Here is a 288,358-nt window from a genome sequence, read left to right as displayed (position 1 = left end):
TGATGCAGAGATGTCCTGTCCTATATATCAGATTACAGACTTAAAAAACATCTTCATTTGGTATAAATTCCTGCAAAAAAAATCATACCATAGTAATTTTAACATTTTTTCAATCCAAATAATAATGATGCAAAAATGATCATTACCTCTAATATTGGAAATCATATCACAATTGCAATATCAGTCAAAATAATCTAGTACTACTGTGTAGTACTGACTGAGATGTTTCCCGTGGCAGTAAGGTGCATTAACATCATGCAACATGCAACTCACCGCTGTGTTTGTTGCATGTGTACCTGGTGGCAGTGTGTCTCGCATGCCGAGCAGCGTTGGACTTCTGATCATGTTGATCGTGCAGCCCGTGTTGCGGCTCATGCGCTGCACGACAGCTGACAGGTTTCGTAGCTGTGCCTGCAGCTCATACAGCAGCGACGCGTGCACGTGGAGCAGCGTGTCGGCTTTGGCGTGATGCATCTCCAGAGAATGTAACCGCTCTTCAAAGGTCGAGTTGAAAATAAAATGGTCTTCACCCTGAGAGTTATAAAAGAGATTTTGGGGAAATGTACAAGCAAAACGCAGAATGTACAGGGCCAGATCAATTACAGCAACTAAAAGTATGTGAATTTATCCCCGTTCGTAGCTAACATGCTCAAATCTAAAGGGAAAACATGGGCCACTACTTCTCTACTAGGCCTTTCTCTTAACTTCCTGCAGCAAACAATGGCACCATGCCAAAAGTCAGATTTCCTTCATTCTGAGCAGGGGCGGGGCCGTCCGGAGAAACTGCAGCCCATAAAAATGTTCTCTGGGTCAGGCAGATTCGGGAGGATGCAGGGCCCCCAAAGACCTGCGGCTAATCCTGTTAGCATTCAGGGTTAATGAGGACTTAGTGGGTGTCAAGACAGAGAGCTAAGGACAGACAGAGAGATAAAGACAGGCAGAGATAAACAGACAGATAGAAAAGATGGCATTGTATTTTACCTGCCTGAATTATCTTTTCCAAGATTTTTTTAAGAAAAAACATTTTTAGAAATATGAAATTTTAAAAATATTAAGAAATCCTCCCTTTGGGGGAGGTTGTATTTACCATGTTCATGAGAAAAGCTCGTCCCCCCCAATCTCTGAAATGGACTTTTACTGAAAGCTTCTGAGTTGTGACATGTTTGTTGACATTTTCAGAAATGGCTGAGGCCATGGAAGTTCATGTTTTGGTGAATGATCGGTAGAGGTGCACCAATTGCAATTTTCTTGGCTGATTCTGATTCTTTTTTTTTTTTTATGGGTCTAACCTGCCAACTGACTATTAAATAACTTTCACGTTTTCTCTAAAAGTGCTCCAGTGCTTATGTACCAGAAGGAGCCCGATCTCGAGAGAGCTTGTGGGAAATATTTCACGTGATTGTGTGGAAGCAGATGTAAACAAACTGGAGACAAACTCAGTGCAACAGTTTGCTGCAGTAAAACTTTGCAGTGCGAAAAACAGGCAGAAGTTAAACAAATCTGGATGAGCAGCGGATATATACCTGCATCTCCAGGGTCTTGACTCGTTGCTGGTGGTTCCTCAGCTCCTCCTGCAGCTCCGAAACCGTGTCCCTCAGCTCGTCCAGCTGCTCCTTCCTGTTCTGGTTCTCGTGGAGCCAGTTTGAGACGTCATCTGTGCACCGGAACATATCCGGGCAGCGTTTCTGTGACCTTCCCACCGGCACCGGAGGCAGCGTTGCCGTCAGCCGGCACTGACCGGTGGATGTCAGCTGGCTGCTGTATTCGCCACATTGTGCCGATGAACTGCCAATAGTCCGGTTGACTGTTTGGCTGTTGCTGTCACTAGGACCAATGTCACCACTGCGTATCACTGGTGGGGCGCCCGGGGGAATGTCGGAGTGTGTTTCCAGGAGGGAGGGCGGGGGATGCCAGTCAGCGTCCTCGTAGTTGTCCCGTAGGTCCCAGTTTGTCTCAGTGTTTGTGTCTGGAACATCCCTGCTTGTTTGGACATCCATGTCCAGGACATCCCCGTTTGTTTCCATGAGGGTGTTGGGGTGGACATCCTCATCATGTCCAACATCTGGGTGTTCATCAGCAAAGACAGGCTGGTAACTCCAGCCGATAAGTAAGACAAAAGTCAGTAAAATAGATCGCCACTTCATCCTGAACATTCAGTAACTCGTCCTCCCTGATTGTTGTTAACTGTTATCCATCGCAACTTCAAGAGAAGTCACCGGTAGAGTCAATTTTGATTACTGAATCAACATCAGGGCCAGAGGTCATAGCAGCAAGATGAGGTCCAGACTTTGCCCAAAGTAAGGCTTGAGTTGTCGACTCAGATTCAGGATGAGGAAGAACGATCCAAGACACAGCAACATAAAGTCCAGGCAAAGTTCATGAAACTTTTTACATGATTGTGATGTTAACACAAACCAGCTGGACTCCTTTAAATTCCCAACCAGTTTTCCTGATCCAGTGGCACAAGGGCCAATCCTTCAACACTGACTGGATTGGCAGAGGAAGAGATCTCTGACAGTCAGTTCAGCCCAGGAAAGAGGAAGAAGAAGAAGCATTGATGTGATGATCAGCCAAGAAACCTTGAAAACCTTGAAGTGGAAAAAAAAAAAACTCACTAAGGTGATGAGACAAGATTTAGACGTGGATGCTGGTCCTTTATTACCTTGAAAGGCAAGTTATCGTTTGTGTCTGCACTACACCGATCAGCATGCTAGGAGGTGCTCCTGGCAGCTACAGGTGTGGTTTTAGATGTGACGAAAGCGAGAAGCGACTCATCTCAACGAAACAATGGCAGCTCCTGAAGAGGATAATGTAGATACTGGAAAGTATTTCTTCAGTGAAAGAAGAGCAAAGAACGACACTTAAGGCTTTTCTCCAAGGAACAGATGTTTTCCATGGAGTTTGATCTGATTGGCTGAAATTAGCTCGTGTTAGACGTGATGGACAGATGGTTCCAGATCTAAACTCAGTCCAGATCCTGTTGAGGTCCCAGCCATTCAGACCTGCTGATTGAAACAAACTGTTGAAGAGCTGAAACAAAAAGTCTGGATAAAGTTTACAAAAACTTTTGTGCCACAAACACAAATGTGCTGGACCTCTTCAAGCTGTCTAATTCTTAAGCTTCACTTGGACATATTTGCTATACATTCTGGGGAAATTAAGGTGCGTCAGACGGTCCTGACACTCCCACTGCAACCTTGTTTCGATTTTGGAACATCAAATGAGGACTAAAGCTTTCTCTCTGCAGCTCTAGCACCTGTTTGGAGTGAGTTAACAGGATAGAAGTAAGCCATGGACATGAGAAGTGGGTGCTGCACCACCTAAAACCAGCTAAAAAAGGTTAGGGAGAGGTACAGAGGGAGCTAAAGAAAATGGACAGATGTGTTGATATAATATAAAAACTTTTTTTGATCATTAATCCAAATAAGTTAAGTTAATGAGTTCTGTGATTTATTTACAGCAGACTGGAGTCGTCTGTCCTCACTTGTCTAAATTGTCAGTGAAACTGATTATCCTGCTGCCTTAATACAAAAATATGAATATTTAGTCATTATATAGACTGACCTGAAAAAAGGGAAGATTTTTGCCCTCAGAGGAGAATATTTAATGAAAGAAATAAGATTTTGAGCAATCATCTCTAAATTTGGCACAGCACATCTGTGGACCAAGCTGGAAAAAATTACCTTTTCAGATTTTTGTTGCTGTTGCAGTTTTTTATAGCTCGTTTGGTCAAATGCTATTGGCAGGGCCCATATTACAGAAAAAAATTGTATGTCTCCTGGATGCTTTGTGCTTTTGCTGCCACATTTGGTTGAAAAGTTTTTGGTACCGTTTGGCATCATTTAGCTACAAAAGAAGGAATCTCTCTCTCTCTGTGTGTCTGTATGTACATGTGCAGTGTCGATCAGATTAGCAGATTTCAAGAACGCTGCAAAAATACAGATGCAAGAAAATAAATCTTTGCGGAAACATGAAAACACTTACTGTTGATGCATTCAAGGCTTTGAGTCAGCTCAGACGATGAACAACAACCTTTAAAAGAGGACCAAAGTCAGATATTGGGAATCCTAATTCCTAAAATCCAGAGCAGTGTTTATCAAACACCAAACAAGATTAGATTCTCCACGTACCATCATTATAACTGACGCTAAAATACAGGCCGACCGCACCCAACCATGGACAGTTCACAGGAGGCAGGTTTATTCCTAATAAGATTATTTATTGTTGACTGTTGTCAGCCACACTGTCTGCACAGTATGTCAGTGGCTTACTGCCTTCACAGTTCAGCTCATAACTAATCAAGGATGACACATGTGGGCTGAATGCACGGACGTGACTACGAAGCAGGTCGATACTGAAACACAAATATTACACGGAGGATCAAACTTATTTTAATGACATTTCAGCTAGTTTGTTGTGTATTTTCATTTGAATTTTGTGGTATTTTGATTATTTTTTGTTGTTTTTAATTCTTCTATATAGTTAGTTTCATTTTGAATGTTGTTCTTTGTCTTGTACTTGTCTTTGTAGTTCATTATATACACTGTTGAGAATCATGCGTAAAAGGCCTGTGCTGTAAGTCAGAATGACAAATGATTTATGACACACTCTCAATAAAAAACATAAATTGATTTAAAAAAAAAAAGTATAAGTACTATAGTTTAAGAATCTAGGATTCCCAGAATTAGCCATTGGATGAATATAATCTTGTGTTTTGCCGAATCATCCAATATAAAACTCTTGTTTGACCTCCTTTGTCTTGTATGTAAATGTAAGTTTTCAGAACAGTCACTGCTGTTTTTTAACTGTAGCCCACAAAACAACATGCAACTCTGACAACCAAACTAAAGGTGAATGAATAAATGTTGGATGAATTAAAATCTCCAGTGAGTTCTTGTCTTTGCAGGCTGACTGTCAACAACAGAGCTAAATCCTGATGACAAATTTATGAAACGGCGACAGGTACAACCTTTATAATGATGAAACACACAAAGCATGAAGTGGACTTACCGTCACGCTGTGAATCTCAGCATCCCAGAATTCACCTCAATGGAAAAGCATCAGGACAGCCAGGAGAGTGTGTGTGTGTGTGTGTGTGTGTGTGTGTGTGTGTTCAGCACCGGGTATGACATCTTATCCTGATAATCCTCTAATGAGATTGGCAGCCATTGGCCTGGAAGGTAATAGATTACATATAATGGGATTAGAGTAATGTGAGTACAAGTTAGAGTAACTGATATAATACAGCGAAAGAACAATAACAATCTGATTTTAACAGGTGTCACTGAAGGAAACCGTCTGCTGAAGCAACATTCTGTGCATTCTCAAGTTTAAAGGGACAGTTCACCCCAAAATCAAAGATGCATAATTACCGGCACCAGAAAAATACATAGATTCTACTGCAGGTAAAGTGCCCTCTCTTTTGCCCTTCCAGTGGAGAAAATATAGGAAAGTGTCCTCTGAGAAGCCCTTCCAGTGGCAAAATGTGGTAAAATTATATTTGGCCTCTATGTGCCCTTAAATAGTTCCACGTCTCTTTTTATTGGTTACATTGGTGCAATTTTTGCTGCGCTGGTGCCCCTTTTATTTTTTTTCCGCTCCTGCCCCTCAGACAGCCTGAGTCCGCCACTGCCTCTCATACAGACCTTCATGGTCCTTACAGGGTGAATCCTAATGAATGAATGGCACACACACGCTCAGGTTGAATTGTCATAAACTGCGAGCAAATTGTGACAAAAGCACAGAAAGACTGAATTTAATTGCAGGAGTTTGTGAATAAAGTGCCTCCAGTTTTGATCCTGTGTGGGTGATGTTTGACTTTTATCGTACCATTACCTCCTTATACTCTTTCAGAACATACTAGAGACAGAATGTGTGTGTGTGAGTGTGTGTGAGCGTGTGTGAGTGTGTCGGTAATGGATTGATGGAGGTTCAAGGCTGTTGGAGTCCTCTAATGGGTTTATATTTACCTCTTGCCTCAGTTTGTTCCATTAGAAGAAGAGAAAACACTAAACAACTCAAAGACAGGACAGACTGACATGAACGAAGGACTGACTGCAGCGTCGGTTGGATTTAATGAAACCAGCTTCTGTCTCTAATGGCCACCAACACACACATCCACCGCACCGAACAAGTCAATCCCCTTCAGATCCATCATTAGTCACACTGAGACTCGGACAATGGAGGGATGCTGCAGCTGCTGAGTGTGTGTGTGTAACTGTAGACTCTGACCCACAGGTCTGAATCCCCTCTTCTCCCCCTGTGACAACATGTTGGTCCGGTGTTAATCTGCTGAATATGTCGGCTGACATTTAACACTCAGCTGCAGCAGCAGAGAGGTGGTGAGGGGAGATTAAGGCCGCCTTCAAATGGAACTGGTGGTTACGACACGGGAAACTTTCAGAAAATTTCCACTCATCAGGTTGTGAATACGTTGGGGACTCTTCTTGTGAACACGGTAAACACAGGCAGCATTTCATGGATTGTTCAGGATTGTTCAAATCTCCAGTTTTTGGTGATTTTGGAGTTTTTTTGTACATTTCTTTATCTAAAGGGCTTCTGCACAAAAGAAACTAACAGCTTGATTCCACTCAGCACAGGTGAGCTGTATTACAGCTGTGCAGCCACCGGAGCGGATCGCAGCCAGTCTACACAACACTGGAGAACACGTACCACGTCAAACTGCACAGAACAAATCAAGCAGGCAGGAAGTCAAGACACAGGAACTGCACAGAGAATCTGATCAATTTTCATCTAAAAGATCACGTGCAAACTCGCTATCATAAAAACAGGCAAAAAAGTATATTATTAAATCACTATATTAACTATATATTAGGTGGTAGAAGCACTTAAACCAAGGGAAAAATGACAAAACCACACCAAAGACACAAGATGCCCTGTGCAATCAAGGAGTAAGAGCAAGACTCAGAGTCCACAGCCATGCCAGCAGCAGGCTTCTAACATCAGCATGTTCACACTGACAGTACTGTCACGCTGATATTCAGCACATGATGTTTTCCATGTTCACCATCTTAGTTTAGTGTCTTAGCATGCTAACATTTCCTGACTTAGCCTTCCTAAGTCCCGCCCCTTTTCACTCATTATGTTACGTGCTCGGCCCATTTACATTGAAAAGAAAACAAAATCTTTAAAATAACCTTCTTAAAAGTTGCTGGGCGACATGTACAAGTGATACATATTCACATCTTAAGTTAGCTAATGTTAGCTAACAAGCTATCTAATCCACATCAGTCCTTAGTTTTCTAGTTAGCTTATTTTTTGCTAACATGAGCTAACTTAAGATGTGACCCTGTATGTTGCATTTACAGGAAAAGGACAGAGGTATTAAGTTTTGCTAAACTGTGATTGGAGCATTAGTCTGACTCACTGGTTGCAAACTGTGAGTATAACTCCTCCCATTGGTCACTCGCTTCAAGCAGCATGGCGGCATCCGCCACCCAAATTTTAAAGTCCCCGGGAAACAAGATCAACCTCCTGTTTACGACCTACATACTGAAAAAGGCAAATTAGTGCCTGGGACTCTAATGGTACAAACGTAAACAAGCTAACAGCTGTTAGCTTTTCTGTTGCAGCGATGTATTTTTTGAGTGGGGGTTGTGCAGTAAATGATGAAGTTAGGTGACCTTCGTCGTCATAGAAACAATAGTCAGGTGACCATCACATTTAATGTTGTGAAACAGTTGCAGTTTGATTAGGTTTAGGCACCAAAACTACTTTTAGGGAAAAGTTACTGTTTGGGTTATAAGTTAAATCGCTGGTTTTCAAACTGGGGTCCGGAGACCAACAGGGGTCCTTCAGTGGATTGCAGGGGGTCCCTAGAAAAAAAGAGGGTTGGAACATTTCAACTCTTATCACATTTTGTGGAAGTTGGAATAACAGGAAAAGAAATAAGGTTGTCTATTTTTATTGATTGTAATTGATCGTGATCCTGGTTTGATCATTGACTACAAAGACTTCAAACATTAGGAAAAGGAAAAAGTTTGGAATCTCCTGAGTTAAGTTTCATACATACCTCCTTACAGATGCAGACTTTATCGCTCTGACATGTTTCTTTTCTATGATATTTGTGTGTAAAATGACATGCCTTCTTGGAAAAAAACAAAAAAGGCACAAATGTTGTGTTATTCATACATCATTTAGAGACACTTTTACATTTGATAAGTAAAACTGGAGGCATCTCTGATTTTTCTAACAGTTTAGTTTTGCTGATGAGCATTAAAGCCTCACAGAGCTGCTCGAGTGGCAGCTGTTGACCCTTGTTTTCCTAGAAAGTTTAACTTTTCGAGTCTTCATCGGAGAGTGATGATGATGATGATGACGACAATGATGTTGACAATAGTGTGTGTGTGTGTGTGGGATGAGGTTTCATTTGTTGTCCATTTTCATGCAGCTGTGTGTGTTCACAAGCATGAATGAGAGGATGATGGGGAGATTTTAAAGTAATGACGTCACCATCTGTGTGTGTGTGTGTGTGTGTGTGTGTGTGTGTGTGTGTGTGTGTGTGTGTGTGTGTGTGACCTTGGCTGACAGGATATAAAATGGTGCGGTCAGTTGAAGGGACAAAAGTGGAGGGGAACCACAGAAATCTCTGTCCAACAGCCAAACGACAAGAAAACAGCAGACAGAGACAGAGACAGGACAGCTCGGTGAGTTTCTTCATCTGTTCAGATTTTATTTGTTTTAAACCCTATATTCTTAACTTTAATAATTTTACAACTAAAACACATCTGTAGCCTCAAATAAATACACATTATATGGGCTAATACTATTATAATTTCTAAAGTAATTGCCTGTGGAATTGTCTATGTTGTGTCTCTGTCATGTGGAGTTATATTTTTTAAAATCAGTGACAGATTTCATAAAACATTAATAATAATAATAATGATAAAGTGCTTTACATGAAAGAAATGATATGCACTAAGTGCTTCACATAAAAGTAAAAGAATAAATGAACATAAAAACAGGAATACAATGTTAATTGGTTAATGCAAAATGAGACTAATACCAATACATAAAAATAAAATAATATAAATATCATATAATATCATATAATAAAGTTGCTACATTGATGTTATAGTGAATTTTTGTGATTGTGGTAAAAACATTTTTATGATCACAAGAAAACCAAATGTGACTGAAAATCAGTTTTGTCTTGGTTCTTGTGTCAGCTGTTCACCATTTATTCTGTAAAATTTCACTCAATATTGTTTTTTTTTAATATAAAGAAATTATTATTGTGGCCTTCTTGGTTATTTTTTTTTAAATGAACTGTATTGTTGTGTTTTATTCATTTATTTCAGAGTTTTTATTGTTTGATATTTGCTTCACACCGCTATTTATCTCTTCATGTAGTTTGTCTCCGTGCTGTAAATATGTTTTTGTTGTAAGCGTGTGACTGTTGTTAAAATATATTATTTTTCTGATTCTTGTCAGTAGTTTGAGTTTTAGCGCTGGTGGTTCGTCTGTAGACATTTGGACAGACATTTATTTCTACACATCTGTGACTTTTAAATACACTACAGAGTTTTGAAAATATAAATTAAAACGAAAAGAATGACTGAATTAATGTGTCATGATAATTTTCTGCAGCAGATCAGCATGATGAAAAAAAAAAAAAAGCCCTTCATCATGTTTTGTGTCGCTGTCTGATTGGCCGGCAGGGGAATGCGTCCTGTGTGGCTATTGGTGGCGGTGGCGGTGGTGGGCGTGGCCACGGGAGCTGTCAGTCAGTGCTGGGAACATCCGAGCTGTCAGGACGTCAACTCTGAGAGCAGCATACTGGTAACACACACACACACACACACACACACACACACACACACACACACACACACACACACACACACACACACAGTATAGATCGTAAAGATCAGGTGCTAGTTGTTCTCCACCTGTTTTCTTATTTTCCTGGTTTAGAGGCGGCGCTCAGAGCTGGTAGAAAACCGATGAATCAGTGAAATAAAACAACATTTGATGATCATTTCACTGTGGTTGTTATTTAAACACAAAAGACCCCGCTGCACATGGCAGCAACACCAGAGTCTGTCTTAATGTGATGTAAGAACTTCATCAAATCCTCCATGATCCTTTTCTAAGCAACATTTTTCCTTATAGATCCTTTTATAGCCGATTGTGCATTGCGGCAACAGAAGTATCGGCCTCCTCCAGTCATCCAGAAGAGTTATCAAGCTGCAAATGTTGAATTAAATGTTTTACCAGCACCAAAATCATAAAAACGTATGGTTGTTGCATATATGATGCGTCAGAATAGATACTGCACTGGTTGACTTCAGAGTTCCGACAGGATCACAACCGTTTCAGAGGAATAGATTAATGTCAATGTAACCAATAAACATGTTGACCGGACTGAGGACACGATCTGAAGTGCTCGTCTTTGCAGCGCCCTGGACAAGTAGGGCTGCAACGGATCACAAAATTCACAGTTCGGATCGTTTAATGGTTTTTAGTCACGGCTCATGAATCATTTTTCAGATCAGTGAAAAAGAAAAAAAAAGTTGATATTAGGGTTAAATTATTTTAAAAATACATTTGGCTTTGATCTCTCTCAATGTCTCACCCACACATCTGATTGGTTCGAAGTGACAAGAAATAGCCAATCAGCACAGACACACTGAGTCACAGACAGACACAGAGCTGCTCCAGTGAGCTGAGAGGAACTGTGTGTGTGTGTGTGTGTGTGTGTGTGTGTGTGTGTGTGTGTGTGTGTGTGTGTGTGTGTGTGTGTTTGTGTGTGTGGAAGTTAAGACAGCAGATATCACCAAAGTTTCAATGTATATCACAATCTTATGACTGTTTCTATGACGACAGTATAGTTACACCAGTGGAAATGCCTTTAGTCATGGTCTCGACTGTCTTTTCACTGCAACTCTGACGTTTCAGGTGTTCTTACTTGTATAAAAGTAATAGTAACAGTAAACCTGTGTTTCACGCTATGATGGTTACATGTAGTCCGTGGATCACGTGCTGAACCGGCGGGGAGCGATCCATACGGGACACGGGACAAGAATGATTCTAATTTGCTTACAGACAACAAATTGGCCGATGCACACTTTTCATAAATCAGACAGTAAATTTGTGTGGGAACTTAAACGAAACATCTCCTCTGTCGTCTCCTGCAGGAGTGTATCCAGCTCTGTCGCTCCGACCTCACCGCAGAGACGCCAGCCATCCCGGGCGACGCCCACCTGCAACCTCTTCCTCCATCAGACCCCGAGTCTCTGCCTCCCCTCTCTCTTTTATCCTCCTCCTCCTCTCCTCAGGCCAAGCGCTCCTACTCCATGGAGCATTTCCGCTGGGGGAAGCCTGTCGGGCGCAAACGCCGCCCGGTCAAAGTCTACACCTCCAACGGCGTGGAGGAGGAGTCGGCTGAGGTTTTCCCCGGAGAGATGAGGAGGCGGGAGCTCGCCAGTAAGATGATAGCAGCAGCAGAGGACGAGGAGGTGGCGGAGGAGGAGCAGGAGGACGACGCCCACGAGAAGAAAGACGGCACGTACAAGATGAAGCACTTCCGCTGGAGCGGCCCGCCGGCCAGCAAACGCTACGGCGGCTTCATGAAGAGCTGGGACGAGCGCAGCCAGCGGCCGCTGCTCACCCTCTTCAAAAACATCATCAACAAAGACGGACAGGAGCAGAAGAGGGAGCAGTGAGGGAGGAGACGAGAGACGGAAGAGACGGAAACAAGAGGAGCAGACTGATCGGCCAACAAGACCTCCAAAATAAAATACTTTGTTTGTCATCCCCGAGCGTTTTCTGATCAATGTCTCCTTGAAATTACCTTTAAATATGATTAATTAATAAATGATACCAATTTATTTAGCTTTTAATGTCCTGTTGAGAGATGTAATCACTGCCTGGATGGATCCAGATGTTTTATGGTTGCAACTAAGGATTATTTTCATTTTCATTTATTTCACAGATTATTGTCTCATAAGTCAAGAAAACGCCAGACAAAAGTGAAATATGTTCATCCAGTTTTTCCAGAGTCAATGTTGACGATATAAAACGGAGAATATTTTCAATAGTGAGTGTGTTTTGTTTGGAAAAATGACTTGAATTGGTCCTGAAATGAGAGAGACACAGATAGATAAATATACAGAGAGAGAAAGGATGAGAAAAAAAGTTTTATATATTGTTTCATGTATATAACTGTAAATGAGATTAAAAAAATAAGATATTTGCAAGCAAAAGACATGAGACCTGTTTCTTTCATCATTTATGCATCTGTCTGTCTGTCTGTCCACCCATTCTAGAGAACTGAGACAAAACCATACCAGACACGGTTTTAATTATTACTTTTCAATTATGCTGGAAAATATATTTTAAAAGATCAAAGTCTTGGCTATCAAACCTTGTAAAGGGCCGACCCCTTTGTGATTAATTATTTTTAGATGTCAACCCCGTTGTCCAGGTGGAGAATTTTAAATTTTACATCTTAGAGAGCCAAAACATCTGGCCATATGTAGATATACTGAGAATTCTCAATGCTAATGCTAATCAAAGCATAATTCTTATTTAGCCTTGATTTAGAAGGGCTACAGAGTCGATATGTTATAGTTGAGACACATCTGATAGCAATATTATTTGATGAATTCATTGAAAAATATAAAGTTTATCAGTGTTTCAGCAGTTTTCCCGCCTTTTTTATACCAGGAAGTGAGACAGGAGTCCTTAGGGTATAGCTAAACCTTTTTTTTAACCTGATTAATCAGGTTTTTGTAAAAACAATCTGACAGGACGGGGCCAACATCTTCATTAAAAAATATACTTTAAAACCATTATGATTATAATATCACAGTAGATGTTGTTAGTTTTAGATTCTAAAGGCTTTTAACAGATTTTTAAATGGTCTGAAGTTGTAGCATAGTCGGCCATGTAATCAAGAGAAAGTGTCATTTTGTTGTTGTTGGTGCCTGAATCAAAGTACTGTGTAGCTAACTGTTGTTGTATTGGCAGACTTCCTAAGTGTTGTAATGTGTGCACACTACACATGGTAGTATATTGTTCTTTATTTTAGTATTTTAAAATTGTGATGTTGCTAATAGTAATGGAAAGGATTAGCATATCACCTGCATGTAAAATTGTACGTTGGTGTATGAAGAGGACGGGTTGATTTACTGCTCTGATCTTGCAGTGGTCAGTTTTTGATGCCACAGTTTTCAGCTGTGAAACATTTTGCTGCATATTTTCCTGCGGTTCACATCAGAAGAGCATGACGCTCTGATCAGCGTGGTTACCTTTCTCTGCAGCTGAAAACTGTTTTGTCAAAGTGTGGTTTTGTTGTTTGTTGATGAGTACGTCAGCTCGCTGCCTTTAGCTTCTGCTTTATTTTTGCTGTTTAACTTCCTTTTCAAAATCTTATCTTCAACAGTTTGTTCAACTTCCTTCTCACTCATTCTCTGTTGTCTCTCTCCTCAGCACAGTGCTGTGGCTCTGCTGGATGTTGACTGTTAACATGTTAGGATTTACAGCTTCATGATGATGATGATGATGATGTCTGTGTCTCTGAGGGTTTTTTGTCTACTGGCTCCAGAGATGGCAAATGTCCACTCATTCTGTACTCAAGTAGTACAAATACCTGAGTGAAAAAAAGACTGATAAAAGTAGAATAACTGATTTAACTTCTTGACTTTTTCGTCCTGTTATGTTGTTTTTGCCTTGTTAATCTTTTATCACATTTTCTGCTTGTTACATTTTACTAACTGATTTGAAAACATGAGCAGTAGAAAGTACAGAAGTGTTTGTACTCAAGTTACCTCCCATCTCTGACCGGGTGAGAATTAGCTGCGAGTAGAATGTGAACATTACTGTTGAGTAAATACCGGAAACTGTCAGAGAATGTGGGTTTTACACTTGTGGGCAGATGAGTTCCTCTCCTCAGCTCAGATAAAAACTGTCCTCAGTCTCCGTCTTCATGTGTTCGGGCAGTTCAGTCTGTGTGTAGATGAGGGTGAATATCTTCAGCTGTCTGTTAGCTTTGATTCTGAGCTGGAATGTCACTGCAGGTAAGAACTGAATGAACTATAACTGGTTTATAACACAAAAGTAATCAGAACTTTAATAATAATTATTATTAACATGTAGCCTGCACTGTACTGTAAGGTCTTGTGTTACTGACCTATAATATAAAAACACCAGTTAACGAGATCGTGTTCAACGTGCAATCAAATCAAATGTTTTTTATTTATTGAAAACTGTTTCTTTTGCAGAAATAATCCATGAAGTAGTTGAAGAGAGGAATCCAGCCACTCTGCCCTGTCCTCACCCTGTGGAGGGTGATGTGACGTGGAGCAGAGAGACGAACGGACACAGAGTCGACATACTTACAGCTGGTGGTGACGGGGACAAAAGACACATTAATGATCCAGGCAAAAGATTCAGTTCACAGGCTGATGAATTTAAGTCACTTCACATCCGCAGAGTCACCGTCTCAGACAGTGGAAGATATTTCTGTAATAATGAACCAGCTGTGAATCTGACTGTGATCCCATCAGGTAACATCAGACTTTAATAAAACTGTTCCTCTTTCTGTTTTACAGTTTGTATCTTCCTGTTTTAACATCGTGTCTCTGAGCTAAATCTCTCATTTTTCTCAAAGTTTGATAAAAAACGACATTGACATATTAATGAAAGGGTGAATTTCACATGTATTTTTTTTTTTTTAACTATTTTGCACTAATTAGTTTGTTGTGTACAGGACCACTGAGACTTCAGGCTCCAGAGAGGACCAGCATCACTCTGTCATGTCCCCCTGATGTTGGAGGATCAGATGTTCCAACATGGAGCAGAGACGCCGGTGACATACGACCAGCAAAGCGTTTTATTGTTTCAACGAAGACGCTGACAATAAAAGGCTTGAAACCTCGTGACTCTGGACTTTACTACTGTGATGGAAAACCTGCTGCGTATCTGACTGTGACCAGAGGAGAGACATCTGATGGAGGTGAGAGACAACAGACACTTTAACTGGAAAAGCACTTTAAAAGAAAAGCATCTCCTCAGACAAGAAGACAGTAAATATCTGTACAAACTAGACAGAAAGTTTGATGCCGAGTTCAGATAAATGTCAAGAGACTTGATGTAGACGATAGTGAACACACTCTGCTCTGTGTTGAACTCTGCTGCTCGATGAGTCACCACAAAATGTGGGCGTGTCCTTGTTTCATTTATGATCAATTATTCTGAGACACTTTATGAGATGCATTTTTTTGGGCCTTGTAACAAATGTTTTCTCTGTTCTACACTGAAGGGAAGAAGATACCAACAACAACAACTACAGGCCCACCTACAACTACAAGACAAACAACAACAATAACAACAACACCAACACCAACAACACCAACAACAACACCACCAACAACAACACCACCAACAACAACACCATCACCACCACCACGTACAGGTACGACTACAAACACAGACACCAAGTCACACCAGGAGACCCAGAGAGGACAAGAAGAGTAACATGAAACAGATCTAAATGTTCATTATAAAACTGGTCATTTTGTGCGTCTATGTTAGACACACAAAATAGTCACCTGTAGTCATCTTGTATAATTTTTATGTCTCTTTGTAGTTGTTTTGTGTCTCTCTAGTTGTCTTTGTGTCTCTTTCTAGTGGTTTTGAGTCGTTTGTGTTTCTGTAGTCATCTATGAAGTCATTTTGTGTCTTTTTTGTGTCTTTGTGGTTAAGTTGTGTCCTTGGTTTTTTTTGGTCATTTTTGTTTATTTTGTCGCCGTTTTGTGTCTCTTCGTGGTCTTTCTGCATCTCTTGATGATTATTTTGTGTATCAGGACGAATCAATAAGTGTTTGATGATGAATTGACGGATGATGAATGTTTTCTTGTCTTCCAGCTGATTCTTATCTGTGGCAGATGTGTGTTCGTACGGTGATTGGGATACTTTATTTAATCATCATGATCAGCATCACTGTCACTGCCTGGAGAAAAGGTGAATTTACTTTGACCTGCATCTAATATATTATAAACTCAAAAAAGACTAAATTCATGTTTTCAGCTCAACTCATTCACGACATGTGCAGCTGCAGCAACAGCTCTGCTTCAACTCGTCCAAAAGAAAAAGTAGTGATGGGTTTCTTTCATGGTGTCTAGTATCGATATCAACTAGTACATTTCTTGTATCACGACATCCTTGTCTGCAACCATAAAAAAGTTTTGTGCCACTAAACTTCATGAACACATGGTGGCTCCATTACTGCTATCTACAAGATACTGAAACTGAAAAAGTAGTTTCTGAGATATTTTTATGAGAAAAAAAAAAAAAAAAAACAGAGACAGAGTTGTAAGTCATGTCTAATAGTTAGTATAAACGTTCTGTTTTATATGTTGACTTCTCTAACGGTGAGATGTGATAATTTTCCCAATTTAAACCAGGGTTACAAACAGAGCTGCAATGATTAAACTTACATTAGTCAATTAGAAGAAAAAAAGCTTCTTAAATGTGATTTTTTAAAGGTTACATGAATGAATGAAAACAAGTCAGAGCAGAAGTTAAAAATAAAATAAAAATATGGTCCATCATGTTGATTGTTTTTAAGCACAACAGATACAGAAGCGACTCACAACTGAGACAGAAGCAGAAGCAGACGACTGATCCTCCATCACACAGAAACGACAACAACAAGAGGTAAACAACAGTCCAACAGTAAACAAAAACTAATGTAAACACAAACTCCACTATTCACATTCATCAGATTTGCTTTTATCGTCTGAACCCTCAGGTCTTCTGATCTCTCCCTCTCCCTCTCCGGTATTTTAGTTAGTTCAAATAATAAATGATCAAATAATTTAAAGGCTTCAAGAATCAGCTTGATTATTCACAGAGCACAGGGCTACAACATAGAATCAACTATTGTTCATAAAGGAAACGCTCAGCCTCAAAGTTGAGTAGTGATGCTTATTTCACACCCTTTCTTTAGTTTAATTTGCTGTTGGTGATATTTGCCGCTGTGTCCTCTTGTGTCTCCTCTCAGGTTGACAGGGCTGATGGACGTCCTGCACACCTCTGCAGTCTCTTTCTCTTCATCTCGTCTTGTTGTTGTTGTTTTTTTTGGGTTTGTCTTTTGTTCGCTTTGCTAAGATGGACAGCGCACTGCTCCTCCAGTTGGGTGTCATTACATCAGAGTAGAAGACGACGGCATGGCGACTTTTTAAAAGAATATTTTTGAACAAACAAAATACTTCGGGCCATGTAGAGAAAATGTCCTCTTCTGCCTTTTGCCGAACTGTTTTCTTGTAAATAAATTCTTCATGTTTCTTTCATTAAAAAAAAGCTAAACAGCACATCTGAATGTGGTTTTTCTTTCCCCTTTTTAAAAATCACTGAAGACCTTTTTGCTCATCCAGCTGACAGATGTGGGCTTACAGAGACACTGATCAAACAGCAGGATTGTTGCACAGGTGTGTCTTGGACTGGTCACAATAAAAAGACACTAAATTGTGACGTTTGACCTCGATTATCAGAACACCTCTAACACTGATCTTCATCCCCTCAATCTTAGTTTGGACAGTCTTTATTCACTGGTGGCTCCATCTAGACACGAGACGCTGATTTCACTGGTATCACTGTATTTTCAGATGCATTATTTTCAACTGACCTGATTGTATCCTGATTTTTTTTTTATATATCAAATTATTCACTAAGAAGCTCAGACATTACCCTTATTACAGTCCCCCCCTCTTTTCTTTTGGATGTGAGTAAAACGAGACGTTTGAGGACGTCAGTTTGGGCTTTGAGAAACACAGACTGACATTTTATAACAATTAAAACAAACAAGTATTAGAGCTGCAGTGGGTAGAAAGCCTGCAAACGGTTGATTGTTCAGTCTCATCTCCAGGACGTGAGTTAGGTTTGGTTTTGTCCGTCCTGAGCCCCTCCTGCCAGACAATCAGCTCACGCTTCATGCTTTGTTTCAAAGCACCGAGATTCAGTTTGAGGCCACAGAAGTACTGATCATGTCCTTTTTATGGTGTAAGGAAGTTGGTGAAAAAGCTGTTATGTTTTGGGCTCCTTGTGAGCAGAATAATTTACCTGTAAATATTTGTTCTTTGTCTTTATTTTCACTCATTTAAAAAGGTTTTGTTTCTCATCTTAAATCAAATTGGCTGCAGAAAAGCTTTCACTGATCTTTTCCTTTATTTATTAAGAGTCTAAGATTGTGCCTTTTTTAAAAAACTTTTTCTGTTATTTTTTCCCCCTCTTTTTTTGTTTTGTAGTTTAGACAGCAAGTTTGATGCTTGTAGTTTAACGAGATGATACAACTCATTATTTAATCCAGAGACTTGCCTTACAGCCTTACTAGGCTGTAACTCACTATAACCAGGTGCTCTAAATGCCTAAACCTGACCAGCGAGTCCTCGCCCGTCATGGATGATGTAAATTCATATAAGAAAAGTTTGAGCATCAAGTGAGGAGGAGCTGCTCATCTTTTACCGCTGGTCTAATTTAGGAAAACAAGCAACACCTTCCAGCACCAACACACCACATGACATCTGTTCACACATTCAAATAATAAATAAAAAAAATATGTTGTGAGATTGTGGTTTCTTATTTGAGGAAGTCATACATACATCAGCAGAGTTCCTGTTCAGAGCTCAGTGGTCTGACTGATGATTCAGTTCAGAGAATTTTTTTGACAGGTTTTCTAATAAATTTGTTAAGCACTGAATATAATAAGCCTAAATTAAAAAAAAAGGGTTTGAAACCAACGCCAGCCACAATAATAGTAATTATTTTCAGAAAAGTTTAGCAGCCCTGTGTTTCATAGTATTAAAAACAGCCTACCTGTGACAGCTGCTGAAAAACAGATGAGGCCCAAAAGATAAGAGCGATGAACTGAGTCTGACCCGTCTGCAGCACAGACCAACTGAAAGAACAGAAAATATAAGTCAGTAGACTGGAATAATATATGAAAAAAAATCAGCCCCCCAACAAAGGTAAGTAGAGATCTCTGGACAGGTTTCAGTTGTTTGGTTCAGTTTTTTTCTCCACACAGCAAAACCTAAAGCATTTAATTTAATAATGTATTTATATATGTACCTTCTGTGAAAGGTCTCGCGAGAGTGATCATTTTTTAAACCAAACCATGGATTTTTCCACAACCGTAGCAGAGTGTCTTCTGTCCTTAAACCTACCATATTAATTTAACCATAGCGTTCTCAATTTAAAACCAAATTATATTGTACAAGGCGTACATGGAAGAAACAAACACACAAATCTCGCGAGAGTTCCACAAATCAAGGGTTCTAGACTTTACAATAGGTTCGTTCGAGATGAACTGCGCCTCGCCTGGAGAGTAGACGAGATCAGGCGGCCGCAGCAGGAGGTGGAGACAAAAAGCTGCAGTCAAGTCGGACAGTTTTCAACAGACTTACGAGAGACTAGAGGAGGAGACACGAACATCCTGTTAGATCACCTGTAGGTTACCTGTAGTCTGCAGATCATGATCATAGCTGAAGAAATAAAGTGCGTTCTTGATCGTTGATTGAAGTTAAAAAAAAAGAAGAAATCCTCCTTTTGACGCTTGTAACATCTGTTCTTTTATCTGCCTTGTAAAACACTAAACTGTTCTTTTGATCAGTCATATATATATACAACCTTTATTATTATCAGACACTAAATATCTGCTTGCTGACAGATTCAAACTTCATTGCACAACAGAAGACTGATATGTCCAGCATTAAATATTACAATTACACAGAAAATTAGTATTTTATACAACACGTGTTGTCAAAGTTAAGAACCAATCAGAGCCTGTCAGCTTGTCGATCAGGTGACAGCCAGGCGTTTGCAGTCGCTGGAGAGCAGCTGCAGCACCTGCCTCTACAAACTGCGGCCGCCTCGATCTCGTGAGGTTATCGTTGCCCACATGTGCATGACGTCAGTGCAAGTCGGGATCAAGTCGGACACAAATCTAACCGGCATGCACTGTGCGGCGATCACCGCTGATCGATTCTGCGCAGGTCTGGCTCATCTCAAACACACCTAAGAGTTCAGTTCAGTTCACTCTCAAACATTAAATCAACCCCCCACAAGTTTGTGAAGAAGAAAATAAATGGCAAAAAACAAAACAAAACAAAACAAACAAACAACAAAAAAACAAAACCGCCGACTCACCGTGTCCTGGAGGGGATTATTGATCAGCTGGTTCCGGTGATATAAGATCTTATCGGAGGACTGACTTGGATCTTCTTTAATCGCTGACGTTCAGACATCATTAACTGATTTTTACGTCCATTTTAACGGAAAAGACGCGGGCGGACAACTCAAAAACCGGAAATGGATTGGTTGTCAGGATGCACAGGTGACAGGGGCGTGGAGTTAATTAAATAAAATTAATTACGTAGTTTCCGGGGTCCGTGTATCATCCGTTCATACAGTTATTCAGTTCAGTGTGGTAAAACTAAAAAACAAACAAACAAACAAAACAAATGAGTGAGAATTTTGTTTGTTTTTATGTATTAACCAAATATTGAAAAAGATGTTTGTTTTTCCATCTTTTGCTAGAAATTAAAAATCTGATGAATGAGGAAACAAAACAAAATAACAATCATGACTTTTTGTGTGTCTGATGGAGACAAAATTCTACCACTATTTTTTGCTATTTATGACATTTTATTTTTAAATTGCTAATTAAAGTTTCAGTCACCAGGAAGGTGACGAGATACAAGGTTTAATAGCCAAGAGTTCGATCTTTTAAAATATATAAATATCTAACATAATTGAAGAGTAAACTTGAAAACCCCCTTAAAGTATGGTTTTGTCCTAATTCTGGTCCCTGAACAAATAATCTAGTGTTAAATCCAACACACTTTAACTACAAACTCTATCAGCATCATTATTTTACGGCCTCTGATCGTGTGGCGTTCACTGTCATCAGTTCAGATCAGTTTCCTGCAGCAGCGGCAGTGATGGTTGGTTTCTCTCCCTCTGCAGCGTTTTGTCGCCCTCCAGCGGTCACATGAACCACAACAACCAGCTGCCTTTTACATTATGGGGTTTAACTTTTTTCTGTTATTAAATAAGATTTAATTAAAAATGTCAATTCTGTTAATTTATAACTGCAGTTGCAGTTAAATTAATCACCAACTATTTTGATGATGGATTAATCAGTTTGGATATTTTTTGTACACTGATCTAATGTTTTATTGTTCTACTTTACAGCTGCTGTTATCTTCACTAAAATGTGTAAAAGTAGTTCCACGTGCTCACTGCTACATGCAGACATGTTTGTCCTCGGGTGAAGGTGAGGACAGCCGAGGTGAGGACAGACCCTCCGTCCTCCACCCTCAGATCTCCTCAGGGAGGGAGGGGACAGTTATTAACCTGCATGTGACCACGGCTGATTTTATGACCCTGAACTTTTATCTGCAGCAGCTCTGTTCAGCTGCAGGCTGTGAAACTTTAAACATTTACAGCTCCACAGTTCACTCAGGTGGTCTGCAGCTGTGTCATGTGATCCCTGTCGCAGGTCAGACGTCCACAGGAAGACAGTCAGAAACGTCTTCAGGCTGTTTGTTATTCAGCAGACATGTTTTTACTGTTGTTTAGAGCTGTTGTACTGTTGGTCTGTCAGTGTTTGATACAGACCAACATGTATTACAGATCCACAGCCTGAGTCATAAATCTCATACAGGTCAAATATATATATATATATTTTTCCCAATGATGGTTTGTGTCATTTTAGGTGTTTTTTTTTAGTTCGTGTTCATTTTTCTGATCCGTTTGTCTGTATTTGACAAAATGGGAAAAACAAGCAGCAATTTTTCTCTAGAATCTCTTGCTGCAGCACGAGGAGGGCCCTGAAACAGCCAGCGTTCACCGGTAGTTTTAAAATAAAAAAAATACCCAATGTGCATTATCTTTTTAAAAAATGTTGGAAAACACATACGCCAATACTGATATAGACCAGTATAACTTTTCAAGGCAAACATCAGGTGACTGATTTATCTGCCCTGTTAGCGACCAAGCTAACTAGCTTCCAAGTTAGACAAACTTTTCTGAACCTGTTTTTTTTTTCAGCTCATTTGATAAATTTGTGATCAATGAACATTCATATACTAACAGATACTTGACTGCACTTCACTTATTTTTAAATGCCATTGATTTACTTTGTATCTGTATTTCCTTCCTATTTAATTGAAAATTGCAGCATCCCTCCTTTTACAGATGATGATTTTATTTATTTATACATTTTAACTGTCTCTCTGGCTCCTGTGTATGAACTGTGTAACAAAACACGACCACAGCAGAGCTTTAGTTTTATTATATCTTTTATCAAATTCAACGATTCATTTTCTACAAACATAAAAGGCAACAGTTCAAATGTTTCATTTCATTTTCAGAGGAGATGGAATTACAAAGATTTATTTACATATATAGGGTTTTTCCCCCCCATTTAAATAAAAAAACAAAACCAATAAAGGCATTTTGAATATATCGTATTTACATCGTTACCTTTAGTTACCACAGATTACATGCGTTCACACTCATGTGTGTCTAGAAACGGTAGAGTAAAAAGAAAAGTACACAGTTCAAATCTTTTTTTATTTAAAGGTCTGATAGTAAAAAAAAACACGAAACAAGCTGAAGTGAAGATCTACAGAAGAGAATCACTGTCGCTGCAGAAAAACGGATCATAATTATGTTGTCATAACAAGATATGTTCACGTCATTACGACAAACGTGTCACATCATGTGGAACAAAACATTTATTTATCTTATTATAACAATAAATTTTTCATGTTATAACGTGACACCGAACAGTTTTTCTTCTTCTGTTCTGGCAGAAACACGCTGCATCAGATATCTGCTGTTCTGACTCAGTTCAGGTCGGTGGTTCTTTACTGCGTCTGAAACTCAGATTCTGCCAAAAGTCACAGTCACTTTTTTAATTTTGTGCTTATTGTGTTCTTTGCTGTCTTTAACGCAAAAAAAATTTGCATCAGTCCACTTAACAAATCAACCAATCGTGATTTACTTCAAGAAATCTCTGCCATTCTTTTGTTTTTTCTATATTTTGTCTTATTATTCTTGCAGGGATGATGCACATCAATCACCATCTCTGAATGTGTGTTTTCAACTCTGGCCAGATGTTCAGCACTCAACTTTAGAGCTGAAACAATCGTTCAAATGACTGATTAATTATCAACAGAAAATCAATCCAACTTATTTTGATATTTGTTCAGATTTTCTAAGGGAAAAAAGGCAAAAATGATCTGGTTTCTGCTCAGAAGTGAGTATTTGTAGGTTTTCTCTTCCAGTTTTGTAATATTAAAACGTGATTTTGAGGAAATCTGGCATTTAAAAAAATGTTTTATGATATTTTATAATCTAAAAAAAATGAAATTAGCTGACAAATTAATTGAGGCAGGACGTTTTAGCAGTCAGTTAAGAACCACCAACCAGATGAGAAATATTGCAGTTATTGCCCAAAACATTTGTGTAAAATCTGGTTGTGTTTTTAAACGGAGAGCAGACGGCGGCGTTTCATAAGATCGTGACTCAGCTGTTGTCCTCCCACACTCTTCACAACCACATTTATCTTCATACCCACTTTTTATCATCTTTGCATTTCTTTCTACAAAAAAGTAACAAATTGAATCAGTATAAAAAAAGACCAAAAAACAAATTTCAGATTTTTTTCTTCTTTTCTTTTTTTCTTCAGTCATGAATAAGGAGCGTGCAGTGCAGCAGGCTGGAGACGACAGACGTCAAAGAGCTTCATGAACAAACAAACAAACAAATAAACAAAAGAAACCAGAGCCAAAGATACAGACTGTTCATCAGCAGATGCTCATCTCCATGTAAAATTTTCTATTCTGTTTTAGTTTCTGCAGGAGCACGACCGGGTTTTTGTTCAGTTTTCAGAAATGTTTCCAAGAAATGAGCTTTTTGTTTCCCAGCCAAGAGTGTGATGTTCAGATCGATGCTCATGTCTGTAAGGTTACAAAGAAGTTACAGCTAGCGGCGTGTTAGCTTAGCATACAGACTAAACATGTGGAGGGCTGAATGTTTTAAAAAAATTATACCTAATTGGGATTATTTTGACTGTTACTGTTACTAGAGTATGACCTGCAATATTGGAAGGAATGATAACTTTTGCATCATTATTCTCATTTTCATTGAAATGCAGATTAAACTGGAGTGATTATAGCAGGAATCTGTACCAAAACAAAGATATAAAAAAAATATTGTGCCTACAACTGATTTTGATCAACTTTTGATTAATTGATCAGTCCTAACTGCTGGCCTGCCTCATCCAAAGATAATAACATCCATCTACCAGTAGAGATGTTCAGATACACTTTTCTTCTTGATACTGATAACTGAACTTTGTGCGTTGGGTTGATCTCGAGAACAGTAAAAAAAAAAAAAAAAGTATATCATTATTATTATTGTTATTATCACAGCTGTAGACTACTGAACCTGCATTATGGCAAAATGACAATGGCAAAATATTCAGGCAGTTCTTTCACTAAAATGGCAAACATGTGAAAGGTAAACCTCAGGTTTTAGTTCTTTGATTGTCAATCTTTGCATTTAAAGCTGGAATTATACTTTGCAGGTTGACGAGGGTCTGCATGGTGTAAATGTAATCATGCAATCAGAGGGTGTGTGTGCAGGCAGCCTGGCCACCACGCCGATCCTGCAGATGCAGACTCAGAAAATAGTATAAACAGAACTGCTGTGCGTCCATGGCGTCCACAGCTGTCTGCGTCTGTTTGGGAGTATAATCCAGGCTTTATAGTTCTATATTCTATTGTATTACACAGGTGAACTCTCAACAACAATAATAAATCTGCACTTCCAAAAAGTTCAGGGACTTAATGTGATGCATTTTAAAAAAAACAAAAGAAGAACAACTATCAGTGGAGTTTTAGGGTCCTACATATCCCACAATGCACCTCAGCTGCATCTTTCATCAAACCCTGTCTGATAAACAGTCACATCTTTCAAACTGTGCGCCTCCTGTTAAAAACTTTCAGTCAAAGTAACCATGACGACGCCACTAGAGAAGTTAAAGACACAAAGACAAGAAGAAAAACAGAAAATGTGAAGATATTTTTTGGTCAGAAAGAAAACCAGGAAGGGTTTAGACATTTTTTATAAACTTAATTTTACAAGTCAAAAAAGATGAAAGTTGTCATGGTGTCTGTCAGGTCATGATCTTTTCTGGTTTCAGTATTTTTTAAGATGAAACTGATCACATAGTGTCTTTACAGGAGGAACTGAAGCATCCTCCTAAATCTACGCTGTACAATAAAACAAAAAACAAAATGGGTGTAAATATTTCTAGGAATATATCGTATCAGGACAGGATATCTTGAGTTGTTGTTATGAGCACAGACTGAGTGAAGCTGGTTGGTCCAACGAACTGAACACAAGATTAAACAACAATAAAAAATATAAAAATTCAACATCAGTACGTTTTTTGCTTTTCTCCGTGAGCCTCATTATTCCAGGAACCATTTTATTCCTTTTCTTAAAGAAATAAAAAAAGTATAAAAAAGTGACAAAAACAAACTATCTACAGAGTGAACACTTGATATTTACAACTATTAAATAATCCCCCATTTAAAACAAGGACATAAATTTCTGTCAAAAAAACAAAAACCAAACAAACAAACAAGCAAACAAAAAAAAAACATGAATAAATCTGGTGGATGCCACATGAAGTCGGATCTTAGAGATCTTCAGAAGTGGTTTTGTGCGCTGGTTCCAAGTAAAAGTGTCAAACGTTTGTCTGTTACAGCTTCCATTTGGACTTTTCAACTCATTATTTATTTTATTTATTTATTTATTTTAAATGTTGGCAGCATTAAAAGTGTGCCGAATTAACTAATAGCACTTATTGTTTGCAATGTTTTAATAAATAATAATAATAAAAAAAATTAATAAACTATCACTGCATCACTTTGATACTAAAGAAAATGTAAAAATGGGAAGATTATAAAGCAGGTTCTGCACATATAAATCTTTTTTTTTTATGATTTCTAAGCAGATTAGGGACTTTTGTTTGTGATGGATGGCGACAGAGTTCATAATATTCTGTGTGAGTCACAGTGAATCTAAAAATATGTGTATCATGTCTGTGTGGTCACATTTCACTGAGTTACGTCTCAGAGACGGAGCGCGATTTTTGGCACAAAAAGCAGCAAATTGGCGATTTGAGAGCTTTGGAAGATGCTGAAACAGAATCTATCTTCTGTATCTTTAAGTAAAAGATGTAAAATAACAACGGAACATTTTGAGTAAAAGTTCTGCATTCAGGATTCTGTTTCCTAGTTATTTTATAGAGTCAAAAATCAATTTTTTATTTGAGATTTAAGGACATTTTTGTTGAATATTTGGTAAAAATGATCACAGCTGTTAACATCACTTTGATACCAATGAAAATGTAAAAATGTTAAGATTCTCAGGAAGGTTCTACAATTATAAGGCACATTGTTTTTTTTCCTTATGATTTCTAAACAGATTTATGGACCTTTATTGATGATGGATATCAGAATTAATGATATTGTTTGAAAGTGTGACTCACACTGAATCTAAAGAAGATGCTCATATTTTAGTGAGTTGTGATTTTGGTAATGGGAGCTCAGCTGGATGCTGAAACAGAATGTTGATGTAAAAAGTTGCATGCAAAACTTTTACTCATAAAAATATATTATTGATTGAATTATTGTCTTTTACTTAAGGATGCATCACAGTACTGTTTCCTGACCTTTTTTTTTAATGCTAAAAATGATCACAAGAAATTTGGAGAGCATCATTTATATCTCTCTTGTCCTCCAGAAGCAGTAAGTTAATTTGCTTCCAGCTAATTTGAAGATCTGACTTCATGCAGCAGCCCTCAGTTCTGATATTAACATGTTTTCTGGGTTTTTTTCGCTCTACATAAAGTCTAATTATCACAACAACACAAATATACAAACGCAAACTCCACAGAAACCACGACTGACAGTGGTTGGATCAGCAGTGTCGAGGAAACGCTTTGATTTCAGGAGGTGACTGTTTCGTCCCGCCGGAGCTGCACAGTCGCAGCTGAGGATTTCAGCTTCGATTATTGAGTAACCGTTTTATTGCTGATGAAAAAGTTTTTACTCTGAAATGCAGAAAGTGCAGTAAAAATATCGATACTGGTTACCTGGAAAAGTTTTCCTCTCGACTGAAACTGTGCAGCCCTGCAGCGCCACCTGTGGGCCGAACCAGTGCTGAGACCAAAAAGTGACAGAAACAAAACGCCCAACTTTCAGCTGCTCGTCTCAGCACTTTAAAGGGATAGTTTGTGTTTTTTGAGATGGGATTGTATGATGTACTTTCATAGCCAGCGTATTACCTGTAGTAGAGACTACCTATAGAAGTACTTGTGAAGACATAAAAAAAGTTAATCAAAAGTAATTGTAGGGTATATTTAGAATGTTTTCATCATTTTAGCTCACTGTCAGACTGTTCTTACAGGAAACTGCCGTTATCACCGACCTTGTTCCTCCCTGCAGCAGATATCTTCTTAAATTTCATGTTCTGCCAGATCTTAAAAAATGTGACCAAGAAAAGAAAAATCGTTCAGTTAAATAAACCAAATATCGCTCTCACCAAACTCCTTTAACAAAAACAGTGTTTTTACCTCAGAAAACTGGAGTTGCTCGTCTGTCGCCGACTACAGCTGTTAGATTGTTTGACTTATTGTGTGACTGTTGAATCCAAACTAACTTTTGAAAATAATGAAATCAAACAGTAACACAAACAATCTAGCAGATCGAGGCAGCTGTAGACCAGCTGCGCCTGGTGTTCTGTGAGGTAAAATTATTGGTTTTGTCAAAGGAGTTTGGTTGCTTTGGAGAGAGCAATATTTAGCTTATATAACAGTGGTTTCCTGTTGGAAAAGTTCATCTGACAGCAGGGTAAAACGCTGAACGTAATCTAAATATAGTGTGAACTTGTGCTGATTGATTTTCTTAGGTGTCAAACATGCATTTTGCTGCTGACTCTGTCCACAGCGGTTCATTGCTTAGCTTCCAACACCGATACTCCTGCAGCTTCTCCAAACTGGGGTTGTGTCGACCACCATCTACTGTAGGTAATACACCAGCTATACTAAGTACCTCATACAACCAGACTTAAAAAAAGCCTGGACTATCCCTTTAACACCCACCAAACCGCCCTGACAGCTTCGTGTCTCCACACTTCATTCATTCTGTACATTTTCAACCATTAAATATTAAAAGGCAGCACTGTTTCTAAGTGCAGTGTGCTGCTGTGTCTGCATCCGACTTCTTACAAATATATTCTTATATATTAGGACATGATCTTCTAAAGGAGAATCTGAACGAGGAGTTTGGTGACAGTAACTCTGCTCTGTTGGCACGTTTTAAACAGTGAGCGCTCAACTTACTGATTAAAATCCTCCTGCAGGTGTTTAGAAGAATTTTTCAGAAATTTTCCAGGAAACTCGACTTTTTGAGGAAGGAGAGACGTGTGTTTGTTACCTGTCGCAGGGATGATGAAGTGATTTTTAAAGATGTCCGTGTTATAAGTTCTTCTCTTCTTTCCATATTGCCTCATCACACCCCTTCTGATTGGCTGATTAAATATTCCGCTGTCCGTTGGCGGGCGGGTAAAGGTTGCCTCTGTGATGATGATGAGGCTGAAGATGGCGAGGAGGACGAGGAGGCGGAGGGGTGAGGGTGGTGGCGCCCTCGCAACGAGGTGTGGTTGCCGTGATGATGGTGGGAATTGTGGTGGGAGGAGGGGGGAGGTGGAGGCGGGTCGCGGAGCGACGGCGGGACGGCGGAGGACTTGATGGGGACGATGCGGGTGTCCATGACCTCACAGTCGACCTGCATCATCATCTCGTAGCCCTGAGAGGAGTTATACAGACTCTCTGAGGGAGGAGAGGAGGAAGAGGAGGAGTGAGGGGGTGAGGAAGAGGAGGGGAGGCAGGGAAAGGGGAGAGAAAAGGGACCAAAGGAGCCGAGAAGGAGTGCGAAGGAAGAGAGTGAGGACAAGGAGGAAACAGGAGGTTGGAGGAAGAAAAAGATGGAGAAAGAAACAAAAGGAAGAGAAAAAAAGTTAATAAAAACAAAAATAAGAACAACACTAAAAAACAGAGATGGTCCATCAGAAGCTGAGGAATATTCTGACTAATCCTTTTTCAGAGTAAACAGGGATGCAATAAAGGAACAAAAACAAGATTTTCATCGTCGCCTGGTATATTATAATATAAATTTCAAAGGCAGTATCACCCGGATAAATCTTCAACTGGATGTCTTCTCCTACTGTTTTATTGAGAGAATTTCATAAATCATTCCTGACTCATCCTGACAACAGAGGCCTTTTACAGCATGACTCAGGTTTTTTTTGTATACAGTCAAACTATAGAGGAAGAAAAGTAGAAGACAAAGAACAACATTCAAAATGAAGCTAATTAGATTTAAAAAAAAAAAAACAGACAAAAAGGCAAAAAAAACAACCCAAAAATAACAAAGAAGAAAAATTAATGTTTAATTAATGTTCTTGTTTTGAGCAGTTTCGGTCCTTTATATTAAAGTAGTGAAATAAATAAACCAAAAAAATACTGTGACTAAGCTACATGACGTAATGTTTTTTATAAAGTGGCTAATTTTACTTTTTACACCCAAATGAGATCAAAACTCTGCTGTAGCCACACTGATGGAAACAGATATAATGTAAGAAGAGTTTTGTACTCATGAAGATGTCAAGTTCTCTGCGTTCCTCTGAGAGTAGAGGCAGGATCGCTCCCAGACTAACCTGCTGTTTAATATTCAGACAGACTCACCGTTCACAGACATGGCCGGCATCACCAGAGACATTTTAGGTCTGCTGGTTTTATTGTGGCTGATGGCCGGTAACAGCAGGTGATCCTGTAGAGAAACACAGGAGACGGGCTGGTTTTACAAGTCCTTAAAACAAATGTGGAAAAACCTCTGAGTGGTGATGTGATGTCATAAATGCTGCACACTTAAATAAAATAAAACTCCACAGGGAGGTTTGGTTAATGTTAAAAGGTTTTTTTTTTCTGGTTTGTCTAGTTCGGACTGAGCCGTGTGTCGCACCCGTCTGAAAGAGACGACGTAGAACGTGTCCTCTCTGCGGTCGATGGCGTCCAGGAAGTCGCTGTAGGTGACCTCAGGACCAGGCAGCACCTGCAGCTGACTGCAGACAGAAACAAGAGCAAGTTAAAGGTTGTTTATTAAGTTTTTTCATTAAAGAAATCCTTTCACTGACTGAAGTATGACTCGTGTTGTTATTTTCCAGTTCTCTTGCACTGAAACTTAATTTATGACTGAATGAGATTATTAAAGGAGGACCTAAAGAGCATCTTTTACACTGTATGTTAAGATGTGAAAGCACCAAGTCACCCCTGCACAGGGTTTCTGCAGGTCTTGCAGATTTCTGCAAGTTTTAAAACCAATAATCTGCATCTTATGGTGCTTTCGCAACAAAAAGACCAAGGTTCATTTTTTTGAGACACTGTTCACATGTGATCCGATCAGCTTTGGTTTCATGTTGCAATTATCCGAGCGGACTAACAAAATTTTCATGTCGTGTCATACTACTTCGCCATCCTGGGAAAATATATCACGCACAAGCAGAGAGATGATCCAGCGATGGGGAACACAGATATGAAGCGACATGTCATAATGCATAATAACTAGATTTTTTTTAAAAATTTATTTTGCTGTTATTAGCAGTGTAACTGTTATATAGTGTTAAATGTGCTTCTGGGAAAAAAATATTCATCATGCAACTACAAAACAAAACCAACACTGAACCAATAAACAACACAGCTAATGACAAGAAGTAGGTCTTAAACTACATTCATTAATGGTCTTAAAATGAAACTGCAGCTCTGTTGCAATATCAACATTGAGGTATTTGGTCAAAAATGTCATGACATGATTTTGTCAACATTGCCCAGCCCTAATCTGAAGTAAGGCATCATATTCTATTTGATCAGGGCATGTTTTCACTATTTACAGCGTGTTATTTTAGAGAAAACGTGTAGCCTTAATCGAGACACAGATCACATATCGTGGAGCTGCACAGCCTAAATATATCGAGGTATTACTTATTAGCCATGCTGCCCTGTCCTAACTGTCGCTGAGTGTGATGAAGCGTTTGCTGAACCTTTCTATGGAGCGGTGAGTCTGGATCGGCAGATATCTGGAGAAGTTTGTCTTCCTCAGCTGAGCTTTCTGCAGGAAAAAAGTGAAATGGATCATGGAAACAGGATTAATATAAAAGATAAAGAATAAAATCAGGCTTCAGTCAGTATCTATGGCATCAGTATGAACAGGAAGAAGACCACGTTAAATGCACCTGAGCAATTTTGGCCTTCTTGGCGATCTTTGGTTTTCCTCCAGACTTCTTCCTGTCGATCTGATGTCGGTGAACCCAACCTCTGAGCTCATCTGCCAGCCTGAAAAAACACCAAACTCCTCAGCTCAGGGGACGGATCAAATTATAACAAATCAAAATCTTTTCAGAATGGGTGTTTGAGAGTCTGACCGACCTGAGAGACTCAGAGCGGTTGAACTGTCTGCAGTCTGAGGAGGTGAAATAACGATCGATGTCCTGCAGCACCAAGTCCTTCATGTCACTGAACACGTCACTCAAGTTCCTGCAAACACAAACATACATCAATACAGGTTAAATAGTATCAAAGCTGTTTGCAGCTGCACAGAAACACACAGTCAGACATTTCTTTTTCAAGCACACGCCAGAGTTTAAAGGAAATAATTCTTTATGTGCTGCACTTGGAGACAGTTACAGATGTGTTGGAGAACCGGTTCTGTGTTAGACGCTGGAAACGCGTTTATCTGCATTTCTTTCTGAAGGTTGTGGAGCAGATGATGTGATTATCTGTGGAGGGATGAAAGTGTGAAGTAAATCTGTCTGTTTTCTTTTGTCAGTGCAGTAAAATATGTTTGAGGAAGGAGATGGCTGTTTTCTCCAGCAGCTCATTTTATAAATAATTCACTGAGCGCTGAGCTGAGAGCATCATTTACCTGATGAAATGTGTAAACTGGCTCCTTCAGCTCATATTATTCACATGCATTTCTTCATTAAATAAACCACAGGTGTATCCAGCATGTTGAGCTAAGTTGTCAGTGTAGCAGTAAATGTACAGTTCAGTTTACCTGCAGTTTTTAAAGACCAAGAAAAGTCTCATCTGTTGTTTCCTAACAGCTGGAAAAGTGATGGATTTAAGTACATGAAGGTACAGGTTTCAGGGGTTCTGTGCTCAATGTGTCATGGCTTCGGTGACATGATCATCTCACCTGAACTGATACGGCTCCGGAGCCTCGTCTCCTCCTTCCTCCTCCGTCTCCATTTTGTCCTCCACTCTGCTCGCAGGCTGAGCAGCCGCCGCCTCCTGCTGCTGCTGCTGATATTGTTGCTGTTCAATCTCCAGCAGACGGCGTCCCGTATACGACACCACACTGTCCTGCAGGCCTGAGAGCTTCCTGTCTGTGATGCTTGAGGAAACATCAGGTGTAAGTCAGAGGGCTCAAAATATTTGTTCTTTATTTGAAGATTTCAAGAAAGACAAATTCAGGACAAATTATTTCATTGTGAAAAAAACTTCACTTCAGCGCATCATCATGGCAAAATCAGTGTCTGTTGAACATAAGAGGGCACCGGCACAGAAAATCAAAGTTTTATAATCACAAAAAAGCAAGATTGAGTTGTAAGATGGTTATAAAAAGTGTTCAGGATACCTGACGGGTCCGAAGCTGAACGTCATGAACAGCAGGACAGCCATGACACAGATGGCTCTCTTGTTGCTCGCTGAGTCGCTGCCCTGAAAAACAAAACAGGGAAACTTATACTTCATGTGCACAGATAATAAACTGTATTTGGACACTTGTGAACATACAAACACTCATGACAACACTTAGTCACTTCTGTTGCTCTCACCTCCTTCCCAGCCAGTCTCTCCCTCAGCGCCTGGTTCTCTCTCCGGAGACGTTCGTTCTCCTGCTGGGCCTCTCTCAGCTGGGCCTCCAGGTTCTGCAGATACTCCTTTTTCTTCTTCCTCGACTGGCACGCCGACTCACGGTTCTTTATCATCCTCTGCTGCCGCTTCAGCACCTTCATCTGCACCAGGAAGAGGAGCAGGGGGAGGAGGAGGAGGAGGAGGAGGAGGAGGAGGAGGAGGAGGAGGAGGAGGATTGGGAAGAGATTGAGGAAGATGGAGGCGAGGCAACAAAGGACAGATGAACAATGGGTTAGAGAATTAGTGAGTTTGGGTGGAGTGAAAATGCCAAGATGAGGAGAAAGAAAGGGGGGAGGAAAGATGAGGAGGGGGATGTTGAAAGGATTAGAAGACGAAAGGAATGAGGGAATAAGGGAGGGAAAACAAAAACTGAAAAAAGCTCAACAGGTGTGTGATGTAATCCACCAGCCTGAGGGCGGCAGATGTATTAAGTGTTCTTATATCACAGCGTTTATATAAGAGGTGTCGGGTGAAACACTGAGAAATTCAGTGTAATGTTACCAAACCTGCCAAACTGCACTGCACATCCTCCCACTGATGTGACTAAACATACTGCTGCGTTTTTGAATGTGAACATCACTTCTTTTTCCTTATATATTCAACTCATGATCACATCTCAGGCTACAGCTGTTTTGATTAAGACGGTCTAGATCATCGTTTCCCAACCTGAAAGAATCAGGGTGAGGCAAACTCAACTTTCTGTTTTCATGTTAAAATTATTTTAGGATTATGATACCTTTCTTTGCATAGAAAAACTTTCTGTGGCTGTTCTGCAAATTACTCAAAATTCTCTCTTCAACAATGTTGGTTTATGAAACCGTTCCTGTGCACAACCCTGAACTGAACTGAACAGGAGCCAATGGTAACAGGAAGAAAATTTATCTCAAGGTTTTCACCGCCAATCCCCATCTCACCACAGTTAGACTGTCAATCTATCAATTTAATTATCTTCCTTTTTCTTTGATTAGATGCACCAAGCACTTCATGCTTACTTTGTCCAACCTAAGGTATTGTTTTTGTCAGACGTGAAGCAGATTTCTGGTTGTGATCTGATCAGTGTGAGTCAGCACATCCAGCCTACTCACATCGATGTCGCTGGAGTTGTTGCCGGGTAGTGTTGTCGTCGCCGGGACGATGGGTTTGCTGGCGGGCGGAGCCGTGGGGCTGGAGCAGTGCTGGGGGATGCTGGGAGAGACGGGCTCCATCTTGACGATGGCCGGAGCTGAACCGAGGCAGACGGACTGAGACAAGACAACTGGAGGGAAAGAGAGGCAGAAAGAGACGGATCATTTTTATAGTAGATTAATGTGTTTGTATTTCTGCAGGTTCACACACGTAAACACATACAAAATGAGACACAGGCACCCTGTTCTTACCAGGTCTGCTCTGGTCCATGGAGGGGAGGCCCTGCAGGATGAGGGTCTTGGCCGGAGCGGGGTTCTGAGGGACGGGGAGGGTGGTGACACACACCGGTCTGGGCTGGATGGGGGGTTTGGTGCTCAGGATGGTGCTGGCCTTTAATGTGGCCGAACTCGGCAGAACTGCAGAAGAGAAAAAACAAATAATCACAATTCAGACCTCAGACTTTTTAGATTTATGTCTTAGATGAGACTCATAATAAATAAACTTTAAAATATAATAATATAATATGAAACTTTAAAAAATTAAATATTTTAGACAACTGACTGAGTCACTTTAATTTTGCATGGTTGAAACACTGACACACTTTCAGATACACCAGCTGTCAACAACCCACATGACTCGGACCTCGCTGTGAAGTGGAAAATCTTACAGAACTAACGCAATCATTTGTGAGGCAAATACAAGTTCTGCATCCCAGGCACACACTCAGGTTCTTCGAGTTCACACACACACGAGTTGCTTTCGCTGTAATCATTTGCATTCACACAAAGAAAAACAGATGTGGCGTTTAGAGGAGCTGCTGCGTCTTTTTCTGAAGCTTCTTTACTGCTGCTGTCGTCCACACATCAGTCTAACTATGCACTCATTTTCTGCAGTTTATCCAGGTCTGGTGGAATGTAACTAAGTACTTTTACTCCTGTACTTTACTTTCAAATGGTGCAATAATGAGGTACTTGTATTTTAAGCACATTCATCAAAAATATAAACAGAATACTTTGGTTCTTGGTCCAGTTTTTCATTCATTTATTCATTTCAGCTGTGACTAATAAAAGTATCATATATTTCAGGTTTAGAGTAACATTTTACTGTTAACCAGTAAAGTTACAGTTACATATCCATGTCTGTCCAGACTCATATAACATCTGTAGTGAAGACTTTGAAAGAATTTAATAAATAAATAAGTGTATTTTCTGCAAAACGGAGGATCTCACTATACATGTATGCAGGGCTGCACGATTATTTTCATAGACAGTTGATTATGTTCTGAATTAATCAATTAACAGATATCTCAATTCTTGAGATATGTTCACAAGAAAATGACAGACGTGGTGAACTGCTCGCTTTAGCTCAGTTGGCAAAGCATGAGCCCCACATACTGCAGCTGTGAATCCTCTGCAGCAGCTGTGGGTTTGACACCTGCAGCCCTTTGCTTCATCTCACTCCCCCACTCTCACTCACCCTTTCCTGTCATATCTTCATAAAAAAAAGTCCTCAAAAAAAGTAAAGAAATATAGAATAGGACAGACATGCTGTCAGAGAACCCAAAGACACACTGCCTCCGCAGTGGCTGTCATCATCATAGAGGAATAAAAAAATATAACATGACATTTGGCAAATATTTCTGCTGTGACTGCTGAGGATTTTCTCACAAATGTTCTGAGTAATTCGCGGAAAGGAAGCTGGCAGCGTTTCAAGGCGCTGTGTTTCCCTACCGTCAGTCTGAAAACACTTCAAGTCCAAAAACAAAAACATCCAATCTATCATGGTTGCATGACTGATGATAATATTATTATAAATAAGTGAATATGCTTTAAATATTAACTGCAGCTTGCAGCAGGTTTTAGTAAAGTCAGACAAAATATTAAAGCCTCTGCTCTCAGATAAAACACCACAAATAAAACAAAAACACAGGAGCTGCTTCAAAAAGCGAACGTCTCCCTGAAGTCTTCTACAACAGAGCAGCAGCCACTCAGAAAAGAACGAGCCTCTGTTTGTTTTGACCGACCTGCAGCCTGCGTCTGTATCCCGCTGATGACTGCTGGGATCTGAGCTGGTAACGGCGTCTGTAGCTGCGTCTGTGGCGGAGCAACGGCTGTTGTTGCCACGGTGATCTCCATGGAGCCCAGCGGAGGAGAGAGCACGTCTCCGTACATGTAGGGAGGAGTGGGAGGGTTTTCACCTTTAACTGTGATCTGGACGGCAGAGAAGACACATCACGTACTTTCATTTCTTTGTCCTTTTAGGATTTTTTTTTTGCAGATATAAATTAAATTTGTCCTTCTACCCTTAATCTTAAGCTGTGATCATCATCGAGTTTGAACTTTTTCATGTTTTTCATGATGCACAAGAGAGGAAATAAACATTCACTCATCTTAGGACGTTATTATAAAGTGGAAAAACGCCTGTAAAACTCTTTTGCACACACACCTGTGGGTCTGGCGATGATGCCGAGCAGTCGGACCCCAGTGAGGATGCAGGAGACGGAGGCTCTGCTTTCACCTGGAACACTGGACAAACAAACAGATAAATAAACCAGTGAAGTACGTACGCACACATATTTTTGTTTGATTTGGAAAGAAACTTACACATCTCCACTGGTAAAGGCTGAGTGATCGTCATTTCATTCTTTATCACAGGAGTTTCACCTTCAGAGAAAAGACAGACATCAGGACAAAGAAGTTTAAAAGTCAGCTTTTAAAGGTTTAGTAATGGTAAGTTAATTTTTATATAACACTTTTAAAAGTGCTACATAACAATTTGATAAAACCAGGAGACAGAGCATGAATATATCTATGAAATGTACTGCTGCAGACTTCAGTTTTTAATCTGATCTAAATAAAAATGTTCTAAAACAACACATGATTCAAGTTTTCCACCAGAGAGGGGACGAAGCGTCTCGTGTTTCAGACGCGTCTGAGGCGTGACAGCAAGACACCGACCGAAGGTGAGCGCCCGCGATTGACCGGTCCGTTACCTGTGAGAAGGTTGTCGTCAAGGTGTTGCCATGGTGACGTGGGGTTGTCAGGATCGAGGGTGAGCACGAGGTCATTGTCAAACTGTGAGAGGTTGGCAGAAGAAGAAGATGGAGGGAGGGAGGGGAAAAAAAGAGGAGGGAAATTAGGTCAAACAACTGCTGGATTAGTCAGTGTGTCAACCTGAGTGTGTGTGTGTGTGTGTGTGTGTGTGTGTGTGTGTGTGTGTGTGTGTGTGTGTGTGCTTATCACAATCAGCCAACCGACAAACAATTAGCCTGATTATCTTTTGACCCGTCATCTGCACTCACTGAGGGTTTAAAGATCTCATTTATGCTGCTGCCAACACAATCTGAATGTACACTTAAAGGAATAGTTCAAAATTTTCTGAAATCTGCTTTTAGGAGGGTAGTAGTAATAATTTATTTGCCTCAGTGACTGAAAGAATCAGGACCGTATTTCTAATTTCTCCCATAAAGCCAAACCCAACACTTCCTCTGTTTTAACCTATTGTCTTTCAGTTTTCATGTTAAAATTATTTTAGGATTATGATACCTTACTTTGCATAGAGAAACGTTCTGTGGCTGTTCTGCGGATGACTCAAGATTCTCTCACAAACAAAGCTGGTCTATGAAACTGTTCCTGTGCCGAACTGTGTTGTACTGGCTCCTGTTTAACTGAAGCAAACGCGAGCCAACGGTGACAGGAAGAAAATTTATCTCAACCCCCCCACCACAGCTAGACTGTCATTCTGTGGGAAACACTGGAGCTTCAGACTTATGTGCATTAAATATGAGCATTAAACTGGTTCTTTAAACAACAATAAACAAATCTTTGTGTGCTTTATTTGAAATTAGTGATTATTGTTTTGGTGTGAGTGCTGGTGGGCTCAGATACATGTAGGGGGCGCTCCAAGGGAAAAAAGGCTGGGAACCACTGGTTTACATGGTTAGAAATAGGGTGGGGCAATATGGCTTATGAATAATATGAATTTAAGGCTGATAAAGCTAACAGATTGAGTTAACGGTCGACCAGCAAGTCTGTGAGGTAAAGAAAAGCAATATTTGTCTTAAAGGCTGCTTTAAAGATCTAAACCAATCAAAGTGTGAACTGTGAGCAGGTGGACTGTTTGCGTGTTAGTCTGAGCATCAGTTGCACTCTCGGTCCCGGACAGAAACCAGAGCTGTGAGGAGTCACTCTTTCTTTTTGTCTACCGTACCGACGGTTCGTATTTCAGCCCTCGGCTGAAGTCTCCGTCCTCGCCCTCCTCCATGCTCTCACACTGGTAGAGGCAGGCATCTGAGGAGACAGACACACAGAACACATCAGCTGACGAACAGAACACATTATCCTGCAGAATATGGATGTGTCATGAAGTTCATAATGTCACATCAAGGTCCCAGTGTGACATATTTTCTCCCATCATGCCTTGCTTGGTTTGAGGATACAGAGGTAAAAACACAACTCTGGACTTTGAAACTGAAACAAACAGCGAGGCAGTTCACTGAGGTCACATCCTGTCACAGAGAGCAGGTGTGAATCGTGGGTTATATCAGCTGATATTTGCTCTCTTCATATTTCATACATTCTGCAGACTGATGTGAAGACAGTGGTGGGGTGTGATGTGCTCAAAGTTCCACTGATTCCAGCTTCTTACATGGGAATATTTTACAGTTTCTTTACTTCTTTATAACAGCAATTCAAAACAAGACGTGCAAAGACTTCATCTTGGGTTCTGGGAAACAGTGATCAATATTTTTCACCATTTTCTGATATTTATACACAAACAACTATTGATGGATTAATCAATAAAATAACTGACTGATTAATTGCCTGTGAAAATAATCGTTTGTTGTAGCTTTAATTATTTTGAGTCATTTTTAAAGAAAAAATTAGAGCAGCAACGATTAATCGATTACTTTACAACTCGCTACTGTTTTGATAATTGATGAATTAGTTCAAGTAGGGAAAAAAAATCAAAATTCTCTACAAGTTTTCCACTTTCTTTACTCCTCTTTGACAGTAATTTTAATATCTTTAATATCTTTTCATTTTATAGACCAAACAACTAATCAATTAATCGTGAAAATAATCAACAGACTAATCAAAGAATAAAATCATTACGTGCAGCCCTAGTTCAGCATCTCAAATGTGAATATTTTCTGGTTTCTTTCCTCCTCTCTGACAGTAAACTGAATATCTTTGAGTTGTGGACAAAACAAGACATTTGAGGACGTCATCTTTGACATTTTTCACCATTTTCTGTGATTTTATCAACAAAACAATGAATCAGTTAAAAAAGCTGAAAGAGAAAATGATTAACAGATTAAGCAATAATGAAAATAATTGTTAGTTAGAGCCCTAGTGGTGACCAGAGTTGTCAAGATACCATAATTTTAAACTTCAATATTATTAAAACAAAGTTACTCAGTTCCTCTTTCAATAACGCAGCAAAAAGTACTTCCTCTTTTCTTCTTTCTTAAATTAACAACCTGAAGAAGAAGAAGAAGAAGAAGAAGAAGAAGAAGAAGAAGAAGATCACTGAACACTGTCTGGTTCTGCTGCAAGACAAATTTCAGGCAGGACAATAAAGACTAAACTAAACTAAGGTCTTAAATGAGCATTTAGATGGTTTTTTTTAATAGTTTCAGATGCTCTGATTAAGAGATATTGTTTTGAATAAGTTTTAAACTTGTGGTATTGAAAAAGCATCAATACTCGGATACTGTTGATAACCTCAGTGGCTACTTAATAGTAATACTTGTTAGGATAAATCTCTTGATAATAATGAAAAGATAAAATAAAGCAGCCTTTTCCTTTAAAGTGACTCATTAGAAAAGAACAAGGCAACTCATTTCATTGTTTTTTTTAATCATCCTCAGTGAGTTCTTCGGTTATAAAAGTCTATTATGACTTTTATGTGTCATCTAGTAGCTCGTTCTGCTCTGCTGACCCAGTTCTCTCACTGGGGTCATTAAAGTTTCATCTAATCTAATCTAATTGGGTTTATTGCCACACTGCAAAAGACCAAGAACTCACGGGGCTCTAAAATATTTTTGTCAACCAGCGGCAGCAGGCGGTACGTCTCACCAATCTCACTGTTAGTCAGTAAAATATACTGAAACCTGCTATATCAATTTTGGTTTTCTGGCAGTGACAGTAACTACACAAACACTGTCAGCGTATTCCCTGTTGATTAAACTGAAAATTAAATTTAGACCAGTTGCCAAGTCTAAATATAAGAAAACAATGCTGCACTGGTCTGCAGTATCAGCAGCCTGCTCTCTGTGCAGAATAACATCCTCATTCCTTTGCTGAATGTGGTTATACGAGTGGTTATGCCAGTTTATTCTGACACAGCCTACATACAGCCTTACTTTCATTTTCTGGATCAAAATACTGGCAAACTATGCTGGTTTTACAACGTGTTATCTGTCCCACTTTCCACCTCATTGGTTTACATCCAAGCATTAGCACAGTGAGAGATCAGCTGCCAACATCTGCATCTACAAACTTGGCAGAGGGTTTATTTTTTTGTCTCAGGACGGCGGAAATGGCGTTGGAGCAGCAATCAGAGATCAAAATTGAAAATGAGGATACGAGAGGTACTGAAAAGGAAAGACAAAGGATTAACACTTGGAGTGATTTTCAAGGATCTGCATGAAATCAGAAAGTTTATTAGATGAAAAGAGGGAGCGGAAGATCGGTCAGAATTGCGAGGAGTGGGATGGTTATCACTGATTGTAAATCAAAGCATCAGACATCGAGATCTTAGAATTCGGGAATATGAGGATTACTGCGGTGTGGCGGGTTTACACATGCAGCAGAAGGAAAAAAGAAAGGAGTAATAAGTGGTGCGCTACCGTCTATAAACGCTGAAGAAGTTCTGGGTATTACTGGTGTGTGATGCAAAAAGAATGACAAGATTTCGAGAAGAAAATGAGATCAGTACGTCCGTGTGTCTGACTTTTACTTTTGAGGGGGACTTGTTGGAAAGACTGTATCTTGATTAAGTAGACTGAGGCCCTATGGGAAAGCTCCTCTCAGGTGTTTCTGCTGCCAGGACTATGGACACGTCGCTGCAGTGTGCAGAAGGGTCAGACGATGTGGAAGATGTGGGATAACTGTCATAGGGAGGAATGCAAAAATAATAAAGAGGGAGCATAGTGCCTGCACTGTAAGGGAAACCACCACACTGAGTCCCGACAGAGAAGAAGACCAGAGTACAGAAGGTTTTGACATACGCTTGAAGCTGCAACAAGAATGGAGAGAAAGAAAATGATGGCAACACAAGGGGAGCAGGAGGAGGACAGAGAGGAACAAAACATCTGCATGAGCAAAAAGGGATTTTTTTTTTTGCATTTATCACACTAGTGAATAACTGTGCGATTAAAATTCTGGGGAAATTCGAAAGAGTCGACATGGAACTGGACGCTGCACAGATATTTCTGAGCACAGGGACATTTCTAGTGAATTGGACGGTTTTGGATCGCACACGGAGGGAGGGCTTTGCATCAACTCAGACAGTTAGGTCTGAGTAGTCTGGATGATATTGTGAAAGGGTGTGCTGTGAATAGTTTGCACAGTAAAGCTTTTCAAAAACACTAGGCGACGGTAATGCAACGCAAACAGATGCCAACCACTATAGAACCCTGAAGAAGAGGAAGAAGAAGATGGCACAACAGCATGTGGAGCCAGACCTTTATGACTACTCATGCACATGCTAGCTTATTAGGGCTGCATGTTCAATCGTAAAAAAAAATTGCAATCTCAATTCATACATTTATACAATCTCATTTCTCACTGACAACAATTCACTTGCTCCTATTTCCCTATGCATTCATGTCACACTGCTTTCTCCTGTTGACTGATTTGCATCAGAACAAGTTGAAACTTGAGGTATTTTACAAAAGACTTAAGTTCAATCTAGAGCTGCACAATCAATCAAATTGATACCACTATATGGCCAAATGCAATATCCAAATCACATAACCAGAACCAGATCGCATTTTTTAGAAAAAATGTTTGAGAAAACAGCATTATAATGGAGCACTGTAGCGCTGCAGAGATGCCCTGGCCTAAACATGTTGTTCTTCAGATGAAAGAAAACATGTTTGTCAGTCAAACAATCCTTTTATCATAATATGAACCCCTAAACCCAGCACTCTGATGTGTGTTATGTTTCAGTGAATCACTGTGATATGTAGTGTGTAAATGTTATCTGTTTCTAGACTACTATCTAGATGTTTTATTAAGTCAACAGATATTCAGTTTATTCTCAGAGAGGAGTAAAGACAACAGAAACTATTCACATTTTAGAAGCTGAAATCAGAGAATCTGGACCTTTTTTTAAAGAAAAATATGGCTTAAAATGACAAATCTCTCAAAGTACTTGGTGATTAATTTAATCATGGATTAATCCTTGCAGCTCTAATCAAAAATGCACCAAACTGTGAATACACATGGGCACACAATGTCAGCGACAGGTCCACACCTGGTAGTTAAATAGTACTACAGGTCATAAATTGGCAAAACTACATTCACATGAGTGCATTCATTATAAGATGCATCCCAGAATTCCACCAGTTAAAAGCCAGATTCAGCTGCCTGGTTATGATAAAGTTTTAACAAGAAAATGTGAACACAAGTCTAATGACAAATGTTATAAGATGAAAGAATGAAATAAAAAAGGAAGAAGTGCTTGTGGTGGTATTTATGTGTGATCACGCTTCCACCCACTGCGTTAAAGATAAACTGACATATCCGGGTCTGCTGGCAGAGGAAGCGCACACACATGCTCAATGTAACCGCGTGCAGCACCTTCTTGAGCAAATAAAAGCCTAAATGTCCACAATGAAGGGCTTACAGAGGAGAATTTCAGCGTTTTAGTAAAAGGTTTTGACGCCCCAGCTTCGCCTCGCCTGGCCGGAGGGGGGAGGCTGCTGCTCTGAGGGGCTCATCCGCACGCCTGTTATCACACCCGGCTAGCTTAGTGTCGTTGAAATACGTGTTCGTTACCTGTTATAAAGGCTTTAAATGTGAACTCACCCCAGTCTTCGCTTGTCAGGAGGTTATCAGCGAAGAAACGACTGTCCAAATCAGAAAGTAAATCCGTACTCATAGCCAGAGGCGGTGTGTTTGGAGAGCAGGGGGCTGCAGTCAGATAGCGACGTGATAACAGCTAGCTAAACAAACACACACAATACGGCTGCTAAATTTAACATTAAGGTGTCTGGGTAATATTGGGCTTTGATATCATTTATAATCAAAATTATCTGAGTATTTCCTTCGTCGGCAAAGAGATATTTTTATTCAGTTTATACCTCCGTGCGATCTATCGGTTCTTCCCTTTGCTTCGCATATGACAGACAAGGAAACGTATTTTCCGGAAAAGTGCCGCCCACTTCTGACGGAGAACCCAATCACAACAAAGGCTAGCGTAATTGACAACAAGGAGAACCAATAAGATGATTCAAAGTATCCAATTGGGGCTTTTGTCAGCCTATTGTTGAAGACCATGCAGAGGCGGGATTTTAGGTGTAATTTGGCCCAATCGGAAGAGCTTATTTTGATTGACAGAAGAAGTTAACCAATAAACACGAGGAAACTCCAGCTCCGCGTTAAATTGACATGCATGTTAGCCAATCATGGCTTATCAGGACAAAAAACAGGCTTGTTTCGAGAAGAGAACCCCAGACACGCGAAAGATCTCGCGAGAGTGACTATTTCAACCAAATTCATCACATTTTCTTAATTTTAAACACATTTTTTATTTCTATAAACCCAATATATCTTAATCACTACGTTGTCTCGCTATAACAATGAGTTTCTATTATACAACGTGCATAATGCGGAAATAAGACATACAAATCTCACGAGAGTTTTTTTTAAATCAAGGGTTCCCGTCTTGAAACGGCCAACCAATAAAGAAAAAAAAAAAAATAAATAAAAAACTGGTGAAAATCGCGTTGATTCAGATACCACGAAAATAACACCTCGTTAACGTGAGTTTAAACGAGAAATTAAAGAGGCTGGTTTATACAAAAAGATCAACTCACTGTTTAAGTTATTAAATGAGACTCTCCTGCTGCTCGGACTGTTATTTTTAATCTTAATGTTTCGGGTGGAGTTATTATTACATAACTCCAGTGAGGGGCGTATGAGGACAGGCTGACACACCGCCAGCAGCCCGTACACTCCCTCATGTTTTGGTATTGGTATTGTGGTTTGTTTTTTAATGAATAAAATACCACAGGAGGATGGAGCAGGTGTTGTGAACTGCACAGTTAATATTTAATTAGTTGAGTAGAGACCTGCAGGCCTTTGGTCCTCTTGTCTGGAGTAAAAACAGATGTGGCAGATGGAAAAAAATCACAGACCATCCACAGCATTTGCACCAGGGCTGCACGACATGGCAAAAAAAAGTCATATTGCGATTATTTTAACTGAAACTGACGATTGCAATACGCGATAAGACCACTGGGAATTATCATTTTTGCATCACGATTTTCATTACATTTACATTTGTTGGGGTTTGTGCCAAACAAACATGTTTTCTTACATCTGGACAACAGTATTTTTAGGCCAGGGCGTCTCTGCAGCACTACAGAACCTCATTATGATTCTGCTTCTTTTCCTGTTTTTCCTTTTTCAAATAACTGCAATTTCATTCTGGTCCTGCCATTTGGATATTGCACTATTTTAATTATTTTGCAATTAATTGTGCAGCCCAGGGTCGCTGCTTCCCCATGCATCCAGTCTTTATGCAAAGCAAATCTAAACACGAGTGCATTTTAAATGTTGAACAATTCCAAGCCAATTCAAAAGAAACAGGATGAGATTTTCATTTAGATCATTTTACATTTGATATTACATTTTGTGTTTATCATAGTAGAAACAATTCCACTTTTGTTCACAGGGGCCTCCAAAACCAACACAATATGAAAGTTGCTTATAAGAATACTGAAGTGATGTTTCATCAGTTAATATTTTTCAGATAAACTAACTCTTCCTCAGTCCTGTCCTGTTTTGCTCTGTGCTCCAAAAACAGGTCAATAAGATTTTGAGCTTGTGAAATTATGTTCACAAATGATTTCACAGCTTACCTTTTGTGTGCAGGTGAAAAAAAAAATCATGCACATATCTAAGTTTTTGGACGTGTAGGCTAACAAGTTTTGCAACTGTAGAAATATTCTGTGCATGTATAAAAATGTTTAGCAGCTGAAGAAATGTTTTGTGTACGTTTGAAAAGGTTTTGTGCACACAGACATAATTTCCACGTGTTTTATAAACCTAGTTGTAATAATATTATGTGTATTTGTAATTAACATTTGTGCAGAAATATTTTCCTAATATGTTTTGTGTTCTCTCACAAAATGTTTTACATTCTGTTCTCTTGCAATGTTTTTCTTCTTTCATTTGTTCTGAGTCGTATGTCTCTTTCCACTCAGCTGCTCCAAACGCAATGCTCAGTATGGATCATCAGATTTTTATTGCAGTAAATTTATTGTACAATACAACTACAAACTGTATTTTCAGTTTATTAGAGCCTAATTTAAGGTGTGTCACCCACTTCCAGTGGTGGAAAGAGTTCTGAAAATCTGTACTCAAGTACAAGTACTGTTACATTGCTATAATATTACTCATCTGCAAGTAAAAGTACTAGTGTTACAAAAATACTTAAATAAAAATACAAAGTATTCATGTATTCAGTATTCATTCAAGTATTAATTACTTTTTAACTGTTGATGTGTGATACATATTTTCTCCAAATCTTCAGTCTAAATTATTCCAAACTTGTGCTTTTTCCTTAACCGACGTTTGAACATGCAAACAATCGATTAATCATCGATAACAACCAAAACACTTTTGTTTTCTCATTTTCAGTGTTTTCTTTTCTTTTTTCTTTTTTTGGTCAGATTTTCTTTCTCATTTTAAGTTTAGTAAGTTTTTTATTCAACAAATGGCTCCATCAGACAAAACAATGTAAACTGAAGTGCAATTACTGCCATGAATACATATTTAATTGGTTAAATTTTTAACTGTGATTAATCAGTTAATGATCAATCATTAATATCCTTACTCCTGTTTGTATTTGGTTTTGGTCTGTTTGTGATCAGGTCACCTGATTGGCTGCTAAATGAAACATCTGGATACTGATTCAAATTGTACTCAGTACTTGATTACGATTTTAAAAGTTAGATTACATTGTGTAATAAATAGTTAACTGATAAAAGTACAAGTGCCCCAAAAAAATACTTAATTACAGTAATGTGGCTATCTGTAATTAGTTACTTCCACCCCTGCCCATTTCTCTGCACAAAACAGCACTAATTCAAACATCAGTAAACATCAGTGAAAGAACAACACAACACATTTAGCTCCGATCTCACCTGTGGTGGGGGACGAACATCCACTCAAGTACTGTACTTAAATACTTTTTTTCTCATTAATGAAGTATTTAAAATGTGTATAATTCCAATAACATGAGTCAAGATAATACAAGGCGATGCAGAAATGGCAGTGAAAATGTTCAGGGATGTTTTAAGTCTTCCCAAGTTGTGTTGATAGGACCTAATGTAAACTGGGTCGTGATGGATTGTCATTTTTTTTTTCTTTGTTAAAGTTTGGGAAACACTGCCTTTTAACCATGCATTAAAACTGGCTGTCGTTTAAAAGTACTGCGCCCTCTGATACTCAGTGAAATCCAAAGAGTTTCACACTCCAGCTGCTTTAACTGAGAAGTTCTGACCAAATGTTGTAGACTGAAATATGACGTAACAGCGCCCTCTAGAGGAAGATCTTGTTAATCCTGATCAGCTCAACATGCTACAAACTCCAAACATGTGAAGCACACTGCAGCCTGGACCTATTTTTCAAATCTTTCCTGTAATGACAGGTCAGGGACACAATTCATGGAAAGTTCCTCATACCACAGGGAGTGATACCTCGGGTAAGAGTAGTGGAACCAGACAACATGAAAACACTGAGAACTACACTGGACTGAACTGTAGAGTTAGACTATTGACACTAGAACAGCCAAGGTGTTCCACATGTTGATGATCCTCATATATCAGCTTGGACACTGACAGGAAGTAAACAGGACGATGCTGCTGTCTCACTGCTGCTGCTGCAGGAGGACAGGTCGCTCTGTGCTTCACGTCCAGCTGTCGTGTGGGGCAGTTTGTCCGAGGATCTCTGCAGCTCGTTCTCCAGGTGAACCCACGTTCTGAACAAGAACAGCAGGTCACAGTGACATGTTGATGCATGTGATGCAAACTGACGTAAATATGAGATGAGCAGTAAATATTCTCACAGAGGAGTTGAATGAAAAATCAATATCGCTGCCAAATATGAGCAGAGCTGAACATGAATACTGGAAATAAGAGAAAACAGTGAGTCAGCAGCTCTGAAAAAGGTGCCTTCTAACAACTTCACAGCTGCTTGATGGATAAAAAATGAAATCTGATAAGAATTCATGATCAGTACTGTGAAAAGAGCAAATCTTCACAGTATCACTTTGACTCTGAGGAGCTCAGATGATACGTTTAGAAAGTGAAAAAGACAGAAGATAAAGTAGAAATCTGAGAGACTGAGAGAGAAATACATGTTGAAACAGGTTTATTCACAGCAGTTATTTGGGCTGAAAGTTAGTTCACATGAAATATAAGAGCAACATACAACAATAATAGAAATCATTCATATCCAGGAAACACTCTGAGACTAAATTATTACATGTAAACAGGAGGGATGTTAATGATTAATCATTAATCGATTAATCACTGTTAAGAATTTAACTGATTTAATCGATAATTCATGAATAAACCAAAATAAGTAAAAAAAGAAAATACAATAATTGCATTTTGTACCTTATTTATTATTATTGTCAATAATCAATAAACCATTTCTGTTTTCAAGTATTGAAACTGCACAAAATTTGCAACCCCAGTAAGCACTGATATGTTATAATACTCTACATAATTTCTGTGTGATTCCTGACAAAACACTTCTTTGTTGTACAGATGAGATCAGTCACAGTAAGTCGGTGTTTCAGCTTTTTATGCTTCAAAGATTTCATCAGTCAAACTTTGGTGAAAGTCAGATGACGGTAACCTGACAGACTTTCTAATGTTTCAACACAATCTGCACCTCTAATCTGTGAGCCAAGAGGAAAAGGAACGAAAAAATAGAAGCAGGTTAAACAAGTTTTGATTCCAGGAAAAGTTGAGAAAAAGACTGAGATGAAGAACGAGAATAAACATGAAGAATGACAGACAGATTATTATAATTTACAAATGTTCACACAAACAGGTGAAAAACAACAGGACCAAACTCACATCAGACGTAAAAACCAAAAGGAGAGAAAAAAACAACCAAATGTTGTACATCGGCAAAGAATGACTGGCAGGATGAAAAGAACTCTCACTTGGTGTGAGGTTTCAGATGGATTCTCTTGGGATTTTGGTGTCTTTCTTCTTGACATGCTGCAGTGTTTCACCCAGAGGTATTTTGGATTTGTCCAGTGTTTTTGAAGCGTTGGGCTTCACCTGGAATTTTGTCTGAGATTGAAAGGGTCACTGGACCCCAGCTTCAACTTTGGGAGGACATAAAACCCACTGCTTACTCTTACACCTCTATTACATTATTATCTATTATTAGGTGGAATTGTTCTCCTACTTTATGTCTTTCTTGTGTAAATCAACACATCTCTCTATTATTCTCCTCCATTCCTTTACAGACATCACCGCCCATCTGTCAAAACAGGAACACTCCCCATCTGACTCTGTGAAGAAAAGACATTGAACAGAAAGCAGCTGATTCAGTTCAGTTCTTTATCAGCACGTCTTTATAAAAACAAGATGGAAAAGTTATTTTTCTTTCTTCTCTTCTGTCCCGTTTCATCAGCAGGTAAGATCACAGTTTAAATCTTTAAGCTCTTTGTATTTTGCTCCTGCAGCTCAGAGACACACTGATTTAGTTTGTTACACTTTTACCTGAACGTAAACTGTGTGTTTTAACCGAATCACACTGAATACATCATTTACTCACTTGTCATTGTAGCATTTTTAAAAGTTTGAGTCAAATTCAGTTCCATTGTTTAGAGCATCATATGACAGTTCAGAACACTTTGCCACTTCCTGAAAATGTTGTCTGGCACAAGCCTCCTGCACTCTCCCTTCTCAGCTGAAACACAGATGTATGACGACACGTCTGCCACTGCAGAGTGTGTCCTTTATAATCCTCTGAAGCTGTTACACTGACAGCTGAAGGTCTGTTTTTTCTCTCTACACAGCCCTCAAACAGGTAAAAGCTACACAGAACTGTGAAAACACAAGCACAATCTGTTTAAAGATGATTAAAACAAAAGCCTCAGAGACAGAGTGACACAGCAGAGCAAAAGATCCTATAAATCATTATAATAAGAAAGTTTCTCAAAATTATGAGTTAGAATTTCAGATTAGTGAGAAACTTTATAAAAAAATGACTGACATACTCAGTCATCACTCTGAGATCGGGGAGAGTGATATTTTTTTTACAGCAGGTGTGAGCAGCTGTAACTCTGAAAAAATAAGTCATATTAACTCACCGTATCATAAGTAAAATCACAGTAATCAGATTACTGCTGTAGTATCTAATAGTGTTACTGTTACTGTTCAGGCTCTGCATGAATTCAAATCAAAAGTCTGTTTCTGTTTCTGCAGAAGACGAGACAACTATTCCAGTGGTCATTATTTGAGTTGGAAGTGATTTTACATCTAAATGTAGTGGAATATTTTAATTTCATAACAGAAAACTATCAACACAGAAAAACATGATGCTTACATTACATACACAAGATATAAATAATTATCTAATTATAGGTTTGTATCCATTTTAAATTGATCTGTCATGGATTAAGTTTTATCTAGATTTGGTTGAAAGAAGTCCTCCTAAATATTTGCAAATTTCCTTTTGGTTTTTTCCCTGAAAGTAATGTATTTTTAAGGATATAAATGCTGGTTTCAGCAGTTTTATTCTCAGATATTTGTCTTGAATTTGGGTGACTGAAGTTTTTACTTTTTCTACTTTATTCATAATGATGTGAGACAGCTGTTGAAGAACTTTATAGTTTATCCAACATTTTTTTAATCACCACAGCCCTGATGATGAGCGTGATGATGATGATGTTGATATATATTTATACTGACTGTATAAACCTTGTTTGTCCTGCAGTGACACACAGCTTGATTTTTTCTTTAACTGGATCTCCCGGAGTCCCAAACATCCCAGACTTTATGGCAACTGCAGAGGTTGATGGAATTCCGGTGTTTTACTGTGACACCAACAAAAAGACAATCGACCCAGAACAGGACTGGATAAAGAAATTATTAGAAGGAGACGCTGAGCAGTTGGAGCAGTTCAAATATGAGTGTTTTACAGATGAGCCAAACTTCTTCAAAGTCAGGATCAATGATTTCAAACGGCGCTTCCACCAAATTGGAGGTAAGTCTGTTCTATGTTATATTGACTGTGCAGCCATGATAGTGGACATTGGATGTGTGTGTGCACCATCATGACAAAATGTGTTCCTGGAGACACCAACTACCACAGAAGATGTTCTGAGTATTTTGTCAGGTGTTTATGTCTGTGGACACTGGACAGGTTTTGTGTCTCAACTGTGCAAGAGGTCAGTCATAAAGCTTCATAAAGCTTCACACGTGTGTAGTTGAGATCAAAATGAGGCTGAGTTTGAAGATGAGTGGTCTGAGCAGGGGGCTGGAAGTATGGAGGTATGAATCATAGTAGTGCTGTCAAGACTGGACACAAATGATGTTAGAATATTCACTCTAAAAAACACAAAGGTTAGAACCATTCAAATATTTAATATAGCGTTAGAGTTAATATAAACGAAAGGTGCTTTTTGATTGTTGAGACGTGGGTATGCTTATATGTGGTATCTTGTGCAGACAGACTGACTGCACCACAGACTAAGGAGGAAGTGGTTTCGACCTCAACGTGCTGTGCACAAGATACCAAATGCGTCTGGCTACACCTTCATTTTTAGACCTCCCACCCATGTCCACACAGACTAGGCACAGGTTTATTTGCTATCTTGCTGACGTGGTGAAAATGACAACTGCTCTGGAGGAAGGTGGCAAATCCGCTTGAGCCACCAGCACCTGCGCTTTGCACCGGGTGTAAGATAGAGCCCGTCCAGCCCAGTTACCTGTCTTCCCCACCAGCACTGAAATCAAAAACAGGTCCACACACTGAGGCTCCCTTCAGTGTAATTTATTTTAGCACATCCACATCCAAGTACTAAGACTATTTGTCTGCATAGTTTTTCACAAAGTGTTGGAACTCACCCCATCCGTGCTTGTGAATGTTTACCCATCAAATGTTCTGTATTCATCTGCTGCAGCAGCTTCAGCTTCAGCAGGATGCAGGCCGACAAAACAGAGAGCAGAGGACGAGGCACCTGCATCATGACTTGTTCTCCCTGCTGCTTCTGTTGACTCTCAGACCACCACCACTGTTTCACAAGCCTCCACCCCTCCTCCCTTTGTAGTGAAGCTTGGAATTAATTTGATAAATTACTTCTGAAGCTTCAAAACCCTAAACAAGATATTCAGGACAAGCCATTGTAACTTGTAACTAACTGAAATCTCTCTCTCTCTCTCTCTCTCTCTCTCTCTCTCTCTCTCTCTCTCTCTCTCTCTCTCTCTCAGGTGTCCATGTTTTACAGGAGATCTTTGGCTGTGAGTGGGATGATGAGACTGGAGATGTTAAAGGCGTTTTGCAGTTTGGTTATGATGGAGAAGACTTCATATCATTGGACCTGAAGACGTTGACATGGGCCGCTCTGAAACCACAGGCTGAAGAAATCAAACTGATATGGGATACTGAGAAAGCTGGAGCAAAACGCAACAAGAATTACCTCACTCACATTTGTCCTGAGTGGCTGAAGAGGTATTTGAACTTTGGCAACAGCTCTCTACAGAGAACAGGTAGAGTCACATGACCTGATGTTGTTTCATGACACAACAATGTTCATATAAGCTGCTCAGACTGAACATTATGTTCCATCAAAGCTGAGACTGTGATAGTCAGAGCACAGTTAGCAGGAGTTAAAGGACAGTTCACCCCAAAATTAAAAATACATATTTTCCCTCCTAGCTTCTGGTGATATTGATCCATCTAGATTTTGATGGTGTGAGTTTCAGAGTTTTGGAGATGTTGTCTGTCTTCTCTTCAGTATAGTGGCTTGTGGAAAAATTCCTTTCAAAAATTCAAAGCCAGTGTTTCTTTCCAGAAATCATGACCTGCTTACTCAAGATAATCCACAGACCTTGTTGTGAACAGTTTCATGTCTAGTAGAAAGAAAGGTCTGTGTTATATGTCTTACTACTCTGTATTTGTCTCCAGTTTTTACTTTGTTTTTATGATCATGACGTCAACCCAAAAAAGGTCTATAGAAATCGTTGTACTGAACATTGACACTGATGAACTACTTTGCTGTGAAGCATAAAAACAGGCTGATCTTTGTTCTCTGACTGCAGTGAGTTTGTTTAGTGGTGGTGTAGTTCCCTTCACTGTCTATAGACACACAGTGTGGATGTTGTGGAGCAAATGTCTTGTTATGTAGTGCCCTCTGTGTCTCTGCAGAGCGTCCCTCAGTGTCTCTCCTCCAGAAGACTCCCTCCTCTTCAGTCAGCTGCCACGCTACAGGTTTCTACCCTGAGAGATCCTCACTGTTCTGGAGGAAAGATGGAGAGGAGATTCATGAGGACGTGGACCACGGAGAGATCCTCCCCAACCATGATGGAACCTTCCAGATGAGTGTTGACCTGAACCTTTCATCAGTCACACCTGAAGACTGGAGGAGGTACGACTGTGTGTTTCAGCTCTCTGGTATGAAGGACGACATCGTCACCAGACTGGACGAAGACGTGATCAGGACCAACTGGGGTAAGACTGGTATCAGTTTTTGTTTGTCCACTGAAGTTAGACCTGGATCAGAACTACAGAGGTTATGTCCAAAAGCATTTGAGTCATTCAGATGTTAACTCTTAATCTCTCATCTTTAACCTCGGGCTAACAGGATTAATCTGGTGCCTCATTTTACAACTTTGGCCTTAATGTCTGTTAGTTATGATAACCAGGCGTGGAGAGTAATGGATTACATGGAACAGGATTATATAATCTGGATACAAAATAAAGGTAACTGTATTCCATTACAGTTACAGATAAAAATGGTGCAGTCAGATTACAGATATATTTAGTATAACTGTGGATTATCAGTAGGATTACAATTTTAAATAAATAACGATATACGACCATGCACAGTGAGCACACAGTTACCAATTCATTATCATGACCTCTGATGAAAAAAATTCCAGCTTCATTGAGTGGAAATTTCACCATTTTTTGTCTTTAAATAAATCAATCACTTGTGAACAACAAAGGAAGGAGCAGCTGGACAAACAATAAACCTAACAACAAAGCCTTTTAATGACAGGACAGCTGAAGATGTGACAGAGAATGGGGAGAGAGAGTGGGGGAATGACACGCAGCAAAGGGCCATGGGCGGGAGTCGAACCCACGACCGCTGCAGAGGACTCACAGCCTCCGTACATGGGGCGCACGCTTTACCACCTGGGCTATCCAAAAGCGCCCCACACGTGTTGTATTTTAACGAACTCCTCCTACAGGATTAATCAGAACGGCCTCAAAATCGCTGAGTACCAACCAGACTACTTTGTGATCAAAAGTTCTTAAAAGATCATGCTATTGTTAAAGGACGTGGCCGTGGCATGGTGGCGCATTTGATGTCTCGCCATGAAACACAAAATTGTTATGACATAAGCATACATAGTCCGATACGTGGTTGGATCTACCTGAAACTTTTAACAGTCCAGGCCTGAACATATGATATGAATTTCGTCGTTGGGCGTTGCTAAATGGCTTGGCCACACCCTCTCTCAACAGTAGCCCCCATAGCACGTTTTACTGATATGCACGAAAATCAGTAGGCACATGTATCACACCCAGACACACAAAAAAAGTCTCTTGGACCCATAGGCCAAACCCTACAAGAAGCTGGCCATTTTGAATTTCATGGTCAGTTTTGGTGTTTTCCACATGTTGTATTTTAACAAACTCCTCCTACAGGATCAGATCAGATCAGATCAGATCAGCTTCAGAATCACTGGCTACCATCTTGACTACTTTGTGATCAAAAGTTATTAAAAGATTTTGCTATCATTTATGGGCGTGGCTGTAGCATTGTGGCGAATTTTGCTATAAAATTGCTGTAACTTTAGCATAAATGGTCCAGTCTGCACCAAACTTCACATGCTTGATAATAGTCCTGCCCCAAACACATGTACATGATAATATTCCATAATTGTCATAGCGCCCCTTGCTGGTGACAGAAAATGACATGTTTTAGAGTTTGGTGTGCTGCATCATTTCACGAGTCATAACTCCACTCTGGTCTCAGTGAAACCTGCTAATCTTACAGCTGTCAACTCATTATCATGTCCTCTAGTGAAAAATTCTTCTCTGGGTTTAAAGTTCATTATTATTTTGTCCTTAAAGCAGAACAACATCACAGTACAGAGACAGTTTTGCTTCCAGCTATGAAAATCATCCAGGGACTCAACATCTAGTCTAATTTAAATCAACATTTACTGATCAGACCAGTAATGTTAGCTACACAGAAATCCAGTTAGCTAGACAACCTTTCAGATACGGGTGGGGTGATTCATCAAAGTAATCAATGTCGATTATAGATTTCCATCACATGCATCAACATGTCACTGTGACCTGCTGCTCTTGTTCAGAACGTGGGTTCACCTGGAGAACCAGCTGCAGAGAACCTCACCACGATCATCTAAAGTGTGGGAGTGTGGGCTCTCTTTAGCTCCTCAAACTGGACATGACTGATCACAGCAGGACAAACTGCTTCACACGAGAGCTGGAAGTGAAGCACAGAGCGACCTGTCCTCCTGCAGCAGCAGCAGTGAGACAGCAGCATCGTCCTGTTTACTTCCTGTCAGTATCCAAGCTGCTATATGAGGATCATCAACATGTGGAACATGTTTCTGTCACTGAAGACACATTTTCTACATGTTTCTTGATCGTCCTCATGTTAGAAGTGACGTCTGCATCACTGCTGTTAACTTTACACCATGCATCATCTAACAGAGTTATATAACCATCTAAATTTAAAAAAGGTGAAAATGACCATCTTGGCTGTTCTAGTGTTAATAGTCTAACTCTACATTTCAGTCCTGTGTAGTTCTCAGTGTTTTCATGTTTTCAGCAGCTATGTTCTAACATGTAGAACATGTTCAGAAGAAAAACTCCCTTTTTCCTTTTCACAGACTTTAAATGCTTCACTTACTGAAGCAAACAGCAGATACTCTGCAGTATAACCCAACCTTATGTCTACATTGTTTCTGTGAGGCTACATTGGATAAACTGGCTTGATAACTTCATATGAATGCCAAAACTGAATGCCAGGAGCACAAACACCATCACTGTCTGTCTGGTTCCACTACTCTTACCCGAGGTATCACTCCCTGTGGTATGAGGAACTTTTCATGAATTATGACTCTCGACCTGTCTTACCAAACAAAAGAACATGACTTCAATAATAAATCACAAGAGGTCATTTTGAGAAGTGCATCCAGTGTCTACAGAAGCCTGTAGTTATTCTAAAATAATAAAATATCATTCACAGTTTATCAATAACACTTGTTTACCATAGGTAAGATGCATATTAATGAAAAAAAAAAAATTAAGAAAAATTATATCCTACCATGCACAGTGCTACTCGGGCCCATTCAATGCTGCTTGCAGCTTTAAACAGTAACTGTATCAGAATACATTTTTAAAGTAACCCTCCTGTCCCTGATGATAACATAGCACTGATCAAAGTCCTTGATAATATCTGAAGACGCAGTGACGTCCCTACAACACACAAGTGTGTGAGAAAGAAACAAGACTCTGATCTCTGAGATCTCTGTACTGAAGCAAATCTAAGAGTTAAAGGAAATCAGAACGTCTGTTCAACTGACTGGAAATGCAAAGATTAATATAACATTTGTGAACCACTGCTGTAAAGCAAACATCTTCATGTCCTTCCAGTGGTGGAGACAAAGTGTGAATGTTGTGTTTTGGTTCCAGTTCCTCCTTCAGAGTCTCCTGTTGGTGCTGTTGTTGGAGCTGCTGTAGGACTGCTGCTGCTGACACTCTGCATCATTGGACTTTTCATCTGGAGAAGGAACAATAAAGGTGAGTGAAAATAAAGTGAAAAAATATATTTGTCCTGAAAGGAAACAAAGTTTTAAAAGTCAAAGTGTGAGCTGGCTGATGTTCAGTAACTTCACTGACATGATAACACAGTAGAGTTTTTCACTTTTAATACTGTAATCTCTCATCTGTGTTTCAGGACTCAGACCTGCAAGAGTAAGTTTTACTTTCTGAAAAATAAAATATATTTATTTTATTGTTCTATTATCAAGACTTTAATGTGACTGGTATTATTTTCCTGTGAGCATTAGTAACCAATCATTCACATCCAGTCCTGTCCTCTCATATATATTTATATCATTTCAAATTAAATAATTTTGCTTACTTTTCCACTTCTAGCCTCTGATTCCTCATCATCAGGCACAAGTTCAGCTCCTGACTGATCACAGTGAGTACATCATTGTTTCAACAGCTTGTTTTTACTCCCAACTCATCAGAAACCAACCAAATGTCTCCGTCCCTCCGGAAAAAACTAGAAACTGGCTGATGGCAACACTGTTGCATGTATCCTCCTATAAGATCAAACTATCAGTCTCACACAGCAACATGCACATGAGCCACATACACAACAGTAAACACCTCCACAACAAAGGTCGCCATAATCACAGGGCGACGAGCAGAAACCACACAGGGAGCCAAATCAGTGGTCGCCACTCCTGCTTGAAACAAAATGGCTGCCACCATGAGGTGAAAAACAAACAACAAACACAAACAAAGTTACAGCATAGACCATTTTACAGTTTGTAGACAATGAGAAAGTTACTTGATGGCTGGCTTCAGGCTGCTGCCATGAACTAGGCTGGCATCACTCTTCGGCCTCTCTGGAACTTCAGCTCAGTCTTAATACTGCAGCATGCGAGGGGAGACCTCGGCCTGCAGGTTAAAAGCACACAGAGAGCGAGAGAGAAAGCAGTGTTTGCAACCTGCAACTTAAATACCGCAGGAGTGAGGCACCGCTGCACACGCAAACCACACCTAATCAGTGCCCCTACAATACAGATCAGTTTTGGTGGCAAAACCTAAACCAAAGCAACCCTTTCACATCGTGTCAAAAACGTCTTTCTGACTGTGTCAGATACGTCATCTTCTGCCTCAGTATCAGACGCTGAGGGGTGGTGACTTTTTGTTTGTGTGATGAGTTGGGTTGAGAACAGGTTGGTTTTAACCCTTTGATGCACAACATATGAACACCCCTTCTAATGCGCAACATGGGTCAAAAATGACCCGCATTCATTTTCCATGTGTTTTCAGGCTGGGTGAGTGTTTCTTTGCTGTATTTTTTAAAAATCAATTTATTTTATTATTAAATGTCCCAATTATAATTTTAATATCTTGTTTTTGATTAGTACAAGGTCAATGCTTCCATTGTCTGTTTATTATTTTAGGAATAAAAATAGATTTTGGATTACTACACCACATGGGTCAAAAATGACCCATTTATCCAAGTGTGATTTTGAATTAAATTACTTCATATTATAACAATAATTTGCTTCAACTAATCACTTTAGCAATGCTTTGGGCCAAATAATCGTACATTTTATATTTGAAATGTGTTTTTTTGTCGTACACAAACATGGACATTCTGTAGACACATACCTCTGATAACAGTTGAACAGTTGATATTTTAACCATTTTAACATCTGATTTGTGACCAAATAAAATATAACAACTGCTCACAGTACATATTGAATAGTTTAACAATTGTAATCTTATTTGTGACCAAATACAATAAAACACAACTGATCACAGTTTTCATGATGCATTTACAGAAGCTTGTAACTCTCTGAAACCATCTAATGATGCACTGATGCTTGTAGAACCACTCTGCTACACAAAGTCTATAGAAACACCTATAAAAACTTCAACATAGAAATACAATCAAAAACTAAAAGGACAGCTGTTGTCATTTTCTGATGTAACTGTATTAAAATCACTGCATAAAATTAGATTGAAGCCAACTGTAAGTTGTTCTCCAAGTCTGTTAAATAACTGAGATTTCTTTCTGTCTTCAGGAGCAGTATTTTTATTAATTATGTGGTATTTTTCACCCGGATAAAAACAATCCAACTTAAGCTACTTAACTTAACTTAAGCTAACTTTAAGCTACCTGGAATAATGAATAATTATAATAACATCTTGAGATTTAATTTTGTCTTTCTCCTGCCGTCACCATTACCGCTTTTTGTTTGAATGAAAGAGGGAGAGTTTGCTTGTTCTTGTTACAGAGCGCCTGGACGTATTTCTGCTTTTACATCAGTCTCATTTGAGAGGAGCTACTGTGATTGGTTTCTTTCTGTGAGGAACACAGCATGTGACCAATTGCATTTAAGAAAAGAAGAAACAGCTGACTTCAACGATGTGCTCGGTCAAAAAGTAACAACAACCTTCCTACAAATGTAGTGGACTCAAAAATACAATATTTGTCTTTGAAATGTAGTGGAGTGAAAGTAATAAGTTTCCAAAAAAATAAATACTCAAGTAAAGTACAGATACATGAAAATGTACTTAAGTACAGTACTCAAGTAAATGTACTTCACTACTGTCCACCACTGAACGTAACACATCTGATCACAGTAGACTGCTAACAGCCATTTCAATTCTTACATCCCTCACAAATGACCACGATTTTCGATGAACAGCCATGATCTGAATATAGAAAAGCAAATGCACAAAATATTATCATCAGTATACAGAGACAAGCTTGATAGTGGGGCAGCCAGGGTTTATTATGATCTTGAGGCATTTCTAGTGACAGGATCTGTCAACTGTCGCACTAGTTTAGCTTTATTTTGGTGTCCTAGCTAAGATAGCTTGCTAGCTACAATATAATATGCTATAATACAATATAGCTAATAGTATTGAATATATTTTCCTCTCTGACAAGTAATGTACTTTTTCTCAAGGTAACTTAAACCTTATCAATTATTATACAGTTATATTTCACAAGTCTAGCTAGCTAGCAGCAGTTACTTTGACAAGTCTAACTAGCTAACTAATAAGCTAGTTATTATTCTTTCTGAGATAAGTAGTCTAATGTACTTATTTAATAGACTGTATGACTAATTCTCAAGGTAACTTAAACCCTTATCAATTGTCATATACTTATGTTTCACAAGTCATCAAATGTCAACATCTAACTAACAGTAGCCTATTGAAAATGTTTCCCTTTCTGACAAGAAATGGAGCTACTTAGTCTTCAAATTACCTTAAACATAATCAATAATTATGCAGAGTTATCACATCAAATTTCTTATCAGGTAAGATGATAATTATTGTAAAATAAGACTTACATGTTTCAGGTCTTCAAATAGTTCTCCACAGTGGGCTACAGTAAATACTGTATGTTACACAAATGTGGGTCATTTCTGACCCATGTGTGAAAACTTCATGAAGACTGACAAAAGCTATGCTTATTCATAAAGGAAGAACAGAACACTTAATATGATGATTTGTGCTAAATAAAACAATTAAAATTTACTGAATAGTTGGATTAATAAATGATGAAATACATAGATTATAAACATTCAGCATAGAAACACTCAGCCATACATGAAATAACATGGGAAATGGATATGGGTCATTTTAGACCCATGTTGCGCATTAGAGGGGTAGTGATATAAAAAGTGTTTTTATTCAAAATGTAAAAAAGAAAAATATACAAGAAGGATGAATTATGATCAAAAACAAGTTAATTGAGGAATACCTGGAATGCTGAGTAATAAAATTAATTAATTGCAAAGATACAGCAAATAAAAACTCAGTCGGGTCACTTTAGACCCATGTTGTGCATCAAAGGGTTAAATATGCTGTCAACATGACAGTGCACTAACATAAACATATGTCTTCAATAGATGCTGTTATGCAGTCAAAAATTGAATGAAATGTTGTAGAATAGAAGTATGAAGTAGGATAAAGTAAAAAATACTTTATAAATAAATAAATATAAATATATATATATAATAAATACTTTTTAATTACCTTAAACAATCACATAAATACAGTGATTAAGTTTGAACTTAGTTACTTTCCACCACTGTCAGAAGCAGATAATCACTTGTCTCATAGCCAGCGTAGCGTTAAATAATGTCCAATATGAACTCTAATAAATACTTCATCAGTTATTCAGCTTTTCATTTATTAATCTGTCTTGACAGGTTCCTCATGAAGATTAGAAGAAGGGCTCCAATGACGTTACTGTGGCATCAAAACTGTTATTCCTTCATGAGAGACACTTGGTTCTGATTTGTAAAAGACATGTTTTTTTTCTTCTGGAAGTGTAAATTCTAAATGTTCACATGCACGTTTCTTTATATTCTCTCTGTAGCTGCTGATACATTTTATTCAGTTTGATCATTTAAGTTTACTGTTGTTTTTTAAATCATTTTATTATATGAAATATTGTACCTTAAGCTACAACAAAGATTTTTTATTGCACCTATTCAAACTAAAAACAGAGAAAAACAAAAAGTCCTCTGGAGAAATGTAACATGTGTTTAAGACAGAATGTCCCCAAACAGAATGAAAGTGAAGAAAGACAAAACTTCAAGTTCATTGTAAAAATCTCCTGAGAAAGACTGAAAGACTTGAATTATCATAATTTGTTTATGTTTTGTTTGTTATTTCCTGTTTTATTTTTAGTCTTGGTCCTCCTTCATGTGTCCTGACTTTATTTCCTGTCTTTGTCCTTTTCACCTGTGTCTGATTTGTTGCTTGTCTACGGGGACATCCCAGGTCTCTTAAATTGAATCCATGCGTCCCTCACTTGTGTCTTAGTCCCTCACACCAGTGAGGAGACAGGATGGGATATCTGTCTTCAGAGACAGGAGACACAGCTGGATCAGCTGCCAGTCAGTTTTAACATCTGTACAGACTTCTGATGGAGTTTGTGTCTGTTCATGTGTGTTAATACTAATAATGAGTCACAATTATTAGTGTGAGAGCAGCAGCCTGTTACCTGTTCAACAAACACCTGCACCACAAAAACAACCTGCATTCAGTCATTATACTGTGACTGTGTCCTGATCAGCTGCAGAATATGTTTATTGATAATTTGAACCTGCGTTTATATTGAAAAACTCTGAATGTGATGCATTTTGAACATTAGAAATAATTTATTAAGTTAAATGTTTCAGGGAAAATTGAAATGACGTTACTGGTATCTTTTTGTAATGAAAGAGGAAGTTTATTTGTGTTGATTTTTAGTGATGAGCAGATTGACTCTGAGTTCATCTGAATGTGTCTGTGTCCATAAATCATCCACCTTCCTCCTCCTGAACCATTTATTTTCTCTGATTTAAGAACAGACTCCAGGTGATTTCTTTACTGTGTGTTGTGTTTCAGTGTTTTCTTTAATGATTAACTTTAATGATTAGAGAAGCTGCCACAGATGTTTCCTGTCTATCTCACAGAAATAACACCAATTAAAAATTAAATGTATTTATTACACAGCTTTGTTAAATACTAGACTCTAAATGATCAATTACAATATTATAAGGTCTGTTTTTTTCTGAATAGCAGACTGTTGCTATGGATTCTGATCATAGACTCTGGAGGAGCAATAACATCTTTTTAAATCAATAAAATTATTTTTGAAGAAATATTTAGTGTCAAATTATTATTATTATTATTATTATTATTATTATTATTATTATTATTATTATTATTATTATTATTAAACACAAAACAGCTGAGCTCTCTGGTTTCTGATTAAACAAGCAGGCTAACAAGGCCTTATGCTTTGTCTATAATTTTAAGTTTTATTAGATTTTATCAGTAATATTCACTACAGAAACAGGAAAAGTAAAACAAGACAGAAAGGAATGAGCTCTTTAACCAAATCACTCACATTTAGGCTGTTATGTGATCTCCTTTTGAAAACTGTTGTAATAAATAATGTAATATCTCATCACTTCCATTCACTGAGCCTCTCCTGTGAAATCCAAAGAGTTTCACACTCCAGCTGCTTCAGCTGAGAGGAAGTTTTGACCAGATGTTGTAGACTGAAATGTAACGTAGCAGCGCCCTCTAGAGGAAGATGTTGTTAATCCTGAGCAGCTCAACATGCTACAAACTGTCTGAGAGGTTCTCATGATGAATTGTGGGTGAAGTTATGTAACATTGGACATAAAATTTTAAAATGATAAAAGTTTTAACAATATTGATGATTAATGATGAGAATGAGTTGTTGCAGCAGTCTGCTGTTTGTATGAGACCAGGGTCAGGATGAAGGTCAGTTAACATCAGGGTTTGCAGGGTCACTTTAAAAATGTATTCCAACACAGTCACTAAATACTTAATAAACAATGTAATCAGTGACATAATCCAAGTGAAAATGTCTGGCCTAATATAGTTAATAATAATATATTTTTAGAGCTGTACCTAACAATTATTTTCATCATCAATTAGGTGGTTGATTAATTTTTTCTCTTAATCAACAGTTGTTTGGCCCAAGATGACATCCTGAGTTTTCTGTCAGAGAGTAGAGCCAGAAAATACTCACATTTAAGAAGCTGAAATCAGAGATTTTAGAGATTTGTTTATTAAAAAATGACTGAATGAAATGATTAGGTTTAGTTAATTAGGTTTAGTAGTTTGCATTTCCAGCTGTTCCTTCCATTCTTGTGGACAATTTATTGATTGATTGGTTGGTTGGTTTAAAGAAAAAGAATGGTGAAATTTCAAGCCAGTGAAGCATTTTTCACTAGAGGTCATGATACTGAATTGGTAACTGTGTGTGCATTTTTCATAAAATGTTTTTTTCATTAATATGCATCTTACCTATGTTAAATGAGTGTTTTTGATAATCTGTGAATGATATTTCATGATTTAAAAATTACAGGCTTCTGTAGACAGTTGTGATTTATTATTGAAGTCATGTTCTTTAGTTTAGTGAGACAGGTCAGGAGACATAATTCATGAAAAGTTCCTCATACCACAGGGAACGGCGACTTGGGTAAGAGTACTGTAAACAGACAGACAGTGATGGTGTTTGTGCTCCTGGAATTCATATGAAGTTATCAAGCCAGTTTGGCAAATGTAGCGTCACAGAAACAATGTAGACATGAGGTTGGGTTATACTGCAGAGTATCTGCTGTTTGCTTCAGTAAGTGAAGGATTTAAAGTCTGTGAAAAGGAAAAAGAGAGTTTTTCTTCTGAACATGTTCTACATGTTAGAACATAGCTGCTGAAAACATGAAAACACTGAGAACTACGCAGGACTGAACTGTAGATTTTTCAAATCTTTCCTGTAATGACAGGTCAGGGACACAATTCATGGAAAGTTCCTCATACCACAGGGAGTGATACCTCGGGTAAGAGTAGTGGAACCTGACAACATGAAAACACTGAGAACTACACAGGACTGAACTGTAGAGTTAGACTATTAACACTAGAACAGCCAAGGTGTTCCACATGTTGATGATCCTCATATATCAGCTTGGACACTGACAGGAAGTAAACAGGACGATGCTGCTGTCTCACTGCTGCTGCTGCAGGAGGACAGGTCGCTCTGTGCTTCACTTCCAGCTCTCGTGTGGAGCAGTTTGTCCTGCTGTGATCAGTCATGTCCAGTTTGAGGAGCTAAAGAGAGCCCACACTCCCACACTTTAGATGATCGCGGTGAGGTTCTCTGCAGCTGGTTCTCCAGGTGAACCCACGTTCTGAACAAGAGCAGCAGGTCACAGTGACACGTTGACGCACACGATAGAAATCCATAATCGACATTGATTACTTTGATGAATCAACCCACCCGTATCTGAAAGGTTGTCTAGCTAACTGGATTTCTGTGTAGCTAACATTACTGGTCTGATCAGTAAATGTTGATTTAAATGTGTCTGTCTCTGTACTGTGATGTTGTTCTGCTTTAAGGACAAAATAATGATGAACTTTACACCCAGAGAAGAAGTTTTCACTAGAGTTCATGATAATGAGTTGACAACTGTAAGATTAGCAGGTTTTACTGAGACCAGAGTGGAAATGTGACTCGTGAAGTGATGTAATGTGTGCACTCTGTGGATTGTCTGTCATTCTTTATTTTATAATGCATTTTATAATCCATTTGATAATCCCCATTTTTATGAAATGTCTTTTTTTCTGTACCTGTAATGGACTGGTTATATGTTTTGTGTCCTCTTTGTGTAATCACATTACCTGTAATCTATTAGTCCCACAGCCTGTTTGTGACTATAGTTTAAGTATTATGAATATAAGATGAGCAGTTAATATTCTCACAGAGGATTCCTGACAAAACACTCCTTTATTGTACAGATGAGATCAGTCACAGTAAGTCGGTGTTTCAGCTGTTTCTGTTTAAAAGATTTTAAATTTCCTCAGTCAGACTTTGGTGAAAGTCAGATGATGGTAACCTGACAGGCTTTCAACTGTTTCAACACAATCTGCACCTCTAATCTGTGAGCCAAGAGGAAAAGGAACGAAAAAATAGAAGCAGGTTAAACAAGTTTTGATTCCAGGAAAAGTTGAGAAAAAGATGAAGAACGAGAATAAACATGAAGAATGACAAACGGATTATTATAATTTACAAATGTTCACACAAACAGGTGAAAAACAACAGGACCAAACTCACATCAGACGTAAAAACCAAAAGGAGAGAAAAAACAACCAAATGTTGTACATCGGCAAAGAATGACTGGCAGGATGAAAAGAACTGATAGAGTCAGTTCTCAGGCATTGGACTCTTTCCATCTGTATGACTTGAGCCAATCCTTTCTGAATCGAAGGGGGAGAGGATGACTTCCACTCTTTCAGGATGAGTCTTTTGGTGACCATCATCCCCAACATTAGAGACTGTTGTGAAGCTCTCAGTTGACTGAGAACAGCCAAACATGACAAGACCAGCTGAAATATCTTCAGCTGTCCTATAAACAAAGGCATACAATTCCCCAAAATAATAAAAAAGAAAGTTCAAAGCCTGATTCTCCCTTCCAATCTTTCTCTAATCTTCACAGTGAAGCTGCAGTACAACCATCGAACAAACACACAAACTTATAAGACGTCTGGAGTCAGGAAGCTTCTTTAAAGTCACTGACAACTTGGCTCAAAATGCAAACAAAAACCCGATGCCCCAGCCCCTAGATGGCACCTATAATCAAACTTATACTTCTACTACATTATTTTATTGTATTAGGTGTAACTGTTCTCATACTTGATATGTGTTTCTCATGGAGATCACCATATCTATCTATTACTGTCCTCCATTCATATTTAGATATCACCGCCCATCTGTCAAAACAGGAACACTCCCCATCTGACTCTGTGAAGAAAAGACATTGAACAGAACGCAGCTGATTCAGTTCAGTTCTTTATCAGCACGTCTTTATCAAAACAAGATGGAAAAGTTATTTTTGTTTCTTCTCTTCTGTCACGTTTCATCAGCAGGTGAGATCACAGTTTAAATCTTTAAACTCTTTGTTTTGTCTTAGTTTCATTTTTATTTTAACTTGATAAAACTGTTTGAACTGAATCACACTGAATACATCATATTTATGATGAGCAGGGCTGTAGTTTTACGCACGTTTACACATCTTTATAAATACAAAATAACATTTACTCTCCTTTTTATGATGTTTACTCACTTGTCTTTGTAACATTTTTAAAAGTTTGAGTCAAATTCAGCTCCGTTTGTTTAGAGCATCATATGAGAGACACAAGCCTCCTCTTCTCTCTCTGCTCGGCTGAAATACACGGACGCATCACGACACGTCTGCTGCAGCAGAGCGCGTCCTTTATCATGAGGACAGACAACTTCAATGTGGACAAATAAGGGACACTTTAACATGAACCTCAGGCTCAGGGACACAAATCAAGCGGAGAGTCTGGAAATCCTCCCTCATGAGATTTTGAGTGTCAGACATTTTATTTCCTGCATTCTGGTGAATTTTTATGCAGCAGTTTGTGTTTTTTATGCGTCAGTTTCAAAGTCCTCTGCTTGTCTCAACATGAATGTAAAGGAGATAAAGAGTCAGTGAGAGTAAAGCACAGCTGCATCAATTATATTCAGGATTCAAACATCAGATCAGAGACACTGGACAAAATGTTTGGTCTTAAATTTGGGTGACTAAAGTTTTTACTTCATCCACCTTCTTTATAATGGTGTGAGACAGTTGTTGAAGAAGTTTATAGTTTACCAGCCCTGATGATGAGTGTGATGATGATGATGTTTATGTATATTTATACTGACTGTATAAACCTTGTTTGTCCTGCAGTGACACACCACTTGATTTTTTCCTTAACTGGATCTTCTGGAGTCCCAAACATCCCAGAGTTTATGGGAGCTACAGACGTTGATGGAATTCCACTGGTTTACTGTGACACCAACAACAACACCTTCAAACCAAAACAGGACTGGATGAAGAAATTATTAGAAGGAGATCCTCAGCACCTGCAGCTGTACAAATATGAGTGTTTTACAGATGAGCCAAACTTCTTCAATGCCACAATTAATGATTTCAAACAGCACCTCAACCAAAGTGGAGGTAAGTCTGTTCTATGTTATATTGACTGTGCAGCCATGATAGTGGACATTGGATGTGTGTGTGCACCATCATGACAAAATGTGTTCCTGGAGACACCAACTACCACAGAAGATGTTCTGAGTATTTTGTCAGGTGTTTATGTCTGTGGACACTGGACAGGTTTTGTGTCTCAACTGTGCAAGAAGTCAGTCATAAAGCTTCATAAAGCTTCACACGTGTGTAGTTGAGATCAAAATGAGGCTGAGTTTGAAGATGAGTGGTCTGAGCAGGGGGCTGGAAGTATGGAGGTATGAATCATAGTAGTGCTGTCAAGACTGGACACAAATGATGTTAGAATATTCACTCTAAAAAACACAAAGGTTCAAACTGATCAAATATCTCATTAGTGGTCTGGCAGATAAAAACATAAGCGGCCAAAATGCCCGGTGGGAAATGTACCAAATAGACCATAGAAAATATCTTAAATAAAAACAGTATATTTAAAATAAATACATCAAGTGAATTTACCTTTAATTATTTTTATTCAGTTTGCTGCACACAGAGCTGAATTAAACAGGGACTTCAAGAATGACATTAATTGGCACATCTGGTCAAGTGGCGCCATCCACAGTACTGAATGGAGAACTGCAGGACTAGAATAGAAGAGAAAAGATAGGAATAGAAAATACATTATTGTTTATTTTTATTTATTTTGTATTTTAGCACATCCACATCCAAGTATTAAGACTTGTTGTCTGCACAGTTTTTCACAAAGTGGTGAACCTCACAACCTCACCCCATCCATGTTTGTGAATGAATGAGCCTTTCGAGGATAATGTCATCTGTTACCATTTAACCTGTTTACCCTTCAAATGTTCTAAGACTGTGAGAAAAGCAGAGCATCACACAATTTTCCATTTTTATGATCTTCTTTCCACTGAAGATTTAATCTGTACATCATTGTTAACAACAGTCTCTCTCTCTCTCTCTCTCTCTCTCTCTCTCCCTCTCTCTCTCTCTCTCTCTCTCTCAGATGTCCATGTTTTACAGGAGATCTTTGGCTGTGAGTGGGATAATGAGACTGGAGAGGTTAAAGGTGTTTTGCAGTTTGGTTATGAAGGAGAAGACTTCATATCATTGGACCTGAAGACGCTGACATGGACCGCTCTGAAACCACAGGCTGAACAAATCAAACTGATATGGGATGCTGACAAAGATGGAGCAAAACGCAACAAGAATTTCCTCAGTCTCATTTGCCCTCAGTGGCTGAAGAGGTATTTGGACTTTGGCAACAGCTCTCTGCAGAGAACAGGTAGAGTCACATGACCTGATGTTGTTTCATGACACAACAATGTTCATATAAGCTGCTCAGACTGAACTGTCATTGTATCATCACTCCAGTCAGTCTGACATGACCTTCTTTTCAGCTGTTTTCTGCCTGCTCCGTCTCAGGATGCTGCTGTTGATCAGAGGACTGTGTGCTGAGCTGAGAGGATGAGTGAGAGTAAAACAGCCTGTAGAACCAGACTGTTTTCACATCTAACTCAGTGAATTAAGGATTTATTTCCACCAAACCAGAGCTGGTGATTGTTTAAAGTGGGAAAGACTGGATGCATTTAATTATGTTTCTGTCCTTTGACTTTAAATGAAGTGTGTTTTACAGAGTTAATGAGGCAGTTGAAGCTTGTCTGAGTTCAGTAAGAGAGAGAAACTTGAATGCAAAAAGTCATCAGTTGTATTTTTCTGTTTCATAAGGAAAATAGGTGGGGGAATATTTCCTTTCTTGACATGATGTAGGATCATTTTATTCCTAGCTTTCATGTTATCGTGTTGTCTTTGTCTTTTTTCCTCTTTAACTGCCTGATGGCAGCTTGTATGTGATAGAACATAAATTCTGAGCCAGCACTACTTTGATTCTGGCACCCAACAACACAACAAGAGGACATTTTAACATTTTGACGTGATCATGACGTCAACCCAAAAAAGGTCTATAGAAATCGTTGTACTGAACATTGACACTGATGAACTACTTTGCTGTGAAGCATAAAAACAGGCTGATCTTTCTTCTCTGACTGCAGTGAGTTTGTTTAGTGGTGGTGTAGTTCCCTTCACTGTCTATAGACACACAGTGTGGATGTTGTGGAGCAAATGTCTTATTATGTAGTGCTGTCATGTGTCCTTATATGATGGGTGTATGGGCCTGTTCATGTAGTGCTCTCTCTCTCTCTCTCTCTCTCTCTCTCTCTCTCTCTCTCTCTCTCTCTCTCTCTCTCCCTCTCTCTCTCTCTCTCTGTGTCTCTGCAGAGCGTCCCTCAGTGTCTCTCCTCCAGAAGACTCCCTCCTCTCCAGTCAGCTGCCACGCTACAGGTTTCTACCCTGAGAGATCCTCACTGTTCTGGAGGAAAGATGGAAAGCAGATTCATGAGGACGTGGACCACGGAGAGATCCTCCCCAACCATGATGGAACCTTCCAGATGAGTGTTGACCTGAACCTTTCATCAGTCACACCTGAAGACTGGAGGAGGTACGACTGTGTGTTTCAGCTCTCTGGTGTGAAGGACGACATCGTCACCAGACTGGACAAAGCAATGATCATGACCAACTGGGGTAAGACTGGTATCAGTTTTTGTTTGTCCACTGAAGTTAGACCTGGATCAGAACTACAGAGGTTATGTCCAAAAGCATTTGTTGTCAATTCAAATGTAGACGAGTCACTCAGGTGTTAACTCATAGGGTCCTATCTTACACCCTGCACAAAGCCGATGTGCTGGTGGCGCAGGTGGCTTCACTATCTTAAGCAAGTGCAGTTGCCATTTTCGCCACGTCTGCAAGACAGCAACTGGACTTGCGCCTAGTCTCTGCTGCCAGAGGTCTAAAAATGAAGGTAACATTAAGGCGTGGCCAGGCGCATTTGATATCTTGTGCGCGGCGCATTGGCTAAAACCCCAATCAAAAACACCTTTCATTTATGTTAAACAGCGTGTGTAAAATTATTCTCACTAATAAAGAATAATGAATTGTTATTTTGATTATAAAGCCTAATAAATCTCAGCAAACCTGCGAAATACACACAGGAGAAAACTTTCTGATTGGTCATTGCATGTTCAGCCTAAACTTGCCTGTGAATTTATCAAAGTTGTTGTGCGCAGCTGATTGGTGTGTCCTGCTGTGTGAGGGGCAGGACAGGACGGGATACCCCTGCACTCCTGACACAAGCCAGCAAAGGTGGATTTGGACACACCTTGAATAAATAAAATCCATGGCACCTTGCGCTTTCTAATCAATCAATCTATCTATCAGTCGTGCACAACAAAGGACACACCAGCTGGACAAACTCTGGACAAACTTAAATTGATCTGATCTGTGTCATTTTTTAATCAAAAAAAGTCTAAATTCTCTGATTTCAGCTTCTTAAATGTTGAATATTTTCTGGTTTGTTCACTCCTCTCTGACAGTAACCTGAATATTTTTGAGTTGTGGACAAAACAAGACAGTTGAGGACGTCATCTTGAACTTTGATCAACATTTTTCTGATTTTTCATAAATCAAAAATGTAAATGTAAAGTTACGTTACTTTATTATTATGACACTTGGATTAGGTTACTGACTGCATTTTTAACAGGCAATTAGTAATTAAGAAAGTAGGGATTAATTTTTAAAGTAACCCTCCCGTTCTTATAACTTTAAAAGCCCTTCTTGGGTTTAGAGGGGGGGGGGAAACAAATCATGTTTTTAGTGATAATAGCAAGATTTCTGCCAGAAAGGGCTATTGGCACGATGCCATTAAGGCTAACTGCTTCTGTGTGCAAAGTAAATCAGTTTCGGCAGATGATCATGTTCAGCACACCTGTAATTAAATTCGGCACCTTTGCATTTCATGTCACAGGCAATGCAGATGGCAGAGGGAGAGAGAGAGGGAGTGTATCTGCTCTTCACCCGACTTTTTCATGTGTGTCATACACTTGTATTACTGTGGGATCGCTGTCACACACTTTTTAGTCAGACCAAGCACACAAAGTGGGATACAAACACAGCAGTTTTAACAGATTTCATTTAACGATCAGCTGATGGATTTATTTGCAATTTAGCGTTTGAAATTGTGCCAAAATCACATCTTCTGTCATAAAATCTCGTGTTTGGTTCATTTGCTTTCACATCACAAACGAACCGCACCAGAGCTCGTTTGGAAACGCACCAAGACCCACTTTTACAGGAGGACTCGGTCCAGTTCTTTGGTCCGCACCAGGGTTCGATTGAACTTAACTGAACCAAACAAGGCATAAGGTGTGAAAACGCCTTAAGAAATAAAAGACAACTACTGTTCAGTCGATTGGAAATGCATCAAAGGCGCTGTGATTCTCTTTTGATTGTCTTATTCACACAATCAACAGATATTTAAAGACCTGTGAGCAAGATGTCATGGAGACAAAGTGTGAATGTTGGGTTTTGTTCCAGTTCCTCCTTCAGAGTCTCCTGTTGGTGCTGTTGTTGGAGTTGTTGTTGATGCTGTTGTTGGTACTGTTATTGGAGTTGTTGCTGGAGTTATAGGGCTGCTGCTGCTGACACTCTGCATCATTGGACTTTTCATGTGGAGAAGGAACAATAAAGGTGAGTGAAGACATTTTTACTCCACTGTTGGATTTAACCTGCAGCTTCAACTCAATGATAATATGTCAAAAATATATTTGTCCTGAAAGGAAACAAAGTTTTAAAAATCAAAGTGTGAGCTGGCTGATGTTCAGTAACTTCACTGACATGATAACACAGTAGAGGTCAGACTTTAATGTGACTTTAATGTATTATTTTCCTGTGAGCATTAGTAACCAATCATTCACATCCAGTCCTGTCCTCTCATATATATTTATATCATTTCAAATTAAATCATTTCTCTTCATTTTCTACTTCTAGCTTCTGATTCTTCATCATCAGACAGAAATTCAGCTCCTACCAGTGAGTATGTGATTATTTCAACAGCTTGTTTTTACTCCCAGCTCATCAGAAACCATCATAATGTCACCGTCCCTCTCCTGTGTAGAGTCAGTGAACATGGATCATCAAGCTGCATTTTTCTCTTGATGTCAGTAAGAAAACAGTGTTGGGTTAAATAAAACTGGAAACTGGCTGATGGCAGCACTGTGGCATGTATCCTCCTATAAGATCAAACTATCAGTCTCAACATGCACACGAGCCACATGCACGACAGTAAACACGTCCAAATCAAAGGTTGCCGTAATCACAGGGTTCTTTTATGAAGAATTTAATATGGTATTATTTTCCTGTGAGCATTAGTAACCAATCATTCACATCCAGTCCTGTCCTCTCATATATATTTATATCATTTCAAATTAAATCATTTCACTTCATTTTCTTCTTCTAGTTTCAGAGTCTTCAGCATCAGACAAAAAGTTGGCTCTACCGGTGAGTATCTGATTGTTGCAGCAGCTCGTTTTCGCTCCCAACTCACCAGAAACAAACAAAATGTCACCGTCCCTCTCCTGTGTAGAGTCAGTGAACATGGATCATCAAGCTGCATTTTTCTCTTGATGTCAGTAAAAAAACAGTGTTGGGTTAAATAAAACTGGAAACTGGCTGATGGAAAGAATAATCTTTTCTTCCATAGTTTACATGAAACAGCAGTGAGGAGACGGGACGCAGAAACAAAGACATATGATTGGCTGATAGATCATCTTCTGCCTCAGTATCAGACGCTGAGAGGCGGTGACTTTTTGTTTGTGTGTGATGAGTTGGGTTGAGAACAGGTTGGTTTTAACTATGCTGTGAACATAACAGTGCACTAAACATATGTCTTCTATTTAAAATACTTCATCAGTTATTCAGCTTTTCATTTATTAATCTGTCTTGACAGATTCCTAAAGATTAGAAGAAGGACTCCAATGACGTTACTGTGGCATCAAAACTGTTATTCCTTCATGAGAGACACTTGGTTCTGATTTGTGAAATTTAGATTAATTAATTAATTTAGATCCTCTGGAAGTGGGAATTCTAAATGTTCACATAAACATATCTTTATATTTTCTTTGTAGCTGCTGTTACATTTTATTCAGTTTGATTATTCATGTTTCCTATTTTTTAAAAACATTTTATTGTATGAAATACTGCACCTTAAGACACCACAAAGAGTTTTTTTTATTGCACTTATTAAAACTAAAATCATAGAAAGACAAAAAGGAGAAATGGACTGGGTGTCTTTTTTTTTGCTGGTCACAGCTGGATCAGCTGCCAATCGGCTCTAACAACTGTACAGACTTCTGATGCGGTTTGTGTTTGTGCACATGTGTATTGTTGAAAAATTCAGAATGTGATCCATTTTGAACATTAGAAATAATTTATTAAGTTAAATGTTTCAGGAAAAATTTAAATGATGTAACTGGTATCAAACCCAGCGCTCAGGAACGATCAGCCTCACCTGTGACTGAATGAAATGATGATAAATGATGTAAAAAGTGTTTCTCACTGACAGACAGACTCTCCTCTCTCTGATTTTTATTATAACCATCATTTATTTGATTTCTTTACTGTGTGTTGTGTTTCAGTCTGAGTGTTTTCTTTAATGATTTACTTTAATGATTGGAGAAGCTGCCACAGATGTTTCCCTGCATGCAGCTCCTATTTATTACACGGCTTTGTTAAATACTAGACTCTAAATGATCAATTACAATATTATAAGGTCTGTTTTTTTTCTGACTCTGGAGGAGCAATGAAGTCATTTTTAAATCAATAAAATCATTTTCAAATAAATATATTGTGTCAAAATCTTATGACTATTTTCATGTATAGAGCCGTGTCAGTGAGATAATGTACAGTGAGCAGGTCCATTGTGCAATTGTGTGATTTGATCTATCTATCTATCTATCTATCTATCTATCTATCTATCTATCTATCTATCTATCTATCTATCTATCTATCTATCTATCTATCTATCATCTTCCACTGGATCAAATGGGCTTCTGGGCTGACTTCACCATCCTGGGGCAAAAATCCTCCCTGTACCGTGGGTGTGTCACTGACTGACAAGTGAAGGATTGATTCAGTTCAGTTTGTTCACCTCAGAGTTTCTCTCCACAACAGAAACCCTCCCTCTGTTCTCCATGAAAACAGCTGAGCTCTCTGGTTTCTTCACCAGCTGATTAAAACAAGCAGGCTAACAAGGCCTTCTGTTTTTTCTTTTTTCTTTTTCTGAGCCTCTCCTGTGAAATCCAAAGAGTTTCACACTCCAGCTGCTTCAGCTGAGAGGAAGTTTTGACCAGATGTTGTAGACTGAAATGTAACGTAGCAGCGCCCTCTAGAGGAAGATGTTGTTAATCCTGAGCAGCTCAACATGCTACAAACTGTCTGAGAGGTTCTCATGTTGAATTGTGGGTGAAGTTATGTAACACTGGACATAAAATTTTAAAATGATAAAAGTTTTAACAATATTGATGATTAATGATGAGAATTCGTGCATGGTAGTTTTTTGTATCCAGATTACATAATCCCATGACATGTAATCAAAGCCTGGACATGTGACACTTTATATGAGGTTTTTCAGAACTAAAAGAGACTAAAAGACGACTTCCTGTCACAAAGGTGAAGTAGAAGTTATAACTACTATGTAATGTAACAGTTTCATTTCAAATTACAGGTAATTGGCATTTGAAATCTTTTCTAAAAATGTCAGTTTATTCATTAATCTTCATCCTAACCATATTAAATTAGTGTTTTTGATAAACTGTGAAGGACATTTCATGATTTTAGAATAACTACAGGCTTCTGTAGACACTTGTGATTTATTATTGAAGTCATGTTCTTTAGTTTGGTAAAACAGGTCAAGACACATAATTCATGAAAAGTTCCTCATACCACAGAGCTTGGTCACTCAGATAAGAGTACTGTAAACAGACAAACAGTGATGGTGTTTGTGCTCCTGGCATTCAGTCTTGGCATTCATATGAAGTTATCAAGGCAGTTTATCAAATGTAGCCTCACGGAAACAATGTAGACATAAGGTTGAGTTATACTGCAGAGTAAGTGAAGGATTTAAACTCTGTGAAAAGGAAAAGAGAGTTTTTCTTCTAAACATGTTCTACATGTTAGAACATAGCTGCTGAAAACATGAAAACACTGAGAACTACACTGGACTGAACTGTAGAGTTAGACTATTGACACTAGAACAGCCAAGGTGTTCCACATGTTGATGATCCTCATATATCAGCTTGGACACTGACAGGAAGTAAACAGGACGATGCTGCTGTCTCACTGCTGCTGCTGCAGGAGGACAGGTCGCTCTGTGCTTCACGTCCAGCTCTCGTGTGGAGCAGTTTGTCCTGCTGTGATCAGTCATGTCCAGTTTGAGGAGCTAAAGAGAGCCCACACTCCCACACTTTAGATGATCGTGTTGAGGTTCTCTGCAGCTGGTTCTCCAGGTGGCAAACCGTTTTAACATTTAATGGCTTCACTATCAGGAATTAACATTATAGATATCAACAACTTCATTTTGACTAGTCGTGATTACACTGTGACTAGTAAGAATTTTAATTCAAGATGTCTATAACTTCATTCTGACCAAAAGGACAGTTAGAGATATCTGTAATTCAGTTTTGATTAGGCAGAATTAAAGTTAAAGATATCTCAGACGTAATTATGACGACTCAGAATTGTTGTGCAAGACGTTGGTCATGCGAGGCCTCCCATTGGTTGTTCATCATGGTGTCTAAAACATAATTTTGACTGGTCATGATTCCACTTTAAGATATCTACAGTGATATTCTGACTCGGTAAAACTGAATTTAAGAGATCTAAAGAATACAGATGTAGATATCTGCAATGTGAGTTGTGGATGTCTGCAATTTAATTATGACTATCTGTAATGACGAACCCCATACACATGAATGGGGAAAGTGACGTCATTTGTCCTTGTAAGAATGATGTTGTGGATATCTGAAATGTTATTTTTGAATAGGAAGAATTGAATTGTGGATATCTGCAACGCATATCCAGCCTAGCAATTAAATGTTAAAACGGCTTGGCATACCCATGCTCTGACCAAGGGCAGCAATTCACAGCGATGCAGGTGATGCAAATCCATATAATCGATTATGTCAGTGACCTCGATGAATCACCCCTAACTGACAGGTTGTCTAGTTTACTGGATTTCTGTGTAGCTAACATTAGCATAACACTGGTCTGACCTGTAAATGTTGATTTAAATTAGACTAGATGTTGAGTCCCTGGATGATTTTCATAGCTGGAAGCAGAACTGTCTCTGTACTGTGATGTTGTTCTGCTTTAAGGACAAAATAATAATGAACTTTAAACCCAGAGAAGAATTTTTCACTAGAGGACATGATAATGAGTTGACAACTGTAAGATTAGCAGGTTTCACTGAGACCAGAGTGGAGTTGTGACTCGTGAAGTGATGTAATGTGTGCACTCTGTGGATTCTATTCTATTCTATTATTCTTTATTTTATAATGTATTTTATAATCCATTTGATAATCCCCATCTTTACTTTTTTTCCTATAACTATAATGGAATGGTTACGAGCTTGTTTGTGACTATAGTTTAAGTATTATGAATATTAGATGAGCAGTTAATATTCTCACAGAGGAGTTGAATGAAAAATCAATATCAGAGCCAAATATGAGCAGAACTTAACATGAATACTGGAAATAAGAGAAAACAGTGAGGCAGCAGCTCTGTAAAAGGTGCCTTCTAACAACTTCACAGCTGCCTGAAGCATAAAAAATGAAATTTGGTAACAATGCAGGACCAGTACTGTGAAAAGAGTAAATCTTCACAGTAACACTTTGACTCTGAGGAGCTCAGATGATACGTTTAGAAAGTGATAAAACATAAAGACAGAAGATAAAGTAGAAATCTGAGAGACTGAGAGAGAAATACATGTTGAAACAGGTTTATTCACTGCAGTTATTTGGGCTGAAAGTTACTTCACATGAAATATAAGAGCAACATGATTAATCATTAATCAGTTAATCAAAGTTAAGAATTTAATTGATTGGATTTTTCTGGCATTGTTTGCAATGTTTGATGATCAGATGAATTAAGTTAGTAGTCACTCTAGCAAAATTCTAAAACAACAAACAAACGAAAAAAAACCTCTCACTGACTTTTGTGATGTTTCAGATGGTTTTTATCGTCTTTCTTCAGTGAGAGTCACTTTTTGTCACAGCCAACTGCTGAAGGTAAATCCATGATTTGCTGCAGTGTTTCACCCAGAAATAATTTGGATAAAGAATGAATCCACTGTTCTCACTGAAGCTTTGGGCTTCACCTGAGATTCACCTGAGATTCACCTGAGATTCACAGATATGTCCCCCAACTTAAACTCTGGGGGGGCATAAAATCCGATGCCCCTCCCCTTAGATGGCACCTATGATTACACTTATACCTCTATTAGATTATGTTCTGTTATTAAGTAGTCCTACAATTGTTCTAATACTTTATGTCTTTCTCATGTAAATCACCACATCTCTCTATTATTCTTCTCCACTCCCATCCAGACGTCACGCCCCTCTGCCGAAACAGGAACACTCCCCATCTGACATGGAACAGAAAGCAGCTGATTCAGATCAGTTCTTTATCAGCACGTCTTTATGAAAACGAGATGGAAAAGTTATTTCTGTTTCTTCTCTTCTGTCCCGTTTCATCAGCAGGTAAGATCACAGTTTAAATCTTTAAGCTCTTTGAATTTTGCTCCTGAAGCGCAGAGACACACTGATTTACTTTTAGTTTCACTTTTACTTGAACATAAGCGACGTGTTTGAACTGAATCATACTGAACACATCATTTACTCTCCTTTTTATGATGGTTTACTTACTTTTCATTGTAACATTTTTAAAAGTTTGAGTCAAATTCAGCTCCGTTGTTTCATATGAGAGACACAAGCCTCCTCTTCTCTCTCTGCTCGGCTGAAATACACGGACGCATCACGACACGTCTGCTGCAGCAGAGCGCGTCCTTTATCATGATTTAAAGCTCCTACACTGATCACTGTAGATCTGTTTTTCTCTCTACTACATAGTTCTATGTCTATGTAAAGAGAAATGATTAGAATAAATACCTCATTGTACCAGAGACAGAGTGACACAGCAGAGCAACGTTGTGCATGAAGAAGATCATATAAGGCATTATATTAAGAAACTTTCTCAAAATAATGAGAAACTTTATAAAAAGTGACTGACATGTTCAGTCATCACTCTGAGTCGTAATATTTCTTATATTTTCCTTCATAACTCACAGACTACTTGAAATACACCAGTCAACTGTTGATATGAGAAACGTATATATGTGCACTGATGAATAATACAGTTGATATATTTTCATTAATTAAAGACTGTAGCCTGATATTACATTTTGTACAGCAGTTGTGAGCAGCTGTAACTCTGAAAAAATAAATCATATTAACTCACTGTATCAGAAATAAAATCACAGTAATCAGATTACTGCTGTTGTATCTAATAGTGTTACTGTTCAGGCTCTGCATGAATTCAAATCAAAAGTCTGTTTCTATTTCTGCAGAAGACTAGACAACTATTCCAGTGGTCATTATTTGACTTGAAAGGAATTTTACATCTAAATATAGTGAAATATTTTAATTTCCTAACAGAAAACTGTCAACACAGAAAAACATGATGCTTACATTGCAAACACAAGATACACATAATTACTTAATTATAGATTTGTATCCATTTTAAATTGATCTGTCATGATTGTGTTTTATCTAAATTTGGTTAAAAGAAAACTGCAACCCCTGAAAATAATATATTTTTAAGGATAAATAATTTGGTTTCAGCAGTTTCATTCTCAGATATCTGTCTTGAATTTGGGAGACTAAAGTTTTTACTTTATCTAACTTATTCATAATGACCACAGCCCTGATGCTGAATGTGATGTATAAACCTTGTTTGTCCTGCAGTGAAACACTCCTTGAATTATTTTGTAACTGCATCTTCTGGAATCCCAGACGTCCCAGAGTTTATGGCAGCTGCAGAGGTTGATGGAGTTCTGGTGGGTGACTGTGACACCAACAAAATGATAGCTGAACCAAAACAGGACTGGATGAAGAAATTATTCAAAGAAGATCCTGAGCACTTGGAGATGTACAAAAGCACCTGTTTTAATACTCTGCCAAACTTCTTCAAAACCACAATTAATGATTTGAAGCAGCTCTTCAACCAAAGTGGAGGTGAGTCTGTTCTATGTTATATTGACTGTGCAGCCATGATAGTGGACATTGGATGTGTGTGTGCACCATCATGACAAAATGTGTTCCTGGAGACACCAACTACCACAGAAGATGTTCTGAGTATTTTGTCAGGTGTTTATGTCTGTGGACACTGGACAGGTTTTGTGTCTCAACTGTGCAAGAGGTCAGTCATAAAGCTTCATAAAGCTTCACACGTGTGTAGTTGAGATCAAAATGAGGCTGAGTTTGAAGATGAGTGGTCTGAGCAGGGGGCTGGAAGTATGGAGGTATGAATCATAGTAGTGCTGTCAAGACTGGACACAAATGATGTTAGAATATTCACTCTAAAAAACACAAAGGTTAAAACCAATCAAATGACATCAGCCAAAGTGTCTGGTGGGAAATATACCTGATAGACCATATAAAATATCTAAAATAAAAAGAGGATATTTAAAATAAATAAATCTGAGTGAATTTACCTTGAATTATTTTTTATTCAGTTCTGAAGTTTGCTGCACACAGAGCTGAATTAAACGGGGACTTCTGGTTGAGTGTCGGCATCCATAGTACTGAATGGAGAACTGCAGGACTAGAATAGAATAGAATAGAATAGAATAGAACAGAAAATACTTTATTGTCTTGTCCATTTACATGCAAATGACAGAGATATGTCTTTGCTTATATGTGCAGAAAAACAGGTACATTAAAAACACACGTCACATCAAAATGAAACACATTTTGACAATTAGGTGCTCAAACCAGGACACAATATTAAAAGTGAGAATACTTTCAGTGAGTGATTGATAAACTCTGTTCAAAGTGCACTGACTGATGTCAGAGTTCTTTAATTTACACAGCAGGAAGAGTCTTTGCTGTTCTTTTTTGTAAATCATTCCACATGATGTGTAAAGGTAAAAGACTGGTCTAACACAGTCCACAGGTACTTAAAGGAGCTCACTTGCTCCACCTCTTGGTCCTGAACTGTAATTGGTTCAAATAGAGGGTTTGACAGGTTGTTCTTGTTTCCTGTAGACACATTTCTTTAGTTTTGGTTACATTCAGTAAAAGATGACTGTCATCAAACCACTTTATTAGTTGTGTAACGTATTTAAAATACACATTTAATGACTGTATACTGGTAAGACATGCCACTAAGACCATGTCCTCTGTGTACTGAGATTTTCTGTGTTGAACATTTTAATTCTTCTATGTTAAATTAGCATTTAACCTTTTGTTTTGTTACATATGATCACATCTCCTGTGTGTCTGGATGAGGAAAGGACAAAGAAATGAAAACTTGTGCTGCAGCGTGCATCTGATGTCAAACCTCTCACTGCTCTCATGATATTTTCCATTTACATATCACATATCTATATACATCTAACTCCAAGAATTATGAGTTTATTTTGATCCAACCAGAGTTGTTCATTGCTGAATCAGTGGATATATGAACCATGACAGTTTTGATGAGTTGTGCTTTGTCTGTAAAGATTGAATGAAGTGTGTTTTATGATGATAAATGGAACAGCTCTGCTGCATCTGTAAAAATACTGTCATCATCCAGGAACTCAACATCTAATTTAAATAAACATTTAATGTTACAGGTAGGAAGAATCACTAATGTTAGCTACACAGAAATCAGGTTAGTTACCTCTCCTGATAATGCTGCTACTACAACGGCCTTAGACCAATAAGTTATTTGCCAAAAACACAAGATATTTTACTTGTGAAGGGTCGGGTTTAATCCCGGGAAATGGGATTTCTGGGAAATCTAATCAAGAGCATTTTCTGTTTACTGGGAAATACAATGATGGTAAATGGGAAAAAATGTTTTATTTTTACTTTTGTTTCAAACACAGAACATATTAAAATATAGTCCGAAAATGTAGGCCGACAGTTTACTGTCATAAAACATGCAGCAGATACGTGTGTGTGCATGCTGTGCGCCGATAAAACACAACACAACCAATTAATTAGCATAAAGCGCTACGATTAAAAAGCTCATGAACACTCCAAGTCTGAGCTTGTGGGATTGCGCCTTTATTGTAGGTAGTACGGTAACATCTTTTGGCTAGAATGGCTTAGAAAAAACCAAATGACTTGCTGTAATGAATTTCATTAGTTTATATAATGAAGATTTGTAAAATGTCACTTTCATGAGGTTATTATTCTCAGAAGACAAATCACAGACAATTAACTTTGCATTTTATAATTCTGGCGGTTGCAGTTGAGCAGCAGATAGAACGAAGTTCAAGCTTAATTTAAGGTCTGTCCAAATCCACCTTTGCTGTCTTGCACCAGGGGCAAAGGGCTATCCTGCCCTGTCCCACCCAATATGACCATAGTGCACAGCAGGATACACTTATCAGTTGTGCACAAGTACCTTGATTAATTTGCAATCCTCAGGCCACTGAACTGCACGCCCTCCCCCCATGACCTTGCCTCAATATCCTGTCCATGAAAGTCACCAACAGGATTGGTGATAAGGTGCAGCCCTGATGGAGGCCAACTTCACCAGGAAAGAGTCCGACTTACTACCGAGGACCCGGACACAGGTCCCACTTTGGTTGACCAGAGATTGGATGGCCCTGAGCAGTGACCCTCCTCACCCCATGCTCCCGTAGAACCTCCCACAATGTCTCCCAAGGATATGCCTGGTCAGATGCCTTCTCCTCTCCAAATCCGTGTAACACATGTAGACTGGATATGCATATTCCTTTCCAGCACTGTAGAGTAAACTTTCCCAGGGAGGCTGCGTAAAGCAATGCCTCTACAGTTGGCACACACCCTCTGGTCCCCCTTTTTGAAAAGGGGAACCACCACCCTGGTCTGCCACTCCTTAGGCACAGTCCCAGACCTCCATGTAATGTTGAAGAGACGTGTCATGACTTGTTCTTCCTGCTGCTTCTGTTGACTCTCAGACCACCACCACTGTTTCACAAGCCTCCACCCCTCCTCCCTTTGTAGTGAAACTTGGAATTAATTTAATATATTACTTCTGAAGCTTCAAAACCCTAAACAAGATATTCAGGACAAACCATTGTAAACTGAAAATACAAATTTATTTTCATCACTCATAGACAGAAAAAGTGCAGTCATTATCTGCTCTTGAATCAAAAGCACACCACAAGACTGTGAGAACAGCAGAGCATCTGTACATCATTGTTAAGAGAAGTCTGTTTTCCTGTTTCTCTCTCAGGTATTCATGTTTTACAGAGGATTAGAGGCTGCGAGCGGGATGAAGAGACTGGAGAGGTCAACAGTGTTATGCTGTATGGTTATGATGGAGAAGACCTCATATCATTTGACCTGAAGACAACAACATGGACCGCTCTGAAACCACAGGCTGAACAAATCAAACAGAGATGGGATACTCAGGAAGCTCAAATAAAAATCAATGAGATTTTCTTCATTCACATGTGCCCTCAGTTGCTGAAGAAGTATGTGGAGTTTGGCAACAGCTCTCTGCAGAGAACAGGTAGAGTCACATGACCTGATGTTGTTTCATGACACAACAATGTTCATATAAGCTGCTCAGACTGAACTGTCATTGTATCATCACTCCAATCAGTCTGACATCACCTTCTTTTCAGCTGTTTTCTGTGGTGGCAAGATTTGATTTAGGCCGAACCAATCAGTAGTGACTGATATTTTTGGGTTCTCTGACACTAGGTGTGTTCGAGATGAACTGCGTCTCGCCTGGAGACTAGACAAGATCAGGCGGCTGCAGCAGGAGGTGGAGACAAAAAGCTGCAGTCAAGTCGGACAGTTTTCAACAGACTTAGGAGAGAGTAGAGGAAGAGACACGAACATCCTGTTAGATCACCTGTAGGTTACCTGTAGTCTGCAGATCATGCTCATAGCTGAAGAAATAAAGTGCGTTCTTTATCATTGATTGAAGTTAAAATAGAAAATCATCAAAGCTGAGACTGTGATAGTCAGAGCACAGTTAGCATGAGTTAAAGGACAGTTCACCCCAAAATCAAAAGTACTTATTTTACAGATATCAGCTGTAGATGTCTGTCTTCTCTCCAATATATCAGCTTGTTGTGCTCAAAGAGCCAGAAAAACACATTTGAAAAATTCAAAACCAGTGTCTCTTTCCAGAAATCATAACCTGGTTACTCAAGATAATCCACAGACCTTGTTGTGAACAGTTTCATGTAGAAACTACTCTCTTCTCAATAGAAAGAAAGTAGTTCTAGTAAATTATTCTGCAGAAATAGACGACTCTGTGTTTGTCCCCAGTTTTTCCTTTGTTTTACCTCCAGCTCACACTGTGACATGATCATGACGTCGACCCAAAAAAGGTCTATAGAAATCGTTGTACTGAACATTGACACTGAGGAACGTCTTTGCTGTGAAGCATAAAAACAGGCTGATCTTTCTTCTCTGACTGCAGTGAGTTTGTTTAGTGGTGGTGTAGCAAATGTCTTGATATGTAGTGCCCTCTGTGTCTCTGCAGAGCGTCCCTCAGTGTCTCTCCTCCAGAAGACTCCCTCCTCTCCAGTCAGCTGCCACGCTACAGGTTTCTACCCTGTGAGATCCTCACTGTTCTGGAGGAAAGATGGAGAGGAGATTCATGAGGACGTGGACCACGGAGAGATCCTCCCCAACCATGATGGAACCTTCCAGATGAGTGTTGACCTGAACCTTTCATCAGTCACACCTGAAGACTGGAGGAGGTACGACTGTGTGTTTCAGCTCTCCGGTGTGAAGGACGATATCGTCACCAGACTGGACAAAGACGTGATCAGGACCAACTGGGGTAAGACTGAGATCAGTTTTTGTTTGTGGACCAGGATTATACAATCTGGATACAAAATAAAAGTAACTGTACTCCATTACAGTTGACTGTAAAAGCATCGATGACATTGTGATTCTCTCTTATTCACACAATCAACAGATATTTAAATACTAATGTGGATTCTGTAAACCAGTGGTTTTCAAACTTTCTGTGTCCAAGACAAGGACATTATGTATGGTCACAAAATCTGACGGTGCACCAGTGAGTCTTTGCACAGCGTTTGTGAACCACTGCTGTAAAGCAAACATCTTCATGTCCTTCCAGTGGTGGAGACAAAGTGTGAATGTTGTGTTTTGGTTCCAGTTCCTCCTTCAGAGTCTCCTGTTGGTGCTGTTGTTGGAGTTGTTGTAGGACTGCTGCTGCTGACACTCTGCATCATTGGACTTTTCATCTGGAGAAGGAACAATAAAGGTGAGTGAAGACATTTTTACTCCACTGTTGGATTTAACCTGCAGCTTCAACTCAATGATAATATGTCCAAAATATATTTGTCCTGAAAGGAAACAAAGTTTTAAAAATCAAAGTGTGAGCTGGCTGATGTTCAGTAACTTCACTGACATGATAACACAGTAGAGGTCAACAGATGTTCTATATATACTGAGTTAGAGGAACAAAACATGTTTTCTTTCTGTCCTTTCATAAATTCTGATTTCACTTTTAATACTGTAATCTCTCATCTGTGTTTCAGGATTCAGACGTGCAAACAGTAAGTTTGATTTTATGAAAAATAAAATATATTTATTTTATTTTTCTATTATCAAGACTTTAATGTGACTGGTATTATTTTCCTGTGAACATTAGTAACCAATCATTCACATCCAGTCCTGTCCTCTCATATATATTTATATCATTTCAAATTAAATAATTTCACTTCATTTTCTACTTCTAGCTTCTGATTCTTCATCATCAGACAGAAATTCAGCTCCTACCAGTGAGTATGTGATTATTTCAACAGCTTGTTTTTACTCCCAGCTCATCAGAAACCAACCAAATGTCTCCGTCCCTCTGAGACTCGTCCTGTTTGTTCCCATTACTGGTGACTCGGCTACAAAACAACCAAAGTCACTGTAGGAGTCAAATATGTTGTTGAAATAATCCAGGGCTTAAGACTTTGTGAATAATAAAAGTCCTTCTAATACATTTATGCGCATATATAAGCAACACACTAAAGATGTATTTAACACACAACATTAATCACACATTAAAGGTAACTACAGGTGTAAATTAATGCTCCTCTCAGCTGAAATACCACTGCACCTCTAAAGAGCTCTCAGCTGGGCATTTTCACAAGAATCTGGTCTGGTATTTTCAGCTGGGAAAAAACACTTAAAATATCACTGCTCCATCATTAGGACATGAGTAGATCTGACTGTAATTATATTTGTGTATTAAGTTAAATGAATGTGTTGCTTAGATATATTCTTATGGTGTGTGAGAGTGTGTTTTTCTTTCAGCTGCACACGACTCTGTCAAACTGGTTTGGGAGAGAAATATATAATTTAATACATTTACTGATCATTTGTGTGTCATCTTATCAGCAGACAGATGATCAAACACATTAAATCACACCTTCTCTGCCATATATGGATATATATATTTACATTATATTACATTTGACACCTGTGTTAATCAGCTGACCAGATCTTGTTCTTTCCACCTAAGAAATACTGATGAACTGAGATCTGTAGATGAACTAGAAACTGTAGTTTGAACTAAAAATGGTCACACATATAAGGCACCTTTTTCTGTGTCTATATATTTAAAATCTGAGTAACTATAGATGCTGTCATGCAGTCAAAAGTAGAATATCTCCCTCTGAAATGTTGTGGAATAGATGTATGAAGTAGGATAAAATAAAAAATACTCAAGTAAAGTACAATTACATGAAAAAATCACATAAATACAGTACTTGAGTTTGAACTTAGTAACTTTCCACCACTGTCAGAAGCCGATAATCACTTGTCTCATAGCCAGCGTAGTGTTAATAATGTCCAATATGAACTCTAATAAATACTTCATCAGTTATTCAGCTTTTCATTTATTAATCTGTCTTGACAGGTTCCTCATGAAGATTAGAAGAAGGACTCCAATGACGTTACTGTGGCATCAAAACTGTTATTCCTTCATGAGAGACACTTGGTTCTGATTCTGAAGGTTTTTTTTTCTTCTGGATATAATGGATGAAAGCTGACATAAATGTATTTTTATATTCTCTTCATAACTGTTTGATTATTTATGTTCCCTGTTTTTTTAAATCATTTTTTGTATGAAATACTGCACTTTAAGACACTACAAAGAGTTTTATTTTTGTTTTTTATTTGATGCTGATCACAGCTGGATCAGCTGTCAGTCAGCTTTAACAGCTGGACAGACTTCTGATAGAGTTTGTGTCTGTTCACGTGTGTATTATTGAAAAATTCAGAATGTGATGCATCTTGAACATTAGAAATTATTAGAAAAACCTAGAACAGCTTCTGACTACAGTTGAAAATGAATTAAATATACTGAAAACTTGGTTTGACGTTAATAAGTTATCCCTGAATTTAATCAAAACAAAGTATCATTTTTGGCACCAGACAAATTAAAAAATAAGGGTTAATTGCATTGAAATCGAAAACAAATTTCTTGTTGTGATACTTGATGATAAATTCTGTTGGAAGCCACATATAAATAAAATGAAAACTAGAATGTCAGAAACCATTGCTATACTCTATAAAACAAAGGATTCTATTAACAAGAAATCATGTACGTGTTATTGTTCTCTGTTACTTCCATATATGACTTACTGTGTGGAGATATGAGGTAACATATAAAACCAACAATCATCCCATTTTTAAGTTACAAAAAAGAGCTAGAAGAATTATAAATCGATCAAACTTCCTTGAATCAACTAAAGTATTGTTTATCAATATAACCTTAGATTTTATGATTTAGTTAAATTTAAAACGGCACAGATAATGTACAAAGCACACAATAATTTATTTTGCTGCAGTCCTCAGAGGCTGTTTGAAATCAGAGAGAGTTGGTACGATCTGAGGAACAGATTTTTTTCGAAAAACAAAAACAAAAAAAACAAAACAAACAAACAAAAAAAAAAAACTAAGATGAGCAAATATTATGCAGAGATGTGTTTCTGTTAGAGAAACCAAAAGTAATAAAAAAAATATAAAAATCAGGTATGAACAACAGTAATAATGAAAACACTGAAACTTTTGGTTGTGTTTGCTATGTATTATTGATATGGAACTTTATTTATTTACTTCTGTAACATGTCTGAAAGTTTGTTTTTCTTTTTCTGAAGACTTATGGTGTAACTCAGACCATGTAGTTAAAGAGTTGCCTTGCTAAAGTTTTGTTGTAAAAAGGGTAGGCATAATAAGAACAAGCTTCAGCCTACATCTTTTCAATTACCCTCATCCCTCGTATTACAAACTATCTATCTATCTATCTATCTATCTATCTATCTATCTATCTATCTATCTATCTATCTATCTATCTATCTATCTATCTATCTCATAGAAATAACACCAGTTTATTATTAAATGTTTTTATTACACAGCTTTGTTAAATACTAGATTTTAATTGATCAACTACATGATGATTAAGGTCTGTTTTTTTCTGAATAGCAGACAGTTCTGATCATAGACTCTGGTGGAGCAATTAAGTCATTTTTAAATCAATAAAATAATTTTTAAATGAATATTTGTGTCAAGTTTTTAATGTATGTAGCCGTGTCAGTGGGATAATGAACAGTGAGCAGGACATTGTTGTGAAATAAGCCTCTAAATTTTGCAATTGTGTGATTTTTATCTCACTATTTCTATTTTTTGTATTATTTATGATATTATCCATTTATTCTATTCAGAATTATGACCATCTATCTATCTCATATTATCCCTGTACTGTGGGTGTGTCACTGTGCGTTTGCTCTCAGTTAACTGAGCTCAGCTGAACTCACTGACAAATGATGACAAAGGATTATTTTGGGGCTGATTCAGTTCAGTTCAAACTTTCTCTTCTGCTTTGTTGAAGGAACACTTCCCTGTTGAGTCGAGTCAGAACAGAAACCCTCCCTCTGTTCGCCATGAAAACAGTGAATAAGATCACATTTAAATCTTTATTTTCAGCTCTTTTCTTCTCTTTTTATTCAGCTCTGTGTTCTTGCTTCAAAGATTATTTAATTTCACTTTTACTTCAGTTTGATCAGACAGTATGTTTGAACAGAATCATGATGAATGCATCATATTTATAAGTGTGATGCTAATATTTAAACCATGTTTGTCCTGCAGTGAAACACTCTCTGCAGGTTTTTGAAACTGGGTCTACTGGAGTCCCAAACCTGCCAGAGTTTGTGGTTGCAGCAGTGGTTGATGGGAGTCCGGTTGGTTACTGCAACAGCAACAAAAAGATGGTGGAACCAAAACAGGACCGGGTGAAGACAGTATTTGAAAACGATCCTCAGCACTTGGATCTTTACACTCAACAGTGTTTTGAGATTCAGCCGAGCTTCTTCAGAGAAACAATTTATATTTTGAGGCAGCGCTTCAACCAAAGTGGAGGTTGAGTATAGGGGAGAGTGGGGTCAGATGAGACATGTTGTCCTCTAGGCAAGGGGAAATGACACAGAAGTACAATGAAAGCATTTAACTGTATTTCAGGTTGTCTCCTATCATTTGAAATGATCAGACTGCATCTGTGACAAATGGCCTTGAAAACATGACAGTGAAAATAAAAGTGCTCCTGTGGCTCAACTTACCCCAGGTTACAGGTAAGTTGATCTGAGTCAGTGGGTAAGTTGAGCCATCTGGGGCTAAATGGACCATCTGACTTTTAAAGTTTAACAGTGCATTTCCCATATCCAAACTTCTTTCTTTACAGCTAACTTTAAACAACCAAAATCAACCAAATTAAGTTTAAAGCAACACAGTTTCAAAGTTCAGTTCACTTAATAAACATCAACAGCTGTACACATGCATTTGTTATGATTTCATAAGTTATGATCAAAAACTAGCAAGTTGAGAACTTTGCTGTCATTAAATGCAATATCATTGTTTACCCAGAGCTGATGTTAGCAGCAATGTTCAGGACCAATCAAAGTGAGAATTAGATGCATCAAACGGTGCTGAGTGGGGCTGTCTGTTGTCTGTTGGGTATTTTAGGTTTGGTTCAACAATTCAGCTTGGAATCAGCAAGTGCTATAGTCTGCCAAAGACCTCCGCCAAGACCATTGGTCCAGTCTTCTACTTTATTTTACTGTGTCATGTTTGCCTTACTGTACGCTGATAGGAAATCAGGCATTTTAGGCCACAACAATCCCAGAAAAAGCCTGTGAAATCCTGGAGGGACTGATTTTTATACTGTTTCAACTCAACTTTAAGTCTTAGTTCACAGCAACAAACCCACATGTATTCATGACTAAATCAAAATGATGTATTCCTGCTCTAATCTGCTTTATATGAACTGGAATATACTGCAGAATGTTTTTTAAATATATGTAGGAGCTGGCCTGTTACTTAGCTGAAGGGATGTTTAACCCAGGAGTGACCTGGTGGACTTCAGTTTGATTATTGTACGCTGTGTTGCTTCTTCATTGAACCCACAGGCTGTTATTTATTGTGTAGTATTGTTCCAAAAAAGACCAGAACACTCAACTTATGCTGTGACAAACATTTTAGTGCCACAGTGGTCAAAAACCATTTGCCCTTCCAGGTTAAACACCTGATGACAACAGCAACCATCCGACCTTTAGACCCGAGCATAACAATGTTACAGTGACACCTAGTGTTCAAACAGTGAACTATAAAATTAACCTCTGGATCATTTCTGCAATATTTGGCTCCTACAATATAGATATGTGTATTGATCTTTTTTTCTTCAACAGAGAAGCCCAGTAACATGAATGTCACTGTTGTTCCTGCTGTGGTTGTTCTTTCTCTCATCTTCATTGCTGCTGGATTCATCGTTTACAAAAGAAAGAAAGGTGAGGGAGAAAAATGGAAAGATTGGATTTTAGTTTTTGAGTTGATGCTTTTATCCAGGTTGCAAAATTTAAACAAGCACCAGTTCCCTTCATTTTACAATTTGAAGCAACCATCAGTAAATGCTGTAAGACTCAGAGCCTGTAAGTCATGATCAGATTTGTCTTTTGTTTTGATTTCAGACAAACTCCCTCCATCATGTAAGTAAAACTTACTTTTATTTTATTTCAACTGATTTTACACTTGATGCTGTAGATAAAAAATATACAGATGTGTATATATATGTGGACTAGACACAGTTAGTTTGTGACCTTACAGCTCTTGGCAGCAGCTCTGAGCTCTGTGAGGAACTGAATCCAGCTGTGGGCATGAGACCTGATTGAGAAACAAACTCACATGTCAAGTGATTTTATTTAAACTTACAGAACTGAAGGAGACTGAAATTTATTTTTAAATCTATTTAAAAATGTTTTCACAAATCCTTTATTTGATAATTAATTTTCCTCTGATGCAGTAATGTGTGTCCTATCCAGGCATGTTAAATGGATGTTTGTGATCATTTTTGAATCTAGTGGAACCAGACATTCACATGAAGTCTCCTATCAAGCCTGTATAATCAGTATTTTAGGTCTGAGCAGGTACAATGTAGATATGAGGTCGGGTCACACCGCAGAGTATCTGCTGCTTGCTTTGGTGAGTGAAGGATTTAAAGCAGTTTAAAGATTGGTGAGGTCGGGGTTAGACGCCTGTCAGAGGGCTCAGTAGATTTATGACGCCACAGTCTGATTCCCTCTGCAGGGTCTAATGATCGGTCAAAACATCTCTGAACAGAAACACTGGGCTTTAGTAAGAATACTCACTCAACATTTGGTACATTTTACTGTGAACTGATGAACATTGATGAATGTCCAGATTAAATTTATTGTCCTTTCTTTTTCTGTTGATATTTAATTTTTCAAAAAGTCCACAATTTTCTTAGACACCATTTGTCTCTTTTTGTCAGTGCACATGTTCATCAGTTACAGTTGTATGAATAACAGCAGCATCATAATATCTTGTGATGTTTACTCCTCGCCTGAGAAGTAATGGATTACATGTAACATGATTACATAATTAGGATACAAAAAAGGTAACTGTATTCCATTAAAGTTACAGAAAAAAGGTATTATCAGGTTACAGTTAGATTTAGTAAAAATGAGGATTATTTAGCAGAATTAAAATTTTAAAAAACATTTTTAAATAAAGAAGAATATACGACCATGTGCAGTGTGCACACATAACACTTCATTATCATGTCCTCCAGTGAAAAAATGCTTCACTGGGTGAAAATTTTCATGTTATTTTGTCCTTTAATTAGAAAAGAGGAACAAACATCAGTGACTGTTCTGCCTTCTTCTTTGAATTCTGTCCTCATCCAAGAACTCAACTTCAAATTTAAAGAAACATTTACAGCAAAGACTAATGTTACACACCATGTGTTTTAAAGTACTTGTGAAAATATCCTGTAACTTTTTCCACCTGCCCATAATATACATATGTCTATATAAGTGAAAGGTATAAACTGTTTCTGTGTATATTTGTATATTTTTATTCCTTTCTATTTTGTATTACATTTATACTCTGTTTACTACTCATTCCTTTTCTACCTGTATTTTGCATCTTTGAGCTGCTGTAACAAATGAATTTTCCTGGTGTGGGATCAATAAAGTTTATCTTATCTTATCTTATCTTATCTTATCTTATCTTATCTTATCTTATCTTATCTTATCTTATCTTATCTTAACAGGCCAACCAGTAATGTTCACTGTTAACTTGTCTTATATTTTCTAATACACCAGAGAGAATCATAAAATCTTTTTTGTAATAATCTCTCCAGAGAGGAAAACAAATGTTGCAAGTGTTATAAAATTAAGATATAATATGAACACAGGAAGAAAATGAAATTGCAGATGCTGTTATCATGTTATTTAAAGATTCAGTGCCTGTTCTGTTCCTAACAGAAGTTTCTAATCAGGAAGTAATGGACATTTTATCAGGTCTAAAGAATTCAGTGTCTCAGGATATCTGGACATAAAGAGGAAAGCTACAACCCTCCTCTGTCTTCCCCAGTTACACAGATGATTAACAGATTTATTAGAGAAGCTGATTTTCCTAACAGTTTAAAATCTGCAGGAATCACTCACAAGTTTTAAAGAAGGAGACCAGACTGAGTCGGCCAACTGGAGACCAGTTAGCATCACAGTCTTTATGAATTATGGACACTAGGGATGTTCCTGGCAAATAATTTCTAACATACGGTTAATCTGTGGGGCTTTTATTTTGAAAACATCACCTCATCCTGAGTTCCCTGCAGTTTCTGTCTGGGGCTAATTTAAGATGCCAGTCAGTTCTTGAGAATTGGGAAGTGATAAATCATGTCCACCCCCTAAAAACTTTGGTGGTGAACTTTTATTCTTTAAAGATTTATACATGAATATATTTAATTTATGAAATGTTTTGGTTTGCTTCATTTTTTTCACTTTTATAAACTTACTCTGTACTAGAAAACACCTTTATCCCAGACAAGAATTTAAAACTTCAAACAATCTAAAAACACAATTCATTGAATTTGGTTGAAAAATAAACATCATGGTGTTTTTTATTCAGAGGAACTGCAGCATCACAGTGTACATGGATCTGTTCACAGGTCAGTCTTTTCTTGTCCAACATGGCAGCGACGTTGATGTTCAATCCAAAGGTCAGTGTGGCATCGACACATCAACCTGAAGACAACACAGCAGCATCATGACGTCTCATCCACAGGAAGACTCTTCAGGAAGACCACTGTGATCTGACATAGACCAATTCACTGACTATGAATAAAGTCCTTCACTTTGAAGAAGAAAAGTTTGGTCATTTTTAAATTTACTAGTAGAAATATATTATGTTCTTTCACCAAGGTTTGATGTAATTTTACTGTTTAAACAGGTGATATGAAAAACTGAGGAGGGTTAAAAAAAAACTGCTTCATTTAACAAAGTTTTACTGGTAGAAATCTTTTACTTCAGGTAGAAAATAAAGACTAAGCAACATTTCAGTCAAACTTTATTAGTGTTGTCGGATCTCAATACAAGTTATATAATATTCTCTACAGCATCTTAAAAATGCTTTATCACACATTATCTGCAGTATTGACAGACATTTTATAGAGCATAATTATGGTAATAATTTGTAATTAAAAACTACTAACTCCTGTGAAACATGTCACAGTACAGACATCACAGCAGCTGTAGAGAGCAGCAGAGTGCATCCAGTGGTTCAGACCACTACAGTCCACTACAGTCCAGTCCAGTCCACTATAGTCCAGTCCAGATATCACCGCCGATCTGTCAAAACAGGAACACTCCCCATCTGACTCTGTGAAGAAAAGACATCGAACAGAACGCAGCTGATTCAGTTCAGTTCTTTATCAGCACGTCTTTATCAAAACAAGATGGAAAAGTTATTTTTGTTTTTTCTCTTCTGTCCTGTTTCATCAGCAGGTAAGATCACAGTTTAAATCTTTAAGTTCTTTGTTTTGTCTTAGTTTCATTTTTATTTTAACTTGATAAAACTGTGTTTTAACTGAATCACACTGAATACATCACATTTATGACGAGCAGGGCTGTAGTGTGGAGTAAACACTGTTTATGCACCATTTTAAATACAAAATAACATTTACCCTCCTTTTTATGATGGTTACTCACTTGTCTTTGTAACATTTTTAAAAGTTTGAGTCAAATTCAGCTCCGTTTGTTTAGAGCATCATATGAGAGACACAAGCCTCCTCTTCTCTCTCTGCTCGGCTGAAATACACGGACGCATCACGACACGTCTGCTGCAGCAGAGCGCGTCCTTTATCATGAGGACTGACAACTTCAATGTGGACAAATAAGGGACACCTTAACAGGAACCTCAGGCTCAGGGACACAAATCAAGCAGAGAGTCTGGAAATCCTCCCTCATGAGATTTTGAGTGTCAGACATTTTATGTCCTGCATTCTGGTGAATTTTTATTCAGCAGTTTGTGTTTTTTATGCGTCAGTTTCAAAGTCCTCTGTTAATAATCTGGTTTCAGTTGTTTTAGTCTCAGACATTTGTCTTGAATTTGGGTGACTAAAGTTTTTTCATCTACTTTATTAATAATAACATGAAACAGTTGTTTAAGAAATGTATAGTTTACCACAGCCCCGATGATGATGATGATGAAGATGATGCTGCTGCTGATGATGAAGATGATGATGATGATGCGAATATTTTTACTGAATGTAGAAATCTTTTTCTCGTCCTGCAGTGAAACACTCCTTCGTGATTTTCATAACTGCATCTTGTGGAATCCCAAACTTCCCAGAGTTTATGGAGAATACAGAGGTTGATGGAGTTCAGGTGTGTTACTGTGACACCAACAAAATGACAGTCGAACTAAAACAGGACTGGGTGAAGAAATTATTAGAAGGAAATCCTGGGCACTTGAAGCGGTACAAATATGAATGTGTTACAAATCAGCCAAGCCTTTTCAAAGTCATGGTTAATGATTTGAAGCAGCTCTTCAACCAAAGTGGAGGTAAGTTTGTGCTATGTTATTTTGACTGTGCAGCCATGATAGTGGACTTTGGATGTGTGTGTGCACCATCATGACAAAGGTTTTGTGTCTCAACTGTGCAAGAGGTCAGTCATAAAGCTTCATAAAGCTTCACATGTGTGTAGTTGAGATCAAAATGAGGTTGAGTTTGAAGATGAGTGGTCTGAGCAGGGGGCTGGAAGTATGGAGGTATGAATCATAGTAGTGCTGTCAAGACTGGACACAAATGATGTTAGAATATTCACTCTAAAAAACACAAAGGTTCAAACAATGGAATATCTCATTAGTGGTCTGGCAGATAAAAACATAAGCAGCCAAAATGTCCAGTGGAAAATATACCAAATAGACCATAAAATATCTAAAATAAAAATAGTATATTTAAAATAAATAAATCTAAATTAATTTACCTTTAATTATTTTTACTCAGTACTGAAGTTTGCTGCACACAGAGCTGAATTAAACAGGGACTTCAAGAATGACATTAATTGGCACATCTGGTCAAGTGGCGCCATCCACAGTACTGAATGGAGAACTGCAGGACTAGAATAGAAAAGAATAGAATAGATAGTAAACAGATTTTAAAAAGTGTCTGTTCTTTCTCTTTTTTATTTATTTTATGTCAACAGGAATAAGTGATTTTCTGTAGATGTTTTTCTTTGCACAGGGGACTCTGTACCTTTGTCCTGATGACAGCAACTGAAAGAAGTGACCAAACCTACCGACCAAACTCTGCAGTAGTTTCAAATGGGGAATTTTAGATTCATCAAAGTGCAAATCACTGTCACCTTTTTTACAATTTGAATATAATTTTGAATTCAGAATATTCGTTGTAAATCAAAGTCATAGCACCACCTGGCTGAGAGACTAAATTGACTCCCTGGACATACATACCCAATATGCCTTGTAGGAAGACCCGCCCCTACTCTGCCATGACTGATGACATCCTCCCAGTTGTTCATTCCAGGCTTCTGATAAACCCTTATGTTTGCTCACTACGATGACAGTAACTGGTGCTTCAGCTTCAGCAGGATGCATGCTGACAAAACAGAGAGAGGAAGACGAGGCACCTGCATCATGACTTGTTCTCCCTGCCGCTTCTGTTGACTCTCAGACCACCACCACTGTTTCACAAGCCTCCACCCCTCCTCCCTTTGTAGTGAAGCTTGGAATTCTTTTGACAAATTACTTCTGAAGCTTCAAAGCCCTAAACAAGACATTAAGGACAAGCCATTGTGACTTTTAAACTGAAATACAAATTGTGCTTCTTCACTCATAGACAGAAAGAGTGCAGTCATTATCTGCTCTTGAATCATGAGTGCAACACAAGACTGTGAGAAAAGCAGAACATCACACGATGTTCCATTTTAAGATCTTCAGATTTCATCTGTACATCATTGATAACAACAGTCTCTCCCTCTCTCTCTCTCTCTCTCTCTCTCAGTTGTCCACATTTTACAGGAGATAGCTGGCTGTGAGTGGGATGATGAGACTGGAGAGGTTAACAGTTTTATGCAGCTTGGCTACAATGGAGAAGACTTCATATCATTTGACCTGAAGACATTGACATGGACCGCTCTGAAACCACAGGCTGTCCAAATCAAACAGATATGGGATACTGACAAAGATAGAGCAAAGCGCAGTGAGAATTACCTCATTTACCTTTTCCCTGAGTTGGTGAAGAGGTATGTGGACTTTGGCAACAGCTCTCTGCAGAGAACAGGTAGAGTGACATGACCTGATGTTTCTGTCATGGTTCTGGTTTTTGTTGGTTATTTCCTGTTTTATTTTGGTAGTCCTGGTCCTCCCTCATGTTTCTTGTCTTTACTTCCTGTCTTTGTTCTTTTCCTGCTCTTTTTTGATTGTCATTGGTTTCATCTGTTTCTTCACTTGTGTCTCATTAGTTCTGTCTTTTTAGCCCCTGTGTTTCTCTGTGTCTGTGTCTGTGTCTGTTCATTTGTTTCCCATGCCTGTCATCCTGTGTTACCCTCCCGTGTTTGGACCATGTTATTTTTCCCCTGTACTGTTTTTTGAGTTCTATTTTATCCTTCCTGACCGCCAGAGGCAGTGCCTTAAGTACTGAATGACTCCGTCTTGCGTCTTTCGCCCCATACTCGATCAGGGGCCTCAACAGATTCCTGAAGGTCTTGCCATTCCATATGCTCAGCACAGCAGATGTTCTGTGTGTGGTTGCCCCTGCAGTTGTGGGTATAAAGGTCCTTCCATATCTGGTCGAACGGGTTGGTGTGTGCGACTTCCCAGTCTCAAGTGGTACAGGATACAGCTGCTCTTCTGGCTCATGTAGCCCGGCTGGGTCTCAGGGTGAACCACAAAAAGAGCTGTCTTGTCACTATCCTTGGTGTGGCTCTGGATTCTGTCACCATGAAGGCCTGTCCATCACTTTGGCGGATGGACGACATCCGCCGCCTCCTCCCCCACTTCCAGCAGGGCAGGCGGTTACCCTACATGCAGTATCTACGCCTCCTGGGCAAGTTGACCGCAGCTGCAACTGTGTTCCCTTGGGCTTGCTGTCACTACACCCCCTTCAACAGTGGCTGAACAGCTTTTACTTGGATGCCAAGTGGCACAGGCACAGGAAGATCATGGTGTCACGGTGCTGCCTCCTTGCTCTGTCTCCATGGAGGAAAAGGGCCGTCATGTTGCAGGGCATGCCCATGGGTTCCGTTCCGTCCCGTCCCGTCCCGTCCCGTCGGGAGACCGTCACAACAGATGCTTCCCTCTCAGGGTGGGGTGCAGTGTAGCAGAACAGAACAGCGCAGGGGCAGTGGTCTGCTCGGGCCCACACGGAACATATCAATGTGCTAGAGCTAAGGGCTGTGCACCAGGCGCTCAAGCACTTTCTCCCGTACCTGAGGGGGAAGCATGTGCTAGTTTGGTCAGACAACATCTCAACCGTTTCTCAAATAAATAAAGACCTGGTGCCTCCTGACTTGGGCAGTCCCCCGCCTAGCCAGCCTGAGGGCAATGTATCTTCCAGGGAAACGGAATGTAGTAACGGACTTCCTGTCACGCAGCAAGCCTCCCCCAGGGGAGTGGTGGCTTTATCCCCCTTTTATCCCCCTTTATGCCCCTCTGGGGCAGGATGCTCTTGTACATGAGTGGCCAGAAGGTCTCCTTTGTGCATTTCCACCAGTTCCTGTGATTATGGCAACGCTTCAGAGGGTTCTTCAGCGGGGCCACAGAGTGCTGCTGGTGGCCCCCTTCTGGCCAGGACGAACGTGGTTCCCTTTGCGGCTCACCATGGCGCCTCCTCAACAGAATGGACCTCCTGTCTCAGCTGGGGAGCCGGGTCTGGCATCCCAAACCTTGCCACCTTCAGCTGTGGGTTTGGCCCCTGCAGGGCCCGATCCACTGCTGAACGAGTGTATTGGTCCTGTCCATAATACTGTTCTGAATGCCAGGGCACCATCTACCCGGGTGCAGTATGAGAACAGGTGGCTGTTCTCTGTTTGGTGTTCAGCGAGGGATGAGGACCCTGTGCGCTGCTCTGTGCCTACCATTTTGGAGTTGGCGGTCGGTCCCCCTCCACCCTGAAGGAGTATGTGGCCACTATTTCATCTCGGCATGTTGATAACAACACAGTGGGGTGCCACAGGCTGGTGTCCCTCTTCTTGAAGGGGGCTCTGAGACTACGCCCCCCACGATCACTGAGAGCTCCAGCATGGGACCTGCCCTTGGTGCTGGATGCTCTATGCTTGCCACCCTTTGAGCCACTGGCACAGGCGGGCCTGAGGTGGTTGTCAGCGAAGACTGCCTTCCTCCTTGCTATCACCTCAGTGAAACGTGTTGGCGAACTTCATGCCTTGTCGGTCAGCAGTTCTTGTCTGAGGTGGAACTCAGACGGTTCAGGGGTCACCTTATGGCCGAATCCTGCATTCTTGCCTAAGGTTTTGTCAAACTCACACCTTAATCAGCCTATCCAACTGGCACAGTTTGACCCGCCAGTAGGGGAAGGGGACAAGCAATTGGTGCTTTTGTGCCCTGTGCGGGCTCTGAGAGCATATGTGGACAGCACTGTGGAAATGCGCCAGTTGGACCAGCTTTTTGTGTGTCATGGTGGTCCTATGAAAGGTTGTGCTCTCTCCAAACCGCGTCTGTTCCACTGGGTTGTGGACATCATCTGTCATGCATATAAGGCAGGTGGTCACCCCCTGCCATCTGGTGTGAGAGGGGTTTCCACATCTTGGGCTGCCCTGAGAGGGGTGCCCCTGGAAGCAATATGTGCCGAAGCTTCCTGGGCATCACCAAGCACTTTTACAAGGTTCTATCGAGTGAACATTGCCATTGCCTCCTCACCCACTGGGTGTGGTCCTCCTACCAAGTTCTTCTGCTTTCTGTCAATGAGGTATGTGCTTTTGATTCCTCGTGACTTTGTTGGTAGGATGAAATAGAACGAAGGTTACGTATGTAACTACGGTTCTATGAATCCTGGATGACCACTAGAGAGGCTGTAGATGTCTGTCTTCCTTTTTTTTTTTATTGCCAGCTAACACTGTGACATGATCATGAAGTCGACCCAAAATAGGTCTAAATCGTTGTACTGAACATTGACACTGATACACACACACAGTGTGGATGTTGTGGAGCAAATGTCTTGTTATGTAGTGCTGTCATGTGTTCTTACATGATGGGTGTATGGGCCTGTTCATGTCTCTCTCTCTTGCTCTCTCTCCCTCTCTCCCTCTCTCTCTCTCTCTTTCTCTCTGTGTCTCTGCAGAGCGTCCCTCAGTGTCTCTCCTCCAGAAGACTCCCTCCTCTCCAGTCAGCTGCCACGCTACAGGTTTCTACCCTGAGAGATCCTCACTGTTCTGGAGGAAAGATGGAGAGGAGATTCATGAGGACGTGGACCACGGAGAGATCCTCCCCAACCATGATGGAACTTTCCAGATGAGTGTTGACCTGAACATTTCATCAGTCATACCTGAAGACTGGAGGAGGTACGACTGTGTGTTTCAGCTCCCTGGTGTGAAGGACGACATCGTCACCAGACTGGACAAAGACATGATCAGGACCAACTGGGGTAAGACTGGTATCAGTTTTTGTTTTGTGTCCAAGACACACAAAGGACATTATGTATGGTCACAAAATCTGACGGTGCACCAGTGAGTCTTTGCACAGCGTTTGTGAACCACTGCTGTAAAGCAAACATCTTCATGTCCTTCCAGTGGTGGAGACAAAGTGTGAATGTTGTGTTTTGGTTCCAGTTCCTCCTTCAGAGTCTCCTGTTGGTGCTGTTGTTGGAGTTGCTGTAGGACTGCTGCTGCTGATACTCTGCATCATTGGACTTTTCATCTGGAGAAGGAACAATAATGGTGAGTGAAGACATTTTTACTCCACTGTTGGATTTAACCTGCAGCTTCAACTCAATGATAATATGTCAAAAATATATTTGTCCTGAAAGGAAACAAAGTTTTAAAAATCAAAGTGTGAGCTGGCTGATGTTCAGTAACTTCACTGACATGATAACACAGTAGAGGTCAACAGATGTTCTATATATACTGAGTTAGAGGAACAAAACATGTTTTCTTTCTGTCCTTTCATAAATTCTGATTTCACTTTTAATACTGTAATCTCTCATCTGTGTTTCAGGATTCAGACGTGCAAACAGTAAGTTTGATTTTATGAAAAATAAAATATATTTATTTTATTGTTCTATTATCAAGATTTTAATGTGACTGGTATTATTTTCCAGTGAGCATTAGTAACCAATCATTCACATCCAGTCCTGTCCTCTCATATATATTTATATCATTTCAAATTAAATTTCACTTCATTTTCTACTTCTACCTTCTGATTCTTCATCACCAGGCAGAAATTCAGCTCCTACCAGTGAGTATGTGATTATTTCAACAGCTTGTTTTTACTCCCAACTCATCAGAAACCAACCAAATGTCTCCGTCCCTCTGAGACTCGTCCTGTTTGTTCCCATTACTGGTGACTCAGCTACAAAACAACCAAACATGAGCAGCTACGTTGCTGCTGAGTCTCCAGTGAAGTGCTGCTTAGCTCTCGTTGATGTCAGTAAACGCTGTGTAGAGTCAGTGAACATGGATCATCAAGCTGCATTTTTCTCTTGATGTCAGTAAGAAAACAGTGTTGGGTTAAATAAAACTGGAAACTGGATGATGGAAAGAATCATCTTTTCTTCCATAGTTTACATGAAACATCAGTGAGGAGACGGGATGCAGAAACAAAGACATATGATTGGCTGATAGATCATCTTCTGCCTCAGTATCAGACGCTGAGAGGCGGTGACTTTTTGTTTGTGTGTGATGAGTTGGGTTGAGAACAGGTTGGTTTTAAATAACAACATAACAGTGCACTAAACATATGTCTTCAATTTAAAATCAGTTATTCAGCTTTTCATTTATTAATCTGTCTTGACAGGTTCCTCATGAAGATTAGAAGAAGGACTCCAATGACGTTACTGTGGCATCAAAACTGTTATTCCTTCATGAGAGACACCTGGTTCTGATTTGTGAAAGAAGTTTTTTCTTAAATCAAACTGTGTTTATATTTGAGATGAAGATCTGAAGAGGTGAAGAAAGAAAAAAGCACGAGGTCTTGGACTTTATCTAGTTTGTATTATTAGGCAGCAGGCAGTCATCTGTCTTTGGTGGTGATCAGTACGACGTCCAATCATGGGAGACACAGTCATACTCAGCATTTTAGTTGTCACATCGTGGACATTGTCATGTTTGATGTTTCCACTTTTGAAACACAAATGAAAACTCTGCACTAAACCCCAGCTGTGAACTCTTGTCTCTTTTTAATCTTTACCTGCTGCCACATGGAAACATCATCAGGAGGCGCAGCATCAGTTTCCATGGTTACGCTGATGATACTCAGCTGTACATCTCCATGTCTCCTGATGACTCAGGGACAGTTGATTGACTGTATTTTAGACATCAAGTATTGGATGACAGAAAACTTTCTACAGCTCAACCAGGACAAAACTGAGGTCTTAATTATTGGTCATAAAGCTCAGAGACAGAAACTTTTATCATCTTAGGAACATCACCAGAGTGCAACTGTTTCTCTCTCAAGCCAACACAGAGACACTGATGCTTTTATTTCCTGCAGAACTGACTCTTGTAATGCTCCACTTTCTGGTCTTCCTGAGTAAAACAAATTACAATTACAATTATTACAAAACTCAGCTGCACGTGTGCTGACGAGGACCAGAAAAAGAGCACACATTACACCAAGTTTAAAGTCTCTGCACTGACTTCCTGTGTGCTTCAGAATTGATTTTAAGATAATTTTATTGGTTTATAAAGCTCTTAATGGTCTTAGTCCTACCTATTTATCAGGTTTGCTTTTATCCTGTGAATCCTCGAGAACCCTCAGGTCCTCTGGTATGAAACACTTTGTGTTACATTTGTATGTTTGTATGCTATATCAATAAAGTCTGATTGATTGATTTAAAAGATGTATGGAAATCTCTCCTGCTATGAAGAATAGATCTTATATAGATACTGAATAGATATAAGGTTGTAAAGAGTACTCTCCCCTCATATTGATATATATTATTTATTTGTTTTGTGTTTTGTTCAGTGAAAAAGAAAATCAGTTGAAGTCACACAGTTCAGCTTTGCACCACTAGAGGACGCCAAATTTTTTATCCATGACAACTGTCTCATGGACACAGAGGAGAAGAAAAGCAGTTGATGTGGGAAATTCACTGACAAGTAAAGTACATGTAGCAACAAGAAACACATGGAGAAGAATAATAACAAATAAGATACAACTATGATAAAAACCACAGAAACTAAAATCACCTGAAACACATCTGGATCTTATTCCAGGTGCAGGAAGATGATGACGTGAAGGCCTCAGAGCCTCATTTACTGGACTGGATGTTCATGAACACATCACTGACATGTAATCCATGAGGGGCCTTAGAGTACTGCAGGACATGTTTTGTCTTCGTGTGTTGATGTGAGGACTCTGGCTGCTGCATTTTCAACAAACTGTTTAGGTTTATTTGTATAATCTGGCAAAACTGCCATTATTTAGTTGAAGCTGTGTCGGGTTAATACATGAACTAGTTACTGTCTGTAACAGGTTGAGATTTAAATCCTGATATTTGTTTGTTCAAGTAATAAAAAACTGCATTGTGTTGTCTTCACATTCTGTTTCCTCCCCTTGTCCTCTGGGTCAAAAATGAGCCGCCTTCACTAAACCCCTAAAATAAAGCAGCTTCATTGGATTTTAAACACCAAATCTATTTTACATGAAGAAACAACTTGTCATTCATCAGAAACTTTGTGACTGAGTTTTCTCTCTTCACACTGCAGACACTAACTGCATTTAATAAGTGGATGGATGTTTTCTTTACTAAAGTAGAGGTTTATTATTACTATTATCATTGCTCAAGGTACTGCATTAGTAGAACTTATTTTACAACAAGAGATAATACTTTTATAGTCTATGGACTACTAGAACATTTTGTTCAGGACTCAAATGCAGCACACGGAACAATAGTTATCGTTGATAATGACCTTTATTGTTGGTTTGGCAGAAAACAGCATAAACAGTCAAATAGTTCAACAAGTCAGTTCTATTTTAAAGCTTTGGACTTGCAGAGGCTTGTGGCTGTGAGTGAATGAAGTCAGAACACTCACACATACAGAACAGTTCAATGGTGAGAAACGGTACTAGAACGGAGCGAACAGGAGACGTAGTCAAGGTGGCAGAGGGTCAAAAGCCTGATAAGAATACAGTCCAGGTAAATAAACTAGCAGCAAACAGACAGAAAGTCAGTCAAAGCCAGGCAGAGATTTGGGTATCCGGTGGAGAGGTGATTATATCCACTCCACAAGAACACACAGCCAGGGAAAACAGGAAAACTCACTGTAATGTTGTCAGAGGGGAAAAAGCAAACAGGCACAGGGACAAACAGACAGAAACCAGGAACGATGAGGCAGATCTCCTCGAGGATCCCGAGGATTCAGATGAAGCAGGTGAGTCAGAGACAGACAGTTAGCAACAGGGAAACAGTCTGAGAATAAGTGCTGGAGAGTCTTGCGTGAGCTGTTTCTCAATATGTGTTCTTCTCTGTACTTCTGTTCTTGTGTACTTGAGAAACGTCATCAGTCTCAGTCCAAGTACTGTTCCAATTCAAAAGTCCGCGTCTCGCCAAGTACAGTCAAATACCCGGATGTGTTCTTGCCCCTCCCGTTTTATCGGGGATGCATCGGGTGGTAACTTGTGTGGACTTGGGGCAGCCACGTATCCCAGAATGCATTTCGTAGCAACAATGGCAGAGGAGAGGACCCACAACTTTAAGTTACAAGAGTTGAAATACTACTATTTTGGTACCATGGAATGCAATTATTTTATGCGAGAATGTAGACATTAAAACTTCAAATCTGTGGTCGATTCATCACGATAGTGCGTAGTTTAAAATTTGCTCCGATGTTTTCGGAGATGTGTTGTCCTGCTAACGGGACGGCCAGCATACCTCACCAGCTGGCAAGATGACCGGGCTGTTAGCATACATGTTACCCCGCTAAAACAGCCTTATCCCGGCATGACCTTTTGAAACTGGCCGCTGGCTCTGATGTCTCTATAGTAGTAAAACAAGATATAATTTGTTTTCTGCACATTTAAACAACAAGATACAGGATTGTGTTTTATATCATATTTTGTTTTATTTCAAATATACATTAATGGTGAAAATAACTGGAAGTGGGTAAGCCAGGATGAGCTGAGATGGTGACATCATCAAGTACGCTACTGTCCCAATAGCAGAATGACCGTCCTATGTCCTCCCGTCCTCGAGAGACTGTACTCCCAAGTCGAACTTGCTAAGTCCGAACTGCCAAGTCCGTAAGTCCGAACTTGGTGTACTTGGTATTGAGAAATGGCTGTGGAGATAAGCTCTCCCAGTTCTTTTCCATTCACCCTGCCTCTGCTCCGCTCTGTCTGCCAGCCACTCCCACCTCATCAGCCCAACTCTGTGCAGCTGTGGACACACAGTGTTTTCAAGAACATTTTGTGAATTTGTTCAAACTTGAGTCACGTACGAAGTTGTGAAAAGGTGGTGCTGCATCTGCACAAGAAACTTTTAGTTTTGTCTGAGAGCAATCAGTAGCACACACAGTCCTGATCTCAGTTTCTCTCTCTCTCTCTCTCTCTCTCTCTCTCTCTCTCTCTCTCTCTCTCTCTCTCTCTCTCTCTCTCTCTCTCTCTCTCTCTCTGTGTGTGTGTGTGTGTGTGTGTGTGTGTGTGTGTGTTACTCTTTGGTTTTTGTGGTGTGTAACTGACTTTGTGACTGTGATTGAAAAATGACCTGAAGACAGTCTTTGTATCCTGGTGATGTCCAGGTTTCATGGAATATGAAATAATGTGAATAAAGTCAATGTCTCACTTTCTCTATTGTTGGGGTCACTCAAGGAAAAGTCATCAAACTTCAAGTTGAAATTAAAAAAAGATCATTTAGGTGTTTTTCTCTGCTGTTAAACAGTCAGCAGGTCATTTATGACCTGAAGACAACACAAGGGTTACTTATATGACATGATGACTCGATTACCTCAATGAATCTCCCCACCTCTAATGACAGGTTAGCTAGCTAACTGGATTTCTGTGTAGCTAACATTAGCATAACACTGGTCTGACCTGTAAATGTTCATTTAAATTAGACTAGATGTTGAGTCCCTGGATGATTTTCATAGCTGGAAGCAGAACTGTCTCTGTACTCTGACGTTGTTCTGCTTAAAATAATGATGGAATTTATACTCAGTGAAGCATTTGTCACTAGAGGTCATGTAAAAGGTGCCTTCTAACAACTTCACAGCTGCTTAACACATAAAAAACATGAAATGTAGTAACAATGCATGACCAGTACTGTCAAAACACTTCAGCATTTCAGAGCAAATCTTGAAATACATGTTGAAACAGATTTATTCACAGCAGGTATTTGGGCTGAAAGTTACTCCACATGGTGGAAGTCAGATGATGGTGACCTGACACACTTTCTAATGTTTCAACACAATCTGCACCTCTAATCTGTGAGGAAAAAGGAAAAAAAAAAGAAAAAGCAGTTTTAATTACAGGAAAAGTTGAGAAAAAGACTGAGATGAAGAAAAAGAATGAACAAGAATGACAGAGAGATTATTTTAATTTTCTTTATTTACAAATGTTCACACAAACAGGCAAAAAATCAACAGGACCAAACTAACATCAGGCTCAGACGTAGTAAAAAACAAAAACAGAGAAAAAACAACCAAACGCAGTACATAGAGAAAAGATGACTGCAGGGTGGACAGAGCTAGTTCTCAGGAAGTTCTCAGGAAGTGGACTCTTTCCGTCTGTATGATTTAAGTCTAATCAGCCAATCATTTCCGGGTTGAACAGAGAGAGGATGACCTCCATTCTTTCAGAATGAGTCTTTTGGCAACAGTCATTACCAACATTAGAGATTGTTGTGTGGCTGCAGAGAAACTCTCAGTTGACTGTGAACAGCCAAACATAACAAGACCAGCTTCCCACTGGGAGGGTCTTTTAAAGGCCTTCACGTACCAGTCAGATATTTTGGACCAGAATCCAGTTAGTGAAGGACAAAACCAGATGGTGAGAGACGACGTGTCCTCTGACACTTTGTACCTGTAGCACAGTGGTGAGACAGAGCAGTAAAACTTATGCAACCTGGATTTAGAAAAGTGAAAAAGTGGATCAACTGGTGTTTAATGTTTACAGACCAAGAATGTATCATGGACAGACTCTTGTCCCACAGCTTCAGACAGTTCAGTGTCTGGTGGTCTGGTAGCTCAGTTAGTGTTCGCCTCATGTACTGAGGCTGTGAGTTTTCTGCAGCTGCTCTTTGCTGCTTGTTATTCCCCCTGAAATATCTTCAGATCTCCTATAAATTAAGCCTTAAAATCACCCAAAATAAAAAAGACAGTTCAAAGCCTGATTCTCTCTTTGCTAATCTTCACAGTGAAGCTGCACTACAACCATCGAACAAACACACAAACTAAATATGACGTCTGGAGTCAGGAGGGTTTTTTAAAGCCACTGAAAACTTGACTTCAAATAGTCAAAATAAACATAGACAAAGACAACACTTTCAGTTTGCTGTTGGTAAAGTCTGTCTAACAGCAAAGTAATGCAGAGAAAATGTTCTAAACAGTGTAGACACAGAGATATTGATTTGGACCAGGTTAAATCAGTGTTTGTGTTAAAGATGATATAATGTTGTTGAGTTTGCTCAGATTCAGACAGCAGCTGCAGCAGCAGAAGAGAAGTTTTGTTGCACTGATATAACAAGTGTATTTTTTATGATTGGTTTGTGAAATTAATGGTTAATTTTCATAATAAATCTCAAGCACAAACACACCAGATTCAAAGTCATCCATCCATTTTCTGTAACTACTTATTCTGGAAGGGTCGCAGGGCTGCTGGAGTCTATCCCAGCTGACATTGGGCGAGAGGCGGGGTTCACCCTGGACAAGTCACCAGTTCATCGCAGGGCTGACACACAAAGACAGACAACCACTCACACCTACAGGCAATTTAGAGTCACCAATTAACCTAGCATGCATGTCTTTGGACTGTGAGAGGAAGCCGGAGAACCCGGAGAGAACCCACACAGACATGAGAAGAAAGGTGCTGCCCCTAGGGGATTCAAACTCAGGACTTAACTTTTTTACTCCACTACATTTACCTGACAGGTACAGTTACTAGTTACTGACAGGAAACATTTTACTGCACAGTGGTTACTTTTACTGTTCATACTGATAACAGCTGATAATGTTTACATACTTTTACTCAAGCAAGGTTTTGAATGCAGGACTTTTGGTTGTAGTGGAGTATTTTCACAGTGTGTATTAGTGGACAGCTCACCTGTCTGAAAGTCACCTGGTCCCAGTCTGAGTCTGAGTTCCACTCACTATGTTCTCCACAGAGAGTTTATCATCTTCCTCTGATTGTTGTTGCTTTATGATGTCAGCTGATCAGGTTCTTTGACTCTGAGCTTCTCTTCTATTGTTCACAACACGTCGATTATGGTGACATCACGGATTTTATTGTTCCATTCTAGCAGCTAATGCACTAAACTCTTCCAACTATTAACACATCTTTCTATTATTCTCCTCGATTCCTGTCCAGACGTCACGCCCCTCTGCCAAAACAGGAACACTCCCCATCTGACTCTGTGAAGAAAAGACATGGAACAGAAAGCAGCTGATTCAGTTCAGTTCTTTATCAGCACGTCTTTATCAAAACAAGATGGAAAAGTTATTTTTGTTTTTTCTCTTCTGTCCTGTTTCATCAGCAGGTAAGATCACAGTTTAAATCTTTAAGTTCTTTGTTTTGTCTTAGTTTCACTTTCATTTTAACTTGATAAAACTGATTGAACTGAATCACACTGAATACATCATATTTATGATGAGCAGGACTGTAGTTTTACGCACGTTTACACATCTTTATAAATACAAAATAACATTTACTCTCCTTTTTATGATGTTTACTCACTTTTCTTTGTAACATTTTTAAAAGTTTGAGTCAAATTCAGCTCCGTTTGTTTAGAGCATCATATGAGAGACACAAGCCTCCTCTTCTCTCTCTGCTCGGCTGAAATACACGGACGCATCACGACACGTCTGCTGCAGCAGAGCGCGTCCTTTATCATGAGGACTGACAACTTCAATGTGGACAAATAAGGGACACCTTAAACAGGAACCTCAGGCTCAGGGACACAAATCAAGCAGAGAGTCTGGAAATCCTCCCTCATGAGATTTTGAGTGTCAGACATTTTATTTCCTGCATTCTGGTGAATTTTTATGCAGCAGTTTGTGTTTTTTATGCGTCAGTTTCAAAGTCCTCTGCTTGTGTCAACATGAATGTAAAGGAGATAAAGAGTCAGTGAGAGTAAAGCACAGCTGCATCAATTATATTCAGGATTCAAACATCAGATCAGAGACACTGGACAAGATGTTTGGTCTGGACCCCTCTGTCCTTTTACTTGCTCCAGGTCAGACAGACCACCACAGGAGACAGAAAATACTCTGTGGAAATGAGGACAAGACAAACTGTGCAGTTTTCCACAGACAGGACTGATCTACTGCTGCTCTGTCTAACATTTAGATCTGAATTTCAGTCATCACTCTGAGATCGGGGAGAACTTATATTTTCCTTCATAACTCACAGACTACTTGAAATACACCAGTCAACTGTTGATATGAGAAACATATATATGTGCACTGATGAATAATACAGCTGATATATTTTCATTAATAAAGACAAGACTGTAGCCTGATATGAAATTACGGTGGTGGAATTTTTTTTACAGCAGTTTAGAGCAGCTGTAACTGAAAATATAAGTCATATTAACTCACTATCAGAAATAAAATCACAGTAATCAGATTACTGCTGTAGTATCTAATAGTGTTACTGTTACTGTTCAGGCTCTGCATGAATTCAAATCAAAAGTCTGTTTCTATTTCTGCAGAAGACGAGACAACTATTCCAGTGGTCATTATTTGAGCTGGAAATGATTTTACATCTGAATGTTCATAAAATAAATAAATGAATAAATAAATAAAATATATATTTGGAATATTTTAAAACAATTATAGTTTGCCAACCTTTTACCACCACAGCTATGATGATGATGATGATGTGTGTATATTCATACTGAATGTATAAACCTTGTTTGTCCTGCAGTGAAACACTCCTTGATTTTTTGCTCTACTGCATCTTCTGGAATCCCAAACGTCCCAGAGTTTATGGGAACTACAGAGGTTGATGGAGTTCTGGTTGGTTACTGTGACACCAACAAAAACACAGTCGAACCAAAACACTACTTGGCGAAGAAATTCTTCATAGATAATCCTGAACACTTAAAGTGGTACAAAGTCGAGTGTTTAACAAATCAGCCAAATTTCTTCAAAACCAGGATGAATGATTTCAAGCAGCTCTTCAACCAAAGTGGAGGTAAGTCTGTTCTATGTTATATTGACTGTGCAGCCATGATAGTGGACATTGGATGTGTGTGTGCACCATCATGACAAAATGTGTTCCTGGAGACACCAACTACCACAGAAGATGTTCTGAGTATTTTGTCAGGTGTTTATGTCTGTGGACACTGGACAGGTTTTGTGTCTCAACTGTGCAAGAGGTCAGTCATAAAGCTTCATAAAGCTTCACACGTGTGTAGTTGAGATCAAAATGAGGTTGAGTTTGAAGATGAGTGGTCTGAGCAGGGGGCTGGAAGTATGGAGGTATGAATCATAGTAGTGCTGTCAAGAGTCTTTGCTGTTCTTTTTTGTAAATCATTCCACATGATGTGTAAAGGTAAAAGACTGGTCTAACACAGTCCACAGGTACTTAAAGGAGCTCACTTGCTCCACCTCTTGGTCCTGAACTGTGATTGGTTCAAATAGAGGGTTTGACAGGTTGTTCTTGTTTCCTGTAGACACATTTTAGTTTTGGTTACATTCAGTAAAAGATGACTGTCATCAAAACACTTTATTAGTTGTGTAACATAGTTAAAATACACATTTAATGACTGTATACTGGTAAGACATGCCACTAAGACCATGTCCTCTGTGTACTGAGATTTTCTGTGTTGAACATTTTAATTCTTCTATGTTAAATTAGCATTTAACCTTTTGTTTTGTTACATATGATCACATCCCCTGTGTGTCTGGATGAGGAAAGGACAAAGAAATGAAAACTTGTGCTGCAGCGTGCATCTGATGTCAAACCTCTCACTGCTCTCATGATATTTTCCATTTACATATCACATATCTATATACATCTAACTCCAAGAATTATGAGTTTATTTTGATCCAACCAGAGTTTGTTATTGCTGAATCAGTGGATATATGAACATGACAGTTTTGATGAGTTTTATTTTGTTTGTCAGGATTGAATGAAGTGTGTTTTATGATGATAAAATGACTGTTTCTGTAAATGGAGTCTGGTGGCTCTGACACAATCAATATAAGAGCTGTTTCTGGTTAAACAAAATGTTTCTTACTCTTCAACAAAAAGGTCTCTGTCAGGATCCTTTCCATAATGTTCTCAGACACTAGAATAACAATCTGAGCCCGTCAGCAGGATTACAGTTTTACAGACTGTGTAGTGGAAATCTTTCCTCCATCCAGTACTCTGTATTTACCACCATTATTAAACAGTCCCTTGGTAATAAGTTTGACACAGTAAGAATCTTCTGAGGCAGTAAATCCGTTCAAAAACTTTACTTGAAAAGCAAAAACAAAGTTACAAGATTCTCTTTTAGCTCAACTAGGCGCATGGTCAAAAAACTGTGTTGCTCCTTTGGCTGCTTAACCTCGTCTAAGTGTCTGTGATGTCACCAGCACCATCATTAAAGGAGCATTTCAACGTTTTTAAAGGAAACCTACTAAACTATTATTAGCAATAGCCATGTAATGGTCATGTGACGACCATGTGATCAGAGCACCAGTTTTTGATATATGTCTTTCTCTTTGCATGATAGAGTTTTAACTTGTATTTGTAGATGCAGAGACAAACTGTGTTTACTGACAACAGTTTTCCAAAGTGTTCCTGAGCCCATGTAGTATCCTTTATACAATGATGAGGGTTTTTAATGCAGTTTTTAATGCAGTGCTGCCTGAGGGGTCAAAGGTCACAGACATTCAGTGTTGGTTTTCAGTCTTGCTCCTTACATGCAGAGATTTCTTCAGATGCTCTGAATTATTTAATGATTTTATGACGATGAAATATATAAATTCCTGCAGTTTTATGTTGAGAAACTGTTGGATTATTTGTCCACACATTTCTTCACAAAGTGAAAGAGGTGAATCTCTCCTCATCCATGTTTGTGAATGAATGAGCCTTTCGATGACGCTCCTTTAATACCCAATCATGATACTGTCACCTGTTACCAGTTCACCTGTTTACCTGTCGAATGTTACAAAGAGGAGTGGGATTTTTTTTAGCTTTCTACAACTTTCACAGTCTTTTGTTGCTCCTGTCACAACTTGTTTGAAGATGTTGCAGCCATTAAATTCAGAATGAGTCTATATTTACAATAAACCAAAAAAGTTTATCACATTAAATATCTTGTCTTTGGACTGTATTCAACTGAGTAAAGTCAAAATTATTTCCATTCTGTTTATATTTCTGGGCGGCACGGTGGTGCAGTGGTTAGCACTGCTGCCTCACAGCAAGAAGGTCCTGAGTTCGATCCCCCGGACCTTTCTGTGCAGAGTTTGCATGTTCTCCCCGTGTCTGCGTGGGTTCTCTCCGGGTTCTCCAGCTTCCTCCCACAGACATGCATGTTAGGTTAACTGGTGACTCTAAATTGCCTGTATTTGTGAGTGTGAGTGTGAGTGGTTGTCTGTCTATGTGTCAGCCCTGCGATGAACTGGCGACTTGTCCAGCTGGGATAGACTCCAGCAGCCCACAACCCTTACGGAATAACAGAAAATAAATGAATGAATGTATATATTCACACAATGTTACAAGTTTTTTGGAATTGGTGTTGTACTTCTCACTGATAACATCATTGATAACAAGTCTCTCTCTCTCTCTCTCTCTCTCTCTTTCTCTCTCAGGTGTCCATGTTTTACAGGTGATGATTGGCTGTGAGTGGGATGATGAAACTGAAGAGGTTAAAGGTTTTAATCAGTTTGGTTATAATGGAGACGACTTCATATCATTGGATCTGAAGACACTTACATGCATCGCTCTGAAACCACAGGCTGAACAAATCAAACAGATATGGGATGCTGACAAAGATAGAATAAAATACCTTGAGAATTACTTCACTCAGATTTTCCCTGAGTGGCTGAAGATGTATGTGAACTTTGGCAACAGCTCTCTACAGAGAACAGGTAGAGTCACATGACCTGATGTCGTTTCATGACACAACAATGTTCATATAAGCTGCTCAGACTGAACTGTCATTGTATCATCACTCCAATCAGTCTGACACCACCTTCTTTTCAGCTGTTTTCTGTGGTGGCAAGATTTGATTTATGCTGAACCAATCAGTAGTGACTGATATTTTTGGGTTCTCTGACATTATGTTCCATCAAAGCTGAGACTGTGATAGTCAGAGCACAGTTAGCATGAGTTAAAGGACAGTTCACCCCAAAATCAATACATATTTTACTGCTATCAGCTGTAAATATCTGTCTGTCAAAAAAATCAGCTTGTGGTGCTCAAAGAGCAAAAACTGTCTGAAACTATCTTTCTCTCTGTGTCTCTGCAGAGCGTCCCTCAGTGTCTCTCCTCCAGAAGACTCCCTCCTCTCCAGTCAGCTGCCACGCTACAGGTTTCTACCCTGAGAGATCCTCACTGTTCTGGAGGAAAGATGGAGAGGAGTTTCATGAGGACGTGGACCACGGAGAGATCCTCCCCAACCATGATGGAACCTTCCAGATGAGTGTTGACCTGAACCTTTCATCAGTCACACCTGAAGACTGGAGGAGGTACGACTGTGTGTTTCAGCTCTCTGGTGTGAAGGACGGCATCGTCACCAGACTGGACAAAGACGTGATCAGGACCAACTGGGGTAAGACTGGTATCAGTTTTTGTTTTGAGTCCAAGACAAGGACATTATGTATGGTCACAAAATCTGACGGTGCACCAGTGAGTCTTTGCACAGCGTTTGTGAACCACTGCTGTAAAGCAAACATCTTCATGTCCTTCCAGTGGTGGAGACAAAGTGTGAATGTTGTGTTTTGGTTCCAGTTCCTCCTTCAGAGTCTCCTGTTGGTGCTGTTGTTGGAGTTGTTGTAGGACTGCTGCTGCTGACACTCTGCATCATTGGACTTTTCATCTGGAGAAGGAACACTAAAGGTGAGTGAAGACATTTTTACTCCACTGTTGGATTTAACCTGCAGCTTCAACTCAATGATAATATGTCAAAAATATATTTGTCCTGAAAGGAAACAAAGTTTTAAAAATCAAAGTGTGAGCTGGCTGATGTTCAGTAACTTCACTGACATGATAACACAGTAGAGGTCAACAGATGTTCTATATATACTGAGTTAGAGGAACAAAACATGTTTTCTTTCTGTCCTTTCATAAATTCTGATTTCACTTTTAATACTGTAATCTCTCATCTGTGTTTCAGGATTCAGACGTGCAAACAGTAAGTTTGATTTTATGAAAAATAAAATATATTTATTTTATTGTTCTATTATCAAGACTTTAATGTGACTGGTATTATTTTCCAGTGAGCATTAGTAACCAATCATTCACATCCAGTCCTGTCCTCTCATATATATTTATATCATTTCACTTCATTTTCTACTTCTAGCTTCTGATTCTTCAGCATCAGACAGAAATTCAGCTCCTACCAGTGAGTATGTGATTATTTCAACAGCTTGTTTTTACTCCCAACTCATCAGAAACCAACCAAATGTCTCCGTCCCTCTGAGACTCGTCCTGTTTGTTCCCATTACTGGTGACTCAGCTACAAAACAACCAAACATGAGCAGCTACGTTGCTGCTGAGTCTCCAGTGAAGTGCTGCTTAGCTCTCGTTGATGTCAGTGAGCGCTGTGTAGAGTCAGTGAACATGGATCATCAAGCTGCATTTTTCTCTTGATGTCAGTAAGAAAACAGTGTTGGGTTAAATAAAACTGGAAACTGACTGATGGAAAGAATCATCTTTTCTTCCATAGTTTACATGAAACAGCAGTGAGGAGACGGGACACAGAAACAAAGACATATGATTGGCTGATAGATCATCTTCTGCCTCAGTATCAGACGCTGAGAGGCGGTGACTTTTTGTTTGTGTGTGATGAGTTGGGTTGAGAACAGGTTGGTTTTAACTATGCTGTGAACATAACAGTGCACTAACATAAACATATGTCTTCTATTTAAAATCAGTTATTCAGCTTTTCATTTATTAATCTGTCTTGACAGGTTCCTCATGAAGATTAGAAGAAGGACTCCAATGACGTTACTGTGGCATCAAAACTGTTATTCCTTCATGAGAGACACTTGGTTCTGATTTGTGAAAGATGTTTTTTCTTAAATCAAACTGTGTTTATATTTGAGATGAAGATCTGAAGAAAGAAAAAAGAATGAGGTCTTGGACTTTATCTAGTTTGTATTATTAGGCAGCAGGCAGTCATCTGTCTTTGGTGGTGATCAGTAGGACGTCCAGTCATGGGAGACACAGTCATACTCAGCATTTTAGTTGTCACATCGTGGACATCGTCATGTTTGATGTTTCCACTTTTGAAACACACAAATGAAAACTCTGCACTAAACCCCAGCTGTGAACTCTTGTCTCTTTTTAATCTTTACCTGCTGCCACATGGAAACATCATCAGGAGGCGCAGCATCAGTTTCCATGGTTACACTGATGATACTCAGCTGTACATCTCCATGTCTCCTGATGACTCAGGGACAGTTGATTGACTGTATTTTAGACATCAAGTGTTGGATGGCAGAAAACTTTCTACAGCTCAACCAGGACAAAACTGAGATCTTAATTATTGGTCATAAAGCTCAGAGACAGAAACTTAATGCAAAACTGCAAGAACTGGCAGTAAAACCCTGTCAACATATGAAAAACCTTTGATTCAAATCTTAGTTTTGAACCATGTATTAGAAATATAACCAGAACTGGATTTTATCATCTTAGGAACATCGCCAGAGTGCAACTGTTTCTCTCTCAAGCCAACACAGAGACACTGATGCTTTTATTTCCTGCAGAACTGACTCTTGTAATGCTCCACTTTCTGGTCTTCCTGAGTAAAACATTGCGCAATTACAATTATTACAAAACTCAGCTGCACGTGTGCTGACGAGGACCAGAAAGAGAGCACACATTACACCAAATTTAAAGTCTCTGCACTGACTTCCTGTGTGCTTCAGAATTGATTTTAAGATCATTTTATTGGTTTATAAAGCTCTTAATGGTCTTAGTCCTACCTATTTATCAGGTTTGCTTTTATCCTGTGAATCCTCGAGAACCCTCAGGTCCTCTGGTATGAAACACTTTGTGTTACATTTGTATGTTTGTATGCTAAATCAATAAAGTCTGATTGATTGATTGAAAAGATGTATGGCAATCTGTCTCTGCTATGAAGAATAGATCAATATATAAGGTTGTAAAGAGTACTCTCCCCTCATATTGATATTTTGTTTTGTGTTTTGTTCAGTGAAAAAGAAAATCAGTGAAGTCACACAGTTCAGCTTTGCACTACTAGAGGACAAATTTTAATCGATGACAACTGTATCATGGACACAGAGGAGAAGAAAAGCAGTTCTGTTGATGTGGGAAATTCACTGACAAGCAAAATACATGTATCAACAAGAAACACATGGAGAAGAATAATAACAAATAAGATACAACTGTGATAAAAAAAGAAAAAATACAGGAGAATCAACCAAAACAGTGTTCCCCAACCCTGGTCCTCAGGGCCCACTGTCCTGCATGTTTTAGATGTTTCCCTGCTCCAACACACCTGATTCAAATGATCAGGTTGTTGTCAGGCTTCTGCAGAGGCTCTCTCTCTCTCTCTCTCTCCTAAATATTTAAATTTTTTCCCCTGAAAATAATATATTTTTAAGAATATAAATTCTGGTTTCAGCAGCTTTAGTCTCAGATATCTGATAGGTTTTGTGTCTCAACTGTGCAAGAGGTCAGTCATAAAGCTTCATAAAGCTTCACACGTGTGTAGTTGAGATCATAATGGGGCTTATTATGAAGATGAGTGGTCTGAGCAGGGGGCTGGAAGTATGGAGGTATGAATCATAGTAGTGCTGTCAAGACTGGACACAAATAATGTTAGAATATTCACTCTAAAAAACACAAAGGTTCAAACCATTCAAATATTTAATTAGACATCTGGCAGATAAAAACATAAGCAGCCAAAATGTCTGGTGGGAAATAGACCATAAAAATATCTAAAATAAAAATAGCATTTTAAAAACAAATAAATAAATCTAAGTTAATTTACTTTTAATTATTTTTATTCAGTTTGCTGCACACAGAGCTGAATTAAACAGGGACTTGAAGAATGACATTAATTGGCACATCTGGTCGAGTGGCGCCATCCACAGTACTGAATGGAGAACTGCAGGACTAGAATAGAATAGAAAAGATAGGAATAGAAATTACACTATTGTCTACCATTTCTGTGCAAATGACAGAAATCTGTCTGTGATTACATGTAAACTAAAAATATCACATTCAAACAAAACATTAAAACTACATTTACATAGAAACAGCCTGTAATTGTTCTGCCCAGTTTAACTACTTCAGAAAGTTTTGTCTTCAAACCAGGACACAATATTAAAAGTGAGAATACTTTCAGTGAGTGATTGATAAACTCTGTTCAAAGTGCACTGACTGATGTCAGAGTTCTTTAATTTACACAGCAGGAAGAGTCTTTGCTGTTCTTTTTTGTAAATCATTCCACATGAAGTTTAAAGGTAAAAGACTGGTCTAACATAGTCCACAGGTACTTAAAGGAGCTCACTTGCTCCACCTCTTGGTCCTGAACTGTAATTGGTTCAAATAGAGGGTTTGACAGGTTGTTCTTGTTTCCTGTAGACACATTTCTTTAGTTTTGGTTACATTCAGTAAAAGATGACTGTCATCAAAACACTTTATTAGTTGTGTAACATAGTTAAAATACACATTTAATGACTATACTGGTAAGACATGCCACTAAGGCCATGTCCTCTGTGTGCTTAACTAGTGAGAGATTTTCTGTGTTGAACATTTTAATTCTGGTATGTTAAATTAGCTTTTAACTACTAATACTACACTGTAAAACAGTAAAAATCCTACAGTGAAAATGTTCTTTAATAAAGGAACGTTGGAATAATCAATAAAAAACTGATGAGATTAATAACACAAACCTGTTCATTTCACCTGAATGCTCTCAGTTTGTCTCATTTATGAAGCAGCTGAAACTTCCTGCACTGTAAAAATAAAAAAGTTAAGAAAACCCAAAATCTCAAATTCCTAAATTTTAGGGTTAGGGTTTTTTTCAGTTTGTAAAACTCAAAGATTTGAGTTTATTTAAAGATTCAACTAAAGGTTGTAGGTCAGCAGAAGTTTATTTTAAAACTTTAGAGTTTGAGTTGAACTCAAAACACAAAAAAAATCTACTGCTGGTTTTTTTTCTTTTTACAGTGCAGATGATATGAGGTGTAAGTTTGAGTAGAAATATTGAGGATGTGTGAATTGGCTGGTTCTGGTTTGTTATTGGTTGATGTTTCACAAATGTTAAAGCAGAAGGAAAAAAAAACTCCTGACAGAGAAACAGTTCAGAATAAATTCAATTTCCACCTGAATGTTGTGAATTTTTCACAGTTGTGAGACTTTAATTAATATTTTTTCTTAAAAACCTAAATACATTTTCCTGGTGCGTGCGTGTGTGCGTGCGTGTGTGCGTGCGTGCGTGCGTGCGTGTGTGTGTGTTCAGTGTGTCCTGTAGATGGCGATGTTGTCTTTCTGCTGTTGAACTGAACTCACACCAAACTCCTTTTATTTGATTGTTTTTTTGTGTTCTTTTTTTTAAATAAATCAAATCAAATGTTTGATAAATGTTACAGAACAGAACTCAGTTTGTCATCTTTCATCTTAAAGGACCATTCTGCTGTTTTTACCATTCAGAGTTGATATTTAACCAACTTTATCTTTGTCTCCTGTGTCCAAACCTTTAGTTTCCTTAAAATGTCCTCATCGCTTATGCTACATCCTTAAAACCCTCTCTGATTGGCTGTTGGACTGAAGCATCTGATTGTTCTTCTTTATCTGATGGTGTCATTTAAACAGTAAACAGTCTGTCCCCTGTTCCTCATGAGGACATATTATAAATATGTGCGAGGAGACAAGGAGAGGACACAGGAAGCACCCTCTGACCCTCCTCCTCCTATTTCTTCTTCACTCACTCAGATTTAAACAGATCAAACTGGTAAAATGTCCTTTAATGGACGTAACAGCTGTGACCACCCACCCACACACACACACACACACACACACACACACACACACACACACACACACACACACACACACACAGACCCCCTCCTGCTGTCTCAGCCTCCCCAGAGAGCTTCCTGTCTCACAGCAGCCTCATGAGAAAACACAGACAGACACACAGACAGACAGACAGGTGAGTGGACACACCTGAGGGACAACATGCAGAAATGAGACAGATCAGCAGGTCTGATGTTGATTTAACATGTGAAGTTATTTTCTGTCCCTTCAGGACGTCTCTGTTTGTTTCTGGGACTAAAATGTTTGATTTCACTGCAGCTTTTCTAAAACAACAGTTTTTACAGTGAAACTGTGGCAGCAGGTGGAAACAACAAAGACAAATAAAGTTGTCTTTTTTGTATAATTGATTCTAAATCAACTTGTTTCAGGAGAATAAATCTGCTGCAGTCTGTTCTGGCTGTTCTCAGAGAACTAAAAGTCTCAGTCTCAAACTGTTGAACCAAATATAGAAGCTGTGCTGTGATTGGACGACCCGCTGGTTTATTTTATTGATAATGTTTAAATTTACAGGGACAGGGAACATTAATGAACATCTGTGTAAATGTGACACTTTAGTTCCTGATCAGGTGGAATGAGAGACACAAAGAAACATCAAATACATTCAAACAGGAACAAGGAAACGACACATACAGCAGCAGAACACACAAGAACACAGACAGTGTTCCCATGAAGAGCAGAACACACCACACAAGAACACATGAGGTGCTTAGAACAAGAACATGAGAACAAGAGAACATGAAAGATGAAACAAAGCTTCAGATGATTGGAGGAAGAGACAGAGTCTGGTCTCACACTTGATTGTCTTTTAAAGATGATTTAAAATGTATTTTAAATGAATGATATGTGTCTCAGTCTCAGATGAGTGTTGGCAGACTGTAACACGTCAGAGCTGCTCCCTCGTCCTTCTGTCCCCTGTGTGGACACACACACACACACACACACACACACACACAGCTCAGCCTGACTTCCTGTACAAACCCACATCGTCTTTAGTTTAAAGTGAAACTGTTTCCAGTGAAGTTTTGTGAGTGTCCGTCTGATCAGGAGGCTGTGAACTGACGTCCTCAGAGCGTCTGTCAGTGTTTGTTGAGTGACTTTGTGGCTGTTGTAGTTTTTACAGGAAGATGAAGATGTTGCTGGTGTTTGTGATCCTCCTGCACGGTAAGATGACCTTCCTCTCTCTGATCTGATCATCACCTCAGTCCATCATCATGTCTTTAATCTGTATTTCTGTTATCTTAACTCCACCAGCCTGCTGAAGCTCCATGACCATGTTTTCTTCACATACAAACATGAAGAACATATTTTCAATCTTTCTGTAAATCATGATGGATGTAGAAGACTGTAAAATCTCTGTTTTGTTCTCTTCACCACGAACTCTATGTGTCTGTGCAGTCGCCATATTAGAGCCTTCAAAGTCTGCTAGTAAACTAATGAGAGACGCAGACTTCGCTACAAAATCAACTGGAACTCACTTCATTCTCAACTCATTTTCAGAACATTAATGCTGAAAATAAGACAAAATGATTTTAGCATTTTCTGATCTAAAGTCGTGAAATAAGGCTGCTGTGACTGAACCCCTCTGTCTGTGTGACCTCTCAGTTTCCCAGCATGCCTCAGCTGTGGAGCTGTATGAGGGGGAGGAGTTTGTCCTGCTGCCCTGTGAGTTTCCCACTGATGAACTGTTCAAACCCACAGTGGTGTGGACACGAGACGATCTCCGTCCTTCAACCGTCCATCTGCGTCAGCAGGAAGGTGATGAACTTAAAGACCAAAACCAGCTTTACAGCGGCCGAACATCCATGATGACTGACGCTCTGGAAACTGGAGACCTCAGCCTCAATCTGACAAAACTCCGCCTCTCTGACAGCGGCACCTACACCTGCACCATCAGATCGTTTAGAGGACAATGGAGAGTGAGAGACATCCAGCTGCAGGTCAAAGGTCAGAACAAACACTAAAACCTACTGTAGATACAGGTCAAAGGTCAGAGGTCAGAGGTCAGAGATCATGTTCTTTATGTTTCTGTTCACACAGAACGATTTTCATTCTGGAACAAAGTTCTCCTGGTTCTCCTGGTTCTCCTGGTTGTTGTTCTTGTTGTTTCTGGGGGTCTTTTGTTTCATTTTCGTCAGTATTTCATGTCAGGTATGTCACTACTACTACACTACCCATCATGCCAGTGGTTATCATCTTTAATCAGGACAGTGAGGTCTGGGATTAAAAGAAAAGGACAGTGAGGTCTGGGATTAAAAGAAAAGGACAGTGAGGTCTGGGATTATAAGAGAAGGACAGTGAGGTCTTGTTTCCATCAGAGTTGCTGCTGCTGTCTGTCCAGCTGATGTTGTGGTTTGTTGTCCTCTCAGTCTATAGGGTGGAGGTGGATTCAGGGGTGGAGTCTGTCCAGCTGCCCTGCAAAACCAGACTTCACGTTCCTGAGAACGTCTCAGTGGAGTGGACGGACAGAGACAACAGGAAGGTCCACGTGTATCAGAACAGTTCTGACCAGCCTGAAGAACAGTTCAGTGATTACAGAGGTCGAACAGAGATGAAGAGAAACCTGAGAACTGGAGACCTCATTCTGACCCTGAAATACCCCACAGACAGAGACAGAGGCATCTACACCTGCACCGTCTACAGCAGGGAGGGACGGACACTGATGAAGAAACAAGTGATACTCGAGGTCAAAGGTCAGTGCTGTAGATGTTATTTGTGTAATGTTATTTATTAATCTTTTTGCCCAGACATCAAAAGGAGGAAGTACAAAGGAGTCCAGTATGTCTTACGCTGAAACTGGTTTAATAATCTATGGCAAAGGAGATTGAAGAAATAATCAGTACACAGTCTGTCCTGATGTTCCCTTCAAGTCTGGAGATTCAGTTCTCCAGGATAGTTTTTAAGCATTCACAGACAAGGTCATGATGAACCCACCCCCAAGTAAGGTCAGACCCAACACACTGAATTCGTCTGTAAATCCAAACACAGGAATTATGAATAAACAACATCTGAGGCCACAGTTCAACATCCCTGACTCCACAGCTCGGGGTCAGTGTTATCCAAACCAGATTACAGTTACGTCTTCTCAATTCAGAGAGACAAGACAACGTCTCTCTGACCTCAGCCACCATAGCAACACTATCAGGTTGTTCCCTTGTTTATCTGAAAGGAGAATACAGCTGCATCTACTGTCTGGAGGAGAGGCAGTTAACCATCACAAGTTAGTTTAGGTCTCTCAGTGACTCCAAGGCCTAAGCATGTTGCCTAAAGATCGGAAAGTTCCCTAAGAGATGGGACAGTGAGGTCTGGGATTATATGAGGACAGTGAGGTCTGGGACAATAAGAGAAGGACTGTGAGGTCTGGGATTATAAGAGAAGGACAGTGAGGTCTGGGATTAAAAGAAAAGGACAGTGAGGTCTGGGATTATAAGAGAAGGACAGTGAGGTCTGAGATTATAAAAGAAGAATAGTGAGGTCTGGGATTATAAGAGAAGGACAGTGAGGTCTGGGATTATAAATGAAGGACAGTGAGGTCTGGGATTAAAAGAAAAGGACAGTGAGGTCTGGGATTATAAGAGGAGGACAGTGAGGTCTGGGATTATAAGAGAAGGACAGTGAGGTTTGTTTCCATCAGAGTTGCTGCTGCTGTCTGTCCATCTGATGTTGTGGTTTGTTGTCCTCTCAGTCTATAGGGTGGAGGTGGATTCAGGGGTGGAGTCTGTTCAGCTGCCCTGCAAAACCACAGTTCACCTGCCTGAGAATGTCTCAGTGGAGTGGACGGACAGAGACAACAGGAAGGTCCACGTGTATCAGAACAGTTCTGACCAGCCTGAAGAACAGTCCAGATATTACAGAGGTCGAACAGAGATGAAGAGAAACCTGAGAACTGGAGACCTCATTCTGACCCTGAAATACCCCACAGACAGAGACAGAGACACCTACACCTGCACTGTCTACAACGGGGAGGGACGGACACTGATGGAGAAACAAGTGGCGCTCCGGGTCAAAGGTCAGTGCTGTGGATGAACAGATGAACTTTATTTGTCCAACAGATCAACGTTGACAGAAATGTAGAAGTGAGCGGAGTGAATCCTGTGGATTCAGTGACGTTGCTACAGAAACAATGAGACATTTGTTTGATGAATGTTTGTGTGTCCAAGTGTTGAGGACTGATGTTGGACATGTGTTTGAAATGCTGTGTGGAGCTGAGATTCATTTACAGAACAGAGATGAAAACAAACATGTTTTCATGTCAAATCTTCTCTTCAATGTTCAACTCTACATCCAGAAATGTCAAAGAGACAAAGGAAAGCAACACACAGCAAGTCAACACTGATATGAGACATTACTGTGAAGCAGGACATGGACAAAAACATCACAGCTCCATCAACACTGTGATCATGTCCAACACCTGGACAACCTGCTTTACCTCCTGTAGTTCTGTTACCTGCTGCTCTCATCTGCTTCTGTCCTTCACCTTTCTCTACAACTTTGGGATAATTCAATAAAGTTATTGAAAACTGCTGCTGCTGTCTGTCCAGCTGATGGTTTGTTGTCCTCTCAGTCTGTCAGGTGGAGGTGGACGAGGGGGAGGAGTCTGTCCAGCTGCCCTTCAAAACTACAGGTGACCTGCCTGAGGACACTAGAGTGCTGTGGCGACGCTTTGAACCCAAACCTGAAATGAGGGTCCACATGTATAAGAACAGCTCTGACTGGCCTGAAGAACAGGACGAGTTTTTCAGAGACCGAACAAAGATGAAGGACGACCTGCTGAGAACTGGAGACGTTAGTCTGACCCTGAAATCCCCCAAAGACACAGACACAGGAATGTACAGGTGCTTCATCTACAGCTGGAGCATCACGCTCATCTGGAGAGAGAAAACAGTGAGGCTCAAAGTAAAAGGTCAGTTTGAAGATACAGGTCTCTGCGTTTGTCTCTGATTGGTTGGTGTCTTGTCTCTGATTGGTTGTTTCTGTCTCCTCTGCAGAGAGAACTCAGATCAAAGATGAAACAGTGGACATCAGGAACAGAAGCAGCTCCACTGATCCAACTCCTCTGATGGCTGATCAATCAGTGTAATAGGTCTGTTGCTCAATCTTTGATTATTGATCTGATTTTGGAACACACACACACACACACACACACACACACACACACACACACACACACACACACACACACACACACACACACACACACACACACACACACACACACACACTTTTGTCCAACAACAATTTTAACCTTTACATTGAGGACAAACTCATAAAAGTCATTTTCAACCTTAAATTAAGACCTCCGTATTTTTAGCACCACTCTCCCTTGCAAACTTTTGGATGCATTCTCCCCCTCTTGAATTCACGAGGCTGTTGTCCCCCACTGTTGAAGCTGGATGGATAGATGAGTTCCTCTGCTTTCCGTATAGGAGTTTTCTTTTGAGCAACTACTAACAGTTGCCCAAGTTCTTGAAGTCTTTGTCTTATTAAGTCATGTCTGTTCTTTGTTGACCCATTTAGATCAAGGAGGTGTTGTGCAAAATGCAACAGAAGTTTGTCATTTTGGATCGTGTGAGTGACCTCATCATAGCTCATGCAGGAAATCACACTCTTCAAGCCCTCACTAATCTCCTGAACAACAGCAGTTTTAAGGGCACATTTGGATCAAACTTGCTGCTTCCCAGTCGTGGATTCATCATCAGTTTCTACCCGTGCTTCACAGATTTTCATGTGCTTCCACAAAGTCCTCTTGGCATAGAGTCCTTGACAATGAAAACAATGAATAAAATCAAAAGCAGATCTAGCTTTTCGGGGTCTGCAGCAGGCCTGGAGCTCTCCGGCTCCCTTACTTACAACAAGAGCATTATAGGCAAAGTTTCCATGCCGTCGCAGAATATTTAACACATTGTGTCTCTCTTTTGAGTTCTTTGGATATAGAAATGCTCTGGCAACCTCTTCTACATTTCTGTGCACATTTTCCAGGTGTCGTGAAATTTTTGAAGAAGGCTTGAGGCAATAGAGACAGTAGTTTCTTTTGTTATACACTCGACGACTTTCAGACTTTGAGGGAGGGAATACTTTGATTGAGTCAGAAAGATGTTGGACTCTGCTTTTCTTTGGAGTGCTCGAGTTGCTCTTCTCTAAATGAGGAGATGAGCTCTTTCTCTTCCTTGGAGTGTTGGAGCTCCTTTTCTTAGGACTGTCTCTAGTGTCTTTTTTTTTTTTTACAGGAGTTTCAGAATCAATGGCTTGGCTTGCTGAAGATAAAAGGGGATATCGCAGAGATAGCAAAGGCTTTTTTGCAGCTGGATAGAGTTCTGTGTCCTCATCAGGGTCAGAGGAACTTCCTTCAGAGTGTGGAGCATAGTCTGATTCCTTACAGTCTGTGTTATCAGATTAATCAGGGGATTGTTCCTTATATGTAGGGGCCTTGAGGGAAAAAAAGCCAAGGTTATTGCACGGTGTTGATGGACTGCACTTTTATTACATCAGCTTTCTCTCTTTTAGCTGTATATGGGAAAAATAAGGCACATTTACCAAATTTTATTTAAATAAAACAGATTCACACATCAAACTGTACACTACTGTTACGACTCAGGTGTTTATCCTGCACCAACTGAATATAGACATCATGGTCTGGTACACATTCATACAACGAATACGCTTGGCTGTCAAATGGCAAGAGAATCTGTGAGATTGTAAAAATTCTGATCCATACTCCTCACAAGTAAATTGCGCCTCAAAGCTGTTTTCCAGCCATTTTTAATTTAAAAAGCAAAAGATGACACAATAAATGAATACAAAGAAGACGACACTGTTGCACCATCGCTAATTCACAAGAGACAGTGGAGCTGGAGGACCCACACACTGCTTTCAAATCAGCTCTAAGGGAAAGGATGCTGTGCTGGCATTGTTCAACAGTTGTTTTTGAGTGGAAACATGTCAAACACGCTAACACATAGACAGCATCACTACATGTGTCAATCACTGGAACAAGGTAATAAATCAATAATAAACAATATTCCTGCCGTTTTTAGGGTAGCTTCTAGATGTGAAAGGAGGCAGGGCCAAAGAAACTAACAATGTAATTTAAATTCTCATTTATATTTGTTTGTTTTTGTTCTGTTTATTTAAATCGGCCCTGCATAAAATTCTGACATATGCGAAAAAACCCAAAAAACCAAAGTCTCTTTCAGTTGGCAGAGTGGGCGTGGTAAGCACCTGCTGTCCTCTCTCTATGTCAGAGTTTGACAGCTGTCAGTTTCTACAGTTATGATTCTATAACGGCAGAGTTGCAGTGAAAAGATAGACAAGACAATTGTGTACTGTGTACAACCCAGAAGTGCAATAACTGAGTTGTCAAGTGCAAGCTGTCATTTTTGTCTTGATTAAATCTCATAAGTTGTGACTGTGGACATTGTCAGCGGGTTAAGTGTGAGGCCGGGCATGCTTCTGATCATAGAAACACAGTATAAGATTGTAAGGTTTATTCCAACTTTGGCAAAATCTGCTGCTTTCCTTTCAAAATTAAGCTCTGCTCTCAGTGCTGCTCAGTACCTGTGACATAGCAGCCATCAGTGTGGTTCATAACTTGTGGCATGTAACAAATAAGGTAGTGGTGTATTCAAGACATTAAGCAAGACTACAGAATTGTGGCTACACAGAGAACTAACTACATCAGCATCTAAGTAGCGATTTTTTAAAAATTAATTTAGACCTATTCCCCGCATTTGCAGCCATCATCAGCTACTCATGGTAGAGAGGGACACGTCTGATTAGGAGGTTAATTTGATTTAACTGAATAAGTACCTATACCTTCAAATTAACTTTTATATTTGATCATTAAACATTTAATTGCAAATATTTCAGCAAAATTTTGAAATCATCACTTCAAGTTTAATTCCCTTGCGCACACAGGATATCCAATACTGCCATGTTTGCAGTGAATCTAGTAACACACATGATGAAAAGAGTTGGGCAGACAGGAATGTTCACATTACTCACAAGAGCATCCACTTCTGCCAGTTTCTGAGCCAGCTGTGCACGCTTTTACAGAATCGTGGTATGTTATCTTTCTTTAGCATTTTGCTGCTCCTCTGCAATTTTTTGTCGATTGAAGCATTCCTCATGGTGCTTTCTCAGTTTGGCCATTCGAGATTATGAGGGCAGCAGTTAAATTAGATGAGACCTTGTTGAGCAAAGCAAACATTACCTGGAAACAAAACACTTTACAGTCAAAAATGTGCAATAGTGTAATAGTGATTACATTGAAAGATGAAAAGTGGCTGTTATTTGCCCCTGGATTGCTGCTGTTGAAGTTGATCACTCTTTGACCAATGTGAAAATGTATCAAACCCTAGACCCTATGCACTATGTGAAGAAAAAAAAATGGTGGTTTTAGGTCGACAACATGAACTGGTATGAGTTTGACTCTAGAATATTGTACTGCAGTGTTGATTATGCATTGCAATATTTTGATATCCTGCAATCTGCACTTAATGATTTTACACTTGTACTGAATGCTTATTAAATTAAGTTCATGCTGTTCTCTAGAGAAGTGGTTCCCCACCTGGGGTCTGGGGTGCCAGAGGTCACAGGGAGTGCACAAAATGTCTATATAAAGTATAAATATAAAAAATATTTGTTGAATTTGAAAGCAATGTTGAGAAGGTCTCTGCACACCTGAAATGTCTGACAGGTGCGTCGGAAGAAAAAGTTCAATTTGAAAAAAAGATAGCAGACTCCCGCACACTGTCTCGCTTTCTAGTGATTTATTGAATATCCGACGTTTCGGTCCAAACGACCTTCATCGGGTATACTGGCAGGCATACAAACATTTCTACATGCATTTAAAGACAGCGAAAGCCTCCATCCACAAAAAAACATCCAATCAGAGGACTGCTGAGATTGGTCAACACCTGGAACACATTCAGGTGTCATCAGTGCAGCATTAGGGCCGGAAACTCATCAAACCTCAATAAACTCATCAAATCTCAGTAAACATTTTTTCTTTTTTTCTTTTTTAACACCCCACACATGAAAAATATCTACATATATACATAGACCAACACATATCTCAGTTTTATCTGGTGCATCATGCTTCAAAATATATCAATCTCCAGAAAAGGGACATCAATAAATCAATATCAAAATAATCATGTCAGATAGGTATTAAAGGGAAAAAGTTTTTAAAAAACACAATTATTTGAAGGCTGAGAATGGAGTCTCAATGACCTGTTAAGTCAGGTGTGTGCATATATACATATATACATACATCTACATACATGCATATACATACATGTACATGCACACACATGCCGTTCAAACAGGGCAAAAGCTGGAATTCAAACTCTGTCCAACTCCAGAAAACAACAACTGGGGTGGGCAAACATCCCATCAATAAATTGATTAACTGTTTTTTTTAAAAAATATGGAAGAGTGCAGCAAAAACACACAGATCAATTATAGCAAATTGAAAAAAAAAAAAAAAATCATAGGCACACATGAAGTGGAACAATCAAAAGTCTGCATAAAAAAAAAACAAAAAAAAAAAACAAGAGACGTTCAACCAAGTTAAATTTAGTTTAGCTGTTAGTCTAGCCATACTTTTGGGGTTGTTCAAAACACACACACACACACACACACACACACACACATTGGGGACGTCTGTTAGATGAAACCTTTGGACACCAGTTTATCAGTCCAGCCATACTTGTGGTGTGGTAACTGACAGAATCCATCCCAACAGCAGACATACAGACATGAGAAGTACTTATAGACACAGACTACTTGGGCTGCCATAAGAAAAATGCTGGGAGGTAATTCATACAACAAAGATAAACAATACCGTCTAATTTCTGAGAGATTAAGTAGTGTGTTATAATCTGACTACCTGAGGTCTGTCACTCTCATCCACAGTCTGCTCACTGACATCAGGTGATAATTTCTGCTGGAAACAGAAACAGGATACAATTTAAGAAACCAACAAGACTTAAAGTTTGAACTTCAGTGTGTGAGGATGTAGGTGGCTCCATTTATGTCACGTCTGGGAACATTTTAACTGCTCAATGTTATGAGACGTTCAGCCAAGTTAAATTCATGTGAGGCTTAAAGGCATCAAAAGCTGGATACCATCCAACTCTAGGACACAGATCAAGATGAGTGGTCTGAGCAGGGGGCTGGAAGTATGGAGGTATGAATCATAGTAGTGCTGTCAAGAGTCTTTGCTGTTCTTCATTCCACATGATGTTTAAAGGTAAAAGACTGGTCTAACACAGTCCACAGGTACTTAAAGGAGCTCACTTGCTCCACCTCTTGGTCCTGAACTGTAATTGGTTCAAATAGAGGGTTTGACAGGTTGTTCTCGTTTCCTTCATTAGTTGTGTAATATAGTCAAAATACACATTTAATGACTGTATACTACAAGGTGGTTGTAGTAGACATAGCAGTCAGCTATTTCAGTATAACATTATTCCTGCCCATAACAAATTTCTGCCCAGCACTGATAACGTCATAACATTAGCGGGGAAGTGTGAAAACTATGCTGCTGGAAAAAATTCAAACTTCATATATGGGACCTGCAATAGTTGCCATGATGCATATCTCTGCCGCAGTTCACAATGCATTCAGGGCATTTTCATCTCGTTTGGAGCCTGCATCTGAAAACACTCGTTTTGGAGGGCCGTTTGAATGTCCACCCCCTCGATCAAAGAAAGAAATGGGACACACTAACTTTCACAGCCATGTGTAAAATGGAGAGGTAGGGCCAAGAGGTGGTTGAACTGAATTCTTTAGCATTTGGCGTGAACACTGGGGGGAACTGTCACAGTTTGGGGGCGGGGAAGGGGTTCAAAAGTATAATAAGAAAGTGTTACTACCCCCAAGTTGGGCTAGGGGATGGGGATGAGGACTAGACTGCAGACTTGCAGACCTCAGTCTGCTGAGTGGCCCATTGGCCCTGGCCGGCTGCACTCTCCAGGCTTTTAAGCAGCAGGCCCTGATTACAGAGTGACTGCACCTGCTGCCAATCACTGCAGCCTGCAAGGGGGAAGGAGGGGCAGAACCTGGGCAGAGAAACACAAACACTTACAGAGCTGGCAACAGGTGAAACAGGTGAGACACAAAAATCAAAGGCCAGGAAAAATAATAATGCAAAAGAAACAAACACAAAGCAATAATCCACAAAAAGACAGTGAGACTTCAGACAAACCAATGAGGACAAAGTAGCAACCAAGAAGGGAAAGACACAGGCTTAAATACTCTATGGAGGGGGAGGATACCAAGACACAGGTGAGGGCAATCAAATCAATCAAATGGTCAATTGGCTCAAAATGTGAGATTGATGTCTGTGATCGTACGACATGTTAGAAGTCATGTATATTTGAACTGCAGGGCTTTCTATTCTATATTTACTCTTTTGAAAGACGACAAAAATAAAACAAACAAACAAACAAACAAAAAAAAACAACCCACCATACAAACACATGAAACACTGAGTATCACCAGATACCCTTGTTGTGATTGCTAATCTTGACAGTTGCTAGTTCTAGGAACAAAAAGCAATACAAATCCGAGCCTATTCTTTAAAGGGACAGTTCACTCCAAAATCGAAAGTGCATTTTTTTTTTATCCATCTAGACTGTTTTTGTGTGACTGGCAGAATTTTGGAGATACTGGTCTAAGTGGTACATTTGAAAAACTCCAAATCAGTGTCTCTTTCCAAAAATCACACCGCGGTTACTCAAGAGAATCCGCAGCCCTTGTGGTGAACCTTTTTCTGGAGGAACTACTTTCTTTCTGCAGTAGAATCTACCGACATCACCAAAACACAGTCAGTCACACCGAAACAATCTAGATGCAAATAGCACTACAAGCCAGGGTGCTATTTTTTTTTTCCAATATCCACCTCCGAGCTCTCGCCCATGGAAACACTTTCTTTCTTGTAAAGTGTAAATGTGTTGTTTCAATTCCAGGTTCACTTTCCCATGTCGATATTTTAATGATCAGAGCCGGTGCAGTACTGTTTCTGGCAGCCGTCTGCATCACTGGATTCTTCATCTACAGAAGGAAAAATAATGGTGAGAAACTATATGCAGACTCAAATAAATTTTTTTTTTACATTTCTAGTGGTAGAGATTTATTTCACAGATTTTTTTGTATTCTCATATGAATTCTGTTATAATGAGCCATCACTTGTATTTCAGGGTTCCAGCCTGCTAACACTGAAATGCATCCCAGCTCACAATGACTGATGTTCATCCACCATGACCTGACGGCGCTCGTGGTTCTGCTCAGCGGAGAAAAAAAAAGTCATTATTCTTAGAAGCTCAGACCAAAGTCAGAGCTAAAAGGGAAGTGAATACAAAAAAAGAGGAAGAACAGTGTAGCCTGCATCTTGGGCTCTTTTTTGTGCCAGTTGGATTTTCATTGTAGGACTATATGGGCTGTCCTTGTGCATATTGCATAATTCTTGGCGGGATGTTTTCTGACCAATAATTGTGGACCACTGACTTCCATTAAAACCACATTTTTTGACCTCCCTGCCAACAGACCATTCCCTGCACTTGTGCTGTGAAAATTGTGATTTATTTTGTTTTTCACAAGATGGCACTATTTTCTCACCTGTCATCAGTTTCAATGAGAGGTTTTTCCTTGTTATAGAGCTCCTGTGCTACTAATGCTGCTGTCGAACAACTGAGTATGTAATTTTGATACTTTTATATATTCATATGAATCATAAAGGCCAAAAAAATTGGAGTAAATGAAGGATTTTTTTTCAAGGATGCACTGAAGGTTAAAAAAGAAAGGAATACTACTTGATCACTGGTAAACTTTCTATTTTTTTGACATATTCATTAAATAATATCGCTATCAGTTGTGTCTCAACCATAACACGCCGGCTCTGTAGCCCCTCTAAATCAAAGCTAAATAAGAATTATGGTTTTAAAACATGTATTTTGATTAGCATTAAGAGAACTACTAATTATGACTGTGCTGTGAAATGAAAAAACTTTTCACAGCTCCATAAGACGTCAACTCCAACCAGGAAGTCGACCTGTTCTCAAGAATGAGTGAATATACACCAAAAGTCATTATTGGAAACACAGATGGTCATTTTGTTATCCAGCTGCTGCCTTGTTATAACTCTGAAATTCTAATTTCCAGTCTGAGGAACCATAAATGATTTTGTTCCACTCTGTCTGGTAGATGCTGAGAGAATTCACAGAATTAACCATAAATGTTGACCTGCAGGTGGCAGCAGAGGAAACATCAGTAGGATTGATCCTCTGGGTACCATCTTATGAGATAATTAGTGTGGAGACTCCATAGCAGTGTGAAGAAAAAGCCTGTATTAGTCACTTGTAAACTTGTGTAATACCATAACAATTCCACAAGAGAGCAGCACTGGTTTACAACTGTACAGACTACAGAAAAATGATAAAAAAAGTTACCACTCTTTGAGTTCTCAGTCTGTAATAAGTGTGTTGTTATAGATTCATGGAAGAAATTAATTTGATGAACACTGAAATAAAAAAATCATTTTAATCTGAAGCTGGGACTTTGTGGATTTAATGAATTTACTGTTTTTCGTTAAGACAACAACACATCACACTTTTTCTTGCAAACACATAAATGGACACAATTGAATTGAAGTTTATTATTATGTTCTTTATTGTTTTAACATACAGATGATATGATCAGCATGCAAGCAATTAAAATTTCACTGAAACATGATCTGAAGAGAGAGAAAGAGAGAGCGTGTTGCAGAGAGCAGTATGAGAGTAAAACCAGCAGCAGAGTCCCAGTGAGTCAGGTCAGGACTGGGAACACTGGTCTCTCCTCAGTGTCTCTGAGAGTGGAGTCTGGGAGCCCTGGGTGGCCTCACAGGTCACAGAGCCCACCTTCCTCCACTGGTCTGCAGGGAGCCTCAGGGTGCTGCTCCAGCTGTAGCGGCCGTCCTTCTCCAGCACAACGCGGCTCCTGCTCTCCTCCCAGCTGCTGCTGCTGCTGCTGCCGTCCACCTTCCAGGACAGACTCCAGTCTGAGGGGAAGCCCTTGTTGGCCAGACACATGAGAGTGGCCTTCCCCTGCTGCAGCTCCTCACTGAAGGGGTCAGCACTGTCAGGGTGGGACGAGCATCACCTAGGAGACACCAATCAGCTTAGAGGACGGGGACCACACAGCTGTCAATCAACCAGCAGACACGTGGACACCTTTACTGTGTGAGAGTTGATTTTCTCCTTTAAGGAGTTTCTGTCAGATGTTTTTTCTGCTCCACCAGTCACTCACTCACACATTGTTTCACTTCCCTTTAAGAAGCCTCTCATGCATATCAGCACAGAGAGAATCATCATACAGAATGAGATGAAATATATCAAACTACACTGACAAGAAAATATACAAAACTTTGTTCTGAAAATCAGCAAAAATCTCAACTATACATTACTTTAATGTATTTAGTGGAACCATAAAAGATGCAAGAAAATTCACAGACTGATTAAATTTTCATGATCTGGATTTAAATCATCATCAACAAACTGTTCAAAACATTTTTTTAAAATTTGAAACAATAAATGACACAATGAAGAGATGTTACACGTTTCGAATTAACAAATTTTAACTTCACTCGGTTCAGTTTTTTTTTTTCTTGTTTTTGAAGAATTTAATCTCAATTCATTTAAAAACAGTTTAGTTTATCTAGTGTTGGTGAACATTTTTCCAGTAAGATTAAAGTTTTATCTATCCTTTAGTTAAGGTTGTTAAAACTTCAGTATGACAGGAATGTCTAAAGAAATATAAACTGAAATAAAACTGCTCTGAGTTCAACTCAATGAAAAAGGAGGAGAAATACGAGTATCAATGAAGAAAAGAAGATATATTTATCTGAGTAAAGTAACCAAAATATTAATTTAAAATATTAACTTTACAATATTTCATTTAGTATTTTTTTCAAAAAACTTACTTCCAAACTCCAGTCTGGTTCCTCCACCAAAAGTCCACCACAGTGATACAAACTCATTGAGCCGCCGTACAAAAACCTCTGACTGTAGAGAGACACGGCTCTCTGACTTTGACACACTGAAATAAACCTAACAGCCCTCAAGATGAAGCCTCATGATTAAGGTTTGAAATTTACTGTCTAGCTGAATATTTTATATTTGTTACAATTAATTTTTTAAGTTTCTATTGTTGAAGCAAACTTAGGCAGTGCAAAATATGATTGGAAAATATAAATTTTTATGGAACAGTAACTATTTTTCAAAACATATTGAATTACAAGGCGATAAAAAGAAAACATAACTCCTAAAATTAATGAAAATGGTAAAAATTTGACTTACTTCCAAACTCCAGTCTGGTTCCTCCACCGAACGTGTACCACAGTGATACAAACTCATTGAGCCGCCGTACAAAAACCTCTGACTGTAGAGAGACACGGCTCTCTGACTTTGACACAAACAAAACCAACAAAAACATCCCCAGTTTACCCAGTTTATGATGAGTAATAACTGGTTAAAGTGTTAAAAACAAGTTCACAAATATTCGTTAAGTAATGAACCATTTTTCTATTTAAATGTTAAACATCTACAAACAATATCAGTTTCTCTTACAGTCAAATAAATTAAAAGAAAATATTTAGAAAGAAAAACTCACCAATAAATCCTGACAAATATAAATAATTATTATAAACATGTTTATTGTTGATCATGATGAATAAAACAGTATTTTTTATCCCAATGTGATGTTGGTCTCGTAGTGAATTAGGTGGAATTCATGAAATATTCTGGATGAAAATTTGTTCATCAAACTCAAACAAAGTCACATAAAAATGAGCACTGACACATTTCTAATCAATAGACTGATAAAGTGATTGATCCATTGATAAACATCATCCTGAGAGTAATCCAAGTCCCTGTTGGAGTCAGTCAGAGCATTTCCATAGAGAGTGACTTTGCATCAGCAGCACCATGCTCCAGTGCTCTGGGAGAGTTTATAGTCCTGAGAGTTGAAGACTGGATGAGTGACAGCTGTCCTTCATGACAACAGAAGACACAGAAATCCTCCTCATCAAAAACATGACTTTGATCTGCGTCCTCATCTGGACTCTCCTCTGCTGCTGCTTCACAGGTAAAGTCCAGAGAATCAAACTCCTCTCCTCTATCAACATCCGTCCCTCTGAAATGAAGCCCACAAAACCATGACGCTGCTTTATGTTTTTGTCTCTGTGTCCTCAGAGTCTAGAGGTCAGGTCACAGTGACTCAGCCTGGAGCAGTGAGCTCTGCTGTGGGACGCTCCGTCTCCATCACATGTAAGATCAGTCAGACGGTTATTAATTCTGACTCTGTGGAATGGTACCAACAGAGAGATGGAGAAACTCCTAAACTGCTCATTTATTATGCTAATCGGCGAGCATCAGGGACTCCAGATCGTTTTTCGGCAGTGGATCAAACTCTGACTTCACTCTGACCATCAGTGGAGTCCAGACTGAAGATGCAGCAGTTTACTACTGTAAGGGCAGACACAACATCAACAGTCAGTATCTGTTCACACAGTGAAAAACCGTCGTACAAAAACCTCCCTCAGTCAGACTGAACAGAAACTGAACTGACTGCTGCAGCTGGCTGTGGGGATGTCCGTCTGGCCAGAGTCAAACATAATGTGAATATAATTCTACCTTTTTAAATACTAATGAATAACAAAATCAAAAATATTTTTAACAATTTCTGTTCAAGTGCATGTGGAGGCATTATTCTCATGTGATTCAGGAATGAAACGAATGACAAACATGTTTTTCTATCTAAGTATTTTGATGTGACTGTATTCCTTCACTTCAGCTACAAGTTTAGATGAGCTGCTTAAAGTAGCTTAATGGACCAGAAATGAATTTAAAATAGTACAGTTCTTGACTTTATATTGTCCAAAATCAAGTAAATATGGTATATGGACAAAAAGAACAGCATCAGCATTACTGCAATCATTAAAATGTCACTATCTGAAGTTTAATAATGTTAAGATGATGTGATGACATATAAAGACCCAGTGCACAGACAGAGATTAATAAACTTTATATGATTCAGTTCTAACAGTTCTGTTAGTCTTTCTTAGACTTGATGAAACTGATTTTAAACGTTTCACTTCCCCCTCTGAGGTTAGTAACCATGGTGACAGATAGGCGTCACTGCTCAACCATGGCGACGGGCATGTTTCAGTACTGAAAATGAAAAGTTAAATAAAGCTGCATGTGAAATGACAGATGCAGATTGACTTTAGAGATATTTGCATGCATGTCAAATATATGAAAATGGCCATTTTTGCTATATTTTAAAGTCTCATTTGTTTTTCCAGATATATATAAATCCTTTGCATACATGTCAAGATTTTTTACTGGTACACATATTAGGGATCCAAATGTAATAAAATATGCAATGTCTTTATACAGTATATAACATTATGTAGCATCAAAATATGTCACAAGACATATATAGATGTAAAATATTCTTTGGTGTATGCCGAACACTTTCGAGGTGAATCATTAACACTTCAGTCTGCACATGACGATCTTTTATGAGTAATATTCACAACAGAAAAAAGCAAAACAAAAATAAATTATTATATTATCAATCATTATATAATTAACTGGTCTCTTCAACCAAATCCCTCATATTTAGTTTATTATGTGATCTCCTATTGATAACTCTTGCAGTGAATAATGTAATATTTTGTCACCTGCACTGCTAGAGGACGCCAAATATAATTCATGACAGTTGTTTCATGGACACAGAAGAAAAGAAAAGCGGTTCTGTTGACGTGGGACATTTCATGACAGGTAAAATACACACAGCAACAAGTGACACATGGAGAAGAATATAATAAAAAAGATACAAGACAGGGATGAAAGAAGAAAACTAAATTCAATCATAAGACTCTGACAAACCCCACATCCACCCCACACAACCATCGACTGAGCTCACGCTGTGACCAAAGTATCAGAAAGCACCCAAAACACATCTGGATCTTATTCTAGGTGCAGGAAAATCATCAACCAAAGGCCTCAGAAACTGAAAACACAGACCGCTCCACCCAGCTGTGTGTGTGAGAGGAGGAGGAGGAGACGTCCTGCACTGACTGCTTCTATTTACAGATAATATTTACAAGTTATTTACCAGGATCTCAACAGATCTACACACAAAGTTACAAAAAGAAAAAGCATCAGAACTGTCCAAGAGTTTGATGACGTCTTTATTGGAAAATAATGTGTTTTTTTTTTATTCTGTCTATAATTGTACATTGATGAAGTTAATGTATTCAGTACACACAGGAGCACCAGCAGTAGCTCTGATATTATTCTCATTTGTAGATTTAAACATAACAAAATAAAAACATTTACTTTTAAGTTGGTGTTATTTCCATAGACTTTGTTCACAGCCCTCTGGGGCCATCTGGTGGCAGATATGATTATAGATGTTTAACCTTTCTCACCTTCACCTCACTCACTCACTCACTCACACACACACACACACACACACACACACACACACACACACACACACACACACACACACACTCCAGTCCCGTGTCAAGTAGTTACAATGAGAAAAGAAACAGACCCATGTCGTATTTGCTCTTCTCCTCAGTCTCCCTCTTCAAGTTCTCAGGTCTCACAGATCTTGTCACTCCTGGAGGATTTCCCTCATCAGTGATGGTTCCATGAGCTCTGACTGACATTTCAGTCATCTCCTCACACTCGACCAGTTTGACCAGTTTGATTTCACCTGTGATCTTCCATCTAAGTGTAGAATATAAACACATTTTGAGGAAAAAATGTGTCTTTTACAAATCAGAACCAAGTGTCTCTCATGAAGGAATAACAGTTTTGATGCCACAGTAACGTCATTGGAGTCCTTCTTCTAATCTTCATGAGGAACCTGTCAAGACAGATTAATAAATGAAAAGCTGAATAACTGATGAAGTATTTATTAGAGTTCATATTGGACATTATTAATACTACGCTGGCTATGAGACAAGTGATTATCTGCTTCTGAGTATTTTTTATTCCATCCTACTTTATTCTTCTACACATTCCAGAGAGAGATATTCTACTTTTGACTGCATAACAGTTATTTGACATCTTTTGTTATTTTTCAGAATTTTTGTCAGATTTTCAGATCTTAAACTGAAGACGTGTCTATGTTATGTTAGTGCACCACTGTGTTCACAGCACAGTTAAAACCAACATGTTGTCATCCCAACTTGTGACACCAACAAAATGTTTGGTTGTTTTGTAGCTGAGTCACCAGTGATGGGAACAAACAGGACGAGTCTCAGAGGGACGGAGACATTTGGTTGGTTTCTGATGAGTTGGGAGTAAAAACAAGCTGTTGAAATAATCACATACTCACTGGTAGGAGCTGAATTTCTGTCTGATGATGAAGAATCAGTTTCTGTTTGCACGTCTGAATCCTGAAACACAGATGAGAGATTACAGTATTAAAAGTGAAATCAGACTTTATGAAAGGACAGAAAGAAAACATGTTTTGTTCCTCTAACTCAGTATATATAGAACATCTGTTGACCTCTACTGTGTTATCATGTCAGTGAAGTTACTGAACATCAGCCAGCTCACACTTTGATTTTTAAAACTTTGTTTCCTTTCAGGACAAATATATTTTTGACATATTATCATTGAGTTGAAGCTGCAGGTTAAATCCAACAGTGGAGTAAAAATGTCTTCACTCACCTTTATTGTTCCTTCTCCAGATGAAAAGTCCAATGATGCAGAGTGTCAGCAGCAGCAGTCCTACAACAACTCCAACAACAGCACCAACAGGAGACTCTGAAGGAGGAACTGGAACCAAAACACAACATTCACACTTTGTCTCCACCACTGGAAGGACATGAAGATGTTTGCTTTACAGCAGTGGTTCACAAACGCTGTGCAAAGACTCACTGGTGCACCGTCAGATTTTGTGACCATACATAATGTCCTTGTCTTGGACACAAAACAAAAACTGATACCAGTCTTACCCCAGTTGGTCCTGATCACGTCTTCGTCCAGTCTGGTGACGATGCCGTCCTTCACACCAGAGAGCTGAAACACACAGTCGTACCTCCTCCAGTCTTCAGGTGTGACTGATGAAAGGTTCAGGTCAACACTCATCTGGAAGGTTCCATCATGGTTGGGGAGGATCTCTCCGTGGTCCACGTCCTCATGAATCTCCTCTCCATCTTTCCTCCAGAACAGTGAGGATCTCTCAGGGTAGAAACCTGTAGCGTGGCAGAGCTGACTGGAGAGGAGGGAGTCTTCTGGAGGAGAGACACTGAGGGACGCTCTGCAGAGACACAGAGAGAGAGAGAGAGAGAGAGAGAGAGAGCGAGAGAGAGAGCGAGAGAGAGAGAGAGAGAGAGAGAGAGATATAGTTTCAGTTTACTTTCTTTCCAATGAAAAGAAAGTAGTTTCTACATTAAACTGTTCACAACAAAGTCTGTGAATTATGTTGAGTAACTGGGTCATGATTTCTGGAAAAAGATACTGGTTATGATTTTTTGCTCTTTGAGCACCACAAGTGTGTACATTGAAGAGAAGACAGACGAAAAAAAAAAACTCTGAAACTCACACAATCAGAATCTAGATGGATCAATAACACTGGAGGCCAGGGGGAAAAATATGTATTTCTGATTTTGGGTTGAACTGTCTTTTAACTCATGCTAACTGTACTCTGACTATCACAGTCTATCAAATATCAGTCACTACTGATTGGTTCAGCATAAATCAAATCTTGCCACCACAGAAAACAGCTGAAAAGCAGGTGATGTCAGACTGATTGGAGTGATGATACAATGACAGTTCAGTCTGAGCAGCTTATATGAACATTGTTGTGTCATGAAACAACATCAGGTCATGTGACTCTACCTGTTCTCTGCAGAGAGCTGTTGGCAAAGTCCACATACCTCTTCAGCCACTGAGGGAAAATCTGAGTGAGGTAAAGCTCATTGTGCTTTATTCTATCTTTGTCAGCATCCCATATCTGTTTGATTTGTTCAGCCTGTGGTTTCAGAGCGGTCCATGTTGATGTCTTCACATCAAATGATATGACGTCTTCTCCATCATAACCATACTGATTAAAACATTTCACCTCTCCAGTCTCATCATCCCACTCACAGCCACTAATCCTCTGTAAACTGTGGATGTCTGAGAGAGAGAGAGAGAGAGAGAGAGAGAGAGAGAGAGAGAGAGAGAGAGAGAGAGAGAGAGAGAGAGATAGTTTTGTTATCAATGATGTACAGATGAAATCTTCAGTAGAAAGAAGATCTTAAAAATGAAACATTGTGTGATGTTCTGCTTTTCTCTCAGTCTTGTGTTGTACTCATGATTCAAGAGCAGATAATGACTGCACTTTTTCTGTCTATGAGCGATCAAACACAATTTATATTTTAGTTTAAAAGTTACAATGCCTTGTCCTAAATAGCTTGTTTAGGGCTTTGAAGCTTCCGAAGTAATTTGTAAAAATGAATTCCAGGTTTCCATGCAAACTTTGTTGGAAACTTTGTTTGCATGGAAGACATGCAACTGGTAAGACTTGTGTTAGACCAGTCTTTTACCTCATGTGGAATGATTTACAAAAAAGAACAGCAAAGACTCTTGACAGCACTACTATGATTCATACCTCCATACTTCCAGCCCCCTGCTCAGACCACTCATCTTCAAACTCAACCTCATTTTGATCTCAACTACACACGTGTGAAGCTTTATGAAGCTTTATGACTGACCTCTTGCACAGTTGAGACACAAAACCTGTCCAGTGTCCACAGACATAAACACCTGACAAAATACTCAGAACATCTTCTGTGGTAGTTGGTGTCTCCAGGAACACATTTTGTCATGATGGTGCACACACACATCCAATGTCCACTATCATGGCTGCACAGTCAATATAACATAGAACAGACTTACCTCCACTTTGGTTGAAGAGCCGCTTGAAATCATTCATCATGGTTTTGAAGAAGTTTGGCAGAATCTTTAAACATTCATATTTGTACAGCTCTAAGTGCTCAGGATTTCCTAATAAAAATTTCTTCATCCAGTCCTGTTTTGGTTCGACTGTCTTTTTGCTGGAGTCACAGTAACCAACCAGAACTCCATCAACCTCTGCAGCTCCTATAAACTCTGAGAAGTTTGTGATTCCAGAAGATGCAGTCGAGCAAAGAATCAAGGAGTGTTTCACTGTGAGACAAACAAGGTTTATACAGTCAGTATAAATCTAGACACATCATCATCATCATCACCCTCATCATCAGGGATGTGGTGGTAAAAAAAAAAAATGGGTAAACTATAAATTCCTCCAACAACAGTCTGATGTCATTAAGAATATGGTAGATAAAGTAAAAACTTTAGTCACCCAAATTCAAGATATCTGAGACTACAACTGCTGAAACCAAATTATATATCCTTAAAAATATATTATTTTCAGGGAAAAATTGTAAATATTTGGGAGTGAACTTTCTTTTAACCAAATCTAGATAAAACATTGTCCATGATGGATCAATTTAAAATGGATATAAGCCTATAATTAGGCAATTATGTATATCTTGTGTATGTAATGTAAGCAGCAAGTTCTTCTGTGTTGATAGTTTTCTGTTAGGAAATTGAAATATTTCATTAAATAGGAAATTAACTTGTGCCTGGTTTGTGCAGCCATGGGCGGGAGATCTAAAAATGAAGACAAAATGAAGGTGCAGCCAGGAACCTTTGGTATCTTGTGTTCAGCACATTGGCGTAAAAACCACTTGTGCCTTAGACCCACTAAAACCTGTTCTGCAGTGGCAGACATGTTGCGACGCGTCCATGTATTTCAGCCAAACAGGCAAAGAAGAGGGAGCTTGTGCCAGAAATGTCAAGGTGTTGTGTTCTTAACTGTAATATAATGCTCTAAACAATGGAGCTGAATCTGACTCTCACTTTTCAAAATTTAACTGTTAATGACAAGTGAGTAAACCATCGTAAAAAAGCAGTGTAAATGATGTATTCAGTATGATTTAGTTAAAACACGTCACATATGTTCAGGTAAAAGTGAAACTAAAACTAAATCAGTGTGTCTCTGAGCTGCAGGAGCAAAACACAAAGAGTTTAAAATTTTAAAATGTGATCTTACCTGCTGATGAAACAGGACAGAAGAGAAGAAGCAAAGATAACTTTTCCATCTTGTTTTGATAAAGACGTTCGATACCTTATCTGTCACAGAGTCAGATGGGAGTATTCCTGTTTTGACAGATGGGCGTGACGTTGGATAGGAATGGAGGAGAATAATAGAGAGATGTGGTGAGAAAGACGTATTAAGTATGACAACAATTCCACCTAAAACCAGAGGTGTGAGAATAGGTGGTATGTGGGGGGGGTATTAGGTTTTATGGCCCAATGCATTTACTTTTTAACTTGAACATTGTAGTGTTCACAAGGTGAGACGTCTGTTGCCCTCAGCAGCAGCCTCTGAACACAAACAGATTATATCACTTCCATCAAGCTCTTCAGTCAGTCACTGACAGATCACAGACAATAAACTTCATGTCAGCATGTCATCTTTGCAGCTGTGGTGAAGGTCGAGCTGCATGAACCATGCACAGCTGTTCATTACAATGTTAACTGTCTACAGCGTCCACAGCAGGACATCACTTAGGACTCCTGAGACAGCTGTCAAACAAACATCAGCTGACACACACACACACACACACACACACACACACACACTTGAAAAATGGTCTAAATAATTATGAACGTTTATTTTCATTCAGATCTTTGTGGATGCTTAATGAGAAACTAAACTTTGTTTGCATTTTGACTATTTGAAGTCAAGTTTTCAGTGGTTTTAAAAAACCCTCCTGACTCCAGACGTCTTATAAGTTTGTGTGTTTGTTCGATGGTTGAACTGCAGCTTCACTGTGAAGATTAGAGAAAGATTGGAAGGGAGAATTAGGCATTTAACTTCCTTTTTTTCAATTTTTGGGGGATTTTATGCCTTTATTTATAGGAGATCTGAAGATATTTCAGGGTGAGAGAGTTGAGGAATGATAAGCAGCAAAGAGCAGCTGCAGAGGACTCACAGCCTCAGTACATGAGGCGAAGCTACCAGACCACCAGACACTGAACTGTCTGAAGCTGTGGGACAAGAGTCTGTGTAATGATTACTGTTTTGTAAACAGTAGATACCAGTTGATCCAGTTTTTCCACTTTCACGCTCTGTCTCACCACCGTGCTACAGGTGCAAAGTGTCAGAGGACATGTCGTGTATCGCCTTCTGGTTTTGTCCTTCACTAACTGGATTCTGGTCCAAAATATATTCTTCTCCACGTGTTTCTTGTTGCTACATGTATTTTGCTTGTCAGTGAATTTCCCACATCAACAGAACTGCTTTTCTTCTCCTCTGTGTCCATGAGACAGTTGTCATGGATTATAATTTGGTGTCCTCTAGTGGTGCAAAGCTGAACTGCGCACTGCTTAATTATTTTTTTTCCATCTTGCCATGTTATAACACAGAGGTTTTCAGTCGTGTCTCCAAACAGTTTTAGTGGAGGCTCAATGAATTAAAGTGACAAAATATTACATTATTTATTATTATTTTTAGTTATCAACAGGAGATTACATAACAACCTAAATGTGAGTGATTTGGTTAAAGACTTATTTTATTTTTGTCTTGTTTTGCTTTTCCTGTTTCTGTTGAGAATATTACTGATAAAATCTGATAAAACTTAATATTATAAAAAAGCATAAGTAGTATAAAGTAGCAAGCAGGAATTTCAGCCAAAGACCTGCTTTATGCAAATATATGCATATATGTTTGGGCTGTCAATCAAGTAAAATATTTAATCACCATTAAACACCTGAATGTCTATAGTTCATCATGATTAAACACAAATTAATCACACATTTTTAATTTCTTCAAAACGTACCTTAACAGGATATTTTTCACGTGTTTAATAATGAACAAATATGCTGCTTTATGCAAATGTAACTTTATTAAATAAAATACATGCAAATGCAACAAAAAATGCAACAGTGACTACAGTGTTTGTTTGGTTTGTGTGTTCATGTCACATGTTCTCACTGGCTCCTGTGTTCTGAATGAACTGTTTAAATTTATGTGTATAACCTCACAAAGTTGGCATTACAGTAGTTTAACCTGTGTCTGGTTAATACATGAACTACTTACTGATCTAACAGGTTGAGATTTATATGTTTGTTGAAGTATTAAAAAAGCTGCCTGTATTTGTTACTCATGTGACTCAAAGTTGAGATCAGAGTCCATCTGAGTCCTGAATATCTTATTGCATTTCAGTTAGTGACTCTCCATATATGTGGCTTTTATGACAGTTTGGCAGCTTGTTTATTGGACAGAGGACGGAGAAACATGCAGATGTGTGTTTTCAGTTTATGAATGACAGCATATATAATGTATCCTTGTAAGTGGGAACACATATGAAAAAAACATAGAAGGTTAAAAGATTTATCCGTGTTCAGCCAGAATATTTTTGTTTGGACACTGCTAACACGCTGGAAACAGCTATTGCCTTAAAAGAGGAAGAAAACCAGCAAAGAGCACGGCCTGATGGACCAACCAAACCTTAAGTAAATTAAATATCAAGATTAATTCTTGAGTAAGTCAGGCAAAGTTGAAAAAGAAGTCAATCTTTCATATTACTGTTGATGCTAAGATCATTGATCTCTATTGAGGGCTGCCTCAGCTCAGTCTGAAACCAGCGTGAAGAGGAGATTTGAGACTGGGCCCTAGTTACTGATTATACATGGATCAAGGTCATTTTTACTCCGTGACAGTGAGATAACACACTTTAGAAAAAAAAAAAATATTATAATGCTGCTAATATTCATACTATTGTCTCGGACGAGTATGTGGACTAACTAAAAGAGTCAAACTTTTGAAAGTTGGGGACCCGACTGAAAAAAAAACCAACACAAAAAGAAATAATACATTTGTTGTTTTTTTTTGGCACAGCGTTTGTGTAGCACAACCACACACTCTATGAAAAATCAGTTAACTTCTACATCTTCACAAGTTTTCATTCAAATACTACAAAAATCAAATAAACTCTAATTATCAATGAGGACTATTGTGGATTTGGTCATTTGGGAAGTTTGGGAAAACATAAATATAAACATAAATTAAAGTAATATGCACCAAAATAAAAATAATTAAACTAAAAACTACAAAATCAAGTTTGAAAAAGTGCAACAAATGCTAAAGCTAAAAGCTAAAGTGAAGAGAGAAGTTTTTAGCTTTCTTTCAACAAATATTTAGCAAGCTGGAACGCCTAAATCATCTGTTACGTAGCTCTAGGGCGTAACTGTCAAAGGCTGCATCCCCGATATTCTTCCAGCTGTTTCTGGAAACCTCCAGTAAACAACTGGAAAGTAAACAAGGGAGTTAGTAAAGTAGCACGCTTGGTTCCAGCTCCTTAAACTCAGTGAGTGTGTTTCTCAATCAGGTCTCATGCTTTGGTCTGGATTCAGTTCCTCAGAGAGCTCAGAAACATTCTCAGGAGCTGTAAGAAACAGAAACGAACTGTAAAGTCCACTCATCCTGCAATGTATATATATATAAAAATGTCTGTATTATAATATGAACCTGTGTCAGATCAGTTGAAATAGAATAAAAGGAATAAATAATAATAAAAAGGAAATTCTACTTACAAGATGGAGAGCGTTTAGCTAAAATCAAAACAAAATACAAATAATTTCAATTACAGTTGAAAATGCCAGAATAGGTTTCGTCACCTTAACCTCAGTCTTCAAAGTACTGAATTCTTTCCATTTTTCTCGCTCACCTTTCTTCTTTTTATAAACAATGAATCCAGCGACAGCGATGCCGACGTGAGCGACAATAACCGCTGCACCGGTGATGAGGATGGTTTTGTCACTGGGCTCCTCTGTTGAAGAAAAACAACAACAACAACAACAACAAAACAAATAAAAGCCATATAAATAAACCAGGTTAGAAAAGAAGCCCCTCCATCCATCCATTGCAGTTTGTTGCCGTGAACTAAGACTGACATGGAATTAATACAGTAAATATTAATATCTCTGCATATTAAAACCCTTATGTGTTAAATTTGAAAGACAGACACTGACACTCTCAGGGTTGGACCCAAATGCAGACCACACAGAGAGGGGAGCAGTTAGTAAAGATATTTAATAAACAAAAGACCAACAAAAGCTTAAAAAAATTGTAGGATAGTCTTCAGTCCGTATAGGGGAAAAAAAAACAAAAATCCATGCAGGGAGAACCAAAAATCACAAGTAAATGAACAAAGAACACACAAGAAAAAGCCAAAACGCATGAGTGAGTTCGAACCAACAACTGAGGAGAAAAAGACACAGGGTTAAATACACTGGGGAGAGGGAGGACAACAAGACACAGGTGAGGGCAGTGAAGGACAGGTGAAAATAATCAGTGATCAAAACAGAGCGGGAAAACAGACAAAGACAGGAAGTAAAAACAACAAAGGCACACAAAGGAAGACACACCAGAATACAACAGGAAGTGAATATAAAAACCTAAACCATGACAATAAAAAGACCAGTTGAGTTGCCTGTTTGGACTAAACTGAACCTGAATCTTTCCATACTTATAAATCACAAACACTGAAACACTGGGTTACTCACAAAGTTAAACACTGTGGATATACACAATGGAATAAAATCACGTTGTGTATGTTTCTTCATTGGCCTTTTCCTGCATTATTCTGAGTTCAGTAAAGAGCTGACAGGCAGCACAAACCTGTCACCTGCGTGGTAAAAATGATATGGTCTCTAAAATGCTTTAAACAATTTCTGACTTAAAAAAAATCAAAAAAAGATCTTCTGATAATCTTGTTAGGCTCACATGATGTTAGCAGTCATCCTGAGGTGAGCAACGTGCATTTGTTTAATCAAATTCTTTAATTGGTTAAGTATGATTATTATTTTTTGTTTTTTAGATGAATTCTCATATCAGTTGGAGAACAAACAACACCCAAAAATAGACATGCAGTTCCATTCAGCTTCCTCTAATACCAGTCTTACCCCAGTTGGTCCTGATCACGTCTTTGTCCAGTCTGGTGACGATGTCGTCCTTCACACCAGAGAGCTGAAACACACAGTCGTACCTCCTCCAGTCTTCAGGTGTGACTGATGAAAGGTTCAGGTCAACACTCATCTGGAAGGTTCCATCATGGTTGGGGAGGATCTCTCCGTGGTCCACGTCCTCATGAATCTCCTCTCCATCTTTCCTCCAGAACAGTGAGGCTCTGTCAGGGTAGAAACCTGTAGCGTGGCAGCTGACTGGAGAGGAGGGAGTCTTCTGGAGGAGAGACACTGAGGGACGCTCTGCAGAGTAAAGAGAAAGATGAGAAATTCAATAGGGTGAAGTCAAGATAAGAAATCAAGAGTGAGTTGCTGAAAAACAAATGTTTTATTCATGTTAGAAGCAGTGGTAGATAATTATAGCTTGCAAACCTGAAACAGAATCCTGAAAATTATTACATTTTTGCAAATAAATGAATAAATGTTACAACAATAATGTTGCTAATAATGAAGGTTACCATACTGTAACTCTAATTCTACTAGCACAGACAGAGCCCTCTACTGGACTTGGATAATGGATCTGTCCAATTACACACACATATTTGCCCACTGAAAAATTGCATGTGCCTAGCCAGCCAATCAGGACATGGCAGCCTCTTAAGAGGACTTTAATGGAGCAGGGCCCATTAGTAGAGAGCTCCACCTATGCTAAAAGAACGATGTGTATTGCCTAGCAGGCATGTCAAACTGGTGTGGCCGGTGTGGCTGCAAGTTTTTCTTTTCAACCAAGTAACAGCACACCAGACTTGACTCATTTAATCAACTGATCTCGGTCTTCAGACAGCTGATTGGTGAAACTGTGTGCTCTTGGTTGGTTGGCACAAAAACCTGCAGCCACACCGGCCCCCTTGTGGCCCAGTTTGACATGCCTGGGGGCTCAGTGCCACACAGCTTTTGGGGGGGGGGGGGGGGACTACAGTGAGTGTAGTAAGGAGACTACACCACTATTAAAGAAACTCACAGCAGTCAGAGAAGAAAGATCTGCCTGATTTACGGTTCAAACCAAAGTAAGTTAATCAGTGTCAATGTTCAGTGGACCTATTTCTGTATTTTATTCTTTTATTGTTGTGTCCATGAAATTACATCACATCATGTGACTCTACCTGTTCTCTGCAGAGAGCTGTTGCCATAGGCCACATACATCTTCAGCCACTCAGGGAAAACCTGAGTGAGGAAATTCTCATTGTGTTTTGTTTTAGCTTTCTCAGCCTCCCATCTCAGTTTGGTGATTACAGCCTGTGGTTTTGGAGCGATCCATGTCAGTGTCTTCAGGTCAAATGATATGAAGTCTTCTCCATTATAACCATACTGATTGAAGCCGTTAACCTCTCCAGTCTCATCATCCCACTCACAGCCAGTCATCCTCTGTAAAATGTGGACACCTGAGACGGAGACAGAAAGAGAGACTGTAGGTAAAGATGATATACAGATGAAATCTCCAAAAGAAAAATCATCTCAGAAATATTCTCCTTGTCTTGTGATGTGCTTGTGATTCAAGAGCAAATAATCAGTGCACTTTATCTTTATATGAGTTACAAAATCTAATTATTATTTCGCAGTATTAAATGAACAATAATAGCTGTTCAGTAAACCAAGTGGATTTGTCTTCTTGAATTGTGCACACATCTAAGCTGTTACAAACACATTTGAAGTCTGTGGTAGGAGTTCATTAAAATACAATGCTTGGAAATGACAAAACTGGCACAGAAAATTGCACAGGAAATTCAAAATGGCTGACTTGATGTACATATAGATGAATGTGCTGGCAGGACTACTTTGTTGAACTTTTGTAGGGGGTCACTATTGAGCTATTGTTCCATGCCCATTTGCATGAGACCCATAAAATCTGTAATTTTTTTAACATTACTAACGTGTGTACCAAGTTTGATGCATCATCGAGCACATTTAGGCTCTGCAATCCATTTGGACACGGAAAGTAAAAACAAAACAAAACAAAAACATCCTCCTGGCATTGAGGCTGGTGCTCAGGCTCTAAATTGTAATTGTAATAAAGCATAGTCTTCCTTTTCATGTCACTTGGTCTTGACCTTTAGTGGTGGTTAGTCCCAAACTTTCCACATTATGCGCATGAGATCAAGGCAGCTGCAGATTTTAGAGCCATGTGCCACAGCTGCTCTCCAACAACTGAAAAATATCAGTGTATAATGTGGTTTGACCACAAACATTAAACCCTTCATTTTTTAAATAAAGGATGACAAGTGGAGCAAGAGGATTCTTGATCTTAATAAAATAAGTAAGACCTTTAACGACATGAATATAACGTAATTCATACTGTACCTTGACTTTGGTTGAAACGCTGTTTCAAACTGTGAATTGTGGATTTGAAGTAGTTCGGCTGAACCTCCAAACACTCTCCATAGTACCACTTCAAGTGCTGATGTTCATTTAGGAAAAGGTTTTTCACCCAGTTCTGTTTTGCTTCTACTATCTTTTTGTTGGTGTCACAGTAACCCACCAGAGTTTCATCAACCACTACTGCAACCACAAACTGTGGGAAGTTTGGGACTCCAGTGGAACCAGTGAAGAAATACTTCAGAGAGTGTTTCACTGCAGGACAAACACAGTTTATATCTTCAGTATAGATATATACACACACACCCAGATCACCCCACTCATCATAAATATGATGTAGTCAGTATGATTCAGTTAAAACATGTAGTCTTATCAAGGCGAGGTAAAAGTGAAACTAAATCAGTGTCTCCTGGACTCAAACAAGAACAAAATGCAGCAAGCTCGTGTGATCTTACCTGACGCTGAAACATGACAGAAGAGAAGCAACAAAAATAACTTTTTCATCTTGCTATGGTGAAGACGTGCGCGTAAAGGACCGAGCGGCTCAGCTGTTGTGTCTTCTGCTCAGTGAGGCAGACGGGTGTGTTTATGTTTTTACTGGAGATGGGCGGATGAAGCTTGTCTGTCGCCTGTGAAGAGCTTTGTTCCATTGAAGAAGCTTGTGACAAATGATGAATACCATGTGACTGCGGACAGAGGGATAATCATAATCTTGAGTATAGTTCCACCTGATGCCAAATAATGTAGTAAAAATAACAACGGTCAGATGACATGAATATTTTATGGCATGTAGTTTTTTTAATATCTAGGCTTTTTGGACAATGAATTTATTTATAATAATTTTACTGTAACATATTGCACAATAACAACTACATTTAAAGCTGTAGTAGGCAACACATTTTTTGGCATCATTGAGCAATAATTCCATAATAACCTTTCAGCATGTTGTAAAATCAAGTGGTCTGAGAGAAAACTACACTTCTGCACCTCCTCTTTGCTCTGTTTCCAGGCTTTATGAAAACTGGCTTGTGACGGGAGACTCTGACCAATCACAGGTCATCTCAGAGACTGGGTGTTGCTATTGGCTGTTTTACCAGTGCAGCTGTCTGTGCACATTCCTTCCGTGAGACCCTGAATCAGTGTTGCATGCATGCATGAAACGCGTGCATCTGCTGGAGGGGCTTAGGATGGACAAAATGAAACCTAAAATGTTGGTATCTCCTATTCTGGAAATGAGACTCAACAATCAACTGTTTCTGGGTTTTCTACCTACTGCAGCTTTAATGTAACACACCAAATTTAATAACACAGGCTTCTTGGCCTTTATTGCATACATGTGAGACTGAAATGATTAAATTCAGATAGGTGTTGTGGTTCTTTGGCTTCAGCTCAGAGGGGCTGTTGTAATGTTTGCAAGTCAGAAGATGTCACTGAGCTGCTGTGTTTGAAGCCTGAAAAGCCTGAAAAAGTTGAGAATGGTGGTTGCTAATATGAGAAAAGAAAATTTACTTGCCCTGCACATACTTAATGTGTTAATAATAATGATGTACTTTCCCTTTATTTGTCACATCACAACATTTCTTTATTCCTTATGACATGTCGTGGAATTGTGTGTTGTCCTTTTCATCAACATTTCTATACTTTCAGCTATTTTGCATTTTCAGCAAAAAATTATTGCTTCAAGTTGCTGTTGTCTTTGCCAGACATCTTATCTGAATAGATTCATCATCTGAAGAACAAACCTGCTTGAAATAAATGAACGGCTGAAGCCCTCTAGTGGACAGTTACTGAAACACACCCTCGAGTCTACTTGGTGAAAAAAGCCCCCGTGTTTATACAAATGTGCTTTTTGGATGTTTTTACCTTGAATGTCTGTAAGTTCCTTTAGTGTTTAAGGTTTAACAAAGACAAACAACAAAGTAAAAACACAGTTTCTATAGGAAAACAGTAGTTATGCTGTTCTTGGATTTCTAAGACCTGTTTCAGAAAGCAGGTTTAGTGAAAACTTCCAAACATTCATTCATCATTTGAGCTGTCACATGCAAAATGATCTATTCAACTATCAAACGCTGTCAGACATACTTGTATATAGATAATATAATGTGGACTTTACATCAAAAATCAAAGGTGACTTTTCTGTTCACAGCAAATGTAATCGGGGGTATTGGGAGGTAAACCCGAGTAAACTTTAGTAAAGTTTATCAACACTCTGAAAAGAGGCTATATTCAGATCAACTGGATCAATCAATGAAGAGAAAAAAAACTGTATTTACCACTACGCCCCTGCTACACAAATTAATTCATTATATACCTGGCTCAATGAATGGAAGTGACAAAATCTTATTTTTATTATTATTTTTAAATATCATAAGGAGATTACATAACAGCCTAAATGTGAATGATTTGGTTAAAGTTGTAATTTATTTTGTCTTGTTTTGCTTCTCCTGTTTCTGTTGTGAATATTACTGATAAAATCTCATAAAACTTCAAATTATAAAAAAGCATAAGGCCTTGCTAGCAGACTGAAAAGTACCAAGCACGTGCTTTATGCGTTTGTGTATCTAAATATTCAAAATGTACCTTAACAGGATATTTCTCATATGTTTAATGACGGAACATTATGCTGCTTTATGCAAATGTAACTTTATTAAATAAAATACATGCAAATGCAACAAAAAATGCAGCAGTGACAAAAAATGCAAAACACTGACAACAACAACAGTGAGAAAAGAAGAAAACAAAATACAAGAGAATGAACCAGAAGACTGTGACAAACCCCACATCCACCCACACAAACATGGACTGATCTCATTGCTCCACCACAGAAACTAAAATCACCTGAAACACATCTGGATCTTACTCCAGGTGCAGGAAGATGATGATGTGAAGGCCTCATTTACTGGACTGGATGTTCATGAACAGGTCAGAAACGCACCTGAGGGTCTGAGCCACTCATACTTAGACCACACATTCCCAAAGACTGGGTCGTGACCCAAAGCAGGTCATGGGAGATTTAATTTGGGTCCCCAGATAAATGAAAGACTATGGAAGAAAACCTGCAAATTGAGGATTTATATCTGCAGTTCACCTTTTATAAAACATTTAAAATCTGTATATTGTTTTACTGATGAGAGGAAAAAATAAAAGCCAGTTAATTCTGCCTAAATGCACTTATTTTGTCTCATTTATGAAAATGGCTAAAATGTCCAATATAGTTTTCCTGATCTGAGGAAATAAAAAACAATGAGGTGATCTGTTAACTTTAAATGCATTCATTTCTCATTTACAGCATTTCACATGTGTATGTGTATTTAATAGCAATTATTTTCATTGATTAATGTGTTGATTTTTTTGATAATTCGATTGGTTGTTTGATCAAAAATATGTCAGAAAATTATGAAAAAAGTCGACCACTGTTTCCTAAAGCTCAAGATGACGTCCTCAAAATGTCTTGTTTTCCAAACAACCCAATTATATTCAGTTTACTGTCAGAGAGGAGAAAAGAAACCAGAAAATATTCACATCTGAGATGTTGAAATCTGAGAAATTTGTTTTTTTCCTTTAATTATTGAAATTATTGAAACCAATAGGCTGTGATTGATTTAATAATTAACACAATCGATTCGTCATATGTATGTATGTCATGGATAACAAATAACAGAATACACAGATGCACTGCATAAGATTAAAATAAAGTAAAATATGTATACAGAAATAAGTGTTTTTTACTGGGCAGAAACTATATACAAAATCAAATCAATCAAATCAAAGTGCAGCAAAGCAATGTGCAAAAAAAAAAACCAAAAAAAAAAAAACCCAACAAACATTAAAGTCACGGTAAGCTAAAGGCTGAAAAAAGGAGATTTTTATATTTCTTTTAAAAATAGTGAGTGAGCTGGCTCCCCTGATATCTACAGGCAGTGTGTTCCAGAGCTCTGGGGCATCATTGATAAAGGCTGCATCACCTGTTTCCTTTTGTCAGGTTTTGGGAACCTCCAATAAACCAGCTGCAGATGATGGCAGGGTGCAGTGGGCTTTGTATGTAAGGACTTTAAAATTGATTCTAAATCCCACAGAAAGCCTCTTGGTTCTGGTTGATAGCTGACCTGCAGAGTTTTGGATGAGCTGAAGTCACTCAGCACACACACACACACACACACACACACACACACACACACACACACACGTTCCACCCAGCACTGAAAGTCAGATGTTTGTTGGGTGATCATTCCTATGGAAGCCCAGTTTTCATGTTAAATGATTTACTGATATGCATCCAACCCAACCTGAGTGACCTTTAAGCTTTAACCCTTCACTCATCCACCTCATCAATAACTGCTAATTAGTGACTCCATTATTATGAGGAACTTTTCATGAATGATGTCTCCTAACCTGTCTTAATGAAGAAAACAACATGGTATTTATTCTAAAACCAAAAAATATTATTTGAAATGGATCAAAACACTCATTTAAAGGTCTTGGGTGTAAGATGTATATGGTTCTATTGGCAGAATATGGGAGAAATGGAATATAATATTCATAAATGTTTCATTACTGCTAGCTGCTGATCAGTAAGATAACCCACCTCCTGACTGTTTCTCTGTTCTTGAAAAACAGTCCAGTTTCCCTCCTCTAAGTTAGAGTTAGTATCAGATACTTGTTAGTAAAAACCCTGAGAACATAAATCATCTTCATGTTGTTGCTGGACACAATCTTTTAGTTTGTTTTAGTACAGTAAAGTTTTACTGTACTAAACGATAATGTGACAAATATCAAAGTTTTTATTTTTTTGATCCCATTTGAAGAAACTCATTGAGTGCGTTTGTCAGTCTGGTCTGGATACGGTCTGTCAGCGAGTTCAGTGCCGGTGTCAGGAGCTGTAAGGTCAAAAAGAGTTTTTGAAAAAGTTCATCTGTATAATAATGTGAAACAGAATAAAGTGTGTGTCACATCAGTTAAAACAGAATCAAAGTTTTACTTACTAGGTGGACTGTGTTTGACTGAAATGAAAACAAAAGACAAATAATTTCAGTTACAGTTGTAAATACCAAAATATATACCAGCTGTGAGCAGCAGCTCTGTTCCTCTGCTCCACACTCTGCAAAACCCCACAATGCAGTGGTGTATTTTATACTTTTTTTTCATACTTCATACAGTGTTGCAGGGTTTGTTTTGGTGCTTTTTAAAACTTTAAATCTCCTCAACTGTAGTGTCTCTGTAGTGTCAGACAAAACAGTCAGTAATGAAAACAGGTAGAAGTCGACGCTAAAGCGTCGATTCTGATGCCTCCGCCTGCAACAGTTTCATACAACTGTGACTTTTTGTGTTCCCTACACCTGATTGGCATAAGTGTGTTTTTAGAGACAGGTCTGTCAGGCGGCCATTTTGCGGCCATCTCGAAAGTGTTGGTCTCCAAAATTTAATCAGTTCATGTACCTGCTATAGAGTGTTGGCCACACAAGATTTGGTGCAAATCCGCCCACCCGTTCAAAAGTTATCGTGCAAATAAAAATCTGTGACAGACAGATGCACGGACTCACCTATGGCCAGACAAAACAGTATGCCTCTGGCCCGGCACCTTTGGCGGGCAGAGGCATAATAAAAAGGTACACAGACCCCTACTATAAATTCACAGAACATAACAGTGGCCACAGTGAATATGATGCTCAGTAACACTGAGTTTGAACCCCTGTGCTCCGCCTCAAGAGTCTACAACAACAAAATTTTCACTTTCCAGCAATATGGCACTGACATCACATTACTGAAACAAATAACAATCATAGTATTTTGTGTTCTTTTTGTTCTTTCTCTATTACTACCCAGGTCAAATGTGTCCCTCTGACAAATCAACTGGCCCGACTGATGCTTGTTTCAATTTTACAACCTGGATAAAAGCATCGACTCAACGACCAAAATCAAAGCAGTGAAACTCTTACATTTTTCTCTCTCACCTTTGTTTCTTTTGTAAACGATGAATCCAGTGACAGTGATGAGGAGGAGAGCAAGAACAACCACTGCAGCAGTGACAGGGAGGATCATGTTACTGGGCTTCTCTGATGAAGATAAAACAACAACAAAACAAATAAGAGTGCAGGTTTGAACACAGATCCATCCATCTATTCATCCATCATCCATCCATTCATGCATTCTGATGTCTGTAATGATCAAAGTGCATTGATTTAGTAAAGTATTTACTGTAATTGGTTTATTAGGGGCCGGACAGCAAGGCTGCTAGTCCCTCATACTCACAACATACTCACATTTCACTTATTTATTAGACTCACACCACAACAAACATGTTTATATAATGTTTATTGTGTCCTGTGTGAAGTTTACCATCATGGGACAGATTCCTTAAAGGTTGAAAACAGAGCCAAGAGGAAGTGCAGAAGTCTAGTTCTCTGTCAGAACACTTCATTTACAGAACACTGAAATGTTTTTTATAGAAAACAATGTTTCCTACCTGAGCTTTAAGGGAATATTTTGACTAAACCTGAGTTGGTGAAAAGATGATGCAAGATGATTTGGTGAGTTTGACATCATACTGTCCTGAAGAAGACTTGAATCTAGTGACCATAAACTCATTAGGAAACTGTTTGAGCTCATACATCAAGCAAGAAGTAGGGTCATTTTCCAAAAGACTCCACACAAGTGAACTTCTTTTGGACCATGTGGAGTCGCCCCCTGCTGGTCATTAAAAAGAATGCAGGTTTAAGACACTTCTACATTGGCTTCACATTTCAAACCCAGAAGCTCTGCAAACTGTTTATACTGTTTATGTTCTTACTCCAGTTGGTCCTGATCACGTCTTTGTCCAGTCTGGTGACGATGTCGTCCTTCACACCAGAGAGCTGAAACACACAGTCGTACCTCCTCCAGTCTTCAGGTGTGACTGATGAAAGGTTCAGGTCAACACTCATCTGGAAGGTTCCATCATGGTTGGGGAGGATCTCTCCATGGTCCACGTCCTCATGAATCTCCTCTCCATCTTTCCTCCAGAACAGTGAGGATCTGTCAGGGTAGAAACCTGTAGCGTGGCAGCTGACTGGAGAGGAGGGAGTCTTCTGGAGGAGAGACACTGAGGGACGCTCTGCAGAGACACAGAGAGAGAGAGAGAGAGAGAGAGAGAGAGAGAGAGAGAGAGAGAGAGAGAGAGAGACAGAGAGAGAGAGAGAGAGAGAGAGAGAGAGAGTGTGAGCAGCTTATATGAACATTCTTGTGTTGTGAAACAACATCAGGTCACGTGACTCTACCTGTTCTCTGCAGATAACTGCTGGCAAAGTTCAAATCCTCCAGTAACTCAGGTAAAGCCTGAGTCAGGGAATTCTGATTGTATTGCATTTCAGATTTGTCAGCATCACATCTCTGTTTGATTTGTTCAGCCTGTGGTTTCTGAGCAGTGCATGTCATTGTCTTCAGGTCCAATGATATGAAGTCTTCTCCATCATAACCAAACTGCACAAAACCTTTAATCTCTACAGTTTCATCATCCAACTCAAAGCGAGCCATCACCTGTAAAACATGGACACCTGAGAGAGAGAGAGAGAGAGAGAGAGAGAGAGAGAGAGAGAGAGAGAGAGAGAGAGTTTTGTTATCAATGATGTACAGATGAAATCTTCAGTAGAAAGAAGATCTTAAAAATGAAACGTGTGATGTTCTGCTTTTCTCAGTCTTGTGTTATACTCATGATTCAAGAGTAGATAATGACTGCACTTTTTCTGTCTGTGAGTGATGAAACACAATTTATATTTCAGTTTTAAAGTTACAATGGTTTGTCCTGAATGTCTTGTTTAGGGCTTTGAAGCTTCAGAAATAATTTATCAAATAAATTCAAAGCTTTGTTACAAAGAGCAGTGGGGTGGGGGCTTGTGAAACAGTGGTGGTGGTCTGCAGACAACGTAGTGGACCTCCACAAGAGAGCACCTCTGCAGCTGACAGGAAATCATGTGATGTATATACATATACATAAAATATATAATGAGTAAACTTTGTTTCTATTTTTTCGAATCCAGCAAAAAACCTATTGGTCTGAGGCAGGTGTAGTTGCAGCATTATCAGGGGAGCTAGTTAACTGGATTTCTATGTAGCTAACATTAGCGATTTTTCCTACCTGCAACATTAAATGTTTATTTAAATTCGATGTTGAGTTCTTGGATGATGACAGTATTTTTACAGATGCAGCAGAGCTGTTACTGTACTGTGATGTTCCTCTTTTCAGACTTAAAGATGCAGTGAAGCATTTCTTCACTCGAGGTCATAATAATGAACTGACTGTAAGATGATCTGGTTTCTCTCAGACCACAGTGGGGTTGTAATGTGTGCACACTGTACATGGTAATACAGTCTGTAAACCTGTGATCCTGCTGACAGGCTCAGATTGTTATTCTAGTGTCTGAGAACATTATGGAAAGGATCCTGACAGAGACCTTTTTGTTGAAGAGTAAGAAACATTTTGTTTAACCAGAAACAGCTCTTATATTGGTTGTGTCAGAGCCACCAGACAAACTGTCATGTTCATATATCCACTGATTCAGCAATAACAAACTCTGGTTGGATCAAAATAAACTCATAATTCTTGGAGTTAGATGTATATAGATATGTCATATGTGATGTAAAATATCATGAGAGCAGTGAGAGGTTTGACATCAGATGCATGCTGCAGCACAAGTTTTCATTTCTTTGTCCTTTCCTCATCCAGACACACAGGAGATGTGATCATATGTAACAAAACAAAAGGTTAAATGCTAATTTAACATAGAAGAATTAAAATGTGAAAATCTCTCACTAGTTAAGCACACAGAGGACATGGTCTTAGTGGCATGTCTTACCAGTATGCAGTCATTAAATGTGTATTTTAAATATGTTACACAACTAATAAAGTGGTTTGATGACAGTCATCTTTTACTGAATGTAACTAAAACTAAAGAAATGTGTCTACAGGAAACAAGAACAACCCGTCAAACCCTCTATTTGAACCAATCACAGTTCAGGACCAAGAGGTGGAGCAAGTGAGCTCCTTTAAGTACCTGTGGACTGTGTTAGACCAGTCTTTTACCTTTACACATCATGTGGAATGATTTACAAAAAAGAACAGCAAAGACTCTTGACAGCACTACTATGATTCATACCTCCATACTTCCAGCCCCCTGCTCAGACCAACCATCTTCAAACTCAACCTCATTTTGATCTCAACTACACACGTGTGAAGCTTTATGAAGCTTTATGACTGACCTCTTGCACAGTTGAGACACAAAACCTGTCCAGTGTCCACAGACATAAACACCTGACAAAATACTCAGAACATCTTCTGTGGTAGTTGGTGTCTCCAGGAACACATTTTGTCATGATGGTGCACACACACATCCAATGTCCACTATCATGGCTGCACAGTCAATATAACATAGAACAGACTTACCTCCACTTTGGTTGAAGAGCTGCTTCAATTCATTCATCATGGCTTTGAAGAGGTTTGGCAGATTTGTTAAACACTGGAGTTTGACCTGCTCCAACTCCTCAGGCTTATCTAATAAGAATTTCTTCATCCAGTCGTGTTTTGGTTCGACTGTGTTTTTGTTGGTGTCACAGTGAATCACCTGAACTCCATTAACCTCTGCAGCTCCTATAAATTCTGGGATGTCTGGGATTCCAGAGGTTGCAGTGATGAAAATCACATAGGAGTATTCAACTGCAGGACAAACAAGATTTATAAAGTCAGTATAAATATACACACATCATCATCATCATCATCACACTCATCATCAGGGCTGTGGTGGCAAAAGGTTGGCAAACTACACATTTTTTTAAATACTATAAATATATATAAATATTTTCAGGGGAAAAAATGTAAATATTTGGGAGTGCAGTTTAATTTTAACTAAATCTAGATAAAACATAATCCATGACAGATCAATTTAAAATGGATACAAACCTATAATGAAACAATTATTTATATCTTGTGTATGTAATGTAAGCATCATGTTTTTCTGTGTGGACATAATTTTCTGTTAAGAAATTAAAATATTCCACTACATTTAGATGTAAAATTCCTTTCAAGTCAAATAATGACCAATAGTTGTCTCGTCTTCTGCAGAAATAGAAACAGACTTTTGATTTGAATTCATGCAGAGCCTGAACAGTAACAGTAACACTATTAGATACTACAGCAGTAATCTGATTACTGTGATTTTATTTTTTGATACAGAGAGTTATTTTTACAGACTTATTTTTTCAGTTACAGCTTCTCCCAGCTGCTGTAAAAAAAAAAAAAAAAAAAAAAAAAAAAATATATATATATATATATATATATATATATGTACACTACCGTTCAAAAGTTTGGGGTCACCCAGACAATTTTGTGTTTTCCATGAAAAGTCACACTTTTATTTACCACCATGAGTTGTAAAATGAATAGAAAATATAGTCAAGACATTGACAAGGTTAGAAATAATGATTTGTTTTTGAAATAATAATTTTTTCCTTCAAACTTTGCTTTCGTCAAAGAATCCTCCATTTGCAGCAATTACAGCATTGCAGACCTTTGGCATTCTAGCTGTTAATTTGTTGAGGTAATCTGGAGAAATTTCACCCCACGCTTCTAGAAGCCTCTCCCACAAGTTGGATTGGCTGGATGGGCACTTCTTGCGTACCATACGGTCAAGCTGCTCCCTCAACAGCTCAATGGGGTTTAGATCTGGTGACTGCGCTGGCCACTCCATTACAGATAGAATACCAGCTGCCTGCTTCTTCTCTAAATAGTTCTTGCACAATTTGGAGGTGTGCTTTGGGTCATTGTCCTGTTGTAGGATGAAATTGGCTCCAATCAAGCACTGTCCACAGGGTATGGCATGGCGTTGCAAAATGGAGTGATAGCCTTCCTTATTCAAAATCCCTTTTATCCTGAACAAATCTCCCACCTTACCAGCACCAAAGCAACCCCAGACCATCACGTTACCCCACCCATGCTTGACAGATGGCGTCAGGCACTCTTCCAGCATCTTTTCAGTTGTTCTGCGTCTCACAAATGTTCTTCTGTGTGATCCAAACACCTCAAACTTCAATTCGTCCATCCATAACACTTTTTTCAATCTTCCTCTGTCCAATGTCTGTGTTCTTTTGCCCATATTAATCTTTTTCTTTTATTGGCCAGTCTCAGATATGGCTTTTTCTTTGCCACTCTGCCCTGAAGGCCAGCATCCCAGAGTCGCCTCTTCACTGTAGATGTTGACACTGGCGTTTTGCGGCTTCTATTTAATGAAGCTGCCAGTTGAGGACCTGTGAGCCGTCTATTTCTCAAACTAGAGACTCTCATGTACTTATCTTCTTGCTCAGTTGTGCAGCAGGGCTTCCCACTTCTTTTTCTACTCTGGTTAGAGCCTGTTTGTGCTGTTCTCTGAAGGGAGTAGTACACACCGTTGTAGGAAATCTTCAGTTTCTTGTCAATTTCTCGCATGGAATAGCCTTCATTTTTAAGAACAAGAATAGACTGTCGAGTTTCACATGAAAGTTCTCTTTTTCTGGCCATTTTGAGCTTTTAATCGACCCCACAAATGTGATGCTCCAGATATTCAACCTGCTCAAAGGAAGGTCAGTTTTATAGCTTCTCTAACCAGCTAAACTGTTTTCAGCTGTGCTAACATGATTGCACAAGGGTTTTCTAATCATCCATTAGCCTTCTGACGCAATGAGCAAACACATTGTACCATTAGAACACTGGAGTGATAGTTGCTGGAAATGGGCCTCTATACACCTATGTAGGTATTGCACCAAAAACCAGACATTTGCAGCTAGAATAGTCATTTACCACATTAGCAATGTATAGAGTGTATTTCTGATTAGTTTAAAGTTATCTTCATTGAAAAAAACAGTGCTTTTCTTTCAAAAATAAGGAAATTTCTAAGTGACCCCAAACTATATATATATATATATATATATATATATATATATATATATATATATATATATATATATATATATATATACATATATAATTTCAGGCCACAGTCTTATCCTTATTGGAAAAAATATATCAACTGTATTATTCATCAGTGCACATATATATGTTTCTCATATCAACAGTTGACTGGTGTATTTCAAGTAGTCTGTGAGTTATGAAGGAAAATATAAGAAATATTTAACTTTTTGAAATATGACTGAGCATGTAAGTTTCTAATAATTTTGAGAAAGTTTCTTATTATAATGACATTTAAGATCTTTTTCACTCACAATGTCTCTGAGGTATCATTTTTAAACAGATTTTTCTTGTTTTTACACAGTTCTGTGGAGTTTTTACGCATAAAAAAACACAAACTGCTGAATAAAAATTCACCAGAATGCAGGAAATAAAATGTCTGACACTCAAAATCTCATGAGGGAGGATTTCCAGACTCTCTGCTTGATTTGTGTCCTGAGGTTCATGTTAAGGTGTCCCTTATTTGTCCACATTGAAGTTGTCAGTCCTCATGATAAAGGACGCGCTCTGCTGCAGCAGACGTGTCGTGATGCGTCCGTGTATTTCAGCCGAGCAGAGAGAGAAGAGGAGGCTTGTGTCTCTCATATGATGCTCTAAACAAACGGAGCTGAATTTGACTCAAACTTTTAAAAATGTTACAAAGACAAGTGAGTAAACCATCATAAAAAGGAGAGTAAATGTTATTTTGTATTTAAAAAGGTGCATAAACAGTGTTTACCCCAACTACAGCCCTGCTCGTCATAAATATGATGTATTCAGTGTGATTCAGTTCAAACAGTTTTATCAAGTTAAAATAAAAGTGAAACTAAGACAAAACAAAGAACTTAAAGATTTAAACTGTGATCTTACCTGCTGATGAAACAGGACAGAAGAGAAGAAACAAAAATAACTTTTCCATCTTGTTTTGATAAAGAACTGAACTGAATCAGCTGCTTTCTGTTCCATGTCTTTTCTTCAGAGTCAGATGGGGAGTGTTCCTGTTTTGACAGATGGGCGTGACGTCTGGACGGGAATGGAGGAGAATAATAGAGAAGTCTGGTGATTTACATGAGAAAGAAATATTAAGTATGAGAACAATTCCACCTAATAACAGATAATAATGTAATGGAAGTATAGGCACCATCTACAGAAGGTGTGTTGGGTTTTACGTCCCCTCCCTAAAGTTGAAGTTGAGGGGCAGTGAGTCTTTGAATCTCAGACAAAATTTCATTTGAAACCAAAAGAACAAGAACAGTGGATTCATTCTTTATCCAAAATACTTCTGGGTGAAACACTGCAGCAAATCATGGATTTACCTTCAGCAGCTGGCTGTGACAAAAAGTGACTCTCACTGAAGAAAGACGACAAAATCTCCTGAAGAATCCATCTGAAACCTCACACCAAGTGACTGAGAGCTTTTTGAGAGTTTTGCTTTTTAACTCTGAGTGATTATTAACTTTATTCATCTGATTATATTGAACATTGCAGCGTTCATGATATGAGACGTCTGCTGCTCTCAGCAGAAGCCTCTGAACGCAAAACAGAATTTGGAATCTGTCTCAGCTCAACATCATGACTTTGAAAACACCAACTGACTTGTTTTAATGAATTCCAAATCTTACTGATTGTAAAATATCACTTCCATGAGTCTGTTCAGTCAGTGACAGATCACAGACAATAAACTTCATGTCAGCATGTCATCTTTGGTGAAGGTCCAGCTGCATGAACCATGCACAGCTGTTCATTATAATGTTAACATGATGTTCTTCTGCCTCAATAATTATTAATACCTCCAGATAATACACTGCAGTGGTCAGGATTATCATACATCATGTTAGTGAGCTTAGTTCCCAGGATAGAAAATGTGTAGTTTTGGGGAAAAATAAAAATCCCTCCTCCTCACCACATCTCACCACCTAACATTACATAACAGTTTTTGCTGAGTTGCAGGGATGCAGGTGAGATGGTCGTCGTTGACAACGTCTCCAAAATATTAACAATAGCAAACATATTATGAAGACTCTATCTGAGATCTTGTATTTGGCATTCACTGTATTCTGGTGAAGACAGAAACAAATGTCAACTAGCTGATGACTTTTCTTCAACGTTGTGTTTTCTGGTGGATCATAAACCAACTATGTGCAGACCGTCACCTACTGTGTCAGAGTTTGTACATGACACGAAACACAGGCTGAATTAGACATTATGTCAGATCCAAGCATGTTCTAAATATAGTGTACACTTAAACCTATAGTGATTTTTAGGTTTAGGTGATTTAGTTTAGGTGCTAAAATACGTTGCTGCTGCTCACGTCTACAGCGTCCACACAAAGCAGGACATAACTCAGCCTGTGTGTTTGGACTCCTGAGGCAGCTGTCAACTCTTGAAAAAAGCTCTAAACAGCAACATGAGCTCTTTTTAAACCAGGTTTTCTAATAATTATAATTATTATTTTCATTCAGATCTTTGTGGATGCTTAATGAGAAACTAAACTTTGTTTGCATTTTGACTATTTGAAGTCAAGTTTTCAGTGGCTTTAAAAAACCCTCCTGACTCCAGACGTCTTATAAGTTTGTGTGTTTGTTCGATGGTTGAACTGCAGCTTCACTGTGAAGATTAGAGAAAGATTGGAAGGGAGAATTAGGATTTGAACTTTCTTTTTTATTTTGGGTGATTTTAAGGCTTAATTTATAGGAGATCTGAAGATATTTCAGGGGGAATAACAAGCAGCAAAGAGCAGCTGCAGAAAACTCACAGCCTCAGTACATGAGGCGAACACTAACTGAGCTACCAGACCACCAGACACTGAACTGTCTGAAGCTGTGGGACAAGAGTCTGTCCATGATACATTCTTGGTCTGTAAACATTAAACACCAGTTGATCCACTTTTTCACTTTTCTAAATCCAGGTTGCATTAAGTTTTACTGCTCTGTCTCACCACTGTGCTACAGGTACAAAGTGTCAGAGGACACGTCGTCTCACACCATCTGGTTTTGTCCTTCACTAACTGGATTCTGGTCCAAAATATCTGACTGGTACGTGAAGGCCTTTAAAAGACCCTCCCAGTGAGAAGCTGGTCTTGTTATGTTTGGCTGTTCACAGTCAACTGAGAGTTTATCTACAGCCACACAACAATCTCTAATGTTGGTAATGACTGTTGCCAAAAGACTCATTCTGAAAGAATGGAGGTCATTCTCTCCCTGTTCAACCCGGAAATGAAAGAAAGAGTCCAGTTCCTGAGAATTGACGCAATCGGTTCTTTCCACCCAGTCTTTTTCTCAGCTTTTCCTGTTATTAAAACTGCTCATGTTTTTCTTTTTTTTCCTCACAGATTAGAGGTGCAGATTGTGTTGAAACATTAGAAAGTGTGTCAGGTCACATCATCTTACTTCCACCAAAGTTTGACTGATGAAGTTTAAAATCTTTTAAACAGAAACAGCTGAAACACCGACTTCCTCTGACTGATCTCATCTGTACAACAAACAAGTGTTTTGTCAGGAATCACACAGAAATTATGTAGAGTATTATAATAGTGTTTTCTAGGGTTGCAAACTTTGTGCAGTTTCCTAAATACTTGGAAATGCAAATGATTCATCAATTAATTCTAATAATAATAAATAAGATACAAAATACAATTATTTTATTTTCTAACTTTTTTCTCATTTTCATCTCTTTCTCAGTTTTTGTAATTGTTTTCTTATTTTAAGTTCAGTTTTCCTTATTCAAAAAATAAGGAAATGAGACACAATCACTGCCATTTCTAGACTATTGATTAATTATCGATTGATACATTTAAAATCAGTGAAATTCTTAATGGTGTTAAATGGATTAATGATTAATCATTAACATCCCTCCTGCTTACATGTAATAATTTAGTCTCAGAGTGTTTCCTGTATATGAATGATTTATATTATTGTTGTATGTTGCTCTTATATTTCATGTGAACTAACTTTTAGCCCAAATAACTGCAGTGAATAAACCTGTTTCAACATGTATTTCTCTCTCAGTCTCTCAGATTTCTACTTTATCTTCTGTCTTTTTCACTTTCTAAACGTATCATCTGAGCTCCTCAGTGTCAAAGTGTTACTGTGAAGATTTGCGCTTTTCACAGTACTGGTCATGCTTTTTTTTTTATTTATTTATTTATTTTTTTTTATTATTAAATTTCATTTTTTATGCTTCAGGCAGCTGTGAAGTTGTTAGAAGGCACCTTTTACAGAGCTGCTGCCTCACTGTTTTCTCTTATTTCCAGTATTCATGTTAAGCTCTGCTCACATTTGGCACTGATATTGATCTTTTCATTCAACTCCTCTGTGAGAATATTAACTGCTCATCTAATACTCATAATACTTAAACTATAGTCACAAACAGACTTGGGAGTAATAGATTACAGGCAATGGGATTACATAAAGAGGATACATAAAAATGTAACTATTCCTTCACAGGTACAGAAAAAAAACATTTAGTAAAAACAGGGATTATCAGATGGATTATAAAATACATTATAAAATAAAGAATGACAGACAATCCACAGAGCGCACACATTACATCACTTCACGAGTCACATTTCCACTCTGGTCTCAGTAAAACCTGCTAATCTTATATTTGTCAACTCATTATCATGACCTCTAGTGAAAAATTCTTCTCTGGGTGTAAAGTTCATCATTATTTTGTCCTTAAAGCAGAACAACATCACAGTACAGAGACAGTTCTGCTTCCAGCTATGAAAATCATCCAGGGACTCAGGACTCAAGTCATCAAATCATATAAGTACCATTAACCCTTGTGTTGTCTTCAGGTCAAAAATGACCCGCCGACTGTTTAACAGCAGAGAAAAACACCTAAATGATCTTGTTTTGTTTTTTCAGCTTGAAGTTCGATAACTTTTTCTTGAGTGGCCTCAAGTGAAACATTGTCTTTATTCATATTATTTCATATTCCACACACAAGAAACTGAGATCAGGCTGATCTCAGACAAAACTAGAAGTTTCTTGTGCAGATGCAGCATCAAGTTCAAGACTGTTACTGGGAGTGCCTTCAGTTCTGGTTATATTTATCATACATGGTTCAAAACTAAGATTTGAATCAAAGGTTTTTCATGTGTTAACAGGGTTTTACTGCCAGTTCTTGCAGTTTTGCATTAAGTTTCTGTCTCTGAGCTTTATGACCAATAATTAAGACCTCAGTTTTGTCCTGGTTTAGCTGTAGAAAGTTTTCTGCCACCCAACACTTGATATCTAAAATACAGGTAAAAAGGGAATCAACTGTCCCTGAGTCATCAGGAGACATGGAGATGTACAGCTGAGTATCATCAGCATAACCATGGAAACTGATGCCGCGCCTCCTGATGATGTTTCCATGTGGCAGCAGGTAAAGATTAAAAAGTGTTGGATCATAAATTGGACACCACAATCCATTTTATAGCTTTTTAATGAACGTTCATTCATCCATTGTTACATAACATTCTCTGTTGGTAAGATAAGATGTAAACCAGTTAAAAACAGCACCAGTGTGAAGTCTAGCTAAAAGAACTGAGTGGTCGACTGTATCAAAGGCTGCAGTAAGATCAAGTAGTGCTGATACAGAGTCTTTTCATGTCCATAGTCGATCTCAGGTTGTTAACAACATTGACCGGTGCAGTCTCTGTGCTGTGATTGGCCCAAAAACCAGACTGACTTTATGTGCAGACAGAAACTCAGAAATCTGTACAGCTGTTAAAGCTGAATGACAGCTGATCCAGCTGTTATCAGCTGGCGCCATCATCACAAATGGACGTCCCTTCATGTGTTGCTCCAGAGGAAAAGACGTCTCGTGTCTCTTAAAACAGATATCCCATCCTCTGTCCTCGCTTGGTTTCCTTGCGTCTCTCCATGAATCCTCGGTGGGAAGGAGGAGACCTGGGATGTCCCCGAAGACAAGAACCAAATCAAACACAGGTGAAGAAATGGTGATCAAAAATGGAGGGGAAAAGGACAAATACAGTAAATAAAGTCCAAGTCACAAAATATAACAGGAAATAACTAACAAAATAACCCAAACCTTGACAAGTTTTCTGTCTTTCATTCTGCTTGGTGACATTCTGTCTTAAACACTCAGTCCATTTCTCCAGAGGCCTTTTAGTTTTTCTATGTTTTTAGTTTTAATAAGTGCAATAAAAAACTCTTTGTAGTGTCTTAAAGTTCAGTATTTCAGACAATAAAATGACGGAAAATAAATAATTAAAATGTGAATGTGAACATTTAGATTTTACACTCCAGAAGATCAAAGAGGCTCAACAGTTTCATACTGACAGTATTGTACAGTGATATTTCTTTCACTGATTTAAACAAAAGCACTAAGATTTTATCATTTCTGGTTTTATGACACATGAAGAGACAAGAGTTCACAGCTGGGGTTTAGTGCAGAGTTTTCATTTGTGTGTTTCAAAGTGGAAACATCAAACATGATGATGTCCACGATTACTAAACAACTAAAGTGCTGAGTATGACTGTGTCTCCCATGACTGGACGTCCTACTGATCACCACCAAAGACAGATGACTGCCTGCTGCCTAATAATACAAACTAGATAAAGTCCAAGACCTCATTCTTTTTTCTTTCTTCAGATCTTCATCTCAAATATAAACAGTTTGATTTAAGAAAAACTGTCTTTCTCAAATCAGAACCAAGTGTCTCTCATGAAGGAATAACAGTTTTGATGCCACAGTAACGTCATTGGAGTCCTTCTTCTAATCTTCATGAGGAACCTGTCAAGACAGATTAATAAATGAAAAGCTGAATAACTGATTTTAAATAGAAGACATATGTTTATGTTAGTGCACTGTTATGTTCACAGCATAGTTAAAATCAACCTGTTCTCAACCCAACTCATCACACACAAACAAAAAGTCACCGCCTCTCAGCGTCTGATACTGAGGCAGAAGATGATCTATCAGCCAATCATATGTCTTTGTTTCTGTGTCCCGTCTCCTCACTGCTGTTTCATGTAAACTATGGAAGAAAAGATGATTCTTTCCATCAGTCAGTTTCCAGTTTTATTTAACCCAACACTGTTTTCTTACTGACATCAAGAGAAAAATGCAGCTTGATGATCCATGTTCACTGACTCTACACAGGAGAGGGACGGAGACATTTTGTTTGTTTCTGATGAGTTGGGAGTAAAAACAAGCTGTTGAAATAATCACATACTCACTGGTAGGAGCTGAATTTCTGTCTGATGATGAAGAATCAGAAGCTAGAAGTAGAAAATGAAGTGAAATGATATAAATATATATGAGAGGACAGGACTGGATGTGAATGATTGGTTACTAATGCTCACAGGAAAATAATACCAGTCACATTAAAGTCTTGATAATAGAACAATAAAATAAATATATTTTATTTTTCATAAAATCAAACTTACTGTTTGCACGTCTGAATCCTGAAACACAGATGAGAGATTACAGTATTAAAAGTGAAATCAGAATTTATGAAAGGACAGAAAGAAAACATGTTTTGTTCCTCTAACTCAGTATATATAGAACATCTGTTGACCTCTACTGTGTTATCATGTCAGTGAAGTTACTGAACATCAGCCAGCTCACACTTTGATTTTTAAAACTTTGTTTCCTTTCAGGACAAATATATTTTGGACATATTATCATTGAGTTGAAGCTGCAGGTTAAATCCAACAGTGGAGTAAAAATGTCTTCACTCACCTTTATTGTTCCTTCTCCAGATGAAAAGTCCAATGATGCAGAGTGTCAGCAGCAGCAGTCCTACAACAACTCCAACAACAGCACCAACAGGAGACTCTGAAGGAGGAACTGGAACCAAAACACAACATTCACACTTTGTCTCCACCACTGGAAGGACATGAAGATGTTTACTTTACAGCAGTGGTTCACAAACGCTGTGCAAAGACTCACTGGTGCACCGTCAGATTTTGTGACCATACATGTCCTTGGGTGTGTCTTGGACACAAAACAAAAACTGATACCAGTCTTACCCCAGTTGGTCCTGATCACGTCTTCGTCCAGTCTGGTGACGATGTCATCCTTCACACCAGAGAGCTGAAACACACAGTCGTACCTCCTCCAGTCTTCAGGTGTGACTGATGAAAGGTTCAGGTCAACACTCATCTGGAAGGTTCCATCATGGTTGGGGAGGATCTCTCCGTGGTCCACGTCCTCATGAATCTCCTCTCCATCTTTCCTCCAGAACAGTGAGGATCTGTCAGGGTAGAAACCTGTAGCGTGGCAGCTGACTGGAGAGGAGGGAGTCTTCTGGAGGAGAGACACTGAGGGACGCTCTGCAGAGACACAGAGGGCACTACATAACAAGACATTTGCTACACAACATCCACACTGTGTGTCTATAGACAGTGAAGGGAACTACACCACCACTAAACAAACTCACTGCAGTCAGAGAAGAAAGATCAGCCTGTTTTTATGCTTCACAGCAAAGTAGTTCATCAGTGTCAATGTTCAGATTTCTATAGGCCTTTTTTGGGTCGATGTCATGATCATGTCACAGTGTGAGCTGGAGGTAAAACAAAGGAAAAACTGGAGACAAACACAGAGTAGTCTCTTACTGCAGAAGGATTTACTAAAATTACTTTAGAATCTATGAGAACTGCTTTCTTTCATGAAACTGTTCACAACAAGGTCTGTGGATTATCTTGAGTACACAGGTCACGATTTCCAGAAAGAGACACTGGCTTTGAATTTTTCAAATGTGTTTTTCTGGCTCTTTGAGCACAACAAGCTGATATATTGGAGAGAAGACAGACATCTACAGCTGATATCTGTAAAATATGTCTTTCTGATTTTGGGGTGAACTGTCCTTTAACTCATGCTAACTGTGCTCTGACTATCACAGTCTCAGCTTTGATGGAACATAATGTCAGAGAACCCAAAAATATCAGTCACTACTGATTGGTTCAGCATAAATCAAATCTTGCCACCACAGAAAACAGCTGAAAAGAAGGTGATGTCAGACTGATTGGAGTGATGATACAATGACAGTTCAGTCTGAGCAGCTTATATGAACATTGTTGTGTCATGAAACAACATCAGGTCATGTGACTCTACCTGTTCTCTGCAGAGAGCTGTTGCCAAAGTCCACATACATCTTCAGCCACTCAGGGAAAATCTGAGTGAGTAAATTCTTAAGGTATTTTATTCTATTTTTGTCAGTATCCCATGCCTGTTTGATTTGTTCAGCCTGTGGTTTCAGAGCGATGCATGTCAATGTCTTCAGATCCAGTGATATGAAGTCTTCTCCATCATAACCAAACTGCAAAAAACTATTAACATCTCCAGTCTCTTCATCCCACTCACAGCCAGCCATCTCCTGTAAAACATGGACACCTGAGAGAGAGGGAGAGAGAGAGAGAGAGAGAGAGAGAGGGAGAGGGAGAGACTGTTGTTATCAGTGATGTACAGATGAAATCTTCAGTAGAAAGAAGATCTTAAAAGTGGAACATTGTGTGATGTTCTGCTTTTCTCACAGTCTTGTGTTGTACTCATGATTCAAGAGCAGATAATGACTGCACTCTTTCTGTCTGTGAGTGAAGAAACAATTTATATTTCAGTTAGTTACAAGTTACAATGGCTTGTCCTAAATAGCTCACTGAGGGCTTTGAAGCTTCAGAAGTAATTTGTCAAATTAATTCCAAGCTTCACTACAAAGGGAGGAGGGGTGGAGGCTTGTGAAACAGTGGTGGTGGTCTGAGAGTCAACAGAAGCAGCAGGGAGAACAAGTCATGATGCAGGTGCCTCGTCCTCCTCTCTCTGTTTTGTCGGCCTGTATCCTGCTGAAGCTGAAGCTGCTGCAGCAGATCAATAACTTAAAATATCACAGCAAAAAGAAAGGACTTGGACTTGGTGTAACATTTTGTAAAACATAAAAACAGAGTGGAATATATTCAAATAGTTTTGTCTTTTATTCCATTGAAATACAGTCCAAAGACAAGATATTTAATGTTAAACTGATCAACTTTGTTTTTTTTTCTTTATTGTTTCTGAATTTGATGCCTGCAACATGTTGCAAAAAAAGTTGTGACAGGAGCAACAAAGAAAAAAGTTGTGGAATGTATATATATGTATATATACATACATGTATATATACATTATATATGTATATGTATATATGTGTATATATATATATATATATATATATATATATATATATATATATATATATATATATATATATATATATATATATATAATTTAAAGATTTGAATGGTTTTAACTTTTGTGTAATTTTAGAGGGAATACAAAACACCTGACAAAATACTGAGAACATCTTCTGTGGTAGTTGGTGTCTCCAGGAACACATTTTGTCATGATGGTGCACACACACATCCAATGTCCACTATCATGGCTGCACAGTCAATATAACATAGAACAGACTCACCTCCACTTTGGTTGAAGCGCTGCTTGAAATCATTCAGCTTGGCTTTGAGGATCTTTGGCTGAATCTTAAAACACTTGTCATTGTACCACTTGAAGTCCTCAGGATTTCCTGATAAGAATTTCTTCACCCAGTCCTGTTTTGGTTCGACTGTGTTTTTGTTGGTGTCACAGTAACCAGCCAGAACTCCATCAACCTCTACAGCTCCCATAAACTCTGGGACGTCTGGGATTCCAGAAGATGCAGTTAAGAAATAATTCAAGGAGTGTTTCACTGCAGGACAAACAAGGTTTATACATTCAGTATAAATATACATACATCATCACGCTTATTGTCAGGGCTGTGGTGTTAGAAAAAAGGGTGGTAAACTATAAATTTTTTTCAACCGCTGTCTCACGTCATTATATAAAAGGTGGATGAAGTAAAAACTTAAGTCACCCAATGTCAAGACAGATATCTGAGAATAAATCAGATTATATAATGTAAATGTAAATATTTGGGAGTGAAGTTTCTTTTAACCAAATCTAGATAAAACACAATCCATGATAGATCAATTTAAAATGGATACAAATCTACAACTGACCCTTTGCTAATCCCCACCTCCAAACAGCAACTGTCCAATCATAGCTTAGCAACCATAACTAGCGCTGACAAGCTTTCCATTTCTCTGCATGTTGAAGGTGTGCAGGGGGCTCTGAAAAGAGTGATATTCGGTGATTCATGAGTCTGGGGGGTGATGTCTTTTCTGTAGTCCATCAAAAATGTGAAACACAGAGCACGGATTTGGTGAATGGGTTAAATTCTGTCTTCATCTGCTCTAATATGAGCCACAAACATTAGCATGTTTGGCTAACTAACACTAGTTTACTAGCTGCAGTAACTTTACATCCAGAAAAAAACTTGGTAGATTGTGCTGCATCTGCATTTGCTCTGTGGAACTTTGAGGAAGAGGATGTGGGCTGATGTGGAATCAGAGTGAGTTGACGGTGAGGCATTTGGCTCGCTGTCTCAGGTCTCAACAAGGTTAGCTTGGGTCTTATCCCAGCTGTCTTCCGCATTATAGTCCGGCTGGATGACCCGTCTTAAAGTCTGCTGCACTAATCGAGTCCCTGCGCTTCCTTTTCCCACGTTAATGAATGTAATTCTGTCATCTATCATGTAGATATACCTGCTGTATTTCACCATCCGACCAATGTTTGCTAAGATGTAAGCTAGCTTTAGCCTTAGTCTTTTAGCATTAACATTATATCATATATATGCCTGTTAGCTCACTTTACACTTACACTGTCACAGGGTTCTTGATTGAAAACATGACAGATGTAAACATCAATATGTCAGCTGGAGACAGACTTCTCAGCTGACTCAAGGAGTCAGCAGTAGCTTACATCAGCCATAGGGTTGACATAGTTTTCTGTTATGACATTAAAATATCTGACTACATTTTGATGTAAAATTACTTTCAGTTCAAATAATTACCATTGGAACAGTTGTCTAGTCTTCTGCAGAAATAGAAAGACTTTTTTGAACCATGTACAAAAAAATCTATTAGTAACACTATTAGATACTACAGTAGTAATGTGATTATTGTGCTTTTATTTACAACGCTGCCAACCACTGTAAAAATGCAACATTAGGTTACAGTCTTGTCCTTATTGAAAAAAATAAATCTGTCAACTGTATTGTTCATGAGTGAACATACTGTATATATGGTTCTCATATCAGAAGTTGACTGGTGTATTTCAAGTAGTCTGTGAGTTATGAAGGAAAATACTGTATATGAAAGACAAATTTGCAATAACTTTAGTATAAATGGTCTGATCTGCAACAAACTTCTGTCTCAGTCTGAACACATCTACATGGCAATATTCAGTCATAGTCATAGTGCCACCACAACACTGGCAACAGGAAATGACATGTTTCAGACTTTGACATGATCCTCCTTAGGCTGACCGTATCAAATTCAAACGTGGTCAGAAAAGCCTTAAGATGTTGACAGTGCAGTAATGTGACAATTGTGACATTTCATCAAACGGCGTTGCCCCAACAGCATGTTGAACAAAACTCAGACACACTTGTTTGCACTTTTCTACACATTAATTTCTTTTATATTCCAGCAAATAGCTTTAGAGCTCAAGTCCGTCTGTAAAAAGAGAGAAGCTGTCCAAATACAGATCTAAATGGCGGACAGACCAGCAGTAGATCAGTCATGTCAGTGGAAATGTGTACAAGACAAACTGTACAGTTTTCCATGGGGTATTTCCCATCACCTGTGGTGGACTCTCAAACCTGGAGCAAGTAAAAGGGCAGAGGCTCAAAGTGGAGTGATTTAGGCAACACTGGGCCTCATGTATGAACATTTTTTATTCTTATCTTAAATTTTTGTTACTTTTATCATCTCATGTCACGTCATCTGTGTATTTTAGCTGAGCAGTGGTGGATTGTGCCAGACAAAATGTTGGAGGACAACGGAGCTGAATTTAACTCAAACTTTTAAAAATGTTACAAAGACAAGTGAGTAAACCATCATAAAAAGGACAGTAAATTAGTTAAAAACATGTGTTAACAGTGTTTAAACCCCACTACAGTCCTGCTCATCATAAATATGATGTATTAGTATGATTCAGTTAAAACACAGTTTTATCAAGTTGAGGTCATAGAGAAACTAAAAATAAATCAGTGTGTCTCTGAGCTGCAGGAGCAAAATACAAAGAGCTTAAATATTTAAACTGTGATCTTACCTGCTGATGAAACGTGACAGAAGAGAAGAAAGAAAAATAACTTTTCCATCTTGTTTTGATAAAGACGTGCTGATAAAGAACTGAACTGAATCAGCTGCGTTCTGTTCAATGTCTTTTCTTCACAGAGTCAGATGGGGAGTGTTCCTGTTTTGACAGATGGGTGTGACGTTTGGACGGGAATGGAGGAGAATAATAGAGAGATGTGGTGATTTACATGAGAAAGACATATTGATAATGAGAACAATTCCACCTAATAACAGGTAATAATGTAATAGAAATATAAGTGTAAGCATAGGTGCCCTCTGTGGGAGGAGCCCACAGGTGCCCCTGTGTTCTCAGACAAAATTCCAGGTGAAACCCAAAGCTTCAAGCTAACACTTTATCCAAAGTACTTCTGGGTTAAACACTGGATTTACCTTAAGCCCCTCACTGAAGAAAGACACCAAAATCTCCTGAAGAATCCATCTGAAACCTCAAACCAAGTGACTACATTGAACGTTGTAATGTGCACAGTGTGAGATATCTTCTGCACTTAACAGCAGCCTCTGAATATAAACGGAACATGAAATCTTTCTCAGCTCAATAGCATGACTGTGAAAACACCAAATGACTTATTTTAACATATTTGGTTTGTTTAAAATCTTACTAATTGTAAAATATCACTTCCATGAGTCTGTTCAGTCAGTGACAGATCACAGACAATAAACTTCACATTGGCATGTCATCTTTGCAGCTGTGGTGAAGGTCTAGCTGCATGCACCGTGCACAGCTGTTCATTATAATGTTAACATGATGTTCTTCTGCCTCAATAATTATTAATACCACCAGATAATACACTGCAGTGGTCAGGTTTGGAACCCACATAAACTGTGACAGTCTTCATGGATGGTTAACTGAAGCTGCTGTCTGTGCTCTCTTCACAGCCACAGAACTTCATTTAATATAATTTTCTCCTGGCAGGACACCAATTATTTGCTGTTATATTTTGGATTGTTGATCTGAATATACCAAGTAGATTAGAGGTAAAAAGTAGAGCAGAAACTGGAAAGTGTCAAGTACCTTTAAAGTTCAGTACTTTAGTAAATGTACTTATTTACATTACAACACTGCTGAACAGTAATGAGTTAAACAGTTTAGTAGACAAGACCATTGTGTTCATAGAAGAATTTAAGCTATTTATAGGGATCATGTCTTTTCCAACTTTCTTTTTATCCTCACAGCACTAATTTCTTAAGAGCCTTCCTGACACACACATTGTGAAATAACTTGAAACTCCTGTACATTCACACCTTTGCACCTGATTGAGTGCACAAGATATCCATACAAAAAAGGACATTGCCACTGGCACTGTCTGTAGGCACCTACATCTTATCAGACTTGAACTTTGCTCCATGGCACTTAACTTGTTTTGTTTGTGCTTGTTTTATCAGCTCTCAGATGTACGCCGCTTTGGATAAAAGCGTCCGCTGAATGAAATTGGAAATTAAACATCAGCAGCAGCCTCAAAAAAGTCTTGCATTCAAAACCTTACTTGAGTAAATCAAGGACGTATTATCAGCTGTTATCAGTATGAAAAGTAAAAGTAACCACTGTGCAGTACTTTATACTACTTTACTTTGCTTTTACTTTATATAAACTTGTCAATGACATTTAGTCACTGAGAAATTTACATTTATTTACGTACAAAAAGTAAATTTAAACCACATTAAGGCAATTTTCAAATTTCTAATGCAATAGCATTTTTTAATTCTTAAATATTATTTTCCAATCTTAATGTGTTCATAATTTTTTCCAATTATTATTTTAGCCTAGCAAATTGTACCATGAAAGATAATTATTATAAAGGACTGAACTGAAGTACCTTAACTTACTTTAACTAAGCAAGTTCTATTAGGCAATAAAAATGCTCAGTTAGCTGAGCAAATACAAATAAAGGCTTTTTCATATATTAAAATGCTCTGGTGTGATATGTAAACATTTCAATATAACCCCCACAGGAGGAAGATTTACCAGCCGCCACTGAAAATTACAGGAGTTTCTGGCGAGAAACAACAAAACAGGAGGGCTCCAGGAGCTGGCCATGAAATCCAGCAGAAACCCAGAAAAATGTATTTCTGGCAGGTATTTCTCCAAGTCATTGAAGTGTGTTAACTGGTAAACTGCTTGTAGCAAGAGTTTCAAGGAAATATATAAAATAAGATCATACCTGGAAGTGCAAAGTAGCACAAGAAAGACAAGAGTATGAAGGTCTTCAGGTTATGATCAGAGGGAGGTTTTATCCACTGAGGTGAGTTGAACCTTGTTTTCTGTGGGATCAAAGGTCTCAGAGAATTTCACTTACACATTAACACAGCTGCTCCCTAATTAATCTCCCTTCCTTCTGCTGTTTCCTCATTGTGTCTTATAGCTCCGCCCAGTGCAAGGAAAAGACACTAAATGTCTCAATCCAGCATTAACATGAGAAGATTTGAAAAAAAGGGAAAATTACTCCAAAAGGAAAAGCTTTTTGGACCTTTTTTTTTTTTTTTTTTTTTACAGGTACTTATTAGCAGAGGACACAATTACACTTATTTGCATTCAATCACCTTTTGGACTTGAATCTAAATTTGAGTGCAAAAATGTCATCACATACTTTGTAAATGTAACACTGATCTCATTGTAAACTTATTAATACTGCATAGGAAATTTCACATAAAGGCAAAATGCAAATATTACCCCAAACTCACTGGATTTTATATGTGACTTTAATGAATATGAGAATAAATGAAGACTTTACATTTTATAGACACTAGATGAAGCATCAAAACTGTCCAAGTGTAAGGTGAACTCTTTATTGACAAATAATGTATGTTTTTTTATTTTGTCCTAAAATATAAATGACAAAAATAATGTATGTTTTTTTTATTCTGTACTTCGACAATATAAATGACATGTTTCACATCACATTTGTCTAAACAAACTGTATAAAATGATGATGAATACAAAAATGAACAAATAAACAACATGAATTAGGTTTCCATCATACTTTAGTAGTTCATGGAAGTTAACTATAAATTATGTCTGTATTGACAGGAATGATGCATAACTCAACTTTACACACAGACACACATTGACTTCCATTTCTTTCATTGACCCACTGACCTAAAACTGCATTTTTTCCAACTGGTGCCCAGTTGCACAAGCTGTCCTCAATTAACTGGTCTGTTGTCTGAAATTTGTCCCCAAAAACACTCACACACAGACTGAAACAGTTAAAAACTCTTAGTAGTGTGTTAAGGCGCAGTATTTCATAAAAGAAAATGATCTTTAAATAACAAAAGAGGGAGTGTAAATAATCAAACTGAAAAAATTGCAATATCAGCTACAAAGAGAATATAAAGAAACATGTATGTGAACATTTAGAATTTACACTTCAGGAAGTTTTCGGAGGCCCAATAGTTTCATATTCAGTATTGTGCTCCAACACTCTAAAAGAGCGGCATTCATTTAACGTGCTCGCAGTTTTAGTGAACGGCAAACTGAAGAGATCAGTTTGCAATTAATGAACATGAACCTGAGCGACGTTCACTCCTGAGAGAGGTAACAGCGCTCACATCATCAGCTGATAAAAACAGAAGTGTGATTGTAGCAGAGAGAGAGAGGGAGCATGCAAATATGGACAGAAATGTATTAAAACTTTGGTTGATCATGAAGCATGAAGTGTGTAAACCAAACTGCACACTGGAGTTTATGTTACAATGAGAAAAGAACAGACCCACATCATATTCACTCTTCCCCTCTGTCTCCCTCTTCTTCTTCCTGCAGTTCTCATGCATTACGGTGAGTTCAATTTGAACTTCAGAGTCAGAATTTCAACTTGCTAGCTGAAAATTTCAACAGTATGTCAATGTTTAGATTTGCTGTAGTGTAAAACGTTCTCAAATCATTGTCACTAACTAAAGATATGAGTAATCCTGCCATTCAGTGTTCATGTTTTAATACAAAAACATTAACATTGCACACCATTTAGTAAGATGTCGTTATATAGACTCCAGTGTCTCTGGTAGGAGGGGGGAAAGGAATAAAATGTGAACTGGTTCATTTTAATCTCTGAACTGAATTTTTTGCTTGCTCTTGTTAAGTGTGAACTTGCACAACACTGTTTATATTGTCCACACAGTATTGTATAGGAGAGACAAGAGTTCACAGCTGGGGTTTAGTGCAGAGTTTTCATTTGTGTGTTTCAAAAGTGTGAACATCAAATATGATGATGTCCATGATGTGACAACTGGATGTCCTACTGATCACCACCAAAGACAGATGACTGCCTGCCCACTTCAGTAATCTCCTTTGGCAAATAAATGATTTCACACTTGACCAGTTTAACTTCGCCTGTGATGTTCATCTCAATGTAAAATATAAACAAAACATCCGAACCAAGTGTCTCTCATGAAGGAATAACAGTTTTGATGCCACAGTAACGTCATTGGAGTCCTTCTTCTAATCTTCATGAGGAACCTGTCAAGACAGATTAATAAATGAAAAGCTGAATAACTGATGAAGTATTTATTAGAGTTCATATTGGACATTATTAACGCTACGCTGGCTATGAGACAAGTGATTATCTGCTTCTGGCTGGTGGAAAGTTACTAAGTTCTGACTCAAGTACTGTATTTATGTGAATTTTTTAAGGTAATTGAACTCTTCATACTTCTATCCCTCAACATTTCAGAGGGAGATATTCTACTTTTGACTGCATGACAGCATCTATAGTTACACATTACAGATTTTAAATAGAAGACATATGTTTATGTTAGTGCACTGTTATGTTCACAGCATAGTTAAAATCAACCTGTTCTCAACCCAACTCATCACACACAAACAAAAAGTCACCGCCTCTCAGCGTCTGATACTGAGGCAGAAGATGATCTATCAGCCAATCATATGTCTTTGTTTCTGTGTCCCGTCTCCTCACTGCTGTTTCATGTAAACTATGGAAGAAAAGATGATTCTTTCCATCAGCCAGTTTCCAGTTTTATTTAACCCAACACTGTTTTCTTACTGACATCAAGAGAAAAATGCAGCTTGATGATCCATGTTCACTGACTCTACACAGCGCTCACTGACATCAACGAGAGCTAAGCAGCACTTCACTGGAGACTCAGCAGCAACGTAGCTGCTCATGTTTGGTTGTTTTGTAGCCGAGTCACCAGTAATGGGAACAAACAGGACGAGTCTCAGAGGGACGGAGACATTTGGTTGGTTTCTGATGAGTTGGGAGTAAAAACAAGCTGTTGAAATAATCACATACTCACTGGTAGGAGCTGAATTTCTGTCTGATGATGAAGAATCAGAAGCTAGAAGTAGAAAATGAAGAGAAATGATTTAATTTGAAATGATATAAATATATATGAGAGGACAGGACTGGATGTGAATGATTGGTTACTAATGCTCACAGGAAAATAATACCAGTCACATTAAAGTCTTGATAATAGAACAATAAAATAAACATATTTTATTTTTCATAAAATCAAACTTACTGTTTGCACGTCTGAATCCTGAACCAAAACACAACATTCACACTTTGTCTCCACCACTGGAAGGAGATGAAGATGTTTGCTTTACAGCAGTGGTTCACAAACGCTGTGCAAAGACTCACTGGTGCACCGTCAGATTTTGTGACCATACATAATGTCCTTGTCTTGGACACAGAAAGTTTGAAAACCACTGGTTGGTCTGACTTCAGTGGACAAACAGCTGTACTCTTCAGTGTGTTGGCTCTGTATATAAGTGATTTCTATTAAGGTTGTATGCAACTTTCAGCCCAAATAACTGCTGTGAATAAACCTGTTTCAACATGTATTTCTCTCTCAGTCTCTCAGTTTTCTACTTTATCTTTTGTTTTCACTTTCTAAACGTATCATCTGAGCTCCTCAGAGACAGAGTCTTACAGATATGAGGATCTGAAGTGTTTTCACTGCACTGATCTTGCGTAGTTGTCACATTTCATTTTTGATTCCAGCTCTGAAGTTGTCAGAAGGCACCTTTTACAGAGCTGCTGCCTCGCTGTTTTCTCAGCCTTTTCTCCAGTATTCATGCTAAGCTAAGCTAACCTCGTCAGTTGACTCTGCTCAGAGTTGACTCTGATATCAATCTTCTCATCGATCGCCTCTGTGAGAATACTGAATGCTCAGTTAATAGATTACAGCAACTATAGTCACAGATGAGTGGAAGGACTTACAAAAGAGCACAACCTTTAAAAACTTGACGGTTTTATTGAAAAGCACAAAAAGACCAAGACTTTAATTTATGTTCATCAATACCATGTAATGAGTAATGTGTAAGAGAACTCAGACTACTTTTGACTTGTAACACGTAATGTCACATTTTAATTTATGCATTTCAAGAACTCAGTTATTTAATTACATTTACAAATAAGAACTTTGTTACCATGACAACTTCACTGCATTTTCATCTCTGCAAGAACTCTGAGGAAGACTTTTTTATTTGAGACAGAGGACACTGAGTATCTAAACTTAGGTCTCAAGATGGATTTATTGAAAAAGTTCTCTATGATCAAATCTCATCAGAGGAACTGATGGTGGCTGATCAATAGAGGGCGCTACATCACCACACCACCTCTTACCACAACACAGACATTTTGTTGAATAAGAATTAGTTACTTTGAAATATACTGTAATGAGACAAGATACCTTTCAGTGGCATTAATTAGTAACTAGTTACTTTAAAAGTAACGTTCCTCCCAACACTGAAAGTCAGATGTTTGTTGGGTGATCATTCCTATGGAAGCCCAGTTTTCATGTTAAATGATTTACTGAGCCTCCTGAAATGGATCAAAACATTCATTTGAAGCTCTTGGGTGTAAGATGTATATGGTTCTGTTGGCAGAATATGGGAGAAATGGAATATAATATTCATAAATGTTTCATTACTGCAAGCTGCTGATCAGTAAGATAACCCACCTCCTGACTGTTTCTCTGTTCTTGAAAAACAGTCCAGTTTCCCTCCTCTAAGTTAGAGTTAGTATCAGATACTTGTTAGTAAAAACCCTGAGAACATAAATCATCTTCATGTTGTTGCTGGACACAATCTTTTAGTTTTGTTTTAGTTCAGTAAATCTTTACTGTAATAATGTGACAAATATCAAAGTTTTTGGCGCCCCTATACCTCAGTTGGTAGGGCGTGCGCACCATGTATTGAGGCTGTTAGTCCTCTGCAGCGGCCGAGGGAAAAAAAAAAAAATCTAAAAGTTTTTATTTTTTTGACCCCATTTCAGTCTGGTCTGGATTTGGTCTGTCAGCGAGTTCAGTGCCGACGTCAGGAGCTGTAAGGTCAAAAAAAGTTTTTGAAAAAGTTCATCTGTATAATAATGTGAAACAGAATAATGTGTGTGTCACATCAGTTGAAACAGAATCAAAGTTTTACTTACTAGGTGGACTGTGTTTGACTGAAATGAAAACAAAAGACAAATAATTTCAGTTACAGTTGTAAATATCAGAATATATACCAGCTGTGAGCAGCAGCTCTGTCCCTCTGCTCCACACTCTGCAAAACTCTGCAATGCACATTACTTTTTTTTTTGCTTAAGTTGCATATTTTAAACTTGCGCTTCACACAATGTTGCAGTGAGCTACTTGCAGGATTTGTTCTGGTGCTTTTACTTTTAAAACCTTTAATAGTTTAACAGCATTGAACTATTAGTAAGCTGTTCACTCCTCAACTGTAGTGTCAGACAAAACAGTCAGTAAAAAGGCACACTGACCCCTGCTATAAACTCACAGAACATAACAGTGTCCACAGTGAATAAAATGCCCAGACCTTTATCGGTGAAGTGAAGAGCGGTGCACTCTAATTAGACAGATCAATGTAATCGATATGTGATACATAACACACATTCACATTATACACCTTGTCAGTCTTAAAACATTTGATCTAAATAATTATCTTCATTATGAATAATAATTCACACTATGCAGCAGCATAGAATATGAATGAATGAATATGCACGACCACTAAAACTCACACATTGTACATTGTTTTCAGTGCATACTGTATATAGCAGGGAAGCCCTTTTAAAATCAAACCTTTCTCTCTCTGTCAAAATCAGTACATGGAACAGAAAACCACTCAGCTGATCCACCAAGGCAATGAACCAGTTGCTGCTTCGGACGTCATAGGTCACATGATTTTGTCCGCACCAAAGCAAACACTGAAGCAGTGGTTCAATGGAAATGTAGTTTCGAGTATGAAGCACGTATTGGAGCGTTGGTGTCTGACTGCCATCACTATCCCTCTGACAAATCAACTGGCCCGACTGATGCTTGTTTCAATTTTACAACCTGGATAAAAGCATCGACTCAACGACCAAAATCAAAGCAGTGAAATCCTCACATTTTTCTCTCTCACCTTTGTTTCTTTTGTAAAAGATGAATCCAGTGACAGTGATGAGGACGAGAGCAAGAACAACCACTGCAGCAGTGACAGGGAGGATCATGTTACTGGGCTTCTCTGATGAAGAAAAAACAGCAACAAAACAAAGAAGAGTGCAGGTTTGAATGGAAGTCCATCCATCTATTCATCCATCTATTCATCCATCCATCCATCCATCCATCCATCCATCCATCCATCCATCAACTCTTGCTCTGAACAATGACTGTAATGAGAAATGTGCATTAATTTAGTGAGTTATTTACAGTAACTTGTTTATTAGGGGCTGGGCAGCAAGGCTGCTAGTCCCTCTTGTTGTTATCACAGCACACGCTTGTTTGAGGGGGGTAAAGGAGGCTCATCAGAGGTTGGCTGTGGTCGGAGAGATGACGTCCTGCTTGGAGGCAAGTTGGGCTCACTGGTTCCATACCAGAGAAGGTCTGTCTCAGGCACTGCTCATCACAGCTTGATACAAGTGTGATAAAAGTGGTGATGGAAATGCAAATCAGCACGGCATGTTTGACTCAGTGCAGCCAAAAGTACCAGTGAAAAAGACCCATGTGTGTGTTTTTGTGTCAGTACTGACAGTATTCACCAGAGAAGTTGATTCTTTCCTTTACTCTTTATTCTCACAATGTGACTTTCAAATACATTTCTCCTCCGGTCGGCAGTCAACATGGACAGACAGACTGTCAACAGCACAGTTGTGAAGATACTGTAAATCATACTGTCCTGAAGAAAACTTGAAACTAGTGACCATAAACTCATTAGGAAACTGTTTGAGCTCATACATCAAGTAAAAAGTAGGGTAATTTTCCAAAAGACTCCACACAAGTGACTGTTTATACTGTTTATGTTCTTACCCCAGTTGGTCCTGATCACTGCTTTGTCCAGTCTGGTGACGATGTCGTCCTTCACACCAGAGAGCTGAAACACACAGTCGTACCTCCTCCAGTCTTCAGGTGTGACTGATGAAAGGTTCAGGTCAACACTCATCTGGAAGGTTCCATCATGGTTGGGGAGGATCTCTCCGTGGTCCACGTCCTCATGAATCTCCTCTCCATCTTTCCTCCAGAACAGTGAGGATCTCTCAGGGTAGAAACCTGTAGCGTGGCAGCTGACTGGAGAGGAGGGAGTCTTCTGGAGGAGAGACACCGAGGGACGCACTGCAGAGACACAGAGAGAAAGAGAGAGAGAGAGAGAGAGAGAGAGAGAGAGAGAGAGAGAGAGATAGACCATCTTGTCCAGTCTTTCCCACTTTTAACAATCACCAGCTCTGGTTTGGTTGAAATAAATCCTTAATTCACTGAGTTAGATGTGAAAACAGTCTGGTTCTTCAGGCTGTTTTACTCTCACTCATCCTCTCAGCTCAGCACACAGTCCTCTGATCAACAGCAGCATCCTGAGACGGAGCAGCGCCTCTCACTCTGCACACCATTAAATCAGCAAAATAAAAAGACAAAAATCACCTGAATGTGTATGGATCAGCCAGTCTGCTCCCATTGGTTACTTTTTTTCAAATAACTCTCGTGGTCCTGGAGAGTGAGTAACTCAAGAAAAAACAAAGCCAACTAAACTCGCTAGCTGGTGTAAGTGAATGTGTTTAGGGAATTGTTAAGTCTCCACTTAAGCTCAACCCACAAAAAAATGTCATAATGTTTACCAACAGAAAAGGGGTCTAGTTGAAACACTGAAACTGTGTAAACTAATTTAAAGGGACAGTACCTCTCACCTGCAGTGCTGTTTATCCATCCAGACAGTTTTGGTGTGAGCTGCAGAGTTTTGTAGATATCAGCTGTAGAGACGTCTGTCTTCTCTCCAATATAATGGAACAAGATGTCACTCAGCTTGTGGAGCTCAAAGCATCAAAAATACATGTGAAAAAACTGTCTCTTTCCAGAAATCATGACCTGCTTACTCAAGATAATTCACAGACCTTGTTGTGGACAGTTTCATGTAGGAAATACTTTTTTCTACTAGACATGAAACTGCTCACAACAAGGTCTGTGGATTATCTTGAGTAACCAGGTCATGATTTCTGGAAAGAAACACTGACTTTGAATTTGTCAAATGTATTTTTCTGGCTTTTTGAGCACAACAAGCTGATATATTGAAGAGAAGACAGACGATATCTCCACAACTCTGAAACTCACACCACAAGAATCTATATGGATGAATAACACTAGAGGCCAGGGGAAAATTATGTATTTTTGATTTTGGGGTGAACTGTCTTTTAACTCATGCTAACTGTGCTCTGACTGTCACAGTCTATCAAATATCAGTCACTACTGATTGGTTCAGCATAAATCAAATCTTGCCACCACAGAAAACAGCTGAAAAGAAGGTGATGTCAGACTGATTGGAGTGATGATACAATGACAGTTCAGTCTGAGCAGCTTATATGAACATTGTTGTGTCATGAAACAACATCAGGTCATGTGACTCTACCTGTTCTCTGCAGATAACTGCTGCCAAAGTTCACATACATCTTCAGCAACTGAGGGAAAACCTGAGTGAGGTAAAGCTCATAGCTTTTTATTCCCACTTTGTCAGTATCCCATATCTGTTTGAGTTGGACAGCCTGTGGTTTCAGAGCGGTCCATGTCTCTGTCTTCAGGTCAAATGATATGACGTCTTCTCCATCATAACCAAACTGATTAAAACCTTTAACCTCTTCAGTCTCATCATCCCACTCACAGCCAATCATTTCCTGTAAAACATGGACACCTGAGAGAGAGAGAGAGAGAGAGAGAGAGAGAGAGAGAGAGAGAGAGAGAGAGAGAGACTGTTGTTATCAATGATGTACAGAAGAAAGAAGATCTTAAAACATTGTGTGATGTTCTGCTTTTCTCTCAGTCTTGTGCTGTACTCATGATTCAGGAGCAGATAATGACTGCACTTTTTCTGTCTGTGAGTGATGAAACAATTTATTATAATTTAGTTACGATGGCTTGTCCCGAATGTCTTGTTTTGGGCTTTGAAGCTTCATAAATAATTTATCAAATAAATTCAAAGCTTTGTTACAAAGAGCAGTGGGGTGGGGGCTTGTGAAACAGTGGTGGTGGTCTGCAGACAACGTAGTGGACCTCCGCAAGAGAGCACCTCTGCAGCTGACAGGAAATCATGTGATGTATATACATATACATAAAATACATAATGAATAAACTTTTTTTTATATTTTTGCGAATCCAGCAAAAAACCTATTGGTCTGAGGCTGGTGTAGTTGCAGCATTATCAGGGGAGCTAGTTAACTGGATTTCTATGTAGCTTACATTAGCGATTTTTCCTACCTGCAACATTAAATGTTTATTTAAATTCGATGGTGAGTTCTTGGATGACAACAGTATTTTTACAGATGCAGCAGAGCTGTTACTGTACTGTGATGTTCCTCTTTTCAGACTTAAAGACACAGCGAAACATTTCTTCACTCGAGGTCATAATAATGAACTGACTGTAAGATGATCTGGTTTCTCTCAGACCACAGTGGGGTTGTAATGTGTGCACAATATACATGGTAGTACAGTCTGTAAAACTGTGATCCTGCTGACAGGCTCAGATTGTTATTCTAGTGTCTGAGAACATTATGGAAAGGATCCTGACAGAGACCTTTTTGTTGAAGAGTAAGAAACATTTCTTACCAGTATACAGTCATTAAATGTTTATTTTAAATATGTTACACAACTAATAAATTGGTTTGATGACAGTCATCTTTTACTGAATGTAACCAAAACTAAAGAAATGTGTCTACAGGAAACAAGAACAACCTGTCAAACCCTCTATTTGAACCAATTACAGTTCAGGACCAAGAGGTGGAGCAAGTGAGCTCCTTTAAGTACCTGTGGACTGTGTTAGACCAGTCTTTTACCTTTACACATCATGTGGAATGATTTACAAAAAAGAACAGCAAAGACTCTTGACAGCACTACTATGATTCATACCTCCATACTTCCAGCCCCCTGCTCAGACCACTCATCTTCAAACTCAACCTCATTTTGATCTCAACTACACACGTGTGAAGCTTTATGAAGCTTTATGACTGACCTCTTGCACAGTTGAGACACAAAACCTGTCCAGTGTCCACAGACATAAACACCTGACAAAATACTCAGAACATCTTCTGTGGTAGTTGGTGTCTCCAGGAACACATTTTGTCATGATGGTGCACACACACATCCAATGTCCACTATCATGGCTGCACAGTCAATATAACATAGAACAGACTTACCTCCACTTTGGTTGAAGAGCTGCTTTAAATTATTAATTGTGGCTTTAAAGAAGTTTGGCTGGTTTGTCAAACACTCGAGTTTGTAGAACTCCAACTGCTGAGGATTATCTAATAAGAATTTCTTCACCAAGTAGTGTTTTGGTTCAACTGTCTTTTTGTTGGTGTCACAGTCACCAACCAGAATTCCATCAACCTCTGCAGCTCCTATAAACTCTGGGATGTCTGGGATTCCAGAGGTTGCAGTTAGGAAAATCACAAAGGAGTGTTGCACTGCAGGACAAACAAGATTTATACAGTCAGTATAAATATACACACATCATCATCATCATTATCACACTCATCATCAGGGCTGTGGTGGCAAAAGGTTGGCAAACTACACATTTTTTAAAATACTATAAATATAAATAAATATTTTCAGGGGAAAAAATGTAAATATTTGGGAGTGCAGTTTTATTTTAACTGAATCTAGATAAAACATAATCCATGACAGATCAATTTAAAATGGATACAAACCTATAATTAAACAATTACGTACATCTTGTGTTTGCAACATAGGGCTGCACGATATTGGAAAAAACTGACATTGTGATTTTTTTAACCCTGCGATATATATTGCAATATGAAAAAATACAGGAACTTTCACCAGATGACTTGAATAGCACTTTATGTTACTGCTGCCATCTTATGGACAATTAACCTGCACTGATCTTGCGACTCACTCCATATGCAGGGGTGTGGTCTGCTTTGGCAAACTGACTGTGCACAGTGTGTGTCAGGTACCCTTGAAATTAGATGAGAACACGTTCAGTTCATTTGCCTCCTACATTGCAGGACCTGCACACACGTACATTGTGACGATGATGCTCAAACAATATATTGTGCAGCTCTAATGCAACATAAGTATCATGTTTTTCTGTGTTAGCAGTTTTCAGTTAGGAAATTAAAATATTTCACTACATTCAGATGTAAAAGTCCTTTCAAGTCAAATAATGACCAATAGTTGTCTCGTCTTCTGCAGAAATAGAAACAGACTTTTGATTTGAATTCATGCAGAGCCTGAACAGTAACACTATTAGATACTACAGCAGTAATCTGATTACTGTGAGTTTATTTCTGATACAGACAGTTAATATGACTTATTTTTTCAGAGTTACAGCTGCTCTAAACTGCTGTAAAAAATTACCACCACCATAATTTCATATCAGGCTACAATCTTGTCTTTATTAATGAAAATATATGAACTGTTTTATTCATCAGTGCACATATATATGTTTCTCATATCAACAGCTGACTGGTGTATTTCAAATAGTCTGTGAGTTATGAAAGAAAATATAAGAAATATTTGACTTTTGAGATATGACTGAGCATGTAAGTCACTTTTTTATAATGTTCCTCATAATTTTGAGAAAAAGAAACTTTCTTATTATAATGACGTTGAAGATCTTTTTCACTCACACCGTCTCTGAGGTATCATTTTTAAACAGATTGTTCTTGTTTCTACACAGTTCTGTGGAGTTCTTTCCTGCTGGAGGGCCAAAATAAAATACAGATCTAAATGTCAGACAGAGCAGCAGTAGATCAGTCCTGTCTGTGGAAAACTGCACAGTTTGTCTTGTCCTCATTTCCACAGAGTATTTTCTGTCTCCTGTGGTGGTCTGTCTGACCTGGAGCAAGTAAAAGGACAGAGTGGTCCAGACCAAACATTTTGTCCAGTGTCTCTGATCTGATGTTTGAATCCTGAATATAATTGATGCAGCTGTGCTTTACTCTCACCGACTCTTTATCTCCTTTACATTCATGTTGACACAAGCAGAGGACTTTGAAACTGACGCATAAAAAACACAAACTGCTGCATAAAAATTCACCAGAATGCAGGAAATAAAATGTCTGACACTCAAAATCTCATGAGGGAGGATTTCCAGACTCTCCGCTTGATTTGTGTCCTGAGGTTCATGTTCAGGTGTCCCTTATTTGTCCACATTGAAGTTGTCTGTCCTCATGATAAAGGACGCGCTCTGCTGCAGCAGACGTGTCGTGATGCGTCCGTGTATTTCAGCCGAGCAGAGAGAGAAGAGGAGGCTTGTGTCTCTCATATGATGCTCTAAACAAACGGAGCTGAATTTGACTCAAACTTTTAAAAATGTTACAAAGACAAGTGAGTAAACATCATAAAAAGGAGAGTAAATCTTATTTTGTATTTAAAAAAGTGCATAAACAGTGTTTAACCCAACTACAGCCCTGCTCGTCATAAATATGATGTATTCAGTATGATTCAGTTCAAACAGTTTTATCAAGTTAAAATAAAAGTGAAACTAAGACAAAACAAAGAGTTTAAAGATTTAAACTGTGATCTTACCTGCTGATGAAACGTGACAGAAGAGAAGAAACAAAAATAACTTTTCCATCTTGTTTTGATAAAGACGTGCTGATAAAGAACTGAACTGAATCAGCTGCTTTCTGTTCCATGTCTTTTCTTCACAGAGTCAGATGGGGAGTGTTCCTGTTTTGACAGATGGGCGGTGATGTCTGGACTGGACTGTAGTGGACTGTAGTGGTCTGAACCACTGGATGCACTCTGCTGCTCTCTACAGCTGCTGTGATGTCTGTACTGTGACATGTTTCACAGGAGTTAGTAGTTTTTAATTACAAATTATTACCATAATTATGCTCTATAAAATGTTTGTCAATACTGCAGATTATGTGTGATAAAGCATTTTTAAAATACTGTAGAGAATATTATATATTGTATATATTTCATATATGAATCTTTAAAGAATAAAAGTTCCCCACCAAAGTTTTGAGGGGGTGGACATGATTTATCACTTCCCAATTCTCAAGAACTGACTGGCATCTTAAATTAGCCCCAAACAGAAACTGCAGGGAACTCAGGATGAGGTGATGTTTTCAAAATAAAAGCCCCACAGATTAACCGTATGTTAGAAATTATTTGCCAGGAACATCCCTAGTGTCCATAATTCATAAAGACTGTGATGCTAACTGGTCTCCAGTTGGCCGACTCAGTCTGGTCTCCTTCTTTAAAACTTGGGAGTGATTCCTGCAGATTTTAAACTGTTAGGAAAATCAGCTTCTCTAATAAATCTGTTAATCATCTGTGTAACTGGGGAAGACAAAGGAGGGTTGTAGCTTTCCTCTTTATGTCCAGATATCCTGAGACACTGAATTCTTTAGACCTGATAAAATGTCCATTATTTCCTGATTAGAAACTTCTGTTAGGAACAGAACAGGCACTGAATCTTTAAATAACATGATAACAACATCTGCAATTTCATTTTCATCCTGTGTTCATATTATATATTAACTTTATAACACTTGCAACATTTGTTTTCCTTATTTGGACATTCATCAATGTTCATCAGTTCACAGTAAAATGTACCAAATGTTGAGTGAGTATTCTTACTAAAGCCCAGTGTTTCTGTTCAGAGATGTTTTGACCGATCATTAGACCCTGCAGAGGGAATCAGACTGTGGCGTCATAAATCTACTGAGCCCTCTGACAGGTGTCTAACCCCGACCTCACCGATCTTTAAACTGCTTTAAATCCTTCACTCACCAAAGCAAGCAGCAGATACTCTGCGGTGTGACCCGACCTCATATCTACATTGTACCTGCTCAGACCTAAAATACTGATTATACAGGCTTGATAGGAGACTTCATGTGAATGTCTGGTTCCACTAGATTCAAAAATGATCACAAACATCCATTTAACATGCCTGGATAGGACACACATTACTGCATCAGAGGAAAATGAATTATCAAATAAAGGATTTGTGAAAACATTTTTAAATAGATTTAAAAATAAATTTCAGTCTCCTTCAGTTCTGTAAGTTTAAATAAAATCACTTGACATGTGAGTTTGTTTCTCAATCAGGTCTCATGCCCACAGCTGGATTCAGTTCCTCACAGAGCTCAGAGCTGCTGCCAAGAGCTGTAAGGTCACAAACTAACTGTGTCTAGTCCACATATATATATACACATCTGTCTAATTTTTATCTACAGCATTGAGTGTGAGCTCAGTTGAAATAAAATAAAAGTAAGTTTTACTTACATGATGGAGGGAGTTTGTCTGAAATCAAAACAAAGACAAATATGATCATGATTCTGAGTCTTACAGATGGTTGCTTCAAATTGTTAAATGAAGGGAACTGATGCTCGAAAAGTTTCATGGCACAGTTTTTATGCTGGTTACTGTGAATTTATTGTTATTATATTTATTATTATTATTATTATTATATTATTATTCATCCCTGATGATTATTACCCTGTGCAGTAGCTGGATTTGTGAGATCACACAATAATCTATCTTGCCAGGCTTCAGGTTATTCGTTTGTGTTCAGCGTCCTAGGAGGGACTACTGGCAGCTACAGGTGAGGTTTTAGGTGCACCCACAGTGAGAAGTGTCCAGTGAAGCGACTCGTCTCAGACGAACAATGGCGGCTCCTGAAGAGGTTAGCATAGATTCTGTGACAGCATCAGTTATATCAGAACTGGAGAATTTCGTCATTGAAAGAAGAGCAAAGAACGACACTGAAGGCTTTTCTCGTGACCGACTTCAACAACACCGACAAGAGTTTGATCTGATTAGTTGAAGTTAGCCTGTGTTAGACGTGACAGGAGAGACATTGAGGGACACTCTGCAGAGAGAGAGAGAGAGAGAGAGAAAGCAGCACAGAGACAATGGAGAGGCAGATGAGAAAAGGCAAACAGGAAGGACAGAAAGAAGGTAAAAGAAAGATCAAGAGATTCAAAAGGGAATCAATTGAGAGTGCACTGATTGACAGGCCAGAGGCCGGTGACTGGCCGGTCAGCGCCACATATCCGATTCTATGCCCGTCACTGTCACACACATGCTCTGTATGATGGTCACATCAGGCGTGAAGCACACATTAATGGTGATGTCACAGCCACCACAGCGCTGATCACAGCAGCACACACTCAGACACATGCTTGCATGAAGTCGGTGTCAGCGACAGTTTCTAAGAACAGGATAAAGAGAAGACAGACAGTCTGCAACGAAACAGAACAGCTGACGGTGTCACCAAACAGCGGTAAACTTTCTAGCTCTTCATGCTAATGTTAGCCAGCAGCAGACTGCTGTTCACAGACTCACATCCTGTTCTGGCTGAAGAATAAACAACCTGTATTGATGTGTCTCCTCAAACATTTTCTCATCCAGACTTGTTTGACTTCTGCATCTGTTTTTCTCACAGCAAAGTTTTACTGTAGCAAACTGTTGCACTGCATCTGTCTCTGGTTTGTTTACATCTGCTTCTACACGAGATCAAGTGAAATCACGTCCCGTGAAATCTCGCAAGATCGTATTCCCTGTAGTACATATTATTAATATAATCATATAATAAGGCCTGACTGTAATCTGGACCACTTTTGGAGAAAATATGTAAGTTATTTAATAGTCAGTTTTTTAAAATTATATTATAACATCCAATTCAGTTTCACAAGAAAACTTGCAAAAATGTTTATGAATGCTGTCAATTATAGTTATGAGAAAGACTGAAAATCGGAATCGGCAGGTCAGCCCCTTAAAAAAATCGGAATCGGGCCAAGAAAATTGGAATCGGTGCAGCGCCATAATGTAGACTATAAAACAAAGGTTTTGGTCTTGAAAACAAACAAAAGTTAAAAGTCAAAGAGAAGCTATTGTCAGGTTGACTGATATTAAAATGGCTCCTGAGTCTGAGCAGGGTCCTGTTTGAGAAAGATGGATGACTGAGAATCTTCACAGACAAAGGAATTTGTGGGTTTTCAGTTCCACAAAACGAGGTCAGCTTAGACGTCACACCTTCTGTTTACAGACAGTAAAGGGAACTACACCGCCACTGAAGAAATTCACTACAGCCAAAGAAGAAAGATCAGCCTGTTTTTATGATTCACAGCAAATTAGTCAATCACTCTTTCTATTATGAAACACTGAAATTGTGTAAACTTTAAGACACACAAATGTCAGACCGCTGTGATTGAATAGACCTCATCAAATCTTACAAAATGTGAAAAGAGACAAAAAGAAGGTCATGTCAGACTGATTGGAGTGATGATAAAATGACAGTTCAGTCTGAGCAGCTTATATGAACATTGTTGTGTCATGAAACAGCATCAGGTCATGTGACTCTACCTGACTAACTGAGTGAAGTAAAGTTCAGTGGATGTTATTCTGGCTTTTTCAGCATCCCATCTCAGTTTGGTGGTGACAGCCTGAGGTTTTTGGAGCGATCCACGTCGATGTCTTCAGGTTGAATGATATGAAAACTTCTCCATTATAACCAGACTGCATAAAACCATCAGCCTCTCCAGTTTCATCATCCCAATCACAGTCATCCTCTGTAAAATTTGGACGTCTGAGAGAGAGACAGAGGCTGCAGTGAACAACGATGTACAGATGAAATCTATGAGATCTACAGTGGAAAGATGATCTTAATAATATTGTGCTGTTTGATGTACTGTTATGCAACAGTACTTTTCATTATCATGTACAATATTACATTTAATATCATGTTCAACTCTTACGTTCATTATCTGAAGAAATATGATTATTGCCAATATCACTTTAAATGTAACTGCCAATATTACTTTTCTATTTAATTTACTTCTACTTTTGTACTGATCTTACTTGTATTGTTATTCTATTAGGCACTATTTATCTGCATTTTCTCCTTACACACTTTATATTTCACTTAATATTTAATATTCTACTGTTGTTATTCTTATGTTGCCGTAATTTTTGGATCAATCTGGAATAATTTCCTTCAGGACTATTAAGGTTGCATCTTATCTTATCTACAGCCAGTGGTTTATCCATTCTGGGCTACTGGACAATCATGGCAGTTAACATGGCAGCAAGCAGGGCAGGCTGCTGCTAGCACTGCTAATGTTAGCCACATTGTGTGGCATGCTGCTAACATCAGCTCTGGGTAATCAGTGTCATTAACCCACAGACGCTGTGATCCTGTTCAGTCTGAAAAGTTGAAGCACTCAGTAAGTTGTTGTCCTGTTTTGTTTGGATGATGTGCAGTGTTCATAATGCACGGCCCAAAGTGATCATAAGTGATGAAATCTTAACAAATGCATGTGTCCAGCTGTTCATATTTATTAAGTGAATTGAACTTTGAAATGGTGTTGTTTAAACTTTGGTTGATTTTGGTTGTTTAAAGTTAGCTGTAAAGAAAGAAGTTTGGATATGGGAAATGCACTGTTAAACTTTAAAAGTCAGATGGTCCATTTAGCCCCAGATGGCTCAACTTACCCTCTGACTCAGATCAACTTACCTGTAACCTGGGGTAAATTGAGCCACAGGGGCACTTTTATTTTCACTGTTATATTTTCAAGGTGAAAGTATTCAGTGAGTGTTTCACTGCAGGACAAACTTGGTTTAAAGATTAGGATCACACTTATAAATATGATGCATTCATCATGATTCTGTTCAAACATACTGTCTGATCAAACTGAGGTAAAAGTGAAATTAAATAATCCTTGAAGCAGAACACAGAGCTGAATAAAAAGAGAAGCAAAGAGCTGAAAATAAATATTTAAATGTGATGTTACTTGCTGATAAAACATGACATGACTATGACTACGGTCCTGTTAAACTTCAACAAGGTGGAGGACCTGAACTGCAGACGACACAGGGGAACCAGCTCAAAAAAAGGTTTAATGAAGAAAAAACAAGGAAACAAGGGCTTACACAAACACAGGGGGGTAAAAATCCAAGGTCCAAAGAAACAGTAGCCATTAAAAGGCAAACGCAAAAACAGTCCAGGGGAAAAACAACAGTCCAGAAACACAGGGGCTAAATAGACAGAACTAATGAGACACAGGTGGACAAACAGGTGAAACTAATGACAATCAAAAAAGGGCGGGAAAAGAACAAAGACAGGAAGTAAAGACAAGACACATGAGGAAGGACCAGGACTACAAAATAAAACAGGAAATGACCAACAAAAAACCAAAACCATGACAGTAACACCCCTTCGAGGGACGGATCCCAGATGTCCCTTCAAATAACAAGTCCAAATCAAAAAGTCTCAACAGTCCAAGAGGAGCTGGGTGGGCGGAGGGGGTCTGGAGGAGGGCAAAACAAAAAGTCACACAAAAAATACACAGGCACACAGCCTGGCAACAAGGATCAGTCCATGAGTTCATTGGCCTGGGGACTGGACAGAGGCTGGGCACGACAGCCTGAGGGCAGGGCAGAGGCGAAGGTGGAGCCCCTCTGGAGGCCGGCAACGGCAGCGAAGATGAAGGCGGAGCCTCTCTGGAGGACGAGCAGGAGGCCAGCAGTGAAGGCGAGACCCCTCGGGTGGACTTCTCAGTTATGGCAGCTGTGGTGTGGAACTATAACAGCCTAAATGTGAGTCATTTGGTTAAAGAGTTTGTTTATTTTTGACTTGTTTTGCTTTTCCTGTTTCTGCAGTGAATATTACTGATAAAACCTAAAAAAACCTCCAAATTCCAAAGAAATGATGAGGCCTGGTCAGAATACTGAAAAGTAGGAAGCAGGAATTCCAAGTCCAAGTCGAAATAATGGGATATAAACCAGAAATTATCAGCTAAAATGTTGAAATTATGTGATAAGTAGATGGATACATAAACAATCATAATTATGAGATTTCTCTGTTTTTAGTTTTAATTTGTACCATAAAAAAAAAACTGTTTGTAGTGGTTTAAACCAATAGTTCACCCAAAAATGAAAATTCACTCAGTACCTTCTCACTGCTGTCCTGATGTGAAGTTCATAAAATGCTCCCGAAGTCTCAGCAGAAAACAGCATTGCAGCCAAATCCAGTGCAATTGAAGTGAATGGTGACCAGTTTCAAAATGTAAAAAAGAGAACACAAAGTGTCTCCATACAGCTCGCGTGGTGTAATCCAAGAGTCCATGAGCCGCGACATTAAAATTTAATTCCAAAAGACCATGAAGATATCGCGAGATCTCTTGTGCGCGCGGCTCCGGTCTGAGAGACTATAGTTTACATTTAGGCTAAAAACGTGGTGTAAATGGCGTCTTTTTGAGGTTAAATTTTACTCGTGGGTTATAGACACTTGGATTAGACCACATGAGCAGTACAGAGACATTTTGTGTTCTCTTTTTTACATTTTAAAACAGGTAACGATTCACTTCAATGGTACTGAATTTGGCTGCGACACTGTTTTCCGCTGAGACCACTGAGTTTTGTGAACTGGAGGTCTTCACCCATCCTCACATCAGCACAGAGTTGAGTAGATAATTTTAATTTTCGGGTGAACTATCACTTCAAGGTGCAGTATTTCATACAATAAAATGATTTAAAAAAATGTAACATAAGTAATCAAAATGAATAAAATGTAACAGAAGCTACACACAGAATATAAAGTTACATGTATGTAAACATTCAGAATTTCCACTTCCAGAAGAAAAAAAATGTCTTTTACTCTCATGAAGGAATAACAGTTTTGATGCCACAGTAACATCATTGGAGTCGTTCTTCTAATCTTCATGAGGAACCTGTCAAGACAGATTAATAAATGAAAAGCTGAATAACTGATGAAGTATTTATTAGAGTTCATATTGGACATTATTAATACTACGCTGGCTATGAGACAAGTGATTATCTGCTTCTGACCGTGGTGGAAAGTTCTGACTCAAGTACTGTATGTGCTTGCACTGAGTGTCAAGTAATTCTCTGCCGTCCGGTCCCTGATGGTATTAAGAGAACCAAGGAGTCTATAACCTAATAACTTCTCTGGATTTAATGAAAAGTGGAGCTGAATGTCATCTGTAGTTTGTGGCTGTTGAACTCCACCAGTGCTGTAACTTTGTTTGTATTTGTAGTTTGTTTTTAACCTCATGATGGCAGCCATTTTGTTTTAAGTGGGAGTGGCGACCACTGATTTGACTCCCTGTGTGGTTTCTGCTTGTCGCCCTGTGATTATGGCGACTTTTGTTGTGGAGGTGTTTACTGTTGTGTATGTGGCTCATGTGCATGTCAGTGTGTGAGACTGATAGTTTGATCTTATAGGAGGATACATGCTGCAGTGCTGCCATCAGTCAGTTTCCAGTTTTATTTAACCCAACACTGTTTTCTTACTGACATCAAGAGAAAAATGCAGCTTGATGATCCATGTTCACTGACTCTACACAGCGCTCGCTGACATCAACGAGAGCTAAGCAGCACTTCACTGGAGACTCAGCAGCAACGTAGCTGCTCATGTTTGGTTGTTTTGTAGCCGAGTCACCAGTAATGGGAACAAACAGGACGAGTCTCAGAGGGACGGAGACATTTGGTTGGTTTCTGATGAGTTGGGAGTAAAAACAAGCTGTTGAAATAATCACATACTCACTGGTAGGAGCTGAATTTCTGTCTGATGATGAAGAATCAGAAGCTAGAAGTAGAAAATGAAGTGAAATGATATTAATATATATGAGAGGACAGGACTGGATGTGAATGATTGGTTACTAATGCTCACAGGGAAATAATACCAGTCACATTAAAGTCTTGATAACAGAACAATAAAATAAACATATTTTATTTTTCATAAAATCAAACTTACTGTTTGCACGTCTGAATCCTGAAACACAGATGAGAGATTACAGTATTAAAAGTGAAATCAGAATTTATGAAAGGACAGAAAGAAAACATGTTTTGTTCCTCTAACTCAGTATATATAGAACATCTGTTGACCTCTACTGTGTTATCATGTCAGTGAAGTTACTGAACATCAGCCAGCTCACACTTTGATTTTTAAAACTTTGTTTCCTTTCAGGACAAATATATTTTGGACATATTATCATTGAGTTGAAGCTGCAGGTTAAATCCAACAGTGGAGTAAAAATGTCTTCACTCACCTTCATTGTTTCTTCTCCAGATGAAAAGTCCAATGATGCAGAGTGTCAGCAGCAGCAGTCCTACAACAACTCCAACAACAGCACCAACAGGAGACTCTGAAGGAGGAACTGGAACCAAAACACAACATTCACACTTTGTCTCCACCACTGGAAGGACATGAAGATGTTTGCTTTACAGCAGTGGTTCACAAACGCTGTGCAAAGACTCACTGCTGCACCGTCAGATTCTGTGACCATACATAATGTCCTTGTCTTGGACACAAAACAAAAACTGATACCAGTCTTACCCCAGTTGGTCCTGATCTCTGCTTTGTCCAGTCTGGTGACGATGTCGTCCTTCACACCAGAGAGCTGAAACACACAGTCGTACCTCCTCCAGTCTTCAGGTGTGACTGATGAAAGGTTCAGGTCAACACTCATCTGGAAGGTTCCATCATGGTTGGGGAGGATCTCTCCGTGGTCCACGTCCTCATGAATCTCCTCTCCATCTTTCCTCCAGAACAGTGAGGATCTGTCAGGGTAGAAACCTGTAGCGTGGCAGCTGACTGGAGAGGAGGGAGTCTTCTGGAGGAGAGACACTGAGGGACGCACTGCAGAGACACAGAGGGCACTACATAACAAGACATTTGCTACACAACATCCACACTGTGTGTCTATAGACAGTGAAGGGAACTACACCACCACTAAACAAACTCACTGCAGTCAGAGAAGAAAGATCAGCCTGTTTTTATGCTTCACAGCAAAGTAGTTCATCAGTGTCAATGTTCAGATTTCTATAGACATTTTTTGGGTCGATGTCATGATCATGTCACGGTGTGAGCTGGAGGTGAAACAAAGGAAAAACTGGAGACAAACACAGAGTAGTCTCTTACTGCAGAAGAATTTACTAAAACTACTTTAGAATATTCCAGAACTACTTTATTTCTACTGAGAAGAAAACAGTTCCTACATGAAACTGCTCACAACAAGGTCTGTGGATTATCTTGAGTAACCATGTCATAATTTCTGGAAAGAGACACTGGTTTTGAAATTTTCAAATGTATTTTTCTGGCTCTTTGAGCACCACAAGCTGATATATTGCAGATATACAGTATATGTATACATATATATGTATTTTTTATTTTGGGGTGAACTGTCCTTTAACTCATGCTAACTGTGCTCTGACTATCACAGTCTCAGCTTTGATGGAACATAATGTCAGAGAACCCAAAAATATCAGTCACTACTGATTGGTTCGGCCTAAATCAAATCTTGCCACCACAGAAAACAGCTGAAAAGAAGGTGATGTCAGACTGATTGGAGTGATGATACAATGACAGTTCAGTCTGAGCAGCTTATATGAACATTGTTGTGTCATGAAACAACATCAGGTCATGTGACTCTACCTGTTCTCTGCAGAGAGCTGTTGCCGAACTCCACATACTTCTTCAGCAACTGAGGGAAAATCTGAGTGAGGTAATTCTCATAGCGTTTTATTTTAGCTCTCTCAGTATCCCATATCAGTTTGATTAGTTCAGCCTGTGGTTTCAGAGCGGTCCATGTTGATGTCTTCAGGTCCAGTGATATGAAGTCTTCTCCATCATAACCAAACTGCATAAAACCTTTAACCTCTTCAGTCTCATCATCCCACTCACAGCCAATGATCACCTGTAAAACATGGACACCTGAGAGAGAGACAGAAACAGAGACTGCTATTAACAAACATCCATCTATCCATCCAACTTCAACCGCTCATCCAAAATTGGGTCACAGGGGTAACAGTTCTAGCAGGGAACCCCAGACCTCCCTTTCCCCAGCTACATTAGCCAGCTCTGACTGGGGAATCCTGAGGCGTTCCTAGGCCAGGGCAGAGATATAATCCCTCCACCTAGTCCTTGGTCTGCCCCGTGGCCTCCTCTCAGCTGGACGTGCCTGGAACACCTCCCTAGGAAAGCAACCAGGTGGCATCCTTACAAGATGCCTGAACCAATTCAAACTGGTTCCTTTCTACGCAAAGGAGCAGTGGCTCTACTCTGAGTTCCTCACAGATGACTGAGCTTCTCACCCTATCCCTAATGGAGATGCCAGCCACCCTCCTGAGAAAACCCATTTCAGTCGCTTCCATTCTTTCTTGTTCTTTCTCATTTTTTCAGTCATGACCCATCCTTCATGACCATAGGTGAGAGTAGGAACGAAGACTGACCCATAGATTGAGAGCTTCGCCTTCTGGCTAAGTTTTCTTTTTGTCACAACAGTGCGGTAAAGCTGACGCAATACCACTCCTGCTGCTCCAATTCTCTGGCCCATCTCATGCTCCATTGTCGCCTCCCAATCCACCAATTCTTGCTGAGAACCATGGCCTCGGACTTAGAGGTGCTGATTCTCATCCCAGCTGCTTCACACTCGGATGCAAACCGATCCAGTGAGCGCTGGAGGTCACAGACTGATGATGCAATCAGAACCACATAATCTGCAAAAAGCAGCTTTGCAATCCTCAGGCCACCGAACTGTATGCCCACTGCTTTGCCTGTGTCACGGCCAAGGCTGCTGGGCTTCGTGCCTGGAGGTACCGAACCTTGCGACTGCCTCCTGAGTCCCCCAAGATAATGTATCCTGGAAGGCCTCCTTCAGCCGGACAGCATCCCTGACGACCGGTATCCACCACGATGTTCGAAGATTGCCGCCTCTTGAGGCACCTACGACCTGAAGACCACAGCTCTCAGCCGCAGCCTCAGCAATGTACGTTTTGAACATCGACCACTCTGGTTCAATGTCCCCAACCTCCACAGGGATGCCAGAGAAGCTCCACTGAAGGCGGGAGTTGTATGTCTCCTGGACAGAGGCCTCCTCCAAATGTTCCCAGCTCACCTGCACTACATGCTTGGGCTTGCCAGGTCTGTCCAGAGGCTTCCCCCGCCACCTGACCCAACTCACCACCTGATGGTGATTATTTGACAGCTCAGCTCCTCTCTTTATCCAAGGGTCCAATACATATGGCCAAGGTTAGATGATACAATAACAAATAACATCGATCATTGACCTTCAGCCTCAAAGTATACTTATGAGCATCCTTGTGCTTGAAAATGGTGTTCATTATGGACAGTCCATGACTAGGACAGAAGTCCAATATCAAACACCCACTTGGGTTCAAATCAGGGAGGCTGTTCCTCCCTACCAGAGACCCATGCAGACTTTGAACAGTCCAAACTGCTGTTCAGTGCGTAAGCACAGATAACAGTCAGAGTTATCTGTGTTAGTTAGTTTGTATTAATCTGAATGAGCAGGATAACATATATCTGTAGTTATTATCAACAATTTATCTCAAAAGAAATATGTGATAATTACTGACTTAAAATAATGCTATAATATTTCTACGCAATTATTGAGTGTTTGAAAATAATAATTTAGTGTCTCAAACAAATGATTTAGTATCTTAAAATATTAAGTGAGTGTCTCAAAATTATGATTTAGTATCTCAATATAATGAATTATTACTTCCTGTAAGTCATTATCATGTGAAGCTTTCTCAAAATGATGATTAAGTTTTTCAAAATACTGAGTTAGTGTCTCAAAATAGTGACTTCTATTAATAAGTCATTATTTTGGGAAAAAAATTCTATTCTTGAGATACTAACTCAATATGTTTAAATATTAAATCATGATTTTAAGATAAGTCGTTATTTTGCGAACAATTCACACTGCAGTGATTTACAGCATCTTCTTTTTTCCATCATATTGGCAGAAATGTTCCTCCAAAGATAAAGACGTGTGGAGATGAGAGTAAAGAGCGGATCTGTCTGTTTCTGTTTACACACTTATCTGACCACAGAATTACAGATAAACATAAGACTTTAGGGTCAGTTAAGTTTAAACTTCTGTCCATAATTCACATGCTCTTTCTCTTTCAGTCGCCATGAGCTCTGCCTCTCTTTCTCTCTCTTTGCGAAGCAGAGAAGTAAATTCTCGTCTCCAACAGGCTTTCAGTCTCTCCTCCGGCCCCAGACAATTGCCTACCTGTGCCATGTGGCAAAAGCGCCTATGCACACACACACACACACACACACACACACACGCTTTACCTTCACTTTGGTTGAAGGCGTGCTTGATATCATTAATCATGGCTTTGAAGAAGTTTGGCTGAGTCTCAAAGCACTCTCGATTGTACCACGCCAATTGCGGAGGATCTCTTTCTAATAATTTCTTCATCCAGTCCTGTTTCGGTTCCACTGTGGTTCTGCTGATGTTGCAGTTAGCCACCAGAACTCCATCAACCTCTGCAATTCCAATAAACTCTGGGAAGTTTGGGATTCCAGAAGATGCAGTGAGGAAAAACTCGAAGGGATGTTTCACTGCAGGACAAACAAAGTTTATACATTCAATATAAATATACATCATCATCACACTCATCATAAATATGATTTATTCAGTATAATTCAGTTAAATGACGCAGTTTTATCCAGTCAAGGCAAATATGACAGTAAGACTAAATCAGTGTGTTCCAGGAGGAAAATACAAAGAGCTTAAAAATTTAAACTGTGAATTTACCTGCTGATGAAACGTGACAGAAGAAAAGGAACAGAAATAACTTTCCCATCTTGTTTTGATAAAGACGTGCTGATAAAAGACTGAACTGAATCAGCTGCGGTCTGTTCGGTGTCTTTTCTTGACGGAGCGAGATGGGACTGCAGTTAAACCAGCATCCACTCACACCTATGCACTAGGTATTACGGTAAGGGTGCGCAAGAACAGATTTCAGAATAAAAGTAATCTTCTTGTGGACACGATTTCACATCGATTCAGTCTTTCTTTCTGTCTGCGAATTGTTTTATATAAATATAAATATATGTATATATATATATATATATATATATATATATATATATATATATATATATCTCGATCGATCTATTAATTATTTAAATGAAACAACAGGGAGGAATACAATTCATGCAATTAATATGAAAGTATTTTCATTCAGATTCATGCTAAAAAAAAACCTGTTTCCACAGACACGTTTCATTGCAGGATGATAGTTCATGAGCTGTTTGTGGACGTTTATTTTCATTCAGATCTTTGTGGATGCTTAATGAGAAACTAAACTTTGTTTGCATTTTTACTATTTGAAGTCAAGTTTTCAGTGGCTTTAAAAAACCCTCCTGACTCCAGACGTCTTATAAGTTTGTGTGTTTGTTCGATGGTTGTACTGCAGCTTCACTGTGAAGATTAGAGAAAGCTTAGGAGGGAGAATCAGGCTTTGAACTTTCTTTTTATTTTGGGGGATTTTATGCCTTTCTTTATAGGAGAGCTGAAGTTATTTCAGGTGGAGAGAGTAGAACTAGAAGCTGGTCTTGTGATCTTTGTTCACAGTCACCTGAGAGCTTCCCTACAGCCACAGAACAATCTCTGATGTTGGGGATGACTGTCACCAAAAGACCTCTTCTGAAAGAAGGTCATCCTCCCTCTTCAATTCAGAAGTGATTGGCTGATTCGACTTACAGATGGACAGAGTCCAATTCCTGAGAACTGACTAAATCACTTCTATCCACCTGGCAGGTTATATTTTCTCTGTGTACAATGTTTGGTTGTTTCTGTTTTTGCTTTTTTTAAATACATGTCTGAGCCTGATGTTAGTTTGGTCCTGTTGATTTTCACCTGTTTGTGTGAACATTTGTAAATTATAATAATCTGTCTGTCATTCTTCATGTTTATTCATACTTCTTAAAAAGGAAGTAAACAGGTGAAAATGAACACCTTGGTTGTTCTAGTGTTAATAGTCTAACTCTACAGTTCAGTCCTGCGTAGTTCTCAGTGTTTTCACATTTTCAGCAACTATGTTCTAACATGTAGAACATGTTTAGAAGAAAAACTCCCTTTTTCCTTTTCACAGAGTTTAAATCCTTCACTTACTGAAGCAAACAGCAGATACTCTGCAGTATAACCCAACCTTATGTCTACATTGTTTCTGTGAGGCTTGATAACTTCACATAAAGGCCAAGGCCGAATGCCAGGAGTACAGTCACCACCACCCTCTGTCCGGTTCCAGTACTCTGGAATTATGTCCCTTGACCTGGATTATGTCACTGACTACGTTGTTTATTAAGTATTTAGTGACTGTGTTGGAATACATTTTTAAAGTGACCCTGCAAACCCTGATGTTAACTGACTTTCATCCTGACCCTGGTCTCATACATACAGCAGACTGCTGCAACAACTCATTCTCATCATTAATCATCAATATTGTTAAAACCTTCATCATTTTAAAATTTTATGTCCAATGTTACATAACATCACCCACAATTCATCATGAGAACCTCTCAGGCAGTTTGTAGCATGTTGAGCTGCTCAGGATTAACAACATCTTCCTCTAGAGGGCGCTGCTACGTTACATTTCAGTCTACAACATCTGGTCAAAACTTCCTCTCAGCTGAAGCAGCTGGAGTGTGAAACTCTTTGGATTTCACAGGAGAGGCTCAGAAAAAGAAAAAAAAGAAAAAAACATAAGGCCTTGTTAGCCTGCTTGTTTTAATCAGCTGGTGGAGAACCCAGAGAGCTCAGCTGTTTTCATGGAGAACAGAGGGAGGGTTTCTGTTGTGGAGAGAAACTCTGAGGTGAACAAACTGAACTGAATCAATCCTTCATTTGTCAGTCAGTGACACACCCACGGTACAGGGAGGATTTTTGCCCCAGGATGGTGAAGTCAACCCAGAAGCCCATTTCATCCAGTGAAAGAAAAAAGGATATCCCCATGGTAAATCATAATTATGAGATAAAAAGTAGAAATTATGAGATAAATACATAGATACATAAACAGTCATAACTATGAAATCAACAGTAACATTAATGAGATTTTTAAAAAATCACACAATTGCACAACGGAGGGGTTTATTTCTCCACAATGACCTGCTCACTGTACATTATCCCACTGACAAGGATAATAATTTAACACAGAATATTTATTTAAAAATGATTTTATTGATTTAAAAATGACTCCATTGCTCCTCCAGAGTCTATGATCAGAACTGTATCCATAGCAACAGTCTGTGATTCAGAAAAAAAACAGACTTTAGAATACTGTAATTGATCATTTAGAGTCTAGTATTTAACAAAACTGTGTAATAAATACATTTAATTTACAACTGCCCAAAAAATACAACTTCCCAAGAAAAAAAAAAAACAGTTGTCTTGGAGAAAGAAGCCCCTGAGTGCACATTCAACCACAGACAATTCGCAAAGGGGCCGCCCATCACTCAACACCACAACTCCACCACCACCCAACAGAGTTCATGTTGGAGTTTCAAATGATGTTTGTGCGAACCAGGTTGCACAATGGCCTGTGAAATGTGACAAGCGTGGTCATTGCAAATTCTGCAAAATCAATGCAACCACCAGCCTCTGTGAGAAATGCACTGTGCATCTTTGGTTCACTGAGGAAAGAAATTGTTTCAGATGTTTCCAGTTGGCCTGTTAAACTGCTACACATGGTGATAACAATGGTGCAAACATGGTGCTGAGCATAAATAATTTTTGTTCCTACACTCTTCTGAGATATGCGTTTTATCAAGTTTACTACATATGTCTGTTGCTCAGTTTTCTACAGATACATTAACTTGTTGAGAAGCCCTCCAATATGTGGCAGCCTCATTTATTTTATTATTATTTATTTTTATTCAGTTAGAAAAGTTTGTGTTGTAAAACAAATCTGAGAAAATGATTTTACTGTTAAACCTAACAAGTAAAGATATGATTTGGTGGAAATGCAAATAAAAAGATAAATCTTTGTTACCAAAATAAAAAAAAGACTGTCAGGCTGATTTCTTTTCAAATGAGGAATAAATTTACCATTAACACCCAATGTGACACATGTCAAATTACAGATTTTTGACAGTAGGGGGCAGCAGTCTTCTACATGGTCCATTAAGTCTGTTTTGTTGTCCATATATTTACCATGACAATTATATTCACTCAGTCTATCTCTGTAGATTTCATAGTGCAGTTGAAGTTTTGTCTTTCTACACTTCCAGAAAAAAAAAGAAAATCAGAACCAAGTGTCTCTCATGAAGGAATAACAGTTTTGATGCCACAGTAACGTCATTGGAGTCCTTCTTCTAATCTTCATGAGGAACCTGTCAAGACAGATTAATAAATGAAAAGCTGAATAACTGATGAAGTATTTATTAGAGTTCATACTGGACATTATTATATACACACACAACTACAACTACAGATCTCAGTTTACCAATATTACTTCTGGTTATCTGCTTTAACATGGTGTCAAATGGTGTGTATTGATCAAATATTACCCCTAAATTATGCAGACAGATGTGGACAGCTGAGGAACCTATATTTAGTAAGATCATGGGGGCAACCTTTTCTGGAGCAACAACCAAAACCTCCGTCCTATCAACACTGAGTGTCAAGTAATTCTCTGTAATTCTCTGCCATCTGGTCCCTGATGGCATTAAGAGTTTCCAGTTTCATTTCAGTTTTTATTTAACCCAACACTGTTTTCTTACTGACATCAACAGAAAAATGCAGCTTGATGATCCATGTTCACTGACTCTACACAGGAGAGGGACGGAGACATTATGATGGTTTCTGGGGAGTCGGGAGTAAAAACAAGCTGTTGAAACAAACATATACTCACTAGTGGGAGACGATTTTCTGCCCGATGACGACGACTCTGACGCTAGAAGTAGAAAATGAAGTGAAATGATTGAAATGATATAAATATATATATATATATATAGGACAGGACTGGATGTGAATGATTGGTTACTAATGCTCACAGGAAAATAATACCAGTCACATTAAAGTCTTGATAATAGAAAAATAAAATAAATATATTTTATTTTTCATAAAATCAAACTTACTGTTGCACATCTGAATCCTGAAATACAGATGAGAGATTACAGTATTAAAAGTGAAATCAGAATTTATGAAAGGACAGAAAGAAAACATGTTTTGTTCCTCTAACTCAGTATATATAGAACATCTGTTGACCTCTACTGTGTTATCATGTCAGTGAAGTTACTGAACATCAGCCAGCTCACACTTTGATTTTTAAAACTTTGTTTCCTTTCAGGACAAATATATTTTTGACATATTATCATTGAGTTGAAGCTGCAGGTTAAATCCAACAGTGGAGTAAAAATGTCTTCACTCACCATTATTGTTTCTTCTCCAGATGAAAAGTCCAGTGATGCAGAGTGTCAGCAGCAGCAGTCCTACAACAACTCCAACAACAGCACCAACAGGAGACTCTGAAGGAGGAACTGGAACCAAAACACAACATTCACACTTTGTCTCCACCACTGGAAGGACATGAAGATGTTTGCTTTACAGCAGTGGTTCACAAACGCTGTGCAAAGACTCACTGGTGCACCGTCAGATTTTGTGACCATACATAATGTCCTTTGTGTGTCTTGGACACAAAACAAAAACTGATACCAGTCTTACCCCAGTTGGTCCTGATCATGTCTTTGTCCAGTCTGGTGACGATGTCGTCCTTCACACCAGAGAGCTGAAACACACAGTCGTACCTCCTCCAGTCTTCAGGTGTGACTGATGAAAGGTTCAGGTCAACACTCATCTGGAAGGTTCCATCATGGTTGGGGAGGATCTCTCCGTGGTCCACGTCCTCATGAATCTCCTCTCCATCTTTCCTCCAGAACAGTGAGGATCTGTCAGGGTAGAAACCTGTAGCGTGGCAGCTGACTGGAGAGGAGGGAGTCTTCTGGAGGAGAGACACTGAGGGACGCTCTGCAGAGACACAGAGGGCACTACATAATAAGACATTTGCTACACAACATCCACACTGTGTGTCTATAGACAGTGAAGGGAACTACACCACCACTAAACAAACTCACTGCAGTCAGAGAAGAAAGATCAGCCTGTTTTTATGCTTCACAGCAAAGTAGTTCATCAGTGTCAATGTTCAGTACAACGATTTCTATAGACCTTTTTTGGGTCGATGTCATGATCATGTCACAGTGTTAGCTGGAGGTAAACAAAGTAAAAACTGGAGACAAACAGAGTAATGTCGCTCTGCAGTAGAATCTACTGCAACTACACTCTTTCTACTTGGAAGAAGACATTACATTTTTCTGGCTCTTTGAGCACCACAAGCCCCTATATTAGAGAGAAGACAGACATCTCCACAGCTGATATCTCCAAATCTCTGCAACTCACACCATCCCCATAACTTGTAACTCATAAACTTTGATGGAACATAATGTCAGAAAATCCAAAAATATCAGTCACTACTGATTGGTTCGGCCTAAATCAAATCTTGCCACCACAGAAAACAGCTGAAAAGAAGGTGATGTCAGACTGATTGGAGTGATGATACAATGACAGTTCAGTCTGAGCAGCTTATATGAACATTGTTGTGTCATAAAACAACATCAGGTCATGTGACTCTACCTGTTCTCTGCAGAGAGCTGTTGCCAAAGTCCACATACTTCTTCAGCCACTCAGGACAAGTCTGAATGAGGAGAATCTCAGTGTATTTTATTTCAGCTTTCTCAGCATCCCATATCTGTTTGATTTGTTCAGCCTGTGGTTTCAGAGCGGTCCATGTCAATGTCTTCAGATCCAATGATATGAAGTCTTCTCCATCATAACCAAAATGATCAAAACTGTTAACCTCTCCAGTCTCTTCATCCCACTCACAGCCAGCTATCTCCTGTAAAATGTGGACATCTGAGAGAGCGAGAGCGAGAGAGAGAGAGAGAGAGAGAGAGAGAGAGAGAGAGACTGTTGTTATCAATGATGTACAGATGAAATCTTCAGTAGAAAGGTCTTAAAAATGGAACATTGTGTGATGCTCTGCTTTTCTTGTCCACAGCAACAGTCGGTCATACAGAAATAACAGACCTTAGAGTGCTGTACTTGACCAATCAGAATTGGGTATTTAACAAAGCCATGTGATAATTAATCATAATAATGCACCTAGCAACCTTTTAACATGTCTGTTTTAATGAAATGTTATTTTGACCAACAGATGGAGGTCTATCCAAAGACAAAACACAGTAAAAGTGTCTGACGCTCGCCTTTTAAAGTACACCCATTGCTCTGAATGTCAGAACGCGCACTGAAAGCAACTTCACGTGGGTCAAACTGACTTGATGCTCGCACTCCGAACTTGTTTCGATTTTGGATTATCAAATGAGGACTAGGGCTTTTTTATCTGCAGCTGCAGTTCGTGTTTGGGGAGAGTTAAATGGAATAAAAAAGGTATGGACGTGAGGAGCGAGTGCTGATTGAGCTTTAGCAGATCAGCTGAGCTAACCGGCAAGCGGAGAAGAGGTGGCCTGGCTGTTTACATCAACAGGTTGTGGTGTCAGGATTCCGTCTCCGTTTCCACTCGCTTCTCACAACATATAGAGGTACTGACTGTGAAGTGTCGACCCTTCTACCTGCCGCGGGAGCTGTCGGCTGTCTCCATAACAGCCGTCTATGTACCACCGAGTGCTAATGTGGAGGAAGCTATGTCGGAGCTCTACAACAACATCAGCGAGAAGCAGCAAGAACACCCAGATGCTTTCTTCATAGCAGCTGGCGACTTCAACCAGGCAAGTCTCACATCTGTTCTGCCTAAATTCTACCAACATGTAAATGTTGCAACCAGAGGAAACAACACTCTGGACTTAAACATTAAAAACTCTTACAAAGCGGAGCCTCTCCCCCATATTGGTAACTTCTGACAAGGTCAGAATGTGGCCACAGGAAGCAACTGCAGCACTACAGGACTGATTTGACACCACACACTGGGACATCTTCAGAGAGGCAGCAACACATGATGGGAAGACAGATTTACAGGAGTACACAGATTCGGTCATCAGCTACATCAATAAGTGTACTGAGGATGTAACTGGGGTCAAAACCATCGTTCTGGCGTGCTAATCAGAAGCCATGGCTGACGGGGGAAGTGCGCTCATTGCTCAAAGCACGAGACGAGGCATTCAGAGCTGGAGACTCTGCAGCATACGCACTCGCAAGAAGCAAACTGGCCCAGGGAATTAAAGGGGCAAAACGGCAGTATGCACACACTGAACAGCCAATTCACTGAAGCTAAAGACTCACGTCGCTTGTGGCAGGGATTTCATTCCATCACCGACTATAAAACACCCCCCTGCAGATGTGTCATTCTGACCCCTTGTTTCCAGATGAACTGAACACCTTCTATGCATGTTTTGAGGCCAAAAACACAGCGCATGCACAGACACCACCGCCAGCACTGAACGACCAAACATTACAGCTCACCACAGCTGGAGTACAGAAGGCCCTGGCTAGCGTCAACCCACGCAAGGCTGCAGGGCCGGACAACATCCCTGGACGCGTTCTGAAAAACTGTGCTGAGCAGCTGAAGGATGATTTCACAGACATCTTTAACATCTTGCTCCGACAGGCTGTGGTGCCCATCGTTCCTGTCCCCCCCCCAAAAAAACAAATCTCACTGGCCTCTCTGATTTCCGCCCTGTAGCCCTCATGCCTATAGTGATGAAATTCTGAACGCCTGGTCACCCGCTACAATTCGCTTACAGAAGAAATAGATCCACAGAAGATGCAATTTCCACCGTGCTCCACCTCACGCTGTCTCATCTTGAGAAGAAGAACACCTACGCCAGGCTCCTGTTCTTAGACTTGAGTAGTGCATTCAACACCATCATCCCACAGCAGCTGATGGAAAAGCTGCAGCTGCTAAAAGTGGACAACGGCATCTGCAACTGGGTCTTTTTGACTTTTTGACTCAGCGACAGCAGGCAGTCAGGGTGGGCAGCTGCACATCAAAGACCATCACAGTGAGTACAGGCTCTCCGCAGGGCTGCGTCCTGACCCCTTTGCTCTTCAGCCTGCTCACCTCTGACTGCGCTGTCAGATTCTGCAGCAACTACACTACACACTATGACACGATGGTGGTGGGCCTCATTAAGGACAACAGCGAGTCTGCATACAGGGAGGAAGTGAAAAAGCTGAGTTCATGGTGTGGTTCCCACAACCTCTTCCTCAATGTGGACAAGACCAGTGAGGTTGTTATTGATTTCAGGAGGGCTGGCAAACAGGATCATGAACCACTATTCATCGATGGTACTGCTGTGAAGAAGGTCAGCAGTGTGAAGTATCTGGGGGTTCACACTGATGATGACCTCACTTCAACCACTAACACCTCAGCAGTCCTCAAAAAAGCTCAGCAGCGACTCCACTCCCTCCGCAGACTCAGGAAAACAGGCCTCCCCACCACACACCTCACCACCTTCTACAGGGGCACCGCTGAAAGCATCCTGACCTATGGCTTCACCACCTGGTTCGGGTGCTGCAAAAGACAAAAAGCAACTTAACAGACTGGTCAAGACAGCCAGCAAAATCATTGGTGCCCCAGTCCCCTGCCTGATGGAGCTGTACCAGCAGCGCTGCATCAGTAGAGCCACCTCCATCAACATCTTCTCCTTTTTGCCATCAGGGAGGAGATACAGCAGCATCAGCTGCAAGACTAAGAGGAAGCTGAATAGCTTCTTTCCCCAGGCCGTAAGACTTATTAATGGACTGTCCCCCATCTCCACATACACACCCACACTCACCCTCGACAGCGAATCACCTGGCAAGTCAAGAGACTAAATGCACTTTGAGAGAATGGACTGTTTTTATCTGATTTTATTCCTATTTATTAGTTTATTATGATGCTTATATTTTATTATGATGTTTACGATTTTATTAAATGTTTCTATTGTCACTGATCGAGAAACGAAATTTTGTTCTCTTGTGTATGTAAATGCACAGTGAAAATGACAATAAATATCCTTGATCCTTGACCTGAAAGCAGATTTAAAAAAATCTACCGAGGCGAGGGAGGGAGAGAGTGTGTGAATATAAACAGATGCGCCAACTTGATATGAAAACTTTTTATGATCATGAAACATAACATTACTGTACACTTCGGTGGTGTGTGATTTTTTTTGCAACAACACATGGGTGATGATGGTGCACACACACACACACACACACACACCAATGGCGGACACAGAACGTGGCTAATGGGTGGGCCTGGAGAAATCTGGATGGGCCTGATTCATTTTGAAGCTTAGATGTGTATAAAAATGATATGGGGGTCAAATCTGGTAGAACATAGCAAATTTAGCATGCCTAGTGCTCAAGTCAGAATACCACAAACATATCAATATGCTTATCAGCTGAATCACTATCGACACATAAAAGAGGAAATAATAATATATCCACACATAACCCCTGTTATGAGAGTAGCTACCAGTGATGCAGTCAACCCACAGCAGTCAGAGAGTTAGTAATAACTTCCAGGACCAGAACTTGTGTGTTCCTCTCTAACACACAGACACTGCTGCAGTCGTGTGCAAAGCCACGCATCCTGTGCATCCTCTCTGCTGCGAGTGCAGCATCAGTACCTTGGACAGTGCCGTGCACAGCGCAGTCCTGACTGTCAGGATACTATACCTCATGGAGTTTTCGACAAGTCTTGGGTGCAACATGGATACTGAAATATCAGACAAATTGAATATGTCACAATTCAGAACTACAGGAACTTCAATTGCATCAAAGCATGGCTCATCAGTGTGGCATTTCATGGCAGCTCCTTGAGCCTACTTTTAATTTCTGGTGTATATTTTGACCTGAGCTCTGAGCTCTGAGTGGGATTTCCAGCATGGCACGCAGCATAGCGATGTCCAGCACAACTTTAACATGCTCTCGGTTTTGCTCCACACATTTCCATTTTTTTTAGCCATCTGTTATAAAAGTAGACCCTGTGTGCATCTCTGGAAAACGTCTACAAGCTTTACGAAACACTGCATCCTGTTCTCGGCTCTGTTCAGTTCATTTGTACTTCTAATACCAGTGGACACTGAATGAGTGCAATTTCCCACCTATGACAGTAGCTGGGGATGATCCGAGGATTATAAATCAGATGGTGTCTCGATTGGGTCTTTAGATGTCGATGGTGACAGTCCACTGTCAAAGATGGCTCAAAGTTATCTGATTAGCCACAGTTACAAACTTCTGTGTGGCAAAAGTTCAGTTCTAAATATAACTTTTAATAACCACATGTCTTAAATTCTAAAATTATACCAGGCAATTAAACATTTAAAGCATGTTTTTTTTTATCATAATATTATATTTGTATTTATTTATTTTTGTTCATGAATCTGATTGGGTTGACAAGCTGTCAAGCTGGGAGGGCCAGAGCACATCCAGGCCCACCCGTAGATCTGCCTCTAACACACACACACACACACACACACACACACACACACACACACACACACACACACACACACACACGCTTTACCACCACTTTGGTTGAAGCCCTGCTTCAGATTATAAATTGTGGCTTTGAAGAAGGGTGCTTGATTCTCAAAACATTCTCGATTGTACCACTCCAATTGCAGAGGATCTCCTTCTAATAATTTCTTCATCCAGTCCTGTTTTGGTTCCACTGTGGTTTTGTTGATGTTGCAGTAACCCACCAGAACTCCATCGACCTCTGAAACTCCCATAAACTCTGGGATGTTTGGGATTCCAGAAGATGCAGTTATGAAATACTTCAAGGAGTGTTTCACTGAAAGACAAACAATATTTATACACTCTGTATAAATACACATCATCATCACACTCATTATAAATATTATGCATTCAGTATAATTAAGATAAAACACGCTTTTATCAAGTCGAGGTAAAAGTAAAACTGTACTGTTACTGTATCTCGAGCTTCAGGAGCAAAATGCAAAGAGCATAAAGATTTAAACTGTGAATTTACCTGCTGATGACACGGGACAGAAGAAAAGGAACAGAAATAACTTTCTCATCTTGATAAACAACTGAGCTTTCTGGTTAACGCCTTTTCCTAACGGAGCATGAAGCGGCCCTTTCTCTTTTGATGGGCGGTGACATCTGTGAGCTCGTCAGAGTCGCGTGACTGATGACATCCGTCAGCTTCGGACAGAACTTCATTCAGTTTGATTCATTCATCCATTTTCTGTAACCGCTTATTCCGGAAGGGTCGCGGGCTGCTGGAGTCTATCCCAGCTGACACTGGGCGAGAGGCGGGGTTCCCCCTGGACAAGTCGCCAGTTCATCGCAGGGCTGAGACACAAAGACAGACAACTACTCCCACTCACATTCACGGGCATGTGGGGACAGTCACCAATTAACCTAGTATGCATATCTTTGGACTGTGGGAGGAAGCCGGAGAACCCGGAGAGAACCCACGCAGACACGGGGAGAACATGCAAACTCCGTTCAGAAAGGTCCCGCCCCAGCGAGCCGGGGGGTCGAACTCAGGTGTGGCTGTGAGGAGGCAGTGCTAACCACTGCACCACTGCACCACTGCACAGCACCGCAGTCTGATTAGAAAGTTAATTAGCATAATAAGAGCAGAGGAGAACAACAGAGAAATGTGTTGATTTACATGAGAAAGACAAAATGAGTATGAGAACAATTCCACCCAAAACAAGATATTAATGTGATAGAAGTATAAGTGTAAGAATAGATTTAAAAAATATTCTCCATACACATCACACTGTGACTCATGTTGCATAAATATCACTCATGAAGTTAAACTACATCAAACTAGTACATTATTATTTCATGTCAGCAAATTATTTGTTAACTCTTAAAATTCAATATCCCATAATTTCATAGTAAATAGGTGGCAATTAACAAGTAATGTGATTAACATTTCTTAGAAATTACCCACAAATTTCATAGTTAATTATGTGATAATTTGCAAATATAGTTTCCATGCAGTGGATGGCAATTATCAAGCAACACATTTGAAATTTCTCTGAATTTACCCCCAGGTGGTGATTATCATCTCATATCACTGAACTTTCTTTGAAATTAACCCCAATTTTACATCAGACGTCATTGTCGAAAGGTGATAATAAGCAAGTACCACTAATACATGCATGACAACGACACTTGTGAATCATCACATTCTTAACATTAAATTTGGGAGTAATTTGCAGGTAAATTAAGATAAACTTGAAATTGTAATCGCCACCAACTACATGAAAATTGGTCCTAATTATCACATAATTAGTCACGAATTTTGGGAGGTAATTTAAAGGTAACTTATGAGGTTTTCATATATATTATTTGAAAATTACCACCTATTTACCATAAAATTATGGGATCTGGAAATCAGAGTGTTACAAAATATTTTTGTGGATTTTTTTTGACTATGCATTAATGAATTATTTTACAGTAACATATTGCACAATAACAGCTAAATGAACACATCACCTTTGAACTAAAGTATTATAGATTTGTATTAATCATGTGCATATTGTGTGTAATAACACCTGATGTTCTCAGAGGTTTAAAGGGAAAACTATTATTTATCTCATCTGAACAGATTCCTCATCTCAAGAACAAACCTGCCTGAATAAAAAGTGACCAGCTGAAGCCCTCTAGTGGACAGTTACTGAAACACACCCTCACGTCGACTTGAGCTCTCCTTATTTGAAGTAAATCTAAATCTAATTTGCTGCATGTTTTTTTTACCTTGAAAGTGAGTAAGCTCCTTTAGCACTCACGCTTTGACAGAAAAACAATAACAATAAATCTGAAAACACAAACATGAATTGCAAGGTTCACAGTTTTCTCAAAAGAAAAGAAAAGGAACAAAACAAAACAGGGAAGAAAAATAAAACAGAAAAAAACAAAACAAATGAAACAAAACAAACAACAAAAAAACAAACAAAACAAAATAGGAATCCCTGCTCAGTAACCATGGTAACTATTCTGCTCTGTGGCAAACTACTGTCGAGCTTAATTTATCTGTGTGGTAAGAATTTCCTCTGGGTGGGAACAAAACCACAAAAGACAGCTCCTACTGCCTAATAATAATAAAACTCTTCACAACTTCAAAAGCCAACAGGTTATTTGACATGAAGTGACCCTGTTTATTTAAAAGCACAACATTTATAGTTTTTATAGTTAGCCAACTCATTCACTCATTTTGTTCAAATTAAATTAAAATGCCAAACACGACTTTCAGTGCCAATGAGCAGAAGACGCCCGTAAATCAAACACACACAAGAGATTATGTAGTATAATGTAGGTTTGTTTAAGCCCAGTTTGAGTTATCTTTGTCGACACCAGGCTGAACTGTGTCAGTGGAACTGCTAGATTTTAACTTGCACTTAATTCATTTCACTTAGATTTCATTGTCAGCCTTGATGGAACACTCCTCTGGTCCTTCAGGAGCAAATCCATGAAATATCCTGAGTTAATCATCAGTTACATCGTAGTTTATTTTAATTCCTTCAGTCTATTATACTCATTTGCTTTGTGTAATGAAGGTGATATACTGTAGACATGGAATATTTTTGGGTTGGAGCAGTTCCACTATATTATGTGCTTTTGAGAGTTATATTTTCTAATCACTGCCTCATTAATTTAATTACGACCTGCAGCACCATAAGTATTGTTTAAAGTGCAATAAATGAAATTTAGGTTCAGTGATGTCGACTTGTGTCAGGGGGATTTTTATTCCTACTGGTGTTTAACAGGAAACAGACAGTGTAATAGGAACAGGTGCAGTATGTTCCTATCGCAAGACTGATGTGTTCACCACAGATCACAGGAAATCACATTCACTTGTGTTCGGCTCATGAAACTCCTGACTTATCAGAAACCAAAAATAAAGCTGTAGCTCTCATGTGTCAGCAACCTCCTTGGTGGGTCTGTCTTTAAATGCCAGACGAGTGCATGCAAATTAATTTTATTAAAATGTTACAAATTAATGTGGGCTAAACGTGGACTCGTCAGACCACAGCACTCTTTTCCATTTTGCATCAGTCCATCTCAGATGAGCTCGGGTCCAGAGAAGTCTGCAGCGTTTCTGGATGTTGTTGATATACGTCTTTCTCTTTGCATGGTAGAGTCTTAACTTGTGTTTGTAGATGCAGAGACAAACTGTGTTTACTGAAAACAGTTTTCCAAAGTGTTCCTGAGCCCATGTAGTATCCTTTGTACAATGATGTGGGTTTTTAATGCCGTTTCTGCAACAAGAGTAACAACAGAAGCCTCAAAAGTCTGATTTGAACACTGACAGAGTGAAGTTTAGGGAAGTCCGTTTAAACAGTTACCTTGATGCAACCTTCACATGTCAAAAGATTGTTGTGTTATCCTCTACAGGAAGTCACTGTTCACCACAGTTTACAGGACATCTCAAACATTTATGGCAGAGCAGCTCAGAACCAAACAAGGGCGTGCAAATGAAACCACTGCGGTGTTGTTGCTGGTTTACCACAGTGATACCAGAGGCAGTTAATTCTGTGGGAGTTAAAAAATGTCAACATTTCGGACAAAATACATACATGCATACGTACATTTCTCGTGTGGTAACTTCGCTCTCAGGGTCTCAGTTTTCTTCTCACTTTTTTTCTAAAGAAACTCCTTCGAGGCAAAATATTACAGGTGTGGAGATTCGCTCTGAAATGCTGAAAGCCTTTGACAGGATTTGCCTTGTGTTGACATCACTTCTCTTCTGTGTCACATGGACAGATGAGACGTCAGGATTACTGGTCTGTGGTTTTCTAATGCCGGTGCAAAAGTGGAATTTGCCACAAACTTACACATTAAAAAACCATTTTTTTTCCAGTGATGCCTTAGAGAGAGTTGAACAAACTGCAGGTTAATACAGCTTAGGGACAGTTCACATTCAAATAAAAAAAGTCCTGTTTTTCCTCTTACCTGGAGTCCTGTTTATCCATGTAGATTTCTTTAGTTTGAGTTGCAGAGTTTTGGAGATAGCGGCCGATGAGATGTGTGCTTTATCTGCAGTAAAATCGAACTAGTTGGTACAATCGCTCTTTCCCGAAATTATGATGCAGCTACTCAAGATAATCCACAGACCTTGTTGTGAGAAGTTTCATGTACTTTCTTTCTAGTAGAAATTGGTTCCGCTAAATTCTACTGCAGAAATATATTGGATATTATTATAATATATTGGAGAGAAGCCAGAAGGCCGATCTCTCCAAAATTCTGCAACTCACCAAAAAAAATCTGTATGGATAAAAAGTACTACAGACCAGAGGAAAAATAAGTATTTTTGAGTTTTGGGTGAACTGTCTCTCTCAGAAAAATGATCTTATCATTAATATAACAGGCCAACAAGAATTTATGTGATTATAGCTAAGATTAAGTTGTATAGAAGTTAACTCACAGAAAATCAAGTCAGACATTTGAAGGTTGGGGATTTTATTGAAAAGTAATATATGCACATAAAAATAAAGATTTCTTGAGGCACTTTGCATGAAACACACAAAGACATAAACAGAGCTCTTAACTCACTGTTCATTAATGAATGTTGACTGGATTTATTAAGTTAAAGAAAAGCCACAGTGAACTGTCCAGACATGTGGCCACAAAAGACAAAATCACAACTTTTGAATTGACATATTTATCATGACTTAATTAGCAGACAGTTGTCTCTAAATTAAACTCAGAAAGTCAAATAAGATTAACATTCACTTAACATCATAAATATCTGAGTCTGTCTGTCTAAGATTTTTTCTCCTGACTCCATTTAAGTTATTAAAATCACATACAAATAAGATATAAACCAGAAGATGAGGAGAACCGCCTCTATAATGCACACTTCACCATCACACACAGGTCATAAAAATGCCCAACAAAAAACAGAACATTTGAATTTCTCTACATTGTTAATGATTCTGCACACACATAGGCTTGTATACACACATGCATTTTACTGGGAGAGGTGATGGATGCTGAGCAGAAACAGGTGACCTGAGCAGTCGGTGGCTGAAGTGTTTGGGTTGAGCTACCAACTACCAGTCTGCTCTGTAATTTCTAGTCCGAGTACCTTCCATGCCCCAAGCCAAGTCCTTACAGACTGAGCTACTGCCGCCCCCAGCAACAACTCACAATTTTACACTTTCATCTAACAGAAACTTTTATCCAAAGCAACATACATCTGAGAGTTGATACGACACAAGCAAGGATCTAGTGAGGAGAGAACAACATGAGTAAATGTCCTGAAGCAAAGTTCAAGTCTGGACGTAGGAGCCTACAGGCAATGCAAGAGGCCAAGCATAGGGTGGATAGGATGCATTGGATTTTTTATTTATTTATTTTTTTTATAATTTTTTTTTTACATTCTTTTAGATGTTTTTTGCAATCAATAGCAGAGGTTTTCCCAAAAGAGTGGGGTCTTTAGTCTTTTCTTAAAGCCTGAGAGGGACTCTGCAGATTGCAGTTAGGTAACTTGTTTTTAACGACTGGTTATATCAGCCCCCCAAAATTAAAATGCTTGTACAGAATATCAGATTAAATAAACAAAGTGAGAATCTCCCACCTCCAGCCGTCCCCAAGAAATCTGTCTTGTCACCTTGGTTGGTCCTGATCACGTCTTTGTCCAGTCTGGTGACGATGTCGTCCTTCACACCAGAGAGCTGAAACACACAGTCGTACCTCCTCCAGTCTTCAGGTGTGACTGATGAAAGGTTCAGGTCAACACTCATCTGGAAGGTTCCATCATGGTTGGGGAGGATCTCTCCGTGGTCCACGTCCTCATGAATCTCCTCTCCATCTTTCCTCCAGAACAGTGAGGATCTCACAGGGTAGAAACCTGTAGCGTGGCAGCTGACTGGAGAGGAGGGAGTCTTCTGGAGGAGAGACACTGAGGGACGCTCTGCAGAGAGAGAGAGAGAGAGAGAGAGGCAGTGGAGGGGGAGGGAATGGGATACAAAAGAGAGAAAAACAGGACAGCGAACAGGAAAACAAGGAAAACAAGGTGAAAGAAGGATGAAGAAATTGAATGATAAGAAATCAAGATAAAAATTAGAGAAAAAGAAAGAGGAAGAAGCCAGTAGAGACAGATTTGAGTTCTTGAAATAAGGGCTAAATCAAGTCTTATCACTACAGAAAATGGACGGGAAAAAGGTTATTGTCAGAGTGATTGTAATGATGATACAACATACAATGGTAATTTACTCTGAGCAGGTTATATGAACATAGTTGTATCTATCAAAGTACATCAGGTCATGTGATTCTACCTGTTCTCAGCAGAGAGCTCCTGCCATAGTTCAAATACTTCTTCAGCCACTCAGGGCAGCCCTGACTGAGGTAACCTTTATTGTATGCTATTTGAGTTCTGTTAGCATCCCATCTCTGTTTGATTTGCTCAGCCTGTGGTTTCACAGCGATCCACCTCAGTGTCTTCAGGTCAAATGATAGGAAGTCTTCTCCATTGTAACCAAACTGCATAAAACCGTCAACGTCTCCAGTCCCATCATCCCACTCGCAGCCATCCATCCTCTGAAAGACATGGACACCTGAGAGAGAGAGAGAGAGAGAGAGAGAGAGAGAGAGAGAGAGAGAGAGAGAGAGAGAGAGAGAGAAGAACAGAGACTGTAATTAAAATGCAGATTAAATCTCCAGTGGAAACATTATGGTAGTTGTTCTGTAAATTCCAGCTGATGGCAGTAAACCAAGTGTCTTTGTCTTCTTGTGTTCTGTGCACATCAAACTTTTTATACACAACGTCACAGCAGTGTGGGTCAGTAACTAATAACAGTACCTGTTTGGACACAAGAATGATTAATTTATCACTTACAACAAGGTTGTAAAATTATATTTAGTTGCAGTTCCTTCTTTGATTGACTGATTGATTGACTGATTTGAATTGATTGCAGAGGTAAAAATATAGAACAAATTAATTTAGAGAAAAGGCGGCACTTAAAACCCTGAATACAACCGTTATATCTCAAACTGTTGTGGGAAAAATATCCTCCTCTGGAGCAGGTTAGGTGTGCAGCACAGGTTACCATGGTGATCTGACCAGGTTAAGACAGCCACCTCTGTGACACTGAGAACTCTGGCTTTAACTGCAACTCACCGCACTGACCCATTAATCTTGAGTTTGATAAATCCTTCTATAGTGACCAGACCTTTAATGACAAAACAGGAAATGGGGAGGTCACATGAGTTCAGTGACGCCAGAACAACCGTGTTAATAGATGAAGTGTGGAAGTAGACAGGTTCCTTTTTGTATATTTGTGTGTACGTGTGTGTGTGTGTGCATGCACATGCTTGTAAATCAAAAATGAAGACTATATTTTATCTTCAAAACTAACAAGGATGAAACACTTTCTACCAGAAAAAGTGAACATACCTCCAGGTTGTTGCATCAGACTTTTAATGATGTCTCCAAAGCGGTGCTGGTTTACCGAACAGTAGTCAGTGTACATCTCTAAGTGCCCAGGATCATCTTTAAATATTTTTTCCATCCAGTCTGTTTTGGCTTGTGGTTGTAGTATGTTGCTGCCACAGACTCCCACCTGAACTCCATCAACCTCTGCAACAGCCATGTGCTCTGGGACTCCACTGAGTCCATACGCAGAAGTGAGCATGTACGTCAGGGAGTGTTTACCTGCAGGACAAACACACCTGTGAGTTGGGTAATGTCCGCCTCTAGCTGATACTTTCTTCAGTCAGTGATTATGTTCCCACGCACATCAAAACCTCAAGGTTGCCACAAGTACAAGTTAATTTCAGATGGGTAGATAAATAGATGCATCAGTGAGGGAAGGGAGGTGCTGTGAGGTCTGCACCTTAAAATAAATCTTCAGAATAACATGTGCTGGTGGTCAACTGATGAGAGGAGAGCTGCTCCTTCTTATCACCTGTCTTTTTTTCTTTAATCTCAGTCTTATCCCAGTTGGTCCTGATCACGTCTTTATCCAGTCTGGTGACGATGTCGTCCTTCACACCAGAGAGCTGAAACACACAGTCGTACCTCCTCCAGTCTTCAGGTGTGACTGATGAAAGGTTCAGGTCAACACTCATCTGGAAGGTTCCATCATGGTTGGGGAGGATCTCTCCGTGGTCCACGTCCTCATGAATCTCCTCTCCATCTTTCCTCCAGAACAGTGAGGATCTCACAGGGTAGAAACCTGTAGCGTGGCAGCTGACTGGAGAGGAGGGAGTCTTCTGGAGGAGAGACACTGAGGGAAGATCTGCAGAGACACAGAGAGAAAGACAGTTTGCAGGTTAGATTTATGTTGATATTATAATTCATATTTGTTGTGATGTATTTTAAATGCTTTAATTACACATATGCAGTATTTAATGTCAACAGTTTCCTCCTCAGGATCAATAAAGTATTTATGATTCTGATGATGCAAAAAAAAAAAGACTGATGAAGAGAGATGAGGTAGTTGAGATAGAGAGAGGAAAGAGGAGAACAGTGAGTGTTAGAAAGATTGATTTTCACATCAGGGATGTCCATTTCATTTGATTAGTGTGGCTCCACTTGGAAAGGTGGTCTCGTCTACAGTTTGTGTGTACCCTGCACTGTTTGCATCAGGTGTGGAAACTCACCATACCAAAATCAGACCTAACCATGGCAGCAGACTTTTATTGGGATCTTGCAATTGGGAGGCTTTTCTACACTTGCGCACCTGCACATCATCACCTGCAGAAGATTTATGATGATGCAACTGTACAGAACAACATAACTAATGTGAAAAGCTGAGACAAACAGAAATGCAGCAGAGAGAAATAGGAAAAATGAAGAGAAAGAGTGTTGATAAGCAGGAGTGGAAGTAACTTCAAACATTGTATAAAATGTAAGTAAAAACAGAAAGCAATGATTTGCAAATGCTTTTTTACTTGTATTCTATTGAATACAGTACAAAGACAAAATATTTCATGTTCCTACTGATAAAGTCTATTGTTTTTTGTAAATATACACTCATTCTGTGTGTTGGTGATATTTATAATAATGTTGCTTTTTGACAGAAACAGATGAGAAACATGAAGATCGTTATGTGACTCTACCTGTTCTCATCAGAGAGCTCCTCCCATAATCCACATACTTCTTCAGCCACTCAGGACAAACCTGGGTGAGGTAATGTTTTGTCTGTGCTGTAAAAGCTCTGTCATTATCCCACTTGTGTTTGGTGATGACAGCCTGCATTTTTGGAGCGATCCACGTCTCTGTCCTGAGGTCAAATGCGATGAAGTCTTCTCCATCGTAACCAAACTGATCATAACCATTAACCTCACCAGTCTCATCGTCCCACTCACAGCCGTACATGTTCTGGAAATTGTGGACACCTGAGAGACAGAGACAGGGACTGCATTAAACCTGAGTGAGATCACAACACAGTCATCTGTCATCAGTGGAAATCACATCTTTATCAGAGAGACACAGACGCCAAAACGGAGGATCTACACCTGCTGCTGTTACTGAATCGATGGAAGACGCCTGCAGCCGATCATCATCATCATCATCGTCATCATCATCATCATCATCATATAATATAATGATAGATGAAACCTGATCCTGGACATGAACATTAGACCAACTGAGACCCTGCAGACACTGGATCAGTCCAATAATAGCTTCTTTGCCTTTATGAGATGCTTATTACCATAATTATTTGTTAATTAGACTATGTATGTGTCAATAATAGCAAAAAAAAAGTTTATTGTTAGATTATAAGACATTTATAAGCACTTACAGGAAATTGTCAACAGTTTATATACAGTTAAAGAATATTAATAAAAGCCTTACTTCTTGAATTTGTTTATAATAGCATTACAGACACACTAATTGAGTTTAACTGACTTTAATATTATGACAGTGTTAAACTTTTATGAAGCTTTTGCTGTTGCTTTCCACACACTTTATTATGCAATTATTAGCAGTTCTTAGAAGAGGAAAAAAGCCTGAAAATAGTAATAATTGTAAAAAATCATGGCTAACTGTGAAGTGCATAACAGAGGATTAATTAACCTTAATAAGAATTGTTCACACTTTATATCTGGTAAGCCCAAAATGTGTTGTTATCTGTCAGTAAGTGCATAGTTGACTGCTAATAAATGCATAATTAACAAAAGCTCATTAAAGGTTTAACAAGGACATTTTAGGTTAAACTCAATGCATGTCTTTGTAATGCTATTATAAACACTTTTTAGAAACTTATAAGGCATTTATTAACATTCTCAAGCAGTCTATGTACTGTTAACAGGTTTCTTATAAAGTATAAAAGTAAAAATATGTTTATTATGCTATTTTTTAACACTTATTTTATTAACACACATTAATGTAATGTTGTTCTTAATATTGGCCTTATTACTATTACCTAATGCTTATTAAAAGCACCTTAATATAAAGTGTTACCACATTTTCATAATGTGACAACTTTGTATATTATAAAAACATGAAAAACATCTTGTTGTAACAACAAAATGTTGTCATAATGTGATAAGTTTGTATGTTGTAATAACATGAAAATATTTTATTGTAACATAAAAATGTCTTGTTATCAATAAAATCTTTATATTATAAAGTGATATTGATCCATTTTTCTTCTTCTTGTGTGGCAGCAACATGCTTCCATATAAACTGTGACAAAAGCAAAGGGTTTACATGGTTCACAGGAAGGTAGGAAGACCCCTGAGCAGAATTTCAGGGGACCCTGGGACCCTCAGCAAAACACTTAAGAGATATTTTACTTCATCACATGGAAAATAGGAGCAGAAACAAAAAAATGTTGCATTAATACTTCTGTTGAGTGTTTAAACAACATTTTATCAGTAGAATCTGAAACATAAACAGACCTCCAGTTTGGTTGAAGCGCTGCTTTGCAATTTCAATGTTGGTTTTAAAGACCTGCTGTTGTGTCACAGCCGCATCAGTGTTCCTCTCAAAGTACTGTGGATCATCTGCTGTGGCTCCTCTCATCCAGTCCTGTTTGGGTTCTGCTCTCCTGATGTTGCTGTCATAGTAAAACATCTGGACGTCGTCAACCAACCCAACGATCACAAACTCTGGGAAGTTTGGGACTTGAGAGGACGCAGTGTAGAAATACTGCAAAGAGTGAGTCACTGTAAGAAAAAGTTCATGTCACAGTTTCAGTTTTTTTCACTGAACAATCTTATTTTCCTGCACACAGTAAACTCAATACTTCCTAAAAATTTCTGTTGTGCAGTCAATAAATACAATAGTACATTTAAAAAAATATTCCAAACTTTTTTCTGGAATAACTATAATCATTAAAAACTTTCACATATATTTCTGTTGGATTTGTCTCGAAAAATAAGGATTTATTCTGAAATAAAATGCAACAAACATTTAGGACATGACCTGACTTTCAGTGACGGAGAGCAGATTGTGTTTTTTTAATATATATTTCTCATGCTGAGTCTGTCAAGGTGAAGTGAACAAACAGTTTAGTTTCCAGTTAGTCAAGTCATTTATTCTTCAGGATTCTTCATCAGTTTGAAATCTGAATAAATATAGTAACATACTGCAGGTCATTCTAATTTTATTTTCTATATTCATTGTTTCTTTTTATTACCTCCCTGATGGTCTGTTTTATACCACAAACTGTGACCAATGACAACTTTGTTTCTTCTTTCTGAGGTTTCCTGTTACAAATTTAAACTGAGTTTCTTTCAGATAAAACTCACAGAAAACTCACACAAAAATAAGAAACATCTTTTATGTAGAGGAGACCACAGTTATAACATTTATAAGAGACTACTTTCAATTCACTACACATATGTACTGCATGTGCACTCTGTTACACAAATGACATATTTTCAACTAAAAGGGAACAAAACTCACTAATATGAGATAAAATACAAAAATATGAAATAAACAATCTGAATAATGAGTTAATAAATCAAAATTATGAGGTAAAAAAGTACAAAATTAGTTAGAATGATGGGTTAAAAAGTCAAATATATGAGTTAAAAGGTCTGAATTGTGATGAAAAAAAAATCAATTTGAACAAAATAATAAGTTAAAACATCTAAATTATGAGTTAATAAGTAATAAGTTGTGTGTTTTGCGTCATTCTGCAGCATTACGATCGTTCAGACCGTATCGATCTTAATGCTGCTGATTTGATGAAATTATGTCCTAAAAAGATAAGAAAAGAAAAGCAAAATATATTTCAGCCTTCTGCAGAAATAGATGATGAGATATAAATGTAGGGATCAATAAATGAGATCAACAGACAGTGAACTTTAAGATCATGAGAAACACCTTTTTATATATATTTATATAATCTTTTCTGGAGAAATACTCTCAAATTCATATGTACAGAATATACAGACTGGACTCATTTTTTTCTTTTACAATCAGCGGACTTATAATAAATCAATAATTGTCCCTCACCTGCCGTCGCTCCGTACAGAGCCGCTCCCAGGAGAGACAGAAGAGTCCACGTCTTCATGGTGAACTGTCTCATCTGACGCTCTGACAGACTGAAGACTGAGACACACATAAAATAAAATACTTCCTCATCAGACATCAAGAGAGAAGTGAGCAGAAAACAGGCGGTGACATCAACGTCCATCTGAGCCAATGAGAATTCAGCCTGAGGACAGGGAGACACATGTGGGACATGGATAGATAGATAGATACCTGAAGTGTAACAACTTGTAGGTTTTTCTTTTTTTTAAATGGTGTTTTATATTGTATTATTTTTCTATTAAATTCGATTTTTAATTAATTTTTGATGTATTAATTTATAATAAATGCTCCACTAATTCACTTATTTTTCTTTATTTATATCATATAACTTTTAATGAACTTGTTATTCTCTCCCTGTGTATTTATCTGTTTTCTCTGGGATCATGGATATTAATTTTATTTCCGTCTGTCTCACTTCCTGGTTTAAAAAAGGCAGGAAAACTGCTCAAGCACTGGTCAACTTTCTATCTTTTGATAAATTCTTTAATAATATTTCTAGCAGATGTGTCTCAGCCGTAACATGTCAAGTCTGTAGCCTTTCTAAATCAAAGTTAAATAAGAATTATAATTTTATAATGTGTATTTTGATTAAAATGGCTGCTCACTATGACTATTTTTCAAATTACAAGATTGTGACAGGATTAATTGATCAATTAATCATTTTGAGTCAAAAAAAAAAAAAAAGTCAAAATTCTCATATGAAAAAACGTGCGACACACCAAAGATTCATGTTTGCAAGGCTATGCCTTTAACTGGACATCTTTTCCAGATGTTTCAGGTATCTAGCCTATCAGAGCTTTGTGAGCTGGTGCAGGAGTGTCCCCGTCACTCCAGCCTGTGTGGTTCTTCGGATTCACACACAGATTTGTCTCCTGATGCCCAGGGTTCCTATGTTGGATTTAGAGCTCCAGAAAGACTTTCTCAAAGATGAGGTCGATCAAGTCACCCACATACCCTGTGCAATATTACAGAAAGCAGCCACCAACCTTAGCTGTTTGGTGCTAATCAAAGTTACACAACGTCGCCAAGCAGAGGAGAGAGGAGGCGTCCATACAACAGAACCGACAGCACTGACCTGGCAGCATGAAGTCACACAAAAAATGACATAAAAAACATTTGCTGGCATCCAACTTCCTGCTCTGTTTAATTAATTGGCTTCAGATGAGGCTCGACTTTCACACAGATTCTTTTGAGTGTCCCTCAATATTATATAGAAACAGCACATGAGCCTACAGGAGATGCTACCCGTAGCTGCGATGCTAACACCAGATTGACTGGTTAAATACACATTACTTTAATTGAGAGCATGTAAACAGAAATAAAAAATTCTATTATGTATAAACTCAGTTGATTCAGTTGAATCAAGTTTTTTTTACATTATGTATTACACAATGAAGCTACAAAATAAAAGATCTTAAAACTGTAGAAAAACCAACAAGAGAACAAAAGAGAACAATTAGACTAAAGTGACACACAAAGAATAAAGACTGTAAAAACAACGGTTCAAACAGACCGGTGAGACAAAATACGTTTTCATATTAACATCTGAAGTGGTCCTCAGCCAGGTGATTGACTCCACACAGAGGTCTTTCAATTTATTCAGAACATCATAACTGTTATCAGATGAACCTGATCCAGTCCAGGGCTCCGATTCAGAAAGTGGGTTTAATGAACTCTGACTCTAATCCTGAAGTCTGGCTTAGTTTTCAGTTCCAGAACAGCTGATTAGAATTAGTTCAATCAACTCTGAGTTCAGCTTGTGCATGAAAGCCATCAGATAGGACAACTTAAGATATGACAGGAAGTGGGCAGCAGTGGAACAGCCTCAGCACACAGGACGCACCCAAAGTCTCATTTCTGCTTCAGCTCCACTGTAGTGTTTCAGAAAGACGTGGATCCAACCTTCTGAAGTCCTCAATCAGGCAGGAACTGGCCTGTGTTCCTTTGTTCCATACCATGTCGATCACAGCACGAGCCTTGTCAGCCCTGGTTCTGGTTCTGGCTGAATCCATTTCTTCTCTACCTATAATGCGCTGTTCTAGAAGTCGATCTAGCAGCTGGTTTAGAATCGGGTCAGACACTGCAGCGACAAACTGTGACCGAGCTGATGACAACATGCTCCGTGGTGAGTCAGTGAGAGACCTCGGTGGATGTTCTTGATGTACATCTAAGGGATGAGTGGAACAAAGCGATCAGTTACACAGACCTCTGACTGCTCAGACACAAAAACACAAAACAAAGTGAATTTTACACGAGCATCAAAGTTCACGTAAAGCTGCAAGTAGATACAAATTCTCCTGGTGCCAACTGATGCAAAGAAAAGGTTTCAGCTCGAGCAGAAAACAAAAAAATCATGCTTATCCTGAAGCTTCATGAACATACAGAGAGGAAACATGATGGAGGGAAGAGGCTCAGGGATCAGTAGAGCTGATGACTGAACAAATTGCTTCAGTACTACCAAGTTCCAATTCACGTTAAATCAGTCAGCGCCAAATTTCAACACCTGGGAGCACATCTGGGTGAGAGAGTGATACAGAGTATTGAGAGAAAGAGAGAGAGATAGTGTTACGTTAGAGCGAGCAGCAGCTTGTTCAAGTCACAGTTAGTCAGGGCGATGGCGCGACAAAAGCAGTCGTATGTTAAACTTTTTTAAAATCCACACAGGCAACACTCAATACAATATTTGTAATGTGAAATACAAAGCTGGTGGTTTTCTATAGCCTGTAGGTCCCCTGCAGCAGCTGCAGCCAGCTTTAGCACAGCTGTGGCTACCATTAACTCACCTGTTTTTTAAATGTCTTTTACATGAAATTTCTGTAATGTTTTAACTATTTATTGGCTTACTTTTAGCTTCTATTTATTCAATTTTAATGTTTTATGTTCATGTATTTCTCTGCACTTTGAATTAGCTTGCATCTGAATGGTGCTATATAAACTTGCATTTCCTGCAGCCATTGTTAGCACACTTGCAGCTAATGTCTAAACACTGTAACTTAGCCATGGACAACAAAACCTTAAGTGAGGCATCAACAACTTCATCAGCATCTTCAGGTGATTAACGAGCTTGTTGAAGAAGTTGCTGTTGGAGATAACTGGGCTGTTTTCAATGGCTTGGTGGACATTAGATTAGCTGTTTTGTGTGTGAGATTTATTAGTATGTTTGACATGTAAGTATGAAACAGAGTTTATAGTATAAACTGTGTAGGAACTGAGCTTGTTTGCAGCTGAAGGTGTCCTGTCAACAGTTTTACACGTCTCTTTTATAATGGTGGCCTGTGGGGGGAATTGCTCATTGTGCTGGTGGGGAAATTTCTCTGAAATATTGCAAGTGGCTGCTGGGAAGAACTGGCAGCAGAACAGGCTGAACAGCAATGTCCCGTCTAGCTCTATTATAAATCTATGTGTCGACGCCACCCAGTTGAGTTAGCATGAATTTTAAAACAATATTGTTTGTGACAATTATCCTTCTTGAACAAAGACACCATCAATCAGTCAATAATTGTTGCCCTGCTCGTTTCTGTTGTTGCATCAGGTTGAATGATGCAGCAGGTGGATGAAGATTTTACCCATCAGATCAACGTCATGCTCCCAGATCTCCATCTGTGTTTGGTTGTGGACCGTTAAAGTCACTTCTTCCGTGTTCGTAGGCAGGCGGATTTCAAATGTTGGGTGGTAATTTGGTCCAAACTCCAGGAGAAAATCTGCTCTCTGAAAAACCAAAATGTCAGTGTCTTTATAGTATTCAAAGTAATCACTGCATGGTACAGCTCGACTTGACCCAACTCACTTTTGGTATTTCTACTTCGTTTTCTTTGAAGCTTTTATTCATAGACAACCTGTGAGCTACACTTTACAATTAGCACCAGAGTTCACTGCTCACCTTTTCATTCACCATCACTCTCTGCAGCTCTCTGGCTCATTACACACACAAAAAGCTAACTTGCTAACTCGGCTATTTAAAAATGACAGTTTGTGTTGGACATGCAGTGTCGTGCAACCAATCAGTGGTCCACAGTGATTTCATGTCACCTTTTATCAACTAGCTCGCTTAGAACCTCAGCTGAGGTGAAGTACCAGGTACCAGAGGTGGAAGACTCGAGTCAGACTGAAGTCACAAATTTGAAGACTTGAGACTTGCTTAACTAACAGACTTAGTTTTCATGTCTTGAGACGAGACATTGACTCAAAAGGACTTTTTATCAAATATTTGCATCCTTCTAGGTATTGCAATAAGGGTTAGGGTTAATTTACGTAAATGGTAAATTAAGAGTTGCGTTATTGTGATTGTCACAAAATGTCAGTACAATTTATAAGGTGTGAACAGGCTGCAACAGTTTTCTTAAGCTACGGAAAATAAAACCTTTCATGACTGCTGTCTTTAAACTGATTTAAATCTGGTAACTGGGGTAAGCAAGGACTTGACTTGTCTTGCTTGATTTTTTCCATAGTAACATTGTGTCAGCATGTTACAACACTAACAAAGACCTTTATTCAGATTACTCACCTTCGGCTGTATTTTGATGGCCTGAGTGCAGTGAAGAGTGTAACTCTGATCTTTGATGAGTCTGCATGAGGAAGGAGCCTCAATGTTCACAGAATGTCGCTGTTGTTTTCTCACCTTTAAAAGAGATCAGAACCTATTTGTTCTCACATCAGATAACCTTTTGGAAACACGTTCATGCAGACAGCTGGTTGTTGTTTAAAGACATCCTTAAAAAACTATGAACTTGTCCACAACGATCAGACAGGTTTGGACAGACAGCTGAAACATGAAGATTTACCTCGTTGAGATTGATGTTGCTCGGCAGGAGAAACACATTGAGTTTTTGCCTCTGTGTTTTGGGGTTCGGTTGTCCGAGGAACAGGAGAACCTGTCCACTTACTGGTTTTGTCCACAACCTCCTAACAATGTCCCAGACTAGGCCAAAGATAGACAGATGTGGGACTTCGACAACCACATGAGTATCTGTAATCTCCAGTGGCTCGAGGACGCTCATTCCATCATCAGTGATGTGGACGACAGACAACAGACCATCAGGCAGCGGCTCTGTGAAAACAGAGATTAAACTTTTGTTTTACTGATAATCTCAGTACAAAGTTAGTCCTCATTTTAGTGTATTTACAGGACACCAAGTCAAGTCAGTGAACAATGAAACTGTTGCCCAGAGCAGTTTATTGAACACAGTGGTTAGTGTTGGTGGATGGAAAGCCAGTGAAGGATTGTGTCCTTGCTGTTGCAACAGACAATTTTCGGTCAGCTGGGGCTTCTGTGAGGCCTAAAGGTAATAAACTTTTGTGTCTGAGTAACTAGATGTTCCAAGTGAATCTATAAAAAGTGAATTCTTATTTATTTACCAAAAATGTCCAACATTAAATATCTGTCCTGGAAAAACTGTGAATCTCCAGGATTATCAGTTAATTTAAAGGTGTAATTGGAGTCAGGTGTTACTTTAGTAATTAATTAGTAATCAAAATTGTTGCAGATTAATTTTAAGTTGAAACACTCGCAAAGCACAATAAAATCCTCACCATCCATAACTTCACAGTGTGAGAAGTGGAGCCGACAGACTGCAGCTTCATCTGAACATCTGATATCGAACAGTAGCCCTGCAGCCGTCTTCCCAGCTGACTGGAGGAGGCTTTCATCCCATTGGACAATCCTGTAGAGCAGCTCCGCCTCCCGAGCCACAACAAACACCAGTCCGGTCAAAGCACACTGGAACACACCTGGACCAGGACACCTGAACCTGCAGGACACAGACGGGCTGATTACAACAAGCTTTCAGCCTGATGGTCACATGATCTGTTGAGTTAAAAAGTGCAGACGCTCTGTGTTTAGATTCAGCTTGTATGTCAAGTTTTTCATGCTTTAATCTTCTACTCTGCAGAGTCACGACCTGCAAACTCTGAAATCCATCCAACCGTCCAACAAACAGTTCTCTGATTATTTCCGGTGATTGATCAGACATTGAACAAAACCAACTGATCTGACAGAAATTCACCACAATTCTAAAATAATTTGGGGGTGTAGAGAATATGTTTTACATCTTTACAGAGCAGCTACTCCCCTGTGCCTCCAGGTAAAACTTTAATATTCCTGTGATTGGAGGTTGATCCTAGAGATGAAAGACAGTCATTAAGAGGCTTTAAGTCACTCTGACACTCCACTATAATGTGGGTTTTTAAATGCAGTGCTGTCTGAGGGTCACAGGTCACAGACAGTCAGTGTTGGTTTTCAGTCTTGCCCCTTACGTGCAGAGATTTCTCTGGATTCTCTGAATCTTTTAATGACAGTATGAATTCCAGAGTTTTTTGAAATGTGTTGCAGGCATCAATTTCAGAATGATAATATATTTACAAAAATAAAGTTTATTTGAACATTAAAATCTCGTCTTTGTATTTTTTTCAGTTGAATACAAGTTGAAAAGTTTTTCAAATCACTGTGTTCTGATTTTATTTACATTTTACACAACGTCCCAACCTTTGCGAAATAAAGGTTGTTTTACAATTATCGGTATTCATTACAGGGTTTATAGATTTGAGGCGGAAAAATCTGGCTTCATGCAGGTGCATGAAGAGCATGAATGTTACAAGTTAAATGTGTTAAAGTGTAAGCACTGAAAGGAAATGAGTGTTAAACTCAAAAGTCAGTTTTAAGCTATAAAATAACTAGTTGTATGACTTGTTGTCTGACATTGTCAGCAGAGGAAGGTGTGTGCAGGAGGGTGATCATCTGACAAGCTGTTCAGATGAAGTATACGACACCATCGGTACTGAAATGAGCTGAAAAGGTTGAACTTTTAATTAAAGGTTAAGTGCTGAAACGAGGTGAAGTACAAGTCAACTCGGTTCATCTTTTAGTTACCTGTATGAAGTCTCTCCCAATTCAGTCAGCAGTTCAGGAGTGAAACTTAACTTCTCCTAAAATTGAAAAAGACACAGAAAGTTCACTCTTTACTACTTATTCATAATCTCTTGTCAAAATGACTAAATTCTTCTTATTATTATCATTATTATCACTGTGTTGGACAGCAGCTCGTAGTTTCATATTTGTAGAATTTAGAAGGTAAGAAATATTAAATGCTGGGGGAACCAGAGTCTGATCACTGACAGATGAATGAAAATGTTGAAGTGAAAAACTTACAGTTGAGTCGAGAGCCTCTGGACACACAAGCTGCTCCTCCTTCAGCTGCTCCTCCTCATCCTCACACACAGCCAGGTTTGGGTTTGATGTGGACTTAACTGGTGAGTGATTAGAGGCATCACATGGGGAGAAGAAGACACACAGCAGATGTCAAACTCACTTTTGGACATCCTGGTGACACAATATTCATAAACCTGTACCAGCAACACCAAGCACAGACATGTTTAAGTTGAGAGCAGCAAGACTTAATCTTTCATCCACAGAGAACAAAGCAGAAGATCCTTTGGGGTTTCTGAGATTAACCCGTTCCATGAAGCTTACAGCAGTCAATCTTCCAGATGTGCTTTAATAACAGTTTGTCTCTTTAAGATATTCTTTTTACTCACATTCTTCAGGTGTAGCTCTGCTTTCACTGTCATCCAGCCTGTAGGAAGAAACACATCCAGCAGTGAACTCTGAGTTAAAATGATCAGACTCAGTTCATGGGCTTCCCTTCACTAAACCAAACACTGGCGATTCCACACAGGAATCACCAAATTGTCACTGACTCTGCCAAAGTGGATTTTACAATTCAGCTATGAGGACACCCACATCAAACAGGGTGCAGTCTGGAGAAGTGGGCTTCAATAAATCACAGTAGCTCCTGGCATCATTTTTAAGAGCAGCAGAACAGGCCCAGACACCATATATAACATATAAACCATGTATATCATCACAGGTTTTATGAAACAATCCATATTTCCATATTCCTGTTTCTCTTTGAGGTGTGTGTGCTAATCCAAAGGTTTATGCAGCAGTAAGTAGGATAAAGTGCAACAAGGATGGTACTTTCAACATGAAGACTTGATGGTTGAGTGAATTTTTCACACAGGAGTTTTGTCCTGGTGACCAGGCTTTGAGTCATGTGTTAAACTTTTCTTTTTTTTTTTTGTCTTCTGGTTTTCAACTGAGAAATTTCACTGTAGTTTTTTAGTGAGAAGTGATGATGAGCTGTTATTTGCACAATGTAGTAGGTGAAAAATGTCACTGTTGCAAATAATGCTGCTATATGGTCTAATTTTGAACGCTTAATCAACAACTTCAAACACTCTTCTTACTTTAAGCCTGAGGGTCCAGGTTCATCACTGAAATCTGCAGGATCTTCTTCAGACTGGTCACAGCTGGATTCTGGAGACTCTGATCCGTCCTTCAAACCACTCATCATCTGGACTCTACGTTTAACACTGAAGATACATATACAGCAATACATTTCAGATACTCTTAGATCATTTATAGATCATAATCATACAGTTGAACTAATACAGTGGACACCTGTATGAATATGACTGGATGTTACTAGTTAATGGACAAGTATTTTCCTACATGTGAAACGCAGTTCTCTCTATAGTTGTCTGGATTTAAACAGAGCCTTGAGGCAAATAATTTGTCTCAAAAGAAAATAATTTGCCTGAAGGCTTTTTAGTAAAAAGATCGAAGTACTCAAATTGTTTTGGACTTAAGCTCAACACTATTATGTCCTAACAAATGAGCTTTTCTCTAAAATGAGCAGAGTGACTGTGTTATTGTGGATCATCATAATGTCAGCCTTCTACAGACATCATCCAAATGTCAGCACAACATTCTGAAACCTATTCATGTCGACACAGATTTATAACATACTGCTGATCTCAGACAAGTCTGGAATCAGAAGAGAAAACAATATATTGATCCTTTAAAATGTGTGTGTAGGTGTGTTCTGAAGAAATAATATATCTGTGATCAGACATCATTTGCAAAAACACTTTGAAATGAACAGAGACCAAATAAATATTTTTATTTCTACAAGCAAACTTGATCTATTTAATACAAATGAGTTCAGAGGATCGTCTCTATTCAGATATGATCATCAAAAATTATAAACATTAATTTACTTTAACAGCTAACAGTGGACATTTTCCACAGTTTCTTTCAGTTCAGTTGTTAAACATATCAGATATAAAACAGTGAACTGACCTCAGAGTCTTCAGTCTACAGTGTGGACTCTCCAGAAAATCACACAGCAGCTTCACTCCTGAATCCTTCAGGTCGTTGTCACTCAGGTCCAGCTCTCTCAGATGAGAGGGGTTGGACTTCAGAGCTGAGGCCAGAGAAGCACAGCTGATCTCTGACAAACTGCAGCACCTGAAGCTAAATGAACAATAAATGAAGATAAAAATCCATTTGTAATCCAATCTCCCAAAACCCTCAAGAACACACTTATATTTTAGTGCAGACATGTTTGTGCAAATTAATTGGTTATTGTGTTTTCAATTACACTGTTGTATACTTTAGATTTAAATTACAGAAATATTTTATAATTTATATCTAATAAATTTCGAGGCAATAATTTTAAAAGAATTTGAATTTACAGTGTGGTTATTTATATCTTACAAATAATCTCAAGAAAGAAATGCATTACTTTTTTTTATTTTAACATCTAACAGTGGACATTTTCCACAGTTTCTTTAAGAAATAGAAATCTTTTCTTACTGATGGTTGTATTCATGTCAAGAGACATAAAATTCTGAACAAAGGATGTTTATAATTTTACTGATGTAAGTTATGTGTGAACATAAAAGAGGTACAATTGTTAATTAAACATATTAGGTATATAACAAAAAAAAGGTGAATTGACCTCAGAGTCTTCAGTCTACAGTGTGGACTCTCCAGAAAATCACACAGCAGCTTCACTCCTGAATCCTTCAGGTTGTAGTTTTCACTCAGGTCCAGCTCTCTTAGATGAGAGGGGTTGGACTTCAGAGCTGAGGCCAGAGACGCACAGCTGATCTCTGACAAACTGCAGCACCTCAATCTGAATAAAAAATAAATTATGAGAATAAAAATCCATTTATAATCCAATCAGATGTGTTTAGTTTTTAAATGTGAAGCTCAACATCACTATGTCCTAATCAATGGGCCTCATTCACCAACCATTCTTAAGAAGAAATTTCCTCTTAAAACTCACTTCACAAAGCTTCTGGCATTGACTGAAACTTTCTCACGTGGGATTTGATCTCAGGTAAGAACAGACTCTGTTTATATTAGATATAAAGCAGTGAACTGACCTCAGAATCTTCAGTCTACAGCGTGGACTCTCCAGAAACTCACACAGCAGCTTCACTTCTGAATCCTTCAGGTCGTTGTCACTCAGGTCCAGCTCTCTCAGATGGGAGGGGTTGGACTTCAGAGCTGAGGCCAGAGAAGCACAGCTGAACTGTGGCAAACTGCAATTATTCAACCTGAAGAATGTAGACATTAAAACGACAGTTCACCCCCAAATCAAAAAATACAGGTTTTGCTCTTTATCCACTGAAATAGTTTTGGTGTGAGTTGCAAAAATTTGGAGGTATCAGCTGTAGAAATGTCTTCCTTCTCTCCAATGTAATAGAACTTGTTGACTCTCAGCTTGTGGAGCTTTGAGTCCAAAAAACAAAAACAAACCAACAAAAAAACAGTGTCTGTTTCCAGAAATCATGATCTGATTATTCCAGATAACCCAGAGACCTTTTTTTTTTTTTGGACTCTTTGACCTCAAGCTCAGTGTCATCTTGTTCTACTATATAGAAGAGAAGGCAGACATGTCTATGGCTCTCTGCAACTCACACCAATTGTCTAGATGGATAAACAACACTACACACTAGAGGAAAAATATGTATGTTTGATTTTGTGGTGAACAAATAATTAATGCTGACATTAAAACAGAATCAGAGTTAGAGCTGTTGCTGAAATAATTTAACTTAGAAATCTTTAATGCCATTCATTTATAGTCATCTCTTCTGTATCTCAGGCAAGTCTGGTATTAGAGGTACAAAAACTATATTGATTATTTAAATATCTGCATTTGATTAGAACTCTGTGCTCCTCTCTCTCTCCGTGTGTGTGTGTGTTCTGAAGGATCGTTATCAATGATCAGACATTATTTGTGAAAACGTGATCAAATAAGTATTTCTACTTTAACAAGTAAACGTGATATATTAAAAACGAATAAAAGTTCAGAGGATCTTCTGTTTCCAGATGTGGCTATTTACCAAAGAATATGAACATGAATTCACATTAACAACTAACAGAGGAAATTTTCTCTAGTTTCTTTAAAAAACAGAGGCTTTTTGTGACTGCAGACTAAATTTAGTTCAAGAAAAACAAAAATATGAATAAAATGAAATGTATACATTTATGCATGTGTGAACATAAATTAGGTTCAATTGATAATTAAACATATCAGATATAAGTGAACCAACCTCAGAGTCTTCAATCTACAGTGTGGACTCCTCAGAAAATCACACAGCAGCCACACTCCTGAATACTTAAGGTCGTTGTAGCTCAGGTCCAGCTCTCTCAGATGGGAGGGGTTGGACTTCAGAGCTGAGATCAGAAAAGCGAAGCTGGTCTCTGACAAACTGCAGGACTTCACTCTGAATAAAGAATAAATAATGAAGATAAAAATCTGTTTACAATCCAATACGATTTTAAATGTGTAGCTCAACATTACTATGTCCTAATCAAAATGAGAAGAGTGACTTTGTCATTGCCTTCTACAGACATCATCCAAATGTCAGCTTGAATTCTGCTTGGTTGAGATGTTTTGACCTGTGAGGCTGCTGCTTGTTACTCTTAGCTCTGGTTTAATGCACACAGCAGCTGTGTTGTCCCTGTAGCAGCAACATCAGCTTCTGATATCATGAAGATCATCACAGTTCCTCACTTCACCTTTACTGAGCTTTGCATTCATGTCTGTCTTTTTTTCTTTCTTTTAAAAAAAGAAATTGAAATTTCAGTCAGACAGAGGAAAATACTATGCATATGAACCCAGTTAAAGTCAGTGTAAAGTGATAAAGAAAGAAAAGAACAATAAAAACAGAGATGAGGTTCACACCAAAAACCATGGAAAAGAAAAGATAAAAAGAAAAAAAAAGAAAAGAAAAAAGTAAACAAAAGATAATGAAGGTCAAACTTCAAACAGAGCACAAAGGCTATTAGGCTCAAATTCCTCTTGAATAACTTCTAACAGGGCAGCAGATATCTCTGTCCAGTATTTGTACAGTGGGGGGCAGAGCCAAAAAGAGAGAGGAGTATTTACTGGAGACTGTTGGCTTCTACCACAGGCACCTAGCCTGCTTTGCTAACCGAGCCTCAGTATAGCGGATACAGAGTATAAGTTTACACTGAATATGGCTGTGTTTCAAATAAAGATTAATGTACCCTTTTTAATGTCTCCATCCAAATATCTGTCACTAATTCCATCCCCAGATCCTCCACCCAAACAGCTTTTATGGAGTTCAGTGGCTCTGGGTGCAGTGAGTGAATTTGGTCACATATAACAGAAGCTGTACTTTTTAAGGATGTTGTTTTTCTTTTCTTTATGTAATCTGTTTCACTCTCTGTTCACACAGAAACTCAAGCTCTGTGCAGCCTGTTTTTATCTGCAACAACCCCATTCATTAACAGATGGACCACAAAGCTGAAACTGTCCTGTCAAACATTTTAATTTCTATACTCTACATTACTCTGGCATTACATTACTCCATTTGGAGAGACTAAAACAATCTCCTCATATTTGTGGTCACACACATCCCCAAACCTTATTAACCTTCAGAGACTGACAGTGAATATACAAAACAACATCCAAAAGCCATAGTTGATGAACTGACCTCAGAGTCTCCAGTCTACAGTTTGGACTTGCCAGTCCAGCAGACAGAAGTTCTGCTCCTGAATCCTTCAGCGAGATGATCATCAGCTCCAGCTCTCTCAGATGGGAGGGGCTGGACTTCAGAACTGAGGCCACAACTTCACAGTCAGTGTTTGAGAGTCTACATTTACAAAGTCTGTCATGACACATATATCATAAAATATGTTATTATGAAAGAGAACATTTCTTCATGCATTAGATAAAAAGCAGTTTACTGTTTTGATGAAGACTTTCTTTTCACATCAGTGGTTCTGCTGATCTTATCTCACTGTGTTTGACATAAAACAATAATCTTAATCATTCTCTCTCATGTCTGTACACTTTCAATCTTTGTTTTGCTTTAATCTTCCAAAAAGAAATTCAATAATACTCCACCAAAACACCTGCTGGAAAAGTGTGATTTGAGGTGTGACAAAAAGTCAGTTGGGAGTTATTCTTATTCATTATATCATGAAATTAATTGAAGCTAATTATATTCCTCTAAACTCAAAAATTAAGTCAGATATTTCCAGGTGGAATCACCTGCCATGCCTCAGTTTCTCCTCCAGGATTGAGTCAATCAAGATGGTTATTATTGTTATATATTTTCCAGTTGCCAATTAAAATAACTGAATAGCAATTCATTTAATTGGGTAAGTTAATTTCCTGGTATATCTGGATGGGTAAGAAACCAAGAATAAAATATAAAGTAATGTAATTATCAAACAAGAAAGAAGAATATGTTTTGTTGTCTTGTAAGGATATTTAGAAATGTATAGGCCAGTGTTTGTATTTGAAGAACTAAACTACTAATCTACACTGATTTATAATGTTGATAATCACATCTGGACTTACCGAGCCTTTCTGCAGTTCCTCACAGCTGGAATCAGTCTCCGTCGTCCCTCATCTGATGTGTTGTACTTCTCCAGGTCTAATTCATCCAGAACCTCCTCTGACATTTGCAGCATGTAGGCCAGAGCTGAGCAGTGGATGTCAGAGAGGCTCCTGTCTGATCTGTTCTCTGACTTCAGGAACTCTTGGATCTCCTGATGGACTGAGTGGTCGTTCATCTCCGTCAGACAGTGGAAGATGTTGATGCTTCTGTCAGGAGAGATATTATAACTGTTCATCTGTTTGAGGTTGTTGATGACTCTCTGGATGATTTCTGGACTGTTGTCTGTCTGGCCCAGCAGGCCTCCTAAGAGTCCCTGGTTGGACTCCAGAGAGAGGCCATGAAGGAAGCGGACGAACAGGTCCAGGTGACCATTTTTACTTGTCAGGGATTTTTCCATGGCTGTCCTCAGGAAGTCATCCAGGGATGAACAATAGTCATTGCCCGTGTCGTCAGCATTGTCATCACCATGAGGATCAACATTATGATAGCTATAGTGGTAGTCATCATTATCTGCATCATCTGCATCATCTTCTTCCAGAAGGTCCACCAGTACCTCTATGTTCCTGTTGGTGTAACAGTGGAACATGTAGACTGCAGCCAGAAACTCCTGAACGCTCAGATGAACAAAGCAGTAGACTGTTTTCTGGAAGATCACACTCTCTCTTTTGAAGATCTCTGTACAAACTCCTGAGTACACCGAGGCCTCTGTGACATCCAGACCACATCGCTCCAGGTCTTCTTGGTAGAACATGATGTTTCCTTCCTTCAGCTGTTCAAACGCCAGCCTCCCCAGCTTCAGAAGAACTTCCCTGTCAGCCTCCATCAGCTCCTGTGGACTCGTCTCATGTCCCTCATCATACTTCTGCTTCTTCCTCTTTGTCTGAACCAGCAGGAAGTGTGAGTACAGCTCAGTCAGGGTCTTGGGCAGCTCTCCTCTCTGCTCTGTAGTCAACATGTCCTCCAGAACTGTAGCAGTGATCCAGCAGAAGACTGGGATCAGACACATGATGTGGAGGCTCCTGGATGTCTTGATGTGTGAGATGATTCTGCTGGACAGATCTTCATCACTGAACCTCTTCCTGAAGTACTCCTCCTTCTGGGCGTCAGTGAAGCCTTGTACTTCTGTTACCCTGTCAACACATGAAGGAGGGATCTGATTGGCTGCTGCAGGTCTGGAAGTTATCCAGATGAGAGCCGAGGGAAGCAGATTCCCCTTGATGAGGTTTGTCAGCAGCACGTTGACTGATGACTTCTGTGTGACATCAGACACGACCTGACTGTTGTTGAAATCCAGTGAAAGTCTGCTTTCATCCAGGCCGTCAAAGATGAACAGAAGTTTACAGACAGCCAGCTTCTCTGCTGTGACCTTCTGTAATGTTGGATGGAAAACATGGAGCAGACTGAGAAGACTGTACTGCTCATCTTTGATCAAGTTCAGCTCCCTGAACGAAAGCAGAATCAGCAGACTGACATCTTGGTTTTCCAAACCCTCTGCCCAGTCCAGAGTGAACTTCTGCACTGAGAAGGTTTTTCCAACTCCAGCGACGCCGTTGGTCAGAACGACTCTGATGTGTCTCTGTTGGTCAGGTAAGGCTTTAAAGATGTCGCTGCACTTGATTGGAGTGTCATAGAGGGCCCCTTTCTTGGAAGCTGTCTCCAGCTGTCTCACCTCATGTTGGGTGTTGACCTCTTCACTCTGTCCCTCTGTGATGTAGAGCTCAGTGTAGATCCTGTTGAGGAGGGTTTCGCTTCCTGTTTTATCCATTCCTTCAGTCACATGTTCACATCTCCTCCTCAGACTGATCTTATATTCATCTAAAACATTCTGCAGACCAAACTCCACTATAAGACAATAAAAAGGTTTAATTATTAATAGTGTTAATTTTCAGGATCCAAACAAAAATGATAACGATCCAAAGTAAAAAATGAAGAACACAAAGACATCAGCAGACAGATGTGCAGTCTTACTTTGTACAGAGCTGGTCTCCCTGTCTCTCTGCAGTCCAGGTCTTGCTCTGGATCTGTCTCCACACTGGGGGCAAGAGGAGTGTCCTGATGGAGCAGACTGGTCCCAGTATGAGGTGATGCACTGTCTGCAGAACCAGTGTCCACAGCTGGTAGGGACTGGATCTTTCAGGACATCCTGGCACAAAGCACAGCACGACACAGGCTCTCTGTGGACACAAAGACATTTCTTTTAAATGAGAAACCTGTCTTGGGATTACTGAAGTTAGTTAGATAACAGAGAGCAGCTGCAACATTCAGAAATACTGAAATACTGAGGCTACACCAAACCTTACAATATACTGCTAAAAGATAGGATATGGTCAGAGCTTATCAATACTCTGGTTGTCAATAATTTGGCCCCAGGGCCTGTTTAATACCATGTTTTGATACCCATCCCTAGTAACAGCCAGTGCAGACTGGCAGATGTTGGTCTCAAAGACTGTGTGGGCGTCTCCACCTGCTGGCCTCTTTCATGTTGAGCAACAGCACAAAATGCAGAAGAGCTGGGCAGAGACAAAATAAATCAATTCAACCAAAAATTTCAATTAAAGCACAGCTCCAAAAAAAATTTTTAAAAAAGCCCATTTCCTCCTTGAATTTGATAGCTACATGACAGATTTTGTCATCTAAAAGTGGTTATTTATTCTTTAAATGATGTTGGCATCGTTATTGTTACAAGGCTTGAACAGCTGCTGAAGAGATCGAAACAGTCTGATGAGCTCTAAAGAGCAGCAGAACAGAGCCTGCAGTAAGCCATGTAAGTAAACCCTGTAAGCCACTGGAGAATGTCAGGCAGCTAGTCACAGGAGCAACTGGAACTAGCTGAGAATAAACTCCAGCGAGTGCACCAGTTGCTAGCAACAACGAGGATCACCCTCACAAACCCATTTTCGTGAAGCATCAAAGGTTTCTGGAACATGGACAGATACAGGTGGAAGTAAAAGAGAAATACAAGAAACAGGAATAAAGTGGCAGAACAATTTCCTTTTACCCAAACTTAATCAAGGATGTGAATCACAGGAGGAAGAAGATTACTGAAGTTTGAAGAAAACTACGAGGGATGGATATTTGCTTCATGTTGGCCTTCCCCACAGGAAAAGAAAAGCATGAGTTCAGATGACCTTTAGAAAGCAACAGAAATTATTTCCAAGGAGTCCACATATAGCCAAGATTGAAGCCATCCACAGTGAAGTGGTATACGTAAGGGCAGAGATTCTGATGGGGCGGTGACCCCTGAACTTATTACTGGAGTCAAGACTTTGACAGTGCTGATTGTTGGGGAAACCTCTCATTATTATATAAACAGGTCTGTCATCCTTCCAGAAAATTACATATATTTGTCTGGACTGTACTACTACCACTATTTACTACTATTATTTAAGTGTTAAAACACTGTGCCTCACCCCCTGCAGAGTTACTGCAGGGGATCCCCCAAATTATCTTTTTAATATTTTTCTGATATTTCTTTGAAAGTTTTTTTTTTTTAATTTAAATATGTCTAAAAATCTATGTGAGCTAGCTATAGATTACCGTAAGGCACTTATCACTGACTATGAACTTGTTACCTACTTATTAAAATATAATATATTATTATTCCAAGTGTGCAGATGTGTGATCATTTGTGATCAATTTCTGAAGTAGGGGGTCTCCATCAATTAAAAGGTCCCTGGCCTGAAAAAAACATAGAAGACCCCTGATCTAGAGAAATATTTAAATAATGCATTATGTTATATTTTAGTCGACAAAATCTACTGTAGATTATAGTGACTAAAATATGACAAAAGTCGTGTCATATTTAGTGGATTAAAACAAGAATAAAACAAAAAATTCAAATGACTTAAATATGACTAAAAAAAATTGCTGCTAACACAGCTACACACAGTTTGGATGATCTTTTTATACTTGATGTGTTTGACCAAAAACACAACACAACACACACACACACACACACACACACAAACACAAACACACACACACACACACACACACACACACACACAGCTTCAAATTTAAATATGAAAAGATTTTGATTCAATAAGTGGATTTAATAGTGAATAAAAGTACTAAACCTCAGTCTTACTCATATCTGTTACAGCAGAAACAGTCTCTTACTTTGTGTCTAAGAATTCAGGTTCATCACTGAAGGCTGGACGGTTTCCTTTAGACTGGTCACAACTGGTTTCTGGATAACCTGGAGATCCTGGACATCCTGGAGATCCTGGATATCCTGGAGATCCTGGAGATCCTGGAGACTCCTGGAGACTGTCCTCGTCTTTCTCCACATTGCTCATATTCAGTCAACCTGAGAGATGAAGCAGGACCGGCAGAGACAGTGTGTGTGTGTGTGTGTGTGTGTGTGTGTGTGTGTGTGTGTGTGTGTGTGTGTGTCTGTGTGTGTGTGTGTGTGTGTGAATGTTTAACACAGCAGTATGGAAATCACTTCCTTTTCAATCGTCCCATATTTCATGCATAACTGAAGTGACTGATACTTGATTTCATAGTTTTTGGATCTTCTGCTCTCATGTGGGATTAAATGTGTGTCTCTCGCTGTCCTGAGAATATCTGGACTAAATTAATCTTCATAATCCTGTTAGGCTTTATCGTCCCCACAGTTAAAATCCTGTTCACAGCACTGTACACACTACACAAACAACACACAGTAACTTCCTCTGAGTTCTTCCTAAACAGTTTGATCAACTTGTTAACTCTTGTTCTATCTGTCAATAAAGTCAAACTTACACAGTTTACGGTCAGATGATAAGAATAATGTTCCTAAACACACATGTTTTCTTCTCTCTGGACCGACTGACTGAACACTTCCTCATTTTTTTCCACTTCCTCATCCACTTTGAGGTTAACCAGCAGCTTGCAGCCTTTGTGTTGCATTACTGCCACCTTCTGGAGGCAGTGACTTCTTGCAGATCTTTCTGTCTTGACTCTGCCTCCTAATGACCCAGATCTTCTCCTTCCCTTCAATCTACAGACATGATGAAGGATCAGTAAGTTTCAAATGTTTTTTATTTATCTAAAAAATACCATCTCTCTATTTTCTCCACAACTCAGCCAGTTATTTCTGTCAGAGGTGAGACTTGTTTTAACAGATTTTAACAGATTTTTGACTGTGTTCTGGTGCTGTGTGTGAGGAAGGAAGACTAAACCATCAGGATGCTTCTTCAGATGTCTCATGTTAAGCTGCAGCAGTGAGTAATAGTTAGGTTTGTTATTTATACTGTGTATTTCAGCTGGTCAGGTGTTTTAGTAAATGAATAGTTAATAATAATGTAACTTAAGCCACTTTCAGGAGACAGTGATTTAGTTTCAGAGGTTAAAACTGACCTGCTTCCTTTGACCCCTTTGTGCAGGCAGCTGTCCAGTCATGTGCAAAGATGGTGGGAAGACAGGAAGAGTCAAACCCACGGAGCTGACAACATCCTCAAGTGTTTCCATCTGTGACTGGAGCTCCTCTTCCTGACAGAATGGTTTTGTGTTACTATCAGTCTACAGAGCTCTGCATATGTAGTCCTGTCACAGCCCTGTTCAACCAGAAGGAATCTGAGGATCTCTGATCAAGGTTTGTTGATTTTTCCATGTGTCAGGCTCGAGACAAAAGCAGACTGTGTGTTTGAGGTTATAGCTCCTAAAGTTTGGACCTCTCTCTGATTGGACTTGGACACCGTTTAAAGGACAGCTCAAGAACTGTTTGAACTGAAGAAGCTTCTTGGATGAGAGGCGAAACTTCTTCAAGAACTCTATCAAGTCCCTCGATACAAATAAAATGACCTGGATGACTGAGAATCTTCAAAGACAACTATTTGTTTCTTCTTTTTAATTTGTTTTGCCTTTTGTTTTTTGCTTGATGTTTGCCGTAACAGTGTCTTTTATTTGGTTTATTGTCTTTTATTATGAAGCAATAGGAAGTTTCTGCTCATGAAAGACGGTATTCAAATGAACAAACCTGCTTACTTTCAATAGACTGACTTTGCATCAGCAGCACCATGCTCCAGTGCTCTGGGAGAGTTTATAGTCCTGAGAGTTGAAGACTGGATGACTGACAGCTGTCCTTCATGACAACAGAAGACACAGAAATCCTCCTCATCAAAAACATGACTTTGATCTGCGTCCTCATCTGGACTCTCCTCTGCTGCTGCTTCACAGGTAAAGTCCAGAGAATCAAACTCCTCTCCTCTATCAACATCCGTCCCTCTGAAATGAAGCCCACAAAACCATGACGCTGCTTTATGTTTTTGTCTCTGTGTCTTCAGAGTCCAGAGGTCAGTATACAGTGACTCAGTCTGGAGCAGTGAGCTCTGTTGTGGGACGCTCCGTCTCCATCACATGTAGGACCAGTCAGGATGTTCATAATGGGAACGGCTTAGCCTGGTACCAACAGAGAGATGGAGAAACTCCTAAATGGCTCATTTACTATGCTAACAGACGAGTATCAGGGATTCCAGATCGTTTTACAGGCAGTGGATCAAACTCTGACTTCACTCTGACCATCAGTGGAGTCCAGACTGAAGATGCAGCAGTTTACTACTGTCAGAGTTATCATGTCATCAACAGTCAGTGGGTGTTCACACAGTGAAAAACCGTCATACAAAAATCTCCCTCAATCAGACTGAACAGAAACTGAACTGACTGCTGCAGCTGGAAGCTACTGCAGAGACTGATACACTTCACTGACACACACACACACACACACACACACACACACACACACACACACACACACACAGAGTTGTGTTCTCATCACTTCAGAGGACACTACATTGACTTGTAATAATTTCTTGGAGACTTATCCCAACCCTGATCCAAATCTTCAACCCCAAAAGTTAAAGATTTATGTTATCAGGACTTGTGTTTTGTCCCCATAAGGAAGGTGAGTCCCCAAAATGTGAGAGTATAAACAGATTTATGTCCCCCCAACATGAGTTAGGCTTAAACACATGAGATACTTGACAGGGATTAACAAGATTAAAGGTCAGAGTCTGATGTTTAAGAGAAATTTCCTCATGGTGACCCTCCTCATTTTCCATTCAGTGACATGAAAGGGCTGGAATCTGTCAACTCTTCAGGTTTAGGAGCATAAATCCTGCAAACATAAAGTCAATCACTGACAGGAAATCTGAGCTTATACCTGAAAAGTATCTGTACACACAGTAGCAGGAAAAGTACACTTTCATGGTTAGAGAACAGTAAATTTGAAAGTTACCAGTAACATCAGATAACTTAAATTTTGATTTGCACTGCTGTTTCAAGGTATCCTCACATTGTAACAGACTGACATTTTCATGTAAACTCTGCCTGGTATTTCTTTGAGCTAAACATAATATTAGATTTCAGTGGTGAACAGTGATGCCATCAGAGAGGCTGGGTCAACCAAACTGTCCAAAAACACAAAACAAAACAACAACAAAAAAAACCATTCAGCTGACTGTCGACTCCTGGCCGTCCTCAGGGTCTGGGAGTAGTCTATTTTAAGGGGTCAGGTCCACAATGGTCCAGTCCCCTCCTGTAGGGGTCTGGGGGGCGACCCAAAGCTGGTCCAATTAGTCAAGGGAAAAAAATTGGGAAAAAACACTTTTTAAAGCACATGAATTTTCCCAAACTATAAATCACTTCCAGAGAAACATGTCTAGAAAAGAAAAAAATAATATACAAACTAAGATACTGAATTTGGATTTTAATCTTTCTAATGTTTCTAAACAGAGCTGATGATACATGGCAAGGAATGTATAAACATGATGCATGAATGACTAACCTCATGTAACTTGCTGATTTGATTATATATTTATTATTTTGAATTCTTGAAACCATCAGTGGTGAAAAAGCAAGACAAAGGCAGTTTCAGAGCGCAAACAGAGAGCAGTAATTTTCTAGATTTAATTCACTATTAAGAAAGAAACATTTTACTTTTACAAAAACAAACATGAAAACAACTGATTTGATGAGCTGATCTTTATTGTACTGAAATAATCAAAAGTACAAAAAGTAAAAAATCTTTATCAATGAATTATGTGATAACAGCGCAACTGAAGGACAGAGAGAGCAGACAGAGAGCAGTATGAGAGTAAAACCAGCAGCAGAGTCCCAGTGAGTCAGGTCAGGACTGGGAACACTGGTCTCTCCTCAGTGTCTCTGAGAGTGGAGTCTGGGAGCCCTGGGTGGCCTCACAGGTCACAGAGCCCACCTTCCTCCACTGGTCTGCAGGGAGCCTCAGGGTGCTGCTCCAGCTGTAGCGGCCGTCCTTCTCCAGCACCCCGGGGCTCCTGCTCTCCTCCCAGCTGCTGCTGCTGCTGCTGCCGTCCACCTTCCAGGACAGACTCCAGTCTGAGGGGAAGCCCTTGTTGGCCAGACACATGAGCGTGGCCTTCCCCTGCTGCAGCTCCTCACTGGAGGGGGGCAGCACCGTCAGGGTGGGGACGACTCGACCCACTGCAGAGACAGAGATTAATAAAGTTTATATGAGGTGAACTAAACTCCATCCTGTTCGTTGCAGCAGAGGAGGCTTCTATTTCTGTTGGTCTTTCTCAGATTGGATGAAACTGGTCTGAAAAGTTTCACTTCCCTCTCTGAGCTCGGTAACCATGGCAACAGACTGGCATCACTGCTCAACCATGGCAACAGACAAGTTTCAGGACTAAAGATAAAAAGCTAAAACTGGCACATGTTTGCTCCAACATATAATTCTTAATTAAGTACAAAAACTTAGTTTTAATGTAGAAAATATTGAACACAATATGAAAACTATGACACTTTTATTATTTTAACAACATTAAATATTTTTATCTCAGGCAAAAATCTCATAAATGATGATACGTCTCTTCATGTGAGTATGAAAAATCAGTGAACAGTCAGGGTTCATTACTATAACATACAAATAAATATTATTAACTACTGATCTACTTTTCAGACTCTTTATTAAAAATATGTTGAATAAATTTAAGTTAATTAGTCTGAGAGAAATATCAAATAAAACTCTTTCACATTAAACACTGAACCAAACATTATTGACAGTCGCTGAGTAAGAATGAAAAACTTAAAATTTTTAAAAATATTTCCTTCAGAAACATAATGCAGTGAAGTTTCTTAGCAGAATAAATTGATAATAATGTAGAAAATTAATGCTGAATTTTTAATGCAACTGCATTGTTCAATGAAGAGGATTTTAGTCTGTTTAATAACACTGTGAAGCCTTCAAGAATTGTTATAAATTTATCAGATTTCAAATATCAGACAAAATATTGCAGTAAGGTCTACAGCTATGAAATAAAAAGAGAATCCATATAAAATTTGTGTTATTAAAGGAGTTAAATGTACTCACAGTCAACATTCAGCCTGGTTCCTCCACCGAACGTGTACCACAGTGATACAAACTCATTGAGCCGCCGTACAAAAACCTCTGACTGTAGAGAGACACGGCTCTCTGACTTTGACACAAACAAAATCAACAAAAACATCCCCAGTTTACCCAGTTTATGATGAGTAATAACTGGTTAAAGTGTTAAAAACCAGTTCACAAATATTATTATGTAATGAACCATTTTTTCTCATTAAATGTTAAACATCTACAAACAATATCAGTTTCTCTTACAGTCAAATAAATTAAAAGAAAATATTGAAAAGAAAAACTCACCAATAAATCCTGACAAATATAAATAATTATTATAAACATGTTTATTGTTGATCATGATGAATAAAACAGTATTAGACGAACAAAGTCACATAAAAATGAGCACTGACACATTTCTAATCAATAGACTGATAAAGTGATTGATCCATTGATAAACATCATCCTGAGAGTAATCCAAGTCCCTGTTGGAGTCAGTCAGAGCATTTCCATAGAGAGTGACTTTGCATCAGCAGCACCATGCTCCAGTGCTCTGGGAGAGTTTATAGTCCTGAGAGTTGAAGACTGGATGACTGACAGCTGTCCTTCATGACAACAGAAGACACAGAAATCCTCCTCATCAAAAACATGACTTTGATCTGCGTCCTCATCTGGACTCTCCTCTGCTGCTGCTTCACAGGTAAAGTCCAGAGAATCAAACTCCTCTCCTCTATCAACATCCGTCCCTCTGAAATGAAGACCACAAAACCATGACGCTGCTTTATGTTTTTGTCTCTGTGTCCTCAGAGTCCAGAGGTCAGATCACAGTGACTCAGCCTGGAGCAGTGAGCTCTGCTGTGGGACGCTCCGTCTCCATCACATGTAGGACCAGTCAGAATGTTTACAATGCAAAGTCTTTAATCTGGTACCAACAGAGAGATGGAGAAACTCCTAAACTGCTCATTTACTCCATTAGCAGTCGAGTATCAGGGATTCCAGCTCGTTTTACAGGCAGTGGATCAAACTCTGACTTCACTCTGACCATCAGTGGAGTCCAGACTGAAGATGCAGCAGTTTACTACTGTATGAGTGTACATTACATCAATGATCAGTGGGTGTTCACACAGTGAAAAGTCATCATACAAAAACCTCCCTCAATCAGACTGAACAGAAACTGAACTGACTGCTGCAGCTGGAAGCTACTGCAGAGACTGATACACTTCACTGAGGACACACACACACACACACACACACACACACACACACACACACACACACACACACACACACACACACACACAGAAACCAGAGACTATTTAGACTTGAATATTTGTCAAAGTAAACACATTACAGATGCAAAACCACATATTTAATTACTACTTTTATTATGTCAGCTTATATAAGTGATGACTCACAGTGTTGGACTCTTCAAACACACTGATACACTTCAGTGAAAATAAAGACACATTCAAACAAATCATCTTTGATAAAATCAAATCAGCTGTTTCATTACAGCTCCTCACCATCAGTTCATATCCCTTGTAATCCCATATTCCTATTGGATTCTCCAAATAATCAAATACCTGCACAGTGCATGAGAAAAGTGTTTGTCATGACCTGTGAACTCTGCCTCCACCTTGTTCTCATTCATCTAATACAGAAAGAAAAACCTCATTCAAAACAAAAAGATTTATTTTGTCTCAGACTGACTTTGTTATCCAGAGCAGAAACAATGGTGCTGCAGACATGATTTGTTCTTGCAGACGCTGATTTTTTTTATGAGGATATTATAACTTTTATGTCATTATTTCAAGAAGAAGAGAACATTAGGAGAGCAGATGAACATGTCACAGCATGGAGAATAACAATGGCAAAAGCAGGAACTACAATATGTATCAGCATGTAGTGGTGTGTGTACAGTCTGAGTAAAGCTGCTACATGGAGGTAAATGTTGTAAAAGTTGTACTTGAGTTACAGGATGATCCTGATGTTATTAAAAAAAACTGCAGATCTGACCCTGTGACAAACCCACTGTCTGTGGATTTAATGGATCTGCTAATTATTAAGACAGAAACATAAGACACAAGTTATTCCTGTAATTATATACATGTATGACACTTATAAGATGAATCTGTTTCCTTTTTCTACATATTGAGACTCTGTTGTCATCACTTTTATTGGGCCTCTTATGTAAAACATAGATTCTCAAACTGTGGTGTGAGAACCACTGGTGGGACACAAGCTGCTTCTAGTGATGATTGTCTTTTATCGTGAAGCACTTTGTGATTTCTGCTCATGAAAGATGATATTCAAATGAACAAACTGACTTACTTTCCATAGAGAGTGACTTTGCATCAGCAGCACCATGCTCCAGTGCTCTGGGAGAGTTTATAGTCCTGAGAGTTGAAGACTGGATGACTGACAGCTGTCCTTCATGACAACAGAATCCTCCTCATCAAAAACATGACTTTGATCTACGTCCTCATCTGGACTCTCCTCTGCTGCTGCTTCACAGGTAAAGTCCAGAGAATCAAACTCCTCTCCTCTATCAACATCCGTCCCTCTGAAATGAAGACCACAAAACCATGACGCTGCTTTATGTTTTTGTCTCTGTGTCCTCAGAGTCCAGAGGTCAGATCACAGTGACTCAGTCTGGAGCAGTGAGCTCTGCTGTGGGACGCTCCGTCTCCATCACATGTAGGACCAGTCAGGATGTTCATGTTTGGAGCGGATTGTACTCAGGCGTTCAAGTGTTAGCCTGGTACCAACAGAGAGATGGAGAAACTCCTAAACTGCTCATTTACTATGCTAGCACTCGAGTATCAGGGATTCCAGATCGTTTTACAGGCAGTGGATCAAACTCTGACTTCACTCTGACCATCAGTGGAGTCCAGACTGAAGATGCAGCAGTTTACTACTGTCAGAGTCTTCACTACCCCAACAGTCAGTGGGTGTTCACACAGTGAAAATTTGTCGTACAAAAACCTCCCTCAGTCAGACTGAACAGAAACTGAACTGACTGCTGCAGCTGGAAGCTACTGCAGAGACTGATACACTTCACTGAGGACACACACACACACACACACACACACACACACACACACACACACACACACACACACACACAGTTATAATGAATTGTTCTAAGTTCTGATCTGATTTTCCAAATAATCAAGAGGAGTCAACCTCAGACAGTTAATGAGGAAAGTCTCAGTCGTGACCTTTGACCTCAGCTTCATACTGGATCACAGCTGTTTCACATAAATCCAGTTAACAGAAAATATAAAGACACAGATCAACATCAGAAACTTTCATCACTAAAGTTCACCTAAACAAAACCTGTACCTCCCTCAAATCATACAAAATACTAAACATATTAACTTCTGTCACATTAATTGAATCTATTTAATATTTTCTAGAGTATTATTGTCAACAAGAAGAATCCAACATTTGCAGAGCAGATGAACATGTGAAAACATGAGGCTGGAGTCTGTGGATTTAATGGATCTACTGTGATATTAAAACAGAAACATAATGAAGCACTTGAGGCCAAAACGCACTAAAAGCTTCAATCGACGTTCATCAGCTGAAGCTTCTATGGTTCACTGCAGGCTTCAGATTTAAAATTCCAACACCACAGAAAAGGTCCCTATTTATATGCATCTATTAGTAGTTATTTAATAGTTTATTTCTTTAATAAAATATTGTCCTCTGAGGGGAAAACTGCTCACCTTTTTTCAGGTCAGTCTACATAATGACTGAATGGTTTGTGATATTCATGTTGTTTTATTGAGGCAGCAGGATCATTTAGATCAGTGAGGATGTTTTAGACCACAGAGGACAGCAAACTAAACACCGACACACACCGAGGAGATGAAGAGGAGAGACAGCGTCTGGACACTTCATCATGATTTACAATAATACAGCACAGTGACAGATGTTTCATGGAGGAGACGAGTGTCTGTGTGTTGCAGACACAGATATTTTGTCTGCAGTGAATAAACCACAGAACTAAACAGTAACATCAGGATTTATCATCAAAAAGGTTTTATGTCAGTCGACACTTCACACACACGCTCCACCTCCCTCCCTCCTCTCTGCAGCACGTCTCTCCCCTCCTCGTAGGTATGATTTATTGTTGTGGAGTAATTAAGTATTTAAAAGTACATATATTGGACTTGATGATTCTCACCTAAATTGAAATATATGGCAAAAAAGAAATAGGACATGTCACTTTTTTAAATATAAACCACACAGAGACCAATATTTTAATGAAGTTTTTATTGCCTTGAACCGTTAAAATCATTGATAATACAACAAGCAAGAAAACATTAATGTTGAAACGTAATGAGAGAAAGAGTTTCAGAGAGCAGACAGAGAGCTGAATCTGTTATACATCACAAAATTCTCATCTTCTCCTCTTTTAGTTATTAATCAGGTTTCACAAAAAAATCACTGATGCTTTCTGGATTTAATTCACTATTAAGACAGAAATGTCTGTTACTTTTACGAAAACAAACATAAAAACAACTGATTTGATGAACTGAACTTTGTGGTACTGAAATAATCAAAATTACAACAAGTAAATAAACTTTATCAATGAAATATGTGATAACAGAGTGAAAGAGACAGACAGAGTTACAGAGGGAGACAGAGAGCAGTATGAGAGTAAAACCAGCAGCAGAGTCCCAGTGAGTCAGGTCAGGACTGGGAACACTGGTCTCTCCTCAGTGTCTCTGAGAGTGGAGTCTGGGAGCCCTGGGTGGCCTCACAGGTCACAGAGCCCACCTTCCTCCACTGGTCTGCAGGGAGCCTCAGGGTGCTGCTCCAGCTGTAGCGGCCGTCCTTCTCCAGCACCCCGGGGCTCCTGCTCTCCTCCCAGCTGATGCTGCTGCTGCTGCCGTCCACCTTCCAGGACAGACTCCAGTCTGAGGGGAAGCCCTTGTTGCCAGACACATGCGCGTGGCCTTCCCCTGCTGCAGCTCCTCACTGGAGGGGGGCAGCACCGTCAGGGTGGGACGAGCATCACCTAGGAGACACCAATCAGCTTAGATTTCCATAGAGAGTGACTTTGCATCAGCAGCACCATGCTCCAGTGCTCTGGGAGAGTTTATAGTCCTGAGAGTTGAAGACTGGATGAGTGACAGCTGTCCTTCATGACAACAGAAGACACAGAAATCCTCCTCATCAAAAACATGACTTTGATCTGCGTCCTCATCTGGACTCTCCTCTGCTGCTGCTTCACAGGTAAAGTCCAGAGAATCAAACTCCTCTCCTCTATCAACATCCGTCCCTCTGAAATGAAGCCCACAAAACCATGACGCTGCTTTATGTTTTTGTCTCTGTGTCCTCAGAGTCCAGAGGTCAGGTCACAGTGACTCAGTCTGGAGCAGTGAGCTCTGCTGTGGGACGCTCCGTCTCCATCACATGTAGGACCAGTCAGAATGTCACTTTTTATAACAATAACCACTATTTAGCCTGGTACCAACAGAGAGATGGAGAACCTTCCAAACTGCTTATTAAGCTTGCTAATCAGCGAGTATCAGGGATTCCAGATCGTTTTACAGGCAGTGGATCAAACTCTGACTTCACTCTGACCATCAGTGGAATCCAGACTGAAGATGCAGCAGTTTACTACTGTCAGAGTGAACACTGGATCAACAGTCAGTGGGTGGCCACACAGTGAAAAACCGTCGTACAAAAACGTCCCTCAGTCAGACTGAACAGAAACTGAACTGACTGCTGCAGCTGGAAGCTACTGCAGAGACTGATACACTTCACTGAGGACACACACACACACACACACACACACACACGCACACACACACACACACACACACACACACACACTTGATTGGTTAGATGACTGCTGTTCTTCTCCTCTATCTAAAAGCACATTTACTGATATAGAAAAATAATTTTGATATATGGAACATCATAAAAATAAATAACTGCATAACACTTGTATTATCAGACTTGATCAGAACACAATTAAAAGAGACACAATAAAATAATCCACAAACAGCAATGTAACCTTTAATTTTAAACCTGTATTGATGTAAAACCAATGAAAAAGGACAGATGTGAAGGACACCATGTTGCATTAACTCAGCTTCTGTAAAAATGACCTCCTTTCATTTTTTAACACAAACTCCTGTCAGCTTTAAGATCCCACAACTAAACAGTGACCCTGTTAGGCTGCATTGACAGAGCTGTCAGATATGACGTACTTAATCCATTCTTCTTTTTAATCATTATCTAATGTTATAATATACAACTGATCTCACACAGCAAAACCCAGTCTCTGTGCATTTGTTGTATCTCTTGTGACCATTTAAGACAACAACATCAGACACTGCTGATGAGACAGAGAGTCAGTCTTCAAATGTGAGTCTTTGCCATGTCATTAGTCCAACTGGATAGTTCCAAAGTTTTAAAGCCACAGACTCAAACACACTGTAAACTTGACCTTTAAACCTGCCATGATGTAAAACCAACAAGTTTTGGTCAAAGCAGAAGAGGACAGAAAGGACAGATGTGAGGGACACATGTGGCACAGATTCATTTTCTCCTTTCATCTTTAAACAGCAGCTCCTTCCTTCTTTAGGAAACCACAACTGAACAGACACTGATAGGCTGCCCTGATGTCGACATAATCCCTTTATTTCTTTTAAAAATCATCAGACAAATGTCATGAAATTCTACTGATGTGACCATGAGAGAAACACAGTCACTGTGGATTTAAGTTCCAGTGTGTAAGATTCAGGGTGATCTATTGGCAGACTACTGCAGAAACCAGATGTCAGCTGATACATCATTTCTTCCTAAAATAATCCTCTGACATTAATGTCACTGAGAAAAACTGTGAGCAATGAAACCGATCTACTTTTTCATTTAAGACAGCAGTCATTCTGATAAAAATGTGTCTGGACACCACTGGTTTGATGAAATAGTCTTTATTGTTTTAACAAGCAGAGAATATCAGCAATACAGCCAGTAACACAAATCACACTTTAAAATCATCGTGAAACAGGAGGAGAGATAGAAAGGACTATTACTTTATGCAGATGACACCCTGCTTTCTGTTTATAACCCTGTAAATCATTGTTATATTTAGATTTTTAAACTTCAGACAATGAGAATAATTTCTAGGTATAAATTCTTCTTCAGGGACAGATGTTAGTAATAACAGATATGATCACCATCAAAACAGTGAATACGTCTAATAAAGTATATTGTTACTGGAGTTTAATAGACATAGATATAGATAAAACTGGAACAATTACAAAATAAGATCCACAGTTTTACAATCATTAACTAGTAATCTGGGAACCAGAGTTTTTATGGCTGAGATTTCAGCATTGATCTAATTAATATATAAGTCAAAGAAATAAAGTCAAAAGACGTGGCTTTTATGATACACATGAAAAAATATTTATTGTTTTAAATGTTGAAACCATCAACACAAGCAAGAAAATTTTAAAGTTGAAACATGTCAAGAGAAAGAGAACAAGACAGAGAGCAGACAGAGAGCAGTATGAGAGTAAAACCAGCAGCAGAGTCCCAGTGAGTCAGGTCAGGACTGGGAACACTGGTCTCTCTTGAGTGTCTCTGAGAGTGGAGTCTGGGAGCCCTGGGTGGCCTCACAGGTCACAGAGCACACCTTCCTCCACTGGTCTGCAGGGAGCCTCAGGGTGCTGCTCCAGCTGTAGCGGCCGTCCTTCTCCAGCACCCCGGGGCTCCTGCTCTCCTCCCAGCTGCTGCTGCTGCTGCTGCCGTCCACCTTCCAGGACAGACTCCAGTCTGAGGGGAAGCCCTTGTTGGCCAGACACATGAGCGTGGCCTTCCCCTGCTGCAGCTCCTCACTGGAGGGGGGCAGCACCGTCAGGGTGGGACGAGCATCACCTAGGAGACACCAATCAGCTTAGAGGACAGGGACCACACAGCTGTCAACCAACCAGCAGACACTTGGACACCTTTACTGTGTGAGAGTTGATTTTCTCCTTTAAGGAGTTTCTGTCAGATGTTTTTTCTGCTCCACCAGTCACTCACTCACACATTGTTTCACTTCCCTTTAAGAAGCCTCTCATGCATATCAGCACAGAGAGAATCATCATACAGAATGAGATGAAATATATCAAACTACACTGACAAGAAAATATACAAAACTTTGTTCTGAAAATCAGCAAAAGTCTCAACTATACATTACTTTAATGTATTTAGTGGAACCATAAAAAACGCAAGAAAATTCACAGGCTCTGATTAAATTTTCATGATCTGGATTTAAATCATCATCAACAAACTGTTCAAAACATTTTTTTAAAATCTGAAACAATAAATGACACAATGAACAGATGTTACACATTTCGAATTAACAAATTTTCTTTGAAGAATTTAATCTTACTTCCTTTAAAAAAACAGTTATTACTGACACAGAAAATTAAAAACTAATCATGATGAACATTTTTACAGTAAGATTAAAGTTTTATCTGTCCTTTAGTTAAGGTTGTTAAAATTTCAGTATGACAGGAATGTCTAAAGAAATATAAACTGAAATAAAACTGCTCTGAGTTCAACTCAATGATAAAGGAGGAGAAATACGAGTATCAATGAAAAACATGTTAGAATAAAAGAAGATATATTTATCTTGATAAAACATCCAAAATACTAATTCAAAATATAAATTTAACGTAATTTTCTGTCGTATTTGTTAATAAACTTACTTCCAACATCCAGTCTGGTTCCTCCACCGAACGTGTACCACAGTGATACAAAGTCATTGAGCCGCCGTACAAAAACCTCTGACTGTAGAGAGACACGGCTCTCTGACTTTGACACAAACAAACTCTACAAAAACGTCCCCAGTTTACCCAGTTTATGATGAGTAATAACTGGTTAAAGTGTTAAAAACCAGTTCACAAATATTCATTATGTAATGAACCATTTTTTCTCTTTAAATGTTAAACATCTACAATCAATATCAGTTTCTCTTTCAGTCAACAAAAATGAAAGAAAATATTGAAAAGAAAAACTCACCAATAAATCCTGACAAATATAAATAATTATTATAAACATGTTTATTGTTGATCGTGATGAATAAAACAGTATTTTTTATCCCACTGTGACGTTGGTCTCGTAGTGAATTAGGTGGAATTCATAAAATATTCTGGATGAAAATTTGTTCATCAAACTCAAACAAAGTCACATAAAAATGAGCACTGACACATTTCTAATCAATAGACTGATAAAGTGATTGATCCATTGATAAACATCATCCTGAGAGTAATCCAAGTCCCTGTTGGAGTCAGTCAGAGCATTTCCATAGAGAGTGACTTTGCATCAGCAGCACCATGCTCCAGTGCTCTGGGAGAGTTTATAGTCCTGAGAGTTGAAGACTGGATGACTGACAGCTGTCCTTCATGACAACAGAAGACACAGAAATCCTCCTCATCAAAAACATGACTTTGATCTGCGTCCTCATCTGGACTCTCCTCTGCTGCTGCTTCACAGGTAAAGTCCAGAGAATCAAACTCCTCTCCTCTATCAACATCCGTCCCTCTGAAATGAAGCCCACAAAACCATGACGCTGCTTTATGTTTTTGTCTCTGTGTCCTCAGAGTCCAGAGGTCAGGTCACAGTGACTCAGTCTGGAGCAGTGAGCTCTGCTGTGGGACGCTCCGTCTCCATCACATGTAGGACCAGTCAGGATGTTTATACTTGGAGCAGCAACCACTATTTATCCTGGTACCAACAGAGAGATGGAGAAAAACCTAAACTGCTCATTTACTATGCTAGCACTCGAGTATCAGGGATTCCAGATCGTTTTACAGGCAGTGGATCAAACTCTGACTTCACTCTGACCATCAGTGAAGTCCAGACTGAAGATGCAGCAGTTTACTACTGTCAGAGTTTTCATGAAATCCACAGTGTGTGGGTGTTCACACAGTGAAAAACCGTCGTACAAAAACCTCCTTCAGCTGAAGAGGAACTGATGTGACTCAACAGCTGCACAGAAACTGAACTGACTGCTGCAGCTGGAAGCTACTGCAGAGACTGATACACTTCACTGAGGACACACACACACACACACACACACACACACACACACACACACACATTGTTCTAATGAATTGTTATAAGTTCTGATCTGATTTTCCAAATAATTAAGAGGAATCAACATGGGACTCCAAGAGGATTACATGTTTAGGTATTGTTGCTTTAACATTGAGTTGAAATGAAAAATGTCTTTTTAAGTCTCAGTCATGACCTTTGACCTCAGCTTCATTCTAGATCACAACATCTTTAAAGACACAGCATGAGATACCCTCATGATCAAAAATGGTTCAAACAGAACCTGAATATCCTTTAAATTGTGGAAGTTATTCTTAAAACACAAAGATCCATAGACACAAACACAACACATTCAATGACAAAAAAAAGGATCTTCCCTGAAATAAAATAAGTTTCTCGTGACTTGAATCTAAGCCTCATATTTGATAATTGTTAAACAGTGAAAAGAAAATATGAGAGCATAGATCAGCATCATGGACAAATCTAACCCAAAACCATCTACATCCTTCAAACTACATGAAATATAATACAATATTTAAATGATCAAAATAAATTTCATTATCAACTGGAAACATGAGACAAACGATACAAATAACCTTCTTGATAAAAGTAAAACTAGCAAGTTAATTTCATCATGATCTTCACTGATCCTTTTTGCCCACTTTAATTTACCTGCTTTTTCTCACCACTGTAAACTGAAGACATCATCATTTTGTAGTTATGGACTTTAATAAACAGATTTTTTACATAAAATGATCTCTAACAGAGAAAACACCCTTCATCATATTCTAGTATTCTCTCAACAGTTTCAGTTGGTAGAAAGAATAAGGCAACTGAAAGTCATATGAAGATGTTCAAGATGTTCAAATCCCGGTTATGATATTTTAATTTACCATCCATCAGGCCCTGACAGCTGATTTTTAAATTACTTCAGTGACTTTTTCTAAACAAGATTTCATTAATCTGGTTATTAATATGAAAACTTCTTCTAGTCCACGTGACGTTGTACCCACTTCTTTGTTTAAAAAACGTTATGGGTTCCATTGGTCCTTGTCTGCTCTTTATAATCAATAACTTGATATCTGATCAGGTCCAACCTTATTTAAAAGAAGCTGCTCATCAAACACTTCTCAGAAACACAAACCTTGATTCTTCTTTGCTCCAGAACTACAGGTCTGTTTCTAAGTTACCTTTTATAGCTACAGTTTTAGAAAACATGGTTTCTAATCTGTCTTAGATGAGCTCAACATTTTGGAGTTTCAGTCTGGTTTCAGTCAGTTGTATTCAACAGAAACAGCTCTTCTCAAATGATCTGTTGATGCACGGTGATGCAGGAGGATGTTCTGTGTTGGTTCTATTAGATCTTACTGCTGCTTGGTTGAGGCTCAGGCAGTGGGTGGGTATCTCTGGATCAGCTTTGCAGTGGTTCTCTGCTTTCATTTGTGACATTAAAATAAAGACACTGAAGAAAACAATAAACACAGTGTTTTCTGTGTGTGGTACTGTTTGTCTCATGCAGTGCAACACATCTCCTTCACACAGAGTTGATCAGATTGCTGATTGTGGCCTGTGGGATGTTGGTCCTCTCCTCTTCAGTAGCTGTGTGAAATTACTGGATGTTGGCAGGAAGTGGAACACGCTGCTGTAAACTCCGACCCAGAGCCTCCCAAACATGTTCAATGAGTGACGTGTGTGCTGAGTCTGCAGGTCGTACAAGAACTGGGATGTTTTCAGCGTTCAGAAATAATTTACAGATCCTTGGTGACCATTTGGCCACTCAAGTCAGTTATGAAGTGCAGTCAGGTCAAAACATCAGTGAGGATGATTAACACACAGATGAACTTCTCTGAGATGGTTTCTAACACTTTGTGCAGAAATTCTTTGGTTGTTCAAATGAACTGTTGCATCAGCTGTCTGGTTATAGTAGTTATTCAAACTGCTCAACAGACAACTGTTAGCAACAAAGTTTAATCTCATCTGAAAAGTCTATAGAGGACATTTAAATCATAAAAGTCCACAGGAAACAACATTTATGGGGTTCATATAGGCATTATAGGAGTTTCCAGTAGACTAACAATATTCACCATCAAATAAATATTTGACTGGATGCATGAGCTGAAAAAACAACCTCACAGTTCCAGTTACAGTCAGTTTTTTATGATCTGAATAAAGTTAAAAAGATGATTATTAAGATCTGGAATAAATGTCTTAAATATTTTTGAATCTGAAAGATTTAGTTCATGTAAGTTCATATTCATACTGTAGCACCAGGGATTTACTGTGAGTTGTCTGTAAACTCAGACCAGGATGACCTCAGTACCCTGACCTTAATGAAGTCTCTCAGGACATTAACTGGTGATTCAAAGAGTTAGTTTTATCATCTGTTCTCAATGGAGCAATGAGTACTGCTGTTAAAAATACTGAGTTGGAGTCATAGACTGGATATGTCAGTTTTTCTAAATTGATTTGGCTCATTTCTCACAACAGTCTTAATATTTTCGAAACTGTAAGTGCAAATGTCCCATCTGTTTCATGAGACGACACAACTCTATTGCATGTTGGCAACATGTAGTAAGTCGCCCGAAACATTTGATTTATGCTTCAAAACTGTGTTACTGTGTCAGTAAATTTGCCATACACACCAAAATGAAAAGTTATTTTGTCATCATGTGAGCCGTACGGCTCAAAAGACTTTGGCTAAATGCAAATATTTATCAGAGAGTGACTTTGCATCAGCAGCACCATGCTCCAGTGCTCTGGGAGAGTTTATAGTCCTGAGAGTTGAAGACTGGATGACTGACAGCTGTCCTTCATGACAACAGAAGACACAGAAATCCTCCTCATCAAAAACATGACTTTGATCTGCGTCCTCATCTGGACTCTCCTCTGCTGCTGCTTCACAGGTAAAGTCCAGAGAATCAAACTCCTCTCCTCTATCAACATCCGTCCCTCTGAAATGAAGCCCACAAAACCATGACGCTGCTTTATGTTTTTGTCTCTGTGTCCTCAGAGTCCAGAGGTCAGGTCACAGTGACTCAGTCTGGAGCAGTGAGCTCTGCTGTGGGACGCTCCGTCTCCATCACATGTAGGACCAGTCAGAATGTTTATACTTGGAGCAGCAACCACGCCTTAGCCTGGTACCAACAGAGAGATGGAGAAACTCCTAAACTGCTCATTTATGCTGCTACCAATCGAGCATCAGGGATTCCAGCTCGTTTTACAGGCAGTGGATCAAAGTCTGACTTCACTCTGACCATCAGTGGAGTTCAACCTGAAGATGCAGCAGTTTACTACTGTAAGAGTACACATAACATCAACAGTCAGTATGTGTTCACACAGTGAAAAACCGTCGTACAAAAACCTCCCTCAGTCAGACTGAACAGAAACTGAACTGACTGCTGCAGCTGGAAGCTACTGCAGAGACTGATACACTTCACTGAGGACACACACACACACACACACACACACACACACACACACACACACACACACACATCATTTCAATATAATAGATGGTTATATGTTCTGATGTAATTTTCGAAATAATGAAGAGGAGTCAACCTGCGACAGTTCATGAGAAAAGTCTCAGTCATGACCTTTGACCTCAGCTTCATACTGGATCACAGCTGTTTCACATATATCCATTTAACAGAAAATATAAAGACACAGATCAACATCAGAAACCTTCATCACTAAAGTTCACCTAAACAAAACCTGTACATCCCTCAAATCATACAAAATACTAAACGTATTAACTTCTGTCACATTAATTAAATCTATTTAATATTTTCTTATTATTGTCAACAAGAAGAATCCAACATTTGCAGAGCAGATGAACATGTGACAACATGAGGCTGGAGTCTGTGGATTTAATGGATCTACTGTGATATTAAAACAGAAACATAATGAAGCACTTGAGGCCAAAACGCACTAAAAGCTTCAGTCGACGTTCATCAGTTGAAGCTTCTATGATTCACTGCAGGCTTCAGATTTAAAATTCCAACACCACAGAACCTGCAGTACTTTAGGAAAAGGTCCCTATTTATATGCATCTATTAGTAGTTAATTAATAGTTTATTTCTTTCATAAAATATTGTTCTCTGAGGGGAAAACTGCTCACCTTTTTTCAGGTCAGTCTACATAATGACTGAATGGTTTGTGATATTCATGTTGTTTTATTGAGGCAGCAGGATCATTTAGATCAGTGAGGATGTTTTAGACCACAGAGGACAGCAAACTAAACACCGACACACACCGAGGAGATGAAGAGGAGAGACAGCGTCTGGACACTTCATCATGATTTACAATAATACAGCACAGTGACAGATGTTTCATGGAGGAGACGAGTGTCTGTGTGTTGCAGACACAGATATTTTGTCTGCAGTGAATAAACCACAGAACTAAACAGTAACATCAGGATTTATCATCAAAAAGGTTTTATGTCAGTCGACACTTCACACACACGCTCCACCTCCCTCCCTCCTCTCTGCAGCATGTCTCTCCCCTCCTCATAGGTATGATTTATTGCTGTGGAGTAATTAAGTATTTAAAAGTACATGCATTGGACTTTGAGTAAAAAATAACACACCACAGAAGTGATATTATGATGCATGATCATAAAACATTTTTATATCAAGTCACACACATCTGTCCATATTCACACGCTCTCTCCTTCTACCTCCACTCTCGTTGCCGTGGGTCACTTTTTTTCTTTTACCTGGTTTGAAGTGCAGCTGCAGCTCCATTATCATTCGCTCCTCATGTTCATGCCTTTTTTAAAATCCCATTTAGTTCTCCCCAAACACATTCTGCAGCTGCACAAAAAACCCTGGTCCCCATTTCATGCTCCAAAACTGAAATAAGTTCAGAATGGGAGCATCAAGGCAGTTTCATGCACATTAAGATGCTTTCAGTGAGTGTTCTGTCATTTAGAGCAATGGATGTTCTTCAAAACACAAGCATCAGACGTCTTTAGTGTGTTTTGGACTTTACTCATGAAATGACATTGATGGACAATGAGATGAATAATTCTTTGTTTTTGTTTAAATACAGATTCTGTGTTGTCATCACTTTCATTGAGATTGTTATTAAAAACATTCCTGGGGTTAAAATCTCAGATCACAGTCGTGTGGTTTCACTTCATGCTGATGATATCCTGCTCTTTATTTATAATCATAGAGATACATTTTTGTGACATTATTAAATTTATTCAGAGATATAAAACTAACCTTGATTTCTTGGTACAAATAAATTTGATACAATATATCGACCTTCATCAAAAGCAGACTTCAGTGATGTGAAATAAATGGATAATTGTTTATCAATACACTTTAATCATTATAGGTGTTTTACCAATGTTCATTAATACCAGACAAAGAGGCGATGAGTGGATAAAATCCACAATTATTAAAGTTTGAAGACGTGAATTTACAAAAGACAGATATTCTCTTTACAGCTGTGGCTCCATACCTTATTCTCACCTAAATTGAAATATATGGCAATAAAATAAATATAAAATGCCACTGTTTTAAATATAAACCACACAGAGATCAATATTTTAATGAAGTTTTTATTGCCTTGAACTGTTAAAATCATTGATAATACAACAAGCAAGAAAACATTAATGTTGAAACGTAATGAGAGAAAGAGTTTCAGAGAGCAGACAGAGAGCTGAATCTGTTATACATCACAAAATTCTCATCTTCTCCTCTTTTAGTTATTAATCAGGTTTCACAAAAAAATCACTGATAGTTTCTGGATTTAATTCACTAAGACAGAAATGTCTGTTACTTTTACAAAAACAAACATCAAAACAACTGATTTGATTAACTGAACTTTGTGGTACTGAAATAATCAAAATTACAACAAGAAAATAAACTTTATCAATGAAATATGTGATAACAGAGTGAAAGAGACAGACAGAGTTACAGAGGGAGACAGAGAGCAGTATGAGAGTAAAACCAGCAGCAGAGTCCCAGTGAGTCAGGTCAGGACTGGGAACACTGGTCTCTCCTCAGTGTCTCTGAGAGTGGAGTCTGGGAGCCCTGGGTGGCCTCACAGGTCACAGAGCCCACCTTCCTCCACTGGTCTGCAGGGAGCCTCAGGGTGCTGCTCCAGCTGTAGCGGCCGTCCTTCTCCAGCACCCCGGGGCTCCTGCTCTCCTCCCAGCTGCTGCAGCCGCTGCTGCTGTCCACCTTCCAGGACAGACTCCAGTCTGAGGGGAAGCCCTTGTTGGCCAGACACATGAGCGTGGCCTTCCCCTGCTGCAGCTCCTCACTGGAGGGGGGCAGCACCGTCAGGGTGGGACGAGCATCACCTAGGAGACACCAATCAGCTTAGATTTCCATAGAGAGTGACTTTGCATCAGCAGCACCATGCTCCAGTGCTCTGGGAGAGTTTATAGTCCTGAGAGTTGAAGACTGGATGACTGACAGCTGTCCTTCATGACAACAGAAGACACAGAAATCCTCCTCATCAAAAACATGACTTTGATCTGCGTCCTCATCTGGACTCTCCTCTGCTGCTGCTTCACAGGTAAAGTCCAGAGAATCAAACTCCTCTCCTCTATCAACATCCGTCCCTCTGAAATGAAGCCCACAAAACCATGACGCTGCTTTATGTTTTTGTCTCTGTGTCCTCAGAGTCCAGAGGTCAGTATACAGTGACTCAGTCTGGAGCAGTGAGCTCTGCTGTGGGACGCTCCGTCTCCATCACATGTAGGACCAGTCAGGATGTTTATACTTGGAGCAGCAACCACGCCTTAGCCTGGTACCAACAGAGAGATGGAGAAAAACCTAAACTGCTTATTAAGTTGGCTAATCAGCGAGTATCAAGGATTCCAGCTCGTTTTACAGGCAGTGGATCAAACTCTGACTTCACTCTGACCATCAGTGGAGTCCAGACTGAAGATGCAGCAGTTTACTACTGTCAGAGTTTTCATGTCATCAACAGTCAGTATGTGTTCACACAGTGAAAAACCATCGTACAAAAACCTCCCTCAGTCAGACTGAACAGAAACTGAACTGACTGCTGCAGCTGGAAGCTACTGCAGAGACTGATACACTTCACTGAGGACACACACACACACACACACACACACACACACACACACACACACACATACACACACACACACACACACACACACACACACACACACACACACACACACACACAAAGTGGATTGAACATCTCACATCGTTAACAGACAGTGAACATGTATCAAAACAAAACAGTCTCAGAGCAAATTAAATAACTTTCTCTCTATCAATTTATATCCCATTATAATCTCATGTTCTGATCAGAAACAGACAACCTGAGACAGTTGATGAGAAAAGTCTTGGTCCTGGTCTTTGATCTCAGTCTCATACAGGATCAGAGTTGTGTCAAATTATAAAACTCAATATCAGCTGGATATTAAAAAAAGACAAACAACATAAATCTACATGATAAAACTATAATTAGTAAGTCCACCTCAGCATGACCTTCATTCATCTGGTCCATTTTAATTCCACCTGTGTTGTCACATCTCTGCAGACATTATCATGTTGTGTGTAGAGTTTAAAGAATGCAGATATTTATGACAAAATTACCCCTAACAAATAGAAAATGCACTTCACTATATTCTTACATTCATTTGATTTAAGTTTAGTTGAAGTAAAGATAATTATGGAATGAGGCATTGGTTATACATGATTAAAGCTGAACATACAAATTCCTTTCATGGTATTTTAATTTATCATCAACCTGGCCTTAACAGCTTCTTTTCCAGTTAATTAAGTAATGTTGTCATGACGACAGCTCAGTTATCTGGTTAATAATATAATAAATTTAGTCCTGTGACCTTGATATTGGACACACTTCTTTATTTGGAAAAATCTCTTGGTTCCATTGGTCCTTGTGTGTTCTCTGTATTCAATAACTCACTGATATCTGGTCACGTCTCAGCTGATTTTGAGCGAGCTGCTGTTTCAACCACTTCTCAATAAACAAATTCTGACCCTTCTGTGCTCCAGAACTACAGGCCAAGTTCTAAGTTACCTTTTATAGCTAAGATTTTAGAAAAAGTGGTTTTCATCAGTTGCACTGAACAGAAACGGTTCTTCTCAGAGTCTCAGATGATCTGTTAGTGTATGATAATACAGGAGGATGTTCTGTTTTGGTTCTGTTAGATCTCAGTGCTGCTTGACTGAAAGGCTCAGGCAGTGTGTAGGTACTTGTGGATCAGCTGTGTTCTCCTCTTCACAGGATTTTCTCTGTTCAAAACTGTGTCTCACCAACTGAATCTCTGTCTTGTGGTGTTCCACAAGGTTCTGTAGTGGGTCCACTGCTGTTTGCATTGTACATGCCTCCTTTCAGGCAGACATTAAGTCATTTTAAAGGTATCTCCTAATAACACATTAATAAGCGGCCCTTCGCTTCAAACTATGACACTACAGATATCCCTCTGCAGTAAAATTAGGAAGAGTAAATATGCAACTTCTGGGTAGACTTTCAAAATAAAGGCTCAAGTGGTCAAAATCGATGACCACACCTTTAAACCAAGTCTTAAAAAAGTGACATGTAACATGAATTTTTTTTGGTTTACATTCCCCTCAAATTCAAAATCCACTTCAAGATTCTTATGGTCTGTTACTGCAGCCCTGTTCTACCAGAAGGAATCTGAGATCCACTGAACAGGGTTTGTTGATTTTTCCACGTGTCAGGCTCGAGAAAAAAGGAGACTCTGTGTTTGAGGTTATAGCTCCTAAACTTTGAAGTTCTCTCTGATTGGACTTGGACACTTTTAAAGGACAGCTCAAGAACCATTTGTTTCTTTTGTTTAATTTGTTTTACCTTTTTCTTGCTTGATGTCTGCAATTTAAGTCTGTTACACTGTCTTTTATTTTTTTATTTGTCTGTTATTGTGAAGCACTTTGCGATTTCTGCCCATGAAAGCTGATATTCAAATGAACAAACTGACTGACTTTCCATAGAGAGTGACTTTGCATCAGCAGCACCATGCTCCAGTGCTCTGGGAGAGTTTATAGTCCTGAGAGTTGAAGACTGGATGACTGACAGCTGTCCTTCATGACAACAGAAGACACAGAAATCCTCCTCATCAAAAACATGACTTTGATCTGCGTCCTCATCTGGACTCTCCTCTGCTGCTGCTTCACAGGTAAAGTCCAGAGAATCAAACTCCTCTCCTCTATCAACATCCGTCCCTCTGAAATGAAGCCCACAAAACCATGACGCTGCTTTATGTTTTTGTCTCTGTGTCCTCAGAGTCCAGAGGTCAGTATACAGTGACTCAGTCTGGAGCAGTGAGCTCTGCTGTGGGACGCTCCGTCTCCATCACATGTAGGACCAGTCAGAATGTTTATAATGGGAACTATTTAGCCTGGTACCAACAGAGAGATGGAGAAAAACCTAAACTCCTCATTTACGTTGCTAGCACTCGAGTATCAGGGATTCCAGCTCGTTTTACAGGCAGTGGATCAAACTCTGACTTCACTCTGACCATCAGTGGAGTCCAGACTGAAGATGCAGCAGTTTATTACTGTCAGAGTCTTCACTACCCCAACAGTCAGTGGGTGTTCACACAGTGAAAAACCATCGTACAAAAACCTCCCTCAGTCAGACTGAACAGAAACTGAACTGACTGCTGCAGCTGGAAGCTACTGCAGAGACTGATACACTTCACTGAGGACACACACACACACACACACACACACACACACACACACACCTGACTGGTTAGATGACTGTAGTTCTTCTCTTCTGTTGCATAAACTCACAGCTTCTGTAAAAATGACCTCCTTTCATTTTTTAACACAAACTCCTGTCAGCTTTAAGATCCCACAACTAAACAGTGACCCTGTTAGGCTGCATTGACAGAGCTGTCAGATATGACATGTACTTAATCCATTCTTCTTTTTAATCATTATCTAATGTTATATTATACAACTGATCTCACACAGCAAAACCCAGTCTCTGTGCATTTGTTGTATCTCTTGTGACCATTTAAGACAACAACATCAGACACTGCTGATGAGACAGAAAGTCAGTCTTCAAATGTGAGTCTTTGCCATGTCATTAGTCCAACTGGATAGTTCCAAAGTTTTAAAGCCACAGACTCAAACACACTGTAAACTTGACCTTTAAACCTGCCATGATGTAAAACCAACAAGTTTAGGTCAAAGCAGAAGAGGACAGAAAGGACAGATGTGAGGGACACATGTGGCACAGATTCATTTTCTCCTTTCATCTTTTAACAGCAGCTCCTTCCTTCTTTAGGAAACCACAACTGAACAGACACTGATAGGCTGCCCTGATGTTGACATAATCCCTTTATTTCTTTTAAAAATCATCAGACAAATGTCATGAAATTCTACTGATGTGACCATGAGAGAAACCCAGTCACTGTGGATTTAAGTTCCAGTGTGTAAGATTCAGGGTGATCTATTGGCAGACTACTGTGGAAACCAGATGTCAGCTGATACATCATTTCTTCCTAAAATAATCCTCTGACATTAATGTCACTGAGAAAAACTGTGAGAAATGAAACTGATCTACTGTTTCATTTAAGACAGCAGTCATTCTGATAAAAATGTGTCTGGACACCACTGGTTTGATGAAATAGTCTTTATTGTTTTAACAAGCAGAGAATATCAGCAATACAGCCAGTAACACAAATCACACTTTAAAATCATCGTGAAACAGGAGGAGAGATAGAAAGGACTATTACTTTATACAGATGACACCCTGATTTCTGTTTATAACCCTGTAAATCATTGTTATATTTAGATTTTTAAACTTCAGACAATGAGAATAATTTCTAGGTATAAATTCTTCTTCTTCAGGGACAGATGTTAGTAATAACAGATAGCTTTATGATCACCATCGAAACAGTGAATACGTCTAATAAAGTGTATTGTTACTGGAGTTTAATAGACATAGATATAGATAAAACTGGAACAATTACAAAATAAGATCCACAGTTTTACAATCATTAACTAGTAATCTGGGAACCAGAGTTTTTATGGCTGAGATTTCAGCATTGATCTAATTAATATATAAGTCAAAGAAATAAAGTCAAAAGACATGTGGCTTTTATGATACACATGATAAAATATTTATTGTTTTAAATGTTGAAACCATCAACACAAGCAAGAAAATTTTAAAGTTGAAACATGTCGATAGAAAGAGAACAAGACAGAGAGCAGACAGAGAGCAGTATGAGAGTAAAACCAGCAGCAGAGTCCCAGTGAGTCAGGTCAGGACTGGGAACACTGGTCTCTCCTCAGTGTCTCTGAGAGTGGAGTCTGGGAGCCCTGGGTGGCCTCACAGGTCACAGAGCCCACCTTGCTCCACTGGTCTGCAGGGAGCCTCAGGGTGCTGCTCCAGCTGTAGCGGCCGTCCTTCTCCAGCACCCCGGGGCTCCTGCTCTCCTCCCAGCTGCTGCTGCTGCTGCTGCCGTCCACCTTCCAGGACAGACTCCAGTCTGAGGGGAAGCCCTTGTTGGCCAGACACATGAGCGTGGCCTTCCCCTGCTGCAGCTCCTCACTGGAGGGGGGCAGCACTGTCAGGGTGGGACGAGCATCACCTAGGAGACACCAATCAGCTTAGAGGACGGGGACCACACAGCTGTCAACCAACCAGCAGACACTTGGACACCTTTACTGTGTGAGAGTTGATTTTCTCCTTTAAGGAGTTTCTGTCAGATGTTTTTTCTGCTCCACCAGTCACTCACTCACACATTGTTTCACTTCCCTTTAAGAAGCCTCTCATGCATATCAGCACAGAGAGAATCATCATACAGAATGAGATGAAATATATCAAACTACACTGACAAGAAAATATACAAAACTTTGTTCTGAAAATCAGCAAAAGTCTCAACTATACATTACTTTAATGTATTTAGTGGAACCATAAAAGATGCAAGAAAATTCACAGACTCTGATTAAATTTTCATGATCTGGATTTAAATCATCATCAACAAACTGTTCAAAAGAGTTTTTTAAAATCTGAAACAATAAATGACACAATGAAGAGATGTTACATGTTTCGAATTAACAAATTTTAACTTCATTCGGTTCAGTTTTCTTTGAAGAATTTAATCTTACTTCCTTTGAAAACAGTTATTACTGACACAGAAAATTAAAAAAAAACTAATCATGGTGAACATTTTTCCAGTAACATTAAAGTTTTATCTATCCTTTAGTTAAGGTTGTTAAAACTTCAGTGTGACAGGAATGTATAAAGAAATATGAACTGAAATAAAACTGCTCTGAGTTCAACTCAATGATAAAGGAGGAGAAATACGAGTATCAATGAAAAACATGTTAGAATAAAAGAAGATATATTTATCTTAATAAAACATCCAAAATACTAATTCAAAATATAAATTTAACATAATTTTCTGTAATATTTGCTCAGAAACTTACTTCCAACATCCAGTCTGGTTCCTCCACCAAAAGTCCACCACAGTGATACAAACTCATTGAGCCGCCGTACAAAAACCTCTGACTGTAGAGAGACACGGCTCTCTGACTTTGACACACTGAAATAAACCTAACAGCCCTCAAGATGAAGCCTCATGATTAAGGTTTGAAATTTACTGTCTAGCCGAATATTTTATATTTATTGCAATTAATTTTTTTAACTTTCTATTGTTGAAGCAAACTTAGGCAGTGCAAAATATGATTGGAAAATATACATTTTCATGGAAAAGTAACTATTTTCCAAATTATGTTGAATTACAAGGTGATAAAAAGAAAAAGTAACTCCTAAAATTAACGAAAATGGTAAAAATCTGACTTACTTCCAACATCCAGCCTGGTTCCTCCACCGAACGTGTACCACAGTGATACAAACTCATTGAGCCGCCGTACAAAAACCTCTGACTGTAGAGAGACACGGCTCTCTGACTTTGACACAAACAAACTCAACAAAAACATCCCCAGTTTACCCAGTTTATGATGAGTAATAACTGGTTAAAGTGTGAAAAACCAGTTCACAAATATTCATTATGTAATGAACCATTTTTCTATTTAAATGTTAAACATCTACAAACAATATCAGTTTCTCTTACAATCAAATAAATTAAAAGAAAATATTGAAAAGAAAAACTCACCAATAAATCCTGACAAATATAAATAATTATTATAAACATGTTTATTGTTGATCGTGATGAATAAAACAGTATTTTTTATCCCACTGTGACGTTGGTCTCGTAGTGAATTAGGTGGAATTCATAAAATATTCTGGATGAAAATTTGTTCATCAAACTCAAACAAAGTCACATAAAAATGAGCACTGACACATTTCTAATCAATAGACTGATAAAGTGATTGATCCATTGATAAACATCATCCTGAGAGTAATCCAAGTCCCTGTTGGAGTCAGTCAGAGCATTTCCATAGAGAGTGACTTTGCATCAGCAGCACCATGCTCCAGTGCTCTGGGAGAGTTTATAGTCCTGAGAGTTGAAGACTGGATGACTGACAGCTGTCCTTCATGACAACAGAAGACACAGAAATCCTCCTCATCAAAAACATGACTTTGATCTGCGTCCTCATCTGGACTCTCCTCTGCTGCTGCTTCACAGGTAAAGTCCAGAGAATCAAACTCCTCTCCTCTATCAACATCCGTCCCTCTGAAATGAAGCCCACAAAACCATGACGCTGCTTTATGTTTTTGTCTCTGTGTCCTCAGAGTCCAGAGGTCAGGTCACAGTGACTCAGTCTGGAGCAGTGAGCTCTGCTGTGGGACGCTCCGTCTCCATCTCATGTAGGACCAGTCAGAGGGTAGCTGCTGGGAGCGCTTTATCCTGGTACCAACAGAGAGATGGAGAAACTCCTAAACTACTCATTTACTCTGCTAGCACTCGAGTATCAGGGATTCCAGCTCGTTTTACAGGCAGTGGATCAAACTCTGACTTCACTCTGACCATCAGTGGAGTCCAGACTGAAGATGCAGCAGTTTACTACTGTCAGAGTTATCATTACATCAACAGTCAGGATGTGATCACACAGTGAAAAACCGTCGTACAAAAACCTCCCTCAGCTGAAGAGGAACTGATGTGACTCAACAGCTGCACAGAATGAAAACACTATTGGTTTGATAAAATACAGTTAGGTGAAATAAAATATTACAATGCAACTTTCAGCAATAAAACAACATTTGTGTTTCTGTAAAATATACATTTAATTGCATTTTTCTTACAACTTTATTTTTTATTGTAAATGTAATTTTTTTGTCACAACAGTAGTACATGTTTGGCTCCTCAAACACTAAACTCTTAGGAACATTTTAACACATAATAAATAAATCAATACTTTTAGAAATGAATATTCAGTGATTGCTAAAATTAAATAATTTGTTTACTTTCATAAAGAAATAAAATCACAGGTCTATTTTAATATAATATCAAGTAGTGAAATTGGTTGATTTTGTTGACAGAAAGCAACAGAGACACTGTTCTACAGTCTCCTGACATGTCAAGTCTTTTTTTTGTCTGAATTTAATGTTACTTGATGGAAAATCTCATCATGTTATGCAGATGATACCCTGCTTTTTATGTTTAATTCAAAGACAAATTAACTAGAACAAAATACATGGATCTTATTCAAGTGTGGACTTTAGTTATAACAGACAGTTTTCTGATTTAGTGTTGAAATGCTCTAATCATAAAGTTACCAAAAATAAATGATAAACCTGGAATGACAGTAGAAGAATATTGACAGTTTTAAACTGTTAGAAAACTAACCTTGGAAAACTGGGCCTGTTACTGTTGTGGTTTTTCTGCTGTAATCTGAATAATTTTCCTAATAAATAATACATATTGAATAAAGGAAGTCCAAAGACATGTCTCTATTTGAATGATACAATCTTTATTGTCTTAAAATGTCGAAACTATCAACACAAGAAAGAATTTGTTAATATTGAAACATAAAGAGAAAGAGAGAACCAGAGAGAGACAGAGAGCAGTATGAGAGTAAAACCAGCAGCAGAGTCCCAGTGAGTCAGGTCAGGACTGGGAACACTGGTCTGGAACAGGGTGGGGACGACTCGAGCCACTGCAGAGACAGAGATTAATAAAGTTTATATGAGGTGAACTAAACTCCATCCTGTTGGTTGCAGCAGAGGAGACTTCTAGTTCTGTTGATCTTCCTCAGACTGGATGAAACTGGTCTGAGAAGTTTCACTTCCCTCTCTGAGCTCGGTAACCATGGCAACAGACAAGCATCACTGCTCAACCATGGCAACAGACAAGTTTTGTTACTAAAGATAAAAAGCTTTTAAAAAAAGTACACATTTACTGCACTGGGTAATCTTTAATTAACAAAGTAAAATGTTTTAGTTTGTGTTTAATGCGAAATGTTTAACATTACATCAAGTAATATGAATACCTCTTTCAGTAAAATAAATTAAAATAAAATATTTCTAAAGAAAAACTGGTCACACTTTATTTTCATTACACAAATAAGACATCACAAACTGTACTTTATATCAAATTGGACAAAAACTTGAAATATGCTTTTTATTCAACAGTAATCAGCAGATTAGTGAAGACCGATGCCAACTTCTTTGAACAAAATCACACTGTCTGTCTACAGTATTATATGATCACAGTCAGACAAACTAGTCCTCCACCTTCCTTTACAGGACAGTTGTATTGTAATATGTCCCAAATTACCCTGTGATGAAGTCTAATAAGGGTCATATTATTTCTAGTTTACATCTAATTTTTTACAAAGTACAGCTTGATAGATCTTATTTTTGTGTTTTTGGGTGTACAGTATCTAATCAGGGTATAGTTGTGTTTCTTTAATGTCTAATAAAGAACATACTTCTAGTATTTATCTGATTTGACAAAAAGTGCAGCTTGTTTCATCTTTTAGTGCAGTGAAAAATAAAGTAGGACAGAAAATTAAAAATGACACATAACATTTTCTTCTGTAAACTGACTGATATTTTCATAATCATCATCCTGAGAGTAATCCAAGTCCCTGTTGGAGTCAGTCAGAGCATTTCCATAGAGAGTGACTTTGCATCAGCAGCACCATGCTCCAGTGCTCTGGGAGAGTTTATAGTCCTGAGAGTTGAAGACTGGATGACTGACAGCTGTCCTTCATGACAACAGAAGACACAGAAATCCTCCTCGTCAAAAACATGACTTTGATCTGCGTCCTCATCTGGACTCTCCTCTGCTGCTGCTTCACAGGTAAAGTCCAGAGAATCAAACTCCTCTCCTCTATCAACATCCGTCCCTCTGAGATGAAGCCCACAAAACCATGACGCTGCTTTATGTTTTTGTCTCTGTGTCCTCAGAGTCCAGAGGTCAGGTCACAGTGACTCAGCCTGGAGCAGTGAGCTCTGCTGTGGGACGCTCCGTCTCCATCACATGTAGGACCAGTCAGGATGTTTATGTTGCAGGCAGCAGCCACTGTTTACACTGGTACCAACAGAGAGATGGAGAAACTCCTAAACTGCTCATTAAGCTTGCTAATCAGCAAGTATCAGGGATTCCAGCTCGTTTTACAGGCAGTGGATCAAACTCTGACTTCACTCTGACCATCAGTGGAGTCCAGACTGAAGATGCAGCAGTTTACTACTGTCAGAGTTTTCACTACCCCAACAGTCAGCGTGTGTTCACACAGTGAAAAACCGTCGTACAAAAACCTCCCTCAGTCAGACTGAACAGAAACTGAACTGATTGCTGCAGCTGGAAGCTACTGCAGAGACTGATACACTTCACTGAGGACACACACACACACACACACACCCTAAGTAGATTGAAAATTGTTGCTTAAACAAACAATGTACATGTAACAAAACAATTTTAATGACAAAAAAGAATCTGGGAGGAAATTAAATTACTTTTCCCTTCAATTCTCACCATCCATTTATATCCCATTAAAATCTCATGTTCTGATCAAAAACAGCTGAGCTGAGACGGCTGATTAGAAAAGTTTTGGCCCTGATCTTTGATTTCTGCCTCATAATGATCACAATTAACTCATTTTTTTTCACAGATCAGTATCATGAAGCACACTGATCTGCCATCTGCAAGAGCCCCTGAACTGCCCCCATCAACTGCCCTATGTGAGTTCATGCTGCCAACGGAAAATCACATCTTTAGACTCATAACCCAGTCCAATACTTCCACATGCCAACTGGATCCAATGCCCACAACCCTTGTTAAAGCATGTCTGCCCTCCATCATCCCTCTGATAACCTCCATCATCAGCTCCTCTTTGTCCACTGGTACAGTTCCTCCCTCACTGAAAGCTGCCTTAATCAAACCAACACTGAAAAAACCTGGACTTGACTCTACAGATCAGAACAACTGCTGGCCCATATCTAATCTTCCATTCATCTCCAAAATCATTGAGAAAGTAGTTGCACTCCACCTTCAAAGCTACCTTGAAAACAATAACCTCTGTGAACAGTTCCAATCAGGCTTCCACACTAAACACAGCACAGAAACTGCCCTGGTCAAGATCACCAACAACCTCCTCCTGGCAGCTGATTCTGGTCAGCTCTCTCTCCTCATCCTCCTAGACCTCACTGCTGCCTTTGATACAATATCCCATCAACTCCTCATGGACCGTCTTGCCAGTATTGGAATCAAGGGCACTGTGTTCAAATGGTTTACATCCTACCTTTCTGACAGATCACAGTTTGTACAAATTCAGAACTATAAATCAGAAAGCACAACAGTCCATGACGGAGTTCCACGAGGTTCAGTATTGGGGCCCCTCCTGTTCATCATCAACCTCCTTCCTCTTGGCAATATCTTCTGGCATTATGGTATTCATTTTCATTCCTACGCTGATGACACACAGCTCTACACATCCACTCTCTTTCAATAGCTGATGCCCCCATACCCATCTCCACACAAGTCAAGAGTCTTGGTGTTATCATGGACAGTACCCTCTCCTTCTCCAGTCATATAAACAATGTATCACAGACTGCCTTTTTCCATCTATGAAACATCTCCAGACTACGCCCTGCCTTAACACAGCACTCTACTGACATCCTTTTCAATGTCCTGGTCACCTCACGCTACTGCAATGCAATCCTAACTGGTAACCCTAATAAACTCATCCACCGACTTCAACTCATCCAAAACTCTGCAGCACGGATCATTACCTGCACAAAATCCACTGAACATGTAACTCCTCTGCTTATTCAGTTACACTGGCTCCCTGTATCACAACGCATCAACTTCAATATCCTTCTGCTAACCTTCAAAGCCCTTCATAACCTGTCACCTGTCTATCTCACAGATCTCTTACCCATCTACACTCCACCTCGGCCACTTCGGTCTTCATCTGCTGATCTACTTATAATACCACCTGTTAACCTCAGTACAGTGGGTGCCAGGGCCTTCTCTCATGCTGCACCTAAACTCTGGAACTCTCCTCCCCACCATATCTGTACACTGGACTCTGTTGAAATAAAATTAAAACCACCCTTAAAACCCAACTAAATTAACATACTTGCTCTAACTCCATTGATGGAATCTCATTTACCTCGTACAATTACTGATTTTAATTTATTTCTGCTCTATATGTTTTGCTACTGTCCTTTTTGATTGTATGATTTTTATATGTGATCAATGCTGTTGTCATTTCTGATGTAAGGTGACCTTGAGTGTCATGAAAGGCAAAAGGCATGACAAAATTGCTGCTGCCAATCTTTTAAACCAAGTGATACAAAAGGTGTCACGTAACATCAGTTTTGATTTCTTTACACTGGATTTCCTTCCAATTCAGAATCTTCAAATTTCTGCTCATGAAGATGATATTCAAATAAACAAATGGACTGACTTTCCATAGAGAGTGACTTTGCATCAGCAGCACCATGCTCCAGTGCTCTGGGAGAGTTTATAGTCCTGAGAGTTGAAGACTGGATGACTGACAGCTGTCCTTCATGACAACAGAAGACACAGAAATCCTCCTCATCAAAAACATGACTTTGATCTGCATCCTCATCTGGACTCTCCTCTGCTGCTGCTTCACAGGTAAAGTCCAGAGAATCAAACTCCTCTCCTCTATCAACATCCGTCCCTCTGAAATGAAGCCCACAAAACCATGACGCTGCTTTATGTTTTTGTCTCTGTGTCCTCAGAGTCCAGAGGTCAGGTCACAGTGACTCAGCCTGGAGCAGTGAGCTCTGCTGTGGGACGCTCCGTCTCCATCAAATGTAGAACCAGTCAGAATGTTTATAATGGGAACTATCTACACTGGTACCAACAGAGAGATGGAGAAACTCCTAAACTGCTCATTAAGTATGCCAATCAGCGACAATCAGGGATTCCAGCTCGTTTTACAGGCAGTGGATCAAACTCTGACTTCACTCTGACCATCAGTGGAGTCCAGACTGAAGATGCAGCAGTTTACTACTGTCAGAGTTTTCATAGCATCAACAGTCAGTATGTGTTCACACAGTGAAAAACCGTCATACAAAAACCTCCCTCAGTCAGACTGAACAGAAACTGAACTGACTGCTGCAGCTGGAAGCTACTGCAGAGACTGATACACTTCACTGAGGAGACACATACACACACACAGACACACACACACACACACACACACACACACACGAAATAATTCTATGAAGAGGATCAAATATTTCACCACTGTTGCTTTAAAGTTGAGATGAAATGACAAATGTCTTCTCAACCACTTTAGCTCACATACCTGTTTATACTGAGAACCTATTTGAAAATGTGTAACAAACAACAGTGAAAAATCACTTTTATTTTCTCATATGAAAATCCAATCATGTTTTTCCTGTAAAACAAAATATAACATTTGATTACACAGACTTGAATCAACAAAGTTCAAAAAATAATATTATGACATCAACCCATCAATTAATGTTCAAGTCTTTGTGGCACAGAGCAGAGATTCATTAGTTACAGAGTTAGTAACATCATGGCATGTCAGGTTTTGACCTGCTAACTTTTCAATGCTCAAATCAAATTACTCCAAACATTATTAAACTTATTTCCCACCTGTGTATCCAGTTTTACTCAGAAATACATCTGGATACAGAAGATAGATGCTCTCAAAATGACATTTCATCTGGACTTTAATGACCAACAAACATGAATGAAAACAAGTTCAATGACAATGAATCTTCCTGGAAATCAAAATGATTTTTTCCATCACAGCTTGTCACTCTACATTCATATCCCCTTACAATCCCATGTTTTTTTGTTTTATCTGACTTTTCTAAATAATCTCGAGGAGCCAAGTTGTAACTGTTAATGACAAAAGTCTTGGTGATGACCTTTGACCTCAACTTCATACGAAATTACAACAGTTTCAAACATGTCCATTTAAAGGAAAAGACAACGCATCAGAAAGCTTCATGATCACAGTTGGCCCAAACAAAACTTGTACACCCCTTAAATTTCAGAAAGTGCCACCAGTTTTCAACATCGTCTCCATGTAAATGTGTCAATATGTAGATGAATGTTGTCAGCAGTGAGGAGGAAACATCATGATATGTTGAGGACAGCTACAGTTGACTGACTCTGTGTGTTTGCATATGTGTCCTGCCTCTCTGCTCCCAGACGTTAAGAGACCAGTGTTGATCAGTGTCTGTCCAGGCCTTTCAGAGACACTGACACGCCGGCAGCACAATGATGATGTCACTGATTCTACTGCTGGCCACCCTGGGGCTCCTTGTTCAGGGTGAGACTCGCTTGTGAAAACTTTGCTTCAGGATGCAACCAGGTTCACCACAATGATGTTCTGCTGTGATGGAGAAACACTGAAACAAGCAGCATTGACCTTCTTCCATCTGTTCTCAATGTTAAAGAAATGATTCTCTTCTGTTTGGATGTTGATCATCTTTCAACAAACTGGATTTGTCTCAATAACCCTTCTCCTCTTTTTCATGTTTTCCAGGTTCATCAGGAGAAATCATCCTGACTCAGTCTCCTGGATCTCAGTCTGTTGTTCCAGGACAGACTGTCTCTATCAGATGTAAAGACAGTCAAAGCACGAGTTACTGCTTCCAATGGTACCTTCAGAAACCTGGAGAATCTCCTAAACTCCTCATCAGGTGTACCTCATCACATCAGTCTGGGGTTCCACATTGTTTCAGTGGGACAGGCTCTGGGACTGACTACACTTTGACCATCAGTGGAGTCCAGACTGAAGATTCAGGTGTTTATTACTGTCAGAGTACACATGAAGTCAACAGACAGGAGGCACACACACAGTGAAAAACCGTCGTACAAAAACCTCCCTCAGTCAGACTGAAAAGAAACTGAACTGACTGCTGCAGCTGGAAGCTACTGCAGAGACTGATACACTTCACTGAGGACACACACACACACACACACACACACACACACACACACACACACACACACACACACATTATAATCTCATGTTCTGATCAAAAACAGCTGAGTTGAGACGGTTGATCAGAAAAGTTTTGTCCCTGATCTTTGATTTCTGCCTCATAATGATCACAGTTAACTCATTGTTTTCACAGATCAGTATCATGATCAAAGCTCATCCAATAAAACTGTATATATTTCCTCAATAACACAATATATAATTTTACATAACCTCAAGGTTCTATGCTGGGTTCACTGCTGTTTGCATTGTACAAACAGCTTTCAGACAGACATCTGATCATTTTAAAGTTATCTTCTATTAACACATTGATCAGTAGCCCTACACTCCAAACTAGGACACTGCAGGTATCCCTCTGCAGGAAAATGAGCAATAATAAATATGCAATGTCCAGATAGACTTAACATACTTAATTTAATGTACTGTAACTTCATTGGAAGCTGTCAACTGTAATTCCCTTTTGTGCTGCCTTAACAAAACATTCTTTGACCGTTTACAAGTGGACGAAATTTCTGCCACCAAGCTTTTAAACCAAGTCTAAAGGTGTCATGTAACACCAGTTTTGATTTCTGTACATTGGATTCTCTTCAAATTCAGGATCCAATTTAAGTTTCCTGTGATCATGTTTAGAGCCTTGAATGGTCAAGAACCTGCCTACATTAAAGAGCTACTGCTGCCCTGTTCTGAGGTTCTCTGATCAGAGTTTGTTGGTTGTTCCACACTTCAGGCTCAAAACAAAAGGAGACTCTGTGTTTAAAATCTCCTAAACTTTGGAGTTCTCTCTGATTGGACCTGGACTCGTCTAAAAGGCATCTTAAGAATAATTTGTTTCTTCTGTTTAATTTGTTTTGCCTCGTTTTTAGCTGGATGTCTGCATTTTAAGTCTGTAACACACAACAGTCTTATTGTTCATTTTTCTTTATTGTGAAGCACTTTGTGATTTCTGCTCATGAAAGATGATATTCAAATAAACAAAATGACTTACTTTCCATAGAGAGTGACTTTGCATCAGCAGCACCATGCTCCAGTGCTCTGGGAGAGTTTATAGTCCTGAGAGTTGAAGACTGGATGACTGACAGCTGTCCTTCATGACAACAGAAGACACAGAAATCCTCCTCATCAAAAACATGACTTTGATCTGCGTCCTCATCTGGACTCTCCTCTGCTGCTGCTTCACAGGTAAAGTCCAGAGAATCAAACTCCTCTCCTCTATCAACATCCGTCCCTCTGAAATGAAGCCCACAAAACCATGACGCTGCTTTATGTTTTTGTCTCTGTGTCCTCAGAGTCCAGAGGTCAGATCACAGTGACTCAGCCTGGAGCAGTGAGCTCTGCTGTGGGACGCTCCGTCTCCATCACATGTAGGACCAGTCAGGATGTTTATTATGTGAGTGTCCATGAGTTAGCCTGGTACCAACAGAAAGATGGAGACACTCTTAAACTGCTAATTTATTATGCCAACCAGCGAGTATCAGGGATTCCAGCTCGTTTTACAGGCAGTGGATCAAACTCTGACTTCACTCTGACCATCAGTGGAGTCCAGACTGAAGATGCAGCAGTTTATTACTGTCAGAGTTTTCACCACCCCAACAGTCAGCGTGTGTTCACACAGTGAAAAACTGTCGTACAAAAACCTCCCTCAGTCAGACTGAACAGAAACTGAACTGACTGCTGCAGCTGGAAGCTACTGCAGAGACTGATACACTTCACTGAGGACACACACACACACACACACACACACACACACACACACACACACACACACACACATTTTACAGATTTAGCAAATTATCTTGTATGAAACTTACTTCATCAGTCACAACTTCTCACCATTCATTCATTTCTTTTTAAAATTCCATGTTTTCATCAGATTTTCCAAATAATCAAAATCCTGGGACAGTTAAAGAAAAAAAAAGTCTTGGTCATGACCTTTGAACTCTGCCTCCTGTCTGTTCTTATTCCCAACATGTCAGTTACAGAAAGAGAGAGATGGTGAGATTATTTGAAGTGGCAGAAGAAGATTTGTTACAATGATATCATGACTTTTATATCATTACTGTAAGAATATGTCACAGTGACATGAAGAAGCATAAATCAGGTTGTGGTGATTGAACTGTCAGATATATTGTGTGCATCATCCGGACATTGCTCTTTGAAAATGATCACCTTATGTTGTAAAATCCTACAGATGTGACCCTGAGACAAACCCAGTCTCTGTGAATTTAATGGATCTAATATGATTATTAAGACAGGAACATAAGACAGCAGTTACTCCTGTAGTTACATGCATTGATGAAACTGAACAGATGAACAGGTCTGTTAAAAAACACTGACAAATCAAATGGAGAGCAACAGTTCTGCTGTCTTCCCAACAGAGTGCAGGACCCCTCCCACTGTCCAGACTGCTATAAAGGTGTCCAGATTATTGACTGTCTGATAGTCGACACGCTCAACCTTCAGAGGAGCTGCAACCAGTTCCTTCATGACTTCAACACTATCTGTACATCCTGTACCCTCAGCTTTATTCTTCCTGGATATCCAGACAGAAAGCTTAGCCACTGCAAACATGAAGTTCAACAAAGCGCAGACATGCTTTTTCCTCATCTGGTACTTAGAACCAAAAATAAATAAATTTAAAGAAGAGTTCACCCAAACCCATGAACCATAGTTCTACAAACCTCAGCAGACCAGCTGACCTCACTAAAGTTGTTTAAACAAAAACAAAAGCAAAACTCAGTGAAGGAAGACAAACGGTTGGTTTTCTTGTAAAATGGTTAATTATTATGTGTATCGTTACCATGGTCCTTATTACAAAACAAACCTGCAGAAACTATGAAGATATTTTTCTCTGGTCGTTACAGTATGAAGAATGAGACATGAGACAAGTGTACTTTGGTTTCAATGTCAAGTAATTTATAACAGCAGAGAACTAATTACGTCACAAATGGAGCGCTGTGGGAAACCTTTAGCTCCCTCAAGAAACGCAGATCTGTGGCTCTACAGCATGTGTTCATTTGTTCAGCAGTAACTCACAGTCCACTGAATCAAACTCCTGACAAAGATCCAAAAATAAGGCAGTGCAGTGATGTTTTCTATCCAAGGTATGTATCAAAATCACAGGAGCAGTAATGGTACTGTGGACAGTTTTAGAGCCATATTGAAAGCAATATACTTTTTTCAAAAAGTACAGAGTATTTTGACAGTAAATTTTCCATGGGATTGAAGATCTTAGCCAGGAGTAGGATTATGCATAAACCCTGAACTCCACGTGTCACACATGTGGTGAATTTATGACCCTGTTGGAGTCAGTCAGAGCATTTCCATAGAGAGTGACTTTGCATCAGCAGCACCATGCTCCAGTGCTCTGGGAGAGTTTATAGTCCTGAGAGTTGAAGACTGGATGACTGACAGCTGTCCTTCATGACAACAGAAGACACAGAAATCCTCCTCATCAAAAACATGACTTTGATCTGCGTCCTCATCTGGACTCTCCTCTGCTGCTGCTTCACAGGTAAAGTCCAGAGAATCAAACTCCTCTCCTCTATCAACATCCGTCCCTCTGAAATGAAGCCCACAAAACCATGACGCTGCTTTATGTTTTTGTCTCTGTGTCCTCAGAGTCCAGAGGTCAGATCACAGTGACTCAGTCTGGAGCAGTGAGCTCTGCTGTGGGACGCTCCGTCTCCATCACATGTAGGACCAGTCAGGATGTTTATAGTGGGAGCGGAGTGTTCACAAGCTCTCATGCATTATCCTGGTACCAACAGAGAGATGGAGAAACTCCTAAACTACTTATTTACTCCATTAGCACTCGAGAATCAGGGATTCCAGCTCGTTTTACAGGCAGTGGATCAAACTCTGACTTCACTCTGACCATCAGTGGAGTCCAGACTGAAGATGCAGCAGTTTACTACTGTCAGAGTGCTCATTACATCAACAGTCAGTGGGTGTTCACACAGTGAAAAACCGTCGTACAAAAACCTCCCTCAGTCAGACTGAACAGAAACTGAACTGACTGCTGCAGCTGGAAGCTACTGCAGAGACTGATACACTTCACTGAGGACACACACACACACACACACGCACACACACCCTAAGTAGATTGAAAATCGTTGCTTAACCAAACAATGTACATGTAACAAAACAATTTTAATGACAAAAAAGAATCTGGGAGGAAATTAAATTACTTTTCCCTTCAATTCTCACCATCAATTTATATCCCATTATAATCTCATGTTCTGATCAAAAACAGCTGAGCTGAGACGGTTGATTAGAAAAGTTTTGGCCCTGATCTTTGATTTCTGCCTCATAATGATCACAATTAACTCATTTTTTTCACAGATCAGTATCATGAAGCACACTGATCTGCCATCTGCAAGAGCCCCTGAACTGCCCCCATCAACTGCCCTATGTGAGTTCATGCTGCCAACGGAAAGTCACATCTTTAGACTCATAACCCAGTCCAATACTTCCACATGCCAACTGGATCCAATGCCCACAACTCTTGTTAAAGCATGTCTGCCCTCCATCATCCCTCTGATAACCTCCATCATCATCTCCTCTTTGTCCACTGGTACAGTTCCTCCCTCACTGAAAGCTGCCTTAATCAAACCAACACGGAAAAAACCTGGACTTGACTCTACAGATCAGAACAACTGCTGGCCCATATCTAATCTTCCATTCATCTCCAAAATCATTGAGAAAGTAGTTGCACTCCAACTTCAAAGCTACCTTGAAAACAATAACCTCTGTGAACAGTTCCAATCAGGCTTCCACACTAAACACAGCACAGAAACTGCCCTGGTCAAGATCACCAACAACCTCCTCCTGGCAGCTGATTCTGGTCAGCTCTCTCTCCTCATCCTCCTAGACCTCACTGCTGCCTTTGATACAATATCCCATCAACTCCTCATGGACCATCTTGCCAGTATTGGAATCAAGGGCACTGTGTTCAAATGGTTTACATCCTACCTTTCTGACAGATCACAGTTTGTACAAATTCAGAACTATAAATCAGAAAGCACAACAGTCCATGACGGAGTTCCACAAGGTTCAGTATTGGGGGCCCTCCTGTTCATCATCAACCTCCTCCCTCTTGGCAATATCTTCTGGCATTATGGTATTCATTTTCATTCCTACGCTGATGACACACAGCTCTACATATCCACTCTCTTTCAATAGCTGATGCCCCCATACCCATCTCCACACAAGTCAAGAGTCTTGGTGTTATCATGGACAGTACCCTCTCCTTCTCCAGTCATATAAACAATGTATCACAGACTGCCTTTTTCCATCTATGAAACATCTCCAGACTACGCCCTGCCTTAACACAGCACTCTGCTGACATCCTTGTCAATGTCCTGGTCACCTCACACATGGACTACTGCAACGCAATCCTAACTGGTATCCCTAATAAACTCATCCACCAACTTCAACTCATCCAAAACTCTGCAGCACAGATCATTACCTGCACAAAATCCACTGAACATGTGACTCCTCTGCTTATTCAGTTACACTGGCTCCCTGTATCACAACGCATCAACTTCAATATCCTTCTGCTAACCTTCAAAGCCCTTCATAACCTGTCACCTGTCTATCTCACAGAACTCTTTCACATCTACGCTCCACCTCGGCCACTTCGCTCTTCATCTGCTGATCTACTAATAGTACCACCTGTTAACCTCAGTACAGTGGGTGCCAGGGCCTTCTCTCATGCTGCACCTAAACTCTGGAACTCTCTTCCCCACCATATCCATACACTGGTCTCTGTTGAAAAATTTAAAACCGCCCTTAAAAACTTTCTAAACTAACATATGTGCTCTAACTCCTTTGATGGAATCCCATTTACCTAGTACAGTTACTGATTTTAATTTATTTCTGCTCTATATGTTTTGTTGTCATTTCTGATGTAAGGTGACCTTGAGTGTCATGAAAGGCAAAAGGCATGACAAAATTGCTGCTGCCAAGCTTTTAAAACAAGTGATACAAAAGGTGTCACGTAACATCAGTTTTGATTTGTTTACACTGGATTTCCTTCGAATTCAGGATCTTCAAATGTCTGCTCATGAAGATGATATTCAAATAAACAAACTGACTCACTTTCCATAGAGAGTGACTTTGCATCAGCAGCACCATGCTCCAGTGCTCTGGGAGAGTTTATAGTCCTGAGAGTTGAAGACTGGATGACTGACAGCTGTCCTTCATGACAACAGAAGACACAGAAATCCTCCTCATCAAAAACATGACTTTGATCTGCGTCCTCATCTGGACTCTCCTCTGCTGCTGCTTCACAGGTAAAGTCCAGAGAATCAAACTCCTCTCCTCTATCAACATCCGTCCCTCTGAAATGAAGCCCACAAAACCATGACGCTGCTTTATGTTTTTGTCTCTGTGTCCTCAGAGTCCAGAGGTCAGTATACATTGACTCAGCCTGGAGCAGTGAGCTCTGCTGTGGGACGCTCCGTCTCCATCACATGTAAAATGAATCGCAATGCTCATGTTCATAGCAACCAATACCAGTGTTTAGCCTGGTACCAAAAGAGAGATGGAGAAACTCCTAAACTGCTCATTAAGTATGCCAATCAGCGACAATCAGGGATTCCAGCTCGTTTTACAGGCAGTGGATCAAACTCTGACTTCACTCTGACCATCAGTGGAGTCCAGACTGAAGATGCAGCAGTTTACTACTGTCAGAGTTTTCACTTCCCCAACAGTCAGGTTGTGATCACACAGTGAAAAGTCGTCGTACAAAAACCTCCCTCAGTCAGACTGAACAGAAACTGAACTGACTGCTGCAGCTGGAAGCTACTGCAGAGACTGATACACTTCACTGAGGACACACACACACACACACACACACACACACACACACACACACACACGCACACACACACCTCGCACCCTGTGATGTTTATGTCGTTATCAGAGGTTGATCACAAATGTCCTCACTTGTCCACACAGGCAGTGCAGACGTCAACCTGCTGTACATGTGTGGAACATGTCCTCCAACTGAACTCCAGAGAGAAGCATAAACAGAACTAATAGATGTCCATGATACACACAGTCAAGTCTGTATGCAGCACAGTTTGTCAGTGTCTTTCAGCATTGTTTCCAAATATCAGTCCAAAGATAACTAATCCTAAACACCTTCAGGCGTACAGGCCTCTCACAGCCACAGAGCAACACAAAGGGTTGAAGGACAGTTGAAAAGATCAGTGTCTGTGATCTTCCCTGTATACAGGACATTTACAGACATCACTTCATTTAAAAGGCCCACAGAATCATCAAGGAGCCCGGACACCCCAATAATGGACTTTTTCAGCTGCTGCCTTGTTGCAGGCGTTATCACAGCCTCAGAACCAGGACCAACAGGCTCTGTGACTCTTTCTGTCATCAAGCAGTTAGACTCATGAACACTACCTAACAATAACCTGACATTACCTGGATTAGACACTGAAGCTACACTGATATTGTTTTTACTCACTTTTATTACTGCTGAAAGTTCTTAGTATATTTATACTGAATAGTGAATTTGATGATGCACTTTATAAAGCTTGATGGTGCAGTTTGTTCTATGGAACCAAGCTCTTCATCTTAAGGACCGTCTACAAACATCTGGAGGAGTCTATGGTCCATGTCTTGCTTTAGTTTGCTGACTTTTCTTTGACCAACACGCAGTGACTGGCTGTTTATCTGAAACTGTAGAAATATGCACTGACTGACCTCAGCGGTGTGTCTTATCCCTGTAACTGTTTAGCATTGACACTGACAGCTGCAGAAGGTGTGAGGACGGTCTGTACCTTGTCATATGTCAGGGGACACTGCTGTCTCTCCTTCTGGGTTCAGAACAGGACCATATCTGACACCCTCTGTCTTACAAGTGTCATGTGGTTTTGTTGTCAGGACTTTGTGTACTTTTTTCAATTGTTCATTTATTTATTCGCATATTTATTATCAGTAAACATAAACATTTTTAATCGTATAATGTTGGTATGTTTTAGTTGTTATTATCAGTGTTTGTCTTTCTTCCTGTGTACTGTGTGTA

The 288,358-nt window shown here is 39.2% G+C and overlaps 15 protein-coding genes, 2 long non-coding RNA genes and 6 pseudogenes across 25 annotated transcripts in view; 11 read left to right on the top strand and 12 right to left on the bottom strand.

The window, feature by feature from the left end:
* Positions 1–3,404, bottom strand: part of LOC146313535 (angiopoietin-4-like) — a 5,620-nt gene extending 2,216 nt beyond the window's left edge. Inside the window, exons 1-2 of the mRNA XM_084739191.1 lie at positions 1,524–3,404; positions 297–531 (exon numbers count right to left, since the gene is read on the bottom strand). Coding sequence (XP_084595317.1) covers positions 297–531; positions 1,524–2,153 — 865 coding nt within the window. The 5' untranslated portion in view covers positions 2,154–3,404. The remainder of the gene's footprint in view (positions 1–296; positions 532–1,523) is intronic.
* A 5,162-nt stretch (positions 3,405–8,566) lies between these two features.
* pomca (proopiomelanocortin a) lies at positions 8,567–11,826 on the top strand. Its single transcript, XM_084738739.1, has 3 exons — positions 8,567–8,666; positions 9,681–9,801; positions 11,160–11,826. Exons 2-3 carry the CDS (start codon positions 9,685–9,687, stop codon positions 11,685–11,687), a joined length of 645 nt encoding a protein of 214 aa, XP_084594865.1. The 5' UTR covers positions 8,567–8,666; positions 9,681–9,684; the 3' UTR covers positions 11,688–11,826.
* Positions 11,827–13,966: 2,140 nt separating this feature from the next.
* On the top strand, positions 13,967–17,034 carry LOC146313533 (uncharacterized). The gene is made up of 5 exons (XM_084739398.1): positions 13,967–14,042; positions 14,247–14,531; positions 14,735–14,980; positions 15,287–15,439; positions 17,030–17,034. Exons 1-5 carry the CDS (start codon positions 13,982–13,984, stop codon positions 17,032–17,034), a joined length of 750 nt encoding a protein of 249 aa, XP_084595524.1. The 5' UTR covers positions 13,967–13,981.
* Positions 17,035–28,182: 11,148 nt separating this feature from the next.
* atf6b (activating transcription factor 6 beta) lies at positions 28,183–44,109 on the bottom strand. Its single transcript, XM_084739943.1, has 17 exons — positions 43,243–44,109; positions 38,414–38,493; positions 37,197–37,278; positions 36,808–36,867; positions 36,650–36,729; positions 36,228–36,414; positions 34,456–34,620; positions 34,165–34,334; positions 33,001–33,180; positions 32,802–32,884; positions 32,361–32,558; positions 31,592–31,699; positions 31,399–31,498; positions 31,207–31,274; positions 30,132–30,231; positions 29,855–29,939; positions 28,183–28,939 (listed from the first exon to the last, which is right to left on the bottom strand). Exons 1-17 carry the CDS (start codon positions 43,313–43,315, stop codon positions 28,620–28,622), a joined length of 2,139 nt encoding a protein of 712 aa, XP_084596069.1. The 5' UTR covers positions 43,316–44,109; the 3' UTR covers positions 28,183–28,619.
* LOC146313532 (uncharacterized) lies at positions 40,748–41,735 on the top strand (annotated as a pseudogene).
* A 6,227-nt stretch (positions 44,110–50,336) lies between the features above and the next one.
* Positions 50,337–56,483, top strand: LOC146313530 (major histocompatibility complex class I-related protein 1-like). The gene is made up of 4 exons (XM_084739951.1): positions 50,337–50,676; positions 51,903–52,181; positions 52,840–53,142; positions 56,368–56,483. Exons 1-4 carry the CDS (start codon positions 50,337–50,339, stop codon positions 56,481–56,483), a joined length of 1,038 nt encoding a protein of 345 aa, XP_084596077.1.
* Positions 56,484–65,729: 9,246 nt separating this feature from the next.
* On the top strand, positions 65,730–73,480 carry LOC146313529 (major histocompatibility complex class I-related protein 1-like). The gene is made up of 8 exons (XM_084739950.1): positions 65,730–65,886; positions 66,714–66,983; positions 67,996–68,274; positions 69,267–69,569; positions 71,418–71,570; positions 71,871–71,912; positions 72,340–72,380; positions 72,829–73,480. The coding sequence occupies exons 1-8, from the start codon at positions 65,838–65,840 to the stop codon at positions 72,841–72,843; spliced, it is 1,152 nt and encodes a 383-aa protein (XP_084596076.1). The 5' UTR covers positions 65,730–65,837; the 3' UTR covers positions 72,844–73,480.
* Positions 73,481–77,477: 3,997 nt separating this feature from the next.
* On the top strand, positions 77,478–86,273 carry LOC146313528 (major histocompatibility complex class I-related protein 1-like). 3 transcript variants are annotated; one of them, XM_084739947.1, is made up of 8 exons: positions 77,479–77,635; positions 78,899–79,168; positions 82,368–82,646; positions 83,634–83,936; positions 84,279–84,386; positions 84,664–84,681; positions 84,865–84,906; positions 86,034–86,273. In XM_084739947.1, the coding sequence occupies exons 1-8, from the start codon at positions 77,587–77,589 to the stop codon at positions 86,042–86,044; spliced, it is 1,080 nt and encodes a 359-aa protein (XP_084596073.1). In that variant the 5' UTR covers positions 77,479–77,586; the 3' UTR covers positions 86,045–86,273. The 3 variants fall into 3 exon arrangements, with proteins under 3 accessions (XP_084596074.1, XP_084596073.1, XP_084596075.1); XM_084739949.1 differs by having other exon boundaries at positions 77,500–77,635; positions 78,947–79,168; XM_084739948.1 differs by lacking the exon at positions 84,664–84,681 and having other exon boundaries at positions 77,478–77,635.
* A 3,543-nt stretch (positions 86,274–89,816) lies between these two features.
* LOC146313527 (uncharacterized) lies at positions 89,817–92,839 on the top strand. Its single transcript, XR_014772122.1, has 3 exons — positions 89,817–89,955; positions 90,136–90,153; positions 92,640–92,839. It is a non-coding gene; the product is annotated as an uncharacterized LOC146313527 (long non-coding RNA).
* A 497-nt stretch (positions 92,840–93,336) lies between these two features.
* Positions 93,337–100,245, top strand: LOC146313526 (major histocompatibility complex class I-related protein 1-like). The gene is made up of 6 exons (XM_084739490.1): positions 93,337–93,474; positions 94,265–94,534; positions 95,994–96,272; positions 99,288–99,590; positions 99,775–99,882; positions 100,160–100,245. Exons 1-6 carry the CDS (start codon positions 93,426–93,428, stop codon positions 100,243–100,245), a joined length of 1,095 nt encoding a protein of 364 aa, XP_084595616.1. The 5' UTR covers positions 93,337–93,425.
* Positions 100,246–100,267: 22 nt separating this feature from the next.
* LOC146313525 (uncharacterized) lies at positions 100,268–101,107 on the top strand. The gene is made up of 2 exons (XR_014772121.1): positions 100,268–100,399; positions 100,958–101,107. It is a non-coding gene; the product is annotated as an uncharacterized LOC146313525 (long non-coding RNA).
* Positions 101,108–107,690: 6,583 nt separating this feature from the next.
* Positions 107,691–115,663, top strand: LOC146313524 (major histocompatibility complex class I-related protein 1-like). The gene is made up of 8 exons (XM_084739955.1): positions 107,691–107,852; positions 109,241–109,510; positions 112,120–112,398; positions 112,779–113,081; positions 113,261–113,368; positions 113,646–113,663; positions 113,832–113,873; positions 114,442–115,663. Exons 1-8 carry the CDS (start codon positions 107,804–107,806, stop codon positions 114,450–114,452), a joined length of 1,080 nt encoding a protein of 359 aa, XP_084596081.1. The 5' UTR covers positions 107,691–107,803; the 3' UTR covers positions 114,453–115,663.
* A 2,916-nt stretch (positions 115,664–118,579) lies between these two features.
* Positions 118,580–131,471, top strand: LOC146313523 (uncharacterized). 5 transcript variants are annotated; one of them, XR_014772116.1, is made up of 10 exons: positions 118,581–118,658; positions 119,655–119,704; positions 120,146–120,487; positions 120,581–120,691; positions 120,910–121,233; positions 122,226–122,549; positions 123,105–123,443; positions 123,529–123,623; positions 130,510–130,614; positions 130,741–131,471. XR_014772116.1 is itself a non-coding variant. In XM_084739945.1 (9 exons), the coding sequence occupies exons 1-8, from the start codon at positions 118,621–118,623 to the stop codon at positions 123,618–123,620; spliced, it is 1,620 nt and encodes a 539-aa protein (XP_084596071.1). In that variant the 5' UTR covers positions 118,580–118,620; the 3' UTR covers positions 123,621–123,623; positions 124,058–124,386. The 5 variants fall into 5 exon arrangements, 1 of the variants encoding a protein (XP_084596071.1); XR_014772118.1 differs by lacking the exon at positions 120,581–120,691 and having other exon boundaries at positions 118,580–118,658; XM_084739945.1 differs by lacking the exons at positions 130,510–130,614; positions 130,741–131,471 and adding an exon at positions 124,058–124,386 and having other exon boundaries at positions 118,580–118,658.
* Positions 131,472–134,774: 3,303 nt separating this feature from the next.
* On the bottom strand, positions 134,775–149,573 carry LOC146313522 (uncharacterized; annotated as a pseudogene). Its single transcript, XR_014772076.1, has 11 exons — positions 149,433–149,573; positions 148,963–149,232; positions 147,768–148,046; positions 146,605–146,907; positions 145,263–145,469; positions 140,488–140,757; positions 139,447–139,725; positions 138,561–138,865; positions 138,274–138,381; positions 137,936–137,996; positions 134,775–137,461 (listed from the first exon to the last, which is right to left on the bottom strand). The product of XR_014772076.1 is annotated as an uncharacterized LOC146313522 (transcript).
* Positions 149,574–153,268: 3,695 nt separating this feature from the next.
* LOC146313521 (uncharacterized) lies at positions 153,269–176,407 on the bottom strand. Its single transcript, XM_084739488.1, has 15 exons — positions 176,265–176,407; positions 174,059–174,202; positions 171,324–171,593; positions 169,994–170,272; positions 168,910–169,212; positions 168,620–168,727; positions 168,325–168,342; positions 168,115–168,156; positions 161,795–161,860; positions 158,393–158,662; positions 156,231–156,506; positions 155,765–156,067; positions 154,929–155,030; positions 153,960–153,977; positions 153,269–153,854 (listed from the first exon to the last, which is right to left on the bottom strand). The coding sequence occupies exons 2-15, from the start codon at positions 174,105–174,107 to the stop codon at positions 153,787–153,789; spliced, it is 2,172 nt and encodes a 723-aa protein (XP_084595614.1). The 5' UTR covers positions 174,108–174,202; positions 176,265–176,407; the 3' UTR covers positions 153,269–153,786.
* A 468-nt stretch (positions 176,408–176,875) lies between these two features.
* On the bottom strand, positions 176,876–189,237 carry LOC146313520 (major histocompatibility complex class I-related protein 1-like). Of its 2 annotated transcripts, none has more exons than XM_084739952.1 (6): positions 189,067–189,237; positions 186,711–186,980; positions 184,934–185,212; positions 183,349–183,651; positions 182,465–182,566; positions 176,876–178,555 (listed from the first exon to the last, which is right to left on the bottom strand). In XM_084739952.1, the coding sequence occupies exons 1-6, from the start codon at positions 189,113–189,115 to the stop codon at positions 178,545–178,547; spliced, it is 1,014 nt and encodes a 337-aa protein (XP_084596078.1). In that variant the 5' UTR covers positions 189,116–189,237; the 3' UTR covers positions 176,876–178,544. The 2 variants fall into 2 exon arrangements, with proteins under 2 accessions (XP_084596078.1, XP_084596079.1); XM_084739953.1 differs by lacking the exon at positions 176,876–178,555 and adding an exon at positions 181,439–181,505 and having other exon boundaries at positions 189,067–189,130.
* An 8,319-nt stretch (positions 189,238–197,556) lies between these two features.
* Positions 197,557–202,137, bottom strand: LOC146313519 (BOLA class I histocompatibility antigen, alpha chain BL3-7-like). Its single transcript, XM_084739954.1, has 5 exons — positions 202,082–202,137; positions 201,623–201,894; positions 198,950–199,228; positions 197,852–198,154; positions 197,557–197,672 (listed from the first exon to the last, which is right to left on the bottom strand). The coding sequence occupies exons 1-5, from the start codon at positions 202,135–202,137 to the stop codon at positions 197,557–197,559; spliced, it is 1,026 nt and encodes a 341-aa protein (XP_084596080.1).
* Positions 202,138–204,404: 2,267 nt separating this feature from the next.
* On the bottom strand, positions 204,405–226,067 carry LOC146313518 (uncharacterized). The gene is made up of 15 exons (XM_084739487.1): positions 225,736–226,067; positions 224,172–224,438; positions 222,384–222,662; positions 221,228–221,560; positions 220,717–220,974; positions 219,599–219,877; positions 218,932–219,234; positions 216,729–216,851; positions 210,796–210,858; positions 207,966–208,298; positions 207,000–207,302; positions 206,708–206,815; positions 206,414–206,430; positions 206,188–206,229; positions 204,405–205,666 (listed from the first exon to the last, which is right to left on the bottom strand). The coding sequence occupies exons 1-15, from the start codon at positions 225,914–225,916 to the stop codon at positions 205,649–205,651; spliced, it is 2,907 nt and encodes a 968-aa protein (XP_084595613.1). The 5' UTR covers positions 225,917–226,067; the 3' UTR covers positions 204,405–205,648.
* An 850-nt stretch (positions 226,068–226,917) lies between these two features.
* On the bottom strand, positions 226,918–243,833 carry LOC146313517 (NACHT, LRR and PYD domains-containing protein 3-like). Its single transcript, XM_084739486.1, has 17 exons — positions 243,655–243,833; positions 241,504–241,709; positions 239,496–241,377; positions 238,624–238,797; positions 237,214–237,387; positions 236,041–236,214; positions 235,611–235,787; positions 234,950–235,123; positions 234,055–234,180; positions 233,344–233,381; positions 232,958–233,106; positions 232,679–232,734; positions 231,343–231,560; positions 230,595–230,860; positions 230,318–230,431; positions 229,380–229,521; positions 226,918–227,980 (listed from the first exon to the last, which is right to left on the bottom strand). Exons 1-17 carry the CDS (start codon positions 243,831–243,833, stop codon positions 227,676–227,678), a joined length of 4,554 nt encoding a protein of 1,517 aa, XP_084595612.1. The 3' UTR covers positions 226,918–227,675.
* A 3,665-nt stretch (positions 243,834–247,498) lies between these two features.
* On the bottom strand, positions 247,499–247,971 carry LOC146313516 (Ig kappa-b4 chain C region pseudogene; annotated as a pseudogene).
* Positions 247,972–256,322: 8,351 nt separating this feature from the next.
* On the bottom strand, positions 256,323–260,383 carry LOC146313515 (Ig kappa-b4 chain C region pseudogene; annotated as a pseudogene).
* A 4,125-nt stretch (positions 260,384–264,508) lies between these two features.
* Positions 264,509–265,253, bottom strand: LOC146313514 (Ig kappa-b4 chain C region pseudogene; annotated as a pseudogene).
* Positions 265,254–269,559: 4,306 nt separating this feature from the next.
* Positions 269,560–270,524, bottom strand: LOC146313513 (Ig kappa-b4 chain C region pseudogene; annotated as a pseudogene).
* Positions 270,525–288,358: the final 17,834 nt, after the last annotated feature.

Source organism: Lutjanus erythropterus, chromosome 16 (genome assembly GCF_056507025.1).
Source record: "Lutjanus erythropterus isolate fLutEry1 chromosome 16, fLutEry1.hap2, whole genome shotgun sequence".
NCBI lineage: Eukaryota > Metazoa > Chordata > Actinopteri > Lutjaniformes > Lutjanidae > Lutjanus > Lutjanus erythropterus.
This window is presented reverse-complemented; position numbering and strand designations above follow the sequence as displayed.

Bases quoted from the DNA above. Each gene is read 5' to 3' on its own strand.
- LOC146313529 (XM_084739950.1), top strand. From the start codon at position 65,838: ATGGAAAAGTTATTTTTGTTTCTTCTCTTCTGTCACGTTTCATCAGCA. The intron at 65,887-66,713 runs GTGAGATCACAG...TTTGTCCTGCAG, and splicing joins CTGTCACGTTTCATCAGCAG to TGACACACCACTTGATTTTT. The intron at 71,913-72,339 runs GTGAGTATGTGA...TTCTTCTTCTAG, and splicing joins CAGAAATTCAGCTCCTACCA to TTTCAGAGTCTTCAGCATCA.
- LOC146313519 (XM_084739954.1), bottom strand. From the start codon at position 202,137: ATGGGAAAGTTATTTCTGTTCCTTTTCTTCTGTCACGTTTCATCAGCA. The intron at 199,229-201,622 runs GTAAAGCGTGTG...TCTCTCTCTCAG, and splicing joins CGCCTTCAACCAAAGTGAAG to GTGTCCATGTTTTACAGGTG. The intron at 197,673-197,851 runs GTAAGACTGGTA...TTTTGGTTCCAG, and splicing joins AGAGATCAGGACCAACTGGG to TTCCTCCTTCAGAGTCTCCT.
- LOC146313528 (XM_084739947.1), top strand. From the start codon at position 77,587: ATGGAAAAGTTATTTCTGTTTCTTCTCTTCTGTCCCGTTTCATCAGCA. The intron at 77,636-78,898 runs GTAAGATCACAG...TTTGTCCTGCAG, and splicing joins CTGTCCCGTTTCATCAGCAG to TGAAACACTCCTTGAATTAT. The intron at 83,937-84,278 runs GTAAGACTGAGA...TTTTGGTTCCAG, and splicing joins CGTGATCAGGACCAACTGGG to TTCCTCCTTCAGAGTCTCCT.
- LOC146313523 (XM_084739945.1), top strand. From the start codon at position 118,621: ATGAGAAAACACAGACAGACACACAGACAGACAGACAG. The intron at 120,488-120,580 runs GTCAGAACAAAC...CTGTTCACACAG, and splicing joins CATCCAGCTGCAGGTCAAAG to AACGATTTTCATTCTGGAAC. The intron at 122,550-123,104 runs GTCAGTGCTGTG...TTGTCCTCTCAG, and splicing joins AGTGGCGCTCCGGGTCAAAG to TCTGTCAGGTGGAGGTGGAC.
- LOC146313521 (XM_084739488.1), bottom strand. From the start codon at position 174,107: ATGGAAAAGTTATTTTTCTTTCTTCTCTTCTGTCACGTTTCATCAGCA. The intron at 170,273-171,323 runs GTGAGTCTGTTC...CCTCTCTCTCAG, and splicing joins GCGCTTCAACCAAAGTGGAG to GTGTCCATGTTTTACAGGAG. The intron at 156,507-158,392 runs GTAAGTCTGTTC...TCTCTCTCTCAG, and splicing joins GCTCTTCAACCAAAGTGGAG to GTGTCCATGTTTTACAGGTG.
- LOC146313533 (XM_084739398.1), top strand. From the start codon at position 13,982: ATGAGGGTGAATATCTTCAGCTGTCTGTTAGCTTTGATTCTGAGCTGG. The intron at 14,532-14,734 runs GTAACATCAGAC...TGTTGTGTACAG, and splicing joins TCTGACTGTGATCCCATCAG to GACCACTGAGACTTCAGGCT. The intron at 14,981-15,286 runs GTGAGAGACAAC...TCTACACTGAAG, and splicing joins AGGAGAGACATCTGATGGAG to GGAAGAAGATACCAACAACA.
- LOC146313524 (XM_084739955.1), top strand. From the start codon at position 107,804: ATGGAAAAGTTATTTTTGTTTTTTCTCTTCTGTCCTGTTTCATCAGCA. The intron at 109,511-112,119 runs GTAAGTCTGTTC...TTTCTCTCTCAG, and splicing joins GCTCTTCAACCAAAGTGGAG to GTGTCCATGTTTTACAGGTG. The intron at 112,399-112,778 runs GTAGAGTCACAT...GTGTCTCTGCAG, and splicing joins CAGCTCTCTACAGAGAACAG to AGCGTCCCTCAGTGTCTCTC.
- LOC146313526 (XM_084739490.1), top strand. From the start codon at position 93,426: ATGGAAAAGTTATTTTTGTTTTTTCTCTTCTGTCCTGTTTCATCAGCA. The intron at 93,475-94,264 runs GTAAGATCACAG...CTCGTCCTGCAG, and splicing joins CTGTCCTGTTTCATCAGCAG to TGAAACACTCCTTCGTGATT. The intron at 99,591-99,774 runs GTAAGACTGGTA...TTTTGGTTCCAG, and splicing joins CATGATCAGGACCAACTGGG to TTCCTCCTTCAGAGTCTCCT.
- atf6b (XM_084739943.1), bottom strand. From the start codon at position 43,315: ATGAGTACGGATTTACTTTCTGATTTGGACAGTCGTTTCTTCGCTGAT. The intron at 36,730-36,807 runs GTAAGTTTCTTT...TTGTTTGTCCAG, and splicing joins GCCTTTACCAGTGGAGATGT to TGTTCCAGGTGAAAGCAGAG. The intron at 31,700-32,360 runs GTGAGATGATCA...TTGTGTTTGCAG, and splicing joins CCGGAGCCGTATCAGTTCAG to GAACTTGAGTGACGTGTTCA.
- LOC146313517 (XM_084739486.1), bottom strand. From the start codon at position 243,833: ATGAGCAATGTGGAGAAAGACGAGGACAGTCTCCAGGAGTCTCCAGGA. The intron at 231,561-232,678 runs GTAACTAAAAGA...TGTGTCCTGCAG, and splicing joins TTGGGAGAGACTTCATACAG to GTTCAGGTGTCCTGGTCCAG. The intron at 227,981-229,379 runs GTAAAATCTTCA...CTCATCCCTTAG, and splicing joins GCATGACGTTGATCTGATGG to ATGTACATCAAGAACATCCA.
- LOC146313530 (XM_084739951.1), top strand. From the start codon at position 50,337: ATGATGAGCGTGATGATGATGATGTTGATATATATTTATACTGACTGT. The intron at 50,677-51,902 runs GTAAGTCTGTTC...TCTCTCTCTCAG, and splicing joins GCGCTTCCACCAAATTGGAG to GTGTCCATGTTTTACAGGAG. The intron at 52,182-52,839 runs GTAGAGTCACAT...GTGTCTCTGCAG, and splicing joins CAGCTCTCTACAGAGAACAG to AGCGTCCCTCAGTGTCTCTC.
- LOC146313520 (XM_084739953.1), bottom strand. From the start codon at position 189,115: ATGGAAAAGTTATTTTTGTTTCTTCTCTTCTGTCACGTTTCATCAGCA. The intron at 185,213-186,710 runs GTAAGTCTGTTC...TCTCTCTCTCAG, and splicing joins GCTCTTCAACCAAAGTGGAG to GTGTCCATGTTTTACAGGAA. The intron at 182,567-183,348 runs GTAAGAACATAA...TTTCTTCATCAG, and splicing joins AGTGATCAGGACCAACTGGG to AGAAGCCCAGTAACATGATC.
- pomca (XM_084738739.1), top strand. From the start codon at position 9,685: ATGCGTCCTGTGTGGCTATTGGTGGCGGTGGCGGTGGTGGGCGTGGCC. The intron at 9,802-11,159 runs GTAACACACACA...CGTCTCCTGCAG, and splicing joins ACTCTGAGAGCAGCATACTG to GAGTGTATCCAGCTCTGTCG.
- LOC146313518 (XM_084739487.1), bottom strand. From the start codon at position 225,916: ATGGACGTTGATGTCACCGCCTGTTTTCTGCTCACTTCTCTCTTGATG. The intron at 222,663-224,171 runs GTCTGTTTATGT...TCTGTCTCTCAG, and splicing joins GCGCTTCAACCAAACTGGAG to GTGTCCACAATTTCCAGAAC. The intron at 220,975-221,227 runs GTGATAAGAAGG...TTTGTCCTGCAG, and splicing joins GATTAAAGAAAAAAAGACAG to GTAAACACTCCCTGACGTAC.